General features: G+C 39.7%; 1 protein-coding gene across 1 annotated transcript; it reads left to right on the forward strand.

Moving 5' to 3' along the window:
* Positions 1-28426: 28426 nt before the first annotated feature.
* Positions 28427-220796, forward strand: LOC121644217. The gene is made up of 14 exons (XM_041992020.1): positions 28427-28518; positions 95099-96949; positions 126018-126312; positions 137574-137693; positions 143660-143827; positions 173778-173959; positions 194585-194841; positions 195553-195689; positions 199260-199381; positions 206023-206140; positions 209972-210292; positions 214469-214676; positions 216219-216708; positions 217874-220796. Exons 2-14 carry the CDS (start codon positions 95435-95437, stop codon positions 218846-218848), a joined length of 4908 nt encoding a protein of 1635 aa, XP_041847954.1. The 5' UTR covers positions 28427-28518; positions 95099-95434; the 3' UTR covers positions 218849-220796.
* Positions 220797-233727: the final 12931 nt, after the last annotated feature.

The raw sequence follows: 233727 nt of genomic DNA on the forward strand, positions 1-233727 counted from the left end.
GTGTTGCCAGAGATGAAAAAATCCTCCCACAACTATATCCCTGCTTGTTAGTAATCATTGTTTCTCACCACTGACAGCAGCCTATTTTAAATGTGGATGTTTTTCAGCTTTAAAACACGAAAAGTGCAGTTGAAAGCAAATGACAATAATGTGCCACTTTTATGCAGCCTCCACACATGAATGCTGGAATTTTGGTGTGTGACAGAGTGCTTTCAGCTTTCTGAACAGCATCTAAAACTCATGTCTGACTTTTGACAACATTTTCTTTAAACTGACTGATTAATTCCTAATAATTCCACAAATTTCATCAAATGACTGGGCGTGATATGCACTGACTGGCCTTCTGGGTGCTGGTGAGAAAGTAAAGATTTACTTTCTTCCATTAATTTTAGTTTAACATGTGGAATTAGCTAATATAACTTATTATTTCATGGTTTACAGCAATTAGCCTCCATTTAACCACTGTAGTGATAGATATTACAACTAAAGTATATCAGTTAAGTGAGTTGAGAGTTCATTATGATTTCAACTCATAACAGTTAGTCTGGGAAAAACTGCTGTTGAAGAAACTCTTTCAAGTGCTGTTGGAAAAACTATTAAATGCTGTGATGAAACTTGCTGTTATGAGGATGCACCTGGGTAATACGAAATATGAATTTTCCTCAGGAGCTCATTAGGGTTTCCTTCCTTGGGAATCATCAGTTAGTGGCAAATTGGCTTAAAGATGACATCTTGGCTTCTATGAGGTCAACATGCACACTTTAACATCAACTGTGTGACTGATGAGCAGATTGGTGAATATCAGTCTTGGAAAAACTATCTTCTTTAATCCTAGGAGATGAATCTGACTGAGAGGGTTCAGGATGAGCTGGGGAGCAGACTAAAGAAGAATAAGCTCCCCCCCCAAAGAGCTGAGCTCCATGATGACTGAGCGAGAAGCTTGTGGTGACTACATCAAGAAGCTGGTGGACAGACGTACTTTCTGCTTATTACAGTAATCTTTTAAGCAACAGCCTTTCAAGTTTGGTAGAGTCTTTAATTCACGGTTATCTCTACCTTTCAGAATATTCAAATATAATATTGTAAATCAAGTTAATTAGGAAGGATAGATGAACTCTTGACTGATAGATACAGCATAAGCTCCAAAAACTTTGCATATTTCTTTGTAAACTGCAAATAAAAACAGAATAATTGGCCAATAATTTGTTAGGAATAAAGGCAAAAGGAAAATGAGACATTTTGTTATTTAATAAAGAATATTGATTGTTACGTCCCACGTCTAGGGAAAGAAGGGCGCAACACACGGGTGGACTTCACAGATTTATTGTCATGAACGAAGCCAAAACAAAAACAATAGGTAACACATCCCAAACGGTGTTGGGGTTAGCAGAACTGCTGAAAATAACAAACAAAATGTAAAAAAAGGAAGCCCTCCACACAACAAAAAGAATGGGCTTAAATCAGTCTTAATTGCCTTACGCAGGTAACATAAACAAAAGAAAACGCAGCAGTTCCAATAAACTAAAGAAAGTGGGTAATCTAAACCCAAATATACTTTGTCCTATTCTAGCCCAACACTGTATAATAACACAAAAATATACAACTCCAGTACAAGTAAGGGGGAAACTTAAAGAGCAGCCTCTAAGGCTGAGCACCAAAAAAAAATAAAAAAATAAATAAATAAAAAGCACTAGTCACAAAGCACACAGTCAGGACCAAAACCTGCCCAAAATCACACTCTAATCATTACTACAATTATCATGATTACACCACCAAAAACCACACAATCCCAAACACTAAACCATCTTTAAACCACAAAACAGCGGGGAAGAAACTGTTCGTGCCCAACAGCGTCTCCACTGAACTGATTTTCCTTGGCAGTCTTTTATGTCCAGGTGGTGGGCAGGGTGCTGCGTGATTGGTCGAGGCTTGACCAATCCAAGGGGAGGAGACGGAGGTGTGTCAGGCTTAGCCACTCAGAAGCTTGGTGTTTGCATGCCAGAGGAGCCACAGGTGACAGCAATAAGTGGCGTCCGTAACATTGATACTTAATTGTGATAAAAAAAACCTGTTAACATGAAGACTAGAGGTGTGTTTTACAGATTTGAATGATTACATGAATAATAATAATACAATATAAATATTACAATAGTTCACCCACTCACACTTGGTGATGGTAAGCTACATGTGTAGCTAGAGCTACCAGACTGACGGAAACCAGAGGCGGCCAGCTCAGGCAAACAGCCTCTTCGACCACCATCGAAACATTCATGGACCAGCGATGCTGACACTGGAGGTGAAGTGGGTTAGTGAGGGGATCAGGACTAAAATTAAATGAATGAATGAAAAGAATACTAAAAATATAGTTTGAATGAGTGGGGTAGTGGATGGATGCTCCAACACTACAAGCTCCACAGGACCCTCTGACTATATTCAGGAGCAGAAAAAAGCAATTTACTAATTTACAGATAACTGTAGCACAGGATTTCATGTTTAATGCTAAATCATTAAAGACTGATTATTTTCACTTAATACCCACATCAGTCATATTTAATGTAGTTCCTTAAAATAAAGTGACTTAGGCAGAAGCATTCTCTTTCTTTCAGCTCTATCAGTCCACAAAATGTGCGTCAGCATCTCTACAAGCTCAGGCTCATTTGACAGAGAATCTCATGGGAACTGGTTGCAAGCTTGCCAGAAGCGAAGTATCAGAAGTCGCAGTAGCTGGCATGACTTCTGGACAGGCACTGACCTGGAGCTGCAGGAAAATACTGGACAGGAAGCTTATGAAAGCAGCTGAGCTATGATGCAAAAACCAGGCTTTAATAGATATTTGAGTCCAGAAACCATAGTCAGTTGCCCAGACTCATGAGATGATAAATCACACAGTTTATTATCTGTTGTAATGTAAATAATAAGAAAAACAGGGTTTATTTTTCAAAGAACCTTGCTGGATTTGTTGCTTTGTAAAGTTATAGAAAATCTGATTTTAAGTAGAAACTTCAGACTAAAGACAAATGACAATGTTAGCCATTTTTCTGGGTTTGGTTAGCACTTCATTTCCCAGAAGTCTGTGAGCAAAAGTCACATGATTGAACAGAAAAAAACAAGACACATTGCTGATGTATCATGTTGTCATATATTTGCTGACACTATTGAAAGATATAAATGCATGATAGTATATTACTTTAACACAAACAATAAAATGATTCATCAACATTGTGGTCTGTTTCCTTAGTATGTTTCCTTAGATTGCTTGTTTCAGGTCTGGTATGTAGAGCATTTTGCTGTTGGTTAATATTTTAAAGTTTTTTTTTTTTTTAATGTTATTTCAATCCCCACTTACAGTGGCTTGCAAAAGTATTCATACTCCTTGAACGTTTCCACATCTTGTCACGTTACGACCACAACCATAAATATATTTCATTGGAATTTTATGTGAAAGACCAACGCGACATGACACACAATTGTGAAGTACAGATAATATTACACAGGATTTTACATTTTTTAAATAAATAAATAATTGAAAAGTGCGGTGTGCAAAACTATTCAGCCCCACTGAGCCAATACCTTGTGGAATCGCTGTTTGCCATAATTACAGCTGCAAGTGTTTTGGAGTATGTTTCTACCAACTTTGCACATCTAGAGACTGAAATTTTTGTCCTTTATTCTTTGCACAACAGCTCAATCTCCATCAGATTAGATGGAGAACACTTGTGAACAGCAGTTATCAGATCTTGTCCCAGATTCCCAACTGGTTTGAGGATTAGACTTTGACTGGACCTTTCTCACACATGAATGCTTTGTTTCCAACCATTCCATTGTAGCGTTGGCATAATGTTAAGGATCAATGTCCTGCTGGAAGCTGAACCTTCACACCAGTCTCAAGTCTTTTACAGACTCCAACAGGTTTTCTTCCTGGATTGCCCTGTGTTTGGCTCCATCCATTCTTCCACCAAGTCTAACCATCTTCCCTGTTAAGTTAGTTAGGTTAAGTCAGTGTGAGACTCAAAATATATTTTATTGTTAAGAACCACACCCAAATATTTATAACTTGCCACTCTTCCATACAGGACAGATTTGTTCAGTGCACAACTAATAGTTGTCCGGTAGACAGATTCCCTCCCATGAGCTGTGGATCTCTGCAGTTCGTCCAGAGTCACCATGGGCCCCTTGGCTGCATCCATGATCAGTGCTCTCCTTGTTCGGCCTGTAAGTTTAGGTGGACAGCCGTGTCCTGGTAGAGTTGCAGTTGTGTCATTTTCTTTCCATTTCCAGATGATGGATTGAACAGTGCTCCACGAGATGTTCAAAGCTTAGGAAATCTTTTTAAAGCCTAAACCTGCTTTAACCTTCTCCACAGCTGTATCCCTGACCCGTCTGGTGTGTTCCTTGGACTTCATAATGCTGTTTGCTTGCTACTATTCTCTCTTACAAACCTCTGAGGGCATCACAGAACAGTTTTATTTTTACTGAAATTAGATTTCACACAGGTGGACTCTATTTAGTCATTAGCCCAACATTCGATCATTAAGCAATCAGAAATGTCTGGAGACAATTGGTTGCACTCAGAGTACACGGGGGTTGAATACCTTGCACACCATGTTTTTTTTTTTAATTAAAAAAAAATAATTTTACGTATAATATTCTTCGTACGTCACAGTTTTGTGCCACTTTGTGTTGGTCTTTCACATAAAATTCTAATGAAATATATTTATATTTGTGGTCGTAACTTGACAAAATGTGGAAATGTTCAAGGAGTTTGAATACTTTTGCAAGGCACTGTAAGTTACCAAAAATTATTCAGATATTAGAATAAATAAATAAATAAATAAATTAATAAACAAACAATTAAATAAATAAAAAATGAGTTTGCAGACTGAAGAGTAGTTGTATACACTGTGACCAAGAATACTTGCATGCATAGTGCTGATGTACAGTGCATCCGGAAAGTATTCACAGCGCTTCACTTTTTCCACATTTTATTATATTACAGCTTCATTCCAAATTATATTAAATTAAGCTCTTACCTCAAAATTCTACACACAATACCTCATTATGACAAGTCGAAAAAAGTTTTTTTTGAGATTTTTTGAATTTATTAAAAATGGAAAATGAAGAAATCACATTTATATAAGTATTCACAACCTTTGCCATGGAGCTCAAAATTGAGCTTAGGTGCATCCTGTTCCCACTGATAAGCCTTGAGATGTTTCTACAGCTTAATTGGAGTCCACCAGTGGTAAATTCAGTTGATTGGACATGATTTGGAAAGGCACACACCTGTCTATATAAGGTCCCACAGTTGACCATGCATGTCAGAGCACAAACACCAAGCATGAAGTCGAAAGAATTGTCTGTAGACCTCCAAGACAGGATTGTCTTGAGGCACAAATCTGGGGAAGGATACAGAAAAATTTCTGCTGCTTTGAAGGTCCCAATGAGCACAGTGGCCTCCATCATTCATAAATGGAAGACGTTTGGAACCACCAGGACTCTTCCTAGAGCTGGCCGGCCATCTACACTGAGCAATCGGGGGAGAAGGGCCTTAGTCAGGAAGGTGACCAAGAACCCGATGGTCACTCTGGCAGAGCTCCAGCGTTCCTCTGTGGAGAGAGATGAACCTTCCAGAAGGACCACCATCTCTGCAGCAATCCACCAATCAGGACTGTATGGTAGAGTGGCAAGACGAAAGCCACTCCTTAGTAAAAGGCACATGGCAGCCCGTCTTGAGTTTGCCAAAAGGCACCTGAATGACTCTCAGACCATGAGAAACAAAATTCTCTGGTCTGATGAGACAAAGCTTGAACTCTTTGGTGTGAATGCCAGGTGTCATGTTTGGAGGAAACCAGACACCGCTCATCACCAGGCCAATACCATCCCTACAGTGAAGCATGGTGGTGGCAGCATCATGCTATAGGGATGGTTTTCAGCAGCAGGAAATGGCAGACTAGTCAGGATAGAAGGAAAGATGACTGCAGAAATATACAGAGACATCCTGGATGAAAACCTGTTCCAGAGCGCTCGAGATCTCTGACTGGGGCGACGATTTATTTTTCAGCAGGACAATGACCCAAAGCACACAGCCAAGATCTCAAAGGAGTGGCTTCAGAACCACTCTGTGAATGTCCTGGAGTGGCCCAGCCAGAGTCCAGACTTGAATCCAATTGAACATCTCTGGAGAGATCTGAAAATGGCTGTGCATAGACGTCTCCCATCCAACCTGATGGAGCTTGAGAAGTACTGCAAAGAAGAATGGGCGAAACTGCCTAAAGATAGGTGTGCTAAGCTTGTAGCATCATATCCAAAAAGACTTGAGGCTGTAATTGCTGCCAAAGGTGGATCAACAAAGTATTAAGCAAAGGCTGTGAATACTTATGTAAATGTGATTTCTTCGTTTTCCATTTTTTATAAATTCAGAAATTAAAAAAAAAACTTTTTTTACCTTGTCATAATGAGGTATTGTGTGTAGAATTTTGAGGTAAGAGCTTAATTTAATATAATTTGGAATGAAGCTGTAACATAATAAAATGTGGAAAAAGTGAAGCGCTGTGAATACTTTCAGGATGCACTGTATTATCCTCCTACAGTACTTTCTGGTTATATATATAAATGAAAACTGAAGTCCTGGCATTTTTATTTTGCATGGATCAGTGTATAACATTGCAACATATTTACATTTGCTTCTGGCAGCAATACTAACATCATGCCATGGGGGTGTTGGAAGGGAAGTGTGTACAACTCAGAAACTCAGGAGCTGCATTATTCATGACAATGGTTGTCTTACAATACTTAACACTCCATGAAAAAAACAATCTTGACTCAGACTATACTGGGACATTCTTGAAAAAACAGCCCATGTGTCCATGGCGCTGCACTGTAAAATGAATTAAAACAAATAGAAATGAACAGAAGCTCAAATAATCATGACTTTGTAGCCGTCTGGGTTCTAAAATAAAAGTGCTCTTTTTCTCATTCAGTTTCAGGTTAACCTGCACACAACAAATAGTTAATGGACTGCCATTGTACTAAAACAATTTGATGAATCCAGTTTCTTTCAGGCACAATCAAATAAAAATGCCATTTTACCAGTGATTTCATCAGACCTGTAAACTCCTTTAGATGTTGCTTGAACAGCTGTTTTAAGCTGATTGATCCATGTGCAGGTGTATTTAACTAATTCTTAGTGTTTTATTGGAGCTGATGTTTCTGGTAGCAGTATCATCTGCTGGATGGGCTCTGCTTGGCTTTTGTCTGGTTATTTAGCAACTATCCAGCGTGCATCTGGAACCATGAGCACATTTCTACTCTAGCATGCTCACTCCAACTTAATATGCTCACTGACACTTCTAATATCCGTCATGTTATTATTTGTGGAATGTATTGGCCATGAAGGCAATTACCCCCTTAAAGTCAATTTGTGGTGCATCTATCTTCCCCCACCTAATGACAAATGCTCACATATGATTAGTTTGTAAGTTTTCTTTTTGTATCATGAGTATTACATATTAGAATCATTAGAAAGTATGAAGATTAAAAGACTTAATTAGCATCCCTAGACTTCTCATAAATTTGCTGTGTACTTGAGGTTTATTGGGCTTTCAGCTACGAGTTGCTAGGTAGTGTAAATCCCATTAAGGTCTTCCTTAATTGGTACAGACTCCAATTTTCCACATCACTCAGACACCAAGAGATTTTGTTTTTCTTTTGCAATGTTTTGTGTACATGAATGAAAATGAGACTGATCTGCAAATTACTAAAGAGATCTCAGAGCTGGTTTAGCAAAGATTAAGACTTTAATGCGGTGCAATCACTGATCTGCTGTATGTTTCCAGGGCAACAACTTGCCAACTAACTGTAATGGCATTACACATACACATTAGCATGAAACAACTACCCAAAAGCAAGATTAATTTTTTTAATGTAAAAAATGAGTGTAAGTCTAATTGCTAGGATGGAGAAGTGTTAGTAGAAGCATCACTGGTCAGAAAACAGTCAGAGTTTCTGTTTTTACAAACTGGCCATGAATATTTGGGCTACAATCAGTTGGATTGAATTGGACGGTATCTTTAAAAGCATCTTGAGATGACTGGTATGAATTTGTGCCACACAGACAAAAACTTAATTGAAGTGAATGGAATTGAGTTTAATTAAACTGAACTGAAATGCAAAACAAAGAGCAAAAAGTCTTTACTATACTTATAGAAGAGAGAGGAAAGCCAAGGACAACGTAAAGAAAGAGGCCAAGGCCGCACTGACTCAGCTGTGCTCTGGTTCCTGATGTCTGACATTGTGTCCACTGGCCATCTTACAAGCAGCAATGTATTTAGTGGAGATAAAGCAGTGTGAAGATGTTCTTACCGGAGTGTACTTTCTCGTCTGTTCTGTAATCTGTGTAAAAGGTCAATCTTTTTCTAGTTTTCTTGAGATGGAGTGCTGTGAGAGTTGCCTGGGAGATTCTTTTTCACTGGAATGAAATATTTCTGTTTGAGTGTGTGTGTGTGTGTGTGTGTGTGTATTTTATTTTATTTATTTATTTATTTTTAATTATTTGTCTCATATATGATGTTTTCTTCCTTTTTTTTTTTTAGATATCACCGATGCTGTGTTTCCTATTCATACTTTTTGTGTCTGTTATGCTGAAGCCTTCTATGCTCAAGATGTAGTGGATCCTGCAAAGTCTCTCCTCACAGCAAGTATGCCATTTTCCTGCGCCTATATTTTATTTCTTTCTTCTTTTTCTGGATGGAAACTAATCCTGCCATATGCAAAGTTAGCGTGCTCAGTCCACACGGTCGCAAAATCTGAGTTGCATGCAGCCTGCTTCAAAGGAACCTAATGGACCCTCACAAATTAGTCACAATGATGAAATGAGCTCCATCCATGAACAGACTGTAAATTCTTCTCACCACCCGTTTTCCTTTGACTAAGTCGTTTAGTTTTATCTTTTATATCTTTTAGTTTCTTTTAAACATTGTGCTAATTTCTACAATATAGTTAATGTTTTTTATGTATGTATTTAAGTATTTGTTTGTCTATTTTTAATGGAAAACTCTTACCCTAACCAGAATTCACTGCAAACCACTTCAAGTACTTAATAGCCAGATATCTCTTATATAACTATCTTAGTCTTAAGCTGTGACTCAATTGTATCTTTAAATCAGACGTTTCAAATGATGCCATTACTGTCACTTTGTAAATGTAATGAATGTTATTATATTTTATATTTATTTTTCTAAGATCTGGAATTAAATGATAAGCAACAAGTAAATTATTTGATTGAATGATAAAACTAAATTAATGAGGTAAAATTTCACAGTGTGCAAAACGCTAAAAGATAAGTAATTTTTTTTCTTTTTCATGAAGGTTACCAGTGAAAACAAATCATTTGCAAATCAAAGACATCTTGTGTGGCGCTGATCTCTTAAATCTGTCAGTTTCAGCTCCACAGAAAAACACTCTTTGTGGCTGTAAGCTCATGAAAGGGATGGTTGGAAATATTTCTGAAATAACCCTGAAAACTCCAGAGTGCAATTGGCAGATATGTGTGATTTTGATGTTGTTGAAAAGAGAACCAAATATCTCTAAATGCTTTAATAATTAACACGTCAAAGCAATGATCATGTGCGATGTAATGAGCGTTCAGCAATGTGGTTGTATAAAATCTGAATTTTGTAGCAACTCTCTACTGCATCAAATGCCTGAGTCTCCTCTTATGTCAAATCCAGCTAAATTTAGCTTAACATGTTTTAAAGAAAATTTTAAGTTGAGCAGCATGTGATGCAACGGTAAGCACTGCTGCCTCCCTGCAAGACGGTTCTGGGCTAAAACCCCAGCAGGGGGCTTTTCTGTGCAGCGTTTTGCATGGTCTCCCTGTGCCTGTGTGGGTTTTCTCCAAGTGCCCCACTTACCCCCCGCCGTACACAGACGTATGTCAGGGTGAGTGTAAGCATGGTTGTCTGTCTTTCTATGTGTAAGCACTGTGACAGACTGGGGACCTCATCAGCCCTGAGGCTCTGAACAGGATTAAATGGAAAAAGAAAGTGAATGCATGGATCATAGACGGATAGCTGGATTGATGGGTGGATAGAAAAATCCAATTGACACCTTTAAGCATCTTTTTTTGACAAAGAAGTGAGAAACCTTTCTGTCCTTCTTTGTAATCAGTTGCAACCTGATGCTTCAATCTAAAAATAAAACCATTCAGACCACATGCAGACCAAAAATCTGATCATTACCTAATTTCTGTTCAAGTAATCCTGTAGACAGCATAGTTTGATAAGCTATGTGATGGCAGTTATCTAATTATGATAAATTTGTCCCGATGATTGGGACAAAAAAAGAAAAAAAAGCTTACTAGGATGAAGTGGTGGGTGCCATCAAGTAGCCGGGCTTCTGGTGAGAGGTCGCTAATTCAAATCTCACCCTTCACAACCTTTTCCATGGTACGTATGCTTTTCTTTTACTTCAGTGGTGAATTGCCTTACTACTTCGCTACCACCCACTAATGACTACACTTCAGAGTTAAAAGTACATGATTAAGCTCAGCATTTATTTATATAGTTAAGCTTAGAAAAATATACTTTGCCACAGACTACAACGTTTTAGTCATGGCCTCAATCACTTGACATTACCCAGCACAAAACAGTTTCCTAAAAACAATACAGTCTGGATTGCAAAATTACTATATATTGAACATTATTAGTAGAATAGAATAGAATAGAAATACTTTATTAATCCCTTTGGAGAGTCCTCAGGGTGCAACACCACATCAATCTACAGTGACATGGTTTTACATTATAAATAGGAGTGAGGTTTATACAGGGACTCTCCTACTCCGGTCCTTTCCTTGCTCCAACACACCTGATTCAAAAGAAACGATTCTCCCAAACTACTTGTCAAGTTCGGTTAAGCTTGTTAATAGCCACGTTTACATGAAAGTTTTAATTCCCCTTTAATTCAGAAAAAAAAGAATCTTTTTAAAAAGATTTAAAATAACCTTGTAGACCTTTCCGAATTTAACTTAAATCTGAAATAAGTGGCATGTTTATTCTGATTTGAAATCTGATTTCTCGATTGTGTATTCTATACACTGTATAGTATACACGATTGAGGATCGTGCATACAATAACTGATGAGTACAGAACAACCTGAATTAGTTTAAAAGTGTAAATGAATGTATACACACTGTTCAATCTTCTCTCAACCCCCAGATCTAAAGCGGAATTAAATAAAGGTGATTAAACATGTTTGCCATGTAAACCTACTATTTCCATTTAAACACGAAGGAGAATACTGTAATTCTGAAAAATTAATTCCGAATTAAAAAACATCATGTAATTGTTGGTAATGACCCATTAATTTGAGTCAGGTGCGTTGCAGCAGGAAAACATCTGAATCCTGCAGGACATTGGTCTTTGAGGATCGGAGTTGGAGATCCTTGGATTACAGTACACCCTGCTTTAATATCTACAAATAGAATTGTATTCGCTCATTTTCCTTTTACATTATGTGAACATTTTAGAGCTCAGTATATAGAATATGGCACAGTATATTTTTCTTGGAGCAGATTGTTTTTCATTTATATCTCTGACCAAACTCAAGAATAAAATGAAATGGTGATATTTTAGTTTCTTTTTGTGATTTGATGTAAGTGAAAGTGATTATGTCAAATCACCATTTGATATTGTCTCATACTGATCACTGGCTCCTGAATTTAATCAGGCAGAATTTGTGATATTAGCAAACATGGAATCATTATCTGTTGAAATGATATAATTTTGTTTAATATTTTACAGTTATTGTCGAGGCTGGGGTTTAATAAGTGGTATGTCTTCATACAGTTCAGGAGCAGTGTATCCTGTGGGAGAAAAATCATTGCTTTTGGTGTAGTTCTCAGACTTTATATGCATAAAAAGCTATATAAAAAGGCTTTACAATACACTGAGGGAAAAGAAAGCCCTCCACAAGCAAATTAAGCCCTCTTTAAGTTCTAGAGAAGACAGACTGGAAATGAACAACTTTACATCACCTCCACTCCTCGCCAATCATTATGGGTTTGTCAGTGACTACAATCTTGGAACTAGCTTGCTCATTAGGACATATTGTGTAAATAAGAAGCTTGTACTTCATCCAACAATTCCCACGATGCTGTGCCAAGCAGCTCTGGTGGCCTGGGAATAGAAAAGAAGTCTCTCAGAAAAGTGCACAGCTTGTAGAGATCAAATGTTCTGACACACCTCTTCACTACATGTTTGTTATTAGTTTGTCTTGAGAAATGCTGTCGTCGCTCAGTGGATTTTGCAAGCATTTGAAAAATGTTTGCATTGCTGGTCAGTCTCATGTCACCAAGAATTAATTCAAGGATGCCTTGTGCAGCGATTGTTCCACATAGAAAATGAATGGGAGCGTTGTATCGTATTCAGTGAGTCTTCACCCTGAGGCTGACATATGCTTTGCTGAATCTTTTGTGTTATCGCTGGCACTAGTTCAAATGACAAATGTCGGTGGTAGGAGATTATGTCAGCTCTACTAAATACAGTCTTCTATTTTCATGCATACATACACAATATTTTCTGGGATGTAAATGTTTTGCTTCGTGCAAATAAAATGCAGATGCCAACTGGAAAAAGCAACCCATCACCAGCTGGACTGCTAAAACTCACTATATCACACACTGTAGTACTTTTCCATGAATATTTTCCAGTGGGGCTTTATGAAGGCCGACGTTGAGATCTTATGTAACACCCCTCCTTCCCTCCTTTCTATTCTCTCAAACCATATCTTTCATTCACTGATTGTCAACGGCCATTCAGAACAGAAATAACGTGCTTAAGGATCTTAGCCAGAGGAGGAGAGAGATAGAAAAGCTAAATAACAATGCATTCATTTATGGCCATTAGCATTCAAGCTATTGTTCAGACACAAAGCCCTTGTCCTACTCATACCTGGACTCCCGCCACAAACAGGCTCATAGATTTACAATTCACTCTGTGCTTTGTGTCCAGTGTGTTATTCTGAGGGCACTGGCACCTAAATGCCACTCGGAAAAGGAAAGCAAAGGAGAGGGATGGAGACGTGCACTAGAAGGGGTGGTGGTTGGGTGTGGGGGGGGGGTGACAGTGCCTGAGGGAACAAACATCCCCACCTGTCTGGATCTCTGACAGCAAGGAGAAGACAGGTGGAGAAAGGAAGAGGATGAGCAGAGCTTTGTATATATATAATATAATATATATATATATATATATATATATATATATATATATGTGTGTGTGTGTGTGTGTGTGTGTGTGTGTGTGTGTGTGTGTGTGTTTGTGTTGCTTTTTGTGTTTTGGGCACATATAGCTGAAGCATCTTTTCAGTTGAGAGAAGGGCAACTGTCTGTCTTTGCTCAGCTTAGACTATAGCACGCGACAGCTGTCCGTGTCTGTCTGAGTGGCGTGTTATTAGACACTATACCTAGCCAGTGCTCACTGCAGATCTGGAATACCAACATGCATCTGTCCGGCCGTCTGCTATCCTCACACTGTCTGTCACTCTGCCTACCTGTCCTCCAGCTGCATGTTTTTATAGCAGTGTGCACACTTTGTCTATCTGTTCACCTGCTTGTCTATCGAAAGCATCCAGCTTCCTTGTCGCTCCACATATCATCACTGACTCTGTTTACTCAGTGTGCTTCCCACATGTTTTGTATCTTTGTTCCCTGGGGATCTTATATACTAATCGATGACTGAGGGATATACTGGGATCAGAGGTCCATAGTTGCCTCAGGGAGCATACCAAACTCTGCACCCTCCTACGTAGTACATGGTAGTGGCCTTCAAAACTCACACATGCTGTCAGCTTGTACAACTAGCAAATAAACCTCACATACAGTCACCGGCATGTGCTATAATGAAGTGTGTGGAAGCTTGTAAAATGTGGAGGGCAGAGTATCAAGCGACTTTGTGTAAATGTCAGTGTATGTGGTGTTTTGTTTGATTTTGAAAGTTGGCTTAGGTCAATATACACTAGAGACATTTTATAGTCTCACTGTTGCTCAAAATTGTATATTTCAAACAAAACAAACAAACCCCCCCCTAAAAACCAACATATCTTTGGTTTTATAACAAAGGTCTGGGTCTATAAATATGCTAATCTGTCCCAGGCCACGTCTCCGTCCACCAGCAGATGGCCCTAGCCTGCCTACACTTATGACATGCAGTGGCCAGTTCTAGTTCTGAGGTAATCAGCTGAATATTTGAACCAAAGAGTGTTTCTCATGAAGCCGGGGTCTGCTTGGAGTCCTGTCAGTGTCATGGTCATACCCTGGCAGCTCAGCCAGCTGTTGGCCTGAGCTTTGTGAGGGTGTTTTTTTTTTAACAAAAGTGTGCTTAAAAAATAGTTTTTTGATTCTGATATTATATTTTGTTATGATCTTCTGCTTTTCTTTGGTTGGTCTTTAGTTTCAGATTTAGTTGTTTTCTCTGTCAAGCCTTTGTGTTTACTTCAGTCAAATTAAATTTATTTATAAAGCACTTTTCATACAAAAAGTAGCACAAAGTGTTTTACATAAAACCCACAAATATCAATTTTAAAAACACACCTGATCACCTGTTCATAACCGTCTTCCCTCCCCTCCCCTCCACTTCTTTATTGGCTTTACTTCTTTTTTAGCTCTGTATGATCTTTGTATATTCACACTATTGCATACAGCTAGAAGGTTCCTGGTTTAAATCTCTGATGTGGGTCTTTCTCTGTAGATATCGCTCTTCCTGTTAGGTAAGTTGACCATTGAATGATTAATTTATAACCATAATAATAATTCTAATTTGGTTGTCGGTGCCTCACTAAAAGTTTGTCATCTTTTACATTGGGGTTCAATGCCTTTGGTGTGAGCTGCAGGCGTGCTGCAAGCATTAGCTGTTGCTGCTGCAGGGGACATTATTTAGACTGTGAAACACTGCACACTCTTCAGCCTTTGGAGAAAACATTTTTTGACCAGGTATTTGCCAGGGCCAGCTTTGCATTTTTTAATAACAGTTTTATAGTTGGTGTTTATATTAAGTCCTGAAGTGAATCCTCAGCAAAGACCAATTTAAAATCTTTGTTATTCTGGCTGTGTTGGACTTAAAAAAAAACCAAAAAAACCTGAATGGAATACACAGTCTAGCTCACTCTGTTGCTTTTAAAAAAAAACTTTATCTCCCAGACGGGCTTATTTTGTTGACCCTTTTGTTGATTATCTATTGCCAGACTATTTTTTTAGAGATCTTACTCACACTGGTCTGGAGGCTCTGCTGCTCAAGTGATTTCTCCTTGTACATTGGTCATTTTTCAACAACTGATATGATGATTATCCATGACAAGGAAAGAGTTGTTCACCAGTGCGATCAACTGTTTAGTCTCTGCAAAACCAAATTAATGAGTGAGGGTGAACAGCAGGATCAAGGCAGAAACAAAAGCAGAGGAAATTTCAACTAGTTCTTTCAAACCATGATGGGAAATGTAAGGTTAACGCAGACACAGAAAGAATACAGAGAGTGCAGTTTTATGTGTTTCATTGCTGCAGGAACTTATCCTGGATTCCCACTCTGCTTTAAGACGAGCAGATTGAGACACCAAAAAGAGTGGAAAAAGTAAAGGTGGAGGTATCGCAGTGCTTGTCAGCAACATACAGTGTCATCCTGGTCATGTCACTGGAAAAGAGAGGATCTGTACCCAGGCCATCAAACTGTTAGCTGTGAGTTTACATGTGTTATTCTATTAATGGTTTATATTTTACCTGGTACCAACATGAACGCAGCCTGTGATGTCATCAGCTCAGTCGCTGCTAGGCTGAAACCCAAAATCCAAATATATTCATGGCAATCTAGAGATTTCAACATCTTTGCAACATTTCTATCATTGCAATAGTTTATCAGCTGCTCCACCAGAGAAAAGATGTTGGATTTATTTTATGCAAATATCAGAAATGCATACAGCTCCTCTGCCCTGCCTTCTGTAGGAAGATCAGACCATAATCTGGTTCTCCTCACCTCAACCCATACACCAATCATCAAGCAACAACCAGTGCTCAAACAGACTATTAAAACCTGGTCTAATGATAATGGGGATACTCTGTAAAGGTGCTTTGAAGCCACAGACTGAATTATCCTCTGTGAGCCACATGGAGATGACAACAATGCCATCCATGACTGAGCGTAGGACAAATAATATTAACTTCTGTCTGAAAAGCACCATCCCCACAAGAATAGTAAGATGCTTTCCCCCTAACAAGCCCTGGATCACCAGTGACCTGAAAAAGTTGCTAAACACAAAAAAGTAAGCCTTCAGGGAGGGAGGGAGACAGTTATTGAAGAAAACACAAAATCAGCTCGAACAAAAGATTAAAGAGTGCAGGGGGTCGGGTTTGAAGACACCATCATCTACCTGCTTCGGTGAGTCCACTCTCATCAGGACAAATCAGGCAGTGTGATGAATATCATGTTCTTTGATTTTTAATATGCTTATGACATAAATCAGCCTGCAGTATAATGTGAAAATCTCCAGAAAATACAGGTGGATGCCTCCATAACCACCTGCACCAGACAGACCACAGTTTGTGGGACTGAAAGGTCATATGTCTGAGAAGGTGGTCAACAACACAGGAACACCACAGAGGACTGTACTCTCATAATTCTCTTCCTGTCCTGTCATCTGCAAAAAATACTCAGATGACTCTGCATATGTGGGATTATTTCAGTGATGGACAAAAAGCGGAGTACAGAGAACTGGTTAGTCACTTTGTCGCATGGTGCATAAACAATCAGCTCATCTTGAACACTAACAACACAAGAAAGATGATTGTTGATTGTAGGAGGAACAGGAGTAAGCAAAGCAACATTTCTATCCTGAGAGAAGAGGTGGAGTTGGTTGAGCATATCTGAGAGTTCAGCTGGACAACAGACTTGACTGAAAATGCAATTTTGAGGCCATTTACAAGAAAAGATAGAGCACACGCTTCATTCTTCATTCTCTTCAATCAGTATCAGAATCAGAGACTTAAAGAAAGTGAACAAACTTATCAGGAAGGCTGGCTCTGTGCAGGGGATAACTTTGGGGACCTTGGAGTTGATTATTCAGAAAAAAATGCTGGACATGTCGCTGAACATAATAGACACAATGAGGAAACTAAAGAGTGTGTTCAGTCAGAGGCTTCTTCAGGTTCGCTGCAACACAGAAAATTCAAGAAGTCATTCCTGCCAACAGACATCACCCTCTGGAACATGAACTTAAATAATTTTTCACTAACAATAAAGAATTCGAACAAACAAAAACTCCTGCTCCAACAATATAATTTCATTTTGAGTATAATTTTATTCTTATTTTATTTAATCTAATTTAATTTCATAATGGGAGGTATGTATAAGTACCTGTTTTCTTCCAACCTCGTTTTTTTCTGATTGAGAAATAATTTTTTAAACACATTCATATTCTATGCATTACTAAAGAACTTACTTTAATATTTAACCTATGTCTTTTATACCACTTTACCATTCCACTCGTCTAGTGTGCTGTTTTATTATATTTTATTTTATTGCTATAATTTCATTTTATTTCACTGTGTTTTGTTTTTATTCTTTTTATTTTAACTGAACATATTTTATTTAAGCTTCCAGTGTTTTAGTTTCTTTTAGACATATCATTTCATGAATAAAACTGTGTGCCTATATTTATAAATCTGTGTGTGTTTCTTGGTTGTGTGGTCTGGGGGATTTAATGGATAAAGATGTTTTTTTTTATGTTCATTAAGTTTCTATTGTAAAGCACTTTGTGTTGCAATTTCTTTGTATAAAAAAGTGCTTTATAAATAAAGGTTCATTGATAGTCAGAGCACTCTCAGTGTGAACAATCAGTGGGGAATTTTGATGGGAACAAAGTTAACAACTGTTCTCAAGGGGCCACACAAGTGGGAATTTTACCATCTAAAACAACTCAAGCCTTTGAAATGTTATTGTTGTTTGAGGAATTGCCATATATAGTGAATTTCATGCTATGTCACTTTAGCATCACACTTGTTTACTTGCCATTATTTTCTCTGCTGAAGAGCATCTTTGTTTGCATGCATGATGGCTTGCTGATGTATCCTGTCACTGAGGTGTGTACATTATCCAGGTTTTATTGTAAAGCTGTGCTGCTTATTGAAGATTTTATATCATTTTTTGAATGTAATCTGTTATGGCTGAACATCCCAAACTAAACCTGCATATTAAGATAGAGGCAGAAATCACAAGATGTTTCAAATAAAAACAAAGCATTTTCTGCATTGGTAGAGGGATTGATGAAAATATGTTGTGATTAGTGTTGGGGCACACTGATCCTTATAACTGGAAAAACACAATTCATTTGATCATAAATGTTCCAGTTGAGAAAGAGCTGCCTGCGACATCTGTGATGTCTGAATTTGTGATGCTTGTGAGGACACACTGAACCTGGTTCTGGGAACAATATTTGCAGCTTGGTTCTGCAGCCTGGCCAACCGAGTTCGCCTGCCAAACACATGTACGACATAACTGACTTTGTAGGCTGCAGAAAAAAAAACAAACAAACAAAAAAAAAAAAAACAGGCAGATGTGCACCTTGGCCTGAGGAAAAGAAGAAGCTTTCAAAACCCAAACAAATTTAAATGTTTAATTTAACATTGTACTCATCTGGTCCATTGTTCAGTATTGGAGGGCAAAAGAAGGCAAGTACATTCAACCCTCTCTTGTTCCTTCTCTATTCCTTACACACACACAGAGAGCAAGTATCTCCCTGGTGGATTTATCAGTCCTTTCATGCTGACGTCTGGCTGACCCTGTTAAACTGTATTTCTATAGAAGTCACTCTCTTTTACTTTTCTAATGGTCACACATACATTTCTCTCCCCCCCTCCTCTCGCTATTCATCAAAGAGCTTCTGGTAAAGTCGATCTAAAAAACACTGTCGACTAAAGATGTGGGTCTTACAGCATGTGTAATGACTGAGGAGGATATACCAGCTTAATGAAATTTGTGTGCGGAAGCACGAGTATGTGTGTGAAGATGATGAGGTATAATTTGTTCTTAAGTGATAAGGATGGAGATAATGGCCTTTTGAAATAACACTGTGACGATGATACAGATGGTTTGATTAACACCAATATAATGATGTTATCAATGGATTATAAGGTGATACCTTGGTGTGGATGATAATATGGTTAAAGATGATGATGAAGATTATGATGCTCTAGCTGCAAATGTAGGGTAATGATAGAAAAAGATTACCTGCAATTAATATGTCAAAACAATGTTTTTATTTAACTCCTAACATATGTTGTGGTTTGTTCTCCTTTCACAAAACCACTTTGTGACCTTAATATACCAGAAATGCATTCATTATTACAATATTTCCAACCATTGATCAGTCAGATGGTGAGAAACCAGGTAGAAATGAGCACTTCTACTGCTTACAAGTTACTGTGTGAAAAGTTCATCCTAAAGGTTTGATTTGAGAAATAAATCTGGTTTGCTTGCAGAACAAAATCTCATCTACACTGAACTTTTAATGTTTTAGTAAAACAATGACAACATGGATTCAGAGTTTGGAATATAATAGGTCACATTTCTGTACTTTAAGTGACCTGATAATTCACTTCACCACCGCTTGTTCTCTTTCAGAGACTTTCAGAGAGAACTTCTATGAGGTCAACAATGAAGTGTCTGGGACATGCTTTGGTCAAATTACCCTTGAGAAAAAATGGTACAATGCTTCCTTTTCAAAGCATGAATGTATGACTCTTTTCATTGCAACTTGTTTAAAGTCAAGTTGCCTAAGACATCAAACTAGCACACACAGCAAACTATGCAGACTACCACACACCACACAAACAGAAAAATACACTACTCACAAAAAGTTAGAGATACTCAGATGTTGTATGTCAGAATGCACCTTAAATATACTATATAACCTTTACGGGTGAACTTAATTTTTAAGTTTAATTTTTGCACAACATACTGTTCTCTAACAATGTGATTAACTTAAAACAAACAAAACAAACAAACAAAAACAATAACAACAAAAAAAGAAGTGTCTGAACCATTAATCCACCACTAAATGTTCTGGTTTAATGTATTATTTTTTATATTTAAACAGTCCCATTCATCATAGTTCACACTCCTTTGCATAATGTCATTTTGACATTATAAGACCAAGACAAGACGAATCACATGACAAGTTATTGAGACATTTTTATGTTGTGATATATATTAATTGTTCATGATATAGTATCAGTATAGCATGAACCTTTTACATTTTTTTGGAAATTTGAATAACCCCTTAACTTTTGTGGACAGTGTACTGGACAGGCAGTTTCATTCTACATGCATTTACCTGATCTTCAGATTGATCGTCAACGTCTCAAATTCTTTTTTTAGATACAACTTTCTCTCAAGTTGCTTTGAAGTGGCTTTAGTTGGTAAAATGTGGCATGACAGCTTAGAAGGGCAACGGCAGTGCTGGCTGACAGGTTATTACACAAATGATAAAGCAAATTTCTTCCATTTCTGATTGACTTGATAAACCGTAGACTTCACTGTCAGTCCAGTGTTTTAAGTTTTTAGTGGCTAATGTTAAGAAATGTTGTTTCTACAGGTTAATTTTGACTGAGCTTTGTTTTTAAAATGATTTAGAGTGGTCCACTTGACAGCCAATCAGAATTTCAAATTTAATGGGGAAAAATAAAAGAGGGGTGGATGGTGTTGTGGTGGTTTGCACTGCAGACTCACAACAAGAAGGTCACTGGTTCAAGGGGAGGGTCTGTCTGGGTACTCTGGTTTCCTCCTACCATCCAAAGACATGCATGTTAGGTTAAATGGTGACTCTGAGTTTGAGTGGTTGGTTATCTTTTGGCTCTGTGATGGAATGGTAACCTGTCCAGGGTGTATCCTTCCTCTCACCTGCTCATTGCTGGGATAGGCTCCAGTTTCCCCGCGAGGATTATGGAGGCGATGTCACTCCTTCTCCATCATTTCCTATGGAACTTGTGCAATGAGCTGAAAATTGCTGCCCTCTTCCAGCCAAGTGACAGGCAACATTTGTGCATGTAGAATATTGTGCTCAACCAACCAACAAGGGGTTTCATTGACTGACCAATGAGCTGAGAGCAGGACAGACAGTGCAGTCTGCAAACACTTTTAACATGACGGAACAAATCATTTTAGATGTGTCTGACTTTCCCATACTTTACACAAAGATTATAAAGATGTAAATAAAAAGGCAGCTGGGTGGTGCCAGGGTGGATTTGTCTGAACGTAGGTTCTAGATTTATCTGGATCAGCCTTGAGGCCTGCCATCAAATGAAGATATTCACCATGTTTCCTTGTTTGTAAAACAGGATGAACTCAGGGTTGTCTTTCTCTTTTGTACAGTAGAGTCAACAGCAAGATTTCTGTCACTTCGAACAAGATCTTCTGACTCTTCACCCTTCATGCCTTGTCTGTCACGGACTGCTTTGAAAATGTCAAAATTCCAATATCGTAACCAATCAAATTTCTTGGAGAAAAGCGATCGAAGAGCACGATGCATGGCACTGCCACTGTCGTCGCTGTTTGTTGCGTCCCGTGTGTTCGGTTTCACCTGGGATGAGTTTTGCCTGTCGCCTCCCATGTGTCGAGCCCATTAGACTAAGTGGAATAGAAAATGGATGGACAAAAAAATAAAAGAATATCAATTAAAGGTAACATGAGTTAATCTGGATATAAACCATTAAACAAAGTACTAGTTCAGCATTGTTGGCGTATTTATGTTCTTAACTGAGTGCACTTTATATGTGCTGATGAGAATTTGCTGTTAAACGCAGAGCAAAAAAAGCAAAAGGGTGAAAGTGTTTCAAATTCCTACTCTGGATGTAGGAGCCATGTCTTCATTGAAGTTTCCCCCCAACCACTAGGAGGTGGTGTTTAATTTTTTATGTTCTGCCTGTGGCGTATAGTGACCTGGGGTTATTTAAGGTTAATCATCCTGCCACTCAGGTGTTATTAATCAGAAGAGGCTAAACTGTTTTTCTACTGTGCTCAGTCAAAGGGGTTTAAGTTTTTGTTTAATAAAAATGCTGCTTAATGGAAACGAAAAGAAACGGACTATAATAAAAAAATAAATGCTAATCTGATTTTATACATCTGGAGGAAGGGTGATCATTAGCCCAAAAGAGTTCACATAGGAACAACGGCAAACAATTATCAACCAGTAGCGTCTTAGTGGGACTAAGGCCTGGTACACACATAACGATTTTTTTAATCTTATGAGATTTTTTATCTGTTTGAGACCTAACACGTGAAGATAAAAAAATCAGTTTTGATCGTATTGTGTGTGGTGTGCTCTGAAAATATAATCAGTACAACACACACATAACAATGCTGTCCCGCAACCCATCGACAATCTAGTCCTCCGACCCGGACAAACGTCGAAACATAGAAGAACCATAGCAACAACCGTAACAACAACCGGCAAAACGCAAAGAAGAAGAAACATAGTAACAATCAAAAAACACAATACCCAGCATGGAAGGGGATATACAGGATGAGGGAATGATGGTGGTCTTGGGACTATTGTTAACAGAAATGCTAGAACCGAAAAATAAATAAATAAATAACAGACTGGAGACGGCGTGAACACGAACTTTATTTACTTCCTTGTTCCCCTGCCAGCTTGCTCTCTGATTGGCTACATTCTGTGCCATGTCACCATCCACGCAGTCACAATGCACGTGTCATTGGCGTTCCTCAGAAATGGGCTCTGAACTATTAAACATGTTCAATGTTCCCAGCTGTTGGCTACGACCCATGTCGGAGTGGATTATCGGGACAAATTGGCTTGTAACACAGACCAAATGATGATTGGACAAGGAAATCTCGCGATGATCGGGCGTTTGCCATCCGAGGCTGGAAAAAGGCAAAATTGGGACAAAAATAGACCTAAAATCGTTGTGTGTACACCAGGCCTTAGTCGCCATACTAGACGGGAAGAAAATTATGTGAAACTGAAACTGGGTGAAGGAGGAAGTTGGATATTTTACTGTCAGAGCTGACTGTGCAACGTCAAAATTAGCTGTGAATGTTCAAACCTAAGTGACCCCAAAGCAAAGTAGTAGAGTTGCTTTTTTTTCAAAATTTTTGAGTTGGTAATGATTTCAGATACCCAAATGTACTGTATGATTTCAAGAACAGAAAAAGTGCTGTTAATACACACCTTTTAATCTACAATTTGCAAACTGCCATTTAACAACACCCACTGAATCCCGTTTGTAGAAGTGCTCTTAGTACTCTGGAGCCAAGTCTCTTTCATAGTGTCATATAATTAATGTAATTCATTTAACAAAGTGTAATCGTAATAAAACAGTTTTACAAACACAATAATAATGTATATACTATTTCTACTAGTAAAAATTTCACAACTATCACAAAATTTGTAGTTGGCAAGCTCATGAATTAGCCGAGAAAGTCAAGATTGGAGCATTTTCTTAGTCCCTTAAAGGGGCAATGAGTGGAAATTCATAATTATTAGATTGAAGGAATTTTAAAAATTGCTGTTTGTAGAACTTCGTCTGGAGCATTATGAATGTGCACCAATGTCAACACACAGAATTGTGGGAGAAATCACCATTTTGGGTGTAATATCCATCTGTTTACATCGGTTCGGCAGTGGCTCTCTCTTTTTAATCTCCATCTTTTTCCAAATGTCTGACAAGTATTTCATTTTGTCACTTTTTTCTTGAGTTGTGTACTCTGTTGCAGCAGCAGTTTCATGATAAGCACACAAAAAAGGAAATTAACCAGCAGATTTTCATCCTCCATTTTGTCTTGGTGCAGTGAAGTGAATACGTTGGATTAACACATCCCAGAAAACAGTAGATTTCCGCAGGGACTTTTCCAGGTGATGTGCCTCTGACTCACCGCGGTTTGGATATAAAGGCTAGTTTGGGGTTTATGTGAGCAGAAGTAAAGAGGACTGCATTTACACACGTGGACAAAATTGTTGATACCCTTTGGTTAATGAAAGAAAAACTCACAATGGTCACAGAAATAACTTGAATCTGACAAAAGTAATAATAAATAAAAATTCTATGAAATTTAACCAGTAAAAGTCAGACATTGCTTTTCAATCATGCTTCAACAGAATTATTAAAAAAAACAAAAAAACAAATAAAAAAAACTCATTAAACAGGCCTGGACAAAAATGATGGTACCCTTAACTTAATATTTTGTTGCACAACTTTTTAGGCAATCATTGCAATCAAACGATTCCTGTAACTGTCAATAAGACTTCTGCACCTCTCAGCAGGTATTTTGGCCCACTCCTCATAAACAAATTGCTCCAGTTGCCTCAGATTTGAAGGGAGCCTTTTCCAGATGGCATATTTCAGCTCCTTCCAAAGATGATCAATAGGATTCAGTGTCAGGGCTCATAGAAGCCACTTTAGAATAGTCCAGTGTTTTCCTCTTAGCCATTCTTGGGTGTTTTTTTGGGTCATTGTCCTGTTGCAAGACCCATGACCTACGATTGAGACCAAGCTTTCTGACACCGGTCAGCACATTTCTCTCTAGAATCCCTTGATAGTCTTGAGATTTCATTGTACCTGCACAGATTCAAGACACCCTGTGCCAGATGTGGCAAAGCAGCCCCAGAACATAACAGAGCCTCCTCCATGTTTCACAGCAGGGACAGTGTTCTTTTCTTGATATACTTCATTTTTCCATCTGTAAACATGATGTGCCTTGGCAAAAAGTTCCATTTTTGTCTCATCTGTCCATAGGACATTGTCCCAGAAGCTTTGTGGCTTGTCAACATGTAGTTTGACTTTTTTATGATTTGTTTTCAACAATGGTGTCCTCCTTGGTCGTCTCCCATTAAATCCACTTTGGCTCAAACAATGACGGATGGTGCGATCTGACACTGATGTTCCTTGAGCTTGAAGTTAACCTTTAATCTCTTTAGAAGTTTTCTGGACTCTTTTGTTACCGTTCGTATTATCCGTCTCTTTGATTTGTCATCAATTTTCCTCCTGTGGTCACGTCCAGGGAGGTTGGCTACAGTCCCATGGATCTTAAATTTCTGAATAATATGTGCTGCTGTAGTCACAGGAACATCAAGCTGTTTGGAGATGGTCTTATAGCCTTTACTTTTAACATGCTTGTCTATAATTTCCTTTCTAATCTCCTGAGACAACTCTTTCCTTTGCTTCCTCTGGTCCATGTTGAGTGTGGTACACACCATGTCACCAAACAGCACAGTGACTACCTGTAGCCCTAAATATAGGCCCACTGACTGATTACAAGGTTGTAGACACCTGTGATGTTAATTAGTGGACACACCGTGGATTAACATGTCCCTTTGGTCACATTATTTTCACTCTTTTCTAGGGGTACCATCATTTTCGTCCAGGCCTGTTTCATGAGTTTATTTGTTTTTAAATAATTCTGTTGAAGCCTGGTTGAAAAGCAATACCTAAATTTCATTGGTTAAATTTCATAGAATTTTTATTTATTATTTTTGTCAGATGACACAAGATGTAATAAATTAATGAGCCTGTATATTTAGACATGTGTTATTCTTTTAAAAACCCAGAATATATTAACTGAAAATGAATCCACCCAGATGAACATATAATATTTTTGATTTCAGATTTTAAAAATCAGAACAATAAATGTTTAACATTAATGATCAGTATGATTGTGTAGTTGTAGCTGACAGTTTGTAGACTCTCAGGTTTTAATCCATCTGTTTGTAAAATGACTACATGAACATTTATTGATCTGTAGTTTTTAATTCATGACAGGTGTAGGAACTTACACCAAACGCAGGGTAAACACTGACTTCTGAGACTGAAACAGGTGGCAATGCATCTAAATCTGAACTTCATTGTTCAGCAGATTGTAGTGATCTAAGTTATTAATAATTTGTATTTTTGCATCGTAACAACTCTTCACCTGTCTTGTAAGCTTACTGTGTTTCTTTTCAGCATGTTTTTAACACAGTTTACTAGTGAGAAACCTGAAAGTTTCCCACAAAATGGAGGAAAAGGGCCGCGGTGATTTCTTGTGCACTGTCTCTATAGCATGACGTCACACACCTTTTTTCTGTGTTGATCTCCAGTCTTGTGTTTACTAGCCAGTCCATCCATGCGTTCATATAAGTTCATGTGAATCACGCCTCTTCTCTCCTCTTGGAGCCCTCGCCCTCCCTCCCTATAGGATGGAGCAAGCGAGCAATGGCAGTTCATATATTCAAAGGGAAATGACGGAGAGCGGAACAACACGTTTACCTGCAGACGACCTGGATCCAACATAACCTCTAAAAAATTACAGCTGTTGGCAAAGAACTTGTTGGATAAAGAAAAGCACATGACCCGGGCTTGTATTTCCAAGAGAGCACTGCATGCTGAAGAGGCTACAATTTGTCTCGGAGCTAGCACTCCTCCTGGACAGTATTAAAATATAAATGTTAATGTTACTCACGTCGACACGTTCCACACAATATTGATATTGTCTTGCTCAGTTTGTTTGTGCTTTGCACACATTCCTTTGCAGAAAAGGTGAGTTGGGGGGAAGAGGTAGAAGGTGTTTTGGTCTACAGGCAGTGCACAACAGCAAACCTTGCAGTGAAATGGTTTCACTTTTTGCCCCTTTAAAACCTTAAATTCTGACATTTCTTTTACACATGATAAACTATTTTGGATAATATTTATTACCTCAGTCAGAAGGAGATTCTAATTTATGCAGCGCTGGTTTCTCTGTCTGTTAGCAACATAACTCAAAAAGTTATGGACAGATCTTGGTTAAATTTTCAGGAAATATCTGAAATGGAATAAGGAAGAAGAGATTAGACTTTGTGGGTGATCTATATCCCTAGGTCTGGGGATTTTTTTTGAAAGATTCTTTACAAGTGCAAGGCAGGCACAAACATCCTGGAACATTGGTTATCTTTGTCACATCCGGGCTTTTTTCGCCGGTGGAAACAAAATGTTGCGTAACATCACTGGATTTTCAGTGTTGATCCTCATAGATTTTCCTTTGATATTTTTTGTAGACTTTCTTTAAATATGCTGAAAAGTTGTGTTGTGGTTGGCTGTGATAAACACAGCTGTTTCACAACAAGAGATAGTTCTACGAACTACCGAAAAGACACAACAGCCCAGAAAGGTGTGATAGCTGGCTAGCAGCTATCAAGCATGTTAATGCTGATGATGTTGGAACCCTTTGAAATATTTAACATTATCAGATCATTTTGTGACTATTTTGCCTTTAGAACTTCTAACTCAAAAACTAATGTCCACAATCAATAGCAATAAATAAATAAATAAATAAATAAAATACAATGGCTTAGCAGATGTCTTTGTTCTCTGAGTACTTTTAGTTGTAACTGTGGTTAAAATCTACCCACAGAAAATCAATCCTTACGGCACGGATCACCAACTCCGGTCCTCGAGGGCAGGTCTCCTGCAGGTATTAGATGTTTCTCTGAAAAAACACACCTGATTCAAATGAATGGATCATTAACAGACTTGTGAAGAACATGACAACAAGCTGTTGGAGATCCATTTTGTTTGGATGAGGTGTGTTGCAGTAGGGAAACATTCAATATCTGTAGGACACCAGCCCTGAGGACCGGACTTGGTGATCCCTGTCTTAATACATCAAATTTATTGGTTAACTAACTAACAACTTATTTTTTACAGTGCTGTTATATTTCTAAATTAAGTTTAAACTGATGCTTTGAAGTTAAAAACTATACTTGTGTGAAATATTAGTTAAAATGATGTGGACGTGCAATAACTGAAAAATCCACAAAGCAGGAAGAATCAGAGGTGAAAGGTCAGGGCTTGCTTTGACCAATCCACTATAATCAGGTGATGACCTAATTGTGACCTTTGCTTTCTACTGTATTGGTTAAATACATTAGCCAAATAAACCAAAACGTGTAGAAAACATATTTTATCTACAAGGACTAATTATGAACTATTATGAACCCTTAATGTAAACTAATATAAAGTTTTTGAAATGTTAATTTGTATAATTTAATCGAGATTCAAGAGAAAATCTGGTCACATGAATATTATACAAGATACGCCATGGTGATATTTGCTAGATGATGATGATGATCATGATGGTCATGCTGGTGGTTGTGATTAGGACCAATGATGGACACAGCTGGGAACCAGTGTTAATCACTTCGGAGAGGGAGCTGTGATGAAGACCTCAAGACACAAAACCGTGGAAATTAGAGGTAGGCGTTGAAGAGAAAACGTGTCTGGAGAGTTTTCAAGATCTGTTTCTGTGTAGAAGACAGAGAAGAGCGTGAGCGTAAAAGAGAGAGCGAGAGAGAGAGAGAGAGAGAGAGAGAGAGAGGAGTGAGAAAGGGGAGCGAGAGAGACAGCGATAACAGCGTTTGTCCTTCTTGGACTCAGTTCTGTGACCGGCTGACGGGAAGCACGAGCGACCGACCGAAACTTGAGACAATCATAGTGAGATCCTACATCTAGAGGTAATGTCTACATAAGATTTGTCTAAACCCAGACGTTGCTGCCATTATAAGTATGCATGATTTAGTTCTTTCTTGTTTCTTTTCTCTTTTTTTTCTACCTCGGTCAGACTGAAGATCAGACCTAGTTTCTCCTCGCTTGATATTTTTTTGGGGGAATTGCGTTTCTCCCTGCCTGCGCTTTGGCATCCCTGCTTGGCATGCGCTACAGATCACATTTAAAAATTTAAATATTTTTCCTGGCAGCAAAATAAATCTTAAGTATCATCTTAAGGCACTGAAAACATGTTTTCAGATAAACAGAAGCATGTGGTTAATTCTCACGATGGACCGTCTCCGTGCGCATCTGTGAGACTGCGAGGGGTCTGTGTCGTTTGAAAAGTATAAAAAAATTACCTTCTAACTGTAGTTTAAATAAATATATTGGAGCCAGTTTCGTAATGGCCGACGGAGTGTTATTTGGGAGTCCTTCATGACCAAAGAGACTGTGGACCTGTCCGCTGGCGCGCACTGATATGCGTCTTTATGTGAGGGAATTTAACCGCCATAATATGTGTTATGTCACCGACACTGATTGATTTCTTTATTGATCCGTTCATCGACCCGACAAGATTTGTTGTCCTTGCTCGCCTCCGATCACAAGGTGAGAGGGATGTCACTTTTGTGCAGACTGGACAGGCGGAATATGTATTTATTTATTTATTTTATTTTTTTTTACGCGTGCGAGGCAATTCCCTGGAGACGGGCGCAGCGCCTGACAGACTGTCACCGACTCCCCGGGGCAAACGTTTTTACCTTCGCGCCGTCCGCACGTGCAAACTCGTCCGCGGATCAGCGCGTCTCTAATGAGGTTGGTCGGCTGCGAGTCGCTTCTGAAAACCCGACTTAATTACGTCCATTCATTACGCTCTTCTATAAGTCGGTGATAATCAGTGTTTGGCTTCATTACTAGGGGTGATGCGTTTGTGCAAAATTCCCCCCTCCACCCCCGTTTCTACCCCGCGCACAAACGTAATAATGTTTGTGTGAGACTTTAAGTATCCCCTGCCCCTCTGGGAAATACATTTGCTTGGATTTATGACCTGACTTCTCAGGTTATATCGATTATTACAGCCTGCTGTGCACTATATTTTTGTAAGAGCAAGAAAAGTGGGTCTGCAGCATCTATACATAATTTCTTGATTTGATACAGTCATCTCTGCAGCCGAGGTCAATTCTCAAGTTGAACATCTTTGCACTTATAGCCCCCCTGCTGAACACTAATATTATACATGAATGGCTCTCCCACAAACACACATGATGAGCCTTAAGCGACTATAATAGCTGCGATTGGTGTGAGTCATGCTCGTGGAAAGCTTATGTATTAAACATCACTGTGTGAACACACCACTGTATTTACTTATGTGGAAATGTACATATGATTTTGCTGTGCACATGTTGAGTTTCTTTGATTGCACAAGCACTTCCAGCAATGTTCCTTGGACATCCTGTGCCATCATAAGGCTCTTTTATTTTTTAAGAAATCAGAAGCAAGAGACACCCTGTTCTTCTAATGTGGTTAAGAGAGTGTGCCACTCTTGGTTAGCATTCAATTATAAGTTGTTTACACCAGATAGCGACTGATGGGGATTAGAGAGAAAACAGGAGATGAAAAGAGGACAGAAGAAGAAGGAGAAGGGAGTTTAGGCCACATTAAATGATAAGAAAGGGATAATTAGATGGAGAAGAGGTAAGGGTGGAGTAATTTAATAGAAAAATAAGTGGAGAAAGGGAGGATGAGGTTGTGGCTGAAAAAACCGACTGGTTGCACTGAGTCATTGAGTTATGTTGGTGATAAAACTGCTAAAAAAAGAAAAACTAGAATGAGAGATGCTGTTGTTGTGGCATAAGAGAGAAATATTAAGTCCCATTAGCTTATTATGTGTTTTTGGAAGGGCTTCAGGATAGGTGGTTTACTGAGAAAGAAGGAGTGATGAAACAACACTGCCAAAAAAAAAAAAAAAAGGAAAAAGACATCAAGGAACATGCTCCATTAAAGGATTTACTCTGGAAGTTCAGGGGAAAAAACTACAGAGTCAAAGGAGCATTGGAAAACAACATTTGAATACACGTCCTAAATGATGTTTTTCTATAACCGTCTCCGTCTGCCAATCTCCTACAACCTTGTTGCTTCTCCTGCCTGAGGTTGCTTGTAATGCTTTGCCAGGATGACAGATTTCTCACTAATAATGTGCCAGAGACTACACAGGATCTCTTCCTTTAATGACTCAATCAAAGTCCATCAGTTATGTGCCCTCAAAGATGATACAGTTGTGTCCAAACATGCTGATCTCCAATCTGTGGAGGGAAATATAGCCTTATATGCAACCCACTCAGGGGACATGGTAAATGATCAGTGCGTCCTCCAGTTCCTTTTGATTCTTTCCTAATGAGAATGGGAGAACCCCCAAGACGAGCACCCATGGGGGCTTTTTTTCTTTTGTGGCGGTGTCTGTGTGCGGCAGTCGACGGCTGCGTACCATTCATTAGCTGACAGTTCAGTCAAATGAATCACACAACATGGCCTCCCAGGGATTTTCGTGGAGAACAAGGAAATGACGGCTTAATGCTCAACACATGAACGTTCCCTAAGGCCCTCATGCACAGAGATAATACAATGGTGGAATTCCCAGGAAAGGAAACGAGGAGCTCTCAGGATCTAATGTTGCTTCAGATTCTGTTTTGCTCCCCTTCTCTTGTTTTACAAGCATAGGGAAAATGGAATAAGCTGTATAATAAAACCTTCAGAAGATTACTTTTTCTCTGGCATCAGTCTTTTGGAGGGGGAGTAGTAAAGCCTATGACTGTCCATTGACTTTGCTCAGAGCCAGATCTCAACTATATCATCTCCAATTACCTACTCAAGGCGAGTGAATGACGAGCCATTTTTCACCCACACGTGATGCTCCTTTTTATACTCCAAATAGATGCTGAGGATGATGTACTATACTTTCCCTCAGTGCCCTTTGATGGTGATCGTGCATCAAAGAAGGGGAAGACACATCATTGCTGATGCAGACTTTTTAAGAAGGGAAATTCGCCAACGGTTTCACAGCAAGTGTCTCTGAGGACAAAATGTGGGAATTAGCTCAAACATCCTTCACGCTTTTTGCCATCATTCTTGAATATTGAGCTATGCCTCCAGCATCCCAAGGTGGAAGTGAGAGCAGGACATCCTGACCCGAGCCAACCCTCTCCCTGATGGTAAGGGAAGAGGGGTGTGTGATGGTGGGACGGTCATTTAGAGGAAATGGCTATGTCTAACGGTGCAGTGGTTTTCCTCTGAGGAAGCCTGTGGGATGGTTGCTGCAGACTCTGTCACGGTCTGGTTGTTCACAGACCAACAACACCGTTAACTCGTGTGCCTTTCACAATGCAGGCATGTGCAGTAGTCACGGGTGCATATTTTTATGCACATATTCAATCAAAGACTTGAATCTAGTCCGCATCTTAAAATCATTGCCTTACATTGAGCAAAACATGTGCACTTAGTCACCCTCAGACACCGTTATGATTTTCCTGAACCCCCTCCTTCAACAAGGCTTGAAAGTGTGTAGATGCTTTCTCTTTCTGCTGCCAGCAGGGGTTCTGTATTGTTGCCTGGGTGGACTGAATCTTTGAGCTAGATTGGTGGAGGCAAGTCCCAGCTCGATGGTGGATGGCTGTTTGGATGGGTGGGATGAAGGACGACTCCAGTGAAAAAAGTACAGCAGCTCGCTCCACTGGAGACATTATAATACAGAAAGACAGGAGGCTGCCCCAGGCTGAGTGTGTTGCCGTTTGTGTGTGTATGTGCGTGTTCTGTGTATTAACATTTATACCCCACTGTGTAGAAATGAGAAAGAGAGAGGGCAGGGGAGTTAGACATTGACAGAACGAGAGAGCTTGTATGACTGTTGGTTGTGTGTGTGTGTGTGTGTGTGTGTTGGTTATAGGCTTGCTTGGCTGAAACATTTGTGCAGTGAGGTATAAAGAATCTTTTCTCTTGTTATTTCTGATGGAAATGTTGATTTTGAGCCAAGGATTGAGTATTGAATAATGATTCTGAGCATTTTCTTACAATTCTTTTCAGTCTCATTGGGAAGATGTTGGTGATTTCATGCAGGTGCGTAGATGTTAAACAAGTACCTGAGAAGAAAGACTATGTTAATAAGTTCTCAGAGTCATCATAGTTGAATGAAAGCAGCTGACATAATTAACTTAAAAAGTGTTAGGATTTTCTTGATGATTTTTTCTCTCCTACAGTTTGGGATGTGGAGTGGCAGAGTTGTTATTCTCATGGGAATTTGATTGATGGTTCATATGGCAGGACATGATGGTTGTGATTAGAAAATGAATGACGATGATGAATGATTACTTTTTGGTTCCAAAGATGGGAAGTGCAAGTTTCCGAACTTTTTCCTTATGTTACTGAAACATATCTAAAAATAAAGCTATTCAGGGTACTTTCTTTTGTGCGAATAGAACTAAATGTAAAAGAAAAAAGGTGAAAGGACAGGAAATTACTGGCACCCTCTAAAAAACCTGAAAGAGGCATTGGTGTTTACAACCCCCACCCCCACGCAACAATTTAGTGATTGTGTGATGTATCATATGGGTCATCTCACAGCCACCCTCTAAATGTAAGGCTGGAAAACTGTCAGGATCTTCATAAATAAGGAGAATAAAGTGGTTTTTGGTGGCTCACCACTGTGACAAGGCACCTACATATAAAAAATCAGCTTCTTCTGCAGAGATAATGTCAAATTCTGATTTTTAATATGGCATGTGTACTAACTTTGTTTATTGTGTTTAAAAAAACTTATTGTGCTAATTTAAAATATTTATCTCTTCATTAATGGTTTAATTTTGACAGCCCTGGTAAAAATTCTAAATTTATTTGACAAATGTAGACTATATATATATATTTTTTTAACCCCCTGAAATAATCTTGCAACCCCCAGTTTGAAAACCACTTCTCTAAAAGATGAATAGAAACAAGCCTTGTAGTTATTCAAAATAGTCTTCCTGATTTCTTTAGGTCACATAAAATTTAGTTAAAAGTAAACATATTAGCTTAGCAACATGCAGTCTGTAACCAGGGCTAAGCTAGTGCTAGCTTATGATGGCTACATGTGAAACTGGCATATTTTAGGTTTTTACCATTGATGTAGCTTACTTTTTGAATGAATCATTGCTTTATTCCTTAATTTTGAACCAAAGTTTATAGTCCATTAATATAAATAAATAAATAAATAAATACATTTTAAAAAAGCTCAACGATGAGCTAACTTTAGCTTATGTAAAACAAATCTATACCAGTTAGCACTTAACTGCAACTCTGTTGATTTAGCTTCTGCTACATTATGAATGCAAATCAGACTAAACTTAACTCAGAGCTCTATTTTACATAAGAAAAAAAAAACAAAACAAACAAACAAACAAAAAAAAAAAAAAACACTCTGCCATGGAAGAGCTTGCTCAAATATCCGCCACTCATGAGTCATGGAGGTGGGAGGCCGAAGGTGTAAAAGTGAGAGCCGGATCAAAGAACAAGCATATCACTCACCCAGCCCAGCTTGCATTACCTCATGTACAAGGATAATGAGGCTGGAATCTATGAGGAGGGTCAAATCTCAAATGAGCTGAAATGAAGGAGGCTACAATTAGAGGTTCGACACGTGGAATCTGAAATCGTAGTATTGAATGCTAAATTAGATTTTCTCTATTTAGACCTCACATTGACGTGATTAGTTTTAAACATGTGATGGAATAGCAATTTTCAATTTTACAGCTTTCAGTGGATTTCCATTTGCTTGTCCTTATTTCTCAAGTCGTGAGCACATATGAAATTGAAGGCAATGACTGTAGCTACTTAAATAATTTCACCATGGTTTAACACAGTTTAGAAAGACTTTAATAAGCTCTGCAACAAAAGGTGCCAATGACTGTAACCAGTGCTGTGGAATTAAATTTACCATACTCAGAAAATTAATGATTTTTTTTTTTTTTTTTTTTTTTTCGGAACAATTGCTTGAGAAAAGTGCTTGCAGCTCATCTTTTGGTGTGTTTGCTTACTTCTTGTTGTTTGGCTCATCTTTATCAAGACTGCCAGAAATTTTGGTCAAGTGTTGAAGTGTTGTGCACGCCTGAGGTAGTAGTGACTGTGTAGGTGCTTGGGCTGGTGATAATGTGCATCTGCAGGGCTGCATATATCACATCAGCTGCAGACATTTGTATGTCTGCATCTGTGTGTGTGTTGAGGGGTGTGTGTGTGGGTGTGTGTGTGTGTGTGTGGGGGGGGGTAATGACAAAAGGAAACCTACAGCATAAGCTACCACCCTTGACATGGAGAGTCCTGTAGGAATTTAGCAAATCCTATTGTAAATTTGCCTACTCCATGAAGATAATTGGCTTATTCCTGTGTTAAATAGCCGGTCCTGCAGGACACTGACTGGGCTTAGCATGCTCCATGTAGACATTGTGTCTGCTCCTCTGCTTCTTAGGGACTTACAGGCACATTACATACTGAATTACTGTATGACAATGATGAACTGATAGCAGCGGTACTCAGCTCAGAGCTCCTGTGCTGTGACCGAGACACACAAGTGCCTGCAAGGGCACAAGCTCGATTCCCGCAGGGTGCTCGTCATGGAAACAAGCCCTATATGACTTTTCTTTTTCTTGATGTAAGAAAAGTATTTTCACAGACAAGCCAGTTTAGGAACAATTTGCATATCCAAAACTTCAGAGCTACATTTTCCATGCTCTATAAGGCTCTCAATTTCTGTTTTTCATGCTCGAATCTACATGACCGTTTCAGGCTTCCACTGAGCTTGGATGTGGAGAAGGTATTGCCATAGCCTCACCTAAATCATTATCCACATGTCAACAACCTTCTGAGTTTCTTTCCGAAACTCAGAAGAATCATTCCTCAGCAGTCTTGTGCCTGAAGGAGACTCAGAAAATAAATTTGTGTATGTGTTTGCATGCTTACATACAGGCAGGCTAACATGTGGTTCATTTCTACGTGTTTTAACCCTGAAGTTGTGATGAACCAGACTGAGCTGCTGAACCAGACTGAGCCAGGACCTCTGAAAAGGGAGAAAAGCACCAAAATGCTCAAACCAAAAAATGAGATTTGGAGATGGATGAATTGTGAGACGGATATACAGCTGATTGTTTCTGTGTGTGTTTTTGCGCGTGTGTGTGGGAAGCAAAGTGAGTTAACATGCATAATTCTAGGACATGACCGAAAACTGTCTAGAGTGCATGAGGAAATGGATGAAAGTAAGAAATCCCTGCTTGTAGTGAAAGGAAAAAGACGAAGTTAAAAAAGCTAAATCTGTGTGTGTCCTGATGGCTGCTAAGTTGAACAAAGACAGCCGAGAGAAAGTTCCTACCGTATATTTTTTAAACCAGTGCTCCGTCTCTGTGAAACATGCCGGACCTGCTGTGAAGTGAAATGGTTGAAAGCCTCTTTTCAAAGGTTGACTGATGATATTGAGCAGATGAAATGGCAGCACCTCAGGGAGGGTTTGTGAAGCTAAGAATACAGAGGCAAAAGGAGCTGTTTGTTCATGCTTATCTTGGTGTCGAATTACATTGATAAGCAACATGATTTTTGTTTACATGTTATGTACTCTTATCATGTTTTGTGTTTGAGCCAACAGCTCTTTTTTTCTTCTTTTTTTCCCTCCACTTGTAACAGATCTCTCTGCTGCGTATGTGTGTGTCCAGGTGTGTGTGCATCTGCATGTTTTCCGACCACCTCCAAAATCACAAGCCGGGCCGAGCCACAGAGCGTGAGGTTCATGAGTAGTGTAATTAATGTGAAGTTCAGTTGTCATTTGTGATATTTCAGTGCTGCGATCTACTTGAGAAGGCTTTTTGATGAATGGACAATTAGAGGCCGACTCCTAATGCCCGGTGGCTGACTGATTTCTTTTTAATGGCACTCCTGTTTCTTTGATAAAACACAAAATGAATCATCGATACCCTGGCCTCGAGGAGCGCTGAGCCCAGAATTTAATTGTAATTGGGTGTGTAGCGGCTGGTTAGGGTCGAGGCTGTGCCTCTGTGTGCATGTAAGAGACAGAGAGAGCGCTTTTGTGGTAACGGTTGCCGACCCTTATCATACTCGGCTGCTTTCCTGAAGCATTATATGAAATTCAGTTGTTATGTGTCATTTCATTTCTTCCCATATCTACCTTTTATCTACTGTTATTTATTAGAGATACATCTCAGCTACATTGGACGAGGATGGCAGCCCAGCTGAGAGTGCTTGCAGAAACACCAATCAAGTGTTATTTTCACATTTTTTTTTCTTTTTATTTGTGTGTGTGTTTGATTGGTATTAAAGCACACTTTAATTAGGCATGGAAAGTTTGGCTCCCGAGAAAAATACACACTCCAGCTGCATTTCAGTGTTTTATCCACAGTTTTTGATGTGTTAATCAAAAAGTCTTACTTTATATGCATAATTAATCCTTAGAAAACAAAAAAGAAAAAACAAAACAAAAAAACAAAACAAAACAAACAAACAAATGAAACAAAAGGCGGTAAATGTTCAAAGGAAATACAAAGTCACTTTTCTTCTTCCTTTGCCAGTTCCACATGGCCATGATCTGTTTGCTTTTTCTCGCAAGGGGTTGTCATGGCGGAGGAGAGGGTGGTTTGAACTGAAGCTGTGAATCCACGCTGTGTGACAATTTGAGCAAGCAGCTAGAATCTTGAACCACAGAGCCCACTAGGAGATTTTTTTGCCCACCCAACAGGCAGTAAAAAGAGGAAAAGAAAATCTTTGCTACACCTTTTATTTCAGCAGCAGGTCTGAGCTGCTGGAGATTTTTCCACTTCCACAAGCAAACAGGGGATGTTGAGAATGAGGTGATTAGTGCTGTCAAAATGTCACCACCTCCCCCGCTGGTGTTCTAGGATTGGGACAATAATCTTATAATTCACCGCATGAAATCACGGCAATGTGTGTCTTCTACCTACCTGCCTTTAAATGGCTCCTGGGTTTATGTGTACTATCCTCATCCTCCCTCCTCAGCTTCGCCACACAATGTGAAGCAGCTTCCAGCTAAAATTGCGAAGCAGACCTTTCACATATGGTCACAATGGAAGCTTGCTCGACAGGTAGGCTCCTGGGGAGATACAGAGGAAACTTATTTTGTGGATTTAGACTTCATAAACATCATTATCATCTCCTCGACCTTGGGTTGCAGTGCTGTTCAGCGCCGACCCCAATTTTGCAAGGAACCTTGAATTATGATGCGCGTGGTCTCACGGGCAAATGGGCCATCGAGCCAACAAAAAGGACTTTCTTTTTCAGAGTGGAGTGTGTGGTGCATCAGTGTATGTGTTAATGTGTGTCTAAGAGAGGGTGTGCATAGATGTGCGTGCGCTGACTCAGTAATCTTTCGAGCTTGGTGCCTGAAACCGTCAGCATCTTTCCCCCAAATAAAGTTTTCTGACTGTGCCTCTGCCAGATCTGAACTGTGTAGAACATTAGTGTAACAGCCCACGCTCTTAGACTACAGATTTGTTCTTGAGTGCACGCCAAACGGCCTCTATATTTTATGAGCCTTCCTCTCAACTAACATACCGTCTTGAGACTAATTATCATGGTCGCACTCAAACACAAAGCTCGTTTATTATTGCATTGACATCACATTTGTTTTGGCATGGCCTACATGGCAGGGATTTCACAGCTCTACAGTGCCGGCGCCATGTTTTTGAACTTGACAGAGCACGCTTTAGATGGAGAATTTGTTCCACTGTGTGTTGTACATGGTGTTGGGCAGAAAGGTGCCCTTCTTTTTTTTTTACTTTTGCAATTTGTCTCTTTGCAAGTGGACTGTGAATTTTCACTTGTTTTATTTCTTCTTTCTTTCATTTGTGAGCTCACTGGGGAGCCACTCTCAGTTCTTGGGAAGCAATTTCTCTCTCTCTCGGTCCTGCCCCAGAAATGCCTTGATACTTTTTATTATCATATTACTTTCCCCCCAGCATATTGTATCTGTACACTGATTCAAGCTATTTTTACACATACTGCAAGACTATTAATAAAAGCCTGAGTAAGGTTGGTCTGAAAAATGGAAATGGAGCATGAAAGAGGAGTTGAAAATTTAAATGACTTTCTAGTAAGTGATTTGCAATAAATATATGTATTTATATTTAATATGCATTTTAGTATTTATCTAAAGCTTCTGTGTGGAAAGAATGAACTTAAAATCCCTTGTATGTAACAAAAGAAATTTCAAAATGTCTCATTATTCAGGATTACATAACTCACCGTGGGGTTAGTATGTGCTCTTTGTATGTATAAGTGCCGCATTCAAGCCATGCCAGATTATTCCAGGGTCAAAGAAGCATCAGTCTTTCCATCCCACGCTGGGTAGAAGAATGTAAATATCTAATGCAGGTAAATAACACAGACATACAAATACACACACCAAAACACATAAACTCCCTAATGATAAATGGTGAATGGTTTTAGTGTTGTCTCTTGAAATAAAATATTGATTTCAGTATCTAGATAGTGAAGATCACTAAAATATGGCATTATTTTGCACAAATACTAAATGGACTACATAGTGCATTGCTTTGGTTGACTTTTATCAGTGTCGGGTTTTGTAAAGTGTTCATACATTCAGACTTGGAATCACAGTTACCCTGACTATGTATGTCAAAGGGGTAGTGCACCAAAAATGTGTTTTTTGAGTTGTAAATGACACAGAATTACTTAATTGTGATAAAACCCACATATATTGTTAATAAAATTTGTATTTTTAATTAATTTATTATTTTAAAAACGGGATTTTGTGGGTAAAAAATGGCTCATAACGCCCTATACACGGTTAAACCAGGTTGTGTTTTTCGAGAAAATTTTAAAAAACCACAGCCCCTCCATCCAGATGCAAACAGATGGGTCCTCGCCTTGTAGGCATAGAAAACCACGCCCACAAACGCACATGAAGGGATGTGAGCTTTTATGGTGTAGATCTGCTAGATTCAGACTTCTATTCTTTCACAGGGTTTCTGATGAAATAATCCTGCAATGGGACAGATTTGTGCTTTTGAGGGGTGTAAAAGTAACACCGGACTTTATTCTTTACCTACTGATAATCATCTGGCGACAGACAGCAGCTCAAATTGTGGCAATGGCAACTTACAGCAATGCCCTTTTATTTAATGAATCATTTCAGTGTAAGCAGTTATCTCTTGGAAGTTTTACTTCTTTTGAATATGTGGCTCTTCAGTTGAAAGCTTATAATAAAATAATACATCTAAATTTCTATAGACCACCAGGGCACTGCGCAGAATTTTATGAAGAGTTTAGTGAACTGCTGGCTACAATATGTTTGGATTTTGACTGTGTAATTATTTTTGGTGTTTTTAACATCCATGTAGACAATCCTCAGGACAAAGTGACTAAAGATCTGGGTAACAGTCTGGAGAACTTTGGGCTGACTTAGCATATAACAGAGCCCACACACATTAACGGACACACTCTAGACTTGGTGATTTCGAAGGATTTGGATGTTTCCAAGGTTGCTGTGTGTGATGTGGGCCTGTCTGATCATTACTGTGTTTTCTTTGAGTGTACAGTTTCTGTTCACACAAATGTCTCAACAGAGATGATCACAAAACGCTGGATAACTAAAAACACGACTGGGATGTTTAATCAGGTCTTCTCTTCAACACCTGCCCTGTCAGGCAGCTCAGCCAATGAGCTTGTCACTAGTTTTAATGCTAAAATGTTAAGTATTATGTATGTCATTGCTCCTATTAAGGTGAAAGTTGTCTCTGGAAAGAAAAAGTCTCCATGGAGAAATTCCACACTGGTGAAGCATGAAAAAGAGAGTGTCGGAAAGCCGAGCGCAGATGGAGAAAAAAAAATCTACAGGTTCATTATGACATGTATAAAGAGAAACTTCACTCTTATAATCTACAACTGACGAATGCAAGAAAGTCCTATTTCTCTGACATTATTAGCAAAAACTATCATAATGCTTGGGTCTTATTCGCTATTGTTGACAGGTTAACAAACCCTACTGTGTCAGTAGCACCTGAACTTTATTCCACCAAGGCCTGCAATGAGTTCGCCAAATTTTTCATGGAAAAAATCCAAAATATCAGACAAGTAGTTGGTTTATCAACAGCAGGTTCAACAGACATACTGTGTCCATTGAAAACCAATTTAAGCACCATGACACAGTTTAATCCAAAGATCTGGGCGACATCTTATGTTCTCTTGCTGCTTGGACATCCTGCACACAGGTTTCTTCAAAAAGGTCTCAAAGACTCCGGAGCCAGATCTGTTACAGATTGTGAACTTGTCCTTAATTTCGGGCGTCTTCCCAGAACTTTTAAAAACAAACCCCTGCTAAAAAGGGACAGCCTAGACAAGGCACAAATGAGCAACTACAGGCCGATCTCAAATCTTCCTTTTCTAAGTAAGATAATTGAAAAAGCCGTTTTTCATCAGCTAAACGACTTTTTAACACAAAACAACTGCTACGATGTCTTCCAGTCAGGTTTTAGACAGCACCCCAGCACTGAGATGCTCTGACCAAAGTACTTAATGACATATGTTTGAATGCAGACGATGGAAAAATGTCAGTCTTAGTCTTACTGGACCTCAGTGTTGCATTTGATACAGTCGACCACAACATATTGCTTAAACGACTGGAGAACTGGGTGGACCTCTCAGGCACTGCTCTACACTGGTTTAAATCTGGTTTAACTTTACATCTGAGCAGACAAAAATTACATGTGGAGTTCCCCAAGGTTCCATCCTGGGGCCTCTTCTGTTTAACATCTACATGCTCCCACTGGCACAGGTCATGAGGAAAAACAAAATTAGTTACCATAGCTACGCAGATGACACACAGATATATATTACAATGTCACCAGGAGACTGAGGCCCTGTACAGGCTCTTGGTAAATGCAATGAGGAGATTAATGACTGGATGTGTCTGAACTTTCTTCAGTTAAACAAAAACAAAACTAAGGTGATTGTCTTTGGCGCGAAAGAGAAATGATTAAAGGTCACCACAGAGCTTCAGTCTATACACCTAAAAACCACCAACCATGCCAGAAATCTTGGTGTACTGATGGACTCAGACCTTAACTTTGAAAAACACATTAAGGGAATTACAAAATCAGCCTACTATCACCTTAAGAATAAATCAAGGGTAAAAGATCTGATGTCTCCTTAGTCGGCTTGATTATTGTAACAGTATTTTTACAAGTTCTACCTAAAAAATCAATTAGATACCTGCAGCTGATTCAGAACTCAGCTGCTCGAGTCCTCACTAAGACCAAGAAAGTGGACCACATCAGTCCAGCTCTGAGGTCTTTACACTGGCTACCTGTTCGTCAGAGAATAGATTTTAAAGTTCTGCTGCTGGTCTATAAAGCCCTGAATGGTTTAGGACCAAAATACATCAGTGACCTCTTGACCCATTATGAACCAACCAGAACCCTCAGGTCATCTGGTTCCAGTTTCTTATCAGTTCCCAGAGTCAGAACCAGACATGGAGAAGCTGCTTTCAGCTTCTTTGCTCCACATGTCTGGAACAAACTACCAGAAAGCCTCAGATCAGCTGAAACACTCAGTTTATTTAAATCAAGGTTGAAGACATACCTGATCTCTGCTGCATTTCAACAGTTTTTATTTAGAAGTCAAAATCTACATCTGGTTCTTTTAAGCTGGAATCATGTTTTAATATTGTCTTTAACTTTATTTCTTGCATTTTGTCTATTTTATTTTAGCATATTCCTTTTGCTTTTATTTCATTAATTGCATTTCTTTTAATCTTTATTTTTTATTTTATTTTTTTTTATGCACTTGTATTGCTTTCTGCACCCTGCTGTAATGATTTATGTAAAGCACTTTGAATTGTCTTGTACATGAAATGTGCTATACAAATAAATTTGCCTTTGCCTTTACAGCAGCACTTCCTGCAGCTGCCACAACTTGCCGCGAGTACAGCTTCCACCTCAAAGACCGCTTTGTGGCATTTGCATCTTTTGCATCTTCCCAGTGAGCTGAGCTGCGTTCTGTCAATCATTTCTGCCTGTGTGTCCCTACCTGCCCACTCTCCACTCCTTGATCACCCCACACATCCCTCCCAACCCTTGCAGTTTCAGGCATTTTTCAAATTCAGCAGTGGGTGGAGATACTCAAAAAGTAGGGGGTGTAATTACACTTTAATGTAGTTCTGGTCTCTCTTCCTTACTACCTTATCATTGCTCAAGTGCAATTTGGGGCAAAAATGTGGAGCCCACCCTCACTTCTTTATTTCCAGGAAAATGGCAAATGGTACAGCAGTTAATTGAACATGTACAAGCATAAATGGAAATGCAGTATACAAGTTGAAAGACGTTGGTGCAGTTTTGACAAGTTTTAGTTATTAATTAGTATGAACACCTTTATTCTCCCTCATAGACAAGCTTTCTTCTCATTTTCTTTGAGTCGTCTTTAGGTAATACTCACCAGCCTTTTGGAATGACTTTCCAAAGCTCTTCTTTGGATATTTTCTACCTTTTGTTCTGTTCACTATAAAGACAATCCCACACTGCTTCAGTAGTGTTAGGGCCCCGACTGGGGAGGATTTATCACTACATAAAACCTTTTGTCTCTGATTTTCAGTCCAGTTCATGTGTCATTTGACATACCTCAGTCTGTTCTACCTGTTTCTCCTCCTTAAGAATGGCTTCTTGACAACCATCCTTCCATAGAGACCATTTCTGATGAGACTCGAGCAGATGGATCAGATGAGGGCCCAGAAGTGTCTCTTAGGTCCTTTGTCAGGTCTTTGCTTGCATTTTCCCCCCGTGTTCCTTTACATCAGTTTCAGATACTGATATTCTGCTGTAGATAGGTTTTTAGGACTGTCACTTACTCTTTTATCCTCCACTTATCCAGTTTTCCTTTGTTTTAAGGACACACTGTCTACATTGCCAGTCTATATCAAGTTTTCAGCTCTATAATTCAGTGTATTAATGCAAAAATATTGCTTTATTTCTCTCAATTTATGTTATCCTCTACACTTTTTATAGGTGCAACTAAACTTGGAGTGTCCAGCTCCGGTAATGAAAGGCCACAATCCTGCAGGTTTTCAATGTTTCCCTACTCAAACACACCTGACACAAATGAATGAGTCATTGTGCAGAACATCCATTTAATTTGAGTCAGGTGTGTTGAAGCAGGGATACACCTGCAGGACAGCAGCCCTCAAAGACCGGGTTTTTGACACCCCTGAACTAAACAATTGGGAACAAACTACGCTGCTAATAACAATGGGCCTACTCACCCACTATTCCAAAATCAGCATTTGTTGTTTTCTGCTGTTCAGTTATTTGAGATATAACGATAAAATTATTGTAATTTTTGTCTGATTTTTAAATCACAAAGCATTTTGTTATTTCGAAATAAATATCAAGATATTGCAGATGATGTCCTCTCATTATAATTTCCCTCAAAGGAAAATTAAATTATTTTCGTTAATTTCAATAATTCAAAAACAAGTCTCAGTCAAGGATTTAATTTTATTGCTGGTCATTCTAACACCATTAGTTAAATAAGTGGCTGGATAGCTTAGTTGGCAGGGTTTCCAATAAAGGAGAACCAAGTTCAAATCCCACAAATATTAACACTTATCAGTTGAGTCTTTAGCTAAGACCCTTAATGCTACTGCCTAACCACCTTCAGATGTAAGTAAAAAAGTCTGCTAAATGACTAGAATAGAATAGACTGAACATGTGTGCTTTAAAGCCCCTTCACCAGATTTGTTCTCTCAACTGCAAGAATATCACTCCATAAATGTCCAAGTCACCTGTGACTTTCAGATCCACCTGCTGAATATGGTATTTGATAATTAAAATTTACTTCAACAGTGTCTTTTTATTTTAATGATTAATTTTATAAGGAGAAGGCATTTATGCCCTGCTTGCCTGGTTAATAACACCACTGACCAACCTTTACAATGTAAAAACGTGATATTAAAAATATAGTTTTTATACATTTTAAAAACAATATCACTTGTATGCTGCCGCTGTTTATGCTGAATACGTTCTGGGTAATAACATATGTGGTTTCTGCGCTATATAGCAATGTATTGGATCAATATTTTCTGTTCAGCCTTTTCCATGTGGATCTGAGAGAACAATGATGAAGAAAATACACTTAAAGACTAGGGCAATCAGATGGATGAAGATGACAAAGTCAACTAAAATATTTGCTATTTGTTTAGTAGCTGCTTGCTAATACACACTCAGAGACAGTGCTTGGTGCCAAGAGCTCTGCTTCCTGTCAGCGGCTGCTCAAGGTAAGCTACAGATTAGAGTAGTGCCTAAGTCCGGTCCTCGAGATCTACCATCCTGCAACTTTTAGATGCAACCCTGATAGTTCATGGTTGTGCCCAATGGTTCAGGGTGTTTCTAAAGTTTCAGAGGATATGACAGGATATGATGGGGGGAGTGGCTTGTTTACTCCCCAGCAGATGGACATTCAATTACTCCTGTCTCTGACGATTCTCTTCTTGTTTTTTGCTCACCAGTCTGACCTGCGGTCTAGCACCTTGTTGTTGTGTGTTGTTGGTTTCAGCCTTAGTTTATAAACGACAACCTTGTTACCTCAGAAGTGAGGACAACAAAAACGTAGGTCCTTATGAAGTTGTGTCTGTCTACAGACTTTCTCTCAATCAGCTCTGTGAAGACTCATGTTGCTGTTTTTTGTTTCCTTTTAACTGGAAACTGAAACCAGAAATATCTCAGTGCAGCATCCTTTCTGTAGATCTACGGTTCCAGATGAAAAGAAAATCTAGCTACAGATTTCCATTCACCTTCTGGTCGTCTTGTTTGGAGAGTAAACCTGATACGTCATCGCCCAGAATGCATTGTGCAAGTAAAGTAATGACAATAGAATAACAAACCTTTATTAGCCCCTCAGTGGGGAAACTGCTTTGTTGCAACAGTACAGGTGCAGTAAGCAGAAGCACACAGATGATATAAGGAAAACACACACATAAATAATATGTACAGTACACGGTCTGACAGGGTGAGTATGTACAGTATATAAATATGTACCTAAACATGTATATAAATATGTAAACACAGCTGACATGTGTTCATTGTAAAGTCTGACGGCAGCAGAGAGGAAAGACCTGCGGTATCTCTCCTTTGCACAGCAAGGATGGATCAGTCTGTCACTGAAGCTGCTCTCCAGAGCAGACAGGGTGTCCTGCAGGGGGAGGAGGAGGGAGACTTGTGGTCCAGCATGGATATCAGTTTCACCAGGAACCTTTTGTCACCTGCCTCCTGCACTGAGTCCAGAAAGCAGCCCAGGACAGAGCTGGACTTCCTGATGACTTTGTCCAGCTTCATCCTCTCCCTCTCTGTGATGCTGCTGCTCCGGCAGACCACACCGTACAGAATGGCTGATGCCACCACAGAGTCATAGGTCATCAGGAGTGCCCCCTTCACTCCAGATGACCATAGTCTCCTCAGAAGATAGACCTGCTCTGACCCTTCCTGTATAGTACGTCCGTGTTAAGAGTCCAGTCCAGTTTATTATTTGGGTGAACACCCAGGCACTTATGAAAGTCCACTCTCTCAATATCCATTCCCTGGATGTTTACCGGTGAGGGGACTACAGACTGGCACCTGCAAAAATCCACAACCTTCTCCTTGGTTTTCCCTGCACGGAAAATGTAAACACATAAGAATTTTAAAGTAACTAGGAGTTTTCCTGTGTCTGTAACAATAAACTTTAATAGAATATGGCAATAAAAACATAATACGGTCAACAAGTGCTAATAGTTGGGGTTGCTTTTAAGGGGATTAACAAAAATAAAAACTCTGAAAACAATCCTTCTATAAAATAATCATTCACAAGGACGAGACTGGCAATGAGCTAATAAGTTAGCAATGCCCAAGAAAGAAAAAAATACTTTGAAAGACTGTCAGAAAGTCTGCAGAACTATTGCTCAAGACTACTCAAGAGTCAAAACTTCTTCTCAGTTATAAATACATTATTTTTTTACCCCATCATGAAGTTGTGTTCTGACTTCAGTAGTTTTTAGTTCAGAATAGTTCATCTCACAGCCAGAAAAAAACAAAAACAACATTGTGAATAAACAAAAGTATTAGACTGAATGTAGTACGTCATTGTCTACAACAGAAAATAAAATGAATGAAAATGTTGGACTGGGTAAATATTACAATGCACATTTTATGATCAAGACAGACCGTGTTATGTTCCCCATAATCACTATTATTTGCTTGATGCATAAGCCCTCACAAAAATCCACCCAGACAATAAACACAATGCTCATTTTCGTGTTTATCTAGTTGACAGGACATTACTTTTAGAATGTAACACAGTTATATAGCTTCTGCTTAGAAATGACAAAACCCACCATAAAAACGTGATGTGCTAGCTCTAACTATATTAGCATACCTTGGAGACAGCAAAAAACCTGATGAAATGTATAACATCAGTACTTGTTGAGGATGGCAGCAATGACGCCTCATTTATTAGAGCGACTATTATGGAGTAGCACTATCATGTTTTGCAGGGATAATAAAACCTGATGCTGTTCTACAAAAGAGCTGAATATAATTAATACTCAATGCCACATAAGCTGAGTTCATAATGAGTAAACACTAACAACTCTGTTTCTGTCAGAGAAGGTATTACCACACACTTGACACTGCAGCTGCAGTTAAAGAAACATCCAAAACGTATACCCTGCATTACATCAGAGCAAGCATTTTTCGATATAACGCAGCTTTCCCGTGGCTCCGCTCTGTTTAAGACCATGAATGACACGTAATTTAAAAGCCGTCAGCCAACAGAAATTCCAGCACAACGCTGCAGGAACAGATTGTTCCTGTAGCTGCTTGACGTCTCTCCTTATCCAGGAATAAATAAACCGCAGGTTTATCCAAACATGATAATTACATGTCATCATTTGCTTGTTGACTTCTTGGTCACCTGTAGCCAGTTGTGTGTGTGTGTGTGTGTGTGTGTGTGTGTGTGTGTTAAGTGCTTTTTTTGGTGTGGCAGTAGGTCCAACTGTTTGTCACATTTGATCCCATGCTGGGACAATGACTACATCGCTGATATACAGCCGACTCCCACGTTCTGACTCATAAATTTGAATTCTTTTTATATTTTAACTCCCTCCTGGTTGAAATGTTTTGTTTTGGGTTGGAGGTTTGAAATGCATTTGAACACCTAATTATGATTTTTTTTCTGCCTGACGCGGCCGGCCCCACACATTAGGTTCCAATTTTCTATGTTAGCTCTGTTTTTCTACTTATTGATTGTGTCAGGTTGTTTTTTAGTTGCTTATCATTTCCTGTGTTCGCTCAGGAACATATACACTGATGTATTCTGTGCTACTTTTGTCACAATGTCTTTGAATACATGTGCCCTGATTTGCTGTGACATGTCATATGGTAAATGTCAGCAATGACAAGAAAAGGTGCATGATCAGATATTCCTCTGCTCTGATGGTGTAAACCGATGCAGCTGTGAAAAAGAAAGCACATCTTCTTTTAATTAGAAGTTTTTATAGATCAGGGCATAATAAATCATCCAGTCCTCACCCTGTCTCTAGATTATGTTACATCCTCAGATTAAGAACAATATATGACATATACCATATTAGTATAAATTCATTTAACAAAAACTGAGCCAAAATACAGAAAGAGGTATGCAGCCAACGACTTTGGAGCCACCTTTAGCAGCAGAAATTTAAGGTGATTTATGTATGTGTAGTCTCTTAATAACAGGAGTCAGTGTTCAGTCAGTGTCCTGGAGGATTTTGGTCCATTTTTCCTTATAATATTATTACATTGTTATAAATTATTATAATATTAATGAGGTTTGATGACATTTTTCTCTTTTGAGTTTTTACTGAGGCATTTTAATCGGGTTAAGTTATTCATTGCAACACCTTGAGTCTTTGACTGTAGAATATATAAGTAACAGAGGAGTTCATGGTTGACTAAATGACTGCAAGGGGTCCAGGTCCTGTGGCTGCCCCACTACTGTGGTTAACATTTGGGATGAGGTGTTTGTGCTGATATGCTGCTTGTCACCAGAGGCATTGCTGTACATTATGGCCAAACATTTCTGCTTTGGTCTCATTTACCCAAAGGACATTGGACAATCTAAGCTGTTCAGCCATGTTCTTATTAGAACAAATTGTCTTTCCTCTGGCAATAACAAACTATACTTATTCAGTATATTTATAGATATACTCTTATAAACCTTAACATAACATGCTAACTGATGCCTGTAGAGCCTGAGATGTAGCTCTTGTTTATTTGGTTTTGTTTCGTCTTTTGCAATTTCTCTAAGCATCACACAGAACTTACTTGGATGGCCACCGCTGGGAAAAATGTTTTAAATGTTTTCTACACCTGAATAATCCTTCTCATTGTCCAGATTGATGGGCACCAAGAAATGCCTCTCGAAGAGATCATTGCTGATGTCTTTTCTCCTTGGCACTATGCTAATGCTCCAGACCAGCAAATAGTCAAAACCTCTGTTTATACAGACGTCCTCACGCTTACTGATAATCATTTAATCAAGTGCACTGGATCAGCAGCTCCTGGCTGGTACTTATTAATATGCCATGTGCTGTTTCTCATTCATGTTATATCCAGTTTTATAAGGATTTAAAAAAATCACATTTATTTATTTATTTATGTTCTGACATGTAAAAAATTTGTTTATTTTCACAGTGCTGTACATCAAAAGTCTAAAGTGCATCACCCTCTTATTTTTTATAGTTGTAGGGGGTACAGCTGGAGATAAGGTAAATGTGTAGGGAGGGTGTGGGCGTTATGGTCTGACACATCTGGGCAAAGCGACATGAGGGGGTCTTGACAGATACGGGCTGAGTGAGGGCTTGTTTCTGCTGTGCTCTGTCATGCAGGGACTCCTTCCACATGCCTGCCTTCCCGGGTCTGCCTGACGCTCCCGATAGCTGTTACCTAACCTGAAGCTAGTGTGTGTATACATAATGTGTTGATACTTGCACAAGGTTGGAAGTGCAGGAGTCGGTGCAGCATCCTCACAAATGTAATTGTGTGTGACACGACTTGTGTTGCAGTGAAAGATGGAGGACAGAAGTTGTGAGAATAACAGGACGCCACACAAGGATGTGAGAATAGACAAGTGGCAGCATCTGAGCTGCTTTTGTGTGTGAAATGGAGAAAAAAGTTGAGTTGATGAATGAGAGCGTCAGCAGCATCAGTGCAGTGCGGCCATGAGGATAACAACGACAGCTTCACTGAGCCTAAACGATTTCCATTTCATGTTGAATTTCATTTTCTTCGTTTTTTCTGCCATCATGTGCTTCAAGGTTAGCTGGAAATTTGTGCTGCAAGAATGTGTGCATTGAAATCTCGCATTTTTTTTTTTTTGCGTAGGTGTATCTCTGTGTGTGTGTTGGCTCCCAGTGGGGATTGTATTTCGGCCAGTGAAGCCTGACAGATAACAGCCCACCGTGCTCGTCACATCTATTATTGAGGGGACGAGAAATTGATCGGCCCTAACGGTGAATGTTACCCTGCCTTCCTCACTTCCTCAGTTCCCATTTCTCCTCTACCATCCTGCCCCCTTGCTTTATTTGTCTTACATCCATCCCTTCTTGCTGTCAGGACTCCATGCTGCCCATGTTTTCAGTCATCCAGGTAACATTTCATTGCTCAGCCTCTCTACCTGCCTCACTTCTTCCTCAGATTTCTTACTTATTTGAATTTTTCCCAATTGTTTTTTTTTCTCTTGATGCTTATCTTTTTTTAAATCCAAGCTTTAAGATGTGCCACGCTGTCTCAGCTTGCCAGCATAACTTGACTCCTAGTTTTCTGGCAAGCTTTTCTCTGTTGAAGTTGTTGTTCCACGGTGTGTCAACACACCCAATTCCTCTTCTTCCCTCAGACTCCACAAGCCCCTTTCACCCTCCTTCCCTGCACCCCCTGCATTCTCATCAGCTAAAAAAGAATCATGACTCACCTTTGATCGCTCTCCCTTGGAGCTCTTCATCGCAGAAAAGTCAAGTGTTTTATCTTTGTTGTGTTACAATGTAGCCCACAACCACATGCCGCTAGCCAGCACGGATGTTTGCGCCCCGAATATGCGGTACAGAGAAGAAGAAAGGCTAATTTGTGCGCAATTCATCATGGCAAGATTGCCCTGCATTTATTGATAATTGCTTTTTTCCGTTTAAAGGCATGGCGCTTAAATCGTCAGTCGTGTAAACATGAGAGATGCAGCTGTTGCCGCAATTAACGTCTCACTTTCCCCTAATGAAAGGATTAATCCGCCAGCAAATCTCTCTGCTTCCTTTCAAATGCCAAGCCCCCATTCAGCTCACTGCCAGTGGAAGAAAGGCGGCCCGTGTCGAATAAAATGGGACTATCTATAACCGGAGCCAAAAGTCGCATTCATCGGCTCAGCCTGCTGTCACATCATCATGGCCTCTTTACTGCTGTTGAACAAGAGAGACCCTTAACCAACTGCTGTTTGATGATTTCCTGAGTGCAGCCTTTGCAATTGTCTGTTCTCACAGCGTGGCATCGCTACAGAGCCACCTCCGTCCCCAACGCCCTCCCCAACCGTCTTTTCTTTTTCTACCCCCTGAAAAAAACACCATTGCCTCTTGTCAGAATCCTTCAGTAAGGGACAGTATGTAGTGCTTTGCTTTAAACCGACAGTTGAAAGTCACAAAGTGAATAGCTGTCTCCTGTTGGAATAACATGTGTCTGGGCAGCTGGTAGTGAATGACAGCCTACTGAGAATGGAGCAGAGCTTAGGCTAAGTCTTTGAAGCCATCGATCGGGCTATTGATTAGTCCTCTTTCTCTGGAACTAAGCGAAGTTGGCACAGGCGTGGAGATGACCAGTTAGATCAACTCCATTGCAAATGCTGTCAATCTAACTTTTCTAGACTGTCTATTTTTTTTTTAGAGGATGCGCCACTTGTTGTAATCATCATTTACTGGAGCTCGACTTTCAGATGCTATTTAGTCTGTCTGTCTTTGTCGAGATTTACATTGAAAGCTGACTTCATGTTAGGTCTTTTTTAAACTAGTTTTCAAAAGTGAAGCATTTGGGTGGAGAACATTGTTTGTTCAGGCAGAGCTTTGTTTTTATGCTTGTATTACCTGATCATTGAATTATTCACAGCTCTGTGGTGTCTGTTTGTATTCATGCAGGTGTACAGGTGTACAATGCTGAAACAAATAGTTTTTATGTGTTTCTTATCTTAAGCTAATCTGGTAACTGTGCTAAACAAAGACAGCATCCTCAGTGTCCATCTTTGTAAAAAAGGATGAGTCCTTCTTTACAGTGGCTGCCACAAGTTTTATGCTCCTCAGCATAAGTGTTTAATTTTGTGGCAAGAAGAGCATGGCACTGAGTTTGCTTTTGCTAACGTGGGAAATGAATCAATCAAGCAGCCCACTGCTCTTATGATGTTAAAATTAGGCTGATCGGACAAGTAATACAAACATAACATGAGCAACTGAATGGAAATACTGAAGCTTATCTACAATATATCAAAACTTTCATGACACTAGAATTCACAAAAGTTTAAAAATACATTTTCATTCGTATTGTTTGGGGTACTGAGGGGTTCCTTTAGTTTCCTTTGTACTCTCCCCAATTTTCACCATTCACTGTATTCTCAACCAGACAGAGCAGATGGCAGTGGAAGAGAAATAGCTCAGACTATAAACTGATCTGACATTCTGCCTGAATAAGTGTCAGCTTTTACTACATGGTATTTTGTATAAGCTAGCTTTAGGAGTGCTTGATGTTATATTAAGCTAGCTGTCCAAGTCGAGTTTGTGGTTTCAGCAGAATATCTGAGAAACCCAAAGGATGCCATGACTCAGCAGGGGAGGCTAGTTAGATTATATCCTAGCTATAACATCTTTAATGTTTATGTATATTTTAATACTGTAGAATGTAAATGAATTCCCTCTTCATGTAATTATCAAAAAGAACCATGCATATTAATATGATCATATCATGTCCTCTTTGCTGCTTTAAAGTCTATAAATAGTTTTATTTAATGTGTAGGCCTTTTTTGCAGAAATATTTCTATAGTCATTGTTGCTGATTGATACATATTTCATTCCCTGAAATCACACATATTCACACAAGTATTGGATTCTAACTAGGAGGCCGTTGCCCCAATAAAATTTGAATTTGAATTAAACAAAACAGCATAGTTAAAATTTTCATCCTCATTGTGTGCCTTCATTTTCATGCTGTAAAAGATCCCGTTTTGTCTTGTCTTGTCTACTGATTCTCATAACATATATATATATATATATTTTTCCCTGTAAGCTCTTTGTGACACTTCTAAGAACTAAATTGACAGCATGTGTTGTAGAGTACAATGAGACCTGCTGTGAGGTCACCAGAACTGGATTTTACCTCATGGATTATTGCATAGCTGATAGTTCAAGAGGACTTACTGAAATCTGGCCAATCAAATTTTACATGTCAGTCGATTCATGGAATTCTTATAAGCTTCTTGCTTGTTTATAACAAAGAAGGGACACCAGAACTTAAAGCTCCATATAACAGATTATGGCTGCAGCTGTCACAAGTTCAGATTTTCAAACCAAGGTCAAAATAATTCACAATGATATTGCAATTGTCTTTGTAAAACCATAAAAATATAACATGAAAAGTAATTAAAACAATTTGTTATGTTATAAAATTCTAACATAAAATACTTACATAAAAAAAGCTATTAGTCAAATTAGGCTTGTTGTGTTAAATAGGTGCTTTTTCCTTTTTCTGCAAATTAGCTGTCCTAAAAAAAGTGTAGGAATATGAAAAGAGGGTCTGTAACTAGTAAATTTAGTAGAATATAGTCCATGTACTGTTAACCCTTTAACTGCCTAGAATAAATTTTAATTTGTGAAAGCATACCTGACTAAGCCATCTTTACTGCTTGATTTGGGTATATCATACCAAATGCAAGTATTTATTGTCCCAGTACACTTTCCAGTTTAGATAATGTGATCTGGCAAGTACAGGCCCATCAGGTTATATTACCCAGTGTCACCACGACACATTAATTTAATAAAGTTTTGATTCATGTACACAAACTACTGAATACAAAATTAACTCCATAAAGAAACTGTTACACATCATTTCATGGTCAAACATAGATTGTTGCTTAACATTTGACAGGAAGCAAAGTCCTCCTTTGGAGGTCATATGGGTTGGAGGATGGTGCTGCACACATGGTCGAGTCCTGAACTGACCACTAGTATTTCCAAGTCATGTTACTTGAAATGTTGTTTTTGCATTAGCTTGCTGTTTAACACATTACAAACAACTTGGTTAAAGTCTGATGTTAAAAAGACATGGATTGGGTGCATTTAGGCAAGCACCATATAAAATAGCACATTAATTTGACCAAAGGGCTCCACAATAGACTGTACACGTGAATTGTCCTGGTGAATGCAGTTCTTTCAAATCCATTTTGGAAAGCACAAAAAATATATACAATGGGGGAAATAAGTATTGGACACGTCAACTTTTTTCTCATTATATTTATTTCCAAAGATGCCATTCATGTGACATTTCTTCCAGACACTGGTATTAACTCAAATAATCCACGCATGAAAAGAAATCACAAGATTCAAATCCATAAATAGTGATTATGTGGAATTAAGTGCAATAACACAGGAAAAAAGTATTGAACACACCATGGGAAAGCTGTATAGTTTGGCAAGGAAAGGCACCATACCATCTCAAACCTGAAAGTAATTAGTCTTTGTACTTCCTATAAGTGCAAACCAACATCAGCTGGGTTAGTGCTAATTGATGGCCCTATAAACAGGTTGTTTTTTTTACTAAGTAGTCAAACAAGACACATCTCATGATGGGTAAAAGCAAGGAGCTCTCTCAAGACCTTCGCAGCCTGATTGTTGCTCAGCATCAGAATGGAATTGGTTATAGACTTATCTCAAAGAATCTGAGTATTCCAGTAAGCACCGTTGGGGCCATTATCCGCAAGTGGAAGAAGCATCACCTTATCATCAACAGGCTGCGCACAGGAGCTCCTCGCAAGATTTCTGACCAGGGAGTCAGAAAGATGGTCAGAAGAGTTCTCAAAGAGCCAAGGACCACCCGGAAAGAGCTCCAGAAAGACATGGAGGCAGCAGGTACAAGTGTTACAGAGAAAACGATAGGCAATGCACTCCACCGCCATGGCCTCTATGGACGTTCAGCCCGCAAGACTCCGTTCCTCAAAAAAAGGCATGTTGAAGCTCGTTTACAGTTTGCTAAACAGCATCTGGATAAGCCTGTGGAATACTGGGAGAATGTTGTCTGGTCAGATGAGACCAAAATTGAACTTTTTGGCTGTCATACTACACACCATGTTTGGAGGAGAAATGGCACTGCACATCACCCAAATAACACTATACCAACAGTGAAGTTTGGTGGTGGAAACATCATGGCGTGGGGTTGTTTCTCATCTCGGGGTACTGGCAGACTTCATATAATTGAAGGAGCAATGAATGGAAACATCTATCGGCACATTCTTGAGATGAACCTGCTGCCATCCACCAGGATGATGAAGATGAGACGTGGCTGGACCTTTCAACAGGACAATGATCCGAAGCACACGGCAAAGTTGACTCTCGAATGGTTTAAAAAAAAGAAAATCAATGTGTTAGAATGGCCCAGTCAATCACCTGACCTAAATCCGATTGAACATTTGTGGAAAGAACTAAAGATAGGGGTTCACCAGAGGGCACCAAAGAATATTCAAGATTTGAAGACAATCTGTGCGGAGGAATGGGCAAAAATCACACCTGAGCAGTGTGGGCGATTAGTTCATACATACAAGAAGCGTCTGGAAGCAGTCATTGCAAACAAAGGCTTCTCCACAAAGTATTAAACGAGTCTCAGATAGTGTGTTCAATACTTTTTTCCTGTGTTATTGCACTTAATTCCACATAATCACTATTTATGGATTTGAATCTTGTGATTTCTTTTCATGCGTGGATTATTTGAGTTAATACCAGTGTCTGGAAGAAATGTCACATGAATGGCATCTTTGGAAATAAATATAATGAGAAAAAAGTTGACGTGTCCAATACTTATTTCCCCCATTGTAGATTTTGTCCTCATAAGCACGACTGTTGCATGCTGTCAGACAAGACTGGATTACAGTCATTTTCTTGCTCCTGAGTGACAGCACCTTGATATTTCAAAGGTTGAACAGAAATACTACATCTGAATACTGAAGTTTCATCCACTGTAAGTTCTTTATTGTAGTAATCGTTGGTAACTTAGTTGAAAAATGTATGTTTTTAACATTAATATTATGTCTTGAGAGCAGCAGAACCTTTTAAATCATTGCTACCATTTCCAGCTGCTTTCTCATTAAACAGACAGCAACATTATGATGATAGTTCTAATTTGTATATCTTTCTGTCAGCAGGGGCGTAGTTGTACCATTTAGTAGGTTAAACTCCATTTATGAGATACACGACTTCAATGCTAAAATTAACTGTACTATCACACAAAATATTCACCATAGAAATATTTTCAGCCTCATTCAAAATGACATTAAACTTCAGTGTGGACATAGAGTACTGAAACTTGACTCTCATATGAAGAGCAACATACTGAAGCACTAAGCAAACATGACAGGATTGTGGATTAGACATTACAAGGTTATTTCTCAAGCTCAACAATTAATCTCTCCTCTAATATTTTACAAATACTTTTGACCAGACAGCATTGCAATAAAAGCAAAGACGAGCACAATAGAGGAAGGGCTGCTGTGGGAATGGGTTTGTACTTGCATGAAGTAGGCAGAAATAAAATGTTGAAAATCTTGAGAAAAGGTCACCGTCACAGTGTTGCAGGGTGATCAGCCAAAGAGCGCACTTGCACTGTGTTCCTTTACCTGTGGAGTAGTGCTTATAACTGAAAATAATAGAGTTGGCTCTTTCCTGGCACTGGTTTTGCAGTGGTGTTTTATGTCCAAAACATCATGTGAAGCACCTCTTTCGGGATTTTGGCCTTGTTTACATCTGTTTACAAAATAAGTAACCAGGTAATTATTGTAGAAGCTGATGCTCTTCAGTGATTCTTGTAGTCTGTGGACATGCTGCAACCCCACTGACTTGGACTGCAGGTGCTGACAGGCTTAACTTTTTGGTTCTACATTCCCTGCAAGTAAACTGGTTCTCAACCTTTAGCAGTTTCTTATTGGAGCTGCCTTCAAACTTGTAGTAGATCTGAAGAGCAGAACCAAGACTACTGTAATGATTTGCAGTTGAATTTTAGTCCAACTGCAGGAGAACTAACTTACTGGGCAACAGCAGCTTGGATAGTCTGCAAGTAGGAAAACAGGAATAAGGAAAAGGGAAACAAAAACTAACAAATATACACATGTAGTCTAAAAGGTTCTGGTTTATCATGCATAGAGCTTCAGTCACAACAAACAGCTTGAAAAATATGCGGAACAGTCAAATAAAGCAGCTGTCTGCAGCCTGCTCTGTTTATTACTATCTTTATGTACTGCTTTGCTGTTTGTCAGTGCAAACCCTTTTCTGATGTTTAATTTTCAACCATGGATCACAACAAAAATCAAACTTGAATAACGATTGGGAAGTTATTTTAACATCTAGTAAATGCAAGCAAATTAAGTGGTCACTGCTTGGCTGACTCAGCACACGACAAAGAGTTCTGCTGTCCGTGGTGCTGAAACAACAGGTCCTCTCTAGGTCAGTTCTGTTTATTAGCTTACCTTAAATCAGTAGTGACCATAGCAGCCTGGGCTGCTTTTATTAGTTTTCCCCAATAACAAAGTTACTACTGACTCATTCAATAACACACCACAAATGACTGGTATGGATGGCTATTGTGCAGTGGCGAGTACAGCACCGCCGCATATGGATGACGACAGAAGGAATTATTTTAAAATCGTAAATAAAATATAAAATAAACTATAACCTAAGTGGACTATTTTTCGGAGCTTGTCTCAAGTGAGTTTTTTTTCAGGGGAGCTGAAGGTCCTCTCAGCGCAGCAGTAGTTCGAATCATGCATAGCACCCATTTTCTTCTTTTAGGAATCAGGTCATTTGCATGGCTGCATCCACACAGAGACAGAACTGATTTAATTTTAAGAAAGTTTACCATTAAAATAGTTTTGTTTTAAGAAACTTGTGTGTCCACACAGAACCCGTAGCTTACATGCTAAGCCTGTAAGTGGTACTGTAATGCTGCCAGTGAAATGCACCAGAAACAAAATAAGACGTGAAGCATGCACATATGTGTGCACATATGTGTATGTGCATATAAACAAACATATGAAGGAGAAGATGGTGGAAAATCAAGCTAATAAAGTAGACATTTGTGGACATATATTTAGTTGCTTCTGCAGCACAAAAGCCACACTGTATTCTGCCATTGTGGTATACTTGTCCTTGTCCACATGGAGAAGTGACGCTACAGCATAATTGGCGCATATGGGTTGTAAATGTGAAAATAAAATTATGCCATTGTCAGAGTTTATTCACACTGGGACCCAGTTAAAAAATGTAACACCTTTTGGGCTCCTAAAATACCAGTACCATGTGGACAAAACATCCAAAGGATAAAAAAAAAAAACTGCAGCAGATACACCTAAACTCATCTCCATGTGGACCAAGGCGGCAGGGTTATTTTGAATCATACCAATATTAGTTACAAAGATGTGTAATATGGTCATATTTTGAACTTTGATGTGAGTCTATTGTAAAAAAACATAGCACTCCTCTGTTATAAATTTACTCCCTGAATGAACCCATGTGTGGTTTCAGCCTACTCTATTCTGTACTGTGCTGTGTTGTTAGTCTATTGATTGTTTTTTAAGAGCACTGGCTAAAGCAGCCATTATTGGTCAGACCTTAAAGGTTGGTTATTTAGTAGCTGCTCTCTTATTTAAATTATTCTGTGGCCGTGAACTTTTAATTTAAATTCATCATTCTGAGAGCTGGAGCCTGTTTTAATTTATTTATTTCTATTCAATTTGCATACATCAGTGAAACAGTCTCTATAGCGTGTATCATTTACTGAAGTAAACATTACAGGTTACAGCCAAGACTGATTTCGTGCAAAGACAGGAGGACTTTTATCGGAGCTTTTATGGGTGCGTGTCTGAGAGTTAGTGTCTTGCGTGCAGTCTGCTCTGCTTTAGCTAAAACAAGTAAGAGGGAGGATTAAGCATGAGCTGCTGTAGAGATTCGTCAACTAATTGTCTTAATCTTTGTTTTTGTCATTGTTTGCTTATTTCTCCAAAATCCCTCCATCCGTTGGAATTTAAAACTCCTCCTCTGGCCACAGCAGTAGCCAGCTCATCTTAAAGCCCTAGATTACACAACTGCTCTTCTCCATATCTCAACCACTTCATCTTTCACTCTCTGGCACTCTCTTTGCTAATCCAAGTGTCTTATCGCTCAGCTTGGACCGTCTCCCAGCTGTCTCATTCTTCATCTCTCAGTCTGTCTCCCCCCCCCCCCCCCACACACACACACACACACCATCCCGGCTTTCTTGACTTTGCCACTCAACACCTCATGCCACCTCCTCTTTAACCCTCGGTTCCCATTTAAGGCCTCAGAGTTTTTACTAGTATGATAGGCAATCATCAGCAATGTGTGCAAGCGTGCACACACACACACACACACACACACACACACACACACACACACACACACACACACACACACACACACACACACACACACACACACACGCACGTTCATTCTCTGCAGACTCTTCTGTGTTTCCAAAGAAGAAGAGGAAAAGGAGAAAACATGGCCGGCTCGGACTTCAGCAGATAGTAACTAATGACTCCCTGATTAGTTCATTAGTCCGGCTCTTCATTGCCTTGCTGCTGGAGTCGTGGCTGTTTAGTTTTGTATTTTAGGCACACCCCACCCACACCACTTCTGTTTCCCCCCCCCCCCCCCTCCCCTCCCTTGCTGTTGTCACTACATCATTGCTCAAGATAAAAATAACAACAGTGATAATGTTTAAGGCAAGCAAGATGATACTCTCCTGGAGAGCTCCCGGGCTGATTGTCTGAAATGGGTCTCTATCCCCCCTCCCCCCCATCTACATGAAATCCTTTGTCTTACTTACAATATCTGGTCTGGCCAACAAGTACAAGTCTTGCTCACATTGTCAGGCATTAAGAGCCGGAAGCACCAAATATGGGGAGATTTTCTGTTTCGTCAGTAGGAAACATTTCTCAGAGATTTTACTCCATCTTGACATGATAGCATCACACAGTTGCTGCAGATTTTCATGATGAGAATCTCCCCTTCCACCACATCCCAAAGGTGCTTTATTGGATAGCGATCTGGTGACTGTGGAGGCTGCTGGAGGACAGTGAACTCATTGTCATGTTTAGGAAACCAGGCAGAAATAATTTGAGTGACATGGTGTATTATCCTGCTGGAAGTAGCCATCAGCAGACAGTCATAAAGGGATGGACATGGTCAGCAACAATACTCAGATAGGCTGTGGTGTTTAAATAATGTTCTTTTGGTACATGATGTGCTACGGTAAATATCCCTCATACCATCATTACAGTACCACCAGCAGATTAAGATGATTGTAAGCTGTAAGTTGATGCCAAATTCTGACCCTTCCATCTAAATGTAGCAGCTGAAACAGAGACTCTTCAGAACAGGCATCATTTTTCCATCTTCTATTGTCCAGTTTTGGTGCATTTGTGTGAATTGTAGCCTCAGTTTCCTGTTCTTAGCTGTCAGGAGTGACACCCAGTGTGGTCTTCTTCGGCTGTAGCCCATCTACTTCAAGACTGAATGTGTTGTGTGTTCAGAGATGCTATTCTGCATACCTAGGTCGTAACCAGTGGTTTGAGTTGCTGTTGCCTTTCTATCATCTCCAACCAGTCTATCCATTCTCCTCCGACTTTTGACATCAACAAGGCATTTTGGTCCAGACAACTCCTTCTCACTGGACATTTTCTCTTTTTCAAACCATTCTCTGTAAACTCTAGAGAAGAGTGTGTGTGTGTGTGTGTGTGTGTGTGTGTGTGTGTGTGTGTGTGTGTGTGTGTGTGTGTGTGTGTGTGTGTGTGTGTGTGTGTGAGAAAATCCCAGCAGATCAGCAGTTTCTGAAACTCTCAAACCAGCCTGTCTGGTCATTTAAATCTTCTTTCTTCCTCATTCTAATGCTCAGTTTGAACTTGTCTCATCTTGACCATGTCTACATGCCTAAATAATTTGAGTTGTTGCCATTTGATTGGCTGATTAGCTGTGTGTATTGAAAAGCTGTTAAAACAGCTGTATCAGATGAGTGTCCTTCTTAACGTTTGAAGATGACTTATTTGATCCTTGTGTGAATTTAAAATACACACCTTCAGTAGAATTTTGTGATCAAGATTTGTATGGAAGTTTAAACTGATTAACAGCTGATCAATATGTTCAGAATGATCTCAGTTAAGCCTTCTGAAAGAAAAGCACATGACCCACGAAAAATCTATGAATCGTTTTTCTTTTTTTTTTTTTCAACTGGTAAAAGGAATCAGATTGATCCACTGGCTGATTGGTGATTAGCCGGCTACTTAACTCTATCTTTAGTGTAACAAGTGAAACAAGGCACATTTCTGATCGCTCTAAACTGCCAAAAAGTTTGAAAAGCAAAATGAAACAGGAAGTGGGTGTCAGGCTGTGAGATTATCTTGGTTTGTGCAGGAAAAATGGGTCGACCAAATGGATTTGAAGAGTCAAAAATGAACGAGCAGAGAAGATGAAGTGGAAGATAAGATAAAAGGTAGTTGTGGGGAGGGGGACTATCCTAAATGAGAACAGTAACCTGTGGAGGGTGATAAGAGCTGGCAGATGGATAGGGCGATAAATAGACAGATGGGTAGTTAGATAGATGGAGGGGCCTGATTTGCTAAGATAGAGGCTTGGAGAGATGATGGCCAGATGGGATAAAGAGATACAGAAGAAGACAAACTTTCGCCTCACGCAAGCACTTTGGGGCTCAGTCTTGTTCTGTTTTTATTTTATTTTTTTTTTTCTGTTTGCTTCTTCAGTGAGTCAGCCCTCTGTCTGTTCTCTCTCCCACGTTCGGCCTGTGTCTCCCACCTTCACTCACCCTCTTCCTCTTTCTCGCTGTCTTCTTCTCAGCCACCATTGCACTCATGGGATATTTTTAATAGCATTAGGCTGCTCTTGTTATCAGTCGAGCGGGTAGCCACGGAGTGAGGCGAGATTGAAACAGCGATTTCCAATTTGAGATTGTGTCACACACATCTACCCATACCCAGATAGCATCAACGAATCACCGCCACCATCTCTCTCACTCACTTTGTCCCTCTTTTGCCTCTTTCTCTCTGTCCCTCCCACTCTTTCAGACATCTCTCGCCGGATATTTTAGCTTCGCTTGGGCCTTCCGCACATGCACGACTACATCTAAATGCATACATGCTCCCTCTCTGTCGCACCGGATTCACTGGCTTCTCTTGACAGTTTATCTCCCTGTCTCTTTCGCTCTCATCTGGGCCGCATACAGAACACATCCCTCTTTCTTCTCCCGAGTCCTCTGGACTCACTTAGTACCTCCAAATGCAGCTCCGCTTCCACAGTTTTCCTTGCCATTTTTACACTTGGTGTTCATGTCTTTCCCACTCCTCCCACACCTACTTCCACCTCTCCCTTTCACTTTCTCTCCTCTCCATTTATTTCACATCTCTCCTCCCACACCACCTCCGCTCCCTCCGCCTGCCCCCCTTCTCATTTCATCTCGTCCGGTGTCACTCCCTATATCCCCCTATGAATATTTCTCCTCCCTTCATCCTTCATTCTCTTGCTCCCTCACCTCATCCTTTTTTCTCTGCTGCCTCCGGGCGTTTGATCCCTTTGACTTGTCTTGTCAAGACTCTGGATTTCTGTCCTACCTCCAGAGATACGTGATATGTGCTCATGCAGTAAAAAACCTGTGCGAGTTTGCGTGTAAGTCGGTGCTCGAGAGGGGAAGATGCTGTTACTGTTGTGTGTGCTTGCATGTGGGTGGGTGATTGTCAGGTTATTTACTGGTTTCCATGGCCAGGGGGTCTTCTGTCTTCAACACAATGCCACAACACCCCCTTTTGAAATGCTTCGATAGAACTGTTGCTTCTTTTGTTGAATCATACGTTTGGCAAGCTGGCCTCAGCACTCACTGTCCATTTAAAGAAGTTTGCTTTTCTCCATGCCAGCGTTTTTCATGTCACATTCAATGCCAAACTCAAAATGTGTCAACTTTTCATTTAACAATTTTAACATCTTGTAGGGGATAAGTGCAAAATGTGACTGTTGGGTGCTGGGACTTAAAGAGGAAATGTGTCTTTGTTCTCCACCTCCTCTACTCTAGCCTTCAAAGGCTGAAAAAGAAAAAAGGAAAATCTATGTAGAGTTTATTGTCTATTCTAGGAAGTTAAAAATTTAAGTGAAACAGAAGGACGGGTCCAAGGTCTCCTCAAATCATTGTTTACATAAAAGAAGAAATGAAATACATGCAGTTGTTTAATTATTCAGGTTTTAAACATAGAAGTAATAAGATTAATAGTAGATAGCTTTAAATTAAATATAATGTAAGCACAGACACGCGGAATACACCTACAGGTGTACAACGATGTACATGTCCTACACAAGAGTAAACTTAGCCTTATTAAATTTCTCAACTATCCTTAAAACTGCAAACTTCTATGTCAGGAAATGTCTACTAAAGCCTTTCAAGAGGTTGAAAGAAATTTTATTTTAAATGACAAGTGCCCACAAGCACCCGTGTGAGTTACAACGCACTGTACATTTAACAATTTACTGTTTAAATTCTTTATGAATTAGTAAAAACAAGCTGTAAGATGAAAACTTTTCTGCGTTTAGATAACTACTGGCTAAAGTAACTTTTTACTTCAAGGATTGCTTGAGGCTTTTACTCAAGTTGGAAGCTCAAGAGGAGGCGCAGTAGGGAATTAAACAACATACTGAGCTTCCTTTAAAGCTACTCTTTAGCTTTTAACCATGTGCATGTACATGTGCTTGTTTAACAAGTCCTCTTATGATTATGAAAGGCTTGGATTCTAATGTCTCCAGTAAATGGAAACTAAAGTCAGAATATTGTAGAGGCCATATTTAATTAGGAGTCTTATAATTATTTAGTTTTCCAAATAGTTTTTGTTGGATAACACAATCTTCTATCTCCATGTTTGTAGTTTTCACACACAGTTTCAAAAATAGTAGGCTGCAGCTAAATCATCTCCTTTTGCTAACAATTCTAATATTATCAATACTAGCAAACCACATTCAAACATCACAGAAAAAAAGATTTAACTGATTTAAAAGAACTACAATATTGATGTTTGGTTAAAATATAGCTGGAGCTTTGGATGGTTGGATTGCAACCATTTTTTTTCAAAGGTTTGAGATCCTTTAGTTCCCTGTGACATGAACTGGATGGGGTATTCTGCCATGTTTGAATGTAAACCATATGCAACACAAGTATGTGGAAAATAACTGATGAATATTTAATCTCTTCACATTACCCTGAAATGTAAAATTGACTTAATTGTTTAAAGTTTGCGTCGGTTGCGGACTGAAGGAAAAAAGAATTTAACAGTTTATTTATTTGTACTGTCATTACAATTTAATCATTATCAAAGTGATTTAAGAGGTTAGGTAACATTAAACATAAAACTTTATTAATTTAATTCTTTAGTATATATCTGAACTGTGTTATTAGCAGGTTAAGACAATGTTATGTCTAATTTTTAATGTACGGAGGAAGTACTTTCTATGCTTTAGACCAGGGGTAGCCAACGTCAGTCCTTGAGGGCACCAATCCGGTAGGTTTTCCAGATTTCAGTGCTCCAACACACCTGACTTAAACTAACAAGTCATTGTGAAGATCCTTATAGGCTGTTGGATCCATTTAATTTGAGTCAGGTGTGCTGGAGCAGGGAAATCTGGAAAACCAGCTGGATTGGTGCCCTCGAGGACCAGCGTTGGCTACCCCTGCTTTAGACATTGTAGAGTGCTTTAAACAGAGGAATTCTGTAAAAACAAGTTTCCTTAGCTTATATTCTCTGAGCAGAGAAGAAGGAGAGCTGTATTTGTACATTGTTGAATGGAGCACAGCTGGTGCTTAGTTTCCAGCTTCCTTAATGTATTGCACTTGTATGATTGCGAAAGATTGAAACAAACAGCAGAATATTTTACTTAGTTGCCATTAAAGGAGTAGGTAGGTTGTTGCATTTCCAAAGCTTTAGAGGATTGTTCTAATTGGCCCACAAAGTCCTGTTTGCAAGGACAAAATTATCACATTTTTTTTGTGGGGATCAAAGGGTATTGGTCATCCAGCTTTTCCACAGGGGTGCTCAGGGCCATTTGGATGGCTGATTTACCACTACAATTTGATCCTGTAAAGAAAAGCAGCATCCACTCTTCCTGCCAGATTTCAGAGGTTTCAGACATTGTAGAGGGGGCCAAGGGGAGCAACTGGGACTAGGCCTAGGTTTGACTGACTACCTAGGTAATGTAAATTTACAGGATTGCTATCAACTAAAAATTTCTTTGACATCAGATGCCATGAATCAAGTTTCATTTTGTCTTCTGCTCATCCAAAACCTGTAAGCATGTGTTGTGGGCTTTTGAGTTGTTCCACTTGGCAGGTAAAGATTAAAACACACACATGACGACTTGCTACACTAAACAGAACAGGATTCTTAATGTGATCCAATGCACACACACACACGTACACACACACACACACACACACACACATTTCCCTAATAACACACCGAGAAGCTGTTAAGTGTTGAATGATGAGCTTCCGATGAGGGCGATTTGATTACACCGGTCGTTTGTCCTCGGATATTTTACCCTCTACCTTGCTGTCTTTCTCTCTCCTATTTCCCCTCCCACGGCGGCAATCTATTTCGCTCTGAAAGTGACTCTTTAAAAGGTTGATAGCTCTTTGGCTGAGTCTCAGAGCTTTAGATCAATGGCTGTCAGAGAGCAATGTTGAGGTACCACAAGGTACATGGGAGTTGTAGTCAACACATGAGGTGAATACGCTGTTCGATTTTCTTTTGCCACGTGTCTGTAGATGGGAAATGGGCAGCCAGTGACATTTCAGCTGGTGCTTTGAAATTGGGCGAGGCCGTGTCGTTATAGTGGAGTAGGGGTCGCTTTTGGAGTTCACTTAACTGTGGAGATGAAAAAAAAAGGCTTGCAAAAACAGTAAAAAGATATTCTCATGAAAATTCATGGTTGCAGAAATCTCTTCACTTATGTTAATTAGATAGGACATTTATGGATAAAAAGAAGACAAAATCTCTTATATTTACCTTCCTTAATCACCCTTTCATTTTTGCTTCTTCTTGCTACAAACATTTTCCCTAAAACATTACTTTGCATTCAGAGTGAACAGTCTGGCTTCTATAATTACTTTACCTCTTCTGTTCAGCTCAATGATTCTGAACAAAGCTGGAGTGAAAACAGAACCCATTTTTATTTTGACAGTGGGTGCTGAGGCGTGCAGCTGTTTGCACTGAACTGAAGATGCAGTGACATACAGGGCAGTCCAGTTTTACTCAATCTGAAACCCATATGTGTCTAACCGAACACTTTTTACCAGTTACCAGTGATCTACCCACACCACCTGGCTCCAGCTCAGCTTCTGCTTAGGCTCCTAGGGGAGGACCTCCAACCCAGATTGGCCACTTTACTTCCCAAAACAGTCTTGGCTTGGCCCCAGTATGCAGCCAGTCTGGCTCTGGGGGTGGGGGCATAGAGCTGTAGAGCATGAATAGATAATTATCCAGGGGTAAAGCCCACCTTCAGGTACAGTGACTGGCATGGGGAAGTGGAAGCAAAGGCTCCCTGGAGGGATGGAAAAGGGAGTGGAGCCAAAGCAGTCAGCCAAGCCTGTTTCCACACCATCTCCATGCACCCCAGGGCCTGTCACGCAACCAAACCATGGAATCAAGGACAAGGAGTAGGGGGGTGGCTAGTACAACACACACATTTCCCATTTAAGACACAATGTCCCCAACTCTGGGACCTTATTTTCACATTCACACATGAAGTATCTCCAGCAGTGGAAATGGCAGATCAGACCATGTTAAAGTGTGAAAATTATAAATATTCATCAGCCCGTGTGCTGCAGTGTGGAGAAGCAATGAAAGATCTCAAAGGAAATCTGAGATTTTCTCTCTCTCTCTTTCTTTTTTTTTTATATACACTCACTGCTGTGAACAGAGTATCATTGTGTCAGAACATTTGCTCCTCTGCAGTTGGAAATGTCATTGCTGTAACTCTCAGTTAAATCTAAAACCAACTATTGTCATGAGGACGCTTTGTCCTGGACTTTGAGAGACCAGAGTAGTGGCTTTATTAAGCTCCACTTTTCTATTGTTTCTAACAAGCCCAGAGAAGAACAAAATGCAGGATTTTAGTCCACTTTCATACAGCTGAATGATGCTCTGCCTCCTGCTGGTACCCCCCCTCCCTCCATAGGCACTGGATTGTGACCCAGCATGCAAGGCCTCCGGGGCCTCTCCTCTTGTCTCCTTCCTGTGAGTGCACTCTTCTCATATCTCCCCATCTCCCTGAGTCCTTATCACAAAAACACAGCACACCATATTTTAATCATGCCCCTGAATAGAAGACACTTTTCCAATTAATGAAACTGCCGCCGTGATGCGCTGTAAAACTCTGTGAAGCCGCAATGCGCAATCAACCCAATCAGCCCAATAAGCCCAATAAGGCATTGCCACCACATGATGTATGACTGCTTCACAAGTTTTCAATGTGAACAAGATGGTTTTTGAAATAGAGAAATCTGTAGTGAGTGAAAGGCTGTTGGTGAGCCAGCAAAGAGGAGAAAAGTGAATGAGTAATGCATGGGTGAAGCTGCTGAGTGGCCAACACTGGAAGTCTGTGGTTAAACTGGGCAGCTCTCAGGCGTGAATATACAGAATTGTGTGAATGTGAAGCCCAGTTTTGCATGCACGCTCAGCAAAAAGCTGCCAGGGATGAATAATAAAGGGTCAGAAGCTGTTGTCATCAGGTGAAAACGGAATCTATTGATAGGCCACACGGCAGACGGGGGGGCTTGCAACATAAATGGCGAAAAGAAACTTAAGGAATAACTGGAAGCACTGCAGAGCTTTTTTTTTTGTTAACCTCTGTGTTGCCTCTTTATTTCTGGACTATATTTCCCACTGAGTATTTATAACTCTGGGCTCACACCAGCTTGGATGGTGACCTATCACTTTCCACAGAGACGCCCCCCACAAAGACATACAGTTGTTGGGGGAGATGTGTTTATATTTGTGTGTGATTACATTTCGACACAGACCACATCATTTATACTCAAAATTCAAATGTCTTTTATTATAAAGAGAGGTGTTCAGTTTATCACCCATGTGTGCATGCACACAGTAGACCCCCCTTTATACTTAAGCTCTCTATGCAACTTGTGCACCTCACAGCTTGCCATCTTTTGTTTCCATATATTAACTCGTCCTGCCACTTCATCAATCAGCCTGACACCAATCGGCGTGAAGTGAGTGCATAACATGTTTATGAGATGAAATAATTTTCTGGTGCCTCACCAGTCTCCGAAATATGTTGTGCATTTCATATCTGGCTCTCCTCCTAAGACACACTTCTTTGAACAGAATTAAGAGGGAATTGGCTTCACTGCTGCACTGATGGAGAAGGTTGAACAGCCATATTACCCAGAGGTAATTGAAGGCAGAGGCTACAGTGCACAGTTTAGCACTAGAATTAACCCTTGCACTGCTGCCTTTGCCAAGCAAACTTTGGAAAACGAAGCCATTGAAGTTGTTGTGCTGGTCAGGAAATATTTAGAGTCTTGGGCCTGTGAGACCGCCTTAGTTCAACTCAGCTCATTGCTATTTATCAAGAGTGACAGGCAGTAAAGGAAAAAAACGCAACACCTTTCTGCGTGAGCAATGGAGCTGTCTTATTACTCATGGTTAGGAAGCCAACTGGGTGCTTACTACTAGAGTTCTTTTCTAAAAAGACAGAATAAAGCACCAGCAATTCCTCTGCATTTCTATTTCACAATAGTTGGGGAAGATTTCATTATTTAATGGGACTCAGAGGAGCGACGCAATGTGGAATCATAAAAAAAAAGAAAGAAAAAAAGTGAAGATGTTTGATTTAATCTTAACTTGTCTGCGATGATCCAGCTCACAGACATTTGGTGCTGCACACTTGAATTGGAACCTAATTTACAGCCATTTTTCATTACAACCTTGAATCTGACAGGGAAAAGCAGATATAATCTCATCACGATAAGATCATAGTCTTGTCAGTCCCCCCCAAGCATTTTAAGGTTTGATTCTTTTTTCCCTTTTTCCGGTCTCTAAAACTTGACCCTTAATAGCAGAAGGTCAAACGAGGATGCCCACAGATCTAGCCTGCAGTTGCTGGAGCATAATAAAGAAAAGGTCATGAGCATAAGGACTAACTTGCAGAAGGGGAAGCATATATGCTCATCTCATATATGTTTTTGGAGTGATTTAATATACATCTTTTAAAGTAGGAAATATATGAATTTGCTACTTAACTTTTAGTTTATTTCTAAAACAAACAAGTTTAAACTATACTAACAGGTTCAAAGCATGAGTTGATTTCAGTTTGTTGTGTACTTAACGTACCATACGGTCCTTGAAATTATAATTCAGTTTAACTCAGGCCTTTGGGAAGATTATTTCTAAAACTTTAAATTAGCTAGTGTAGCTGTCAGACAGATAGCCTCACATTGGACTTTAGAGTACTTTTATATACAGAGGAGTTCATGTTCAGTTCATTGACTAACAAACGCAAATCATCATCCCTCCACCACCGTGCTTAACAGATGGTAGGTTGGTTACTTTAGTTTCAGCTGTCCAAATGACATTGTTCCAGAAATCTTATTGTTCAGATGCAACTTTGCAAACTGAAGATGTGCCTACCCATAACATGAGCTTTAACATTTAACATGCTGAGGCCTGTAGAGTCTGATGTAGCTAAATATTTTTATATCCTAATATGTTGTGTGTTCTTTCTTTTTGGCATGAAGGATGAAAAGTAAAAGCACATTTTTCTGTCATATTCAGACCTGTTACTAGAACTGTATACTTTCTCCATTGTGGGCTCAGGTAAAAGCAGAAGTTTGAGAATTCACATTTTCCTGTTGTTAGGTTGAGTAAATATTTAAAAAGATAAGGGCTGAAATAGAAAAGAAGGTAGAGAAATTGGGGGAAAGGAGTGGAGGCAGGGCTGCGAATGAAAGCATAAAGGCAATAACTAATTGTTCCAGAGGGAATTCAACTTACACACAAGTTTAACTAGTAATATATAACGTACAATCAACAACAGAGAAGAGTAGAAGGAGCCAAAATGTGGATGGAGGAGGGGGTAGGACAATGAGATAAAGACAGACAAAGTACAAGAGACAGAGAATTAGAAGTCTACTATGTCTCCATTTCCAGAGAATCACAATCTGAGCTAGTTTCAACCAATTACATTCATGTCAGTGTGTGTCCTGGATTCAAAATGCAACAACAGCCTCGAGGGGCCTTCACTCTCCTGGTACACGCTCAGCATCTCTCCCAGCCAGCCACTCCAGCATCCCAAACACACCAACACACACCAACACACACACGCAACGCTAGGTATGTGGGCATCACAATCACGCACATTTTAATCTCATCACTCCTTCGAGCTTAGTCTCTTTTTGTCACCCACACACACTCATTCACACACCCACTTTCCAACAAGCCAAATGCTTTCCCAGTCAGCATCCCATAACACACACACACACACACACACACACACACACACACACACACACACACACACACACACACACACACACACACACACACACACACACACACACACAAAACTCTCCTATTCTTTGTCACTCCCTTTCACTATCTTCCAGTTTCATTCTCACTTCTCCTGAGGCTCTCCATCCATCTATCTATCCATCCACCCCCAACATCTCTCTCCCTATCTCTCTCTCTCTCTCTCTCTCTCTCTCTCTCTCTCTCTCTCTCTCTCTCTCTCTCTCTCTCTCTCTCTCTCTCACTCACACACACACACACACACACACACACACACACACATTGTTCTTATGCTTGCTTCTCCTCTTGGATGTAATAAAGCCAATGATTGCCAGAGATGGAAATGGTAATCTATGATTGCATATTAATGATTGTGTTTGTGACAAGAAGCTTGATGTAAGGCCTCCGTTATTAGTGGTAACAATAGCAGCAACACTCAGGCTTTAATTGAATGAAAAAGGCCAGTGGCAGCCTGTCTTGTGATGTAGAGGGGGTTGAGGGAGGGTTGGCGGGGGGTAGGATAGATGGACAAAGGGTGAGATTGATGGCAATGTAGAGAGAGGCTGGTTACTTTACAACAAGAGGGAGTATAAATGCACAAGAAGAAGAAATGGAAAGACAAAGAAGGATAAAAAACAAAGGGGACATGCAGTGGAAAGTGTGAAAGACACAGGACCAAAGAGGACACTTTCATTGAGTGAAGAGATGAATAAATTATTGACAACTTACGGTAAGAGTGGGAAAGGAAGAAAACATGAGGGTTATAAGGCAGAGAAGTGACTAAATAAAGACAAGGGGCATGGTGAGGGAACCAGCAAGAAGAAAATTTTCATATTTTTGTTCATTAATATGATGAAAACTATCCAAACTCTTTGATTTTGACTTGAAGATTTTATTTAAACTGAAGTTTGGAGACGAATAGATCTAAATATGTTTTGCTAGCAGCCTTATCTAAAAAGATTCACCTTTGATGTTGAGCTATGGTATTCTGTCTTATTTTAACTCAAAAATGAAGTTTTAATGCCCATGTGAAAAGGTGATACTGGCTTAGACAATATTCATGAAAACCATATTCGCTAACAGGTAAACACAATCTACATAAGATCATGCTAGTGCTAATCAATTCACATTTGCAATTTCTTTCTTGTTTTTTGTTTTGCTTCAGCTTTTCCAGAATCTCTATTTGCAACAACCTCTGTAACGCAAATCATTACTGTCTGTGCTTCACCTCAAACTTTGCCAGAAGTCTGATGCATAAAAAGGTTGGATGGTACAAAACAACTAATGAGCTTTCTGCATTTTTGACTTCCTTGCTCTCCATTCCTTAGGTCAGCAAGATCATGTAAGTTTGATAGTGGTCAGCAAAGTAATTTTGTATGTTAAAGTTTAAAAAGGAAAAACAAAACATGTATCCAGTGTTGTTTCACCCACCGAAGAAAATCCACTGATTGCTGCAAGTGCACCAATGCAAACTGATTTCATGCATAATTGTGCCATTTTAAATACCAGTGTCTTTACTCTGGGTAATTTATAGACCTCCCTGCCTCACTGTGAACATATCATGGTGAAGTTTTTGCATTATCAAGCAAGAAAACAGTTCTTGGGAATCCTGTAAGCACCACAAACACATTATTTTGAAGGTGGAAATCTTAATGGCAAACCAAACCAATTTTAGCAAGAAATGTATGTAATTTAGGTGACAGCGAGGTGAAAAAGCATGGAAATCCATCAAGACAATGCAAGAACATTGTTACATCAAAGGTGGTACACGATAAAGGGACTCTTTTTGACAAGCACTAACAATAAAAAAGACAAGTTTGAGCATCTATCAGGGCATGATGCATATATTTGGGTAAGTGCACATTCATCAAGCTTTTGTGTAGGAGTAAATCTCCACCTCAGCGGTCATAGCTCGTTTTATAAATGTGTGTTTTTTTTTTTTTTTTGTGCGTCAACATCAGAAGGCACTGAAGTCTGTGCCTTGCCTTTATTGACAGGCTTGATTAAGCAGTGCAGCGGCTTCACATTCAAAGCTGCTAATCAAATTGTCAAGGCGCACCACAAACATGCTAACAAAGCGGTGAGACAGGTCTGTGATCACACTAACGACATCATCACTCATAATAACACAACAAGCTTTATCGATGCCCTTTCTCCTTCTGTTGCTAACAAGAGTAAAAAAGGAAAAACTTGTACAAATCTATGTCTATGTCTGCACCTCTTGAGAAGGAATATATTTATACAATGATACAGGTTAAAGTCAAGCTCTGACTGACCAAATGAAGAAAATAAAGGTCAAAGAAAATTAGAATGAGGTTGAAGCTAAGTGGGGAGAGATCTTAGAAAACAAAAATATACAAGAAGGTAGAATAGCCAATAGGCTGAGAACCTTTTATTGATAAGATATTGTAGTAATAATCTCTGAAAATGAAGAATGGGGAAAGAAAAGAAAGCAGCAAAAAGACAGGTAGGTGCATCAGGCTGCACCTAAGGTGGCTCAGTGACTGAGAGATGCTCTCCGGTGGCAACAACAGCAGCTGCCCTGAATTTTTTATAGTTGGCTTCACGGTGAGATGGCTGAGAGACCATGATAATTCTCACCCGTGTTCCTTGGAGAGCAGCCTTTCATTAGTCGTCTCCCGACCTGAGGTGAGAGCAGTGGGAAGACAAAGTCAGGAGGAAATAAAAGTCGAAATTGTTTTGAGAGAGAGGGGGCCAACAAAAAGTTAATATACTGAGGAAGTTGTGAGTGTATTTATGGTCCTCAGAAAAATACAAGCACTCAGTCTTTGCTGTTGGGAGCTGTTATGATGGATTTTGGGTAATGGAGTTGTGATGGATGATTGTTGTCTGCCTATTCCCAGGGTCTGAGAGGAGGGATGGTACAACTTGCTGCATTACACAGATATCTGACCACCAGAAATTACTGCATCTTCTGTTCCTAGTGCTCCACCCCCACAATGTTTAATTTTCTCACTAAATTGTTTAGGTATGTAATATTGAGTACCTCATAACCTTTTATAAGTGTTATAAAGTAACTGCAAACCCTCAGAGAGAAAACCACAGAGGAGTCTGCGAAATCCACTTTCCCTGTGATCTCAAACATCCAAATTCCCTTTTGGCCATTCCCCTTTAAAGACTGCGATTAGGCGAGGTAGAATGATAATGTTTTCGTCTCTAGCATCCCTTTGGTAAACATTGCCGCTAGGATCAATTAACCAGCGGCTAATGAGCAAAGTGAGGGTCTGCCTTGATATTGCACCATTGTTCAATGGCGATTTTTAATTAATGGATTTTGAAGTAAAAATTTAGAAAGTTTTTAATTGTTTTTTTCTCTTTTTAAGTTTTTTTTCTTTTTATTTGGGGGGGGGGGGGGTGTTTAAGATCAAAGTGTTAATTATAGAGTAGGGGCTTTAAATTGAGAAGGATTTAGACTTTTAATTAGGGGAGGATGATGCGACCAACAGTCTTGAGTTCAGTTGCCACACAATCCCCTATTATTCCCTCCCTGCCCATCATCTTCCTTCTCGTCTGTTTTCAATCTTCTGCCACTCATTTTGCTCCCTTCCCTCCTTGCAGGGTGTTGCTATCAAAAGCAGGATTAGGGACTCTGAGGGGCTCTGCTCTTCGATGGCAAAGAGGAGGGGTGGGTATGGAGAAGGGCAAATAGCAAGGGTGACTCCATCACATTTCTAAGATTGAATTTGGTATGTTTACACAATGCAGAGCGTTTTGGAGATGTTCACAATTCTGCGTTTTCCATATTTCCTCTTACTTAAAGCCTTGCCTGCCGCTCTTCCTCCTCAGCTGCTCTCCCTCCACAGCTCATGTGATTGTTTTCGTAGCAGTGATAAATTAGGCTGAAGTGATTAGTGTGGTGTGAAACGTGATTACATACTTTAGCTTTGCTGATTTGTCGAACAGATGCCCTCTACTTGCTAAACTTTAGTAGGTTATAGTGTTAAACTCAGTCTCCCCCACAGCTGGAGATCCCAGCAGACGTATGCAGGTTAATTGCCTTGATTGTGGATGTAGCCCCACCGTACCTATTGGGAATGCAACTAGCAGTTAATTTGTTATTGCCGTGGCTATTGTTGCCATGCACGCTGTTCACGCCCACTCGCAGGCATGTGGTAGAATAAAGCTGTTTTCAGCACAGCGTTTACTTTGAGATGGGAGGACTGATGTTGACACATGATGCCGTCAGTTGCCTGAGAAAACTGACAAGGTTATTAAAATTAGAATAGAAGAACAAGATGTTTGCCAATCATCAGGATTAATGGGTTGGTGGCCTAACAACCATCAGCATGATTAGAATGTGAGACAAAGTGCTGATATTTTTTAAGGAATCACATCAACAGGGGTGGAATAACAAGGGAATAATAACTAGAGAAATGGCTGACCTCCCGTTGTCTCACCTCTTCCGCCCGTGTTGCTGTGATTATGCCAATCACTGTCATTAGCATTCTCTGCTATTAATGTGATTTCTTATGCTTTGTTGCATGCATGCTAATGACTAACACCCAGCTCTCACAAAACTATCCACGGCTCCTTGCTCGTCTGAATCAACGAAGCTCCTCGAGCTGTTCTGTATTAATAAATGCCTGCAAATCCACTCCTGATTAAGGCAATAACCTGGCCCAGGATTCATCTATTCATCTGCTTCTGAATCAGCTCTTATCAGTTTTAGCTCAACGTGATTCTCATCTCTCATCCATCTTTCTTTCTATCTATACATAACTCACCTCATTTTCCCATTTCACTTTTATTCTCCCCCCTAGAAAATGACAGAAAAGAGGAGGAGGAGCAGGGATTACCATACGTCAATCTAGCCCCTGATCCCTCTACCTTTTTAACTTTGTTGCCTCTCATCACGTGGGTGCTCTCCTTATCTGTTTATCCCACTCCCACTAATCTTCTTTTTTCCCCAACCCTTTACCATCCTCTTGCTGGCTGCATTAATGCCTTTTGTTGCCTTTATCTTACTCTTAGCGTCTCCCACTCTCATGTGTTCCCTGCTTTTGCTCGAGGTTTCTCTTCAGCTGCACATTAAGCATGTTCCTTACACAACAGATTGAGCAGAGAGGAGATGCATTTTGCCTTGTGGCTCGTTTTGACAGCAAACATTACAGTCTCTGGGGACATTTTGCAATGCAAACAGGATTTAGAATATTTATCTAAAGTAAGGGACATGTGATATTATTGTGAGGAGAATATTACTGCATGTCTTTGTTAAACAAACAAAGCAAGTAGCCCATTTCACTTCACCTTTCACTTTAATGTACATGTTATACTTTAGGAATGCTTACGTAAAGGTTCTGGGTTTGTTTTGAATAAAAACCTCTCAAGTGGATGGACTGCTGTTAAAATTCAGTAAAGATTGTTCTGCTCAGGATGAATCATAATAACTTTGATGATCCTTTCATTTTTCACCAGGTCAAAGCTTGAATTTGTGCGGTTTTAAAAACACTAATGGATAAAAGAATTAAAGAGCATACATTACAATCAATCCCAGCTGTAGTTTGTGCCGTGGTGTTTACAGCGACACTTTTCTACTAGCAGGCTAGAAAATTGTACAGCTATTTTCTGCACAATGTTTCTGTGGCACAAGTGTTTCATATGAGTAAGTACCATTAAACACATCATTGAAAAGTGAAGATTCTTGCTCTATGATTGATGCAAAACATTTTAGGATGCAATGCCTTTAACAGGCAAAATCTGCAAAACCTTTAGTCCCCCCAAAATAAGTTATTTGGTATCTTGCAGTTGTGCCAATCTTTAATGAATTTACTCTAATAAGCTGGTTTACATGTAAACTTTCTTTATATGATAATTCAGAAAATAGCCAGAATCTTTATTTTTGGTTTACTTGAGACCAAAGGAGCTTCTATGCCACCCATCTGATAGCTCAAAGTTTGATAGAACCTTCATCTTCTATACTAATTTAAGCTACTTGATCAGTTTTTAGTGTTGCTTTTAGATTTTCTTACCAACAGAATCCTGCTCAAAGGGTGTTTGTGCCCAAATTCTTCTGCCAAATACAATGTGGGAAAAATAGGTGGCTGAGAAGGCAAAGATTATCAGCTGACTGGACCACATGCTGCCAGTCGAGTTCTTACTGCTTCTTTCTGGTGGGAGCTATAACGGACACAAGAACATTTTTATCCCTTCTACTATTAAGATTTTAAACAAAGACATCGCCGACTTTTGATTTAAACTGACTTACTTTTAAAGGATTTAAAGATTTTTATTAGTGATTTTTACTTAATTTGATTAATTATTTTACTTTTTGTATTGATGTGCTTCTTGAAATTTGCAATGTGTATTTTGATGCACGGAGAGCTGCACAAAAATTGCCCATTTGGGATGAATAAAGTTTAAATGCATAAATGAATTTAACTGCACTGAATTTTACATGCAGAGGCTACACTGACCAACGAGTGTAAGCCTCTCTGGTCCATCTATACACCATTTGCATGTGTAACTTTAAATGTTCAATGCAGTGAGTCCTTTCTGTGTGTGCTCATGCAATAAGAAGCTTAAACTGCATTTTGGATCATTTTTGAGAATTAATGAGATGAAGATAAAGATAGAGCACAACTGAGCACAAAACATCTAGTGGAGACATGCACTCATTGTGACAATGACAAATCTGGAAAGACAATATTAAACAAAGAAGGTGGCATTATTTTGGAGCTGTTTTTGAGCTTTCTTAAGCAAATCTTCAGAAAAAAGTTATATAAAATTACACTTTTTGTAATTTTCTTCATAACTGCGGAGCAGAAGCGGTTGAGGCATCAGCTTATGGTTTAATAGCTCTCAGCTGTAGTCATCAACAAGCATGCCTGTAAAATTTTCTTTTAATAAAATTAATCTTGTTTTACAAGAAATTAGTTTAAGCATCTGTTACTCAGCCTCAGTAACAGTTACAGTGATTCTAATTGTTTGGGGGGGAAGGCAATCAGCTTTCAAAAGAGACCTAAATTAAGCATGTACTGAACATAGCCCTTGATCAGCTATCAGTTTGCTTTTTGTATGCAGTGGATAGATATTTTTAGAGGATTTTTCTGGAATAGGAAGGAATTTTTTTTAGCATTTTCATGGCGAACAGCTTCACAGAGCTGCTTACATTACTTGGGCTTTTCAGCCTTGTTCAATATACAAAAGCTCACAGTTGAGCAAAGCACTCTCGATGTGAAGGTCAGCACGATGAAACAGGTGCTTTTTGTTTTTCCTGTTTTGCCTTCTTTGTGTGTTTTTTTTTTCCAGCATTAACCACTGATTCTTGTTTTCCTGAACCTGAAGGCTCACTTGAGGCAGGGTATAGCATTCATCATGATTATGCCACCCTGATAATGAGACATAGAGGAATTAATATTCATTTGTTCCTTGCTATCCACTGGGGCTTTAAAATGTAAATAGGTGCACTCCGCTGTGACACACTGGTCCATGTACAGTTTGTAAGGCCTAATCAAATTCAAAGACAATTTGTTGTTATTTTATCCGTTTATCTCTGTAAAAATTAACTTTATAGTTATACAGTGCAGCATAAAAGGCTTGAGCAACACGTATTTTAGGAAAAATGTTGCTTCCAAGTAGTCAGACTTTCTTTAATCTTTTAAAGTAGTCTTAAACAGCTGTTCTCCAGGCTCTCTGATGATCTTCAAAAGTCTTTTTTGGGACATTAGAGCTTTCTCCTTCTAATTTTCCTGTACCTGATCATTTTCAGAGGAGCTTCGTTTCACATATCACTGATGTGTGAATCATTCGATCATGAAAATGTCACCTTACTCAAGGGGAGAATTTTGTTTCTGTCTACACACAACAAACAACTTTAAAAAGGCATTTTGTTACATGCAGCCTGTCACAAAGAAGCATTACCCCGCGAAGCTTGACATATGAGGTAGAAAGAAAATTATCTGTTTTGTTTTTTTGAAGATTTTTTTTTACCTGTAAACAGCCTCAATCCACTTTTTAAAATTGGATAACAATTCACATAATCAGCAAATACAACCATTTTGAAAATGACTCCTTAAGGACTGTTTTTAACTGTAAAACATCAGTGAATCAACTCAGGGAAGAAAATGTGTCAGTGTATGTAAGATTTAAGGAAATGTTTTTATTATGTGAGTGGTGCAGAAGTCTCACAAACTCATGTATAATGTGATACATTTTATGTGATAGGGATAATTTGTTCCCACTTCTTTAGTTGCGCCTGTGATAAATGTCAAAGATGATGTAGTTTGATTGACATAAAATTATATTTTTCTCAAATAATTGTTAGTTAAAAACTTGGCATATATAACGATGGTGTGCAGCATCATCCTAAAAAATGGAGGCAACTAGAGGACAAATGAAGAAATGTCAAGTCTAAAAATAATTATCTACAGTAGTGTCTAAAAATGATTTCCTTAAAGTAGAACTGCACAACTTCCCAAGTTTAAAACTCTGAGCTTCTGACATATTTCGATGGCACAGTGACATTCATTATGCACATTCCTGGAGCCTTCATTGCCCAGCAGTGTCACAGGCCTGAGAAAGCACACTTTTTATTTTTACATCTGGGCTCATGACTTTACTGCAACATTTTACCTTACGGCACCACATCACCTGCTAGAAACTAGATATCAACACACTGGCTGTTTAAAACATGCACCATATCTGAGTCATCAAAGAAGAGGATGTTGTCAGTTGAAGTGAAGAAAACAAAAGGAGAGAAAGTGATAAGACAAGCGTCAACGTTGGATTACTTTTACTGGCTGGAAAGTGCTCAGAGAAGAGACAGGATGCAAGACGGATGCCAAATCAGTTAGATTTGGTTAGAGGGCGAAAAAAGTAAGAAAATTTAAAGAAGAGCTTTAAATGTCCTTCAAGAAGTCTGGAGAACTGGTCATGAAGACTGATTAAAGAAATTATGAAGTTTGTCTCAGAGGGTTCAGACTGTTGCAGAATAAAGGTGGTCACGGACATTCCAGTTCCTTAATATTTTACAAACTCCACTTTCCTGTTATATACTGTTTTTCCATTTATGTTGTGTGCGTCAGTAAGGTGTTGCAGCTATTTTCTATTTTCCTTTGGCTCAAGATTTTTGCACATAACCATTTGCTTTTTTTCCCCAGACCATCATAAAAACCTGGTGGAAATATTGTTCAGAGGCAATGCATAAAAATGAAATCTTGGTTCCAGACTACTCTCTTCCATTTTTTTAGGAAGAGCATTCACCTTGGCAGAGGGCAGCACTCTCCCAGCACCCTTCCAGCTATCGAATGTAGCAGTGTTGTCATCTTGAGGTCAAGAGTCTGCAGTGCTGTAGACAACCCAGCATGGCAAGCATTTAGTGCACAGGATTGTTAATTTCACTGCCCATTGCCCAGGCATTTCACAAGTTAAGTGGGGTTTTTTTTTTTTTTTTTTTTTTTTAATTTCTGTGTCACATTTACTTTTATTAGCACTACTTTAAGAAGAAGAAGAAAAAACCAGCAACATATTTAGTATTTTTTAAAATGGCAGCTAATTAAACTGGTGGTTGTTCATATATTACATCTGCTGCTTCTCCTGAGCTCACTTGGTGCTTTTAACTAAAGCGTTCCACTGGGGATTTGAAGTTGAAAATAACATCAGGTGCGTATTTGACAAAATGAGTCTTTTCTCCCTCACACTTTGACACAGAAACTCTTCCCTGGTGGAAAATTGGAACACCAAATTGCACATGATGCATCTCCAACTCTAACATGGGTTGGATACTCCACATTCGGCCTATAGACGAAACCTATAGATATATTTGGAGATATTCCCAAAATGATATGCCAAAGGAGATTGTTGCCACTGCTAGCCTTTTAACTCTGCAGTTTATCAATTCCTCTCTGTGGCGCTGTAGCCTTCACTACTATCTGTGTGCTGATGGTTCTGATAGGTGCTTCCTGCATGCTGAAACGGGGCGGGCGGGGGGGTGCAATCCAGTGCAACTGGCAAAACTCATCAAATTGCAGAAACTGAAAAGACTGAAAATAAAGCTCGATTTGAAAAATGGTAAGCCTGGTAAATTTACACTTTTCACTTTGAAATATTATGCTGAATTGGATGGAGCTTTACACAAGGGACCATTCGTAGGTTTAGACTCACCAAACTATTTTCTTTGAATGAGGGGGCATGCCCTGATGTTTGACTTGTGCCGTAAATGTGTCAAAGTATTGGACAATGGGCGATAACATCTATTTTCTCTTAAAGACTGTGCCTTTGAAGAACTGTGAGTAGGTAAGGACGCTGCTCAGGGTTAACAGGCAAGGGTTGAATGCAAAAATCCTTAGTCTTTTGAAGGAATGGTGAGGAAACAAAACCAAACAAACAAAAAAACACATCTCAGCTTGAGAAGTGGAAATGGAAAGGGAAGGTGGTGGAAAGGGAGGCGCAAGGGCAATTCTGAAATGACCTCTACAGCTCTGTTGATGACATGAAGCAGAAGAAGAGGTAAGATGAGGGAGAAGAGGGGAGACAAACTGAGCAAGGAGGATTAAGAAAGCAGCTGGTGAGGATGATCCAGAGGAGAGTCAGGAGGGAAGAGAGCGAAAAGGAAAGAGATGGGGAGAAGGAAGGTGGTTGAAGCAGGGAGAAGAAGGGGAGGCGCAAGAGATTGATGAGGGAGAGTGAGAAACTAATTCTCACTCCACTCTGGGCTGGAAGATTAAGGAAGATTAGAGAGATAGAGTGAGTGAGAGAGGGAGATTTGATGATAACTTCTACCACATACCACAGAAAGATCTCTGAATGGCTAATACTTAGAAACAAAAAACAGGCAGATTGAATTGGTAAGGAAGGAGACAAAGAGATAGAGAGTGACATGGGAATGAAAGGATAAGGACAGGCACAAATCAGGCTCAGATGGGGTCCTAATAGTAGTGGCCTATGAGGATATGAATGTCCCTTAAATGAGAGGCCATTTCTAACAGTGTGCAGTAATCCATGCCACAGGAGTGTAGATGCAGAATCCAGGTCATCTGTAGACTTTTTCAGCTTTTCCTTCCAGTGAGACTTCCCATTGGGATTCATTCTCTTGTACTCTGTCTTTGTGACGGTATCTTTTACGTTCTATGCTTTTTCTCTTGCAAAAAAGGGAACCTATTTTCCATCCCACACCACTGACATCTATTTATTCTGTCTTTTGACTGTCCTGAAAATTTTCAGCAGTTGCATCTGTGAGCAGCAGTACCTTTTTCTTTCTTTTTCCTTTTTTTTTTCCTTTTAAGTTGCAGGGGTTACGGAGCAAACGCAAAAGTGCACATAGTCATATACGCATGCGTTTCTTTTAGCTTTTTTTTTTTTTTTTTTTTGTGAGCGCGTACCCGCCCAGGCTCATATTACATCGTGTTTGACAAATGTATGTGTCTGCACGCTCAAGCACACGCCTGCTGCTATACAAGTTTCTGCAGAAAATGAAGAGGGAAAGAAAGAAAGAGGGAAAAAGAGAGGGAGAGCACTGCAGTTGCAGACTCAATCCGTCATGCAGGATTACAGTGTAAGCTTTTCCATGGCCATAGATGTGGTTTTTATAGGAGAGACAGAGGGCTTTTCTAAAGGCAGTGGCCCCTGCTATCTGAGCTACATATTAGGGACAAAAGCAGGGGCAGACTAGTGTGAAGGGGATTCTCCCAGCGAGATCTTCACCATCTGATGGCTGCTGACTCCATCCTTGATGCAGGGGATAGAGGGGTTCCATGAGGACAGGTTGCAGTAGCGACCTCGACTCCCTCCTCTTTAGTTTCTCATGCCGGAGGTGGGATCATCACTGCACTTTGCTGATTCAGATGTGACCTTGGAAAGTGATAAGAGCTTCACAATTCTGTTTCTTTTCTGGAAATGGTGTGAGTTGATCTTATATGCTTTAAAGGATCCATGTCTTTGAAGGGTGCATGTGTGTTTCAATCTCCTCCTTTCAACAGACTTTAAGACCTAATGTCTGAAGATCCAAAACATTGTACAGCATTAATGCTTCCTGCAAAAAGAAAAAATCACGCTGAACATATATACTGGCAAACTTTGATCTCTCATATCACCCCGTAACACACTACTGAGACGGGAAAATACAGCTTGGATATCTTTCCTCAGCATACACCCAGTGTGTTGATCTATTTCTTTGAACTGCACAGAAGAAGGTCTCAGTACAAACAATGCTGCAACGAACATTGTTGAAGAGGGGAAAAAGAAATAGGAGATAGTAAAACTGCATGCCCACATGGCAGAAGCTTTCCTTTCAGCCGATGACTGGCCCCCCCTACAAGGAAACAACTGCTGCACTGCTGATGTAGTCCAAAATATTGCGCAACGTCTTGCTGCACAACCCATTCAGTTTTAATTTTCACATCCTTTATCCGATCATCGCCCAAGGAGCCCCCCCCGTTATAACCTACCAGCGATAGCGACTTAAACTTGATGCAATCTGCTCTGTCTTCCTGAGCCTCTGGAAAATAAACAGAACGATAGACTGACCCAAACAGAGAGAGACAAAGGCGAAATGAATTTGAGATTGGGGCGATGTCATTAGAATTACAAAAAATAACCTGTCAGTAATGATGTGGAGACAAGGTAAGACCCAGGGAGCACAAAAGTCATAAAAGGATGGTAGGGGATAGATGCTAATAAGGCTGGGACTTCAACGGGGGAGATTAAAGGCAGTGACAGCACCACCTTCCAGGCCCGTTCAACCAGTAGAGCAAAGGTATAAATTCTATGGCTATGATAAGGGAGCAAGTCTAAACATCCTTAGGATAGATGATTCTGACTAAACACTGATAAAAGTTGGTGCTGAATAGATATGGGCAGGATGAACACAGTGTTAGGTGTTGAGTTAAGCACTGGTTTCATTTCCATTCACAACAAGTGACCTCATGAACTCCTATGTCCAAGGCATCAGAGCTCTTATAGCTACTCCTAAACAACACCAGGAAGGTGGTTTATTCATTGTAGTTGACGTGTATGTCAGAGTATCCCACCTGTCTTAATCCCAGTGATTCAGTTGTGGAGGGTTTCTTTCTTTTTTAAAAACTGTTTGAACACATTTTCTTCTCTGGATTCTTAGGCTTAGGTCAGTGGATGGAAAAGCAGGTGGGCTGTAGTGGTTTATTCAGGGGCAAATGGATTCAAACGGAATCTATTTACAGGAGTCGGGTTTCACCTGTGCTAACCACAATGCTACACGAGCAGCAAAATAAATTGGTCAATACCACGATCCAACACTTTTCAGTGTTTTTGGATCGTGGTGTTACTCAAACTTTGTGGTGTACTTGTCTTGTGATCAAGACTTTTAAGTCTCAAGCCATTTTCATATTTGCACTGCAGAATTTTCAAGAGATTTTCACAAGGAATGGGGTGTAAGAATGCAAATGTCTGCAGCATTCGTTCTGGAGTGCTTACAGAGATATCCCATTCAATCATCATGTAAAATCTCCAGAAGATCAGCAGCAACAAATTTTCCTGAGCTTTAACTGCTGGTATGTGAGTGTGATAAGAGTTTTACTTTATTCTCCTTTCTGCTGACCTGTCTGTTGTTCTCTGAGCTTTTCCTTGCTGTTGTGGGTATGTTCACATCCATGTGGTATTAATATCAACACAACAAGGTACCTCAGTTGCTGTTGTAAAGAATCCTGAAGGATTTCCACAATTTAAATCTCCATCATGGGGCAGCAGTGGCTCAGGTGATAGAGCGGGTCGTCCAATAACTGGAAGGTTGGTGGTTCATCAGTCATCGGTCGTTGTGGCCTTGGGCAAGACGCTTCACCCTTCCTAGCCTCCAGTGTTGGCATCGCTGGTGAATGAATGTGGATTTGAATGTTTGGTGGTGGTCGGAGAGGCCGTTAGCACGGATTGGCAGCCACGTTTCCATCAGTCTGTCCCAGGGCAGCTGTGGCTACACATGTAGCTTACCATCACCAGGTATGAGTGAGGAGTGAATGAATAATGGATACACAATGTAAAGCGCTTTGGGTGCCTTGAAAAGTGCTATATAAATCTAATCTATTATTATCATGTCCTGCCTGCTGTGCACTACTTTGCTCACCTAATTGTGGGAGAAAATGGACAGTTTGTCTTACTTTTTCTCTCTTGTATTCATAATATTGCACAGCGGAACTAGTATTTTTTATCCATGTCATTGTCATTTTGTACTCTTTCATATGTTAGGTTTGCCCCTGATTTTCTCCTTATCCCTTCTCTTGAACTCTCATTGGCTGCAGCTCCTTGTTGACATTTCACTGAATAATTCTGAAAATATCAAGCATGTTGGATAATTGATTAGACTCTAGAACGTGCTTCCAAGCCTTACAAATCACATCTTCAATATGCTCGTACATTGCTGTGAGTTGAACACTGATTTGCTTCAGATCTGGGCCATTAATCTGTGACCTTAAAATCAGTCTAGTGAGAAAATTGCCTTTAATCTATTGTCTCATAGGTTGTTCTTTCTGTCAATTAGTTGAAAAGTAAGTTTGTTGTTGAGGGGCAGACTGAAATATGTGCAAGAGTAATGGTAAAATGACCATTTAAACTTAAGTAATTGCTCTAACGTAAGTTAAGTCAAGTTAGCTGTACATGGTTTAGTTTCCTAAATACATTTTGCTCTCATAAGAATGAGATGGGGTATTTCACTGAAATAGTCTGTGAAACTGCCAATGTTTTACAGTCTGAAACAGTGTTGAGAGTTGTGACTCACCTGTGATCTCGTTAGAGTGACCATTGTCCATAGTTTCAGGTGAGACCAAGTGTGAGTTGGTGTCATCAGTCTTATTGGGATACATGGAAGGCTGCTAATGTAGGTGAGAAGGTGACATCTCCTGTATTACGTGAAGATTTTTCTACTTTGACATAGATGGCCTCTTCCACTCTCCACTCAAATCTCTTCTCTGTTCAGACATTTCATCGCTGTCCTCAAAAGTGCGTCCTTCATGATTAAAAAGCAGGAATACAGCTGAGTCCTGACCTGATGAGTTGGCTCTCTTGTGTTGAGAGGTTGTTTGGTTTCCCCAATGTAGAGCTCAGTGCACTGAACTGCATACACAAGGTTGCTTTTAAATGTAGAGTCAGGCCTTAGCATGGACCAGTTTCTGTATGATAGTGTGGCATTGTGTGAAAAACATGGGTATTTAGTAATTTTTTAAAAATGCTCCTGAGTTTCGTAGATATTCCAATCATTTAAGGGATTCCAACACATTCCATTTCCCGTTTCTTCTCATCCTTTCTCCCAGTGTCTGTGATGTGCTTGGGTTTTGTTGCAGTTTTAACAAAGTTCGAGACCAGGTAGCAATTCTCATGGGCACCTTCAGGTGTGTCTTTTCTTTCTCCCGGACTTCTGTATGGGTGCAGATGTGATCTGCCCAGTACTGAAAAGTTCTGATGTTTCTCAGCTTGTTAAAGGCCTAGTGGTGGGAATAGGAGAGGAGGTACTGGTTGGTGAGTGGGAATTTTCCTGTGGACTCTGGTCTGAATAATTTATCCTTTATGCTGGGCTTACATCAGAAGACTTTCAGCAGATTTGGAAAAGACTCTAGAAAACTATCCGCTCACACCTGCTCACATCTAACGACAAGTGCCTAGTCTTAGACTGAGATTTTACAAAGACTGTGAATCCTGCATGGTCACTGTTTACAAGACTGCAACTAGATTCTTTTAGCATTTTATTTTTGTAGGCAACTGATATTGAATAGTGATGATCTGCCCACTGCTCCACCATCTGCTCCTCTTTCTGGATGGTTCACTTACAACATTTCATCACAAGTTCTTGTTTGCCTTTTTTTTCGTCCGTTTTTATTATTTTATTTAGATTTACTAAAGACTTTCAGTTTTTAGTCTGCAACTGTGAAAATTGTTTTGTGTAAGCCCAGCATTAGCTATCTTTTGAATTTTTGTTGCATTCATCAGTTAGATTTTTCATTGGAAAAACTTATGACTTATAACTAAATACCTCATAAACTCATGACATTATTAGCAGCACAAAGCATTTATGTAATGAAAGTGTGGCCTCTTTTCAGATGTAGACATTTTCAGGGACAAATATGACAGAAAGGCAACAATTTACCAAACACAGTTTTAAATTCTGGATTGTCCATCAGGTGACACAAACTTAACAAACTCCCTTTAATCCTCATGATGCTACAATACCTTGGAAAGCTGGAGAATACATTCAGAGAAAGTTATTGGCTCACAGCAGTGACATATTGATTGTATCAGAGAGCCATTAACGGCAAATCTGCTCAGCCCTTCCTCTTTTCAGTTGGACCCTGCCGCGGTGGCAGATAAACATGGAAAAAAAATCTTTGAATGTATACTGAAAAGAGATTCTGGCCGATTAAGGCGGAATATAGTGTCATCACTCATTCTGCTTATTAGCTAGTCGCCTTGATGCTGTTTTAAAATGTGCCATCTCCTTCCCGGTGCATCACATATTATCACCAGCAACCTTGGACGTGTTGTGTTTATTAATCTCCGAAATGACCCTCTCCCATCTCACCATGTCCTCTTCAACAGCCTGGGTGTCTCTAGAGAGGAACACCCTTGAAAGGTAAACAACAAAAAGAGGAGACGACATTGTGAGTTTTACCTCAGACAAAAGACGTTTGCCGTGAAATAAAACCCCTCACTTACTAATAAGGACCAACTCTATCAAGCTTACCAGTGATGCTCTGTGGTAATACTCTAATAACTCTGTTTCACTTGTATGACATAATCTGCCTTTTTATTCTCATGCTTTGATAAGCATGTACACATGCTATTCTCACACTCACACCCCAACACACACACACACACACACACACACACACACACACACACACACACACACACACACATACACGCTTTAGAGAGACAAGGTCTGTCTGCAAATCCTGAGGACTTCTTCTGAAATGTCAGTCTGTGTGTTGAAAAGATCAGATAGCTTTTTGATGTTGCACATGCAATCAGGTGGAAAAGGTAGAGAGACAGGCTTGATGGGCATCAGGTGTAATTTCAGTAACTGCTTTGGCAGCTGATGACTCACAATTCAGAAAACGCAGGCTGAGCACCTACCTAGAGAGGAACTGGCTCAATGGAGATGAGCTGCCTGATACAAAAAACATTCCCTGACCTTTGTGCATGAAGATCATTGAAGCTGATCAGCTCCTTCAACTTATTGGTGGAGAAACAGCGGAGAGGCCTAAAGGTGGGGAGATGTCAGATGCTGTTAAAGTTCAGTGGCACAATAATAATTTGCCGTTGCTATACGATGCAGACAGAATCATGATCATTCACCCTGAAGAGGTTATCAGGGAGAGACTCTGCAGTTGGTATGAATTCCTGCTTTTTTACCAGCCATGCAACACACTGTGCCACTTATACATAATTAATAGCTTTAAAAGGCCTGAACTGTAAGCAGATTTTGAGGCCTTTAGTGGGTCAGTGCCGTCACTGTTGGTATATCTTCACACTCTTAGCCAGCAATTTACCTTATGACCAGACAAATCAGGTCGAGAACAACTTGAACTCTTGCCAAGGCAGTAAAATATGGGCCACAAATGTTGTCCCTGTCGTGACCTACTGGCACGTCTCCTGGCACTGTGATTCTTGGGACTGTCTCTTCTCATGATTTATTTTATCTTTATGGCACCTCTCACCGTTTATTTTCTGTCCAAGATAAAGCAGCAGCGGCGGTGCTTGCATTTGCTGTATACAGTAGACAACAGATGCAGCTGAACCAGTTTAAACGGGTTACAATTTAAGTATTTATCTGAGTTAAAACTGCTTGCAGCACACAAACTAGTTCATATATGAAGTATTTAACGTACCCACAGTGATTATTAGGTGTGTAGTAACTCTTAAATTCGCTCCTCTGAAAGTTGCTGACTTTGTAGACATGCTGGAAAAGGCTCTGCAGGATTCTTTACAGTTACTCTTCTTTGTTTTCTCTAACATAGAACCTGATGGATCATTTTACAGGTGCGTTTTTTCCTGTGCTTGTGTACAGGCAGAATGCCTGCATGCACAAACTTCCTCCTGGGGTATTTAACTAAATTTCCAAGTAACTTGCTTGGTTGTTGTGCTTGAACCTTGGTTTGAATTTACAGTCACGTGATAAAAAAAAATACACCATCTTTCATTGCTAAGGTCACATGTATAATCGATATATCAGCTGGACTTTACTGGGTCATAAAATTAGGTAAATACAAGCTCAGATGGGGCTTAATACACCTTGTCATTATTAATTTAAGAAAAACTAAGCCTAATTGCTAAAGCAGCTCTTCTAAATTATTCAGTGGCTTGTAGAAATGTCTTTAGCAGTAATAATTAGAAGAAATAATTTTCCTTATGATGTTATCTGTCTCTCACATCATTGTGGACATATTTTGGCCCACTCTTCCTTACAATATTGCCTCAGTTCATTGGGGTTTGCAGACATTTGTAAATGTCCCACCACAGCATTTGAATCAAACTGAGGTCTGGATTTTGAAACACCTTGGCTGTGTCCGAATGTGCACCCTACTCCCTACATAGTGCCCTATATAGCGGTCACGCCATTTTGTCGAAGTGTCCGAATGTCCAGAGAGAAAAAAGTAGAGCACTCAAAATTACCCACAATGCATCTTGAAAAGTAGTGAGCATCGATGGTCACTAGACGGGTCAATATAGACCACAATGCATTGCGGGTAGAAGCTCAACATGGCACAAGGAGGCGAAAAAATTGAGCTGCGCGAAATTACCTATAAGCAAACAAACAAAGAATAAAATACAACATAAGGAATAAAAATAAAAATATTTACACATAACTGGATTGGCTTTGGAATGACATCTTGACGCGGGTTGTGGTTGCCGTGCTGATGGCAGTAGTCACGTGGTTTGCGGCGACGAAAAAATAGGCAGCTTCATGTCCGAATCTCCAAGAGAACAAGTCACTATGTAGTGTGCTATGTAGTGCAGCCCTATGTAGTGAACGAGGGGTTAGGGAGTAAGGTGGACATTCGGACACAGCCCTTGCCTTCTTTCTTCTTGAGCTATTTTGTTTCACTTTTGTTGCAGTGTTAGAATCATATTCCTGGTGCACGACTCAATTTCGGTCAACCTTTAGCTGTTGAATAGATGTCTTCATATTTGACTTTGTTTATGCAGAAGAATTCATGGTCTACTCAATAACTGCAAGTTGTCCAGGTCCTGTTGCTGCCAAACAAGCCCTAATTACCACCACTCCACCTCCCTGCTTGACAGCTGGTATGATGTGTTTATACAGATGTGCTGTGTTTAGTTTTTTTGAGGCCTGTAGAGTCTTAGATGTGTCTCTTTGGGGTAAACCTGCTGGAATATCCACTCCTCAGTATTGGTGATTGGTTTCATATTATCCTCTTGTTAACATTCTGACTGTAGAATGGTCTTACAACTATTTCCATATTGATGGGCAATAACATTTGTTTCTCAGAGATAATTTCTGATACACTTTCCTCCCTGTTAATGTGTTAACATGCTTGCAAACAGGTAGAACTTATTTATAGAGGTTCTCAGCATTTGCCATTGATCAGTTAATCAATCATGATCAGCAGCTCAAATGCTCAAATAATCCTTACAGAAGCAGTTAGGATAGACTTAGTTTTTCACATTTTCTCTTTCATTTTGATTTAGTTTTTGTCGCATAAATAATGACACATATGTTGTGTTATATAATAATGGAACGGAAGGATGCCACTTTTTAGACAATTTAACCCTATAAGCTGCACATACTGTGCAGTATAGCAACCTTTTAACTGATTAAGGTTGTTGAGTTTAACACTGAAAAATTATAAACCACTCATTTTTCAGCACAAAATTGAAATAGAAACCTTTTTTCTGTTTTCTGGCAGCAATTTACATATTTAAACATATTTTTTCAATAACTGAGATATGTACTTTTTACACAAGTATAGTATTTTAGAAGCAATACAAACACGGTCTCACAGTTTGCCTCTTTATTTGCAAAGGCTGAATTTGATTTAGCCTCAGATCATCTTAAAAACCTCTGAGGAATTAGATTTCTCCTGAGTAAGAAGGTATAAAATATTCTTTTTGTCTTGTCTGATGGTCGAAGTAAGACACAGGAGCACTGTGGTCACAAGATTGGTGAATTTTGAACTTTTGAGTGGACAAATGGATGCATTTATGTGGTGCAGCTGCTGCACATTTAACAAGATCAAACCCTCTGTTGTTCCTGGTTTGTTACTTTTTACTGCACATTCTGTATTTTATGTTGCACCTATTTTGCTTCATGTCCTACCAGCTGTGACTCTTACCATTTTCTTTTAGCCCCACTGATATAATTGAAAGCCAAGCAATTCCAAAGCCCCCTGTAGGTCTACACTGAGTACTTTTAGTCTTAATCTCACCAGCAGGCAAACCTTTAAGCGGACTGAATTTCAGAGTCCTTACCATGCAAAACTGTAAATTCATATCAGTTTCATACACTGTTAGCATGTGCTTGTTTCCCCATTGTCCTCTGCCAGACTCCACTCTCTGGACAATTATCTTATGTCTAAAGGCTGGCTCTTTATTCTTTCCCATGAGAGGTTAGCACCTGCTGTCAGCGAATCAGTGAGGCGGGTATGGAGACAAGGCTGGGGACACAGGTGAAGAAGGTATTCATACATTAATGGATGAAAGCTCCCACTGCTTCTCACTTCCTCACCTGCTGGTAGATCTGCTTTTATCTTTAGAGGTTCAAGGGGTTTTACACTTTAAACTCCCTGGTTGGTCACACAAAGGGTCCCCCATCCTCTGCTAACCTACTGCTACCACAGCTGCCCATGTGCACCTTCCATCCTTTCCTTGCACACAGAGCTGCTTTACTCCCCCTTTTTTTTTTTTTTTTTTTGCTTCTTGTCCGTAACTTTCCTTTGTGCTTCCATGCATAATTCTTATGGGGGGTCTCTGCTCTTTCTTCTTCATCCTGGCGCGAGAAAGCACTCTCTTTCTTCTCTTTGACTTTATACCATCCAGAGAGGCAGTCCCCTGAGCTTCCTTTATATTTTTATACCTATGCATATTTGAAAGGCATTTGTGGTCACCTTTTTTTTTCTTTTTCTGCCTTTTTTTTTTTGTTTGATGAATGAGGCCATGGTGTCCAGGTATTTTTTTTCGTGTGTGCAAAGGTAAATAAATACATGTCCTTTGTCAACAACGCTCGAAGTCACACACAGTGTTTGCTTGCCAAAGCACATGCTGCTGCTGTGTTTGTTGCAGTGTTTGCCTGATCAATGGAAGGACTATCCAGGAGAAAAGAGGACAGACGGGGAGCAAAGACGTGAATCGTGATTAAAATTTTCTCATCTCGTTAAGTTGGTGACAGCTCTGGATCGATGATGAGGATCTGCCTCCAATACTAATGAAGCAAAAGATCTAAGTTGATGAGTTTTAGAAGGGATAGTACCAGTAAGGGGAAAATAATTAACTTATTTATTGCCCTAATTAATCAATTCACTGAGAAGCATGCTGCAGGTTTAAAGACCTTGCACAGAAATTTCAAAACAACTAGAAACTTTAAGAAAATACTATAATTCAACCATCTTTACTCTTCTTGAAGTCACTAAACTCTACGTAAAGGCTCGGGCTGGAGTCCCTGCCTTGATCCTTATCAGTTCCACAAGGATGAAAACAACAGTTATGCCACATCCCATTATAAAAGTCTAATGAGAAAAAATGAGCTCCCCTCTGCTTCGTACTGTAGTTACCAATTATCCTCACTTACTCTGTGCAGGCCGATGTACCCACGATAATGGCATAACAGCAGCTCTCCCCAAAGGTGCTAAGCCCATTGTGGCACATATCAGAACATCACAGAGGCATCTTGTCTGTGTTCTTCATGAAAAATCCTCTCTTCCTGCAAAAATAGAAAAGAATCAAAGAACAAAAAGCAGGTTTTATTTCAACTTTGACGCTTCAAAGAAAGTCTCACATTGACACAACCTCCCACTCAGAAACGTTATAAAATTGCGCTCAGCAGGCAACAGTGGCGTGTTGATATTCTAACCTGCAACCGACCACCTGCCCCAGGCTTGTTAACAAGGTGCCTGTGGCAATGATTGCTTGGCCATCAAACTCCCAGCTGATAAGTTCCTCTGGGAGAGAAAGAGAAGGAGAGAGGAAAGAGAGAGAGCGAGAGAGAGAGGAGCTCTGTCATTGAATTCACCCTGATCGGCTCCTCGTGCTGTACATTTGAGATAACACTCAGCCAATCCCAGTCTCACATCCTCCATAACAGCTTCAGTCATGTTTATATACATTTAACTTATTCTGTAAAAATCTCCACAGAGTTTAGCAGCATGTCTTGTATAAACTAGTGGATGCATCCTGTTTCCTACATTTTATTACTTGATGACTAGATTTATATGGACAATTATAGTGCTGTCGCCTGTCGTCAAGATGGTAGCAGACCAGACACCTGTCACTTCCAATGTTGCAAGGCCGAGGATGGGGATTGGCTGATTGATTGAAGTCTGAGTGCACAGAGGGCGCAGGACGCTGTGACAGGCCGGTGATTGACACAGATGGGAAGAGGATGGAATCGAGAAGCAGAGAGGACAGGATGCTAAAACAATACCCAGTTATAAGAGGGAATAGAGGGAGATTTGTAAAGATAGATGGGCTAAAGATGAGACAGGTGGTGAGTGGGAGAGGTTGGAAAAGAAACACAGGAATGGGGGAGGGGTGTTTTTTTTCTCTCTTTTTTTTATTGCTCATTGCAAGAGGTTGCATAGAGAAAGAGCGACTGAAAGAGAGGACGCCAAGGACAAGATGAGAGGGGGAAATGGATGAAAAGTATTCTAGGAGGGAGCTCCCAACTTCAGTCATGCCCCAGTGAACGTGCTGACAGTGTCTGTTGGAGCAAGTGTCATACACCCAGACAAAGCACACTACGCTGCTCCAGACAAAATGAAACTGGCTTTACATAATCCACAACATCACAAACAGCATCCATAATTTCACAAACTATGCAAACTTTATATTCAGTTTCATAGTCAATGTGTTTCAGTTTGAACAACAAGAAGATATAACCTGTAAAGACATTTTTACATTACATGGCTGTAAGACAAATGTGTTGAATTATTTCCATTAATTTAGTTATTAGCAAAATTTCGATATCCAAAAGTATGGTCTGTAACTATGATTAAGTCAGACTGTACTAACTTGGTTATTATAACTAAGCCCTGAAAAGGTTTGCGCTATATCTTGCCTACAAACATAAAATGTATTCTGTCAGCATATAAAGCATGTCACACAGTTTGTTTTTGTATTTCTGGCATTAACATTATGTTGTATAATCAAAAACAATATACAATATCAAACTGGTCAAACTGGCAAGTGCATACAGTATATTTACTAAAAGTGTCTACAGTATACTTAAATATGAATGTGTTGATAGTTTTACTTATGCTTTAAGGCAAAGCAGTTGTGTTTTCTTGAACCCTTGGGTTACAATAACAGGAATAATTGACATTTAATTGCACTTGTATAAATGGAGCATTTTATGTCTTGGCTGTAGTAACTGTCTCTTTAACTGTTTCTGCTTAAAATCTTTATTGGCTTGTGTCCACATACACACACACACACACACACACACACACACACACACACACACACACACACACACACACACACACACACACACACACACACACACACACACACACACACACACCATCAAAAGCTGCAGCCCAAAATACAGTTTGAGGGCTGACTCTATCTATGGAGAAATACACCACTACACACATGTAGTGAGTCATAAGTCATGCTTCAGATGGATTATATTTGTGTTTTACATCCTACTGAATTTATCTTGTGGCTCCATCTGCATCATGGAAGACTCTTGCTGTCACACACAGCAGCAATCAAAAGGTCATTATGTTAATGCAAACTGGCAAATAGTCACTTTTTTGAATTGTCAGATGCATAGGCTGGTGCTACTGAAACACCACTGAAGGGTGTCTGCTCTTATCTTTAAACAAGCACACTGATTGATATCTGACATTTTCATTTGATGTAGGAATTCCAGTTATGGCCTGAGTGCATGGCAGACGTGCTGAAAGTGTGAGTAAGATGCACGAGAGTCCAGGAACCTTTTAGATTGCTTGAGGCCTGGTTGAAACAAAGTAGCTGCATCTACAGCTTGCATCTGAATTGACATTAAAGCCATCATGATCAAAGGAAAGTATCAATGCAGCTAATTAATCACACATCAGAGTGATATGAAGATAGTTTCATTATCCAGCTAACCCCCCCCCCCCCTTTTTTTTTTCCACTGCTGTCAGAAATCTTTCACAGTTGTTCCCATTAATAAATGCTTAAAGCGTTTTCTTATAAGTGTTAGCCTATCTCCGCCATGTACAATAGCATGGTGATAACTCTGTCCCTGTCTATCTTAGAGATGTGAAGAAGAAACATTTGTGTCATTATGAGGGCATGAATGGAAGAGATTTTCAGGGCCTAAAAGGACATTTGTGCCTTAAAAAAAATGTGATTTCTGCCATGTTAAAAGGTGTGTCCCACTTGTCTATGAATTCTCCTACATGTGTATACTGCTCTGATTTAATTAACGCAGTACAATGATTAAAGTTTTGGCTTAATTATCTTTATCTTTTCTCTCAGGGTGTTCAACTCTCCACGGGAAACTGAATGAGACACTTCGCAAGAGGAGTGGGAAATAAAACCTGCCGAGGGAGGCTTTGTGAGATAGAGGGAGATATTTATTGGACAGCATAAGAAAAAAACAAAAAACAAAACAAGCAAAAAAAAAAAAAAAAAACAGGAGAAAAGGAGTGATTGACACCTGCCCTCTACCCCAGTGTGAAGGACACAGAATGGGAGAGTGAGAGGAGGGGCGTGAAGAGAGGGAAAACGCAGGAGAGAATGAAGACAGCCGGAAAACAAGCCCTGTCTTACTACAAACCTTGCTCAAATTAGGACATCTCGCCACAAGACAAGATGATTGCAAGAAATCTGCTCCTATTGGTTTTCCTGTGTTTGTTGGAGAGGTTTGTGGGAGTGGTCTCAGCCAGTAACATTCTTCGCAGGAGAGGAGTGGGCGGATCGCACATGATGAAGCTAGGAGAAGGCAGATCTACGGACCAATGGGATGCAAACGTGGATTTGAATGCAATGCCCATGGTGACTCTGAGAAACCTGATTAGTCACGAACAGGACTCTGGATCTTTAACTTACTCCAAAATCCTGCAGAATCATCCTCCATCAGCTAACAAGGACAAACAATCTTTCAAGCCCAAGCGTGAAGTGGACTCTGTCAATAAAAAAGACGGGACTCCGTACATATTAGCCAGCAACAAGGCATTAAACCAGGATTTAAAGAAAGTTAAAAACAACACAAAGAGTGTTGAGACTTCCAAAACAGGAAGACCAGAAAAAACATTCACAATCCATCACAAGCCAGATTTACACTCCAATAAAACCAGGTTTAAATCAGGCTCTAGATCCAGGAGCAGACCTGATTTGAACGTTCGTACTACAGGTGTGCCCGTTAAGGGGTTTAGCATAGACTCAAACAGAAAGCTGAACCTCACTGGTAGTTATGGCGTACTTAAGCTGCTGTCAAAAGAGAACCTCGTCAGAATTGTCAATTCCCAAATGCAGAGTGTTCCTAGCCTTAGCTTTCCAAGCAAGGGCAGTCGGAGTAGGAAGAGAGATTTGATTGACGTTAATCATGGGCACTTAGAGGCTCAGAAAGCTCTGAGACAAGATATAGCTGTCACTCAGCCTCATGTTGGATTTGATAATCAGACTGCATTTCCTTTTGCAAGCCCAGTCACCAGTCCGGATCTTAATCGAGACCCGGGCGCCGATGCTCGCATTAGTCCGATAAGTGATGTCAAGCCAGCTTTAAGTAAAGGGCAGGTCAACTTGGGAGCAGAGGGTTTAGATAGCAGAGATAACAGGAGCAAACACCTTGTCCGCTTTCTGTCAACACCTCGCAGCGAGGTCAGCCTCAGCCCCGAGCAAGAAGTGATGATCGGCCAAACAGAACCACCATTTACAGTGACGAAACATCTCCCAGTACATGTTCTGCCAGAAGCGAATGATTCCCCTCCATCTGTGCTGACAATGCAGCCCCTGGGAGTGAGACTGGGGAACAGAGCAGCAGATTCCCATAGAGACCTATTAACAGAGTCAGCTCACACTGCTCAAACAGAACTCAGCACAGCTCAGTACCCTGCAGATGAAGACAACAAACTTGTCAACAGCAGTCATGTCCTGAGGCTTCACCCCGCTCTCGAATGGAGTCACAGTGGAAAGGACGCTGAGATGCAAGCTGTCGATCCAGAGAATGGAAAGGGCCTTGTGTTTGAAGAGGCAGAGGCGGACGACGGGGCACGCGACCGTATGGAAAGGAAAGGATCACGCTCTCGCAGCAGGAGGAGCTGGATCTGGAACCAGTTCTTTGTCATTGAAGAATATGCCGGACCTGAACCTGTGCTCATCGGACGGGTAAGGAAAAAAGAAACTCCATTTGTCATTTACTGTACAAAGGCTGTGCACTATTTCATGAATATTTTATGACAGTTTAAGACACTGTTACAAGTTTCTTACATGGCTTTTTTAAACCTCAGGTCCTCGGCTCAGTTACACGTCTTATGTAGGAGGCGATTAGCATAAATTAACCCAGTAGTCACACTCCCAAGTTTTTTTGTGCATTGTTATAATGCTGCAATTGGAATTGATTTACATTCCTGGGGTGCGATGTGATGCCTTCCAGGTAGCCGTAAAAACTTCAATGAATCAATGTTCTACTGAGGCGCAGAAAAAGCCCCAGATCTCGTCTGCCCGAGAGGCTAGTCATGATCACTACCAATCTGCAGCTGCCAATGAGAATTGACATATCCAGTAGAATTAATAGCTTTGCTTTTTTTCTCCCATCATTGATCCTCTCCTCAAGGCAGAAAGTCGGAGTAGTGCGAGTGTTCCCTCATTTCCCTGTAGGTCAGACCTGTCAGCTCTTCTCCCTTTTGGTCTGCACAGCTCTGCTCATGATATTTCATTCAGGCTGATTTACACTCGGTTTGACAGCATTTATCACTGCGTTCTTCCTCAGCACAGTGCTGTGGTTCTATTGCTCTGCTCTGCAATTTATTACAATCAATGACTGGGCATGTCTCACCCTGGTGAGACACTCCAAGTCTCACACTCGCTCCTCCTTTGAAAGAGCGGCCAGCGTGGAGCAGGTCACGTTGACTGGACAGAAGGTGTCTCGGAACCCGGCCCTGTAATGGCCACACTCTCAGCTCCTGGCATGCGCCAACTGTCTCTGTACCCAGCTGTGGTAGATGAGCTAATTTATAAGCCTGTGTGGCCAGTTTGCTGAGCAAATGAATAGTAATATCCCTGTGTGACTGCTGCAGGCTGTTGGAAGTCACACAGTAAGAATTTGATTTGTGTATGTGCAAGGGCTTCAAGTTAGGCTGGTATTGGAGGTTTTCAGCATGATGGGCAAAAATCCCAAAATGGCTGGGTTGTTTTTCGGGTTTTATCATCCAGGTGTACACAGATGGGCAAAGGCTCACAGGATTTCTGTGCAGCCTCCCCTACTGTTTAGCCAACATTTAATTTGGCTACTTTTGCCATTGCACCATGACTGATGAAGGTCTGAGCTGAATGCTATGAAGCACTGTTCGTGAGGATGGAGAAGATGTAAGAGCCAGCGGTCCAGCTTACAGATGGCACTGCATGTAAAGCCATTAGTGCCAATCTGCTGTGTCAAGCAGGTATTTATGCCAGCACATTGTAAGGCACTCAAGGAGGGAACAACGCCAGGCCACACACATGCACACACATACGCCTATGCGATAGTGTTGACACTTGGAGTACATCCAGACCGCTATTGTGACTGTGTATCCATGCGCTGGGTTAGAGATGTGTGTGATTAGTACCGTTCTGTATTAGACAGTGACGGCACTTGCACGAATAATGCTCTTATAGACCGTAATACGCTTATGAATTTTTAATCTTCTGCTCCGCTCTGGTGTAGGCGCTATAGGTAGAGAGATCAATGTGGACATCCTGCCTTGTTTTCTCCCTATCAGGGACCTGATTGTGCTTTAATGGAGAGAGAGAGAGAGGGCTGTGGTGAGGGGGTGAGAAAACTGACTGTACCATTCAGGCCAGAACAGCTCCATCTGCCAGATCCAGCACAGTCCAAATTCAGGCTCAGTCAATCGCAAACACTGTTGCCTGTGACTCACCACACATGTTTGGGCCAAAGTCAGCTATATGATCTTTGACACACTTAGAAACACAAACCGTTTGATATCTCTAGGTGTGATGGTTTTGATGTTGTGATTTTAGATATTTTAGTCAGGATAAATCTCTTCTAAAGCTGAAGACAAGAGCCTTATCTGTGATGTCAATGCTGCTAAACTGATAATAGATTTTGGGTCAAATTTGTGGAAAATCACCTAATTAGGGATTAGAAGCAGTTTTTCAGAAGTAGGGAATTTAAAAATCTCTTTTAGAAAATAAGAAGAAGACAACAAATACCCTGCTTTCAAAAGGAAAAAAAAAAAAAAAGAAGCAGCAGTCAAATAACTACCCGCTGCCCATCCTCTGTTGCTGGAGGAGCCCTTGAAATGTCTTTGTACTGTCACGGATCTAAGTTTTTGTTTTTACAGACTTGTTCAGGATCATAAGAGTTGCCAAAAAAGAGCAAGAAAACATTTTTCAGCACTGGAATTGTCTGACTCAGTTTTCTGCTCTCTACAAACACTCTTTCTTTATCTCTCTCTTACATGCAAATGCATAGATGCGCATGTTCACATGCTCACGCACTTACATGATTGCTGTGTTACTATATTTTCCCACGCTGGAGTGTCTCTACCCCATGATAATTGTGAATTTAATTGATGCTGTCACATGGTCTGTAATGGGGTTTCAAGTGATTGCAGAAGCAGTGTGAAAGAAACAGATTTTTCTTGAGGAGAAAAGCGCCTCAGCAGAACTGGGATTAAAAGAAAAAACACCCCTTTCTGATTAGCTTTTCTTCTCCTTTTACTCTTCTCTTGAAATGCAAACTCCCTAACACCTCATGTGTGGAGGAAATATGACGTGTATGAAGCTGTTTCTTCTTCTTGGTTAGGATTTTCTGTCCTGCCCCCGTCTCACCTTTGCAATGACTTGCATATCCTGCTTCATACCTGGCACATTGTTGAATGTGCATATCTAATTCTCCAGCGCAACAGGAAGCGGACCCAGGCTATCTTCATCATTAGCATATCATTACCATCATATTGTGCATGCATAATTCATAGTCTAATGTGCCTGGATTACACAATTACCATTAAGTTCTTAACACAAATATATAACACACATTAGGAACATCGAGCATATAGACTTCTATACAAAAAGAGTACAGGCTAATTACACATGACGCAGAATAAGTTCTATCAATTATTCTGCATGGGATGTTTCGCATTATGCTGCATCATTCAGTGCCAGAAACTGCCCTTCAGAATCCACTTTAAAGACTCCTCCAGCCTGAGGGCCTCAAAAGATATAAAAATAACTGAGTTACTGACCGGCAGTTGTGTTATTGATAACTCTTGTGCCTCTGTGCAAGGCTTCTGGGTACAACGTTGCGCACATGTGATATTGCAAAAATGCTTGTAGGAAATCGTCAGTGTGATGCAAGGAGGAGAAGGAGGTTGTCACAGGAAGTTAAGAGCTGGCGGACATATTTCTCTTACTCTAGCAGAGCCTTTTCCTCATTAGCTGCTCGTCAGTGGTAGAAAATTAGTAGGAATAATTATTCAGCTGCAGATGATTCTACTATCTCTTTTTTATACTAATTTACAAACACTGCATATATCTCACAAAGTTCATACTAAAAAGATTTAATATAACAACTATTTATGACTGATTTAATTGGTATACTTGTAAGGTGTACTTGCTCTCTGTAATAGCAACTTCACTATTACTGTTAACCATCTACTAAAATCTCTTAGTCTTTCTGAGCTAGAATGGAATTTTGTTCACTACTCAGTGCCATCAAATGTTAGATCAGTAGAAAAAAGATTACTCAAAACAAAATTGTGAAGCACCTTGGCCTTTTAATATCTACTGAACATAATATGCTCAGTAGATATTAAAAGGCCAAGGTTTACAATATTATTGTAAAAAGGTTCAAGGGCAGAAACCAGTTTTGAATGTGTGTGAATTTCATGCCCTAAGACAGCACTGCATGGGAAACACCACTATTATCAATATAGTCACATGGGCCCTGAAATACCTTGAAAAAGCATTTTCACTCAGCAGAGTGCTGCTTCTGTATCACACAAAGAGGAAGGCAAATATAAACTCCAAGTAGAAACTCCACCATGTTCTTAGGTAATGATATCATCTTACAAACAATATGCTCTGTCTTCAGATGAGTCCAGTTTCAGCTGCTTTTGGAAAAAAATAAAAAAAAGTCTTCAGGCTGTTGATGATGAGAAAAAACATCCAGACTGTTATATGTGAAAGGTGCAGAAGCCAGCATCTGTCATGGTAGAGACAGTGGTATCGATGGCTTGCATTTGTGTGACGGTACCATTGATGCAGAGGTGCAAACCGGAAATTTTAAAAAACATACGATACTATCAAGCTGACATCTTTTCCTGGGAGGTAAGAAGTTGGTTCAGTAGGACAATGCCAGACCTCATTCTTAACAACTAACTAGGCTTCGCAGACACACACTGTGTTTGACTGGCCTGCCTGCAGTCCTGACCTGTCTTGTGTTGAAAATATACAGTATAGCGCAACATGAAATCTTATTTTCAGCAAAAATGGACACAAATGTCCTCAGTTTAAAAAAAAAAAAAAAAAAATCTAAAGCAAACGCAGTGGTGATGAAACACAATGGAAAACATGGTTCTGTCCCCACTGCTTTCTTCAGATTTAAAATGTCATTATATTTTGAAACACAGTGTAGCCGGTAACTAAAACACATAATTTCCTTTGGATTTCAGATTTTTAAAAGGTTAAAACAATTAACAAATAACAGGTTTAATATTCATCCTTATTTTATTTTGTTTTGCACTTTTGGAAAACTTGTGGATTTTCATGGAAATTAGTTTTTTTTTTTTACATGATAATTATATGATGAATAATAACATTTAAACACAGTTTTCTTCATTACTATTGACAGTAAAGTGGGATGATGCAACACTGAAATGATGCCTACACAGGGATGTTATTCTATTAAACATCTACTCACACATTAAATTTATCAGTTTAAGTTGTCAAACTAGTCTTTTTACTGTAAAACGTCTAATATATTTGGCTTCTAATGTACATCAGTGTATCTTATTAATAACTTTTGTTATTTTTTAAATTTATTTTTAAACTTATTTAAAAATGACTTATTAAAACGCTGCATGAAAAGAGGTTTCTTTCGCTGCTCTTCACTGACGTGTGAAAGTTGTGGAAAGCGCACATGCATGTCTAGGATGAATAAAATCCACAGTGCATCAGAACACAAACCCATCACAAGATGCAAAAACACTACAAATCCTGCTTCAAAGTTAAAAATAACACAACTCAGATAAAAGAGTAGCTTAGAAAAGTACAAGAAAAAGAAAGCTGCACAAACAAAAATAAACAGGAGTGTGTGATGGAGCCAATAGGAGGGCCAAACTGACTGTAAACACATGCACACACCTTCTGACAAGAAACTCATCAATAATAATAAAATAAAAGGGAAAAAAACTTGTTTTGCAAGCATCTCTGTGTTTTCTCGTGCTTCCCATCTCCCTGTAGAAATCATTTAGCCTCTGGGTTCAAGCACAGCAGGAGAGAGACAGCAATTAGAGAAAGACTATAGAGCAGGAAGGGGAGGTGGTGGAGGGGTGAGGAGGGGAGGGAGGGGATAACAAGGCAAAGGAGAGCCGGATTACGATGTTGGACATAGTAGGGATGATGAGGATGAAAGGGGGTAAAACAAGAAAAGAGAACAGGGAGCCATAAAGGAAGACGAGGGACATCCTGTATGGTACAGCAGAGATTAGTGTTAATGGTATATGGATGTACAGAGAGTGAAGAGGCAAGAAAAAAACTGCTGGAAAGTGAGGAAAGGTTAATGCCTTAGAGCTGGCAAAAAAGGAAATAATTTTGGTGACAGGTAAAGAGCAAGAAGGGAAGGACGAAAAAGATGAGACTTTTCTAAGGCTGACCTCGCAGCCTGTCACGGTGCCACGGAATTCGGAAAAAGACTGATCTGAAAGAAAGCGCGGGGAGTTGTAAAAAGAGGCAACCGGGAATCCAAGGCATCGGCTTTGCAGATGTGCAGGGCATATGCTGAGGCAAATTTGAGAGAGTACAGGAGAGAGTGAAAGAATCCAGAAAGCGGTTAAATACCGTTTTACTGCTAGCCCCTGTAGAGGCCATGTTTTAATATGTCTCACTGCTGAGTGGGTGCAGGATCACACAGAGGACGTAATAGGCAGAATGACTTAAGGAAAAAAGGCTACATGGGTAAAAGAGGAGGAAGAATAGAGGGGTAACCACAGTCTATTAAAGATGGAATTTAAAAAAGAAATGGCATGTCTTGTTCTCCTTTACTTCCAATCTCCCTTCTCTCTTTATAGCCTGTGTTTCATCTCAGGATAATGTCAAACAAATCAGCAAAGCGAGTGTCTGAATTTAAAGCATCTTTCTCCTGGATATTAGGCCCATCTTTTATCTCTGACTGTATGTGAGCTTCTTGGAACACAATTGCACTATTTTTCAGGTTAATGTAGGACTACATTTGCAGATAACCCTGAAAATGTAGGTTAGAAACTGTAACCCGGACAGTGTAAGGTGGTGTAATAATATAACATAATGCACAAATTGGTGTTGGAACTGGTTCATCGCTTCAGGCTTTAACCCTTCAAGGTTAGCTGTGTCAGTGGTGAGAAATACAATGTTTAAGTGTTTAGTCAGTATGCAGTAATGTGATGACGGGAATGTGTGAAGTGAGAAGACTATAAGCAGGAGCTGGATTCGTGATTATGCGTAACCCAGTGTGAGCTCTGTGAACGTGACCTTGAGCTAATATTTATGCTTTGGCCTGGACTGTGCGCTCCACTTCTCCCCGTGGCCCTGAAGGAGCCTGTGAGTCAGGGAGCTGAGGGCGCCGGCGAGGGATGAGGGCAAGGGAGACAGGAAAAGACGAGGTCATGTGATGGGATGAAAGAGAGAGGAAGAGAGGTGGAGAGGGCAGAAAAAAGGCAAGAACTGCACCTGGTTATGAACCTGTTTATTACAACTGAATTAAAGGAGCAATGATTCATCCAGATTGTGTTCAGTCTTAACATAAGGGTTGCATTATTTTACCCATATTAATACAAATTACTGTGACATTGGAGTGCAGTGGGAAGCACCCTTTGTGGTAATTTTGTAAATTATGATGTTTTCTTGGACTGGGGTCCAATTTTAAATTTAGCAAAGCTTGTAACCTAAATATGGCAACAAATTCCTACTTAATCAGAACATGAATTTACACAGTCATATAACATAAGTTGGCCCTCTTCAGTCTTTTTTTTCCCACTTAAAATAAACTTAATTGCTTTCATCTTGTGCTAAACAAACCTGCAGCCACTGCAAGGACTCACTATAAATTCATCACATACAGCTGCTTGAACAGCAGCCAGATGTGTAGTAGAAAGTGATTTGGGCAAATTGTAGCATGAAGTATGCAAACTATTGCAAAATCTGTACCATGCAGATTTACTTAGTTGGTGTACTGATTTGGAAAATTCTCCATTATGTGTCCGACCATTCTACATCACTTATACCCTATAATGCAATGCAGAGCAGCCATTCTCAAACTGGATATATATTTCTTTTTCTTATTATTGTATTATTATAAATGAGAAAAACCTCATATGAGAACTTTTAAGTTTAGTTTTTTGTTTATTTTGACTTTTCTACATGTTTCTTCATGAGTTTAGTTTATTTAATTCTTTCCGTCAACAAAAACAAATTATAAAAAAACGCAAGAATAAAAATTAAACATAATGAAGACAGCCATGTTTATTCACTTATGCTTAGGTAAAACAGAGACTGGCTAAAAATATTTTAGCATGCTACAAAATGAACTGCGTATATATAAGCTTGCATACGATGTGCTTCTAACGGTTGATGAATGCATCGTCATGGCAAAACAGAAAATGTCCTCTGAGCTTTCTGTAGTTTAATTTATTTTAACACTTAACCATGGTATTTTCCTAACATTTCTTGATTAAGATTAAGAAGAAAAAAGTACAGATGTGGCAGGTGTGGAGCCAAAGGGTGGGCACACAAGCGATAGGAAGGTCCCTCATCTACTCATGGAACAAGAGTAGCACCTAGAAACTCTTACTTTATCGGTAAGTAATCAATGAGTCTTTACTGTGTGAAACCTTTAAAGGACTATAGCAAAAATGGCTTTACAGAGCCCAAAAGCAAACAATCAGCAGAAAAAAAAGCTTGAAAAAAAACTTATTTTCCAACTCCCCACCCCACACTACCATCCCCAGCTACAATCCACCTCCATTCACAGAGCCATAAAGAATTTTCTTCTGATTTTAAGAAAAAACAAACAAAAAAAAATCCTAAAAGGGTGCAATCAGACTATAAATATGAATAAATTAAAATAAAAAGAACGTTTCATCTACAGGCTACAAAACAAAATAACTGACTAAATCAAACAGTAAAACAATTAAATGAAAATAAATTATTTATAGACCAGACTAAAAGTCTAATATATATATGTGTACTTTTTTTTGTAAAGCAAAAATTTCATGAATGTTATAAGAAGTTCTTAAGGACTTAATTAGAAACTGGAGAGCTACATAAACTTACTGTATTTCTGCAAAGCAGTCATGCCTGCGTCAGTAAATAAGAATGACCAAAGAATAAACTGTATGCCCCAAAGCTATGTGCTACACAGCATAACGATAATGAGAAATCAGCTTCTGTGCCACCCCAGTGAGAGTAATGGCCTCAGCCTGGCCACCCTTATAAACATTTTCTGACTCCAATACTGAGTAATGGAGTGGAGGAAGTCAAAATGAAAGAAAGGGAAGAAGGAAGTGGGAAAAACCCTGCTGCCTCGGGTTGGACTTGTATGTGAGTTACACATTGGGAGTCAGGTGATTATCCTCTTCCTCCCCTCTGACCTTGTCACAGAATCTGGGATAATTGCTGGAAAAAAAACAGCATTGAAGAGTTATGTCTTGAAATTAGTTCACTTATTTCACTAATGGTGAAGCTGATGAATTAAGTGGCACCACAGAAGCATAACTGGAAATGTGTGATGTTGATGGGGTGCCTTTTTTTGATGTGAGGGGCTCCTGACCAAACATCACTATGTGGTCATTTAGAGGTGCAGATGGTTTTAGCTAACCAAGCAGTGGTGTTATTATATTACATCATGGTGGTATTTTGGTCACCATGTTAACATGTTCATGATGAAAATACTCCCATAAAATGTTAGTTTTACATGTTCACCATCCATTCTGGTTACACAACAGAATATGAAGCTGTCACTCAATCAAATCTGTGTTAGTGGCAGGTTTTCCTAAATATGTTTTCTTGTGCTAAGATTAGGATGGGCAAAAAATATTTATGTAGATGCATCGCGGTGCAGATGTGGATGATTCTGAATTAATGTACAAATGTTTAAATATTGATTCTTTAATTGTAAAAGATGTACTACAAACCTTTTCAGATTTTCTCAGCCCTCTAGCGACGGCTAATTTGGAATCCATCTTGCATTCTACCTGTAGCCTACTAAGAGCTCTTTCCAGCCAGTAAAAGTCTAATCTTGTCTCTTGTCTGATTTTTTGTTCTGTCTCTTACTCTCTTTCTTTTCCTCTCTTCCTAGGATAATGTCTTCTTGTGTTTCTTTGCTGATTCAGTCGCAATGTGTGTTCAATACGGCCGATGCTTTCATATCCGTTTGCTAACTTGTGACGCGATGCAATGAAACTCAGCTGCATTTACACGCTGTTCTGTTCTGCCGCTGGGCATTGACAGTTCCAGATATGTTTGGAACGTGGAATCTTAAGGTTAAGAAGTTATGTAATATGTTTTCATATGTTGAGGAATGCAAAAAGCGGAACTCAAAATTACACAAGAGCAGTGCCTGGACCATCTGTGGTGTACACATAATAGACAGGATGGCTGAGCATGAAATTCGACGGTACGTGCTGCACTGAAAGCTATAGTGTGTGAGTGGTGTAAGTACTTCAGCTTCTTTGGGCGGCCTTGTTTGCAGGGAAAGTCCAGTTTGTTTGGCTGAGAGGTGAATGTGCAACCAAACTCTTTGTAGTTTCAAGTGAACCAAAAGCAGGAAGCGGACTAAAACGCAAAGGGCATTGTGGATAAACATAACCGAAACAAATGCACGTGCCAGACGATGGGCAACCCTGGCTGGGAGAAAAGTCTCATGGTCAGACGAGGATAAAAGTTCCAGTACACATATGGTCAATGCAAGAATGCTAGGCTCTGATTTAGATCCATGTTTTGCACGTATGTGGTGGAAACAGAAGTTGTCCTGCATTAACCAGTTTTATTCAAATATGAGAATATGAGAATGTTATACGTCTGTAATGTGGTTTATGACATAATTTGAGTGACACTAAAACTAAAATGTCTTGTTTATATGTTTTGTGAAAGTTTGTGGGCGGCTCTCCTTATTGTTACATCCATTAACATATGGCGACTTTCGGCTAGAAAGAGGGTGCAGATGTTCTGAAGTGTCAAGTTTATTAAACCAGTCATGTTAGCCAGTGTCGGTCGAAGGTAATGAGGAGCCCTAGGCGAACCTACTGTGGTGTCCCTAAAACCAAAATATGTAAAAAATGCACGCATTGTTGTTTTTTAGCTGAAATTCCAGCAGCAACAACTGAGGAGTCAGTGTTTGGCCCATCATCAAGTTTTTACATTGAACTGACATACTTTAAAAGTGCATTTAAAATATTAGTCAAAATTTTTCTAAATGCTGTGGCAGTTCGGTTTTATCACACAAACTACTAATTATTTAAATAAAGGCGCAATGATGATAGTTTACTAGATTATAATGCTGCTGACATCAGCACTCACAACAAAATCAATAAATCTGTATAGTATAAATACTTAAAATCTTCATGATGAAAAATATTACATAATCATTTATTTAATACGGTCCACATTCAGTTCCTTTATAGGACTAATCACTTTGTCTAGGACAGGCGTCCTTAAATTTTTTTTACGCTGGGGCCCTACTTTTCCAGTACAAAATGGTCTGGGGTCCATTACAATCTTAAAATTGTTTTGGATTAATTGATTTCACTGGTTGTTTAATTTTTATTCAATATCTAAACCATATCCGCTTAATATCCAAATATCCAAAGAAAGAAAGAAAGAAAATAACACATTACAATGAGATCATCACAAAGACATTTATATATCACCTGTGCCTGAAACAGCACATAGAACAAGAGGTCCAGTAGGATAAAAGTTCATGGAACAAAATCAGGCTCCTACAAAAAATAATATTAAAAGTTCAAGGCTTATAAACACCAGATCTGCTAAATATTAGAACTTAACCGCAAAAAAAAAAAATAAATGCAAAAAATGCAGGAACATGAAAGAGATGGAAATTTGATCAATAAAATAAAGCAGTGATAAAAATGCATTTAAAATAAAAGGTTTAAATTAAACTGCAAATAAATTTAAATACAAAACATTTATTTAAGCTATTTATTTAATGAACTGTTCTTAGAATTCCTTTAAGAGTTGCCAGAGATGACAGACGTTTTCTGCATCTTTAGCTCATTTTCATTTTCTGTCTTTCTCTTTTTTATTTATTTTTTTGTTTGTTTGTTAAAAATTCCACCAGGTTTCCCAGTGAGGATGTTTGGTTGCTAGATGCTGCTTTAGCATTGAAGACTTCAGTGCTGGATAGCATTAGCTAAAAGTCCAAACAATATTTTTTACTTTTAGGGGTTGGTGATGGTGGGGGGGCAGCACCAACACTTTTGGCTTTTCGTTTTTTTCTTCTTCTTCATATCTTTCACTACAGACTAATGGCTTGCTGAGTCCTCGTCTGCTTATTGAAGTTTGTTGAAGAACTAGCTGACACATGCCACTACCAAGTGGTGGGAAGCTACATTGCAACTGAGCTTTTCATAAAAACGATAAAATATCTGTGTTGATAAGAAGGTTACTACAAATATCTTCCGACTGGTTATGCTTCTTATTTTGTTGCCTATTAACTACATCAATTGGGCGAAGCCTGAACTTAACCTGTAGTGTGTACGTAGCCTTGTGTTATCATCTTCTGGTAGGCTGGGCTTGCAAGTGCAGTACACCGCCCCCCAGCAGATGGTGCCCTAGGCAATGCTTATGTTGCCTATACGGAAGCCCGACACTGATGTCAGTCAGTATGTTGCTAAATAAAAACATCGCTAGACTTACTACAATAACTCACTGGGACTTGCATTTTCACTATACTAAACCAGACTAAAACTACGGTTGGGCATTTCAAGCAAAAGTACTATTTTAACGTGCTTCATATTATTTGACCATTTATTAAATACTCCCCCAGCAGTTCTCAGAGTCGGCTAACACTTTTTGCAAGAATTGCCATGTACACATGTCACTTTCTATTTAGTCCCAAGTGTTCAGTAGCCTTGAAAAGCACATTTTAAAGGTTTTGGCATGTCTTTTTGGATTTACAAAAAAAGCACTGTGCACTTTTCAATTGAGTACGTAATGACATCAGAAATCAGAAATCAGAAATACTTTATTAATCCCTTGCAGGGAAATTCATGTTTTCAGTACAACCCATCCAAGACTAGACAAAACAACATATAACACAACAGGAACAGGCAGACTGACGGAGCAGCCGTTTCTACAGCGCTCCTTGTCTTAGATATAGGTGAAAGGTAACATTAGGGGAGTAAGATGTAGCTGGAGAGGATAAAAAAAAGGCATCTCCACACTGGGCCTAAGGGCCCATTATTGAGATACAAAAAACACTCCTCAGTACATAAAGAACAAAACTCACACACACAGCAAGTCCGGACGCAGCTGACACGAGCGCAGTCCAGTCGACCCGCCGCCAGGGAGTGGAAGGAGCGGGGTAAGGAGCAGCCCCAGGCAGTGAATCACGGGGGGATGTATCTGTAGTGGTGTACTTGAGTGTGGTGCATGTATGTGTGTGCGTAGAAGTGAGCATATGAACTTTGCCCCAGTTCTCCCTCACAGTCTCTGCCACCTGATGATAGTGGGGCATCCTTGAGGGCTGATCCAGGTTGAAGTCCATCGCCCGTGAAGAGGGTGAGGGGAGGGTGGGGGACTGAGCGTCCATCAACAAAACATTCCAGGGAGCTTTCAACCAGACATTCAAGGCCAGCACAGGGAGCCAAATTTGATAACAGCATTTGTTTTGGTTCAGGCCAGAGCTGTTTCGTCTGCCTTGAGTCTCTACAGTGGTTCCACTGGCGACTCCAATCATCCGAATTTTGGGTCAATTTCCATCCAGCCGAGCTGACAACTTCTCCAAGTTGGTGACCACCTCACGTACAAGCCCAGAAATCGCAACCAGTTTGCCATCCAGAACTGGAATAGCCTCCAGTTTACGATTCAGCTCCTGTACCGCCACAGCCTGATTGTTCATAGCTCGGCACACACCAGCACAGAAATCCGGCAGCTTGCCAGTGACTGCCGACAGTGTCCGAATTTTGCGATATGCCAGGAAACCGCCCGCTCCAAACAGCAGAAACCCAGTTATCATGAATCCGAATGTATAGATGTCCTCAGCGTCCTCGACAGAAAGAATCGACAGACACATGACTTTCCACACTCCCCAGGAATCCATCACATATCCAGCCGAAAACGTTCCGCCAGGGCAAGCAGGCTCCCCTACGCCTGTTTTCCGGTTCGAATAAATTTGGTCGATTGCATTTAGGGACCAACTGATCAGATCCATATCTCAAGATTTAAGTTTTGGAAGGAAATGCAGAGAGAGGCTCAGAGAGATGACAGGACAGTAGCAGGGCAGAGTGGGAGAGGGAGGGAGAAGAAAAAGCGTCTGCCTCGGTTGAGAGCCGGATGATGATTACATATGAGTCCTTTGTAAATCCCTGTAGTCCCCATAAATCTGTGATGAGAGACAGTTCTCTTTCACATAACACATAAGTATGGGAACTGCGCCCTCGCAAGACCAACCTGAAGACGTTTTTTTTTTCCAATACACCTGTCAAGGCCAATGAGACTGCTGCAGTTCAGGGAGGCCCTGCCCTCCCAGGGTATAAAACTACTGCCAACCTCATTTCCAGTCTTACTGCACTTCACCTCACTAACCTGCACGGTTCTTGTTGGTTATTTAACTGTCCGCTTGGAGGTGAGCAAAATCTCCCTGCCCTAGGGTGTCACCACAAGGTCCTGCACACTGCCGGTTTAACCTGCTAACAAGCAACACCACCCTTTTTTCATTAAGCATGGCCAAATTCATTCCATGACTGTCGAGTACCGCTGCCATAGCCCTTGGTAAAAGTATGGTGGAAGCTGTCATAGCTCAGCGACATCTCTGGATCACGCTTACCAAGCTGCCCGAGAACCAGTGTTCAGCTTTTCTTCAGATGGCGGAGGATTTAAGCCTTCAACCAATGTTTGTCTCTATTTCAGCCAAGTCGCATGGTAACGATAATGGTAGTAGCAGTGCATTTTAGGCTTCATGGTCTCCATGATTCCAATGGTCCCGCTGGTTCTGCTAAGAATGAGGAGCTTCCAACATTGGTTTCTCCTCACACAGAGACTCACTTCGCATGAGACTAATCCAAGTCTCCCCCTCCTGCCTACGTGCACTAATCCCTTAAACGGACGCAGCATATCTGAACAGCAGAGCCCCGCTTGGTTGGGTCACCTTGCACATACTGGTTACAACGAAAGTGTCGAAGTGGGGCTGGGGAGGTCTCTGCAGGAATGAATATGTGAATAGCGCTTGGCTGCAGAGTCTAAAACAGTAGCACATCAATTTGTTGGAGCTGATGGCAGTCCTCCTGTCTCTGGAACACTCCTACATAAAAAGTCTGCTATCTTGTCATCATGTATTGGTCAGCTGCATAGTTGCACATGTAAACAAACAAGCTCCCTTTCTCTTCTCAGTCTCACACAGAGTCTGCTGATGTGGTGCAGCTTGTGTCTGTCTCTTCCTCAGAGCATTACAGGTGTTCTGAATCACTGGGTGTACTCGGTTTCCACGGGAATCCCCTTGGCGAGGGAATGTAGGCTTTTCCAGAGAAAACGCGCACTGTCCTATGTTTTTCTCACTTCGGGACGCAAGCACCTCTCTTGGATTAGACGCGCCTGTATGCATTTCCTTTGGTGGCGCTCATTAAACCCACTCTGGAATGTGCACATCAGGAGAAAATTACCATGATTCTGATCACCTCTTGTTGGTCCAGGAAAGTGTGGTTCTGGGTTTGTCTTATAAGAGTCTTTCATTTGAGTTGTCGGTGTTCTCGCCTCCCCCTTTTGCTCAGCTGAGCAATGCAGAACGCGCTCCGCCCAGTGCAGGCTTTACGCACATATATTATCCAGACAAGGGAGTGGTGCAAGTTGGACCAACTCTCTGATCCAAGCAGTGCCTTTTGCATTGGATCATGGAAGTAATTTCTCTGGCTTATGCCAGCAAAGATGCAGACATGCCTTCAGGTTGTAACCATTGCGGTTCTGCCATGGCGGTATCTCAATTTACCTGCATAGGCATCACGGGGCATGTTGTCATATCCCCATACTTATGTGTTGTACCAAGTATACCCAGCAAAAGGGAACTAAAGGTATGCATATAACCAATGGGGAAGGGAAACGAGATACAACACAAGTCATCCACTCACCGCAATCACCCGGTGAAGTGCAGTGTAGACAGAGAAAATGAGGCTGTGCAGTAGTTTTATATCTCGGGACGGCAGGACCTCCCTGAACTACAGTAGTCTCATTGGCCTTGACAGGCGTGTTGAAAAAATACATCTTCAGGTTAGTCTCGCGAGGGTGCAGTCCCCATACTTCATGTTGCCTGTCCCCAGGCAACATTGGTTATATGCATAGCCTCCAGTTTCTTACACTTGCTTACTATTTACATAGCTCACCTGCAGTGTCATCATACAATTTTCAGTCCAGTGTGAATGTTTTTTCTTGATGAAACTGTCAACTCAGACTAAACCAATTCCATCAAACTTTGAAAACCTTAACCTTCAACCATGCAGACAGGAAGCATGTCTTTAGCTAGCATATTTGGGAGGATGCTGGCGAAAGACATGCTTTTTGCTTTTCATGTCTAACATGAAGATTAAGAGTTAAGAGTTATTTTTCTAAATGTTGGTTATGTGTACAAAACAACTTCTCAGTTAGTCACTCTTTGATAGTAAGCTGCTTATTGAGCTTCACACTATAAAAAACATGTCACTGATGTGGCACAAATATATTATTTTAAATGTTGCATCTTATTTTTGTTTCTCAGCAAAGACTCTTAATGGAGAACAAACAACTACTTTGCTGTGAGCTAATTTGTTTGGCATTTACCTGGTCTGTCTGCCTTCAAATATGGGCGACACCCTTGAAAGATGGGGGTGTTGGCAGGTACCCTAAGGTCACAATGTTTACTCAGTGTAAACAATGGATTTGTTTTGTCCTTCTTTGGAGGACTGTTTCTAATTAACACTGAACGCAAAGTAAAGCTGAGGCTGATGACATATTGGATAACTGGAGACGTCAACCTCATGATGGCCCAAGGTTATTGATTAGGGGATCAATAAATGGTTTTTTGTTTGAGCCTTTGGGGTATTTTTAGTAGGTGTATGGCAACCCATTTGGTTTTGTATTTTACCTGACTGGCAGGGTTATATCCTTCAAAGCGACCCAGCTTACATTACGAAAAAAACAAAAAGCAAACAAACAAACAAACAAACCATAAATAAATAATAAATAACTGTTAACAAAAATTTGTATATCTTTGAACTTAAAACCTAGATTTGTAGTACATTTTTTGGTAATGCATTTCTTGCTAATGAAAAACAAATCATCTTTACCACTATTTGTGTAGTATGGTTGGTGTGTAGGCAGTGGAGACCATGTGAAAAGGGGAGAAAGCCCTGTTGCTGAGGTAAGGAGGGGCACTGTAAAGGTTTGTCAGAAGAGGAGACCCTGAACATCACGTGTCACATGAAGTCACAAAGGTTAATTTTTTAATGTAACCTGAGTGTAATGACAGGGCACACATGCTGTAATAATTTCACAGCAGTGACATTGATAAAGCAAACAGACCTGTGGATGGAGTCTGTTTTATGATGTGATGCAACAAAATTACCATGCAAAGATAATTCATACAGTACTGTGCATAAATCTTGAGCTCTACTCTTTTATTATTTGTGTTTACTGGAAGACAGGCAATTTTATTTAAGTTTAAGCAGAAAATACATTTACATGAAGTGATAAACAGTCTTGTAACAACAACTTAGCAAAGAATCAATTTTAGACTTTATTCACTTTGTTACAAGCCGCCTGTTGCAAAGATATATAATTTGTTCCCGTTTTCACCATTGCATCTGTAAAAAATCTGCTCAAGATTACTTAGTTTGACAGACATAAAATAGTATTTTTCTACCAACAAGGTGATTGTCAAAGCGCTATTACTCAAAAACTTGGCACATCTGTGCATGGTTGCAGAAATGGGACAAATGGAGGACGAAAGGAGTGTCAGGCAAAAAAAAAAAAAAAAAAAGCCCCCCTATCTACAGCAGAAGAACAGTGTCTGAAAATGATGTCCTTTAGAAATATGAACACATCCAGAAAAGACATGAGAGATACATCTGGACCTTCAGTTGATCCCCACCTACTGTTCACTTAAACCTCATCAGAAATGGTATCTACTGAAGGATGGCTGTCAAGACACCATTCTTAAGGAAGGGACACAGGGAGAAAAGGCTAAATGACACAATAAATGGACTGAAAATCAGTGGCAACAGGTATCCCCACAGCCCGGACCTCAATATTGTTGAAGCAGTGTGAGATCATCTTGACACAAAACAGAAGAAAAGGCAGAAAGTGTTCAAAACAAGAGACTTTGAAAGTCCTTTAAGAAGTCTAAAGACCTATTCCTTGAGACTATAATAAGTTGCAGGAAAGCTTTTCTCACAGGCTTCAGACTGTGTTGAGTTTTAAAGTTGCACATAACAATTATTGATTTACAAGCTCCAAAGAAATGAACAAACTGCTTTTGTATTTTGTACTGTTTCCATTTATATTTGCTCATGTTTCAGTAAATAGCTTTACTTATTTCTTGGTTTCCAGACGATGTATAAAGAAATGAACCCTCAGAAGTTTCACAAAGGACTACATACTCTTAAATGTCTATATTTTCAAATTTCATAATGTGTTTTGAAATGTGTTTGCAATGTTTTTCCTTTAGTCTTAACCAGTGTAGTGTCTCAGGATATGTAATGACTTTGTCCATAGCACAAAGCACAGTAATTGCTCAAAAATTACTCTAATTTTCTAGTGCACAAAATCATTAGATGGCTATATCTACTGTTCATAATTATAACATACATACACTCAGGCCACATTAATATGTACATCTTGCTAATACTTGGTTTCACCCGCTTTTACATTGAGACTACCTTAAATTTTTGTGGCATAGATTCAAAAGATGTTGGAAACATTCCTCAGAGATATTGCTTCATATTGACATGATAGCACACAGTTGCTGCAGGTTTGTCTGCTGCACATCCATGATGAAAATCTCCCGTTCCACCACAGCCCAAAGCTGCTCTACTGGATTGACATCTGCTGCCTGTGGAGGCCAATGGAGTCCAGTGAACTCATTGTCATGTTCAGGAAACCAGTTGGAGATGATTTGTGACATGTTGCATTATCCTGCTGGAAGTAGCCATCAGAAGATGCTACACTGTGGTCATAAAACGATGGACACGGTCAGCAACAATATTCAGATAAGCTGTGGTGGTTAAATGATGCTCTGTTGGCACTAAGAGCCCCAGCCTTAAATGTAGATAAAAGGCAGGATGCATCTGTAAACATTCACATTGTTTATGTCAATTTCTGCTTCTTGCACTGAAATGGAAATTCAACAGAATTGTCCAGTTTGGTGACTCTGTGTGAATTTGAAAGGACTGGCCCCTGGTGTAGTCCTCTGCTGCTGCAGCCCATCTGCTTGGGCATGTTGTGAATTCGGAGCTGGTTTTTAGCTCCTGTTGCCTTTCTATCTTCTCCAACCAGTCTGCCAATTTTCCTCTAACATCAACAAGGTATTTTTGTTCTGCTCACTGGATATTTTCTCTTTTTCACACTGTTCTCTGTAAACCCTAGAGATGGTTGTGTGTGAAAATCCCAGTAGATCAGCAGTTTCTGAAATACTCAAACCAGCCTGTCTGACACCAACAACCATGCCACAATCAATGTCACTTAAATCTCCTTTCTTCTGCAATATGATGCTCATTTCGAACCTCAGCAAGTGATCTTGACCATGTCTACATGACTAAATGCATTAAGTTGCAGCCACATGATTGGCTGATTTGTTATTTGTGGTAACAAACAGTTGAAAATATTTACTGTGAGTGTACAAGCTTACTTTTCGTTACTTTCTCTACTTTGCCTTTTGTGTAGGCATTATGTATAAGTATAATATAAATATAAAATATAGGTAAAACTGTCATATCTCCTCAACATTTACTGCATATTTGTTGTGGAAAAAGCAATGGACTGGATGGAAGGTGCTGACTCAGGGTTTGATCACCAAGTTCACACAGGGGTGCCGGCCAGAGGACTTATTCAAGCTTCACAAAAAGAAGTCTTATTTTCAGATTGTAACATTTTACATTGTTCATATATGAGTTATTAAAAAAATTTAAAACTCTATTAAGAAAGCAATAATGTTGTAAACACCACAGACCGTCACGTAAGAGAGCCAACAGTTCCATCTGACTCATTATTGTCCAACAACTTCTTATAATTAAACTTTCCTCTTAGTCATGGTTGGATAGGGTTAAAGATAAAAAAGAAAAATAAATATTTTCATATAATATAGAAAATATTGTCTGGATAAAAATAAAATGCACATTGTAATAGGTTTGCATCACAACACCTGAACACAAAGAGTTCAGGTGTCACCACTATGAGATGTGGACACAAGCTTCTATTGCACATCTGATAGTGAGACTGGATCATGTTAACAAACATGCATGTGTCTTCACTCACTTTCAACACTAATAACATTGTGAGGGGATAATAAATAAAGCTTGAAAAATTCTCATTGTTGAACACTTCTAAGCATTCACACACGAGCATTTACAGACTTGTTTCCCAATGACAAAAGCTATTCCCTGTGGCTGTGGCATGTGCTGGCATATATGTGGGCGATTTGCCCTTTAAATGTACAGCAATGAGTTAAGCCTCCTGTGGCCTTTTCCAAGCTCGTCTCTCTTGGCTAAAATATTATATAAAGTGGAGCTGTGGAGCAATAAAACACAAACAATCAACTGACTAGCTGCCACACACACACACACACACACACACACACCATGCCTTGTACATCAGCTGATTATGATAATCAAAAGTCTGATTTGCATACTCTGAGGCTAAAAGCACAGTTTTGTCCTGAATTATGTATTGCAGAGGAAGAGATCAGTGGCGGGATGCATTGAACAGCTTATGGTGCTAAAGGAAAAGTCTAATAATGATGAATAATGAATGTTCTATTAGGAAGTGTGCAAGTGGGAGGAAGAGTGTGAGTGTGACAGAGAGACATTTTCTGAACGTATGTGTGTGTGTGTGTTGATGGGGAGGCCACATAGAATGCCCTCCAGAGACAGACTGAATTAGATCAAACAAGAACAGGGCTGCATGTCTATGCCACAACTAAATTAAAGAGGCAATCTGCGGTGACCAAACTTCAATGCTGAATCAACGGCGGATCAATACTAAACAATTAACTGCTGCTCCTCGTGATGTATGTAAACCACACAAGACAAACAGACAGGGGAGTGAGAGAAGACTGTTTTCAATACCGTTTGACATTTTACTGCAAGCGAAGAACAAAAGGGATCCCCCCACGCACACACACACCTCCTTCCACTCTCTGTAAAATGGGTTTGATTGAAAGTTCAGACGGAATTTAAAACCTGTCTATCTTCTGAAGTCACAAGTGCTTCTCAGACGCTGGTAGTTTTCTGCTTCTGTTTCAGCATGGACTGGATGTTTGAGTGCCTCTGCAAAACTGAAAAGTCTTTTTTTTGTTATTGATTAAAGAGGAGAGCATGTCCATGCATGTGTGTGTTGAATCTGGGTGAAGCTACTTGCATGTTTTTAATGGTTGCTCTATGTTTACATGGTTGTACTGCTTTGCTGTAGCCCTATAGGAGGGATTTTCTCATCTTTTCCTTGTGGAAATTTTGGTTTTAAAGCAACTGCTTAACTTTTGGCAGGTTGTCACACTTTGGCACCACCTAGCCGAATCAGTATGCATCTTGTCTCTTCTCTGAGCTCTCCCAAACCAGTAAAAGTAAGTCCAATGTTGACTATTTTCTTATACAGGGAAATTGCAATGGTCTTCTTTCTAAAAAACTAGTGCATTGATGTCCAGTTGTTGCTATGTGACGCAGTGCCATAACACAAAACACAGCTGTCACGTGGTGCTCCAGGCTGGAAAATAAAGTTATGAAATGGGATTCCTCCGTTTGGGGGCTGCAGGGCAATGACAACTCCAGGAATGTGCATAATAAACGTCAGTGTATCATCTAAATGAGTCAGAACTCTGGAACTTGTGTAGAATTGCTTAAAGTTGAGGGTAATTGCCATACTTAACTCAAAGTTATTATGCAGTTGATTTGGTTAATAATTATTTGTAATTTGTAAATAGGAATTATGGATAATTTAGAGGCACTAGCTTTTGATTTCAACCCACATTCAGCATTGATGGTGGATTATGTTCTCTCTCTCCTGCTGTATTTGGCTATGTTTCCATTTTTAGATAAATGTGACAAATATACATAAACCACTGGACAAGATGATGAGTGTAAGAACAGATTGCTTATCTGTTCTCTTTAATATTATCAGTGATTGCTTGGGGATTATTAAGGGATTATTAGATCTAATATGAATCCATCCATGCGCAATTCTGTGTCTCCAAATCATGTATTTGTTCGTTTAGTTGTGTCAAACTGACATATCTGACATTGTATATGATCTAATTTATTGTAGCGTGACTTATCTGATCCGTTGTAACCTAATTTGACGAGGCCCGACATAATCTGACATAATTCAACTGTGTGTTTATCTTTTATAATCTGGTTGGGGTTTTTTTTTTTTGTGACAATACTATTCATGTAGCTCTCAGTTTAGTGGGATTATGTTTTATCAGGGTTCATTTTTATATATTATATATAAACATTACATAATTAGGAACCAAATAGTTATTTATATTTTGCGTTCAAGCAGTCAGACTTTCTTGTAATCTTCTAGAGTGGTATTAAATGATAGTACTGCAGGTTTTACTGCACAGTTTTTCTTTGGACATTGGTTGCTTTTCATGCCTTTTCAATCCAGTTGTTGTACTGGACGATTTTCAGAAGAATGGGGTTTTAAATACCACTTAAGACTGACCTATAACACATTCAAGCTTTCAAAAAAACTCACCGAACCAGTGTTGAGTCAGTCCATTTCAAAAACCTTAGCTTGGCAAAGAATCAAATATCTTTCCAGCACACTGTCACAAAGACACACGATTTGCCTCCATTTCTTTAGTTGTATGTTCTTGTATAAGCAATTTGTAAAATTATGTCCCTTTAAAATGTACAAGAAATATACAAGAAATCCCTAAAACATTCTGCAACTGTTGAAATCTCCTTTACATTAGTTGTTAAATTATTCACTTACAGGTTTGTACTGATATTTTTAAACATCAACTGAAATATAGTGGTTGTGCTCACATTTATCACCTTAATCTGTAAATACAAAGACAATTAAATCACAGTCTCATAGTCCAACTATGTAAAAATCCAAACACTTTGTTGTTGTTATTCTTGTTTTTGCCTCATAGATGGTATGCATCAAGTGTTAAGGTGTAGTTTGCTCTCCTGAGACCTATTCTGGGATCCATTTTTTCCCAGGAGCAGAGACATCTGATGGTAGCAGACCTGATCACAGCCAGCCCACAGAAGTGTTGACTTTAATCATTAGTCTCCATGTAGATTTTGGCCTGAGCTTATGCTCTATTACCTGATTACCTGCTCCTCACTACTTGGCCTGTTTCTTCTGTCTCTAGGTCAGGTACTACGGGCACTCAGTGGCACACACAGACTACAGGCAATCACCCCCTACACAAACACACATACACACGCACGCACGCACACTCACACACATGTATTCTTAGTCACGCCTTGGCTCCTTGTCCACTCTGGGTTAAAGCTCTGCCAAGTGGAGGTTCTGCCAGGCCAGAAGGGAAATCAGAGTCATCACACCACAATCTTTAAAGTGATTGTGGCTCCCTCACACACAAACACACAGATACTCACCTGGAAAGACTTTGGTAAGAATTTCCACAAGGTAAAACACACATGGACACAGATGAGCACATGCAGAAGTTACACATGCCCTCAAGCAAAGCTAATGATACGATAGTGGAAGGTAAGCTGGCCACAAGGCACGGTTTCATTTCAAACAGGCTCTCTGAACCCATACGGGCCCTGTCCCAAATTAATTTTCCTGCCATTTTCCCTGATAGACCTCTTTTTTTCAGACATCTCTCTGAGTTGGTGGACCTGCTCCAAATCGATTGGCTGACCCTCGCCTTTCTGCGCCGCTTGACACCCCTTGGCTGATATGACAGAGCTGGCTCACTCCCGTCCTGCAGCTTTACATCCACCCAGCCTAGCTTGGGGTTGTTCCGTAGGCCTCCGTCTCTTTTGAAGTCACCAAAGAGAAGATGAAAAGCTTCCCCTCCTCCACGGGCTCACAGAGAAGATTGGGAGATATTCTAACACCTGCCTGCATGCCCTTGCAAACTTTCCCTGATGTGTTTGGGGAATCGAACCCCGCTGCCAATCGCAGGGCTCAGCGGTGCCCTGCATTGCTGCTGTAAGCCCTCTGGCAATTCACGTGAACTGCTGGGTGATTTTCAGCACAGTAACCTCATCTCCGTTTTACACATATACGCCCACACATGCTAAATTTGTGGGGAAAGCATTCACATTCATTAGGCTAATGCACAGCTGTGGAAAAAAAACACATTTTCTTGGTGTTTTTATGATTGATTATGCAGCATAAATGTAAAATTGTGTGTATGGGATATTAGTTATTTAAGTGATTTAGTGGTTGGCAGAGAGTACTTTTCCTCTTCGCTTCATGATTTATGGTTATTGCAAAAATGTGAAATTGAGTATATGAGTATAAGCATATTACCTCATGATAATATAAATAATTGAAGAGATTTAGGAGTCTGGAGAGGCTGGGTGTTTTATACACAACAGCATCAAAGAAAATGGAAATGGCATCTTATCAGGGATAAATCATTCTCCAAGCAGAGGTGGCCCGTCACTAAATTTGTCTTTTGTGGCCAGTGACTTGATATCGTGTGGCTCTTGATATATTTGATATTGTGTCAAAGGGATATGAAATGCAGGACTTATGAGATGTCACATTATTTAAGATAAGCAGATGTGAACATGCTGACAGCCAGTTTGTTATATGTAATATTGTTTTGTTATGTTTGCATCCTGAAATGTGGATTCCAAAGCTGTTCCACTTCTGTTGCCATAAAACATCCACAGCCATTATATCTGTTAAACAGTATTTCTTTATTACACTTTCCTATTAATCTTAGGGGAACAGATAAGGGTGAGAGGTCAGCCTTAAATGGATTTGGTTTCCTTAGGCTGGGCTCCTTTGCTTCAGAATGACTCTTAGTGGTGCTTTCAATCAGCGCTGCCACCACTCACTGTGGTAATGATGGCCGGGGCTTCATTAAGAAGCTCGTTAAGTCCCCTCGTTAAGCTGCAGGGCCGTTAAGACTTTGATTGTTAATGGCTCTTCGTTAAGGAGGAAGAGGAACCGGGCTTCTGCGGTGGTCCTGATCAGCCGGATGTTTTGGTCAATTGGCCCCAGTTGGCCTCCACAGAAGATGAGAGGAAGTCAAAACTCATCACTCATCAAGTCAAAAATGTTTAAAAGCAATTTTAAAGCGTGATACAGTTTTTGTTAAAATCTTAAACCTGTGAAATGGCACAGGTGTGCTGTAGATGGATGGAGGTAAAACCAAATTATCCCATCACAATCATTGTTGAGTGTGTGCATTTTGATTTCTTTCTTTTTGCCTCAGTGGTGCTTCACACCATTTCTGTCACTTTTAAATCCAGTGAAAATGAGGCATGTGCCCATTTTTGCAACATTGCCTCTGACAGGGTTGGATACTTGCAGCAGGGCTGCCAAAGAGATGGAGAGACAATTAATCTGCTTTATTACTATAAATGGTGCCATAACATACATTTTAAGCTGGGCAGTGAAATATAATCCTAAGTGTTTACTGGAGATTTTTAGATCCATATGGATGAAATGTATTGATGGAGTGTGTTTTTCTGGTGTGGTCCTGGTTGAACTGTAAATATTAAGTCATGTACTTGCTGATGATTTGGCTCAAAAGCAGATGGACTGTCTGCACCCAGATTCCAGATGGGAGGTGAAATCAGTTCAGTTCAATTTAATTCAGTTTGATTTATAAAACGCCAGAACACTACACAGAAATACCACAATTCCCTCAGTTTGACTCGAACACACTTCCAGCAGAAGCATGCACGGGGAGATCGACCATCTGCTTCAAACTGTTGGATAGCTTGGAATAATTTCATTGGGTGTGGCAGCAATCATTGCATTGACAGTCTAGAAGTGTTGAGGCCCAAGGAGTTTACTTAAGAGGATTATGCCTCAATTATTCTCTGCATTAAGAATGCATGTACATATAGATGGAGCCTTTTGTCTGTCTTCTGTATCCTTTATGTTCTTGTTTCAGTCCCTTTTCATAGCAGACGCGTAGCCAGACACACAAAAAAACGAGCAGTATCACCGGAAATGGTGGGAGTGGTGTTGTGCTGTATAGATTTTGTTCCACCAATAAAAGAAACAAAGAAGAAGAAGCTATGATGTTTCGAGTGGTTGCATAGACCACTGCCGTGTACTGTGTTGCCTCTCTTTGTCTTTATCTGAAAATGTACATTAACGTGATCTCCTTTACGATTGCCATGTTTGCTATTGTGCATTGATTTTGAGACTTGCGTAAGAACTCGGACACAAACTCTGATCTCAGCACTGCCCTATAGTGGATGTGTCCTCACCAGCACATTGTCATAACTGAGCTATTTGTTGCGCCTGTGCTTTTCCTGCTGAGACTTGTCAAAATCTTTGCTTTAGGGGAGGCCCATTGTCTGAGCATTGGTGGTGGGCACTGAAAATGGTGTAAATCAAATAAAGGAATAATGAGAGAAGTTATATTACAGTGATTTGAAAAAGAAAGTACATGCTCTGTAGAAATGTGTGGAAAACTAAGTACATAGTGTGATTCAGTAGAGACAACTTTTGCTGCAATGATGTTATCAGTCTGTCACATCATTGTGGGGGATTTTCTGCCCCACTCTTCTTTACAATGTTGCTTGTACAATGCTCATATGCCATTGTACAAACCTAAGATGTTAAAGTAGCACTGACTATATTCTAGCTGCAAAACAAACAAGTATGTAGTCGACATTTGCATCCAAAAAATACTGCAAGTCTGTGTCTTGTTTCCATGTTCTTCTCCTAATAAGTGCTGTAAACATTACAGAAAAAGTAAAAAAAGAACAAAGAAAATAAATTATAAGTTCTCCTAATGATTAAATACAACGTGGTCACCAGTGTGCTCTCCGGGCTCCACAGCAAGGACTAACAGTTAAATGAAACCTAAGCTTCATGGATGGCTAGTTAAGACAGAACCAATCAGAAGATGGAGCCTTAATTGTCCTCAGTTTATATTGTCTCATAATTTACTAAATTATTCTTTTACCAACATTATTATCTAACTAGCTCTAACATAAGGTGTGCTCCCATGTCCCGTTTAGAGAAAAGAAGCTGCTTTCTTTCTGTAAAGTTATACATGTTTAGTCTTTTTCCAACTGTCCTGTCATAAACTTTAACATCCCACATGCTAACTGAGTGTGCAGTGATACAGAAAAATGTAGAATGTAGAGCCTGTACTTTTGTTTTCATTTTTCTTCACTGAGATATTGAGATTTCTAAAGTTAATTTAGACTTCATTTATAATATCAAAGACCTAGGTGACCTATTTTCAGTGTTAAGAATATAAAAGCATCACTAGACTATTTTCAAAGCATATTTGCATCATAACTTAGAAACATGGTCCACATGTGACCAGAGGAAGACTAGTTGCCTTATTATGCTCACACATGCTTCAATGTAAGTCCTACAGGGGCGCGAATGGGGCCTGACATGAAAGTAGTGTTTCTGGCTGCACTTTGATAAAAATGTAAATACTTTTAAAAAGACATGTGATGTACATGAATAAAGGGGCTGGCACTGTGCTGACTTCAGGAGTTGTTTGAGAGGTTTCACTGTATGTTGTCATTTTGTTTTTTCAGCCTTGGAGCCTAAACACTGTTACTCTTGCAAATTACAAACTAACATAACCAATTGGTAGGAGGGAGAAAGCTGCAATGACTAAACAACAAACAACATGTTTAGAAATGCTATAAAACAGCACATATCTATTTGTTATGTGAAGACTTAATGGAGTAACAATACAGAATTAGTCTGTCACTGTGTTATAATCTGAGCTTCTGTGTTTGATGTTACATCAGCTGGGCCATTTTGTCGTCACACACAAGCCCCTCTATTTACACAGTATTGGCTCTCCCTGATTTTGGAAAGTGGCTGTGAGATCTTTCTTCAACACCCAATTGGCCTTGAGGTTTTCTTCCACTGAAAAAATTACACACTTTGAGTAATAAAGTCTCCAACATATGGACGACCACAAAGATGGAGAGTACCAAAAGTTGGTAAAAAACTCCAACTTGATTGTGGTTTTCACTTAACAATCTGTTTTGTTCTAAGACGTCAGTGCTTAAGTGTGATAACCAGTGATATCCAATATATTTTGATGAAAAGGTTTCAGAACACCCATTCCTCTGGTTCTAGGTTGTGCATTCAGCTCACACAGTCCTGTTTATTGCTGGTGGTGAGTGCACTTCAATTTCCATTTAGCGTTGTGATATGAATAAAAGCAACATCTTAAAGTCAAGTGTTGTTTAAATTTTGAGTTTGTTCCTAATTTTTTCAAAGCACAATTTCATTTTTTTGGCTTTCAGCTGACATTCCAGACTTATGACTCCTTTTCTTAGCTACAAACAACCTTGTCAACATCCATTTACCCCCCAGGAAGCTGGCATATCCGTCCCATTTTCTCCCATGAAAAATGGCAATCCTCAAAGTAAATGAACATTTCGATTCACAGTTTCCATTCTTATTTCATTTAGCAAATGTGCTTAGCTGTTGCCATGCAACAATGCCTCCCTGAGCTGAACCATCATCCCCATCCCAGGCTGCCTGTCGTCTCTTCATCTAAAGTCACAATGTCACACTTTCTTGTGAGTGGCGCCTAATTTAGCACTCTCTTTTTTGGTCACAGTTGCTATTCGATCCACGTAGGTGTGGGGGTAATGAGATTGAATCTTGATGTGCTCGCCGTATCCTGCTGAGTTGACTCTCGTTGCGGACAGAGGACAGTGTGGAGCTTTCCCTGATATTACCTCTCCCTGCATGAGAGGATGCAGGTTGCTCTGCTGCTCAGCCATCCCGCCAGGCGCTGATCCAATAAAACACAACACAGAGCTGTGATCGATACCAAATGTCCAACTGCTACGCAACCCTCCACTCTTACTCATACACACCTATTAGTTTGGGAATAATTGATTGACCTAGTGTTCATTATTCCTTTTATTTGGTACTTTCATTGAATAGCCAGTGTAGTGCATGTGAACATACAGGATGCCCTCACTGTCTACAGCTGCTGGGAAGTGAATGGGGATTTCACTGTGAGCAGAAGAGCATATGTTCAGGATATCTTTCTGATTACGGTGATCCAGGTTCGTAACTGTGCGTGCAATGCTGCAGAAATAGAAAGATGAAGCACAGTACAATGGCTAGTAAAAAAATGTGACAGGAAGTCTGTGTGAGAGTGAGAGGCATTGTACACATTTCTTTTGTCTCTTTAAATTCATTATATCCTAGAGGCACACAGAGGATAATCTCCTTGTTTTGTCTTTTACTGCCTGTCTGGAAAAAAATAACCTTAATTTTTAACTGCTGTTTATGCTTGTCTTTCTTTTCCCTCATTACATTGTTCTCCATCCAAATCTCTCATAACATTCATTTCTATTTCCAATTATTTCCTCCTTCATTGCTTCACTTGGCCTGCCATCTTTCCATTTTTTTCCCCATTCTGTTCCATTCTTCTCTCACCTAGCTCCACACGGACATGGACAGGAATGATGGCCGAACTAAGTATGTCCTACGTGGTGAGGGGGCAGGCTCGGTCTTTGTGATCGATGAGAAAACAGGAAACATCCACGTCACCAAGCCTCTGGACCGTGAAGAAAAGGATGAGTACCGTCTCATTGCTACGGCTACAGACAGGCAGACTGACCGTGCCCTGGAGCCCTCATCACAGTTCATAATTCGAGTGCAGGACATCAACGACAACCCTCCTATTTTTGATGAAGGTCCCTACAGTGCCAACGTGCCTGAGATGGCAAATATAGGTATGGGAGGTGGGGTGTGGAGTAAATAAAGAAATTAACCATATATACCATACTTATAAATATTTAAAAAGTTTAACTTATTTTACATATAGATAATAATAGTTATAACTAAATATAAGTAAAAATTCCACCAGCTGTGTCTGCTCTTTAAGGCAGGATTCACTGAAAACTCTTGATGGTGGGCATCAGTCAGTCAGAATTAATTAACTGGAGATAGCGCTGCCACTTAAAATGTTTGAACTTTATCAATTTTGCCACTGATATCAACATTAATAAATTGAATAAATGGACCCACAGTTAAATTTGGCAATGCATGACATTAGCCTTTCCATCCCCAAGTGTTCAGCAAACACACAATTTCCATATTTAGCAAGCTAGCTTCTATCAGCTGGAGAGATACCCATGCCGAAGTCATTTTTACTTCAGGACCTGTAAATTAGCACAGTGCATATTAAGTAATACACAAGCTATCAAACAAACAAACTAACCAGTTAAGTGGATTGTGAGCATTGATTTATTTGGCAACTATTGCAGCATAGGGAGCTAGCAGGTTAGCCTTGTAGCGCTGTGATTCCTGTAGCGCTGTTATGTGTTGGTAATGAGCTAAAATCCCCCCAAAAGTCATTCCTTTGTCACTCTAACGAATAATAACAATCTCACTGTTTCTGTACCAAAAAGTTCAGCAAACATGCTAAGGATTGAGGACCCCTGCTCTTTTTTCAGTTATGAATACTTTTTTTCTTTTTGTGAAAGTTACCAGTGGCTAACTATATCCAGGTATTCTGCCCCAGACTTAGTCCACACAAACATGAGTCTATTTTATACTGTTCAAAATATGATAATCTGAACTTAATGATGGAACTGCATTCTTATGTGCTTACAGTTCCAGTCCTCTAGGGCTGTTGTCTTGCAGGTTTTAGATGTTTCCTGCTTCAGCACAGATGAACGAGCCATTAACAAACTTGTTTTGGAGATCTATTTAATTTCACTCAGGTGTGTTGGAGCAATGAATTACCTAAACCCTGCAGGGTGGCGGGCAGTGAGGACAGACTCTGGACATCCCTGAATTACAGCTGTACATGATTTGTTGCATCTTTCCCACAGTTATATAGCAGGGGTTTCCCGGGAAACTCTGTGGACTGAGGGCCTCAGTTATGTAAGGAATCTTTATGAAATCTTTCGTCTTTCATGTCCTTTCTCCACTGTGATTAAATAATGAGCACAAAATGAAATGATAAACAATCTCAGTGACAGGGATAAGAGCTTACTGTGACATAGTGGGCTATTCAAGTTGCATTCTGTACAACAAAAATAAGGCTGTAGCATTTTATTAGTTTACTGTTTAATCAAAATAAAGTACCAGCCAGTGACTGCTGTCAAGCTCCAAAATGATGGATGTTCCACTTGAGCACAGCTTGACAGTATGTTATATTATTTCTATCTTAGAGGGGCTGAGTTGTCTGACAGCATTTCATTCAACAGCTTTGCAGTGGTAGACTACACAGAAACATCCACAGCAGCGGGAAACTCTACAGCACAGAGAAAACAAAACACCAAATACTGACTGTAAATTAATCCAATGATTAACCCAAATTGGATATTTAAATGTTCTGTGACATTAACTGTAATATTAACACCTATTGTAAAAAAACATTGTTTTGTACGCAGACTAGTTTTGTCAAAATGATATCTAAAGTGGATTTTAAAAGGTGGGAAAATCTGTTGCAATTGATGTGTGGGGCAATACATAAGGTTCAATTTGTGGTCAATAGTTAAAGACAGAACAAAAAGGTGACAGAGGAAACTCTTAAATACGAGTCTCTGGCAACAGTTTTCTTAGCTGCTTGTGATTATAATGCATCGCAATCCTGTTAATGCAGGTTAAATGATGTTTTGGACTTAAAGATTAACAGATTTAGTTGTTTAGAAAACTGGTGCTGTGCCTTCAGATGCTGCAGGGTAGCATTAAATAGAGGGATGAAGCCACGCAAGGATGGTATTAGAAATAAGCATTCTGTTTTCACATTTCACATGGAAATCGTTACAAATATGTAAAGATTAGTAACAGTATAGCAAAAGTACATTCTCATTAGGAGAGGCCTGGCTTGTAGTCAAAGTTTACTTAAATAAAATGAGATTTTATGTGTGAAATAGACCAGTGATCTCAACAGTTACATTTTGTGCAGTCTGATGAATAACCAGCTCAGTTACGCTTTTGCAGATAATATGCTTTAAAAAGGCTATACATAAACAGAATGCTGTTTCTCTTCAGTATCGTGTCAAGACGTGTAAAGTGACTCATTTAGAAGTAAAATCATAACATGAGACCAGTCACAAATAAGACAATTATTTATGATCATTACAGGTGAGCGATATTTAAATTAGTTCTGAAACTATGGTTAAAGCATTGTTCATGAATATGAAAGGAAGGCATGTGCACTCACTGTCATTTTTTCAGGTGCACCTCTTCCTTTGCTTGTTAACGTAAATATCTAATCAGCCAATCACATGGCAGCAGCTCAGTGCATTTAGGCATGCAGACATGGTCAAGAAAACCTGCTGAGGTTCAAACTGAGCATCAGAATACAAAAGAAAGGGGATTTAAGTGACTTTGATTGTGGTATGGTTGTCGGTGCCAGAGGGCTTGTCTGAGTATTTTAAAAACTGCTGATCTGCTGGGATTTTCACACACGGCCATCTGTAAGGTTTACAGAGGATGGTCTGAAAGAGAGAAAATAGCAGTTATTTGGACAAAAATGCCTTGTTGATGTCAGAGGTCAGAGGAAAATGTGCAGACTGAGATGATAAAGACGTCGGTAACTGAAACAACCACTGGTTCCAACCAACATATGCAGAATACCATCTCTGAATGCATGTATGGTAAACTTTGAAGCAGATAGGCTACAGCACAGAACACTACAATGGTTGCCACTTCATTCAGCTAAGAACAGGAAACGGAGGCTACAATTAACACAGACTCCCCAAAATAGAAATAGAAGATGAAAAATGTTGTCTGATTTGATGAGTCTCATTTCAAGATTCAAATGGTAGTACCACAATTAGGTGGAAACGTTAAGTCATGGATCCATCCTGCCTTGTACCTACAGCTCCAGCTACTGGTGATGGTATATTAGATTGGGGGATATTTTCTTGGCACACTTTGGGCCCTTTAGTACCAAATGAGTATCATTTTAAACACCAGTCTATCTGAGTACTGTTGCTGGCCTAGTCCAGTGCTCCCATTTTCTACTTCCAGCAGGACAATGCACCTTATCACAAAGTTCAAGTCATCTCAAACTGCTTTCTTAAACATGACAATGAGTTCATTGGACTCCAATGGCCTCCACAGTCATCAGATCTCAATCCAATAGAGCAGCTTTGGGATGTGGTGAAATAGGAGATTCTCATCATGCCAACAAATCTGCAGCAACTGTGAGATGGTATCATGTCAATATGGAGCAAAATCTCCAAGGAATATTTCCAGGACCTTGTTGACTCTATGTCGCCAAGAATTAAGGCAACAGGGGGTCAGAGCTAGCATGGTCTACCTTATAAAGAGGACAGTGAGTGTATATTAGCAGCTGTTCCCCTCGCAGCTTGTGGGAGTGTCCCACATCATAGAGGGGAGTGCTTTTACAACCACTGACCTGCATGGCGGTCACGAATTAGCTATTTCACAGACATTAAAAATACACCTTCCTTGTTTTGATGATGATTGATGATAACTGATTCTCTTATTTTTCTGCGATCACATGTCTGTTGCAGCAGCACCACACCAGGAGGGTTATCTTTAATTTAAAAACCAGTCAGATGCAATTTTATTTACTTCTTGCACCATGTCAAGCACAGATTTACAAAAAAAAAACCTCAAAGTTGAATGTGTAATGACATAAACAGATTACGCAGGCTGTAATTGCAACAGTGTGAAGCAGATCCAAGAAACATTCTTACAACAGAGCAGCATCATAGCTGAATGTTTAAAACATAAAGTGTAACTTTAGTTTGAACCATTACAAAATGTTAAAAAAGTTTTATGTTCTTGCTTTCTGTGTTTTGCCTGAAGTGAGTGGGTCAGGTGATACTGTTTAATTTTATTACTCTTTTCTGCATGAAATTGCATCCCTGTTTCCAGCAGCTCATACCAGACAGAGGAAATTTCATGGCTGTAGTTTAGTGGATGTGCACACTCACAGACAGATCTCTTCAGGAATCCAAAAACAAAATGCAAATGAGAATCCAATTGAAAAAGAATGTAGGTAGAATCTGTAATAAGTTACATTAGGAGCTGATTTTATAATGACACTGTCACCAAAGCTGCTTTCAGGATTTATGGAGCTCTGTCCTTTTCTTGATTAAAAACATGTAGCCATAATGCAGCAGATTTAAATAATAATAATAATAAAATAAAATAAAATAAAAACAGTGTAATACATATGTTCTCTTTGTTCTCTCTGCAACCACTAATTTAAAAGATGTGCAGCTTGTGATTATACACTGCTCAATGGTGTGGGTTATAATAATGAAGATATGGCTAATATTATTATGTGTAACTCCCACATTATGTAATCATCTAAATGGCTTTAAGAGGCTGTTGTTTCTGCCTCAGCATTTGCACACATCATTTGTCTGCATGCATGTGAATATATACCACAAAGACTTCACTGTATCCAAGCTATCTAATCACTTGAGTATACCCACGTATGCCTAAAGAACAGTACAAACAGAAACGGCTTTATGTTACAACATTAAAGGCATTATCTACATATTGGACAGCCTGTCTATTCATATTAAAGCAGTTAACTTATTACGTTGGTTCTTCTAGGAGGCTGAATTTTCCTCTCAGCTAATTTGGACACTGATATTCTCTATATGGGATGAGGAGCTGATGTGACTGACCATTAGCTCAAAAACTATCTGACTCCCGTTGGCAAAAAAAAAGGGGTTTTCGGGCAAATAACGTCAAATCCATCAAAAGTTAATCCTGAATACCTCAGATATTGGATCTTTCAACTTTCTGGTAAATATTAGGACACATTTGAAGTTTCTGTTTCTGCTTCTGTTTTTTTTTTAAGGCACATTGTCTTCTAACAAAAGTATACAGTGTGTCAGTGGCAACTGGTAGCTGAATCAAAAGTATGAAGCATAAAACTGATCTGAAGTTGTCAGAGTCATGCACTTAGAAATGATAAAATGTTCAGTGTTCAGGGTTTTTCTGCTGAACTCAGGGGAAATAAATTAAAAGATGCAATAACAGAAAATAACACACTTACTTTCAGTAAAGACAGTACTGCACAAGTTTTTTACCTTAAAACTTTGTGCAGCTGACTCATTTTTAATGGCACACTGACATTCATTATGCACACTCAAGCCGTCGTTGCTCTGAAGGATCCTGAGGCTGAGAAACTGCAGTTTACCAGGATATTATCAGAGGAAGCAAGGCAAAGAGAGAATGTGACAGAGCAAAAGATAAGACAAGAGTCAACATCTGCGTCAACCAGTGCGGGTGTATGGGGGTGCCTGTCCCAGCTGGAAAGAGGCAGATCGCACTCTGAATAGGGAGAGTTTAGAAACAACAATGAACAGAACATGCGTGTTCTTGGATTATGAGAGAACCTTGAGGGAATTGCATGCGTGGGTGAACATACAGAAAAGTCCCAACTGAAGTTTGAACCAGGAACCTTCTTTTTTTAGACAAGAAGGTCCATACAAATTTACATCTCTATACAAAATATGATAAATAAAAGAGTACTTTTGCTTCAGTAAAATTTTTGAGTACTTCTTTCACCATTATTTACTAGTACTGACTGACCTGTCTGACCAGTGCCCTCACCACTGAAACAAAACATACTCCTCTTGTTCAAAGAATTTGATAATCTGCCAGTAACATTAACTTTGCTGACAGCATGGACATCTAGGATACAGCAAGTTGAATTTAGGCAGTGTTTAATAAAAATTTGGGATGAAATGTGAGTTTTTCTAGTCAGATTACTGAGACTAAAATCTATTGATTCATGAAGCAAAAATCAAAGTCAAATCATTCCACTGTTGGCCAGTGGGCACAGATGTTTGCACGTCTTATCTGGGCAGCCAGCGTAGATGTGACAGCCACACGTAATTTGAATCTCGGTGTAAATAGTTGGTGTAAATGACGTAGAGAATTGAAATAGCTTTTTTTTCAGAACAGATTTATTACCTTTTAGCTTGAAGATTGCAGCAGAAATTGATATTAGTGACCAGACTGTTTCTGTGATTGCAGAGAGATCACATATAGTGTGTTGGCAATCCCTGCAAATAGGAATGAAATTAGAGGTAAGGGCAGAGATATGAGGATTACTGTACTCATACTGCAATAAGTTGTAGGTGTGACAGTAACCATCTGACATTATAATTCATGTCATGACTGCAGAGTGCCTGCAGGAATGTTGGTATGTACAAAAAGTACTCTAATCTCTATTTAAACTCCACTCAGCCCCTTGAAATGGCTTCTGCTTTGAGGAGAACTCTTGCCTTTTGAAGCAAGTTGAATTGCTTTCAGGAAAACTTTTGAATTTGCCAGAAAAGTGGGTACTATTCCAAAACAATTCACCCCTAAACTGGTTGGTTTAGAAAAGTTCAGCAAATTTGGCTCGAGGTACTCACCATCTGCCTCTGAAAGTTTTTTTCCCCTCCTAAACATCCAGGTCCCTCTTGTGCTGAATTGTTTAATTCAGGTTAGAGTAATGACCCTGCCAGCAGCCTGCTGGGGCAGGGTCCAAGGAGAGGGGATGATGCAGGTGAGCAGTATTTAGTAATCTTATCAGCCGCCTCATGAGCAGCCGCTACTCACAGCAGCTCTGTCTTCAGATTGACTTGTTCAGTCAATCATGGATCCAATATTTACCCAATGATTTAATATTTACCAAGGCGATGTGCAGCATGCATGACTGAGGAGATATTGCTGCTGTGAGGATCCTATCAAAGACTCGTTACATGAGACATCCGCGGGTGAGGTTGAGAGGGGAGTTTGTCTCGTACGACAATGAGACATTGATGCAAGGTGGGTTGGAATAGAGCCAGTTTCCTGCTTGAAATGCATGTCTGAAAAGTGTTTTATGTTGGTTTCACACCACTGGGTGTAAACGTCTTTCCAGATGTGTATCCTCAATCTGGGAGAATGATTCTCATTGAAAGTTTAACCTTGAATATTGATATTAAAACACAGAATACTCATACATATAAAGTAGGGTTTCCTAGATTCCTTCCCTTTCTCCTCGGAGGACAGACATCTTTTAGTAAGAATATGCTTTTCAATAGGATGAGTGGCAGTGTGAATATGATCCTTGTGGAGTTTGACTGGCTGCGGTTGAAAGGGTGCATACCAATGAGCTTTCCCCTGCCTTGCACTTGTTGCATCAACCTCACAGCCAAACTGTTTGAACTCAAAGTCAAATTATTTTTTTTATTGCTGTCAAAGGAAACATTTTTGTCTACTTATCTACTCATGTCTGCTTATGTATTCTAACATATCTATAGCGGAGGAAAAGGAAGTTTAAAACCTGTAGCATACATTTTGAGTCTATAATTAAGTGAGGTGATGTATAGAGTTCTCTTGGTTTTATTTCTTTCCAGATGGTGATAAATGTAAGAAATGGAGAAAGATATGTAAAATAATAATAGTTAAACACATGAAAACAAAGCTTAACATTCCTCTGCTTGTAAAATCATTGTTGCTGAACTTGTCACTGTGGTAACACAGAAACTGGAGGAGAAGCTTACTGATGCAGGGAGAGTGAAATCTAAGAAGTGATTAACATTGTTAATGGATGTATATTAATCCAAAATATAATTTGTTCTTAAAACTAAGCAAGAAGTTTTGTTGCTAAAACCTGATTAAGCAACAACCAAAAATGTAGAACTAAAGTATTTTTAATGCCATCTGGTTGATTCTCCTTGACTCCTGATCAGAAACAAGATCATCCACCATGACTGTGTGTGTGTGACTGTGTGCCTATTGGGACTGCAACAGCTCCGAATTGGGCGCCGTTGGAAGCGATACTTGGTCTGATCTGGATTGTCGTCACAAAATGTTGCAAAGAAGTCCCGGGGCAATGATTTACACATGACACCAATACATTCAGCTGCAACCAGATTAATGGAAAGTAGAAGTGCGCAACCTCAAAGGGGATTTGACTTCTACTTTGGTTCTTCATTTTCAGTTGTTTGAGTGGATTTAATAATGAATCTACACGGAAGATTAATAAAAAAAAATGTCCAATGTCTGAGTGATTGAATGCTGAACAAATACAGATATTACACACTTCCAGATGCAGACGCCAGCCTACGTTAATGACTAACCAGGAGTACGCATGGCTTTAAATGGGACACCTTGGTGCTCCTGACCAAGCTCCAGGAGCTCTTTCTCCTGTGTCCAGTTATGTATATTAATTGTGCACTGGCCAGTCACATCAACTTTTTGCCCTATTTATAAAAAATATAGTTAATGTAGTACTAACAAAACTAAAGTAATCAAATTGTTTTCAAAGATATAATTTATGTTGAACATTGTGGGTGGCTGTGAAACACTTTCTGTAGAACCATAATCGGATATGAATATGGGAAATTAACCATTTTCTGGAGTAATTAGAACCTTTAAAAACACCCATAATTTGCTTCAATAATTTTATAGTCACGAGCAGCTGTGTACTGCATGTACTTTATATGTAAACTAACCAGTTTAGATGTGAATTGTTTGGAAAACTCTGAGCCATTCCAGTGACAGACATTTTGTGGGTATTTTCACATTGTGACTTTATCTTCATCCATGTAGCTGGTTCCATATTTCTACATGGTGTTTCAAACCAGTCTGTTTTTTAAAAAGTCACAGACTGTGATGCTAGTAATAGTAATAGTATACTTAGCTCAGAAAGGTGTCTAATTGAGTGAAAAGAACAGAAAGTATCTGAGAAGCAGCCTTGATAAAGGTTATTTGAGTTATCTAAATACTATGAAAGGGAGCTCCAAAGCGTCCTTCATTTATGTCATTTACTACAGGAAAACACTCGACCATCCTTTAAAAAAGGAGATAAATCCATCCCATAATTCTTTGCACTAGCAACTTTTACAGCAGCCATTATATATTATTATATTTTTCCATTTTAGTAACAGTGATTTGTGTGGATGAAACTGGGGACATGGGGTTGAACTTTTGTTCCCCTTTTTGTATAATTTTTAAATGAACAACCTCTATAATAAAGCAATATATCGTTACTTCCTATAATGATATAAGAAACAGCCTGTGTGTAACATTGTGGTAAGATTGCATTAAAGTATCTAAAGCACTTTATAAAGAATCTTCATTAAAAAATTTGTAGTTTACAGCACAGTCATCTCCTACGTCCTTATGAATGTTCTCTTCTGTTTTCTTAACCCCACATTGGTTTTAATTAAGGTCAACGAAAAGAGCTCAGAAAACATGAATGTATATATAAATATACATATGTGGTGGACCTGCTCTGAGTTGCTTTTAGCTTAAGCTTGCTGCTTCTTATTTAGACTTGGAGTGCCCTGAGAAACACTGAGTGAAATATTGACTACTCATTAGCTCTATAAACAACCCTGCTTTAAAAAGAAAAAGAAAAGAGAGATCCCTTTAAATTAAAACAACTGCAGAACTTCTCATTCAAACCAGATCTTCAGATTAAAGGTATCATAATATATTCAGCTGCCAACCCTGCAACACCTTCATGCCATCAATAATGTCTGGCAGATGTGTGACACTCTGTCTTCTCTTTTCTTCTCCAGTATTTGCCTCATGTATGGTGAAATATTTTAGCTTTTGTGTTGTGGAGTATTTTGGGTGACAGACTGCACTCTGTAACATGAAATTTGATAATTAATCTAGCTATCAGGCTAACAACCTACTAGCTTTACAGTAAAACTGAAAACATTTTCAATACATTTAAATTAAAAATTCATGTTTTTCCAGAATTGTTTTTTTATTTTTTAATTTTTTTTAAATAAAATGAATCTTTATAGTGTAAAAAATGCAAACATTATGGTTCATACATCTTTGTGCATGCTCCATAACTGGACAGGAAAGCTAACATCCTCTCCCACTGCTGCAGTTGAAGTTAGTAATAGCTGAGCAAATCAAATATGAAAGAACCCACACTTCAGAAAAAAACAGAAGCCTCACAGGATGGGAAGCACTGATTGGCCGCACATTTCCAAAAGTTGTCTTAAGTTAGTTTTTTGAAAATCTTTAACTGGAACAAATACAGAACTCTCATCAGTGGTGGAGTCTTTGTACACTCTGTGTTTGTGTCAATAGTGGTTCTGATTTTTAACTGCCAGTAGATCAGTAGCAGTAGATCAGTACAGTAACTAGCTGATCTCATGCGTCCAGTTCCACTCATACATGCAGTACACTCCTCCTCTTTTACACTTATACTCCGCAAAGGTGAAAGTGTTTTCGTCAACATCGGTTTGTCTGTCAAAAAGTGATGGACGGACAATGACTTGGCGGAGGTCTGCGCTCTCTGAGTGCTTCTAGTTGAAACTGTGTCTGGACTTTGATCAAAAATAAACTACCAGCTGCTGTCTTACTCCCATCTGACTGGAATTCTACTGGGAGCATTCATTCTGCCTGCACTTATGTACAAATACAGACCTACAGAAAAACACAACAAATGAGATGTGCTTCCTGCCATTCATTTATTCATATATTCTTATTTTTGCCTACAATTAAATAAAAAAAAAAAAAAAAAAAAAAAAAAAACCAATCCTGCCAAATTGACACCCGGTGATCCGTAGAAAGGAGATTTACGGGAATGAGAGGGAGGCCTGCTGAAGAGACAGACTGGCAGATTGAAAGAGGGAGCGGGAGGGAATTGGAGACAGAGATGAAGAGAAATGAAGTGAGACAGAGAGAATCAAGGGGGTTGGATGTGAGGGGTGGTGAGTGGCAGGAAAGAAGACGGTGAGGATGAGTATGTGGGGGAAGGGGGAGGTGGTAGCAAATGAAGTGTTTGTCACACTGCTGTTAGAGAGAGATTGAAAAAGGAGTGGTTTTCTTTGTATAAAGCTTTCTTATGGTTTTAAAGTAATGTTGCAGTAGTCTGCTCTGGCTCCTGCTCTGCCTTGTCTCTTTTGTCTTTTTACTCCTCCGCATTGCTTATTTATCCTTTTTTCTTCTTCTCTTTTCTTGTCCTCTATCAATTTGCCTTTCCTCTCTTCCCCCCACCCTCCCTGCCCTTCCTCTTCCTTCTCTGCCATCCCTGCAGGCACGTCTATAATCCAGGTGACAGCGACAGATGCTGATGACCCGACATACGGGAACAGCGCCAAGCTAGTGTACACACTGGTGCAGGGCCAACAGTACTTCTCTGTCGATCCCCAGACAGGTGAGTGCACGCTCTCATCACAACACACACAGGTGGGAAAATGCAGAAGACAGGCAGATGCTGGAAAGCAAACTCAGAAAAGCAAATGTACTCAAGATGTTGAAGAGCAAACAAGTGAATTCAGTCTGGACTCACGCATTTTCATTCAGTCTAGCATTTCTTCCACCTGTGCGTCCCCCATTCTCTTGTCACACTTAATCATCCATCTTTTCCTCATCGTATTTCCCTCTCGCGCCCCCTCAAACAACACACTTACACACCTACACCCTCCTCCTGCTTCAGTATGAGTTGGCAGAAATGTATGTTGTTGCACTCAAGACAGCGCTGCTAGGGTCTAATGGTAATTTTTCTGCATTATTCAGGAGATAAATTAGATGTTTAGATGGATGTCAGCGAAGGTTTATGAACTATAATGCACATAAGATTACAAAAGGTTAAAAAAAAAAAAATCTGTCTGTTCTCATCTATCTTTGTGTCACATGTCACCTGAGGACAAAAAGTTTTATTGGTGAGCGGAGGATGCTTTATTTATCTATTTTCGTTTTATGATGATTGCTTTTTAACACTGTACCTGGGAGGGCAGTCATAGCTCAGTTGACTCAGAAACTGTTTGATGCTTCAGATGGTGTTTTGATAGATTGCGCAGCCAGAAACACTTAACATATATTTCACAGTGAGGTTTTTTTCTTTTATTCTTCAGCCTGTGAAAGTATGCACCTTAACTCGAGTGTTTAATCGACCCACATGGGTCAGTGGTAGCTGATACTTGTGTTTTGGTTATTTGAAGTCCCATTCAATAATTGATTGCCCCAGCATGCAAGAGTTGAGGTGCTTTTTGAAATGCTAATTGAGGAATTTAAGCCTAATTCCACACAGTGTGTAAAAGTCATGACATTGTGCTGTTAGAAAAGTTTTAGTATTCTGAACATGTCTGTCCTTGTCTCCCTCATTTCAATCACCCCATTTCTCATTTGCTGGATCAACAAATGTCTTATTCAAAATGTGCACATTTTCCCATTTATGAATTCAAGTCAGAAGCCGACACATATTTATGTTTAACATTGGAAACAGCCAGTTGTTGAATGGAATTCACCTTGAGCTGCCGACGCACACGCAGCCAGAACTTGATGTGTAGCATCCAATCGTATGTAGCCGAATGAGGTCATTTACACACAGAGGTGATCGATGTTGAATGCGTGTAAGCGATGGGTGTCGGTGTGCCATCGAATGGTGTGAAACATAAAACGAGAGTTTACATTCTGTTAGCACGTCTGGCTGTCACCGTTTGGCAATTTATCTCTTTCCACATGAGCTTCATCACATATTTGCGATTACATATTCATGTTTCTCTGTGCTTGTGTATCTGAGGCTGATGGAGTGTCAATGAGACCAGTAAAAAAACACAAGGATCAGGAAAAAAATTGTCCATATAACAGAGAAATTAGTTTGTGATGAGAGGAGAACAAGTGAGTTAGCAACTACACTGCTAGCTAATAATAGCTAATGCATCCCCAGACTGTAAAATCTGCCATCACATATCAGACTACAAGAATATAGAGGCAGTCATTTAGTACTGGAGTATTTGAATGCCCTAAGACTTGACTGATGTCAAGATTTTTTCATTTTATGATGTATATCAAAGCTACGTTTTATGGCTCCTGTCACAAATGATGGAGCTAGAATGTGAGGGTAAAAGAAAGAAATGAAGATAGACTATTAAATTAGAAAAAAAAAAGACTTACAATCTGCAGTATCCATCTCTTTTGAGTTGTATATCACCACTCTGTCAATATCTGTCCCTCATTCTCCAGTCTGGCCACCTGATGGCAATGGCACAGTGTTAATCGCTAATTGTTATTAATCCCACACTATGCTGCTGGTTTCTATATGCCATCTGTAGTCCTATAAAATATGCAGGTTCATAATCCTCTCATCTCAAATGAATGTCACAAATGGATGCAATGGTTGTTACAGCCGCATCAGTGAAGTCCCGTCTATTCACCTGCACAGAGTGCACCCAGGCAGGAAAGCTAACTGTTTATCTCCTTTTGTGTGCATCCTCAGGATGGGGGATTGAATCAAAGACAAGATTTCATGCAATCCATTGGTTTCCTTGGATAGGCTTTTATTTTTTATTAATTGTCTTGTGTAAACACAGTTATTATAAATTGCACTAATGTGAATTTGTTTTCATTCAATCACAGTAAATTGAATTTAGTTTAGAAATATTGTAGACCTCTGTCTTGAAAGGTGGAAGACTGTGTAGCCTAAACTTACAAAAACCCTGGCGAGTCCAGCAGGATCCACCCAAAGACAGGCCCTGGCATTAAAGGTGGAGGAAGAGCATCCCGACCAGGGACCCCCTCAGAGATGTGAACCTCAGAAGGTGGAAGAGGAGTGTCCCCATCAGAGACCCTGTCAGAGACATGAACCTCAGAAGGTGGAAGAGGGGTGTCCCCATCAGGGACCCTGTCAGAGACATGAACCTCAGGAGGCAGAGGATGAGCATCCAGACCTGTGCGCCAGCGTGGGACGCTGAAGTGCTAGAAGAACTTGGTGCCGGCATGGAACTCGGGAGTGCTGGAGAAGCCCTGGGTGCTGGTATGGAACTCTGTGCTGAAGGTGACACTGAAAACGTGGACCATGGAGCTGGAAGCGACACTGGAGACGTGGCCCGTGGAGCTGGAGGCGACATTGGAGACATGGACCATGGAGCTGGAGGCGACACTGGAGATGTGGCCCATGGAGATGGAGGCGACATTGGAGACAGGGACCATGGAGCTCAAGGCGACCCTGGAGACGTGGACCTTGGAGCAGTAGGCGACATTGGAGACGTGGACCATGGAGCTGGAGGCGACACTGGTGGAGACGTGGACTGTGGAGCAGGAGGGGACCCTGGAGACGTGGACCATGGAGCTGGAGGCAACACTGGAGATGTGGCCCGTGGAACTGGAGGCGACGTTGGAGACATGGACCATGGAGCTGGAGGCAACATTGGAGACGTGAACCATGGAGCTGGAGGCGACATTAGAGATATGGGTCATGGATTTGGAGGCAACGGTGCAAGTGACAATGTGTCGGACCCTTGTCTCCTTCTAGCTACTGCAGCCGCCCATGCAGACCCATAAGACATAGGTCTGCCAGCAGGCGTTCAGACCAGTCGGGACCACCAGAATGTCAACCCTGCAGAAGCATGGTCCATCTCAGGGTAACGCCTCTGTAGCCAGCTCACCAGTTCTTCTGAGGTGATGAAAGCATAGCCTGCTGGGTTCGTGGGTGGCCAGTTCTTTCTGTCAGGACTGTGGAGTGGATGAGGTGTGCACCCTGATGCGGTGCTGACAGATGACAACGTAGAAGGCAGACCGGAGCAGGAACAAGGTTTTAATAACAAAAAAACAAAAAACAAAACAAACCTTACAAAAACAAAACACAATGGAGGCAAGACTGTGACATGACCTGAACCAAAACATGACATGACATGCAGACTACAATAAACTGGCAACGTAAAAAGAAAACCAAGAGGTATATAAACACACAGATGGACTAAAGAGGAACAGATGAAGCAAATGAGCAAATTAAACCAGGTAAACAAATGACAAGAAGCAAAAAGCAACACAAAACTAAAAATGAAAACACCATAAAAAAAAACAAAACCAAAATCACAGCTCATGACAACACTGTGGTCATAAAGGGATGGACACGGTCAGCTACAATGCTTAGGCAGGCTGTGGTGTTTAAGTAATGCTCAGCTGGTACTAAGGGGACCCAATGTATGCCAAGAAAATATTCCTCACATCATTACACCAGCCTGAAACGTTGATACAAGGCAGGATGGATCCATGCTTTCATGTTCTTTACACTAAATTCTGACCCTTCCATCTAAATGTTGCCGCTGAAATGGAGACTATTGTTCAGTTTTGGTGAGTCTGTGTAAATTGTAGCCACTGTTTCCTGTTCTTAGCTGAAAAAAGAGGACCCAGTGTTTTTTTATGCTGTAGCCCATCTGCTTAAAGGTTGCACATGTTGTGTGTTCAGAGATGGTATTATACTTACCTTGGTTATAACCAGTGGTTATTTAAGTTATTGTTGTCTCTCTGTCATCTGGAACCAGTCTGTCCATTCCTGTCTGACCTCTGACATTAGCAAAGCATTTTTTTTGTCCAGACAACTGCTGCTCACTGGATATTTTCTCTTCATCAGACCATTCTCTGTAAACCCTAGAGATAGTCGTGTATGAAAATACCAGTAGATCAGCTTTTGAAATATTCAGCCCAACAACATTGCCATGTTCAAAGTCACTTAAATCCCCTATTTTCTTATTCTGATTCTCAGTTTGAACTTCGACAATTGTCTTGACCATGACTAAATACATTAAGATGCTACCACATAATTGGCTAATTAGTTATTTTAATAAGAATTTGAACAGGCATCTAATAAAGTGGCCGTTGAGTGTACTTTGTACACCATAAACCTGCAACTGGCACTTTTACATTGTTCTTGTCAAATAGAAACTTCAAGTCACAGAAATGTCAGAGCAGCTGCCAAAATGCCAGGAGCAGCTGCCACGACTCCAGTGTGATGACAGTGCATTCTGATATTTTGCAGAAGATTTTGAAAGGGTTTCAAAATGCCGCAGAGCTTTAAGTGGACCTTTATCTGTCAAACAGAACGAAAGCACTTTAATTTCTGAAACGTGTGTCATGGCTTTTTGCACAACAGCTCAATGACTATTACCTTTTGATAATGATCAAGCAACATCTATCAACACTGATAGTTTCACAGCTCCCCTTTCAGTGGCTTGTTGAGGTTACTCAAATTAGATGCACAAGTAAAATTACGGCCCTGTTCATTCAGTTTGTACAACTGCATTACTAAATAGTGGTACCACTTAGTAAAAAGGCACATTTACAGCTAATAAGTCCTTGTGTGTAGCAATTGGATTCACTCATGCACATTTTAGCAAAAAGGCTAACTCTTTTAAAATCCGACACTGAGCAAAGAAATTCGACTGTGTAAAAATCAGCTTCTTAGTGGATTGTCAGTGGTTTTGGTTGAACAAATGATTGAACAAGTAACAGAAATTTAGTTGGAATAATACATTGATTAATTGGAAATAAGAAGCAGTATATTGGCCCAACTGATTTACTATTTAATAAGTTTAACATGTCTCCTATGGGCTGTTAGTGAAGTTTATAAGAAAGAGCTGCAAAGCATCTGCACCAGACCCCATTAAAAACATTATTAACATTTATAGCTGCAGGCTACAAGGCTTGGAAACCAAGAAACACACAACATTTTATTAATGACTTGCTAACACATGTTACTGCAGTCTTGATGAAGTCTTAAATATAGGGTCATGATTTTCTCAGCTCATAATGGGCCAAACGTGCCGTTATAAATGTTAATAAGTCATTAATAAAAGGTCACAGTGTCCATTACAATTTTCCCTCCATGGATTTGTGGGATGTGTAGTTTAAACCAGCTGTATTGTTTTTATGTCAGTGGAGTAGCTAATTTGGTTTCCCCTGCCTCTGTCATTGATGCAAACTTTAATCCATCAAGCCTGATCATAACATTAGAGTTAATAGTCTTTCAGATGCCATGTTGCTGATGCACAAAAGCTAAATGAGTGATTATTGAATATTAATATGGTAATTAGTCACAGCTGAGGTCTGACAAAGTGACAAACCCATGATACCAAAGGTGTGATAATGCTCCTGTATGTTTACAAGACATTCTGGGGTAATAAATGTGCATGATGCTGGATGAGATCCCACTGTGCTTGGAGCATTTGTTCCCAATCAAAAAAGTAAAACCTAATTTTGAATGAAAAATTAGTTAAGTGCTGGGGAACCACAGAGTCATAGATATTGATCACATAATAACATATATAATGTGGCTATTTGGTTGTTAAACACTGGGAGAACCTTGCTTTAAGAACTACATGATGTGTGTGTTTCCTTCAGGTGTTTTACGTACAGCTGTACCCGACATGGACCGGGAGACCCAGGACCAATACCTTGTGGTGCTTCAGGCCAAAGACATGGGGGGCCACTTGGGAGGATTATCAGGGACCACCACCGTCACCGTCAAGCTGACTGATGTCAATGACAACCCCCCACGCTTCACCCAGAGTGAGTTTCTCAGCCACCCACAGAGAATCAAAGACAAACCAGGAACAGACAGGAAGCATAAAAAAACAGACGTGTTTTGGACATCCCGGGGACCTGTGCATGTACACATCTTTATTGTAACTGTCTGCATCACCTCCCATTTACATGTACCCACACATACATTACGGGCTCATGCTTCATTACAGTTCAGAGACCCAGAGTGGTGGGGCATCGCCTCATTAGAACAATGTCTAATTGAAGTGGCTGTCAGTCATTGTAGCATGAAACGACTTTTTCTGTTATGTTTCTGGTAACTTTTTAAATCACAAATGTGAGGAGAAAACAAACACCGAGCTTAACAGCATAAACATTGTGTTTGTTTAGCACCAGAGGGCAAAACAGTTCTCAGACCTTTTTGACCTGCAGGACCTGTCAGGATTTTCACAGCAGCAGTCAGGCAGGAGATTCCTGCAGGGCTGCAAAGTGCCTCATCAAACATTCAGTCAGGGATTTAACCCGCCTCTGCAATGATATATCAGCTACTATTTCCAACTGCAGCTGTACTGTCAGATTATATCAAATAATCTGATAGTTCCCTGATGTGGGCCAACTCAACTACATTCATAACAAAATTTTCCATAATTTCACTGTTATTATAGAGCAAAGTGCAAATGTAAAACATCTACCTTTGTGGTAGTTTTTTTATTTATTTTCTTGCTTGATTAAATTAGATTTGTTCATTCTCCTGTGGCTTAGTCTAACATTTTATTATTTTGCCAGCTAAAAATTATATCATTAATCATTTTTTAAATAAGGGTTGGATGTGCTACTTATAGAAGTCCTCATGCAGCTCTGCACTCTTAACTGTGTTTGTCTGCCTCTGTTGTTAGATGGAGGCTGTTATGAATTAAATCTGTTTTTATTAGACTATTAAACAAATTAATAAGGTGCACCCTTTATTACCTTTGAAAGGACAAGCCAGTTACTTGCCTGTGAAGGATCAAGGGAACCAAGTGGCCTTGATGGTTGGTGCTCTTTTCATGCTTTGCTTAATGTCATCCATTCAGCCATTTGTCATCTGAACAAGCTCTGTCTTCTCCAATTTAACTGCTGACCTTCTTCCAGCTAAAGTGAACAGAGCTAAGGTTGGGATGTAGTTTTGTACAGCTACATTTGATCTGGATTTTTGAAGATGCTGATAGTAAATTTGATCTTATTCATTTATAAGTGTTGAAAAGAAAAAACAATACTTGGGGTAAGGTGCATGACTAGGATTTGGCCTGATTCTCTGATTTCATTCCACAATCCAAAGATGTGTTAAGTTAACAGGTACATTATCAGGAGGATGACAAGTGTGGTTATTGGACTCTATTATGGCCAAGAAACCAGTCCAGGACAATTACTTTCTCTTGCCTGCTATAAGCTGTGTAAGCAGGTGTAGAGAACCTGAGAATACCTTAATTGCATTTATAGCACAGCCTTTGTTCCCTTTTTGAAATTGTCTTGACCATTTGAGGAGGGTTTGTGTGTGAGAGAGCATGCAGGTTGTGATATGCCAGAAAATTATCTACTTCAGTGTGCAAGTGTGCATACTGATTGCTCATATTTTAATAAATGATTTTATTTACAGATAGAGATTGTGAGCTGAGAACTGTGCAGGTTCTTCCCAATTTCATGAACATCATTGTCACAATTAGAGCTACATAGTATAAGAGACTAGTATATATTAGTATACATAATATGAGAGAAAGAAAGAAACTGAATTAAAAGGACTTCTGGTTTTAGATGTTACTCCAACACCTAATTGAAATTAACTGGCCTTCATATATATATATATATATATATATATATATAATCTATTCAGGAACTGGTTCAGCATGTTTCTCTGTAGAATTGGCTCCAAAGGCTCCAGATCAGGTCCCATCACAGAACCAGCTATGCTGAGCTTGATCTTGATTTTTTGAAAGATAATATAAATAAAAACCTGCTTTTCACAGCTCGACATAATGTGCATATACACTATCTCACAGAGGTGAGTACACCCCTCACATTTTAGCAAATATTTTATTATATCTTCTTATTATTATATCTTTTCATCTTTGTTTTTTAGACTAGTTGGAAAAATGTTTTTTTTTTTTCCAAACTTTACTCTCTGCCTTGCTCCTGTCTGCATCCTCTTTGTTTCCTCTTCAATTCATGGATTTTTGTGTTATTTTGTTCATTTATTCATTCATTAATTTGGTTTTGGAGAGCTTAATCAGTTGATCAGTAGTTGCTTTCTTAGTTCTTTCAAGCTGGCTTATATCTTAGCAGCAGTGTCTTTTAATTATCGTAATCAGTAGCTGGCTTAGGTAAAAATAAAATCATTGTCGTCTTGTCAATACATTTAAATGTGCCTTTTTCTGTGCCTAACTGCCTTCTGTGCTCTACCTTAGCTTCAAAGTATTTCCAATTGTTCAAGTATGTCTAATCGACAGAAATAACTTCTGCATTGCGCATTTGTGTTCAGGCAGCAGTGGACTTCATACACACCTAATTCTTTGGACATTCTCCAGTGTTTATGCAAAAGTTGCTTTAGTGTCTTTATCTCTATGCCTCCTCTCCAAATCTGTCATGCCTCTAAAAAGACACGCCTTTTAGTTTGAAGACACCCGCCCTTTATTGTATTCTTTAATCTCTTAATTGTCAGATAGCTGTCATCTTTTTCCCTCCAATGTTTTATTGATCACTCAAATCAAAGAAATGAACAGTACATGTTGCACACCTAATATGCAGGAAAATAATACTCATAAAAATGTCAGTTTTCAGTGGTTCTAACTGAGTTTTCAAAACAGTACATTCATATATAACTAAATTGATTTCCTGATTGTAACTTTGTGCAACAATTTCTCTTTTTTTTATTTGAGTGAAGGAAGTACTACTTTTATGAGGGTCTTTGAGATGAATGACAAATAAAGTGAGCAGTTGTTAGATTAAGCATCTGATCCAATCATTTTGAAAAGAAATATCTAATGCCAGTAATAATATTATTTATATATTTAATCTTGCAATTAGCTAAATATATTTTCTAGTTTTCTAGCTGTAATTGGTTTCAATTGTGCAATGACTTGTCATTAAACATTTACATAGAGTTATAATTTAGGAAAAGTGGCAGCATTTTTCAAATAAGAGTTCCAGGAGTACTACATAAAACTGTCTGGCAAGTACAGTAAGAGATAGAGACTTTTATTGACTTTACGTGTTTAGGTGTAAGAGAACAGTTGTCAGGGGTTGAATGGGCCAAAGAAGAAGGTTTTTTTTTTTTTTTTTTTTTTGTCCGGCAGAATACTGGCTTCAATGTTACAACTGAACAGATGATTTCCTCGGGCAGGAGACTTGATGGTCAAGTTGATTCCCCATCATATATGATGTTTTGGACTGAGCTGCTCTGAGGACCAGAGGGCTTTTTCGAGGAAAACTGATGTGAGTGAGGATGAGTCTTGCTATCAATGGCTGCTTAGAAACCTCACAGTCTACTAAATTCTCCTTACTCTAGCCTCCTCTGGTCCTGCTGAGTCCCTCCTTTTATGTAGTTCATTGAATACCTTCACTCAGACTGTGTCTTTGAACACCTCTTATATTCCCACATTTCTGTGCGCATAACATCTATGTGTATTCTCAATCCTCTGCTTGTATTTTCTTCTTGTGTTCCCTCATGCACTCAGGCTCCCTTGAGCTTGCAGACGCCATCAAAGCCAGCCACCCCGCCGCTCTACTCAATTACACACCCAGGCTTTTTAAAAGAGACACCCTCAAATCCGGCCCCTGAGTCTCCCAAGGTCAACGCTGCTTATTCCTTGTGGCATTTAGCAGAGAGAGAGGATTACATTGTGGCCCACAAACCAGGTATCTGCTGTACATTATAGCCTTAACAAAAGGAGAAAAAAAAAACAAGCCCTGCTTTGAGGGTTTGTTTTTACAGTGTCCTAGAATTTTTCTCTATCCAAAGCATGATTTTAGGAACTAAGTGGGTTTGTTGTGTGCTCAGTTTTGTACATTGTTAGGGGATTTTTTATGCCCAAAGGAGACAGTATAGTAGAAGAAAGTAGGCTACCACGCAAAATTCTAGTTGTTTTTGGAGAATGTGGGAGATTCATTGGCAAACATAATGTTTTAAGTACACTTTCCTTTGGGTCTTATTATCAAATGGAGTACACCATGCACCAAATGTATCTGGACAGCCACAGTTGATTGATATTTATGCTCTGCAGTCCTTGAAGCTGTAAACTTACAAGCTATTTTAATTTATGTCACATTAACTTTTTAAAGGTGGCAAAGCCTACCATTTAAAACTGACATTTCAAAGCATTTACCAATTCCCTAAAAACTCATTTGTGCTTGTCTGCCTAGTTTGTTTTAGAGGTTTTGCCATTAAATCTCTTGATTTAAACTGGCTCAAGGGATGCCTTTTTACTCATTTAGTGGAAAGGGAATATATAAAAATACCAATATGAAACAAATCATATCTCAGCCCACCAGCAGATGACACTGACCTTGACTGTTTAATCTAACTCTGTTAAGCTTTGATTTGATCAGTTCTTTGAACAAGAGGGCAATTCTCAATAACAAGAATTTAATTCATATAAGGTTGCATGCAAGTGGAAGTATCAGGAATGTAATGAATTCAGTTTCTATTGCTAGACCAGCCATAGTGGCTGAGTGGGCAGCTGCTGGCTTTTGGATGCTAAAGAGTGATTAGCTAGTAGCATCTTGCTGCTACCTGCAGCAATGTGAATTTAGACAATCAAATGCTGCCCTAACGTTGTCCCCTGACCTTAACCAGTCAAATTTGATGTAGTAGGGTGGGATGATTCAATCATGATGTCTCAAGCAGCTCCAGCCAGTAGTGACAGAAGTGACTCAGTGAGCTAACAACCCAGAGCTGCTGCTAATGGCTGCTCATGCCTTGAACCAGTTGATGAGCAGTGATTTATAATATTGTCAGGAACAGAACGAGAATACAATACTTTTCTGATATTAATACAACCTCTGTTGTTTTGTATGTCTTTGTGTTTACGATAGCTGGTGTAGCAGCTGTGGATGTTAGCCCCCACGTTTCAAGTACTCAGGATTAGTTCCTCTACTCTTCAACATTTAACAAGCAGGCTGCCTTAACTTGCCTGTTTTAAGAGATGTTGATGAAACAGAGATAAATAAATGAATATATAATATGGCTTCCTGGAAAATAAGTCAGGATTATGTGAAGTTTCTATCCCAAAAATATAATTGTTTTCGTGATATTTTCCAGCTATGTGTCGCTAACAAGCCGGATGTTTAAATTGTGCTTAAGGTTGCCATCTCATTGCCTGATTAAGTTGTTAATTATGGTAGTGCAGCGTGGAATTCATGGATGACTAATTATCTGAAAGTAAACAAGAATGTTTGGTATCAAATCACACCACAAATGATCGTTTTCTGTTGCACACCCTCAGGATAGGTGCAGCAGATTACTTTCTGCTTGTCTGATAACCCATGGGGAAATTAAGAGCACATGCACAGCTACATACAGTATAGCTACGTAATGCCAAGGCCGATTTGAAATTTCATGCCCTTGCTTCCGTGTAATCAGTTATTCATACATGTTTTGCCTGTATACTAGAGCTGAATAAGAATATGAATATTTTATGGATGCCTGTACTCCATAGCTGAATTCTCTCTTGGACAACTTGGCTTTAGCCCATTATACTGTAAATCGGAGGTCCCCAACCCTGGTCCTCAAGGCCCACTATCCTGCAGGTCTTAGATGTCTCCCTGCTGCAACACACCTGATTCAAATTGATGACTAATTAGCAGACTTTTTCGTTTGATTTACATGTAATAATTAAAACACATCATTGCTTTTGGAAGAAGTAGGTTTGGTGGAGAAGACAATCCCAAGCCAGAGTTCCTGTATTGGATTTTCTGAAAGGGGCCCTATTGTGCTATTTAGACTTTTTTGAGCTTTATACAGTGTTAAAGTGTTGAATACTCATCAGACAAGTGGGTGGTGCTGTTTTTTTTTTTTGTTTTTTTTATTTTATCACATAAATGCAAGTTTGAGTTTTCCAGTATAACTCTACATTCAGTTTCCATGACGCTAAAAACAATGGTTTTTAGAGAGTTTTTTCTATGTTGAAGTTTCACTGACGTCCTGGGGGTGTTTGCAGGGGAATTTAGTTGTTGGTCATCTCCAGTTTGTGCACGTTCATGAGAAGAAAGGCACACCCATCTTCCCTGCTCTGTGTAAAGTGGAAGACACTGCGGTGGACACTGCAGCATTTTCAGTGTCAACATGTGACACAACAAATGCTTCTTCAGCTGTGCTTTTTTTTCAAATTCCTGAATTTAAGAGTCGTTAGACAGCAATGGATGGACTTTATTTTTGGGAACCAGCTACAGAGTTTCACCAATGTTTGTGACTGGTAAAAACTGGTAAAATGAACGATTTGCGACCAGGCTTTAGCTGAAAGGAGGGACTTTTTTTACAATCAAGGACAGCATTTCGGATCCTGAGCTGTAAGTAAAACCGAATAAGTTGTCTGATTTGTTTTGATAGTGTGTAAGTAACGGTCAAACTAAAGGAACTAACCCACACTTTACCTGTTCGCTACCAGCAGGTAACGCACACAGAATGATGACCGGAAAGTTAGCGATTAACACTGTAGATGGAAATGCTGCAAACATAACAACCAGGCCAAAAAAACACCCAGCTGATTAGATAGGTTGCACATGCCACTATTAACAGGGGCTTGTGCAAATGTGTAAGGCAAGTGAAGGCAAACAGCGTTATATCGGACTGTGGCTGGTAAGCAGAGTATTTACCAGTAAAAGTACCCGCTCCCAACAACTACTTCTGGCAGTTAAATTATAAGAATAAATCACTTCCCCCAAAACCAGTGACATTGCTACACATATAGGATCCACCATCTCTACATTTTCTCCATCTGATAGTACCTGGATAGTACCTGATAGTACTTGGATATTACCTGCCTGCAGCGTCAAAGGACTCAGAGTAACGACTGTCTCCGCCCTAGCAGCACCTGTCCTCCTCCTCTTTTAGTTCACCTCATCACCTCTGCTTCTGTGTTATGACTGATTCTCAGATGTTTAAGGAGGTTTGTGGTTTTCACACACACAATTGGGCATCATTACTGTTTGTGGAGCTGAAATATCTCCCCATTATAACTGCATGTTAAACTGATCACTGAGCAGTGAATGAACCGCACGCTGCTGCAACGCGGCACTGCGCCTTTTTCGCATATGCCTATGGCAGGCGGAAGAAGTATCTACCTATCCTGAAAGTATAGTCAGGCTATATAAATGTTGGAGGAATAGATATTGCACTATTGATCCACACATCATTACTATTTATTCTTCTCGGGTAATTAGCTCAAATCGTAGGCCCATTCCAACTTATTTATTTATTTGTTTCACTGGCCCATGAGAAATGCTACTCACCGGAAATCCTCCCGAACCTCCCTATTAACCACTCTGGCATTGCTCATGATGTGTATTTCAGTGTGAGAAATTGGAGGTGTGGTGTGAGAGCGTGTGAAGCCACTCAAATGCATGAGTCTCACAGCCAATGCCCAAGAGTTGGCAGGTATGGTGTCATGGTCAATGGATTTTTGGTTTTGTTGTTCTTGTAAGATTCCTGTTTTCTCTGGTTTTCACTTTAGGCTATCTTTGAGTTCAGATAGTCCTCTGAGTTTTCTTGTTTCCTGCTGTATTTTCTTGTATTTACCACCTGTTTTGTTGTTTCATCTAGTTTCATCAAATTCTCAGTTGTTCCTTCATTAGTTCCCTTTGTGTAAATATTTTGTTTTACTTTGTTCATTATCAGATTCTTGTCTATCTATCCCAATTTGAAATTGTGTCACCCTTGCTTTACCTTTTATCTTGTCTGTGCAACCCCACTTTTGTTTTTAAAATAAATCTTAATTTGTACAATCGTGTTCCTCCTACCTCATGATCCTGTATTAAGGTCCCACATCCTTATCTCCAACTTCACGTTATGACAGAGGCCGCTGTATGAATTAGGAATTGGATGGAAGAATTATGTCTAGTAAAAACATTGTAACAGGCTAATTTGGAATCCGTCTTGCATCCTGTCTCTTCTCTGAGTTCTTTCCAGCCAGTAAAAGTCCGTCTAATGTTGACTTTTGTCTTTCTTTCTTTCTTTCTTTCTTTCTTTCTTTCTTTCTTTCTTTCTTTCTTTCTTTCTTTCTTTCTTTCTTTCTTTCTTTCTTTCTTTCTTTCTTTCTTTCTTTCTTTCTTTCTTTCTTTCTTTCCTTCCTTCTTTCTTTCCTTCCTTCTTTCTTCCTGCCTTCCTTCCTTCCTTCCTTGCAGTTCCCGCTATAATGTCCTGTAATGTTGCTTTATAACAACAGTTTTTAAAGTGTCAAAAGGATCAGCACTTCCTCCTGTCCCTATCCTTCTACTAGTGTTTGTGCCAAGAAAATATTAGCAAGACATAGAAAGTAGATGTCATTATATTGAATGTATCAGTACTTAAGCTGTATTTGTGTAGGGAAAAGAGGCTTTGCTGTGAACCTACACCATTGACCAATTTGGCTATAAGAAGTGTTGACCAACTACAACCATTTTTTAACTGGATTACAGTGAATTGAATTGAATTGGAGTATAATTGGATTGGACTTTATGTTTTAAAGTGGCTTGAGCTAAGTTCAATTGAATTGAAGCGTTTCACAAAACCTTTTAATCTTACATGATCCCACAGTGTGATCAGTATTAATGAAATACAGTCAAGCTCTGAGCTCTTTGCTAAGCTCCTTTCCTTGTCCACTACTTTAAAGGTGTGAGACCATGATAGCAGATTCTGTTGCAGCCTTTATTGAATTATTTTAGATCCTATTATTGCATTTCATTGTAAATTAATAACTAAACATATATGGTTCACCCCAGTGATCTAAAAACAATTAAAACCATAACTTCAATGTGTAAGACCCAACTTTTCAGGAATTAGACACATTTTCTTTATCTCTGTAACAGTCTCAGAAATTAAAATGTCCTTATGTTTGGCTCTTTTTGGTGGCGAGTGACATGCCAACAACCTCGAGATCTGTACAACAGCTCTACTTTCTTCAATAAATCCCTAGGCTGCCAACTTTTAAAACATTGAGTCAGTGCCTGGTGACGGTCTTTGCAGCATTTTTTTTTTTCTTTTTACTCACAGAAATTTCCAGATGAGCCCAGAGACTCATAACTCATGTTTGAAAACTTCTGGCTCCTCTGCTCTGCCTGCAAGAACCATTTGAAGAGCTACAACTCTGCTTAGTGACAAGTAGGGAGATGGTGGCACAGGTGCTGCTTCCCATTTTTATGTGGTTCCCAAACAACTTTGGCTTGCCAGCGGTACCACATAAAAACGTTGAGGAAGCCATCACTCTCCCAGAAGTTTGATGGATGGAAAGATAGATGGGCTTACAGATGACTACATAGGTAGTGCTGATAAGATCAGTGTCATTTTATGCACCAGGGGAATAAGACAGAGAAGGGGAGCGATAGAGGGAGTAGTTCAGTTGGCTTCATCATAAATATTATTAATTCATTCCCCAGAGAGCGAGGCTGTAACAGAGTGAGTGTGAATGGAAGTAGAAATGCAGAGAGGAGGAGGAAGAGTGTGCAGGTGAATGCACATCATTCTGTGTTTATGTTGAGTGAGAACGTTTTTCCTGTAAGGGGGAAAAATGAAGCTACTATGAGAGGAGTGATAAAGTTGTCAGTAGGAGTGAGACAATGAGAGAGTGGGTGAGGAATCCACAAAGAGACCGAGGAGACAAGGAAACAAATGCACAAGAAAAGGGAGCGGGGGAGTGAATGAAACGGAGGGAATCGAGAGGGATAAAGAGGGTATTATGTCCTTTAGCAGGAATGAGACGCAAAAAAAAAAAAAAAAAGCAAAGAGGAGTTCAGGCAACAAAGGGGATGAGTGGGTGAGCTAGAAATGTGCTCACGAGATGACATAACCTGTTCAGTGCCCTGAGCCTCTGGTTCCATAGAAATCTATCTTCATATTTGTAGCCTCTGATACCTAAAACACACACACACACACACACACCCACCCACACCCTTATACACTTGCATGATCAGTCAGAGGTGAGAAGATGTGGACACAGAGCAGTGACAGGATCTGTCATCTCCTGTCAGGTCCACAGACACACATACAATCCTGACTTCCACTCTCAGTCGGTGTGCTCTTCAGACACCCTTTGTCCTCATATCCCTCATCACACACTCTCCCATCTGTCCCTGCTTTAAAACACCCTCAGCACACAATCATTTTTAGTCAGTGTGGCAGAAAGTGTCTGTGCTGAGAAATCCCACTTGTCAAACCATTTACTTTCACAGTCCCACCGTAAAATAGAGTAGCCACTGTCAATGCTGCTAAGCACAAAAAAGAGATCCATGTGGGCAGTTGAAATTAGTGATCAAAGTCTGTTCAGATATTGATAGTGAATTATTAATTCAAATGAATTTAGTAGTTCAGTAAGTCTGCAGAGGGAGTGCGTGCTTTCTTTAAAACAATGATAGCAAATACCATGCTTTTCTGTTGCAGCCCCTTTAGCAGTCAAATCATATTCATCACAATCTAATACATATCAAAAATAACTTGTGTCCCCTTTAATAGGGCATTGATAATGAATTTAGTTAAACACAATGACTAATGTACATTTGTGGACTAGTAATGGGCTTGCCTGACTTAAAGCTTAAAGGACAGGAACGTAGGCCAATCCAGTCCAAAGAGGCCACCCACATCCCGTTGTCCTGTGCAGTGATCACCACCCACATACTTACATCTCCTGTTGTTTGGACCAGTGCGACAAACTCTTTAGAATGCATGAAAGCAAGTCCTGGGGGCAAGTTCACCAAAGCGTGAAGGAGGGAGGAGGGAGATGACAGTGCGGTGGCGGGAAAGGGGGAAGAAGAAAGGAGACGAGTAAAGCTAATGGCTTTACGGCAGCAGTGATAATCAGGCTAACTAAAAATCACTTCATCTCACACAGAGCTGATGGCATGCTGGGAAATGGAATGAAGGCAGCATTCAGTGTTGTGTTTAGACGGCATGACTCAGACAGATGTGTCTGAGTCTGTTTCTGTTCATGTATATGGGACCAAATTTAGGACTGGTGTGCAACTTATTGACAGATGCTGCTGATTAAATTTGTCTTAAGAGTCCCCTAGAGAATTCCCATGCACATGTTTAATATCATCTTATCTTGTATGTTAGAATACATGCAAAAAAATCCCTGGATATGTAGTTAGCTCGGGGGTGTTTCATAGCACTGGGGCATGAAAAGCTTTTTCTGAAATAGCTCCCTCATATCACAACGCACAATTAGGCCTGCCACTGTAGTGCCCCGGAGTCAATGGTGGCACAGTTCAGAGCTCTGCTTGGATAGGTTCCTCTAGGCTTTCACCCTGTGTGGGTATGAAATCTGCAGCAGCCCACTAACTGCACTGTGTGCTCATGTGTCTTGTGTCTAGTGTTAAAGAAGCAGGGTCAGTCAGCCCTTGTGGATAGTGGCCTTTTTTTCCATTCCCTCTCTACCACTCCCCACATATACTGTAAATGTGCAACAAACGAGGCTTTAAACCAACATTAAAGCCACATCAAATTGGCAACTCTGTGCAGAGCTTCCCCTGATGCGCTTTTCTGCTACAATCCTGTGCAGCCAAAAGAGCCTGTGAGCAGAGATTCATCGGGCGGTAATCGTCCTATACAACACAAGGTTTCCAAAAAGACCTACATGTCGGCAATCCAGCCCAAGATGGGTTTTAATTCTCCACGCTCCACTCCACACAGACAGATTTTACGGTCCCAACTTTTCCTGACATTACACAGGGGAAACTGGGAAATTTAAAACTTCATTAAACCCATTAAAAGGGGACATTTCTGTCCTTGCTTCTTATTTTTGCCTCCTTGTTTATCAGCTCTGGCTTCTGTAGAAATTGGGTGAATCCATCACACTTTCTCTGGCAATGCCTGGGCCCTTTGCCCCTCCAAAAAAAAAAAAAAAAAAAAAAAAAGAAAAGAAAACACACACAGAAATCATATAGGCACACGGCTCCAAAGAAAATGTCTTGGCTGTTTTCTTTTTTTTTCATTTTTCACGTCACTTTTTCATCTGACCTGGCAGTGTGCCTCCTCACGCAGAATAATAGAAGCTAAAGCCATTCTCTTTTTGCCGAGCCATCAGAGAACCATGGAGAGCCGGAGGAAGTGATTTCCATGTTAATGGGAACCTTCCCAGCAGCATCTAAACCTTTCTCTCTTTTCCTTTCCTTCTCTCCCTGCTTCCTTGCTTCCTGTTTGCTTTGTGCTTACTTTCCTTTTACTTGCCATCCTCCCCGAGGACTCAATCCTTCTGCAGTTGTCTTGCAGCGTTACCTTTCACCTCTCAGCCTCTGTTTACCTCTTCCTCTTATTTTCCCTCTGGCGCTGCCTTTCTTTCTGTCGAGCTTGATGAATGGAGTCGCTGGACTGTGATCGGCACATCTTCAACAGGGTGTGGCGAGCCATTGCTAGCTGTCTCTCATTGTGTGTTTGGGTGGTTTTTTTTTTTCTTTATTTCTTGTTTGTTTTCTTCTCCAGCTATCCTTCTTCGTGTGGTGTACGTGTTCAAATCCTCTTTCCAGCTCAACCCCATCCATATGGATTCTTAGTAAAAAAAAAAAAAAAAAAAAAAAAGTAAAGTTGGCCAGACAAGAGAACTCTTAGTCTATTAAAATCCCATCTCTCCTGTTACTGTGGAGCTGCACTGATGTCCCCACTGCTTAACATGTGCACTCTACATCTAACCCTCTGAGGATGCCTGAGCAGCCAACTAAGCATCCTCCCTGAGGTTTTTGCCTCCACCTCCCACCTTCGCCACACTCTTGCTTCTGTTATCCCTGGGCTCCTCGAAACACAGCAGGAAATGGGCCAGCACGTCATCTCCCCAGAGATATGCTAAGTAGCTCCATCCACCATACGGTTTCTGTCTGGAGAAGGACAGTGGGTAAACTGCTCTGTTGCAAGGGTACAAAATCATTCACCTCGGCCCTGCACTCTCATCCCTTATATATAAAGGCCAAACTGTCTTCTTCAACAACACATCCTTATGAATCTTTAAAAGACCTCACCATATTGGATAAGCAGACGATCCTTCCATGAGCAAAACAGATACAAAGCAAACACTGGGGGATACAGGGAGACAGACGTGACGCCGAAATGGGCCCTGCTGGGCCATGTGGGAGTCTGCAGCTTCCAGCTGTTTAAATGGGCTGCAGTTAGACAGAGGTTGCTGGATGTTTGATGTGAATGAGCAAGTCTTTTATGAAAACTGCAAAACAAAGAACAAAAAGCAAGAAAAACAAGGAGGATAACAGGAGGTCTGTAGTAAACATTAGGACTGGGCGATACTGCAGATTTTGGTATCGATCCGATACCAAGTTAATCCAGGGCAAGTATCACTGATACTAATACGATACCAGTACTTTTTGCTTTAAATTTAACAATCATTTAATAATTTTGTCTCTAATTATTGATCATGATTATGATCATTATAAAACACAATACAAAGATTTAGTTAAGTAAAACATTTTTTATTAATAAACTCAATGGCAAAAATTTGAAATTTATACATAATTGTTGGAGGAAAAAAGTGATACTTTCTACTGTTGGTTGGCTCTCATTCACATTCTTTGGCTTTTTGCCCCCAAAGCCCTCTGCAACAAAAATATCAATCTCTTCACTTTGATACTGATACTAGCTTTGGTATCAGTACTATCAAAATATTAATAAATATGAAATATGAATATGAAAGCCCTCATAAACATAAGCAGTTAGAAATGTAAGCAAGCTGTTATCAGAGCTCCAAACTATCCGCTGGGCCGACTTGAAAAGGTGAACCACACATCTGCTCTAGGTTTCAAATGAAAATGTCTGTCTGGAAGTAATGTTTTTCTCTTTGCTAATATTGCCAAAGCTGTGCACCTGCACAATCATTGTTTTTCAGAATGTTTGAAGGCTCCTGTGTGGTTTAGCACATTGTAACTGCTGCACTTGCAATTATGAGTTCAATTCTCATCAGGCTCATTTTGCTACAGTGCATGAATGCAGAGTAAAATGTTTTGCATAAAACACGCTTAACAGCAGAGGGGAAGGTTAGTTTCCAAAAGTAATCTCCTACTCATAAACAGTTTCAAATATATTTATCCATAATAATTCAAATAAGCTTTTGTCTAAAAAATTTATATTCATAGTTTTTTTTTTTTTTTTTTTAATGTGTATCTTGTACTGTTATCAGCAGTTATTTTAGTGTTTGTAAAATGTTTGTAATCGTTGTGAAAACCTGTTTTTTTTAACATAATTTGCTTGGTATTTACCCTGGAAAAAATGTGAACTTGGTAATCTTTATGACAGCTGTACACAGCCCACAATTTTATTGAAAAACATCTTTGAGCACCTCAGATAATACAGTATGTGAACAGTTTTTCCCATTGCACAGTTTTGAGTCATGGAAAAACAAGCTGCAAGCAGCCCTGTGTGACATAATAGAAAATCTGAAAGGGCATGTAAGAGGATCACTGAGTGCCCAGTCGTGCACAAACTGCCTGATTCGACTCTAATGTAGGCCTTATAAAAACAATAAAGAAAGGTCATGCAGCTAAGTCAGATCATTAACTTGCACATACATTTGATTTACTCTTTAAGCTGGTAGGTGTTAGCCAGAATGGTTGTCATTTGTTTATTTGTTACTTTAGCCATGCCAGTGAACTGTCCAGAGTTCATCTTTGACATAGAATCATTGCTGTTTTCACACTGTAATATTTCAAGTTGTGACTTTTATTAAAAGTGTTAAAATCACTTTCCAGGAACCTGAAACAAAAGGAAAAAGAAAAATAGACTTTTTTTTCTTTCTGAAAATCAGTACAAAAGGCCTTATTATCAACTTATGAGTCCTGTGTTGAAGATTGCTTTAAGTCTTTTAGGTTTTATATCTGTGTGACTCATAAATGTAATTCTCAGATGCCTGGTAAATATGAACCCTGACTGGATTATTGACTACCTGACAGACAGACCACACTTTGTTAGACTATAGGGCTGTGTGTTTGAGAAGGCAGGAGGGCAGGAGTACCACAGGGGACTCACCATTTCTCTCCCCTCTGTACACCTCAGACTGTTAGTATGACTAACAGTCGTCAGAAGTGCAGAAATATTCAGATGTCTCTGCAGTAAAAAGCAGACTGATCACTTTGTGACATGGTGTGGGATTTTATAAGAACCACAAGTTAAACACTAGTTCCACACTGAAAGAGGTGGTGGAGGAATGTGGATACCTGAGAGTTAACCTGGACAATAAATTGCACAGGAAATGTAACACTAAGGATGTCTACAAGAAAGGAGAGAGCCAACTCTTACTTCTTGAGCAAGCTTAGATCTTTTAATGGTTGCAGAAAAACTGCTGCAATTCTTTTAGAAGTCAGTGGTGGACATTGTAGCAGCGTATGAGCTAGTGTCTAAAAGGAGCAATAAGAAAAAAACAGATAAAGGAAGCTGGGTTTGTTCTGTGGACTGGTTTGGAGTCACTGGAGCTCATTTCACAAAGAAGAATGCCGTAAAAGTTGCTCAACAAATTGGACAAAATTGTACACCCACTACTCAACACACTGAGTAAACACCAACAGCAGCAAAGTGTCTTTTTTCTTGCAATCAGATCTGAAGAAATCTTTTAAAAAGAGGAAACAAATGTTTTCACTGGCTAGTTTAAAATGAATTAATAAAAAAAATGGAAAGGTGTGAGGGTAGGCTACATTGCTTTTGGTTGTAATTCGGTAGAAGAAGCAGCTGTTAATGGGAAACAACAGTCTCAAGTGCTTTACCTTAAAATATAAATAAATATATAAAATGCAGATCATAAGAGAGAGAGTTCTTCTTCAGAATTTACTTACAGTCAGGGTTCGGATTATGGGGGAGCTAAGGGGAGCTTGGCTCCCCTGAAAGGCCCTTCCCCTGTATCCAGGAAGACACTAATTATTTGTGAGCTTTTTGTTTGTGACTCAGTCACGAAACACCTTGTAAGTTAAGTGACCTGTAGTTATTACCTAAATGCACATCAACTCTTCTTAAAAACTGGAAAAACTGGCTAATTCAACAAAGCAACAGATCAGGACATAGGACAAAACGTTTTACTTTTACTAGACAACTTTTACAAGTTTACTTTTATAAGGCAACTTATACTTGCTGGAAAGAGCTCAGATAAAAGACAAGCTGCAAGACAGATGCTGAATTTGTCTTTGTTAGGTGGTACCAAAGTCTAAAAATCTACCAAAGTTAAATACTGGCACTTTAAAGACCATTTAAAACAGGAATAGAAACACAGTTCATGTCATCAGTCACAGGCTTCTTCATCTGAACTGCAATAAAGAGGTTATTCCTGTGCAAAAGAAACTCTCTACATTTATGACTGTTTTTGTTTGTACATTGTTAAATTATCAGTCATTTATCATTATAGTGCAACAACATGCAGCCATTCCCCTTAGTGGATTAATCAAGTAAGAGTCGATATTATTCTATTTTGTTCAACTTATTTCTTTCATGCAATCAGTGTAAATTCTTTTGCATAAACAGGTGTGTCAAGGTATGTGACTTGAACTCTCATTTTTTGGTCTTCTCCTTTTTCAAAAACACTAAAGAGATATTGCTTGTCGTCTCTAGGATAATTGTCTCTCATCTAAGCCCATCCATGTCCAGTATCCAGCATGCCTCCAGGCTTGGACAGCACATTGTGTTAATTAAAGCTGAATCCTGGATTTTGGATTTGCCTTTTCCGCACCGTTACATCCTGTGGAAATATCAAAGATTTGACTAACTTCATCTGGTGTTAATTCATCTGGTGTTAATTCTCAGTTGTAGTTGCTGAGAGTAATAATGATAACTGTGATAACCTAAACAAATAGATAATAGGCAAAATTTTCTAATAATTGTTATTCCCTAATTAAGTTTTACATCTGCAGAATCCAAATAAGAGATGGAGAAAATGGCATGAAAGGAGAAACTAATTAAAATGGAGGTGGCTAATACCAGCATTCTTTATATCCTTTTATTTTCACCATCCCTCTATTTTCCTTGCTCTGTATAAATATTTCATCTAAAGTTCAGTGCTTTCTGCTTCAGTAGACAGTAAAATCACTGCTGGAAACATTGCTCTTGGTCACATCTCTTTCTCTCTGTTTTTCCTTCCTTTTCTTCTTCTCACTCACATCCTTCCTTCATTCACTTTCAATCCCATGTTGCCCCTTCTTTCTCTTTAGCTCCTGCCATACGTCTGTACTCGTTCTTTTCCTGCCTCTCAAAGTGGAAGTGAATGTCATCAGTCAATGTAACTGCTTTTAACCAGTTGCAAACTCTGCTTTTCCTTCTCTTATATTACTCAGTCATTGCACTGCTTTGTCATTTTATCATCTTTGTCAGTGTGAGGTAGTCGTTCTTTATAAAGCTTTTTATGTCATTTGATATCCTGGGTATGCCTGAGCTGGCTTTTACAGTCTTTTCATAACCTTGCAGCTGGAAGGCATTTGGAATGAACATGCAATGTGGTGACTTTAAAGTATTTTAAAAAGTGGTTGCTGCAAAAAGCTCCATTTGTTAGCTCAGATGTGCATCTGTTGCCACCATCAAAAACAAAGACAGACTGTAGCGCATCATCCCGTCAGCTGAGAGAATCAGTGGTTGCAGTCTGCTCTTTTGTAGACCTGTACTCCTCCAGGACTCTGAGGCTGGCAGAAAAGATCATGGCCAATCCTTTCCATCCCGGTCACAAGCTTTTCATCCCTCTTTCCTCTGATAGGAGGCTGCGGTCCATCAGGACTAAAACCTCTCACCACAGAGGTTTTTCTTTCCATCTGTTGTTGGACTCATCAGTGAAGATCCCCTCCATAATCACAAGTTCACATAATAACACATAACATCATCACATACTGCTGTTTAACTTTATATTCTCATCACACTTTATATTTATTTATTTATCCCCTCCTCGGTTCCATTACCTCTCCTCTGTTTTTCTTATTTTTGCACCACCACTCCAAAACAAATTCCTTGTATGTGCAAACTTGCTTGGCAATAAAATCCCATTCTGATCCTGATTCTTTACAGTGCTTCCAGAAGCCAGGACTGATGCAGGGGTGGTGGAGGCGACATTGTTTGGCGCTGGTTGTTCTTGGGCACCTCGGTGCACCCACGGCAGCATGAGAGTACAACCATTCACTTACTAATGGAATAATGGACACACACACACACACATATATGAACATACACTCAAGCACAGCTAGCATTTTCCTCCTACTCCATACGACATCAGAAAAGAGCTCAGTAATGGCTAATGGCCTACTTCTCTGCACACGGCAAGTTAGACAGCAGTGCACAGTGCTTTATACCGCTTGCCCTGGAGCTTGCAAAGGAAGAGGTCTACTCTGTTTCATTATTAACCCCATTAGTACTGAGATAGAAGGCAACATTTTTACTCTTACCGCATTCAATTTCATTTAACCCCATAGCAGCTTAAGAAGGAAAAAAAAATCTGCCTAGGCAGCAATTGCAGCGGCATTTTCATCTCTCCATCCCTGCTCTAAGTTTCATTCTCTCTCACTGTCTCATGATGAGACCTAAATCTCAATGCGCTCGCCTTGATCATCCCCTCCGACTCTCCGGCCTTTTCCCCTAAGCCCTCTTGGTGCCTGTGTGATGGACTCCCCCTCTTAAATGGATGCAGATTTTATTCAGGCTATTTTCAAAACCAGAGCCTGCACTTTAGCCAGCTAGACATTTTTTTAATGACTCCCCTAACTCGAAGCCTTCTACCACCACCACTGCCATCACAGGAAACATGCCTCCTCTGTCCCAGATAAGATGTGGCGGAGTTGCACCCTCTTATGTTTTTCATATCCACCCCACCCCACCCCACCCTACCTCTCCTTGTCGAGTGCTTTTACAGCACAGGCCCTGGTCTGCACTTGTCTTCAAAAAGCAGTTCCCTGCTGGTTTCTCACACTCTTCATTCCTCTCTTCCCACCCTCTCTTGTCCCTCTCATGTTGCATCTTTCATTTCACATTTATCTGTCCTTTTACCCCCCCCCCCCCCCCCCCCCCCCAGCACTACCTCCCCCAGTCCCTCCCCTCTCTTCCTCCAGCAGTTTGTCAATTTAAGCTCTTTTTCTGCACTTTTAAACCAGTATTAAACTACGCTCTCCTTAATTAACACTCACCACCTGTCATTCCACTTCACTTCCAACTAATCCCCTTGCCAGCATGGCCCTAATTCAACCAATCACCTGCAAAATCTGCTGGTCCCCAGCCCATTGAAATCCCCCGCCTGTGAACCACCGTTTGACAACTGTCATGGGGAATCAGTGTAGCTTCACAAAGATGAGAAGGGAGCATAGTTTTACTGTGAAGATATGTCCAAATACAGCACAGGAAGGTTTTCTATCTCCTCTCCCTGGCACAATTATAGCCAGCTCATTGGAGAGCACCTATATTAGTGAGATATTATGCAATGAACCGACGTGCCCCCACTGTTTTTCTCTCAGCCATCTGTAATGGCTTCACTTGTGTGAACAAAGGCAGAGGACAGGCCTTGCCTTCTCTATTTTGAACTAATGTGTGATTTTTATCAGAGACCCGAGCTGCTTTGTGAGCTTCTTGGTGTGTGGAATGAGCTGGGATTCTCTCCCTGCCACTCACCTTTTCACTATCTTCTCTCCCCATCTCCCCTGCTGAATCTCTCTTTTTTTCCCTTTTCCCCTCTGTCCATCACAGGTGGAAATGATGTATGACTTGTGCTGCCAGCTGCTCTCCTGTGAGCAGAAAGCTGATAATGACTCAGGCTAGCCTACTTTACCAGCATCACACCCCCTTTGTCACTATTCTCTTGAGCGCTCCTTGTGTGTAACAAATGTGTGTTAGACTGAGCAAGACTGGAAGATGTCACTCGGTTGGTGTGTCTGTGAGTGAAGAAAAATGTTGGTGACGGGGAGCATTGTGCCCTGCTTCACCATACAGTCATCCAGATCAATAGAAACGGCAGTCTCTGACTTGTAAATAACTTTGCTAATTTGCTGTCTCATTACAGCCCTGTTTATGTTCGAATTGCCTTCGTCTCAGCCTTCTGGTGTTGTGTCAGCCCCAGATGGTAGGCATGGTAGTCATGCCACATAAACTGGCATTTAGCATTGATTTATTGGCACTTTCTGTCCTTCTTAGTGGGCAGAGGCCTGTAGGGCCATGTGGGTGTGAGCATACATAAGATTTGTGCTTACTGACTGTTTTTATGCATTTCATCATGGAATATCATTTGGTTTTACTATCATATATAAAAGAAATGATATTCTTTCAACTATTACTAATTAGTACATAATAACAAAATCATCTGGTTCACAACAGGTATAAGAGTGTGGTAAATGAACAATAACACAATATTTCACAGCGTCTTAATTTATTTGATGAAACTATACCTAAAAAAGAATCAGTTTCTAAAAACAAAGTACACACAGACATAAGGATAAATAACAGGTAACTACTGATAATCAAATGTTTTTGATTAATTGATCATAATAAATGTGAGGACCTTTACTAAGCAGAGGTTTGCCAAGTCTGAAGCATTTAGCTGTGTGTTAATACAATGCCAAGGAGGAAAGACATCAGCAAGGGTCTTAGACAAGCAACTGTTGGTGCTCATCATTCAGAAAAAGTTATGAAGTCATTTCCAAACATTTGGAATCTGTTTTAGATAGTGTGAGAGAAAATATTAAAGATGGTTTTATTTTCTCAGGAGTGGACATCCCAGCATGTTCACCTCAAGGTCAGACCGTGCAATTTTCAAAGAAACTGCAAAATACCCAAGAGATACTTCTCTTTGTGAGTTAAATGTTAAAGTTTATGATAGTGGCATTAGAAAAAGACTGACATTTTCTCTGAAAAGAACATTTCTACACAGCTTAGGTTAGCAAAGCTGAGTCTGAACAAACAGAAAGTTTACTGGAACAGTGTCCTTTGGACAGATGAGGCCAAAGTAGAGATGTTTGTCTCTAATAATCAGCTAAAAGAGGGTGCTTTTTTCATATAAATGCAACTTCGAAGTTTCGATTGTTCATTGAAAACTAAAAATTTAATTTCTCCTCAGTGTAATTTGATAGATTATTATAAAAGAATTACCTACAACTAAGACACCTCATCTCTGGCCCTTGGGGACCACTAGCCTGCAGATTTTTGGATGTTTTCCTGCTCCAACACCTTTTATTAAAATTAAATAGACTCAGCAACTTGTCAACTTCTGCTCAATGACTTATTAATTTGTGTCAGGTGTGTTGAAGCAGGGGAACTTCTAAAATCTGCAGGACCTACACCCAATGTAAAGTTAGACTAGATTATTTTTGTTCAGTGTTTATAATGTCAGCTACTGTCTCAGGCTTCAAGTCTGTGTTGATTTGTTTTACTTTCCTGAATTTTAACTAAGCTGCAGGTGCCTAAATGCCAACAATAGTAGCAACTTTAACTACATAAAACAAAAAGGAAAACAGTAAATACCTACTCAGTGAATGTGGGCCTGATATTTTCAGAAGCAACCTTCTGGGACTTGGAAATGTTAAATAACCAAATGTTCTTATTATGTGAATAAATGTAACATAATTATAGCAGGTTTTTTTGGAGGTAAGAATATGTTTATCCAAAAATGTCTTTGCTGTCACATTTTTGTGTGTTTTTAATATTTGAGAATATCAGGAAATTGACAGTTTATTTCACTAAACAGTAATGGCACAGTTACAATCAATTCACTTCTAGTTCATAAAACAATGATTAATGACCTTTATGAATAACAGCACTGTGGGAGTTTGTGGGAGGCGGTGCGCAAAGACTCATTCTTTAAAGTATCCTTAAATCACTTGATCCTCTTTATTTCCATTTTTTTAAGTAGCCATTAATCTGCAAGTTATGGTAAGTACACTGAAAACAACCATTATATCCTGTGTGCATTACAGTCTCAAGCGTGGGAAGCAGTCCTTGACAGCATGTAGTAGAGCACCTCGAGTAAATTGAAGAAGAGAGTGAGGAGAAGGAGGAGGATGGAGGTAAAAAAGATATCAAGAAAGAAAAGAGTAAATGTGCTAAATAACAACCTGGAAAGCAGTGTATGGTCCCAGTTCAGGGTCCCTTAGAACTAACTGGCTAGCGTTTTGAATGAACAGATATATAAGCCTAACATTGATATTAAACGATTTTCCATTTTTTGGCATCAGCAAACGGATGGTTTTTGTTAATGTTATTCTAGTCTGTCCTGTTGTGTTGCTTTAACTTTGTCATGAATCTGACAATCATATTTATTTTAAAGCAGTCCTATCTAACTGTCCGTCTTTAAAACCCCATTCTTTTGACTTGTTTTGATGGCATACTGACTTTAATTTTGCTAATTCCCAAGGCTGAAAAAACATATTTCACATTTGTTTGTTCCAGCCCAGGGCATGATAATGGCTGATTCATGAAGAAAATACAGGAGGACATTATCAGAGAATGTGAGGTGAAGAAAGAGAAAGCAACAGAGCATAAGATAAAACAAGAGTCAATATCAGAATGACTTTTACTGGCTTTAGAGAATTTAGAGAAGAGACAGGATGCAAGATGAATGCCAAATTACCCCAAAGTATGAAAATCCGCGAAAGTTCAGCACAGACTAATTTTGTAGGGTCATCTAACCAGAAACTGAAAACTTATGAGTCTGAAAAATCCTTCTACGGCAGAAGTGCCTAATGACCAGTATGAAGCAAAAGCAAATAAACCTGAAAAAAATTTGAGTTTATAGTTTCGGTTGCTGGTTTCAAGCATTTCTAAAGTTTGAAAATTTTATTTAGTATTTTTGGTACTGGTATTTTTAAAGTTTTTAAGGCATAATGTAAATAAAAAAGAATGTTGAATATGAACCACAGTTTATGATGGCAGGAAAATTTTTCATCTAATTTCATGTTGTGGTATCACAGGTTGCTAGCTGTAACCTATTAGATTCCATAACTTTCACTATGAAGTATATATTGTTGATGACAGCAGTTGATTGTTCACGTGGGCTATCTGGCGGTGGAAAGTGGTAACAGATTTAAGCTGAGACATGGCAACTTTAGAGAGTCATTAAGATGCTGAAACAGGATATGTTCAGACATAGACGAGCAACTTGTGCATCCTCATACATTTTCTGTAGGTCTACCCGTGACTTGTCACACGTAAGTTGAGTTCAAACTGTCCACATATTCACTGTATCATCTACTTTGTAGTGCATCAGCCACTTAGTAATGCTGTTTGAAATATCAGCTGGAACTGTAGCATACTATAAACTGGTCCCATGGTACACCAACAGAATACTACATCAGTTAACATGGACCATCATGCATTGCAGCCCAGAGCCAGATTCCTCCCATGTCTCAACTGTGAATTGGCTGGTATCTCTTTTATGTGAGCTGCAGGAGTTAGTAAAATATTTACAGTATTTTAGTGTTAACAGTATATGTGTTAGCTATGATGTAGCTTATTTTTAAAAAATATTTAATTTTTTTTTTTTTTTTTTTTTTTTTTTTTTTTTCGATATACTGCATTTAATTTCCATTTGTAAGTGACTGTATGCAGCTGTGGTTTATACTTGTGCATGTGAATACAGTATGATTTAAATACAGATATGGGTGTTCACAGATTTGTGTCAAAAATAGCAACTTGTGCTTTCCATCACCTCAATATGTGTACGTATCCTATTGGCGCTTGTCATATGACAGATGACTGTGAATATCTGACACATAACTATGAATCACTGCTGAATTCAAGTAGTGTCCTAAATGCATCGACAGCTGCCTGCTCCTATCCAGTCAAGAGTACTTGTGTACAGCGAGTGAGTGAGCAACCTCAACACATCAATGGGTTAAAAACAAAACTAAAAACAAGATTGAGCTTCAGTCCTCAAAACCACAGACCAGTGGTGAACATTATTATATACATTGTGTGTTTCCATTTGAGTGTTAAGTGTTGAGTTTGTGCCATTTGAGCTGTTATGTAATCTCCACTGAGAACTGATGGGCAAAAATCTCAGAGCCGTGACAACAAAAGCTGCAGGCAGAAAGCAAATGAACGAACAAATAACAACTCTGATCTGTTTGCAAAGCACAATCTCAGTCAGATACTGAGAAAGCAATTAATACATATCAGGTGTATATGGTGATCATAGCTGGGTGATACAGTTATTATGAAAGGCAGCCTAATGAAAACCGTTTGATTCTTTAGGATTACATCAAAGCTAAATCTAAATCCATCTTGCGATTTTAGAGCAATTCCTGCCTTTCTGCTCCTGTTAACAACACGTTGATTTATGTTTTTTACTTGACAGATTGGGATAGAGAAGAAGGGATTTCTTATTCCCCTGGTGTTTATTGATTGTTGATACTTGATGCAAGGTTACTTTTCTCTTGACTGATCCAGTTCAGTTGGAAACATCCCTCGATAGCTTATCTTACAAACAGATGACAGTGAGTGAGTAACTCCTTCATCTGTCACTGGTAATTTGTAGTGATGTTTAGTTTCTGCAGAAAAAGAGCTTCCAAATCTCCCTAAAGACAACTGGATGATTAAATTAGAGTAATTTCAAGACAAAAGGGAAATTAATCAAAGACAGTCAGTTGAAGGCTTTGCCATTTTCAGTCATCAAATATTTGTTTTAGCATACATCATCATAGTGGGCAACATACTGGTACTGAAAGATATAATATGCATGTAGTGCACTGTAAATAGCTTTGAGCTACTTTGAGTGAGGGAGGTCATGATTAGATATTCTTAATTAGAAATAATTTTTTATCATAATTATTATACGTTAATTGATTTCACAATATTACAAATGTGTAAAAAATCACATAGATACTGCTCACAAGTCTTTAAGTTTTATTTATTTCTATCTTAGATCCAAATATAAAAAATATTGCAACAAAATAAAGGAGCCATGAACTTTCTTTCACCTCTGTAAACAATAAAGATATTAACTCTGGATGGAAAAGGCTACAGGACATCTGCCTGGACTGGGGAAGCTTTTTCCTGTAAACTACATAACAAAAATTTTTTTTTTGTTTTTTTTTTTTTTTTTAGCATTTTTTCTGAACTTAAGGAGAGAAACACATAAAAACCCATCTAGCTAGCTTTTGACTTAAAGCTGCCCTTTAGCATCATAGCTGCCTTTTGAGGCACAAATAATACAGGAACAGAGAAAATAAAGAAACAAGACCACACATCTGTAATTAAATTATGTTTGCTCAGATCAGTGCACATGGATGACCAAAAAGCCTCGACCTCACACCAAGTCAGTTATGTTAAAACAGTAAAACTATCTATCAAAAAAGTATTTGGATGCATCTCATCCGTTTAGTGAATGTAATGTTTAGTGAACAATGTTGAATGCATTATGTTGTACTATAAATCAAACCCGAGTTGTACATAATAAAAAAAATTGCAAATAAAAAAATGACATTTTGTTTAAATATTATGGCTACAAAAAAACAAAAAACAAAACAACAACAAACAAAAATCAGACAAGGATTACTTAATTTGTTTGTTTGAAATAAGTCTTCTTTTGCCATACAAGTGGGCAGGCACTGATCTGCCGATATGGTCCAGGCATAATCTTTGATGGAAAGAGAGAATCGAGACATCCCTACTTTGTTCTCACATCAGCAGCTCACATTTGCTCAAATACCTCCTGTGCAGTACCAGAGAATTCCACTAGGGGTGCATATAACGGTACCGTAAAGAACGTTCTTTTCCTTTCTCCCTCTATATTGCAATAATTTCTGTGGCTGTGCAGAACTAGTGCTCCAAACAACATTAAAGAATACATACTGTTCAGCAGGTATGCAGCACTGTTACACGGAAATACTTTGTTGTGATTGGTCAGTTTGTGATTATGTGTTTCCAGATTTCAGGATATTCCCACTGAATTTATGCGGTAAGTGGAAGAGAAACTGCATTACAAAGCCATAACTTTACGCTCAAGTGGGAGAACACATTTCAGCAGCGTCAGCTACGCCAGCCCCACTGTACGCTGATGCTGCGCAAGTATAAATCCAGCTTAAGTCAGGAATCTCTGACATGCTAAACATGCTAACAAAAGCTTACATGCTCCATAAAGAAAAGTGTATTCACACCTCTCTTACTCTACTCTGCTCACCTGCTCTGCTCTCACGTCTCCAAACTCAAGTCACAAGTTAGTTTTGGCACAAATATCCCGCAATGAATGTGCCAAAAGTCAGAGTGCAGTTGCATCAGAAAGTGATGTGTGAGAGCAGATTTGTGTAATAATTACTCATTTCAGGCTGTAACAGAAAATTAACACATGGGGAAAAAAAAATAAATACAAGTTAACAATAGATTATAAGCTGTTAACCGTATATCTGTTTGTGTCAACATAAATTCACACATTTGTAAATATTTTTCTAAATGTCTGAAAATCTTCTTCAGGTGAAAATTTGACATATAAATGCAATTTTTTTTCACAGGGTCCTGCATGTTATATCTTTTTCTGTAACTTCAAATCAGCTCTTGTTTTTTTTTTTAACTTTACAACAGAAATTTTGACATGCAGGTTCAGATTTTTGTTGCATTCTCACATTGTTTTCTACAAGTTTTCACATCTAATCTACAATCTTCTGCACTTCTGCACATATTTACCTTCATATCCAGCAGCTTGATGTCAAACTCTGCACAAACCTGTTAATGACCCATTTATTTGAGTCAGCTGTGTTATAGAATAGAAACATCTAAAACCTGCAGGACAGTGAAACCTCATGGACCTGAGTTGGGGATCCCTGCTGTAAGGTATCCATCATAACCATTCACACGTGTACTTGAAAGGAAATAATGCAGTGGCAAGTGCCGGAGAAAAAAGAATTTCTCAAGAGTCTCCTCTGATGAAAATTAAATCAATGGATTCATCCATTTTCTATACTCATTTAATCCAATTCAGGGTCATGGGATTGGGGCTGGATCCAATCTAAGCCTAAATAACGTGCCCAGTATGGTGGGGTTTTTAAATGCTAGGAAACTTATGAGCAAATTAAGCTGTCACGGTCATGGCTGGAGCATTAGGGCCATGAAGCGCCTGCTATGGGCCAAAATAGTTTATTCCTGGGTCCATAAACTCTGGTCTGAGCAAAAAACCCTTTGTAAATGCACTGCTTTGTACCAAACCAGATTATAAAAAAAAGAAAAGATTTTCTTAGTTCTTCCAAGACTAGATTTCCAAAATGTTTTGTCTTCATGTATTCTTGATAGTGAATGGCCTCAGCTTGCTCCTGCTTTTCCTGCTCCAAACCTTGTCTTTGAGTCACTTTTTGCTTTTTTTGTTTGTTTTCATGTTATGTTTGAGTTGCTTTGGGGACTATAACCATAGCATGAGATGCAAGATTGCAGCTGATCTTGTATTGCAATCATCTGGCATTCTCTACAAAAAATAGTTTTACTTTTTATATGGTGACAGAAATCCATGTTTTATATTTGCACATTCAAAACATTTAGCAACATAAATCTAATTACAGTAAAGATGTCTACATTGGAAACACTTTTTTATTCCTGGGTACTCTACTGGGTACTCCTTGGGCTTCTGTTTACAGTGCACATTAACTTGCACAGCTGCACAATGCCAATTATCCTTTCTCAGATAGTAACTGATGCACCAGCAATGCCAATAGTAAAAGAAAAGAGGACATTCTATTAAAAACACACACACACAAATTGTGTGGACAGGAGAGGACGCACTTGACTTCCAAGCATGTGGTTCATCTTTCACTTTAACCTTGACATTGTTGTTTTTCCTAATTTCTTTTATATGTCTTTATTTTCACTTACAGTCTTTATTTTTTACTTCCTGCACTAAACATACTTGGGTTAAGGTTAGAAAAATACCAAGTACACAGTAAAATACAGTTTCATTGCCATGATGATACATGCTGTGAAGGTTACGTTACCAGCTGGGGAAGCCACTTATGCTTAGGTTACATACATGAAAAGCTACTGTATGTCCATTTCACATGTTGTTACTGCTCAGATTACCCCATGCTTGGTTTATATTGGCAGGGCTGTCTGGCAAAACATCCATTTTTGGATGAAATTTACAGAAAATGATCAAAGTTCAAGCTACACTGATATTATGACCTGATATCATGAAAGTAGAGGATATAAGAAGAATCATCCAATGATTATTTCTTCATTACAAACAATAAATTCAAAGAATAACTACCAACAATGGAGGGTATACCACAACACAAAATATCAATGTCTTTCCAACTTGTCATGTGTTTGGTGTCGTCTTGGTCTGATGTCAACATGTGACCAGTATGATGAAGAGGATTGTTTAGATACAAGCTGTCACTGAACCCGAACATTTACTCACCAATTGATGGCTCAGACACCTCTTTTTTGTAGTTAACCACCTTGTTAGACTGGTCAAATTAAGTTCAGTAATAAAGGTTATATTGCATTTTAAGTACATTCTGATGTCATACAAAAAGCTATATCTAGCTTTTCATAAATAGGTTTTTGTGAGTATTATGCATGTATGTATTTTGTTTCCTGCAAAGTATTGAGCAACTCAGCACTTTGTTCAAAAGTGCCAAGTAATTATGTTTTTAGCCTGTTTTCACTTCAGCTTCATCCTCTTCTAACCTTGAGGTTATATTATTTGATATAAGTAATTAACAGTAAGGATATATGACATCAAGAAACCTAAAAAAGACAAAAGTGGTACAGTCTGAATCTGAATGACTGTCAGCAACACTGTGATGTCTGAACTGTGATCATGATCCACAAACTGAAATAACACAATTTTTTTCACTGCGATGTCACATTTGCACAGTTCATCTGGTTGTGAGCTGCCTCTGACACTGTCTCGTGTAAGCGTTGGCTATCTTTTTTGTTCTGTCAGCCCAATGTGTTTTCGCGATGTTGTTGTTGTGTTTACTTGTCCATCTGATTCCCTTAGCTGTTAGCTAAGCAGATAACGGCTCTGTTTGAGTGAGCTGCTCTGTTCTACACGTGCAAGCCACAATACTGATATATCTTGCCTATTTTTCTCAATTTCAGTCTCTCCCACAAAGCTGTCTTTCTCTTGTGGAAGCTGTATGTGTGCTTAGATAAAGTAAGATGTCAAGATTATTTTTGAATATACATGAGCAAGTAAGTGCATGCTTTTTATGCAGAGAAAGTCATCTTGTTCTTCATATTTTCCTCACATAGGTGCACCAGATAGAAACTGCGAAGCCAGCAAAAGGATTCATAATTCACTGCTTTAATGGGTGCAACTCTTAAAGTAAACCAGCATGTTTAAACATGATGGCAGCACTTGAAAGGGTCTGATACTGTATCTTGATGAAAACTTGTTAGCAGCAGGAAGGGACTGACAACTCAGGGAGTAAAAAGCAGATGATTGTAATAAGTGGCTGGCACAGTTCATCAAGTTTAAATGTGAGGAAGATGATGCAGCCTCTCTTAACTGGAGTTTTTCTTCCTTTATCGCCACTGCTGTTTTTTTTTTTTTTTGTTTTTTTTTAAACCCCAGCCTCTTTTAATTTAGTTATTTTTACAGCAGGTTTTTCTGGCCAATTTCCCTCCAGCTTTTAATAACATCTCAGTGCAGAGTACTCAAACGCACACTCTGCTTTTCTCCTCCTTTATCTCCCCCATTCATCCTCTTAGTTCAGTTAAATTAAACACTGCGTTATCTCTATGAAATGTTGTAAATATTGGCTCAGCCCAGGTGGGGGGACAGTAATTTGCAAGCTGCTCAAATAAGAAAATTAAATCTTTAAATGACAAATGAAGTGTGTCGGTGCTAATAAAGGGACAGACTGTCCTTAATATGCGCTGCCATGTGTCTGCTTTTAGGTATGTGGTCCTTCTCTGTTTCCGAGCTGGCCATCCCGGGCGCTGAGATAGGACGCATCTCTGCAACCGACGCCGACCTCGGCGAGAACGCCAAGCTGGAATACATCATCCTAGAAGGGGAGACCGGGGACACCTTTAACATTACTGGAGTCAACCAAGAGGCGGTCATCACGCTGAACAAGGTGAGTGAACGACGGCAGAGATGGAGGCGAGGTCGGATAGAAGGAGGGTTTGAAAAAGAGAGGGAAAGGTTGTTAGAATGAGAGATGTGGAACAGGACAAAAGCTAACCAAAGGAGGGAAGGAAGAGGCTATGATGAGAGGAGGAAACAAGCAACACAAGAAGGTCTTTAGAGAAGAGCCCCTTTGAGTCGAACCATAGCTAACAACATGTTTTCTGACGCTTTTAACCTGAAATTGCCTGGAAATACACAAGAAACTGCACAAGCCTGCACGGTCTTACACAGTTCATCAATTAGCCTTCCTTTCATGGCGCTTTTTAAACTGGTTAATCTGTATTCATCCTACCTTTTCTTTGTATCTGAATCCCATCAGAGGAGAGGGTTGCAGTGGGGTTCTTTTTGATTTGCTCACTATGAACCAGTCTCCTTTTCTTTTTTCTTTTATTTCAATATTTCCATCTGTTGACAGCAAACATAATCAAACATCTGTATGAAAGTGCATCACAGCTGCAGCTGAATCGAGTGTTTTGACTGCTGTCGAAATGTTTTGACTGCTGGCTTTCAGCACAGCTTGTCCATGCAGCATGTTCACATGTACTGGAAGATCAAAGGGGCTCTTCCTTTCCATTCTCCGTACAGCTGGCTAATAGATCCCTTTAGTGTAATACTGGATTATTTCAGTTTCAAACAGCCATTCCCTAAGCTGCCTGCCATCCCCAATAATCACATTCTTATAAAGACATGTGTGCATGATGGGGGTGATGAGAGCTGACAACCTCTCGTAACCAGTTGTTAAAGTGCTTATGTGTCTGTTCACGCGTGGGAATGTGGCCCCTGTGTGCACATGTGATATATGCTTATGAAGGAAGGCCCTGTGTGGGAGACCACTTACAAATATGACATTTTCTTTTCAAATGAACCCTTCAGAAGTGTCTCTTGTGCTTTAATAAAAACACACATGTGCCCCTGTTAATGTCAGCCATTTCTGTCATGCAGAGTGTTTGCTTAAGCCATGTTACATGTCAAACTGTTACAGATCAAACTAAACCAAATTTTTTAGCATTGGTCTATACTAAATACAAGATTATTTTAATGATTGATTTACTGATTTTGTATTTGTATGATTTTGCACGCTCTTAGCAGCAGACAGAAAGCATGTGTCAGAAAACATGTGACTTAAAGGAAAATATCTTTGTTTTGTAAATCCTGCCCCTTCCTGGTTTAGTTCTTAAAGAGTTTGGAAGGGTATTCATGATAAAAGGTTATCAAACGGTTCCTTATCCATTAGAACAGCTTCTCCAGGAGTCACTAAGTTACCCTCCATCCATCCCAATCTCGTCACCTACGTTTACGTTTATTCATCAACGTCCCTGCTGTATTGTATGTGTAGCATGGCATCTAACTAGACTACAGCTAGATCTCCCAACTAATCGTTTTCCAATCCCTCCTCATCTTATGATTGGTTAGTAATGTGTATGATTGAAAGCAAAAGCTGGTTTCCTCTTGTACCATTGGCAGATTAACTCAAGGTAATGAAGGCCCACATTAGTAAAAATTTAATTAAATTGATATTAAATTGTCTCTGTCTTTTTTTTTTTTTTTTTTTTTTTTTGTAAAAATGGCATGCAGGAGATCCATCATGGTGCCAGAATACTTTATACCTAACCTATACCTAAATTTATTACAATGACAACAAATCATAAAATAATCCCATTAAAAAAGGAGGGGAAAAGGCAGAATGTTGGTTTCATTCATGTAATTAGAATCATGTAAATCATGTATGAATCCATGTAAACAACATAACATAGTGTCACGAATGGCGGCGGAGGTGAGGACCCAAATGCAGGCAGAATCAGGCAGGAGGCAAAAATTGGTGCCGGTAAAAGGGTTTTATATAGAAACGCAGGACAGGGAACCACACATGACAGGGAGTGAACCACAAGGATCACACAAGGCAAACTGAAAACCATGGGAAAACCAGAGAGGGTGATTAGGAGCAGGTGAAGTGAATGAGAAATCAAACCAGGTGAAGTAACGAGCCCGGAACAGAGACCTAAGCACATGAGGGGAAAATAGGAAAACTGAACTAAACATGACAAAAACCAAAAACCTAAACCATAATCATAACAAGCTGAACACAAAACCAGAACTATAAACCAAGATCAAGGCATAACAAACCAAAACAGACAAAAACCAAACAAGAATCAGGAACCAGCACTGTGAACCATGACACATAGTGCCCCAGACCATAAACCAGTGAGTCAACATTTGCACATATATGACATATATCCAAGCATACATGTATACACATGCACATACATACATAAACTGATGCTCCCTACAAGTGCTGTACTAACCCTCATCAACCACACTGGAAAAACACTGGGAATTTTGATAAAAGATATTGGGCCAAAAACGTAATAAAACTAAAATAAAAAAAAGATTAATAAATATAAATAATATAATATAATAAGAATTAATAAGTAGAATAGAAAAATTAAATATGATGTGTTAAATAAAAAGTCATTACTATTATTAAAACACAATCACAAAATAATAATAAACACTTTTAACATAAGAGACTTGGAGAGAAAAAAACGTTGGTAAAACACCAATTAAGAATACTAAAAAGATATTCAATTAAAAGTTTTCCTTTAAAAATATCAACACTTCCAGCTGCCCTCAGTTCATCTGGAATACTGTACCAGTGGCGAGGACCATAAAAACCAAAAGTTCCAGTCCACACCTTAGGAATAAACAAGAGACCAGCCTCAGACGACCTGAGGGCTGTGGGAGGCTCGTAAACTAAAAGCAAGTTGGATAAATACTCAGGACTAAATACCTTTAAGAGCTTTAAAACCGAAAAACAAGTATTTTAAAATCAATTATGCAGAACACAAAGTCTGTACTCCTCAGACTTCCAGTACAACTCCTGTCATTTGCAGAAATACTCTGATGTCTCTGCAGTTGTGGGGTTTATGTGATGGACAAGAAGCTGAGTACATAAACTTGTCAGTTACTTTGAGAGATGGTGCAGAAACAATCTCTTAATCTTGAATACAAAGAAAACAAAGGAGATGGTTGCTGACTTCAGGAAGAACAGGAGTAAATAAAGTACTGTTTACTAGGGGTGCCAGGAAAAATCGATTCACGTCTGAGTAGCGGTTGTTATTTTTTTAAGATTCTGAATCTGTCCAATATTTCCAAGTTGTGTTATTTTAAAAGGCATTTTTCAAACATTTTCTAGATTACACACTGTGCGTGCTGTTTGTCAGGTAACAGCCTCCGTAGTGTGTCGTTCCAGCAAGGGGCAGTCCAGCGCTTGTTAGTTAGCTTTAGATGATAGCTTAATGTTTCTGCATGGAGGAAAAATACAACTAGCCCCATATTTGCTGAAGGCAAACATTTGGGTGTACTTTGGATTTATAATTTAAGGTAAGAACAAGCTTGACATGACATATTCAGTGTGCAAAATCTGCCAAATGAAAATCAAGTATATTAGGAACACTTCAAATGTCTGAGCCCAAATCTTATACCATCATCAAAGTAAATCCATCACCTCATTTTTAATGAGCGTTGTGGAGAATGAAGGCTCAACATCAATGGTGCACACGATTTAGCCTAAGTATATCATACCGTCACGTCGGTTTTTCACAGAGAAAGCGATATCACAACGTTATGAAGGGACAAAAGTTAAATGTGAGGAAACCTTGGCCAATGCCCACAGAGAGGCACGGAGTAACCAAAGAAACTTAAAAAATATTGACTACCTTACTTTTAAAGCTACCGTTAAATGACAAAGAAATGTTAAAGTTTGCTGGATAAGCAAAATTAAAGCTACCTCTTTGTCAAAAGATTGTCCCTGTGTGTTTAAACTTTCAAAAAAACTTAACTGAACCTTGTAAACCTGTATTTTACTTAACATAACCATTTTTTTTAAGTAATAACAATTTCTCAAGCTCTCTCTAGCTTATAGAGGAATGTAGTTAATCCAGGAATTGGCACCCATTTGTCACTGAACCAAGATCGGTTTCAATTGAGAACAGATTCTGAATCAAATCGTCACCCCGAGAATCGGAATCAAAATTAATCTTGAGTTGTTAGGATTCACATCCCTACTGTTTACATCCTGGGAGTAGAGGTGGAGGTGGTGGAGGAATACAAGTACCTTGAAATTCAGCTGGACAACAGACTGCGAATGCAACACATCATTCAAGGCCAAGATCATTCAATGTCTGCACCAAGTTGGTGCAGATCTTCTGTTTGTGGTGGAAAGTGCTATCAGCTTTACATAACCTGCTGGGTAAGCAGCCTCTGAGCCTTAAAGCCATCATACGAGTTAAACTGAACAAACTATTGAAGAAGGTTGGTTGTGTGCTGGGGATAACACTGGAGCCACTGGAGCTGATTGTACAGAAAAGAATGAAAACAAAAGCTGGTAAAAATAGTGAAAGATTCCTCACATCAAATCAAATCAAACTTTATTTATAAAGCACTTTTCATGCTTGGGCAACACAAAGTGCTTTACATGAAAAATCAATTCTTCCATATTAAAACAAAAAGAAACTGCATAACAGGGGAGAAAGAAGAAGAAAAAAAAAAAGGAAATTACAGTTGCACGCAAGAACATGCATTTATACATCCCCTGGCATATACAACAACCCCCCCCATCCACCCCCCCCGAACAACCCCCAACCCATATACGGCACACGACTCTTTGATTTCTTTCTCTGTACTAAAAGTAGTATTAAACACTTGAAGTGATAACCATCTGGCTTGATGTTGCTGCTGTGAGGAAACAATATCATGGGGATCCATCCACACCAGGAGCCAGTCAACTCATGTCCTACAGAGGCTGCCATCACAACAACCACCCAATCAGGACAGACCGGGGCCCACACCACAGCCATAAGGCTGTAGTATAGGGCCCCAGCCACCCAGACATGGGCGATCACCGCAGCAACAACCCCAGACTGAGCAGGCAGAGCCCCCGGCATGGAGGATCCCCATGAGGAAAACACTGGAGTAAAAACAAATATTAAATAACCTTAAGAAACAATAAGCTAAGAGTAAGTAAATAAATAAATAAACAGATAACTTAAATAAATACAACTGAGTAAAATGACATGAAAATAAAATAAGATAAACAAATTTAAAAGGTTAAGATCAAATAAAAATGAGTTAAAAGCTAAGCTAAAAAGGTAGGTCTTAAGCCTCTTTTTAAAAACATAAACAGTCTCTGCAGCCCTGAGGTTCTCTGGCAGACTGTTCCACAGACGAGGGCCGTAACAATGGAAAGAGGCCTCACCGTATGGCTTGGTCCTCATCCTTGGAACAACTAATAGACCGCTACCAGAGGACCTCAGGGTCCGCGAGGGTTCATAATTTAAAAGCAAGTCGGATAAGTAAGAGGGCCCAAGACCATTAAGACATTTATAAACTACTAAAAGAACCTTAAAATCAATCCTGAAATGCACGGGGAGCCAATGGAGCGATTTTAAAACTGGTGTAATGTGTTCCCGCCCTCTGGTCCTCGTCAGAACTCGTGCCGCTGAGTTCTGAAGTAGCTGATCCCCAACTGTCCTGCAGACTTCCATGTTTCCCTGCTGCAACACACCTGAGTCAAATTATTGAGTCATTAACAGACATGTGCAGAGCTTGTCAGAGATCCATTTAATTTGAATCAGGTGTGTTACAGCAGGGAAACTTCTAATACCTGCAGGACGGTGGGCCTTCAGGATCAGGGTCGGGGGTTCCTGCTCTACACAACCCAGTAAGGAAACAACAGTTCATTCAGTGTGAGGCTTCGTCAAGTCCAATGCAAGACAGAAAGGTACCAGAGATCATTCCTTCCAGCAGCCATCACCCTCCGGAACAAACTTTAAGAAAATAAAGGGATACTTATCTGGGATAAATAAAGTAATTTACATTTAATTTCACTTAACTGGAGGCCCATGCAGAGATTTTAAGATAAAAGCCAAACAGCATCCATTTTTTAAGCAAAATCTTCCAAAACTTGCACTCAAGGAAATCTATTTTGTGTGTTTTTAATTCATGGACACCTAAGTGCACAGGAGTTGTTGTGTTTGTGGTGAGCATGTGGGCATACACAGTGGTGCATATGGACTCAGAAATGTGGGTGAGTTTATCACCGCGTCAGTTCTCAGCCTCGTTAAAAACAATCCTCACCTCGAGGTGGTATGTAGAGCAGGATTTCCAGGCTGAGTTAGAGCTTCTTTGAAGAGAGAGACGGCAGAGGTAGGGTAGGGGAGAGGGCTGGATACTGCAGGAGATGCAAGAAGAAAGAAATTGAAGGCAAGGACCCTGAAATAAGGGGGGAAAGATCGGGGATGCAGAGGGAGAGAAGCGAAGGGAGAGCTGAGGGAGGTGTATAAATGAGGTCCTGTGAGGCAGTGACAGCGGAGTGCAGTATAACATGGGAATAAGAGTAAGAGGGAACCAGAGAAAGATGTGCAAACAGACAGGGAGGGAGATGCAGAGACGGCAAGAGTCGTGAAATCAGTGACAGCTTTACGGAGAAATAAGCACAGCTAGAGACTGAGAGGCACACAGAGATAGAAATAACCATCCAGATAGACAAGAAGGCAAAATAATTAGAAAAGAAAAAAAAGAGAGAAAAACCCTCATAGGTGAAGACAGTATAGCCAAAATAAGACTGAGAAAGAGAAAGTGAAGGTGGGGTGCTGTGTGTAAAAAGAAAATCAATCATTTCAGCATGTGCTGGCGACTGATGAAACGAGCAGTAACATTACATGTACAGTAAACAAATACAGCAAACATCTCCCACCCACAACATTCCTCCCACTGCACTGAAGCGCAGCTTTCTCAGGCAAACGAAATAAAACGCACAATTAGTATTTCGACAGGGCCTCCTTCATAATGCTTTCTGTTGCTTTAATCCCTCCACAAAGGCACCCGGAGAGGCAAAGAGATAGATTTGAACAGGATTGCTGCCACATCTGAAATATTGGGTGAAATTGGAGAATCACAGGTTTGCGCGTGGATTTGTTTTGAATGGTTATAAAAAAAAGTGGCAACACTTGTCGAATATTTAGAGGTGCTGCGAGGCAGCGATTTCCAACTATTTACATCAGCAGTGGTTCTTGAATGTTTTTTGGATTTTGGGGTAAATGTTGGTGTGCTTCGCCTGCAAGAAGAAAAAAAAGAAATTAGCCTTTCAGGGAATAAGAATTTAAAACAGTCTGCAACTCAAATGGAATACAAACTAACAAGGACACGAAAACATAGAAGTAGAAAATAAACACAGCCCTTTATTCATTTATTTATTTATCTGTACATGCATGTTTGCATGGTGACTCACAAGCACTGGTGTCTTTTATTTCGGGGGTCAGAGCAAAATTTAAACTGGGAAAAAGGATGATATGTGTGTCCCTGGAGAGGAAGGGATATACGAGCAGAACAATTTGTGTTCCCAGAGAGTCGGCCTTGACCTCGATGGCCATCTTGCTGCTGTGGGCTGAATCTCTTTAACCGCTGATCTATGAGAGATGTTCTCTCTCGCTCTCTCTCACACACACACACACACACACACACCCAGTTACAGATACTCAGGAACATAGAGCCAACACATTTAACGATAAACAGTAGAGAGATATATACAGAGACGGGCATCGATATAAAACACTTGACCTCACTGCTCTGTGTTAAAAACTGCAGGGAATGAAGGAGAAGAGCCGAGTAGAGGCCCCCGTCTAGGGATGGAGAGGAAAGCGGTGCTCGTCTCTACCTCAGAATGATGTGTCAGATGGGAGGTGGGTGGGAGCTGCAGGAGGGTTAACAGCAGATTAGGAAGAAACGCAGTCAAGACTGTGAGAGCTAGAGGAAGGATTTGGGAGATGCTGAAAAGAAGACTGAGGGAGGATCTGTGAAGGCAAAATGGAGAAGAAGTGGAAAGCAGACAGAATCAGTAGGCAGAGAGAGGGAGCTAACATGGCATGATCACAGACCACGGTAAGGGTGAGGCAGGGACACGCCTCGAAGTCTGGCTGTCGACTCAAGCCTCATGCTGCTTATCACTGCACATTTCCACTCAGTCCCATAGAGACCCTGAGTACTAAAAAGATTTCTCTCTTTTCTCTGTCTCCCACCTCTCCTCCTCTCATCATCAGCTACTGTCCCTCTGTCTCAGCCCCACACAGGGCTAAATATCCAGTATGCCTTTGACATTCAAAAATCTAAGTTTTCGCACATATATACCCTCCTCACCCCACATCTCGCTGGCTCCTTCACCTTGTCCTCGCTCTGTTTTCTATCTGGAGGCCATGTCAAGCGGCAGCGTGCATTGCCTGTCTGTGGCTCTGACTCAGCCAAGCTCTGCCTCATTCACATTCACACACATGCCTAGCGAGATGCAGGCACAAACAACCACATAATAACACACACATCAGCAAGCCATTCATTCATTTGGAATTAATTTCCTCTTTCTAGTTTCTCTGCTGCTTTCTTTTCTTTCCTTTTCTCTTTTTAATCTCTTCTGTTCCCTCACTGGTCAGCTCTGCTGCACTCTACTTATTTACTTATTACATATTGCTGTTAATGAATGTACATATTGCAGCTAATAGACTTTTTACACACCATGTGAACAAGGCTGCAGTGTAAGTAGCAGGTAATTGAAGAATTAGCGTAACACTCCCTAGCTAGTGGCTACTTGACATGGCTCTTCTGCAGAGCCCCCTAACGACCAGAGGTTAATATCTGTGGCAACCTAAACTGGTGACTGCAGACTTGGGTGTCCTTGTGGGCTGCTAATTACTTACAGCTTTGAGTAGCTAATAGCTGTACATATGTATAATATTGTGCAAAAGTCTTGAGTAACCTCTCATGTCTTTATATTGTAAGGCAGATCACAGTAACTAAGTCTGGCCCTCCTCTATTTCCTACATGTTAGCAAATATAGCCTTCTGATTGGTTAGTGCAGCGTTTCCCAATCCAGGTCCTCAGGACCCCCTGCCCTGCATGTTTTAGATGTAACCCTACTTTAACACCTGAATTAAATGAATGGCTCGTTAACAGGCCGCTGGAACTGGAAGAGGAATTTCATTAATTTGAATCAGGTGTGTTGGAGTAGGAACATGTCTAAGACATGCAGGTCAGGGGGTCCTAAGGACCTGCATTTGGAAACACTGGGTTAGTGAGAATAGCATACATACGCATGAGTTGTTAGCAAGGTCTCCTCACTACAGTCTAAAGGTTTTCAGTTGGATGTTTAACATTACACATGGCTAATTGCATGGACGTGGCCAGCTTGCTGTCCAGTGTCAAGCCAGAGACCATAACCCAACACAGCAGCAATTACGGATGTTAATGTAGATGGCTGTAGATTCTGTACTTACCATCCAAAGTTCAGTAAAGTTCCTAAAACGGATATTCTTTGTTGGATTTTCCACCCACGCACTGCCAGAAGAAGCAGTATAACTCATATCTGAGGTCCAAGTACAACAATATGTTGCCAAAATAACAGATGCAGTGATTTACTGGAATATATACAAACATATATGGAAATACAGAATATAAAGAAAAATTTGGTTACAATTCTAGTAAATCTGAAAGTCAATAGCTGGTATGACCACCTTTACTCTTCAACACATTCTGAACCCTCTTATACAAGCTTCTTTGTCATAACTTTAAAATAGTTTTCCTGGCTTCTCTAAGGACTTTCCAAAGCTCTTCTTTGGATGTCCGTTGCCTTTTCTTCAGTTCTATATCAAGATGATCTCTTACTTTTTCAATAATGTTGAGTTTGGGGCTCTGGGGAGGATTAATCACTCCATAAGAATGTTGCTACTGATTTGCAGTCCAGTTCTTGTGTCATTTAGCAAACCTCAGCCTTTTCCCCTCATTTTCCTTCATTAAGACTGTATTTTGACAGCCACCCTTCCATGGAGACCATTTCTGATGAGCCTTCAGTGAACAGTAGATGGATCAGCAAAAGGTCTAGATGCATCTCTCAGGCCCTGTGTCAGGTTTTTGCAGGGTTTTTCCCATTTCTTAGAGACATCCCTTTCAAGTAGTTGTAGATAGACTGTGCACTATGCTTACATTTGACAAGTATTCAGCTAATAGCTCTTTGGGAATCACCTTGTTGCTGCAAAAATATTATTCTATGTCTGTCAAATTAATTGGGATTTTTTTTGGGTTGATGGCACAGTAAAATGAGGAAACAAATTATATGTATTTGAGACAGGCTGTAACAAAGTACCTACCCTACTTGTCTGTCATATGTAGATGCACCATTGGTTCATGGTTTGACTTAGTTGCCCATTTTATAACTAAATGATTCATGAATTGGTGTTAAGTGAATCAAAATAATGCATTCCTCTGAAACTAATCAGGTACAAGAACTGGACTGAAAATGACTCAAAAGAAGTTTTTAATGTCAAAGAAAAATTTAAAAGACATCTTCATACTCAAAAAGTCTGGAGAGCTATAGATCAAGACCACCTTAATGAGGCACTCTCCAACCAAGGATGTAACTTTTCAACCTTAAAACTACGTTCAGGACTGCCAAAATGGAAGGACGGAGGCCAAATTAGTCATCAATGGGGGGAGAGAACACAGAAAAAATCTGCAAAGAAATTCTATAGTGCATCTTTAAAGCCCTATTACTTAACAATGGAATTTTTTGGCACCCTCTAATAAAGGCAAATACAACATTTATTTTGCTTCCTGTCTCCTGTCAGTGTGCTATCAAAACTAGCCACAAACACAGAGTTTTAAAGGTCCCATATTATGCAAAATTCACTTTTTAATGGTTTTGGAACAGTCATACTGGTCCCCCCGCATGTGTAGGAGACCCGTAAGTGTGAAACTCTTTCAGGCGCTCTCTCTCCCCCCTGCTCCACCTCTAGGGAAGTAAGCGCTGAAATGAGCTTGTTTGAAAGCGTGTACGTTATGACGTCATAAGGGACAATAACCACTCCCCACAGAGCGATGGACCCATCTACCGGCTCTCAAAGCCCGCCCTCTAAAAATCACCTAGCGCCCAGTGTTTTTCCCTCTTCGGCAACCCTCGTTAGCGGACATGGCTAAGCGACAGAAGCACTGTTCTGTTTGTGGCTGCATAAATGAACACGAAAACATTTTTTTACTTCCATCCACTGAACCCACGAGGACTGAGTGGATTAATTTTATTTTTGGAGGAAATGTACCCGGAAAACTTCAAAAGGTTTTGCATGTCTGTGGCCAGCATTTCAAAGAGGACTGTTTCCACAACATGGGGGCATGGAAAGCAGGCTTCGCCAACCGTTTGAAGCTGAAGCCAGGTTCAATACCAACTGTCCGTGACACAGCTGGAGAGGTAAGAGCTGGCAGTTATTTTATCGTTTCGGCCTTATTAGTCTGATAGCTTGAAAATATATTAACCTGTCAATCACCTCATGACGGGCGATGCGATGGGCGGAGCCAACAGCTGAGCTGCTCCACCAGGGTTCCGCCCACCATAAACGGCACATTTCTGAAGCTGCTAAAAAGAGGGAGGTGAAGAGAAGCCGCTGCACTCAAACTGAGGGTCGATTTGTCCATACCATGGCGGAAATATTTCATTTAGATATTAATGAATGGTCTCAGATTGGGAATAAAGTGTATAATATGGGACCTTTAAGGTTGGAAAGTTTTGTAATGTTGCTTTAAGAGATTATGTGAAAGTGTGCTTGGAAGCAAAATACAAAGATACACAGATATAAGGGGTGGATCAAGAGTTTTGCACAATATTGTACTTCAGATGCAAATATTTTGTGTTGAACTGCAGCTACATGTGTAGTTGCTGATGAAGCAAAAAGAACAAACTATTGTAGCATAAAAAGCTCTGATCTGAAAATGCCTCATTACACATGTATACTGTACTTAACAGCCTTTTGTATAACAAAGGGATCACCACACGCCACACCAGGCATGTCACAACAATATTAATACAAACCAGTATCCAGATTCATGATGTTTCCCCTTTTGAGGTATGTTTTTGGGGTTCTGTGAGCTGTGTAAGCCGGCTATTTGCGCGCCTTTTATTCCTCTTACCTGGGGGACAAGCCAGCTCATGCATGTGTCAGTTTGCAGTTATTATTTCCATATGCTCTCACTTAAAATGGCTGGTTAATCCTCGGTCACACGCCAGCAGCGTACCCAGGATTATCTGTGTTTGTTTTCTCACACGCAGGGGAGATTGTGTTAATCTCCTCAGAGAGGGGGGAAAAAGAGAGATGGAGCAAAAGAGAGAAAAAAAAGAAGCAGACCAACATCTTGCTCATAAGTTAAAAAAAAAATAAAAAATAGAGAAGGATTCAGGACCTATGAGGAAGAGACAGAAGGCAAATGACAGAGGGAACGGAAATCAGCAGACAAAGTCAAAAGGGAGATTTAGAAGAGTCTTTGTTCTCTCAATTCTGCAGCTGTGCTTGCTGGCAGAAATGTCCAAAGCTGCGGTTGTCATCAGACAAACGTGATGTATGATCTTGATTTAGAATATGCTAAATCAAAAAAGAACACAAGCTGCCAAGGACAGCAGGGCGCTAAACAAACTCAAGAGTGGCTATCGCACACCATATGCACACACTGTGCTGCACACATATGAGACGAGGAGAATATGCATGCGTTTCACCTGTATTCACACAGATTCTTCTTCTTTTCAATCAATTACAGCAAAGGCAGAGAGAATCATCACCTCTGTGATTTGAAGCATCGACCTGTGGTAATTCACACCAGCTGTATGTGTAATGCGTACACACAGGGAAACACACACACACTGAGCATGCATGGCTATGGTTCGGCCTCTTTGAGGAGAGACATATTATGTATTGGCAGTCTAGCATGCAGGTTAGTTAATTAATTTCTGCTTACTGTGAAGCAAATTTAAAAGGGAAATTGTATAAGAATTAGAATTTCAAAAAGGGCTCTTGGAGCGCCGCGCAGGACACAGGAAGGTTACACTTTAAGAGTGTGTAGGTGTGTGACAAGAGGCTAGTGTATGGAGACGAGCTGGAATCTGTGAATATACAGAGCTTATCATTAAAGTCAATTAGCAAGTTTTTTTTTTCTACAAGTATAAACATTTGCAAAATTATTACAGTTCATTGTTGTGTTGAAAGACTAGTTTAAACTTTAACCAGTGAATTTTTGGCTGTTTTTAACCTGATAAATTACTTAAACCTTTAATTATCAAAGTTTTATTGATTCATTTTCTGCTAAATGACCAAACAAATTAAATTCAAACTCTTGAATGTTCACATTAGCATTTGCTGGTGTGAAACTGTAGGAGGTAGAAGTTATTGCAACAGGAGTGTGTGTTCAGATTTGTTAGTTCAGCCTTTCTTGCCGTTAATTTATTTCAAGTCTTGCAGAATTCCATTTTTGGTAATGTTAATCATGTCACATTATGTATTTATTTTTTCCAGAGGAAACGCATTTCTGCAAACTAAACTTAGCACAAAAAGTGAGAATACTTGTGTTTAGTCGATTCTTTCTCTGCTTTGATGATACTAATTGCTGTTTTATTATATTTTGTTGGAAAGCCTGATAGGTCACCTTTACAATGAGGTATAACTTGTAAGGATCAAGCCTGTGTGGGATGAAAAACACAGCCAAATGTGTGGCTAGTGCACCCAAAAAATATCCAAAAATCTATTGCAATATTCTCCTCTTTCTCCTTATGTTAGTCACCAGCCTGGTCACATTTAGCTGTGGCATCCCGTTCCTCAACCAGGAGTTGCTGAAGGTCAACCAGCCAGGTAGTGTTGGTCACTCTAGCACATGCCCAAGCTGATCCCACAAATGTTCAGTTTGGTTGAGGTCTAATTTCACGGCAGGTCATTCCTTCGTCTCCACTTCCAAATTCTGGAAGCACTCTGATGATTCTGGCTTCGTGGGCGAGAGCGTTATCATCCTGGAGGATGGAGTCAGGTTCCATACCTGGAGATTTGGCATCCTCATATCTCCAGGTATGGCCTCAGAATCTCATTCTTGTCTGTCTATTAAATATATGCCAATCAGGGGCCAGTAATACATCTGAAACTGAAACTCTTGAATCTTAAAACAAGAGTGAGCATCAACAGGAAAATATTGCAAGAGACCTAGGCACATTCTTAGGGACTCTACTCATTCCATATATGCATAATCCTTGCAAGTTATACCTCATTAGATATAACTGAATTTGACTTTCCAACAATGTATAATAAAAGACCAACTGGTATTACCAACCATGGGCAAATTTTAGCTAAGATTATATAAAAAGGACAAGATCTAAACACAGAGGCTATGCTACATATAGCAACAATTACCACAGACAGTAATGCAAAACAGTTGACCTATAAACTGGTCAGAACCAGAAAGAAAGGATTTGAATGGTGCTAAATAAAGCCAGACTTATGGAGAGCTATCATTAGAGACAAAAACAGATGGTATGGCTCCATCAAAGCCTTGAGCTCAGATCAGATTTTCCACTTGATTATCAAGGATAAAGGATGTTATTATTATAATATAGAAAATCTGAAAAACAAACAAAAAAATATATTAACTCTTATCAGATTGGTGAAAGGTATTCTATTCCTGCCTTCCATCTATTTTGATATATTTCTGGACTACAGAGGTTGCCACTCACTGTGCCGGCTAGTTAGTTAGTTAGCTACTTAGCCAACAGAGACTGCGGCTAAGCTTCTGTTGCTTGCTAGTTAGCCAGACAGCAACATGTTTAAATACTAATATTTACTTAAGTGCCAGCCACATAGTTACTGGAGCTTATATATGTGATATTCTCATTATTAACACTAGTAATACTATTAACTTGCCATATTTTAGTAAAGTTGATCTCAGTCATTGCTGCAAAACCTTGTTCGCTGAGTCAGTTGTGAATTACCTGAAGAGACAAAGGCATCCTGACATCTTAATCCCAAGAAGAGCTGTGCCTAATACTCAATATCAGTGGTTCCCAACCTGGGATCCCTGGACCCCAAAGAGGGGCCTGAGCCGTTGACTGTTTAGGCCACACCTTGTGCATCCAGTCAATCTTCGTCCATGTACTGTGTGGTTTAGTGAGGTAAGTGAGCCGGTGGAGCCACATAGTGGTGTAGCTTGTTTCTGTCTACCATTTTATTCATGAGACATGTCTGAGAAATGTCACAGTGCAGATGATATTTCCTTATTTTGTAAAATAAAAAGGCAATATGCTGATAATTAACTTAACAGTGGTTTTTTGAAAGGAAAGAAGTCAGCCAGAATGTATCATTTATGGTGAGACACTAGTTAATGAAAAACAAAGTCCAAGCATCGTTTCAACATAGGGCGGGTCAGAGGTCAACAGCTTTTTGGTAGTTGCATAAAGGGGTCCTCAGGAAACTGCTGCTCTAAAGGACCCCAGTAACAACCTATCTGCCAGTAGATTTGGTTACACTACTTACTGATTTGATTTGCATTTGGAATTTAATTAAACTTATTGGCATTATTTAAAAAATGTCTCCAAGGTCAAGGTCAAGTGTACTAATATAGGACAATTAAACAACACAAAGTGCCCATAGTGCTGTATATATCGGTTTATGGTCTGGCTGTGTTTTGTTGTGTCCAAACTGCATCTTAGTGCCTAAAATATGACAAGTAGAAGGAAATGTATTACAGTTGTAGAGTTTTTCTCTAATTACAAAGACATTTTGCAGTCTGTGTCGTGACTCAAGTACCCATGGCAGTGATGGTACTGTGGGTAGGGGGGGGGGGGGGTGTATGGGAAAAATATGATTAAGCTGCACTGACACAAAATGACAGATTGTGCAGAGATACAGACAACCTGTTCTCATTTTGAACTCCTCACATACTAATGCTTGGTCAGGAGCCTGCTTCATTGTTTTGTAGATACATGTTACCACCAAAGTGTCACTTTAGAACGTACAGGGCTTCCCAAACTGGTACCATGACAGTCTAAGGAAGCATCTCCACAGCAAATTGGGAAAATTTAGCAAAGCTTTCCACAGTACAACATTTTACAGGGCTAAGCATCTTTTTTCCAGAAACAGTTATTTTTTTGTGGGACCACTAAAAAATAAAAAAAATTCTGGTGACATATACTATTAGTGCAGCCAGTGCATCACTTTCCTTTCCTGAAGGATAACTAGCAATTTGCAGCTGTAGAGCAGTTCCATTTGTGCCGGTAAAACAGATATGAAGGGCCCTTGACTGAGTGCAGGATGTGACAACAAGCTGGTGTGAGCATTATTATTTTTTTCTTAAAAGCACAAGATCTTTGAAGTGATGTTAAGATGACTTTCATCTTTGTTGTCACAAACATAGCTCCTATATTTACTTTCAAGCTTATTCTCACCACAACCCCCCACTGCAGACTTTATTCTCCCCAGCTGGTTGGACTGTCTGAATGGCAAAATATGAATATTGTATTTACAGACTTTAACAATTCCTACAGAAAATCTACAAATTTTACTGCAGGCTGTAATGAAGAACAAGAAACAAAATGGCTGAACTAAAAGTCAAGAGTATTTAATCAATAGGATATGCCTGCTGGTGCACAAATTGTTGATCCATCTGTTTCCAAAGCAAGGGTCCTTGTCCCTGAAGAACGCTCATACCTTTAACCTTTCTAGACATATATTTTACCTTTTATTACCATTTACTCATGCCTCCTTATTCTGTAATTCCAAAAAGTCTTCCTACTTAAGTGGTCATACCTGTCCTTTGTTTACGTCTTTAAATATGACTCATAATTCTATCCTGTAAAATACAGGCCTTAGTTATACCTAAAATGCTAATGCTTCATATTAGCATTTCACCATCAGAGCAAATTTAAACCATTTAACAAGCAACAAAGTCACAAAATTGTTGAAGAGTGTTGCATTTTCAACCATGTAAACATTGGGCTTTTACAAAACTTTGTAATCTCCTGATTGGCTTTAGTTTGTTAGAGTTGCTTAGAGTCTTGGTTAGATTTAACAACCAGAGCTCTCACAGTGTGGCTGGTTGATTCCTAGTCACCGGCCAATCAGTTTTCAATCATGCATGTTTTTTTTTTTTTAACTGTTTTATTCAGTTGCTTTCTTTTCTTTCTTTCTTTTTTTTTTTTTTTTTTTTTTTTTTGTTTGTTTGTTGTAAATGAAAATACCTAACACTTTCTTCACATTCTCTTTCCCAGCAAAGGACAAAGTAAGTTTTGCTCTCAACTTCATCTTAATAGATATTTTACAAGATTCCTTCAATTGCAAGAAGAATTTGGTTGTTCAACATTTTAAATATTTGACCGAAAGTCAAAGACAAATCAAAGTTAAGAAAAAAAATACAGTTAGTCAATCCTAAATAATTATCCTAATTCCTCATTTAATTAATCTAATCAGAACTATGATCTTCAGAGCCCCCAATTTGAAGTAGTTTCCTTAACACACAAACTCTGGACTGCGTGCTCTCAAACTACCTGCATGCCATTTGAAAACAATGGTTTCTGAATTTAACCCATGTCTAGTTGCACTAGAGAGCAGTAGGCTGCCTTGTTCCAGCACCCAGGGAAGTTAAGGATCTTCCTCATGGTGGTTCACCTCCATTGTCAGTCTGCAGACTTGAACCTGGGTCCTCCAGCGCCCATTCCTCTTGTCTAACCACTTGGACACCCACTTTTTTTTCTTGCATCCAGCTTAGCTCTACGTCCACATGTCACTCACTGTTTATTTTTTGCTCCTCATTCAGCTGCACTCTCAGACACTAGCTTGTAAACCAACACCTTGCCTCAGTAAACACGCAGCCAATAAATGCTACGTCATGGAAGAGTGTTAATGGAAAATGCCAGGACAAATAATCAAAATGGTTTGTTTAATTTATCACCTGCCAAACTGTATTGTTAGTTTTCATTTATATCCACCAAAATAAATGTTAACCCACATTTTGGTGTGAATTTCGAACCCCTGGTCACAACGTCATTTTCATCCTTGACATGCAGTCGCTTTTGCAACCACTTGAGGCTGCACATTCTTTCAGTGTAAGTAAAGGCTGTTTCTGCGTGGATACACATGCACCACATGGGCATATTTTAGTCTCTGTTCTTTGCTTCCTCTGCTATGGACTTGTTAAAGTTAAGCAGCTGAAACGGCTCTAAATCACAGTCTTAGCCCTCAGTAAAGGTGGAGATCCAAGGGTAAATGAAGTCAGAGCTACTGCTTTCAATTTCAGCTGCTAACAAACACATCTCTGCCTCACAGGTCCACTAGTATGGCTGCTAGTTGCTCCTTAATGTGTGTGTGTGTGTGTGTGTTTGTGTGTGGCTATAAATTCCACAAGAGTCGACAGATCACCAGTGTGCAAAAGCCCAAAGTCATAGTGAAGCATAAGAACTGTGGGGTCACTGTGTGATAAGTGCTTCCTCTAAGGGGGGGTGTGCTGCGGTTTTTCAGAGCTGGCGACCTGTCAAACACACACTCGCAGGCGGGGAGAGAAAGGTTGGAGAGGGTTGTTCTGGGAGTGGGTGATGGAGTGTGTGAGGTGGTGAAAGAGGGATTTTGGATTGGAATGATGGAGTGCTGGATGCAGGGAGGGCGGGGGGTGATGAGTGTGTGCTCACAGTGTAAGTGACACCTCTCCTCCTCAGACAGATTGTCTCCCTCGCACTCAGTAATGGGGACTCCGTTAGGGCACATTTTACCTCCATCTTGCCCCCCCCCCCCCCCCCCCCCCCCCCCCACACACACACACACACACTCCGTCATGATCTTCATTATTTCTCTGTACTCGGTAACAATCCTTCTTGTTTGTTTATTTTTTTCTTCAGAGATATTCACCAAATTGCCAGGATGTCAATGTCTTTCAGTTTGCCCTTTCCTCTGCGTAATTTTAAATCAGTCTGCGGCTCAGCTGATTTTCTGTTAGACAACTCTTGCAGGTTCACAGCTCAAAGCAAGAGAGGAAAAGAAAAGAAGGAGTAGTTAAACATACATTGATAGAGAGCATATCAAGATAGATAGAGAGATAGATAGCATAGAGAGCATATCAATATTCCTTGCGCTTGTGGGATCCTCTGAATGATTTTTTTTTCCTTTCTCTAAAAACTCTGCATAGCCAAAGCTCATTTATCCTCCATCCAGCCTACTTCTCTGTGCCAATCACACCAAGATGATTCATTTGCACACAAGCCCACAAACCCACTCTCACCTCAAAAAAATATTCTGAACCAGAGCCAATGAACACGTTGCTTTTCTAAAGTTTAATCAACAGCAGGTGTATGTCGGTGTGAGACAGTAGATGTTTGTGATTACTCGTGTGTGCCCGCATCCTCGCTAACAATCATCTAGACGAACCAGATCAGAGACTATCTCTCCGCTTCAGAGCTGGCATGCTGGCGGGAGAGCGGCGTGCAATCACACAGAGACCTCATACAAGCGAGCTTCATAACTTCTCAGCAACAAACAATTGCCAGGGCCTGAGCCCCTATCCCAAATGAGATCTCTTGCACCTGTGTAGATGCAAGGATACAAAAGAATTTCTACTGCTCCTCATAGCCAGGTGAGTCTCCATGGTGATAGCAGAATCTCCATGGTGATGGAGACGGGATTCAAAACAGGAAAAGCGTTTCTATTTTTTTTAATAAAAAAACATGAGAGTGCATTTGTTTTTACTTTCATCATAGGATACTCTCTATGGAAATTATCTGTTGATATCAGAGCTATTTGTAGCTTAAAGTCCATAGCACATTTTCACTTCTCTCCCACTCTTCACAAGGTCTGAAACTACTCCCACCAACGCTTCTGCAACATTTTAGCACGAGGTTCTACCTGCCAGGTACACAACAACACACATCCTTTTTTTTTCTTTTTGCCAACACTGTTGTAACAAATGACACTAAAGCTAAACAGAGATAAACTGCCATTTGCTATCCAGTGTGGCACATGCTCATATCTGTGCTTGTAGATTGAAAAGCCGATCTCATAACTTCCACAAATGCTCCAGTAACATTCAACACTCTGACAGAAAACTCTACAGCTGTATATTCTCTAGTCTGAGCATGTCAAAAATATCCAAACATCAACTTCGAGCAACGTCAAAATGACACCCAAACATGTAGTCGCTTCAGTGTTGGAGTTCTGAAGAAGCCTTTCAACTTTGTGAGCGTCAGGATTCTCATTGGCAATGCTGTAACATCAACACCTCACGAATGCCTTTTCCCACTTCAGACAAAAACCCCCACCATCTGAGCACCCATCCACCCACAACAACCTTCAAAGTAGCACTTCAGAACTCCAAACGTCACAACAAGGAAGGTAACCATGATATTATTCACCCCACAAATTATTCTGAGCTGATTTGGGATGTGACCATTCTCTGGCTCTGATCTACTGGAATAATTTATTATGTGCCATCTCACAGCTTTTGATATGTAATTTAGCAGTCATCTGCAGGAAATTTAGTGTGAGAATTAGAGCAAATGAAAGCACAAACACAGGCTATTGGATCTGATGTTTGAAACTGTGACATTTGCATAATTTCTTGCTATTACAATGTGTCGCCAGTGCTCATTTCAAAGTATGTAAATGTCTAAATCTTACACTTCTACATATATATATATATATATATTTTTTTTTAATGTGTTGAGTTGAATGAACGTTCTCTTTGTCATCCCCAGGCGGTGGACTACGAGGGTCGAAGCTCCTATTCCTTCTCTGTGGAGGTCCTCAACCCCATTGTAGACCCTCGTTTTTTACGTCGAGGCCCCTTTAAAGACCGGGCTTCAATCCGAGTTGCAGTCCTGGATGCTGACGAGCCGCCAAGGTTCTCCCGGTCTCGATACCACATGGATGTGTCTGAGAACTGCCCGCCAGCCTGCACCGTGGGTCGGGTCAGCGCCGTAGATCCAGACACTGGTTTGACAAATAATATCAGGTAAAGTTTGATGCTAATTTCCTCTAAACATGCAGTGATTCAGCAGTAATTAGACTAATTTAGCTCATAAAGATCTACAATGCACGAAGCTGGTCTGCCTTCCACAGTGCCCTACTTTGAGGATACTGCAAATACTGGCTTGGCTCTTTTATACAAACTAAACAAACAAGCCACTCTGCTTTTTGGATTAAAATTGAAAGTAAAGCTTAAAAAAAAAAGACAAAGCCTTCTAAATACCTGCACTATTCTGCCTCGAGCTAGATTGTAAATAAACCAACTGCACCAAGCTTTCGCTTGTGTTTTCTCTTAAAAACTTCAAGGAGGAAGGTGAGTGATTTGTCTGTAACAACCAAAGGAAACCGCATTTCAATTAAAAGCAAAAAGCCCCAAAAGTGAGTGTGTGGGGAGGAATAATAGTTGGTATATTCAGAGAGATATTTAGATAATCGCTTCCACTTCAGAAGACCTCGTATCTGCTGTGATAATCTCACTATATTAATTCATTTGCCATATGAATGCCGACTTCCTTATCACTCCTTCACACACTTGCCCTGTATGCTTCTTTCACTCTGCACCCCGCTGCCATCTCCACTTGCCTTCTTTCTTCCCCTCTTCGATTTGGCACTTTTTTCCACCTTCTCCCCATTTTACTCGCCCTCCTCCTGTCAGCACAAGCATATTTCTCTTCTCACTGTACTCTCTGTTCTCCAGGTTTTCCATTGATCCCCAGTCAGACCCGGAGGCTCTGTTCCGTATCACCCCAGACACCGGCCTCATCACCACGGCTATGGAGCTGGATCGGGAGCGTGAGCACTGGCACAACATTACAGTTATCGCCACGCAGAGAGGTCAGATCTAGTTCTTTGTGTGCAACATAACACTGAGACATTATTACAGCTTGCTCATGGGATTATTTCTTTTATTAGGGTTTTTCAGTGAAACTGTCATTTTTCACCTCTGACACCTGCAGCCACTGATGTGTGAGAGGTTTAGGAGAGAGCAGACTGTATGTTTTAGTGTCTGAAAAGCTCAGTGTCCAGTGTACGGTGCAACTCACTAAGCGGCTTAGCTTTTGAGTCATCAGGCCATGAGAGGAACGCTGTTTGGCACCAGGAACAGTTTGTTGGAGCATGCCTGACAATCAATTGATCTATATTGTGTTAGTTATCTGATGCTGCAATAGATCTGTTCTCATAGGGGTACGACTGGAATCAAGGCATTAAAGCAGCCAATCGAAGAAAAGCACCTCTTTACTGGCACCATGAGACGGCAAAGATGAGCGGGAAACGCCTCCAGATTCCAGTTACGGAAAACCAAGTTAGACCAAGCATTTAGGAACTGTACAGGTTATGATTTAGTTATGAAAAATATCGTTAAACACCCCAAAGTTATAGAATTTCACAGTCAATTTTACAGTTTTCCCAAATATATACACAGAAAAAACAAAACACACACACACACAAAACTTCCATGGTGAGCAAATATCAGCAATGTGTTACTAAGCAAACATTTATGTTTTTTTTTTACTAGAGCTTAAACAGACTACCACTTTCAACTACAGTGAGTTACATTCTCTTGTGACCCATCTGTCTTTTCCTTTGAATCCCCAGTGTTCAGTAGCAATGCAAAGCATATGTGCAAGGTTTTTTAGCAGCATGCCGTTCTGATTTTGGTCTCCAGAACAGCTCTGTGTATTTTCCAGATGAGCACATATTGACATGTGATGGTTACATATGACTCCTTTGTAAGTGCTGTCCATGAGAGACCACTTTTCAGATCTTGTTGACTGAGGGCGCATCTCACCAACAATATCATCATATAGTTTCTTCAGTCTTGTGTAATGATTTTTCTTAATTGGACTGTAAACTAAGGCGCAAAAAAATGCCAATAACAAAGCATGTCTTTAGTTATCATCCTTGAGATGATGTCTGTTATTTGCTCTTCCCAACTAACACTCAAACTTACTTTGTTATGATGCTTGCCATTGACCGCTGATTTGTGGATCGTGATAAACTCGAGATATGCTAGCTTTGCCTGGCAGGTTGAACTTGACCTCTTGTTTGTTTTTATTGCCGGGGTTCCAAACAGAACCTTTTACCAGTTATCGCATTAAGCTCTACCACACGCTTTGCACCAGAGCCTAGACACAGTAAAGTGTTATTTTTTCCTGGCGATGGCAAACAGCTTGGTAAATTGACACCTGTGCCAGTATCATACTACTACCATGACTATTTCCCAGTACACAAACTCTTATCAATTCTCTTTTATTTGAATAACTTTTTTATTTCCTTTTTTGAGAAAATTCAGCTATGTAGATTTTTTTCTGTTGTGTTTTATGGTTTTAAGTTAGTTGTAGGTTTGGTGTTGATATTTTTCCTTGTTGAAGTTTGGTGTTTTGTTCCTGTCCAGCCTTCATCTGGGTTTATCTCTCTATGCTGTCTTGTTTTCTGTTACTTTTGTAGAGGTTGTTCACTTCAGTTTAGTTAACTTCCTGTACACCTGGTTTCTGTTTGCTGATTAGCTGTTCCTCGTTTCGCTATTTTCACCCTCAGTATAAATACCTATGTTTTTTTTTTGTTTGTTTGTTTGTTTTTTTGGGCTCTTAGCCAGATGCTTATTCTTCCTCGTCTTCCTGTCCTTGTTTTGCCTGGTGTTCTTTGCCTTTAATGGTTACTCTGTCTTTGCATTTTGCTTTCTTGTTCATTCTAATGTTGCAAACGTTATCCTTCCTACACAGCACAGAATGTTGTTTTTAAATAAATCCCTCCTCCACCAACTGCAATGAAGGTTCAGACAGTTTGAAAAACATTAAATAACATTAAAAACATATCAAGATCATTATGAACTGGTAGGAAAGGCCATAGATGCCCATTCAAAGGTTAATTGTTGGCTTTTTAAATTACAATTTGAGACGTATGTGTAAGTAAAATGACGATCAGACACAAAGATGGTCATTAGTGTAAAGTATTAGCACCTCATTTGTGCTAAAAACATCTGTCTACATCACATTTGCCACCAGATATGCGAGTTCTCTTCTTAGGTCCAAAGCTTAACCAAACTGGTGGCACATCATAAAACCGTCATGTGAATCATGGTATTACTCACCTCATCTGCTGATGCCAAGTGCAGACTCAGAAAAACTCTCATACTCTGTATGTGCTGGAGCCAAAGACAAAAAAGCTATTTTCTGTTTAGTGTGGGGTATGTTTTTAAAATTAACACCAGATTGCAATTAAATGCTGGCCAGGCGCCAGCAGCATTGTTGGCAGGTGACAAGTAATTAAGGCCTTAACAAAGCAAATCAATTGCTTTTTTTGTAAAAGTGAAACTATTGTCAGTGAAAGCTGCCTGCTGTGTGAAGGGAAAGGGGAGTTGTTTTCTTGCCAAGTCTTCTGGACAAAGTTGATCTTTACTTAAAATTTACTCAGGTCTTCTTGTGGCAGCAGAGTGTTGGGAGGACTGAGACGGCAGCACAGCGAGTGCCTGTCCTGAATAATGAGCTCTATCTAATAAACAGACTGTTGGAGGTTGTGTTGACATAAACACAGTGGGAGCCCTGCCATGGCCACGGGCAGGCCTGCTCACCCAGTGGTATTACAGCAAGAGCTCATTTTCAGCTCTTCAGTGATGGGGACCAGTTGCTGTCATCCATGACTCTGTGTATGCGCTCTGTGTTTGAGAACATGGTGTGGGGGTGTATGTCAATGTGTATGTAAATGCGTACGCCTCAGTTTATAGAAAGGGCGGTTTGCTGTGTTGCAGGGTTGTCTGGCTAAATAAATGATGCGTGTCGCAGAGCCTGGAATTGTGTCACAGCAACCTAAAATGTAAAATGGGCAAATGTTCAAGAGGCTCAGAGTATGACTTCATGCGTTATGAGCACGGATGTGAGAACTTCCTGTTGGATTGTGTGTATAGCCAAGTGAAAGTAGTGTGGCAGAGCCTACGCCAATCCATTTAAACTGCACCCTCGTGTAACTGTGTGCAGATTGACGGCTCTCTACATACCGCTCTGCCTGGTCTCCTTCTTTCTTAAAAACACACACTTGACTCTGTGAGATGCTTTGGCTCAGAATAGCACTCTTTGATGTGCAGAAATTTGACTGCCGTGGAAGCATCAGTTTTACTCCAGCTGGGATCCTACAAACTGCAACACAAGCCAAATGAAACCAAATGTACTGCCGTGTATTTAGCCAAATGTGTGCCGGCTAATTTCATCTGAGGGTTGTTGAAGTTTTTGGACACAGATTGAAATGCTTGATCGTGTCTGTCAGAACAACTGAGTGGAATTAATGGAGTGTAAACATGCACCTTTTTTATGTTGTGTACACAAAATTGAATCCATATCATTTCCCAAATAGCAGCTGTGTTCATCTTTGTAGGCAGCATTGTAATATTCTGCTCTGTGGCTCTTTCAGACAACCCCAGCCAGGTGTCCAGAGTTCTGGTTGCAATAGAGACGCTGGACCTTAATGACAACGCGCCTGAGCTGGACAGACAGTACATGACCGCCATGTGCGACTCATCTTCCACTGGACAGGTCAGTATGGATTGAAGTGATCCTCAAACATACTGTTTTAATAATTATGCACATGCTGTTTTTTTATTTTCTATTAAATTAAATGTAATTAAATTAAATTAAATTTCGAATAAATAATCAATGCAAATGACAGTAAATACAAATATTTGATGGTCGAAAATTATATTAGCTTATATAGTAATCTGGATTTCATCAAACAAAACTAGCAATGATGAAAACAGCATTTTTTTGCCAATGACATAAAATACATTTTTCCATATTATTTTTCTATAACATTAAATAGTTGCAATAAACTGATCATGTACACCTGTCATATTTTTTGCATTATATAAAATGCTTTTAACAGATCAAGTTGCATCCAAACATAGGAGTTATTCTTTGAACCTGTAAGTCCATAAATAGTTTCTGCCTGGCAACATAATTGCCTCCCAGAGTTGCTGTTTGGAGGTATACTGCCACCTACCCTCATAGATCTTCCTTTTAATGATAATCCACAAGTTGTCAATAGAGTTGAGGTCAGGGGATGATGGACGACTCACCATGAGTTTTTCTTCCTTTATACCCAATAGCAGCACATATTTAATAGTATGTTTTGCCTCATGGGATGGTGCGTTGTCTTGCATGAAAATGGTTTTACTGTAGAAGGCAGAGTTAATCCTTTTATACCATGGTAGGAAATGATCAGTTAGAAACTGCACATATTTTGCAAAGGTCATTTTGACACCCTCAGGCACCCTAAATGGGCCTACCATCTTATTTCCCATTATTCTAGCCCAAACCATCACTCCTCCACCATCTTGCTGATATTGCAGCCTTGTTGGGACATGGTACCAACCGTCCAGACCTCCATCCATCTGGACCATGTTGCATGGCATTCATCTGCAAGTTGTTTGGAAATGAGTCTTAATGTATTTCTGAGCCCACTGCAAACACTTCTGTTTTTGAGCATTGGTTAAGGGTGGCCAAAATACAGCTTTATGAATGACTGCAGCCTCTGGAGTATTCCATATGAAAACGTTTTTGGGATTCCAGAGACACCAGCAGCTTTCAATACCTGCTTTCTGCTCATCATTGGCTTTTTAACAGCTGCTCTCTTAATAGGATGCAATTGCCTGACAGAAACGTTCTTTGATATGCCTTTATCTGAGTGAACCCTTTTGCTTTCTGAGTCACTCACAATTTTTTAACAATACAATGATCTTGATTAAGTTTTTGTAAAATGCCAAGTGTTGTCATTCCTCTCAAGGCATGGCACTATTTTCAGCTTTTCATGTGCAGAAAAATCCTTCTTCTTGCCCATACTGCACGAAAACTGTGACTTGCTTAATAATGTGGAACAACCTCCTTAACCTCCACAGTGTATTTAAATGAGGGGGAGAAAAACAAAGGAAGAATACAATAAAATATAACATTCTTCTTGATATTTCTTAAAAGAAGATAAAGGTTTTTTTTGCCATGACATTCACTATGAATGAGCTGCTTTCAGGCAAAGTGATCGAGAAGAAGCCATTCCTCACTAAAAGCCTTGTGATGTCCTGTTTGGCAAAAGGCCCTGAATAACATTCAGACTGAATGAACCAAAATCCTCTGATCTGAAGAAACTAAGTATGAGCTTTTTGCCTTCAGTGCCCCTACAGTTTGTTCCTGACATAAACCAGGGACTGAGCTTCACCCAGTTAATAACTTCTCCTAAAGCACGGTGATGGCAGTATCATTATGTGGAGATAATTTTGGGCAACAGGCTCTGGATGACATAAACATGAGTAGGAATCGTCTCCAGAAGACCTTCCACGCTTGAGTGAAAGTTCACATTTCAATTAGACAATGCTGAAACATGAACCCCTAACCAGAGTGAAAGTGGAGGCTTTTTTTCTCAGAAGAGTTAAAAAAGGAAATGCCTTTGCACTTACCCTCCACCTCAAGCCAGGATGAGACTGAATGAGAGAGACTTGCAAAGAAAAAGTGTTACAAGCTTATAGTGTCACCTCCATGACAACTTGAGGCTGTCACTGCTTTCAGGTGCTTTAACCAGGCACAGATATATTTCCAAAGACACCTCTAGAAAAGGTTTTTGCTTTGCCATTGTAAAGTATGATGAAAAATTTAAGCAGAATTGATTTAGGATCCTAAATATTGCAAAAAAGGGAAACTTAAAAGGTCTGTAAACTTTTCCTCCATGCTTATACCATTTAAATGTAAATGTGAGTGTAAATGTATTTAAATTTGTTTGTGTTTGAGTAAAATGAAACTGTACCTTTGCAGATTAGTTGTGTTTGATATGTCACAGGTTGCACCACATTTGTCCCCACCCTAGGGCCAAGCAGAGCTACACTCTGGCACTGCTCTGTTACAAGTTCAGCCTCTTTCAAGGGTTGTCAGTAGCCCTGAAGACTGCAATTTTTCAAGAGGGTGTGAAAAGTTAAGTCATGTCTTCACAGCTGCAGCAGCAGCTCCAGCACCCACCGTGTGTGTCTACATACGAGGCATTCTTGATTAAAGGTCAGCGGCACTTGGTATGGAGTCAGTCCCAACACTCAATCAGTGACACACTAACAGGCATGCAGCAGGCATATACTGCAGGTGAAACACAAGCCAGTGTTGACAGTTGGGTTGATTAAATGTTAGAATGTATATGTTACACATGATTTAAGTGACATCTGGATAAAGTCTGATTTGATTCAGGAACTTCTAAGTTCCTGATTTTGGTTCTGGCTACACAATACCTGACACTGCTGAGTTGTTCAAAGATCCTGTATAAGCAAGGAGCTTCAGAAGGCATTAAATTGACTTTTGAGAAATAAACAATTAGTTCAAGATTTATTCTGCAACTAGTTGGAGTTAATATATGGCTAGACTTAGAAAATGCATACACAGTACGCACATACATATACGGGGTTGTGGGATTAGTAAAGTATTTTTTATTGTTATGGGTTACACATTTCAGTACATATTGATTCAGGGTTTTTGTATTTTGATGTTGATGCTGTCCTTTACAAAACAGCTGCCATGTTAATATTATAATCCTGACCCTACTGTCTTTTAGACATGTGGACAAACATACTTATATGCTATCTGGTGAGACTGAACCGACCCTTTACAGTTTTGATGTCAACTGTTTTAAGTAGGTGATGACGTGGGAAATTTTTCTAAACCTGCTCATGTTTGTGACTGGCATGAATTGGCCCTTGAGATTAATAAAGCCATCAGCCCTATGTCGATATTTCAATTTGACTTGTCATCAAACGTCGGGAACTATTTGAATGGCACTTTCCGATTATGTATCATATAGCAAACATACTAAATCGAGCATGTGAAAATTGTATACAGTACATTAGCATTTTTTGCTGTGATTGATTGCATGCTAGAACACACTGTTTCCATTAGAATACCAAGTATGCACCATTAAATGCTTTCTTAAACTCGGTAAAATGAGCATACAGATGCAAATCAGAGATGATGGTAGAGTCCAGTTCAGTAGCAAAGGTTGAAAGATTACACAGATAGACAGTATGATAATATCTGCAGCCACTATATAATGAGCAGTTTGTTTCCTGTACAAGCAGAATAGGCCAAACAAACATGAACCTGCTGATCTGTTTAGTTAAAAATGATTTGAACTTAGCTGTTTGTGTATCAAAGTCTGTTTATCTACCATTCATTTGCATACTTAAGTAATCTTACTCCCACTTCCAAACAAGACTTGAATATTGCAGTTCAGCACCACGGACAGCGCTCAAGAGTGGGACCGCAATGAAGTCATTAACCCTTTAATGTTCAGACTAAGAAAAAATCAATGAAAAAAAAAAAAAGCTTTTTTTTCATTCCTTGGAACATTAATGATAACAATCACTGTTTTTTTAAGCAAATGGTTGGGATAACAGTTAATAATATAGCAACAATAGTTAAGTGATCCAAACTTGAAACCGTATGAAACAGGATAAGAAACACTTAGTTTTGGTATTACATTTCCAAGCCAAGTGGTAGAAACTACCCAGGCATTCTTGCTTCCACAAATTTTTATAGGATTCATTATACTTGTGGATAAATTCCCTGCCTATTAAAGGCAATTAAACGGGTAAAGTCATCCGACACAATAACAAGACAAGACAAAAAAATGTTTTCAACCCGCCTAAGAGACAGTCATCACTATAATCTACTCTACACCCCTGAGTAAACCCCTGTAAACGTCTGCATGTGAAGATAAATGTTGCTGATGGCTGGAACCTCTGCATCCTTGCTCCATGTAGTGATGCTCTGCTCCCAGTAGTAACCTCAGGTTCAGCATAAACTCAGGTGAAAATATGGTGAGAACTGATAAAGAAGCTATGGAACGCCAGCAGGATTTTAAAAAATGGACAAAAAGGGAGGGAGAAAATGGAAAAGAAAAGCAAGAAAGAGAGAAATAAACAAACATGATGTTAGCCTAATAGCATAATTGCCTATGTCATATTTTAAAGTTTTATCAGCAATGATGCACTATGACTCAGCAGTATTAGGAAAGCAAGATTAGGCAAATAAATGTCACTCAAGCAGTTATCCAGCTGTTGTTGTATGTGTCTTGTCCTTTTAAACTTTCCACCAATTAAAGACTAAAGTGTCTTGGCTATTAATACATTCTAATAGTGTCTTCCTTGAGAATTAAAAATAAATAGACATGAGTGGAGAAATGTATTCCTCTCCACACTGTACTCTCTAGTTGCCACTGTCACAGCCACATGAAGAACAGCTTAATATTTTCAACAGTAAGGAACGGCACCGTCAGCTGTAAATTGTGCACCGCTTAATTTAGCAAATCGCACTGGAATTCACTGAGATACATTCCTCCCCTAAATTATCGTAAGCCACCTTCTATTTCTTTGTGTTTTAAAACACTTTTGTTGCTTCCTGGTTGGGAAAACAACCCTGGCTATGGCTACAGTGCATTCTTGTTACACTGCGACCATCACCCTCATGGATAACGCCTTGTTTTTGTTGCCTTGTTTACATGTTAAAAAAAAAAAAAAAACATCCAAATGAAACTACATTTTAGCACAATGTTATTTTGTTAGGGGTAAAAAATTATAGCTACTCGTGAGGGCTAGAGCTTTTATTTCTTTTGTTTGTTGTTGTTTTTTTTTAAACAAAACATCTCTTTAGTAATCCAAACTTTAAATATATTATGCCAAAACAGGGTTATAATAATAATAATAATAATAATAATAATAATAATGATTACAACCCAGATACATTTAGATGAAAGCGGCTGATAATGTGTCAGACAAAATACACAGACACAGTTCTTTTGAGTCATGTACGACATCATAGGAGTACAACACATGTAATCTGTAAACACATCATTACTCCGTGTTGTCAGAAAGGAAACTAGATAACAGGGTGATGATGTCAGATGAATTCATTTTTTTCAAACAGTCTTTTACAAAGAAACAAGCTACTTTGGAAGAGCTTTCATTCAAATATGGAAATATATACTACCACACAATGCATTTTGTGGTATAGGAATGTGTTAGACAAAGTGGCATCTGTTCTGCAGACACATTTAGTTTCAAAGCAGGTGAATCCTACATGGCCTGTTATCAGAATGCAACAGCTATTCACATTATAATTAAAGCTGAGCTTCCTCTCAGACCGTCTCTTTCCCCCCTGCTATTATCTTGCTTTATTTGTCTTCCCGTCTATTTTCCTGCATCATGTTTTGCTTACTTGTTCCCATCTCAATTATAAAAATTACCTCTTTGCTCCTCAATCTCTCCCTGGAAGCAAGCATTTGCTTACTTGTTTTTTTTTTTTTTTTGTTCCATTCCCTCCATCTTCAGTATTCCATGCTGGCTTCATCACTATAATTTGGTGTCTTGGCCCATCTGTTGTTTTTGCTGGTGTTTTCATTGCTCTGCTTGAGTCTTTGTTGTTTCGCCACTAAATCTGTGATTCTGGTGACAACAGCGTTGATTTGTTTTCGCCTGTGATGTTCATGTTTGCGTCTGCGTATATTATTATATGATCGAGCTACGGTGCAATGCGAGAAGAGAAGATTATGATGTCTTCCACTGGGTTAAAGTCGTCTGTTCACGTCTCTGTTTGACAAGTCGTCAGGCAGAAGTTGTTTGAATGTTCCCACCCAGAAACTGAAGCTATAATGTGACTGAAGAATGCAGCTCTTCTGAAGGAGAAGGCCCGGAGACGCTGACTAACTCAAAGTGTTCGGCTCCCTTTATCCCTGAATTCAGTCTTGTAACCGGCGCTTTAAAGAATTCCTGCCTTGCAGATCGACAACCAGTTTTTCATTAAAAAGAAATTACCCATCAGCCAAGTGCTGGAAGAGATTCCTTTTAGATTAATTTTGTTACCGCTGCCAGTAAAGATGCCATTACTAAATTGAAAGCCACACTTCACTGTATTTGTGAGGAGCGACGCGCGTCAGACCCAGTTATTTATTTGGTGTGAGTATCAGACACAGTTCACTTGTATCTTAATACTAATTGGCTTGTTTTGATTCCTGCCAATGTCGGCTAATGGCTTGTTGCTAAAAGCTCTCTGTGTGCAAGTGTTTTCTCCATTTTTTCTTTCTCTTCTCTGCACACATGTGCATTCACACCCTCCTTCCCCTCAATGCGTCTCTTTTTCTCTCTATCGCTGTGTTTCAGGTGGTGCAGGTGTTGCGGGCGATTGATAGAGATGAGGGAGGGAATGACAGCACCGTGTATTTCAGCATCCCCCCAGAATCCAGCGCTGCCCTCAACTTCAGCGTCAGAGACAGTGGCGGTAGGTACTCAATCTTTCCCTTTCTGGGTAGTTCCCTTCATTTCTTTACTTTCCTGTTTCCCTGGCAGACAAACTGTGTTTTCCCTATTTTTTTTTTAAAAAGACTCTGAATCCTACTTATTTTTCCCCGCCTCTCTCTTCTCATTTATGTCTTTTCTCCTACTTTCTCTTTCTTTTACCTCCCTTTGCCTTTGCTGTCTCTGCCTCTCTCTTCTTCCATCCATCTCCAACTCTGGTGGCTCCATTGTTTTGCTTTGTTATCCTCCTCTCTGTTGTTTATTCCTTTTGTTTGCCTTCACATATCTTCTGCATCCATCTTCTCCTCCCCATGACTGCACACGCTCACTATTTCCACAAAAAGCTTTCCAAAAAAAAAAAAAAAAAAAAAAGGAATTTAGATATTGAGCTGTTGTTTTTTTTCATTGTGCTGCATTAATACATTCCTTGTACACTACCAGTAGAAAATCTAGACACCTTTTTCACTGTTTTACATTTGATCTTAAACATATACAGTAATATGAGAAAGAAAATTATTACTCTTCAATTGTAAAATTTTACAAATTAGGAGATAACAGAAAAAAAGTTAAAGACCTTAACTGGTCTAAAAGTTAGGTAAATGTGACCTCAGATGAACAACAGTACAGGATGTAACACACCTTGTAATTATTCACTTTACCAAAGCAAAGCTGAAATGCAGAAGCAGTATGAAAAAATAAAATTCTTATTACTTCCATTGAAATTAAGAGGGTAAGTGGCAGCCCGGTGGTACTAATCAAATGCACGGTTTGTCGTTTATCATCAGTGTGAGCGCGTTTATAGTTGGCAGAAGGTTTGCAATTTACATGTCTGGAGCATGAAGGTGTGTGTTAGCTGGGACTGTGCATGACTAGTTGACTTATCAACTTGTAGAAATGGCAAAGTCGGCCACTTTTTTTAAGAGTCGACTTTCTTTGGAGGAGAGTTATGTTTTGTGCAAAGATGCGGAGCTGTTTACAGCACTGTGTTAGAAGAATGGCGTGACCCTTTTAAGAGTGACCTACAGAGAAAGAGAGAGAGTGCACATCAGTTGGTCTGACACACAGTGCAGGTCTGACTCAGAGTGAGGCAGTCGGAGCAGAGAAAGCCGGCTGTGAGAAACTGCCTGTTTAGCTGTGAATGTCCAGTTTAAACTACAAGCTTTATTCAATAAACACTACAGCTCCTCTAGTTACAACAGAGTCCCATGTCTGCTTTACCACTGCTTTGCAAAGTGAAGGGAGCTCACCCCAAGCTGCAGCTTCAGCCCAGGAGGAATCACCTCACCTCCGCCTCCTGACCTCGGTTTGGAGGTGGAAACTAAAAAGTTTAACAGCTGTTTCTGCTGGAGTTTCTACTTACTGTGGAAAAAACAGACCAGAGCAGTGCGGTTACTCGACCATCACCATCAAAAAGATCAGACGGGAAAGCAAAGAAAAATAGTTATTTTGTTGTAGATGAGCACTTCCTTGGGTGTGTTTTTAAGTTCACCTGGTATAGCAGCCGCCCCATAGCAAGAGGCTATAGCCTCTTCATTCAGCCAGCCCAGGTTCAATCCCAGCATCTTCTTGACCCACTTCCTCATCTACCTGCAGTACAAGGACACACAGTATATTAAAAACTAAAAAATAAATAAATAAATAAATAACACACGCAATACACAAATAGTATTTCACACACGTTTAACAATTTTCTGATGGAGATAAAGTCTTTTTTTTATTTTATTATTGATAATGTCATCATGACATCACAAGTAATTAGCTAATCAATTCTCATTGTCCTGACTAGTTGACTTCAAGAATAACTTCAAATAACCATCCCAAGAGTTAACATAGTGTCAAAGAGGAAAGACACCAGCAAAGATCGTAGAGAAGCAGCTGTTTGAGGACATATCTAAACTACATGGAGCCCATCAATCTGTTCTTATTTACAAGTGAGTCAAACTCATTAGAATATAAAGGGGTGACTCAAGAAATCCAGCAAAAGATCCATCAACAGTTCAATAAACACTGGATCAGAAATACTTTCCATTCAAATATTAACTTTCAAGACCATTTGACTTGTAAAACCTCTATTAATTCAGTGTTTTTATTCATGTTTACAGGCTTCAGTAAAGCACTGCACTGATTTCTGATTTTCAAGGCAATATATAAAAAATAGAAGGGTGGCTCAATACTTTTCCACAGCACTTTAAAAATGAATGTAGGTTTTTGCAGGTTTAAGTAAAAAAAAAAAACAAAAAAACTGCATATTCTGCCCTTTTGTTGTGATCTACAAAGTGATCTACACTAAGGTGTTTGGACTGGAGAGAATTTATATAGTTTTATATAGTGTTAAACTTTGATACAAGTTCCAGTCTTTAAACAATAAGCAAGTCAAGTGGATCCATGTGAAACAATTTCACATATACACACTTAGAATAGAATAGAATAGAAATACTTTATTAATCCCTTCAGAGAGCCCTCAGGGAAATTTGCATATATATATATATATATATATATATATATATATATATGCAGTACCTATTTATATACATACATATCTATTCTGTATACCTTTGCTTTTAATGAGTTTATTGTGCATAGAAAGTTCTCCAAATATGTCTAAAACTCTTTTTTATTTATTTTTAGATAATGACATTGTTGTGCACAAACTGCATGGAATTTGAAGTTTTTAGGCTTTTTGCTTTTGCAACCTCAGCTTTACACACATATCATGCTGTGTTTAAGTGCTAAAGGAAAACTGGGACATCTAGGTTTTGGTGTGGTTTGTGTGTTATGCCAGAGCTGGAAAGATATTTTCCTGAATAGCTTGTTGTCCCTTGATTAGAACATACTATTGGATCGTGGATCAGGAGGATAAACTCACTGACACGTGGAATCAAAGGCCTCTTTGATGTGTCAGCCAACAGTAGAACAGAGGAACAATAAGATCATGTTCTGTTCCCACATGGACGGCTTGTCACAAAAACATGCTACATTATTTGCTTTGTTACAGAAGATAATGATTTGATCTGCAGTTTGGATCACAGAAAAATTTCTGGATAATCACTTTTGTCATGTTGGTACAACTTTGCTGTGCCGTTTGTGCTGATGAAATACATCCACGTCCTCTCATCATTGGCATTGTTTTTGTTGCCTCCAGCATTCAATTTAGACGAAGTCTGCAAACATCTTCCATGCAGATATTTTCAATTAATTCGCCTAAAATCAGAGACATCCAACCAACTCAAGGCATTAACTCTGACGTTGCTGCTCTAGCTCCTTCTGAATTTGTGCTTGTTGTTGATGAAAAAACAAATCTTGATGCTTTGCCTGGCTCTGTTCAGAGCATACATTATGTCTATATATCTCTGCTGGATGGCACCCAACGCAGATCAATTTAATGGCATTATACACCCAGACAATATCTCGGGTAATAGCTTTACATGTAAAATTATGTCGAGCTGTATGTCTTAAGTTTATAGCTAATTGGGAGTCATAAATTGTGAAGTGTGAGAGAATATAGTAGAGTCATCCTGTTAACTCAAATTAGCGTCATTGTGTGAAACTGTAGCTTTGCTGGCAGAGGTTTTAAAGGCAAGCGTAAGAATAATAGAAGAGGCTGAAGTAAGCAGAGCCAGATACTTTTGTGAGCTTCATTAAATATTCAATCAATCACCAGCTGACTGCAAATTTACAGCCACCGTGTGATTTTGGGGCATTATTTTTCGTAAAGTAACCCCCTGCTAAGATTCAGCACAGAAAATAAACTGCGCCATGCTGTTAACAGCTGATTAATAATAAGTGTCTTCCTCTCTGTCTGTTTTTGCCTCAGGCCCCACAGCCAGCCTGGTGCTGCTGTCCCAGCTCCAGCCGTTGTCCCGCTCCTCGTCCTCCACCCTGACGCTCTACGTGCCACTCGTCCTGAGGGACGGGACATCGGGCCTCACCAGCACAGGGACGGTCACCGTGTCCGTCTGTCCCTGCCTGAGAGGAGGGGCGCGGGCCTTGGAAAAAGAAAAGGACAAACAGACGGAAGGCGAGTGGGACTGGGAAAGAGAGGCGGTGTGTCTCCCTCAGCAGTCAACGCTGCCGTCTCCTGGGCTCAGCACCGCTGCCCTGCTGGCTATCCTGGCTTGTGTTGCTACGCTACTGGGTAAATACTTTGTTACATAAAGGAGATTTATATATCACGATGACATAAATGTATTAAGTCCGAGATTAAGATGACAGGTGCAATATTAATTTGTGTCCCTTGAAGAGGACCCCACTTACGTAACTTGATATTTCTGCTACAGCGCTTACTACTATCTATACAGTGAAGCTTCATCATATGGATTTACTGCCTAGAAAGTAGCCTAATGTTAATCTACAAATAAAAACTTGAGTAAATAGTGTTTAGGGCTGTTTACTCTCCACTACATCCCTGGATGCTTAATCTGCATATGAAAATAATGAAAGCAGCAGCATAAATATTTTCTTATAGTCACAGCTGCTCAATAACTGGGTTTACTTTTCCTCCCAGCTTTTAGCTCTTTTATTTCCTCTGGCAAGGTCAGCTCTAATCACTTCTAAAATAACATTTCCAAGTGATTATCTGGCTCCTCCAGTTTTTGATAAGAGCATAATAAAATGTCACTGCCGCCTTTGCAGAAATTTCAAATGCTCAATTGCATAATGTTGAGGTGCTGAAAAGGCTTTGGCTCGTGGCCAGCATCATTGTCATTCCTGTTCAGTCTGTCGGATCGCTACTCATGCCTTGTTGATAGAGGCATTATCATTCTGGTAGAGGCCAGTTCAATCAAGACAGAAATGTAACGTGGCGTGAAGGTGATCACGCATGGTGGCTTTGATGGAGTTAAGAATTAAGTTCACTAAGTGACAAGGGTATGAGCTGTGCTGGAAGTACACACAACTTTGGTAAGTTTGCAGATGTGCAAAAGAGCTTCTGATCATTGTAACCGGGCCCGCCAAATAATGTTCTCTGCAGAGGCTCCATCAGAATCCCATTTGGTTATTAAAAAGGGGTTTAAATATTTGGTAACCGCTCGCGCCTCATGGATGTAGGCTTCCTTTAAGTGAGAAATCATGCACATCATGGCAGAAGATGATCCCAGAAATTGTTATGGATGGTTAGAATTTTCCCACTGCTTTCAGGGATCATTGGATTATTTCCATGGAAATCAAATAACGCAACCTCTGACAATATCATGACTGTAGATTAACTTACTACAGCAGCTTAACCACCTACCATACACCCACAGGGAGACACAAGCATATTTAAAAACAAAGCGATATAACAGTTTTCCATTTTGAAACCCTTCCCCTAAAACTGAAACCAGGCAGCACAGCTGTTCATTCGAGGACTGGAAAGATCCATATGTAACATGTTCAAGGATGAGAATTTCATCTGTGTTGGAACAAGGTAAAAAAAAAATTTAAAAAAGTATACATTTACAAATAAGCTGCTAACTAACTCCCTGGCTTGTTTGTTTTTAATGTGTAAATGTGAGCTAACTTCTCAACTGCAGTCATGTGAAAAGAAAACGCAGCATTTTTCAATTCAAAGTTTTAACAGATGAGGACTTAGATCATCTGATCCTTACCCCACTTCTTAAAATTAGGTTAATTTAAACCTCAGAATGAAGAACACATGACTAATTAACTGTTGTTCATTTAACAAAACCTAAGCCAAAATACAGAAACAGTGTGTGGAAATTCAAAGTATCTTGAAGTAAATGTTTTCTGTATGTTATCAGTCTCTCACTTCCTTGTGGAGGAATTTTGGCCCACTCTGCTTTACAAGGTTTCTTCAGTTCATTGAAGTTTTTTGGACGTTCATTCATGCACAGCTCTCTGGAGGTCCTCCCACAGCATTTTAATGAGCTTGCTCTCTGGATTTTGACCTTATCTGCTATGTTTGGGATCATCAACCTGTTGAATGACCTGTTTTTAATCAAGCTTAAGTTGTCAGACAGATGACCTAACATTTTACTCAAGAAAACTTTGGTTTACAGAGTATACCAAAGTACACAGAGTAGTTTCTAATAACTGAAAGGTGTCCAGGTCTTGTGCTTATAAAACAAACATTCAGCAAACATGTCGCTGTGCATTATCGCCAAACATCTCCACTTTGACCTGGGTAGTCCAAATGACACTGATCCAAATTTAAACCTAAGCCTTGCTGCCATGTTGCTGCCCTTCTGAAAAAGCCTTGCTTGTTAAATCTCTTCTGATTTTACTGTAATGAACTTTAGAATTTAGCATGCTAATTGAGCCCTGTAGAGGCAAAGACGTGGCTCTTGGGTTTCTGGCAGTTTTTCTGAGCATTGCACGGTCTGAACTTGAGATTGAAACTACTGGGATGTCCACTCCAACGACAAATGGCTGTCTTGAATGTTTTTTACTCATGAATAACCTTTCTCAAAGTAAAGTGATGGACTTGAAATGACCTTAGAACTCCTATGAAGGCAGTCGTCTAATGTCACACGTAGTTAAATGTAAACCTTTCACCTACAACTGCAGAACCAGGTATATCTAATTTTATAAAAGTGAAGAAAAGTTGAGGTGAAATGACAATTAGTAGTAAAAGTCTAAAAGAAATCCTGTTTTATTACTTGGTTTGTTTTTATGCCAGAACAGTAAAGCTGGCAGAGGGATCAGCATCAGCTCAGTTCCTATCTTACAATTTAAGACATTTACTTAAAGCTTTCCAGTTTTGAAATATGATTGGTTATTTAAATAGTTTCTGCACAGCATTTGCTGGATCATTTTTCATTGGGTCTATTTTGATTTGCATCCCTTAGTTTAAAAAAAAATTAGATACAAGTGTTTGCCATACTAACAACAGATGGATGACAAATTAACGTAAATTCCCTGAAAAAATGTAAAACACATTCAGCTACATCCAGAGGCCTCCACACAGGTTAAGTACATGGTACAATCAACCAGTCATGTTTCGTGGTATCTTCAAGAACAGAAACTTTTATGATTTAAGAACAATTTTGTCCATAGGAATGGTTGGAAAATGAGGACCAGTGAGCAAATCCTGACTTGTATCACTATGTAGAGAGAAAAATTAAACTTGAAATAGCTATTTTATTGGGTAAAGATGGTAGGAGTCTAAAGGCTGGTACACGCATAAGGATTTTCTAAACTGATTCTGTCCCGCAACCGATCTAGAATCTAGTCGTCCGAGCCAGAAATCTTGCGTGATCAAACGTGTGAAGAAGAAGAACCATGGCAACAACAAGAAAACACAAGACCCAGCATGGAAGAGGACGTATGTGATGAAATAATGATGGTGGTCTTGTGACTATTTTCAACAGAAAAATCCAGAACTGAAAATATAACAGATTGGAGACAGCATGAACACGGACTTTATATCCTTCCTTGCTCCCCAGTCAGCTTACTCTCTGACTGGCTACATTCTGATCCACGTCACCATCCACAGAGTCACAACTCAGGAGTCGTCGGCTTTCCAGACACATGAAGATTTTTGGTCGTAAATACATGTTTAATATTTCCAATTGTCAACCATGACCCGTTTCGGAGCGGATTGTTGGGACGGATTCGCTCTTAACACACCTTAGATGAAATGATCATTTTATAGGATAATCTTATGAAACTTAAGATAATCGGGCGTTTGCCGTCCTTGGTAGGGAAGGGGAAAATCGGGAGAAAAACAGCCGATAATCTTTACGTGTGTACCTAGCTTAAGGCACAAAGGTGGTATATAGTCCAGTGCACACAGTGCACTTTTTATACAGGACATCTAATTTGACACCCATCTGGTAGATATAAAAATAACATTTCCCAGGTCATTGAATTAATTAAAAGTTGTTGGTGCATGACTACAACAAGCCACGTTCAATGTTTCTAGGTGGGTTTTATCACAGGTGTCCTGGATGAGCATGTATCAATAAGCTATGGCAGCTTGGCTCATTACCACAGCCCAGGTTTAAATTAAGCTTTCTACTTTAAGAGTATAGAATTAAAAACCTTGGAGTCATGAGAGAATAAGCCATCCATTTGCCCAGCTGGAGCTCCAAGTCAATTACAGAGTGAAAGCATGCAGACTGCTGATATGACATACCAGTCTTCTAACCTGAGGCCTCCTCTGTATTCGTTTTGTCTTTGTGTGTTTCACCTCTTTGTCTGCATCCATTTCTCTTCCTCTCACCATTCTTTTCTCTACCTCCTCTCCTTTATTTCCCCCGTGACTTCTGCCCCTTCTCCATTGTTCATATTTTTTTTTCTATTATTTTTTTTTTTTTTTCAATTCTCTCCTATGCCTCAATATCCTTTATTCCTGTTGCCAATTCCTCGGCAGCGGTGAGCGCCCTGTCATTGTCTCTGCGCCGCCAGAAGCGCGACTCCTTGTCGCCCTTAGAGGAGGACGACGTGCGCGAGAACATCATAACGTATGATGACGAGGGCGGAGGTGAGGCTGACACGGCTGCCTTTGACATTGTGGCACTTCAGAGTGCTCCGCACAGTTCACGCTCACGTGGCTACCGCACGCTAGACAGCAGGAATATGTAAGTAAAGAGGAGTGTGTTTGTGTGTGGTGGTATGTGTTTTAATGACCTCAAACCTTGCAGCTGTCTTTGTATTACATGTAAAAGGAAGACAGAAGAGGGAAAAAAAGGATCCCTTTAGTGTGAAAAGCTTTCATCATAGTCCAGCACTTAACTGATTCACTTAAGTGACTGATCGAGCCACAACTTTCAGGTCAAAATCAGTCTCAGATCAAAATGCTGAAACAGAAGGCTATCAAGCTTGGCAGTCCTGGGAGACCACTTTGTTGTGTTCATTTTGTTAAAGCTCATTTATGTTCTGCTACATCAGAGGGTTGTTTGCACCCACTTTGATGTTTCTGTGAAACATTGCTATTGCCTTTGGACTAATAATTAGCTCCTGAATTCATGCAAGCCATATGGAGAGGCCATAAACAAGTATAAAGGCTGCCTGTAGTTTACCCAAATTGGTTCTCACAGTTGATGAAGGTGGACAGAGCAGCATGAGAAACCTTTTGCATCTAGTGCAATACAGTGCAACATCACTGCAATAATCCCACCTTTGTGATGCTTTCAGTGTTTCAGTTTTGTTGACTAAGTGTCACTGTAACACTGTAGATTGGGATTCTTGCAGTGGGAATGGCTTGGCTTCAAGACTTAAAACCAGCATAGCCAAGATATTAATTTAATCTTTATAGAAAAATAACTAAAAATATCTAGGTCCTGTCTGTACTGCATCTTTTCCTTTTTATAATTCTTTTTCCAGAAGCATTCCAGCATCAAGGAGGCCTAAACAAAATCTCCACAATGCCTTCTTAATTTGTTATTTTGTCCATTTTGTTACAGTGACCACAATGTTTGTTTGTACAGTAGTGGTCCCTTTTGTTGTGGCCACTTTGAGCCAGGTCATAACAAATGGGGGCCTGTCCGGGATTTGATTGCTTGGTAAAATTCTTTGAATGCATCAAGGTTTGGGTCCAAATCTAAAGCAAGCCCCTGTTTGTTATATCCTGGTTCAAAGTGTTTATAAGAAAAAGGAGACACATCATGCACTTGAAATAATGAAGACTGTTTTTGTTTTTTTTTTATTAACCCAATCAAACTAAATTAAAGCAGTCAACTAATGTGTGTATGATTTAAAGATTAAGTGTGAGTGTTATAACAGGCAATCATAACATGAAATAAAAATTCTAAGCAAACAATGTGGTGCAAAACCTGGAATGGAAGCAGAGATTAGGATTTAGGTAACCAAAGCTGAACAACATCAGCCTACTCAGCTCCCAGCAGAACCACCAGATGTACCCTTGGAGCCATCACATAACCAAAGGTTTTTTGCAAGGGAATACTGTAGCACAGTTGTACTTATTGTAGTTTTATTTTAGTTTGTAAAGCACTTTGGGTAGCATGAGTTGCTGTAAATGTGCTATATAAATAACTTTGATATTGACATTGACCTTGGATAATATCAGACATCTTCACTTTTCTGTTGTCAAAATGTGGTATGTCTAAAGCAAAAGCTAAGTAAAGCAAAGTTATATGAACATTTGGTTTTATCTCTTACAGTCGATACACCCAGCATGGTCAAGACAAAACTCGCACCTACAGCTGGGCTCAAAATCCAGGTGTGGATAGCAACTACTCAGGACCAGGAGGAGCACTTTATGGTCGTCTCAGCTATAGCAGCCACACATTACCCATTCTCCGCCGCACACCAGGTGGAACTTTTGACCCAGGCTTGGCAGAGCTGGCATACCGTTTTCCTGGAGGCCAGCCCGACCACTCCTTGGTTATCCAGAACCAAGGGGCAATGGTTGGGCCAATGGAGTCGGGGGCTGTGTACATAGCTCCCACAGATCTCAGCACAGGAAGCCGAACAGGAAGTCGCACAGGAAGCCGCGACGGGACAGCACCTCAGAGTGGGGTGAGCACATCGGATGGGGGGACGCCGAGGACCGGTGACAGCCAGGAGAGAGGAGGAGGAACAGGAACTGCAAGCAACTGTACAGAGGGGAGTAATGAGGACAAAGTTAACCACAATCAAGATGTTGACTGGGTGAGGATACATATACACTATTAATGACCATTTTGATGTGGTCATTAAGTTGTTTCAATCCTATATATAGTGACCTCCATTATCTAGTGTGGTATGAAATATACTAAAAATAAAATTAAAAAGTTAATTTTGTACTTTTTTTAAAAGATTTTTGTACTTTTGGATTTCCCAGTTCTTTTAAGAGATGAAGGGGGGTCCTAGATTAAAAACCAGCATTGTTTATAACATCCAAGATAGCTTCTTTGTAGGATGTTTTGCCGTGCTTCAGCTGATGATGTCCTCTAATCCTCATTTTGCTTGCCATGCATTCTCGGGTATTTGACAAAAAACTCGCATATAAACACACTGTGTACTGCAGCACAGGAAAACAAAGGGGAAAGATGTTACAGAAAGCAGAAAAAGAGGTTGTTGCACTGAATGGTGAATTAAAATTGAATAATTTCCTTGTTTTATGATAGATGGCTGCATCAGAATTATAATTAAAGTTTAATGAATAGCTTAATTATTCAATTGAATAAGCAAATAATAGGTAAGAAAGTAATTAAGGTAATATAAAGGCGTTATTGAATAGGCATTCAGCTCATTACACTTGATAATTGCAGTGATTGCACATTAAAATAAGCTATGACAAAATTATTATTGTTGTTTTTATCTGTGTAAAACAGCAGGACAATACTTTGAGGTGATGATGTTTCAGATATATCAGAACATTTGTATCCCAATTTTAATTTTCGTGTCTGCGTTTTCTTTTATTTATAAGGTCATAGAAAATCTAGCTAGTCCTTGCTTTATTTAATTTTCAAATATTTTATCTCTCCATCATTCCCCCTCCATTTTCCTTTCACAGTGCAGTCATTGCTCATTCTAGTGTTCAATTAATATCTATGCCTTCTTCCGACTCTTCTTTTCTTCTGCTCTGTTCAGCTCGACGTCTGTCTCCACATTATCTAAATCAGTTTTTATCGTCACCATCTCCTGCTTTTTCTTCATTTGGGCTCTCTGTCATCAGACAGACTGATTTTTACTATGCCTGCTATTAAAGTTTCCATCATGCTTCAGCAAATGGTCTCATATAACATATAATTTTTGTACCACTGTAACCAATCCTAATCCCCAGCCCTAGCCCAAAACTGACACCACTCATGCTCGCCTACGTTCCCTCTAGGTGCAGTCGGAGACACTTCCCCGGGAGCACAACCTCGTCATGACCCGATCAGGCTCCATGATTGGCCAGGGTCACGGCGTGGGAGGCTGGGTGTGTGACTCGGCTACGTTACCCCTGGCAGGTCGCAGGGCCTCCCGTGCTGGTCTGTCCCCAAAACGCACAGGCTCCAGTCTGGCTGAGCCTGACTCCAGTGGAGGAGGAGGAGGTGTAAATGGTGGGGTGTCCTCTGCAGATGGACAACAACCTTTTAGTGGACGCAACTATGCCACTGTCCTGCAGGGGGAGGTATCTGGACCCAGGGACTACCCCGGCAGCCTGGGGAGAGGAGGACTGGAAATGGGGAGCAACTTTGTTGTTGCGAGGCCCGACAGGGAGAACGGAGGATTACCACTCACAGGGACTGCATCTGTCTACCCAGAGACAGCTGGCTTTATCGGGGACTGGCGTGATCGAGTGGGTCTGGGGGGGTATGTTTTGGGCAGACGAGATATGAGCCCTCAGCTTTTACCTTTCCCGGGGCAGCCGCGAGGAGTGTACGGTGGAGTAATGGGCTACGAGCCCAACTGGGTTCCAGGAATGGAGGCAGTGAGAGGGCCACCAGGGCCGGGGGGTCACTCTTTGGCACTGAGGGTGGGTGAGTTCCTACGGCTGCGTCTTGCCCAAGTCACTTTTGACCCCTCACAGCCACCGTACGACTCCGTCCAGGTGTACGGCCTGGAAGGGACAGGGTCCAGAGCCGGATCCCTCAGCTCTCTAGAAAGTGAAGGAGAAAAGGAGGATTGGGGGGCAGGGCTGGAAGAGTGGGGCCCCCAGTTTGAAAAGCTGGCCCAGCTCTTTAAAGACAGGAAAAAAGAGAGGGAGGAAAAAGAAAAAGTTGAAGAGGGTGCCAAAACAGAGAGAGACAAGAAAGAAGAGCCTGAGAAGAAAGAGGAAAAGGAGGGAAGAGAGCAGGCTGGAGAGGAAGGGAAAAACTGAGGGAAAATTAAACAAATAGGGGCAAAGGAGATAGAAAGGAAAAGGGGCAATAGGAGGATGATGAAAAGGCAACTAGAAGTAGAATAATGTGAAGAGAAGTTATGGGGAGAAAGATGAAGAGGCAAAGTAATAAAAAGAGACAGAGAAAAACGAGCCTTGGGAGGATGGAGAATGCGAGGGCAGGAGAGGGAGTGATTGATGTAATTTAAAGCAATAAGTGTTGAAACGCTGATATGGTTGAGCACAGATACTGAGACAATGCAGAGGCTGCTTCGGCTCAGGGCAGCAACAATTTGTTAAACGCTGTGGACAAAGAAAAACAACCCCAAACATCCCAGACTCGATTTAATTCAGCTCTCACGTATGGAATGAGAAACAGCAGGAAGCAAGAAGAGACGTCGCTCGTCCCGTCTTTGTGTCTGCATGTGTGCTTACGTGTGAGGAAGATCAGATGTGTATGCGTCTGTTTGTGTAATTGTATGTGTGAGATTATAAAAACAGAGGTAGTGTGGCAGGGAGAAATCCTGATACCCAGAGACAATTTAAAGATGAGACCTAAGTCTGGCGCTTCATAAGCTGCAGGATAGTTTTCGGCACAACACGACAGAACAAATATTTTACAAGCAAGTTTGGTAAGTAGGAAAACACACGGAGGGAGAAAATGATATTTGGATATAAAGAAAATGGGATGACAAGAATGTATAGAGACAGAAATGGTTTTATGAGTGAGGCGATTGTACAGAAAACCGTTACGTTTTACTCCATCTGCAGTGGCAGAAAAGTGAATTATTCAGCTTGCTACTCCATTCCAAATGAAAATGATGAATCATTTAAATCCTGCAAAGGATTCTCCCTCCTTCCAGCAAACAAGGAAAACAGACATTGTGAAAAATTAAAATGATTTAGGGATGCAATCCCTTTCCCACCACCACCCCTCTCCCACAGCTTTTTGTCGTAGAGTGTTGATATGTTTACAGAGATTCACACACAAAAACACACAGGGGACGCAAAAGAACTGATTAACACCACAAGGCTTTGATTGTACTACAGTAAATCTGAGAAGCCAAACGAGTATTTCATCTACTTTTTGGAGCAATGAGCATTCTTTCTTTTTAAGATTGCTTCAATGTTTTTATTGAAGATGTCTCTTGTTTTTTTTATTTGCCCTCTCTTCTTCCACCCACTCACCTTTTACGCACCTTGAGGACAAAGTTTGCATGATTTTTAAAAACAGGAGGGAGGGAGGGGGGTTAAAAAAATGCAATCAGTTCCCTCTTTGAACACTCGTACTGCCCAAATGAAAATTTCCACAGATCTCTTAATGAAATCGTAGGAGAAAAACTCCACAGAGACTTCGCTACAGGCTTCGTGTCGTCATTAAAGGTCATGATGCAAATAAGCTGGAGTTTTTAGCTGGAATGCACTTTTATACTGTGTGATGTTATATAATAGATCATAAAAATGTTAAAGATTACAGTTTTTTTCTAAGATGTCATTGAAAATATATCATGTCTGTATGTAAAAGCATTTCAAATGTAAATACCACTGAATATTATTGCTAAAAGAGAGTATATAAATAAAAAAGAGTAAAAAAAAAAAGAATTTAGATGTCCAAATGGAGCACTGTTGGGACTATCTATATGTGCTATAGATTAGAAAATGGACTAACTGAGCTGGACTAAAAAACAACACCATGTATTCAACATTTGTATATGGGCTTGTCATGTCGTAGCTCTTGTCTTTGAAATGGACCAGCCAAGGATTTAATTCTACATGTGGCCTCTGGCAGAAGCTTGTTGTGGAAAACGGTGCTGTAGTTACAGGAAAGCTGTTGGTGAGGCCGTCCCAGTGAAGAACCAAACTGATGGAAATCCTGTGAAGTGGGGGCAAGTTCCTTTCAGACATTCAAACCCACTATTCTTTAATTTCAAAACCAAAATGCTAGTCCCCCCCCATGAAATAGACACTGTATGTTTTCTTCACACTTTGTTGAAAATTTCAATCCAGATTTAAAGAGTCTTAGTGGTTTTTCTCTTTTTTTTCTTTTTTTTAACAGGACATAGTCTAACAGGGTCAAAGGTTCCCAAAAAAACCATCTATCCATATCACAGACCAGAAGCTAACTTCAGCATCATTCCAAAACTAAACTTTAGTTTAAAATGGCAAAAAGAAGCAACAGTTTTTAGCATTAGCTGCTAAAATCAAACAAAACACAAAGGAAAGAAGATTGAAGTTCCGGGTTTGTGGAGTCAATATGAGATGGAGGAATTGTGGGTGGAGTTCTTTTATCCTAAACATATTTCTGCGCAGGCAAAATAATGTAATAAAATGAAATATGTAATGGTTTTGCAATGCCTAAAAGATATTAAGGCTTTAAAGATAGTTACCGTTCTTTGGGAATTTAATAAACTGTACATTAGGAGAAAATGGCTTCTTTCATCTTTCATGCATTTCATGCGTTGCAACTCAAATACCAAATTAATATTGCATTTTGCTTTGCCTTAGGAAAAATCTCTCATTTTCTCTAATAATAACCCTCAAATAATTATTTTACTCAAGAGCAGAGTTTTGCCAAACACCCTGACTCTAATGTAGACGTTTTTGGTGCACCGTTGCAGAAATGTCACTGTTATCACTGGATTGGTTCAACACGACTTCACAGGTGTCCACCAGTTTGATTCATCCTAACCATGTTGTCAAGGGTTTCCTCCATTAACTCATAGTTCAGTCTGCTCATTGAAATAGACTCTGCCCTTTACATGAGCCACAGACATGTCCATGCAGAGCCACTGTGCAAACTGGATGTATCTGGGCCAATCTACAAAATACTGCACAAGAACTGGAAAAGGTTGAGGGGGTGCAGAACCTCAGGGAGAACGTACCTATCATTGATTTTGGCTGATCAGCAAAGCATAAAAATCCTACAGATGCTTCAACTTTTACACACCTTTCTAACCTTTCCACAGCTACATAATCTTAAACAGCAGAATACAGTAATATAAATGCATTTCATACTTATTTGTTACATTGCAGACTTTTGATTTTTCCTTTGGATTGCCCCTTTCTTTCAATCAGTAAAATTAAAATAACAGATAAAGAAGTTAACTTAAAGTTAAAGAAATTCATTGGGGCAACAAGCACAAACTTACAGATTTCAAACAAACCACCAATTCCACAGAAGGATGATTTTATACATTCTTAATTATAAGATTTCATTAAAATCTAAATGACATGTATTTTATCACCAGGGGCTGCGTATGAGGCTTTGTGCAGATACCATCCAATTTATTGAGACCTTGCTCCAGTACATGAGCAGCAACGCTGCTTGCTAGAGAAAAATCCCAGTAGACGCTGGCAGAACAGAACAGAAACGTTCATGGTCCACAAACGTGACTCATCCAGGCGTTGGTGTTTTTTGGGGCAGAAGTATATAATGGTTAGATATTATTTGTATTGCACTTTTCTTACCAAAGTTACAACTAATATGTACAAAAATAACGTCTGTGTGGTAGATGTTAAGACAACATTAAGACATAAAGACGTCTAATAGATAACAGGCATTCCCAAAATTGATGATAAACAACAATTTTTAAGGAGGTAGTTACTTGAGGTCATAGGGCATAGAGCTCCATTAAACAGCAGCACTATTAAAAAAAAAAAAAAAGAAAAAAGTCTAAATTATTCACCTCAGTGGTTAGGAGCAGGGAAATTAGTAACATATTATTTCCAAACAAGTTTGCTCGAAGTGAGAAAGAGATGACTCACATTCGCAAGACCAGAATCTTGAGAAGGGGCTGGACTTTATTTTGAGCAGCACATCTTGTGGACAATCACATGCAAGGAAAGACTAGAATCATATAATGTGAGAGAAGAAAGGGAGACTGACTCCCAGCAGACAGAGTGAAGTACTACAGGCCAGCAGGTACAGAGTGACAGAGAGCAGGATTTAAATATAACTGCATCAGGCGTGTGTCATAAAGCATAAAAAAGGAGCTTTAATTAAAACACTAAAATAGCTAAAATAGAAGCTCTGAGTGAGTAAAGAGCCATTTGGGAGCCAAGCCAAAATAACCGTCTCTTAACACATCTGAGGTGCATTTTGGGGCCAGTCAGCAAAGAATGATATTTCAGGGTTTTGGGGGGATTTTTTCCATTAAGTGAATGAGTATTACCTATAAGCAGTTAATGTCCTACCTGCAGTAGACAATATCAGACCTCGATGAGTTTAGAGAACCAGTAATACCTGTTTTTTCCCCATATAAATCAACTTTAAAATTATGATGGTTGAAGTAATTTTGCATTTTTGATTTTTTAAAGCTAGAAAACAACAAGACTAAACAACATGTTTGACTTGAGCATCGAAATGGAGGACGTGGTTGAATATTATGCCTACATTACTAGCAGCCTGTGCACTAGATGCAAATTAGCTTGTTAGGCTAGTGTGCTAAAGATGTGACCAAACTCTCTGCCTGTCTCATCCTGTTTCCATTTCACCTCCAGGATGGGCTAGGACTGAGGCTTCTATTGCCTTGAAATACCAAAACAGACCATATGTCATGTAGACTCATATATGTGAGATTAAGGAATATTTCTTAAAATATATTGTTATATTTATTAACAATATATTAGAGAAGGTTAGTTTATTCCCCTATATTTACATATGATTGCCCTAATCTGACTTTCCATAAATGTTTCCAAATATAATGGGGTGCTTATTCTCTGATTCACCGCCAAGGACTGCGTAAGAACATGGATCCAGGTTTTTATGTCATTTAAACTATTGTTGCGAGCACAAATATGCTAGTCCGTAAATGCATTACCTGTGCAGGTAATTGTCTGCAGCAATTATGTATAAAAGGGCCACCTTTCTAACACTCATCACATACAAAAGAAAAAAAACCCAACTGTATTACCAGTTCTCGGGCGGCCACCTGAAAAGCAAATGACATACCATACCAATAAATGACCTTCCTCTCCTTTCTAATTATACATTTATTCCACAGTCTTGATTGACTCCAGGTGTCTCATTTGTGTTGATTCAAATCTCTGCTCTGCCTGATTGGTCAAAATCAAAGTGATGATTCTCTTGATTTGTCTTATTTCAGAGTTTTGGAGTGCTGTGCTGACTAACCCACTTGACAGACCTGATTATCACACCTCCTGAGCCTGGCAAATTGGTTCAATCAAAACCGTGATTAGTTGAATCAGTTGTTTTGAATGGAATAAAAGCTTGCAGTCCCTGCAGCTCTCTGCGACTCCTATTCACTCCCAGCTAGCTTAAATATTCCTACAGTCAAACATTGCCCTGTCAGGCCATTTGTCAAGTCCAATGTTAAATAAAAATAAAAATAAAAAAAATAAAAAACTCCAAGGATTGTGAATTCCCACATAAATTACATGAGTAGATTTTTTAGTCTGTAGTAATGTAGTTACTGTGTGTAGCTTAATGTTGCAAGGTGGGCTTGATTTGTGGCCTAAAAAGTCCACTTTACTAAAACCACGTTGACCCCATTGGTTCTGCACCCTCCTGTGACTTCACGGCTCCTGCACGGTTGATTCCACAATTGCGTGCTGAACAGAGTGTATTTATTTCTGTTGTACCTTTTCTTTTTGTAAATTTGAATAAAAAAGGAACTATTTCAAAAAAGACGAGTCGAATCTGCTGTTTCCCAAATTTCTCAATAATCAAGCCTCTGCTGCTTGTATATGCCTGTTTTTTTATGAGCTGTGGCTGAGAGAGACAGAAGGAGAGGGCTACTGAGAGATGTGCTGTGCATACAAATGTGAGAGCACCTTGTGAGCATATGTCTCGTTATGAGTAGGTGGGTGTGCCGTGTCAAATTGACCCTTTGAAACTTCCAAACCACAGGCAGTTTGTGTGTGTGTATGTGTGCCTGGTAGATAAAGGAACGTCTTGTCTGGTCTGATCCACCCCGACAGGGAGATATGAGGTCAGTAGCAGAGGACAGACAGATAGTTCTGCAGAATAATCATGCTCTCAGAAAGAGGGGGAGAAATTTCTGTTTCTGGGGAAAAAAAAAGAGGAAAGGACATTTGGAACTCTACAGCAGAAGCGAATAGACCAAACCTGACAGTTTCAACCAAATTTATGGGGCCACTTCAAAAACCTTTAACTCCTGAATTCTGCAGCATTTTGTCCGACTCGGTGATGGATCGGGAAGATGTGCACCATTGCTGTGTGACTGAATAGCTAGTTAAAAAGAATTATTACAATAATCAAATATGAAGGAGGGGAGTATTACTACATGATGGTTTAGAGAATGATCATGTTAGCTGGGTCTTTGCTTGATTACAATGATAATACCCGCCTCAAGTCAGAAAAGAGAGTCAGGCAGAGGGAGAAGAGGGATAGAGAGAACCATATTAGCAGCTAATATGCAAGTCTGTTGCATTACATAAAATCATATTTGTGAGTGGGTTAGAGCTGATGCTGCAGACTGCTGAAGAAAAAGCCTTTGCCATCTCAGTCAGAGGCTATGTGCTCCCATAATTATGAGATTCTTGAGGCTGGCTTGCCCCCATAGAAGCAGCATTCTGTATCTAAAGAGGTCGGGAAATCAGTTGGAGGCAAAACAGAGCCTAACTTGCTTTTACCACCACCAAGCAGATAAAACACATCAACATGTAACCACCAGAACACTCTTATCAGTTCACAGCTCCTCTATGTACATTTTATCAGTCTCCCTCAAGCATCAACACTGCATTGCAGTAAGCTAGGTGTGCTGCCATGGCACTGTCAATAATTACAGCATGCATAATTGATCATAGTATAATGACAGAGCTGAAGATAAAATGGGTTCACTTAAAGCTGTGCACCTGGGAATGCCTGACTATACACTGTCCTGGAGAGCTGCATATACACTCATTGTGCTGCAGCGCTGCAATACAGGACACATGAGTTGGTGGGTGTGTATGTGAAAATTAAAGTACATGGGCATTTCTCATTCTGTTTGAACCATACTGACACGCTCAATCCTTCTTGCAACTTGGCACAGTGTCAGTGTAACTATGTGCTGCTTATTGATTGTGTGCTGTACTCATGGATGTGCATTTTTTTAATTTCAAGTAGGAACAAGGTTTTGAAGGTCTCTCTAAACACATGTAAAGCCTCAGAAAATGAGTTGAAAATAACTTTTCAGATTTGACAACTTTAATGTTAAGAGCTGTCAGAGTTTTTCCTGTGGTTGACTGAGGTCAGAGCACTCTCTGTTAGCAAGGACCTCAGCTCTGTGGGCTTACTTATTTAATAAAGATATGGATGAAGTTATGGATAAATGGAATATTCTCTGATTGGTCCATCTGGAGTGTCTCATCTTTTGAGGCTGCCTCAGGTTGTCAGTGACCCAAACGACTGGTAAGACACCTACAGATGGTACCTGGAAAAAGAAACAAAGGATGTGAAAAGGGACAAGAAGAAGTTGAGATGGGGTAAAGGATGACAGATGAAGAGGATGATGGAAGGATGGATGAGGGAGAGGGGAGTATGTATGAATAGATAAATGAGAGCGGGAAAGGAAGGTATGATTGAGGAATGAATTGGGAAGATGGAAGGATGAATGGGTGACGAAGGGAAAAACGGATGGATGGATGGATAGATGGATAGATGAGGATGGATGATGTATGGAATGACGATAGGTGATAATGGAGAGAGGATGAAAGGAGGAATGAATGTGGGAGGGTGAGAATCGATAGAGGATGGATGAATGGATTTATAGAAAGATGAGCGAGCAACAGTTGGAAAAAGTTGGAAGTGTGAAAGGGTGAAGGATGATGATGATGAATGAATGGAAAAGGAAGGGATAGATGGAAGACTAGATGGTTGGATGAGGGAGGATGAAGGGATGAAGGGGAGGGCGAGGATGGATGGAGGAGGTGGTGAAAAAATAATGATTGGGAAAGAAGGTTGGGGGATGAATGGGTGAGGGATGAAGATGATGGATGAATGACAAGGAAGGGAAGAAGATAAATGGATGGGTGATGAAAATATTGGAACAATAGATGACTGAGAGGGTAGCATAAATATGAATGGATGGATGGATAAATTAGGGAGGGTGAAGAAGGATGAAAGGATAGGTGGATGAGTAAGGCTGGGGACAGACTAAGTAAAGAAGAGTGGATGAGAAGGGAAAGAGGATGAACAGATGAATGCATATGGGAGGGTGAGAATGTATAAATGGATGAATGGATGCAGGAGGGATGGATGGATGGGTGAGAGAGGAAATATAATGGGTGGGGGAGGATGAGATGAGTATAGCTTAGTGGGTGACTCAGGAATAATTAGAGGTGTGGCTGATCTGTGGTTTTGCTCCTGAACCAAATTTAATAGGTTAACTTCATTTAGTTTAGAGCTGAGATCCCAAACTGTGATCCTCAAGGCCCACCACCCTGCAGACCTTTGATGTTTACCGTCGTCACCACAGCTGACTCAAATGAATGCCTCAGTAGCAGACTTGTGTAGAGCCTGTCAGAAATCAATTAAATTTGAATCAGGTGTGTTGCAGCAGGGAAACATCTATTGCCTACAGCAGGGGTGGCCAACGTCGGTTCTTGAGAGCCACAATCCTGCAGGTTTTCCAAATTCCCCTGCTCCAACACACCGGACTTAATCTAATGAGTCATTCTGCAAATCCTTATAGGCTGTTGGGTCCATTTAATTTGAGTCAGGTGTGGTGGAGCAGGGAAATTTGGAAAACCTCCAGTGTTGTGGCTCTCAAGGACCGACGTTGGCCACCCCTGGCCTACAGGATAGTTGGCCTTAAGGACCAGGGTTGGGTATCACTGGTTTAGAGAAAAGAAACTTTCCTGACAAGAATCTTGAAGTTTAAAGCTACTCAGAACAGGACTATCAGAAGAGCACATTTTTTCACTATTTAAACTTTCAACATAAACTTTAGTGTTTCAGGACAGAACTATGTTGTAAATATTCATATTTACGCTGTATCACACATACACTTTCTTCACATGCTGCCTTTCTTGTGGCCTGCTATAGAAGCGAGCTTCTTTTTCTCCAGAGAAATGTCTGACTGCTGTCTAATACAGGTGAAACACTGATTATTCATTTACACTGCACATAACCCCACTTCAAAAAAATGTAATAATAATTTTAAAAATCTGAAATGTCTCATTACCTAGCTCAAAAATGCAACTGCCCCTGTAGTTTTCACACTCCTCTCCCCTACAGTCTTCCTCTGCACAATGCTCTCAAAGTTTACTGATTCTTTTGAAGTGGAAAATTAAATCTTCATTAACAATCTTAATTAGACTTCGATCTCCCTATAGTAAGCTGACAGGGAATCCATAGTGCAACAAGGGGAGACATGGAGCAGGAGTTGGTTTTGGTAAAGTTGGGTGTCGGTAGGGGATTAGAGAGAGGGGTAATTAGCAAATGGTTAAATTACACAAGAGGTATTTACACTTTAGAGGCAGGGGAATGGGTAGAAGAAGTGGTTAATTAGAGCTGCCTGCTGGTTGATGGTGGACAAAGCAATGAAAGTCCCACATGTGCTAGTATGTGTGTCATTTATGTTTCAGATTGCTGGAAACCTGTTCATTGGTAGGGGGAGAGCTTTGTTAGTCAGAAATCTTCATTGAAATTGCTTCTTGTTTTTGGTGACATGGTGTTACTTGAGGCAACATAATCCCTTATCATGCCTCCATAAGCATGGAGTATTTCCCTAATACCAGCTACTAATCATACAAAGACACTGCTAAGCATGCAGCCCAGCGCTTGCTCTTTTATCCATATTTACATACGAAAGTATTTATCTTCTGTGAACAGGGATCGGCTGCTAAATTAAGGAATTATGTTGTAGCTAAAATGTGTATTGTGTTCCTAAAAATGACAGCAAGAAATTTGCTCTTCTTGTAGCATTTCTGTGCAGTTCCTCTAGTCGACGTCTTTGCTCTCTGTAGTTCTTTTGTAGTTAGCCATCCCATCAGAAGACATCAAAGTCGGTACTCTTTGTGGATGCAATGGGCTGAGGAGGAGAGATTTTTGCCTGAGGGAAACCGGGCAATTTGAACAGGGATCCAATCCAGGAGCAGGAAACAGACAAAAGTAGCACAGCAACCTGACCTACGTAAGACAGTGTGTGTCCTGAAAAATTGATTCATTTAGCTGTCCAGCTCCTTTTTTTTTTCTTTTCTGTTCAAATATACATAGCAGCAGAATATTTCCAAACGGTGAGGGTAGATAGTGTCTGGTTTGTCTGCTTGGAGCTGTGCTGGTTGACCACTGTGATCATATCTGCAATAATGTTTTCATGGCAGCTGAAGACATAGGAGACAAGTCTGTGCATGTGTGTGTGTTGGGAGGTGACAGATTCTATTTACACAGCTGATCATTAGAGTCAAAAAGAAGCAGAGAACATGATAACCAATTATAGACACACAAACAGAGACGAGAGAGGGGGAGTTAAGTACGTTCATTAGTGCTTTGTGTCAGATTGGTTAATTGTTCAATGAAGTGAGTGGAATAATAAGTTGAGGGGGATGTTATGCCTTTGGTGAATGTTCATGGGGATTCATTCTCATCAGCTGTGCCTGTTGTTGTACTTCACAGATCATGAAGTAATGCTACCAGCTGACAGATGCACTAAGGCAGTGTCTGTGGTTTGGTCAGCTGCCCACTCACCAAACACCAACTCACTCACACACTGTGTGTTGCTATTAAACATTATCTTTTCATCTCAGGGAATTTTTCTGGGCAGCACTAGATAGAAATCTGCCAATCTCTGTGCAAACAGCATTGGTTTTTATCTTCTCTTTGCATTTTTATTCTGTTTAAAAAATATTTCAAAAGATGGAAAAGTTGAGAAGCAGGCAGGGTTTTGTGGAGAAATCTGCATCCACTCTTGCTGAACATAAAATTTTAGCTGTGCAACATTTTCTGTCACTGTCTTCTAATTGTTCTTCTTATAATGCAACACACATTTTTACATGAGACAGTTCAGAAATGCAAGCAGACTTCAATGCACAGATTCTGTTTTTTCTTTTTTTTTTTTTTTTTTTTTTACTGTGTGGTTTTGTTGGATTTGTTTCCCCCTGGGTGTGGCTTTCAGGTGCTGACTGATGGCTCATGCAGCTCACCTGTAACTGCTGATTGCTTCCTCCTTAAAGCCTGGATCTGCTGTGCAGCCAGTGTCAGATCATCTGCTTTTCTGTGGTACCGTTTGGCTATATATACTCTCATTTTATTATGGCTCAGTTTCTCAGTACTCACCTGCAAACACACCTGCGGCTTCTTCTCCAGCAGTCACCACAATAATCCCCTCCGCCCTGTTTGAGGGTCCACAGCCCCAGCAACGTCTTTAGTTTAACCCCTCTTAATTTGCAATCTGATTAATGTCACTTGTTAATCTGTTGAGCTTAGAATCTTCCAGAATATATTCTGTGTACTTTCCCTATGCCTTTTTTTCTTTGTAGTGCTGGAATCAGATTTTGGATTTATTTAGTAAAATAACTACAATTTCTTTTATTTTGCTAATTTATCTAGTTGTTGTGCATTTGTGTTAATTGTCGATATCTTATTCTTCCTTTTCTTAAGACTCATTTCTGCTTCAAGGCTTTAATCATGCAAGCCAGGAAATATGCTGTCAACTTCACTTATTATACTCTTAATTCTCCATTACATGGACTCCTTCCAGGACCTGTGATTACAGGTAATTGTTGTTTTGCTGACTTGTTCATTTTTCTTTGCTGGTGTGGACCACTGTCTTTGTTATGCCATGCAAGCTCACTGACATGACCAGTGCACATAATGTAGACTAAATATTTTAATTATTTACCCTATTCAATAGAGCTTGATATTAGAAATCCTGCTGGCTACAAAGAAAGATACTTTTAAATTCATGCCTCCAGTAGTTTTATTAGATCCAGTTTCCTTTGCTTATCTCTCCAAGCAGTTTTACAGTTGTTTAAGCCAATATATTTAATTCTGACTTGGTTATACATATTGCAAATTAGCATCTTCAGCTGCTCACTGAAGCTATATAATTGGGTTATTTACTCCTTGGCCTCCATGATTGTTTTTCCTGCAACATTTATCACATGGAAGTATTTTAAGTGTCTGGGGATCTTTTCTAAAATTTTAATTCATGAAAAGTTTAATATATATATATATATATATATATATATATATATATATATATATATATATATATATATATATATATATATTGGTTTAGTTTTGTTTAAAGTGAATTTATTTACTTTTCCTAATTTGACACTCCACGATGAGGAAGCAAGTGCAAGTTTTTCATTCATTCATTCATTCATGATGATGATGAAAAACACTTTATTCAGGCATCTTAAACATAAGAAATAGTAATAATGAATATGCAAAAATTAGGTAAACAAAAAATACATAAACAAAAAAACACTACATAAATGTCTGAAAAGGAGCTTATTTAACCCACCACAATTACATTAACTTAACAGAAGTATAGTTGCCAATGCTATAGATCACATCTCATGTAATATTTTTACTACTTGTGCAATATATATCACAATACAAACTCATTCATTCACAATGACCAAGATACATTTACCTTATGAGCTCCAATGCATCCTACTTTTTTCAGTAAATCTTAAAATGACCCTCCTACTTGACAGAAACTTGCCTGTGAATTCAGCAGCCGGCCAAAGGTGAGAAGGTGCACCCCTGTCTGTACAGTTGATGGTGTTTGTCAAGAGTGAACAAATAAGTTATGAAGGTGAGAGAGCTGTACCAAAGCTGCCAGACAACACTACATGAGGCACAGACCTTGGGAGTGATACAACAAAACTTTGTGTAACAATTTAATGTCGGCAAAAACAAATGGAAGAAGTTTGGAAGCACAACATAGAAGGGTCTTTGTCAGATGCATAACCTACATGGTCACAGTGAGATCCAGAGTTGTTAACAGAGAAGCAACTGTCAGTGCAGCACTCCCAGACTTCATGGTAGACTGAAGGATTTCTAACCAGAAAGCACATGAAAGCCTGCTGGTAGTTTGCCTTTAGGCACCCAGACAACTAAGAAAGAAAGAGAGAATAATCCTTTGATCTGAAAACAAAAAGATGAAACTGTTTGGCCCCAATCCCTAACAGGCACTGAGTACTAGCTTAATCATGCCGTCCCTACAGTCAAACATGGTGACGGCAGCTTCATGCTGTGAGGATGCCCTGTCTCTGGGATGAAGCCAGGGAAACTTGTCGGAATCAAAGAAAAGATGTAGGTAGAAAAAATATAGAGCAATACTTATTGGAGTCTTTTTTTGAAGATCTCAAGCTGAAACAATGTGTTTCAAAGAAAGCGAATATAAATAAAAGAAAATACTCAATCTGTGGATCTGAACCCAAAAAGAGGTACTTTGACACTGCCTGTCCAATCTGCTTCAGACCAGATGTTTGAATAGCAGAAAATTTAAAGGACTGCTGTGGAAAAAAAATAGTACATTTTATTTCTGGCGCCTTTCAAGTCACCTAAGGTCACCTTACAGATAATAAAGATTAGATAATTAGAGCATTGCCAAAAAGAATATAAACCCAAAACAGTCTAAATAATTTAATCACTCCCATGTTGTCATTAATAGAAACCATTTTGTTTGGGCTGTGACTGATTAGACTGAATCTAAAACCACACTGACATAAACAGGCGCCAGCATGCACCGTTTTCATGGGTTTGTGTCTGCTGCCACCTGCTGGCATTAAAACCAACACTGCTGCTCCGCCTGCTTATTCATTCTATCTGTGTCCAGAGCCCATCCCGTTATGACCAGAGGGAACATCCTTCACAGATCATCAGCTCATTACAAGGCTAACTCACTGGTTCGAACTATCGTTCATATTCTCACCTTTGGTCAATTAAAATTCTCTAGTCTGTTTGACCTGCGTGTCTTTGGAATCTGTGAGAAGGAGGAAAAAAAAAAAAAAAAAAAAGAAAACTCACAAAACTCAGAGTTTAAAAGCTTGGAGGAGGAATTAAACCTTCATGTTGGGAGATTAACGCAGCAGGGGTCCAGGCGCCAGAACTCCTTGCCTAAGTAATGCACTGAATCTGTAATCGGGTGAATAGTTTGTTTAAATGATTTATTGCGTTAATCAAATCAAATGTGAGGGAAGGGATAATACCTGCAAGATCATTTAGAGGAAAACTGTGGAGATGTATTTGTTTCTGTAATTGGATTAACTGTTTCCTTCCCTGTGCTGAAAAACACGGGTGTTGTTATTAGTGAGTGTAACTTGCTGTACGGTGATGTTATTGCTCCAGATAAATCTTGAATTGCTCAGAAATCCTTCCACTTGGGATGGATAAGATGAAAGGGAAGGAGCTATAATCATGCTCAGGCTGCTGACCCAAGAACTTTATGCAGGTTTTATTGGCTTTCTGTACAGTTTTTTAATTAACGTCCTATCTACAAAAAAAAAAACAAAAAAAAAAAAAACATTTTAAATCCATCACACACTTTGTATGATTTTGGGTTTTGACATTATTATTATAGTGATTATAATATTATAGTTATATAGTGACAGTGATATCTGGTGATCTGATTACATAAACAAAATACTAATCTTAGTAATCTGTGTTGTTATAATAATAACAATAATAATCTGAATTCTTTAACATGTTGCCACTACTTGCTTTTGTTTTTTACAATGGCCTGTTTCTTTTTTATTCCACGGTCATGTTGATATATATGCTGTGATGATGATTCATGTATTTATCTTTATCTTCTAATCACACTAAAACCCCATCAATCTTTCACCCATCTAGACATAATTGCATGCTCACATGTGATTGGAGAATGTGAATTTAGAAATAATTAGCATTTCAAGTATCAGAAGAATCAGTCTTAAATCAACGGTGCTGTCAGTCA

Source organism: Melanotaenia boesemani, chromosome 8, assembly GCF_017639745.1.
Source record: "Melanotaenia boesemani isolate fMelBoe1 chromosome 8, fMelBoe1.pri, whole genome shotgun sequence".
Lineage (NCBI taxonomy): Eukaryota > Metazoa > Chordata > Actinopteri > Atheriniformes > Melanotaeniidae > Melanotaenia > Melanotaenia boesemani.

What these genes read in the sequence shown, in the direction of transcription:
- LOC121644217 (XM_041992020.1), top strand. Translation starts at nt 95,435, where the DNA reads ATGATTGCAAGAAATCTGCTCCTATTGGTTTTCCTGTGTTTGTTGGAG. An exon ending in AACCTGTGCTCATCGGACGG is followed by an intron (nt 96,950 to 126,017) that starts GTAAGGAAAAAA and finishes TCTCTCACCTAG; the next exon opens with CTCCACACGGACATGGACAG. An exon ending in CGGTCATCACGCTGAACAAG is followed by an intron (nt 173,960 to 194,584) that starts GTGAGTGAACGA and finishes TGTCATCCCCAG; the next exon opens with GCGGTGGACTACGAGGGTCG.